A 270,710-nucleotide genomic window follows, 5' to 3' on the forward strand; every position below is an offset into this window, starting at 1 on the left:
GTCGACGCTGCCTGAGGAGGGTATGCATTGTAGGGATTCCAGCTTGCTCGAGGACGGCAGTGTTGGTCACTCTCTCCTTCCATGATATTCCAAGGATGCGCCTGAGGCAGCGCAAGTGGAAGACGTTCAGCCTCTTTTCCTGGCGGGCATACAGGGTCCAAGTCTCGCTGCCATAAAGGAGGGTGCTGAGGATGCAGGCTCTGTAGACTTGCATTTTGGTGTGAGTGTACAGCTTGTTGTTATTCCACACTCTCTTGCTGAGTCTGGACAGAGTTGTGGCCGCTTTTCCGATCCTCCTATTTAGCTCAGTGTCCAACGACAGGGTGTCAGTGATGGTGGACCCGAGGTAAACGAACTCATGGACAACCTCTAACGTATAGTTGTCAATGCTGATTGATGGGGATTCAGCAACATCCTGATCGAGTACGTTCGTCTTCTTTAGGCTGATGGTAAGCCCAAAGTCCTTGCACGCTTTGGAGAACCGATCCAGCAGTTTTTGAAGCTGGTCTTCTGTGTGAGACACTACAGCAGCATTGTCTGCGAACAGCATGTCTCTGATGAGGACTTCTCGCACCTTAGACTTTGCTTTCAGCCTTGCAAGGTTAAACAGTTTCCCATCAGATCTTGTGTGCAGCAAGATGCCCTCTGTTGAAGATCCAAAGGCATGCTGCAGGAGGAGTGCGAAGAAGATCCCGAACAATGTCAGAGCAAGCACGCATCCTTGTTTGACGCCGCTCCTGATTCTGAAAGCATCCGATAATGCGCCATCATATTGGATGGTTCCTCATGTTTTCGTGGAACGACTGGATCATCTTCAGTAACAGTGGGGGACAGCCTATCTTGTGGAGCAGTTTGAACAGACCATCCCTGCTGACCAAGTCAAAAGCCTTGGTCAAGTCGATGAAGGCTATGTAGAGTGGTTTCTCTGCTCCCTGCACTTCTCCTGCAGCTGCCTTAGAGAGAAGACCATATCAACGGTAGACCTCTCTGCGCGGAATCCGCACTGTGATTCGGGGTACACCCTCTCAGCAATCTTCTGGAGTGTACCAAGGATGACGCGAGTGAACAGTTTACCAGTGACGCTTAGGAGGGAGATTCCACGGTAGTTGTTGCAGTCGCTTCTGTCTCCTTTGTTCTTATACAACATTACAATGTTAGCGTCACGCATATCCTGTGGAACCTCACTCTCTTTCCAGCACAGGCATAGTAGCTCATGCAGGGGTTCCAGGAGTGTGTCCACGGCACATTTGATTACCTCTGGTGGTATACCATCATGACCAGGGGCCTTTCCAGCTGCAATGCTGTCGATGGCTGTCTTCAGTTCATCCATAGTCGGCTCTTGGTCCAGTTCGTCCATTACTGGTAGGAGCTCGACGGCATCGAGGGCTGCGTCAACCACAACATTCTCGCGTGAGTACAGCTCGGAGTAGTGCTCAACCCAGCGCTCCATCTGTTTGGCTTTGTCAGCGATGACTTCACCAGATTTGGATTTCAGAGGTGCCATCTTGTTCTGGGTGGGTCCTAATACCTTCTTCATACCCTCGTACATTCCTCTGAGATTACCAAAGTCGGCACAGGTCTGAATGCTGCTGCATAGCTGGAGCCAGTGGTTGTTGGCACAGCGCCTGGCTGTCTGCTGTACTGTTCTTCTGGCCTCTCTAAGTGCTTGCTGGGTACTCTGGCTCGGTGAGCGTTTGTACTCCAGGAGTGCAGCGCGCTTCTTTTCAATGACTGGAATCATCTCATCAGAGTTAGCTTCGAACCAGTCGTTCGTGTTTCTAGCTCTTCTTCCAAACACCGACAAGGCCGTGTTGTAAACTGTATCCCTCAGATGTTGCCATTTGGATGTCGCATCGACGCCCCCAGGGCCGCTGCGCAGATTTTCCTGGAGGGTCTCTCTGAACTTTTCAGCTTTCTCCGAGTTTGCGGTTTTCTGGCGTCAATGCGGGGCCTTCCAGCAGGTTTAGAGCGGTACAGCTTGGGATATGGTGGTATCCTGAAATACTGGCCGCATCTAAGAAATGCACTCATCATCTCAAAACAGTTTGAGATAATGGGAGTGCTATTCCAGCATCCCTGTACACCTCATTGCAGGAGGAGTACAGGGATGCCTTGAAATGGAGCTTTATTTCAGCTTGTGGCACTGTTCAGACAGCACCACATGCCAAAATAGCCTATTTTGAAATCTACTTGAAATAAGCTGTGCAAATTGTGTAGTTTATTTCAAAGTTAGAGCGCTGTGTAGACATAGGTAGAATGTCTTTGCTTTCTTGAATTTCTCTGATCCTTGCATTCTTATCTGGAAAATGGGAACAATATTTCTCTCATAGGCGTGTCATTAGGACTACTTGATGTTTATAAGTGTTTTGAAGATGAGGAGTGCTAAGTAGGTCTATGTGCCATTCTTAAAGTTTCTTACAGAATAAGACAAACAGAACAAAATTATTAATTAGTAACAGGAGCAGTGAATTATGTACAAAATCATCCATTGTATCATATTGATTTCTTAGTGCTACACAATTACCAAAACACAAACCTATGAAATAATTCAGCCACTTGGCGAGGTTAGCTACCTTGCTGAGGCACTTGTTTTATACATTTATTTCCTTTTTTCTAGATATCCCTCTCACTCTTCCAGACAAAGGCTAGGAAAGGTGTGTAACTAAAGAAAGTCCATCTTTTCTCTCTCCAGCCCTATGTTTATAATTTTTTTTCTATTTTGCATTGTCTTGGTTTCTGCTATTACAGGGGTCAGCAACCTTTCTGAGGCCGGTGAGGTCTGAGTGCTGGTAATACTCTTTAAAGTCACTAATAGTCCTACTTACAACAGCTTCATTAATAAATAAGTTAAGATGCAGAACTTTATCCTTCAGGTGGTGGTTGTTAGCATTAGCTGATCTTTTGTTAATCCACAGGCAGCTTGGCTTTGAGAAAGCTCCCAGCCACACGGAGGAGGAGAAGGGGGGCTGAGCTCCCACCTTACGTGCCAATGAACACTGGTTTGTATGCCACTCTTGGCACCCGTGCCGGAGATTGCTGACCCTTTTGCTATTGTCTTCTGTAGGGGTTGGGACTCTTCCAGTTTCTGTTTGTGAGTACTTTCTCTTGTAACTGCTAATAATTCAACATTATGAAATACATGGTGTACAAGCAATATAGTCTGGGACATGGGAACACGGTTATGAATTTTTCCTGATATTACTACATTTAAAAAATCTCAATAGCAGTGTGCAGACCTCTTCTAGTCTTTATGAAGCATTCTCCTGTTACACCACAACAGCTCCAAACAGGTGTGTGCAGCAAGTTTACAACTTTTTGTCCTCCCTTGCAAAGGCCACATTGTGCAATTTGCACCTGTCACCAACCTGTTCTTTCACATCCCCTTTTGCCTTGCCCACCACCAATTGTCTTTGATTTATTTTTCACACAATTTTTCTCTGGTCTTCCCATGCTAACCCTTGAATTTTGAACGCTCCACCAAAAACTGCTTTGCTAAACAACCACTTCATTCCCAAGGACTTATTTCTGCAACACCCTACAAATTATGCTCAGATCCACAAAACTGAGTCTTTAACTAACACACACACACACACACACCCCTCCCCCCCCAAGCTGAGCTAGCAATTCAGTTTGCTCTCTGTTCCATTAGTTTCTTTGCTCTATTTCTGTTTATTAGAGAGGTCAAAGTTTTCAGCTGAATTTTTTTAAATATATTGAGGTTTGACAACAAAAATTTGAATTCATATCAAATTTGCTGTATGGCTTTGGAAAAACAAAACAACCCTGCCTCCCCCAACATCTATGGCCCTTTGCCCTGAAAAAACACACAAGAAAGGGAAAACACATACACACAAAGGGAAAAAGTCTGAAGTGAAGATGTTTAATTTCACCACTTTCTGAATTAAATATTTAGATTTTGAAATAATTTTCATTTTGGTTTTTATTTTAATATTCTTTTTAGAAGGTTAAGAAATTTTTGAAACAATATTTTGTTCAACCAAAACCCCCAGAACAGCCTCACAATTCCCACTGCAAACTTTGAAATCTTTGTTGTGGGTGAACCCAAAACTCTCAATTTTTTTTTTTTAATTCAGCCAGTAAAAAAAAAAAACACCCTTATTCATGCTATTCATGCATCTCTACTGTTGTGTATCTTCACTTGTCAGTCTTTTCCACTATTTAGACTATGAACTTTTCTGGCAGGGCTTTTTCATTCTGACACACAACCATCCATTTTCAGCCTTTTTAAATTCAGCTCATTTGTTGGAGCAGATGATGCCACTACTGAAGCAAAGTGAGAAAGCGACAAGAGACGCTTTAGCACCTATGCTCAATGTAATGGTACCCATCAGCTGGCTCAAAGTATTGCAGCCTTAATGCATAGGGACAGATGAGAGGGTGCATCAATCTGTCACACTTTTACATTTATGTATTGCAGGGCATCACACCCAGTAACATATTAGGATCAACGGCCCTCTGCCCCCACTGTGCTAGACACTGTACAAAGCACCTCGGATGACAGAACCTTTGCTCAAAGAAATTAAAATGTGATGCATCAAGACACAATGTGATTTTTGCTGTGTGTATTATGTTGTACCTTGAAGTTAAACGCTGGTCCTCAGAGCTAACAATCTGCTGTTCTCCCACTTTAATGAAAACCTTTGTTATCAAAATACTTCACAGCTGAAGCACAGTCAACACAGGTGACCAGGAATGTAACAAAAAGGAAAACGCTGAACTCCATAGCATTTTAAAGGAGGAATTCTGAAAAGCATTCTCCTTTAACCTAGCTCTACTATGGGTAAAATTTCCATTGACATAAGTGAGAGCAAATGTTAGGCCAACGCTAAGCTCTTTTGAAAAATCTTCCACCATCAACATTCAAATTTTGAGTGCAATCAGTACAATAAAAAATAAAAGAGTTTCAAAAACTTAAGAGCTCAAGACAATCTGCATATTTGATGTTCTAGGAGAAAACTGCATGTGGAAAAATAACTCATCGTCACACAAACAATAAATCTGTAAGATAACTGTAGACAGTACTATAAGTAAGCGCTGTAGAAGTAATTGCTTTGCATTTATACAACTGCTCCATTCATCAACAGCTCTGAAAGCCCCAGTGCATTTAGATGAGTCATTTTTAAAGACAGCTGCATAGATCGTATCAATTATTAGTGCCACTATGTTATGAGTGGCAATTATTAGTGCCACTATTAAATCATCAGCGGTCGTACCGAGTGTGCCTGAAATGGCCATTTTCTTAGACAATTTGGGTTATTTTGCTTGTTAACTTCTATTTCTCCTTCAGGCTCCTCAATTATTAGCTGGGCCTAGGAAGTGGCCATTAGTAGAGTCAGTTCTTAGATAACCACTTGAACACAGCTGCTCATATTCTAACATTTGTTAGTAAGATTTTCTACAACTGTAGTCCTGCACTGGTTAATCCTCCTCACTCACGAGTCTTCTCTTGGACCAGTGCAGTTGTAGCATCCATATTGCTGCGCTGTGTATCATACTACCCACCGCAAACTTCAGAGCCTGAGTCCAGTCTGGGCTGCAATTTCAAAATGTTGTCTACACAGCTATGTTTACAGTGCCAGCATGAGCCCAACTAGCTGTTACCCAGCTTGAAGTGCTCACTCCTGTGCCCTCCAAAGCGCTGTCTGAACATACTAGTAATGGCTGTCTATGCCTGACTATAGCTAGCTTTGTGAATTGAGGGGTGAGGTTTAAACAGCTACATCTCAAATTTCCATTTGCTGTAAATGAGGTTTCTGTGCCTCCCCGCCCTCCAAGCCCTTTTATTAACTTTCTAATTTTACCTCTCCTTTGTGTAGTGGTGTGTTTTGGTCTCAGAAACTCATACAGGGGGCTTGTCTATACTTACCAGAGGGTCGACCTTTCAGAGGTTAATCTTCCATGGTTCAATTCAATGGGTCTAGTAGGGACATGCTGAATCAAATGCTGAGGATAACCCTGAGACATGTATGCTTACTTTCATCCTACAGTCATGAGTAGTAAGGGAAGCTGACGGGAGAGTTTCTCCCATTAACCTCCCACTGCAAGGACAGTGCACTAAGTCCATGGAAAGTACGTAGACTTCAGCTATGCAATTCATGTAGCTGGAGTTGCACACTTTACATTGATTTTCTCCTCTCGTGTAGATCTGGCCTGGCAGCCCAAACTCTATTTCCTGGATTTCAGAAGTAATTTAGCAGGGAAGGTTTCAGGTGACCAACTCTTTTTCCTGTCGCTAAAAATACACATACACAGCACAGATAACCTAACTCAGAACAAGTCCCAATGAGATGTTATTTCATCTTTTAAGTAACAGCAGGCAAGAGCTGGTATCAAGAATTCTATTTTAATCCCAAATAATGGATGCCACCACCTAAGAATACTCTATATTTATTAGATACCTTTCAATAACATCACATCAGTAACAGTCAGCCAAACAGGCAGTCATATCATTCTAAACACAAGAAGTTGTCAGGGGAACTCAGTCCAAGAAAATGTTGCATTTCAAAATCTGTACGAAGCCTCTTTTAACATAATATTACAAGCTTACATAAATATAGCTCAGATTTTCAAACATAACAGCAAATTTTCGCTCCCTTTTTACATACGTTTGAAAAGAAATAATTCTAATGTTACAGAAAGGCAACTTCTGTAGTGTCACAAGTTTGAATGTCATGTATTAAATAATTTTTTTCAAGTTATTTGCGGTAACACCTAGAGTGAATCACCTATTTTTATCATCATTTCTTTTTCTCAGCTGGTCAAAAGCCTCCAGCTGCTCAGTCCTAAGAAGACAGCAATAACACAACAGGTCTGCATCAATGTGCGTCTTGTATTGTCACTTTGCCTTTGACCTTGTGCCTCGCTCCAGCTACAAAAGAAGTGCATCATGACCTATGCTAATGCAGACCTGGGCATAGCTTATTGCTACTGGAACAGAACAGCCTCACTTTGCTTAATATTTATGCATGTATGCTTACTTTATGGAAATACTCATAGCAAAAGGAAACAGAGAAAAGACTGAAACCCCTTTCTCTACAATTATGAATGTATCAGATATGTAAACAAAAATAAAAACACTTTTCTAGCTCCATCTACCATTTGGACCCCTGCTGAAAGCAGAACTGGTACTTGGAAGCTTAGCTGAAAAGGATAAGTAAGTCTGAAAGGGAGAAGGGGAAAAGGCAGAAATGTGAATCGCTGATTATAGCCTGTGATATTTTAAGAGGAAAATCCCTATTACACCTGTTATAGGAAGTAAAAACATTTTCTCTTACCTTATTTTCTTTTGAGAACAATAAGCCCTTACAGAGACTGTTACGTTACTCCCCACAATCAATCTAATTGATTTCAGATGGAACTGGGTAAAGGTTACACAATATGACCTAATATGAATAGCACCATTTTCTTTAGTCATGAGATCCCATCTGTGCCTTATCGAGGAATCACCAACCAGGTGGTCAGAACATAGCTTGGGACAACCAGTGTCCACTACCATACTCGGCTTTGAATTCTGGATACAAAAAATCCGTATTACAAACACAAATTCACACACCACTACATAAACCCAAACATGCAGGGATAAGAAAAATATATTATGTTCACATTATTTTTGAACAACACAATGAAGTTAAAACAAAAATATGAAGACAAAAGTAGAACAAGATGTTAACCTTGCAAATTATACACCAAAAGGGTCAATAGGCCAAAGTCTTTTGATTTCTTTGAAGGAGACCATGATCAAGTATCACCTTTTCCAGAGTACACTAAGGCAGATAAGTCTATTTTAGTTTTTAATGCCTCTGAGAGTTCCGCTTCTAGGAGGTCATGAAGGGATACTCCGTCATGATAGTACACCCAGTTTCTTCCAGTCCAGTCATAACGTTTGGGCCCACTATAAAACAAAACATGTATATTGTATGAGCATAGTCACACGTTTCTGAAATGTCAGCCATCTCCAAATAAACACCAGGAGGATTTGAATGACTTTTAAGAATTAAAAGCAATTAAAGAATTAGAAGACTTAATTAAAGCAGCCAAAGGTAAAACAATATTTAGCAAGATAGTGACATATGGTTCATGGTCTCTGCATGGAGTAGAAGGCAGTCATCACCAAACTCTAACTCCAGCTCCAGCACACATTAAGGTCTCAAGCCAATAGAGCGCCTATGCATAAGTATGCATGTAAATTAAAGCATGCAAGTATTCCCTATGGACTTCAATGGGACTACTTTTGCTTATACACTTCACAGGATTAAGGCCCTTCTTTCCTGAACTTAAGTTACTTTTTCCACAGTCTGTAAGAGTGATAATAATACCTAACTATTAAAGTGTTATAAAAGTTGTCTGTAAAGTGCTATATTAATAAAAAATATTAGTTCTAATGAAATGAAATAATGTGCAAATGTCCTAAATACTTCACTGCAAAGAGCAAAGAAGAATATTTTCTCTCACTAGTTAAATAAAATAGTTCAAATTACTAAATAAAAATAATCTGCCACGTGGGAGATCTATATCTGAGAGTACTTCTGGAGCTGCCGTAATCATGGGATGCTTCACTCCCACAACCAACAAAGTAAGGGGAGAGTAAGGAGACCTGAGTTCTATCTTCCAGACTCAGACACCAAACTGTGTCTCTGTTACACCTGTGGAAAATGGGAGAAATGATTGTAAGGTTCTGTAATTATTTACTTATTTTTAATTAAGGCAACTTTGACTTGTTGTCCATGACAGAAATAGACTGACATCTGTGAAGTACTACAAAAGGAAGTAGATAGAAGAATAAAAATGTCTGCAGAGAATGAAACAAGAAAATCTTGAAACCTTGTTATCTCTAAACTCATATTTCTAGGTCAAACTGCTTTAGAATTAGAGGTCACTCCAGTACAAGTTCTATTAGAAAACAGGGTATCCTATACACACATGCCTGACTGCAGTGTGTCTAAAAACTAAATTCTGGCGCCTCAAATTTTAAATTATTCACAGTATCACAATGAATAACCTTCAGGTCATGAACTAAAGAGATTAAGATCACATAAAATAAGTCAAAATAACTGGGATCTTATAGGGATGTCTCTTTTGCCGCATGTAAGTTGATGGCTATTTTGAATCAGGATTATGTGCTCCATTTTTTGCTGGTATGCCTCTGCACAGAGAAGCAACTTTTTACTGTTACTCTGTGCAATTCCAGAAGTGGAGACAGCCTACAAAAAGTTAGAGTGGGATATGGCTTAGGGCAACTGGACTAACATGAAGTATTCTGCAGAACTATGTGAACTATTTTGAAATTTTGCCTAGTAATGATCTAATCAAGACATGATTATTTAACAAATGTCAAATAAAAAACAATGAATAGTGCTTTACAGTTTCGAAATGCTATACAAACAAAAATGAAGCAATTGGTCTACCCTGTCCAGGCTAACTACTATCTCATACTTCTTCAAAGTTCTTGGCTTTAAATTTCTGTTGATCAACAGACTGAAAAACAGCATGTGCAAAGAAAGATACAGACTGGATAGGATTGTTTTTGTTCTATGCTTATGAAGTAGTGGACCTTGGCCAAACGTGGCAGAGAAATTAATTGAGACACAGAGACACGATATATAGAATATGATGGAGGCAATATAGAAAGGAGTGGACTGGAAATAAAAAGGGAATATATTGTTCAGCACACACACAGCTTCTTATATTGCCACACACTTTGACACAGGAAAAATGTAATGGCTTCTTGGTGTAGAAGAGACCCTATCTGAGAAAAGTTTGAAGCACTTCGTTCCCTGGGTGAAAAAGGAAAACATGTCAGGTGTAAGCAATTCAAAAGATACAGGGCCTAGTTCTAAGAATGAAACATCATAAGCAAAACTGCTTATTGGGAGAAAATAATGTGAATGAAGATGTGGATATGGCTGAGCGCTTCAACTCGTTAGTAATTTAAATGATTCACTTTGCAATGCATCATTCTTCAAGACTCTCTCTATGCCTTTTAGTATTAGTGTGATTCGACAAGTAATTTGCCACACTGTTTGCTCTATTTCATGTTGCTAGAAAAAAAGTTTAGTTTAACTAATCCTCAAGTCTTTTTAAATTAGCTAACAAGTTTTAGAATCTAGCTCTCAATTATACAATACAGAATGCTGCAGCTAGAGTTGCCAGTTGCCACTAAGTGTCATTTCTTTATTTCACAAAACATAAAACATGACCCCCTATTTTGGCACATCATAGCCACAGACCATACTGGTGATGCCACAAGTCTATCCCCTATTTTACTTCAGCATAACTCAGCTTTTATAAGAGGACCCCATCCTATACTTGTCTTCTCAAAAAGAAGTGCAAGTGGGTTCAATGGAACTTTCTCCAAAATTAAATGCACTCTAAGTACAGTCAGTCTTAGCTTTTTTGATAACTTAAATAAATTACATTTTTTGTGTGTGATTTAAATCAATCCACCCTGACTATAGCAAAATGCCATGAGGTTATACAGTAAATCTATTTCTCACAGAAGAACATAAGCACATTTTATAAAGCAGTAAAATATCAGAACCACCAAAGTAATTAGGTAGGCCTCATTTATTAATGTCGTTTTGCAATGTTTAAAATATTTAATTAATGGAGATGCACAAAAAAGACACTATGTGCAGGTGAATAGTAACAGAGAGGGAGCCATGCTAGTCTATATACTATCAAAACAAAAAAACAGTCAAGTAGCACTTTAAAGACTAACAAAATAATTTATTAGGTGAGCTTTCATGGGACAGACCCACTTCTTCAGACGGTAACCATACCAGAACAGACTCAATGTTTAAGGCAGAGAGAACCAAAAACAGTAATCAAGGTGGACAAATCAGAAAAAAAAATTATCAAGGTGAGCAAATCAGAGAGTTGAGGGGCAGAAGTGGGGGGGAGGGGAAATCAAGAATTAGATTAAGCCAAGTAAGCAAACGAGCCCCTACAGTGAGTCAGAAAATTCCCATCCTGGTTCAAACCACGTGTTAATGCGTCGAATTTGAATATAAAAGAGGGTTTGGCAGCCTCTCTTTCAAGAGTGTTGTGAAAATTCCTCTTCAGTTAACACCCAAACTCTTAACCTTCTTTTAAATGTGCTAATTGTATACATGACCACTTTGGCAACACCACCAGGGGAGAGAGGGACAGCTTAAGAAACAAGAAAAGGAAATGACTTAAGAGTATAGGTGTTACTGAAAAAAAAGTTTTCGCACCACTATTCAAAGGGAAAACAGCCGAGCTGTCTTTTATATTCAAATTCGGAACATTGACACATGGTTTGAACCGGGATGGGAATTTTCTGAGTCACTATAGGGGCTTGTCTGCATACTTGGCTTAATCTACTTCTTGAACTCCCTCCCCCGCTCCTCCACTCTCTGATTTGCTTACCTTGATCATTTTTTTCTGATTTGTCCTCCTTAATTACTGTTTTTGGTTCTCTGTGCCTTAAATATTGAGTCTGTTCTGATATGGCTATGGTCTGAAGAAGTGGGTCTGTCCCACGAAAGCTCACCTAATAAACTATTTTGCTAGTCTTTAAAAGTGCTACTTACTTGACTGCTTTTTGTTAAGAAAAGGAAAGTACATTTGAATCTCTCTAGATCTAGGCTACTGTGATTTGTTATACACAGGCAGATGAACTAAGCCTGTATTTTTATACAAATATTTCTATACAAATACAGCCTTAGTTCACCTGCATGTGTGTAAAAAAAAAAAAAAAGTACAGCAGCTAGGAGCTAGAGATTCAAATGTAGTTTCCTTTTCGTGCTTCTTAAGCACTCTCCCCCCCCCACCCCCCCAGTGTTGTTGCCAAAGTTATCATTAACACTCAACAATTTTACATGTAGGCTGTGTCTACACTATGCCAAAACTTCGAAATGGCCATGCAAATTAGAATGCCGGCAGCCGCAGCACTTCGAAATTGACACAGCTCGCCGCCGCGTGGCTCGTCCAGACGGGGCTCCTTTTGGAAAGGACCCCAGCAACTTCGAAATCCCTTTATTCCTATCTGCTTTCAGGAATAAGGGGATTTCGTAGTTGCCATGGTCCTTTCAAAAAGGAGCCCCATCTGGATGAGCCGCGTGGCGGTGAGCCACGTCAATTTCTAAGTTCCGTGGCTGCTGGCATTCTAATGAGGCGCTGAATATGTATTTCAGCGCTTCATTAGTAAACTTCGAAATGGCCATTTGCCTGGCCATTTCGAAGTTTTGGGCTAGTGTGTAGACATAGCCGTACTGTGCTAACAAACACCACAATATTCAAATGCATTCATAATTAGCAGACATGCTTGCTTCTCACACTCTGAAACTCATCACATCCAGGACACACATGAATGTCAGCTGCAGGGCATGAAGTGCATGTTTGCATATAAAAATTACAAAATCTCTCAGCAGGAGTTGAAAATATAAGTAAACACGTAGGCTATGTCTACACTGCAGGTATCTCAAAACAGCTACTCTGCAACTATGAAACATGCCCAGTATTTCAAAACAATTTTTTTGAAATAACAGGCATGCATTTCAGCATCTCTGTATACCTCGTTGCAGAAGGAATAAGGGATGTCTCAAAATAGCACAGTATTTTGACATATGGTTCTAATGCCAGAAGAGACGATTTTGAAATAAACTCGAAATAGAGTTTAGGGCACAGCATAGCCATAGCCACAGTGTTTTCTTGGAGACACACACACACAAATGTTTATCAAATGTTTACAAGTCAGACAGATGTGCTAGACAAACAGACACCTGAAAAATTATTTTGGTGCCAGGAGCTTTCAGTGATTTTTTTTTCTCCCCAACTATCTCACTTTTCTTCATCTCTTGAGCATACTGAAGATGAAAATCACTGATGATATTTTCCACAAATCTGTTGTGCAGGAACTCACATTTCTTCACAGCTAATATTGGCCCATAAAAGTTAAACAGATCCAAATACAATATAAACTCTCTGACTTGTTGATCACCAGATATGGATATAACTGAAACCTGAAATTGTGTTTTATGCTTCAGGTTAAAAAAACTCTTATGCATAATTTGGATTCTGAAGCACTGTCTGCAAGTGTCTAAACATAAACAAAAATGATTTGTCTGACTGCTTGCCTATTGCCTCTCCTAGACAAAAACCCTCTGAAATGCAATATCTTGTTTATTTAAACAAACAAGATTCAGGAGAGAAGAGAGGGGTTAACCATACACTACAATGTGTTACCTAATATGCTGTACACCAGTGATTCTCAACTAGGGATATTTGCACACCCGAGGGTACTCAGCAGTTGTCAAAGCCTACATCAACTCATCTAGATATTTACCTGATTTTATGATAGGCTATACACAAAGCACTAGCAAAGTCAGCACAAATCAGAATTTCATATAATGATTTGTTTATACTGCTGTATATACTATGCAAATGTAAGTATAATATTTATATTCAATTGATTTATAACTATGGTAAAAATAAGCAAGCAAGTTGTTAGTAATAGTGCACTATGACAGTTACGTATTTTTATGTTTGATTTTGTAAACAAGTAGTTTTTAAGTGAGGTGTAATTTGGGGTTACCAAGACAAATACCAAAATGGTACAGTAGTCTAGGAAGATTGACATTGTGTGTCCCACCCTAGCCACAACTGATTTTTCTGTAGGTCAGAGGCCCCTGCCCCAAAAAGTTTCTACACCCCTGCTATAGGGTTTGTGTATATAGAAAAGGCATAAAATCTGGCATTAAATATTTTCCATAACTTTTATTCATCTCTGAATTTCAAGACATTTCTTAGCATACAGATAATTACAAACCTAGTGGGAGAAGACAGCCAAATCTGTTTGTTCGGTGTCTGCTTGTTGATTACATAGGTTCCCATGTCTCCACCTAGTTTAGCCGTTAAAACTCCATTCTAAAGAATAAAGGGAGGTGGGGGGGAGAATATTGATATACCATTACATAATAAGTAATTTGATTTTTCCTCTATAATAGAGCACTGTAGATCTAAAGATCAAACCAGCAACTTGTGATATACCTGCGTAGGCATCATCAGTGGAAATTCAACTCAACAATTTGCTATGGCATTCTGCTTTGTTGTTGATTAGTGGGGCCACCATTAAATACGAGAACTTGTCAGTCTCCATGGTGTCACACCTATCATCTATGTCTGATCTAGACTCTCAGCTCTACTGAGCTGGATTTGTGTATTGGTACAGCTCCATCCACGATGTTAGGACTCAAATCAATAATAATACACCTGCGAGCTTAGACCTCCCTTCTGAGGCAAGTACACCAATTAGTGCTCAGTTGTGAAGCAGAGTTTTAGTCCACTAGAAACAAGATTGAAACCACCAATTCAATTAACAGAAAACATTCAATAGCTAGCAGAAAGCAACTATTTTTGTTCATTAACAACTTGAAATGGATTAAAACAGATGTCCAGGAGCAACAGGCTCTATGTTCCATTATTGAACCTCTGGGCCATCCAGTTTACTTTTCTTTCTGTAAATGAGTAGGATGAGTAGATTCCCTCATAACTTATGATGAAGTGCCCATATCCTGGATTATATCTCAGGAATGCTCCACTTCTTACTGTCTGAGGTCTGGTTTGATTCACTTATGTCAATGATAGAACATTCTCCTAGGGAGTGTGTTTATTTACTTTGTACTTCCTTCCCTCATCTCTGATTTACAGCATGGAGATTTACACTGGCCTGACATTTTCAAAAGGTTATTTTGGAGGTCCATTATAACTTTTTTAGAGAGCCCTAACTTTAAGGATATGAGACAGATGCCATTCGGACTACGTAAACCTGGGAGTAGGGGGAAAAGAAAAAGCACTGTGATTATGGATTGTGGGGCTACTTCAGGCATTAGGATAGCCACACATTTCCCTACAGCCTCTCCAAATGCATTGCTGTCCATGAGAGTTATGTCTACACTACAGAGATCTTTCAAAAGAAGCTCTTCTGGAAGATCTCTTGCGAAATAGCTTCTTTCAAAAGACTGCATCCACGCACACAAAAGTGGCTCAAAAGAGTGATCTGCTCTTTTGAAAGAGAGCGTCCACAGAACCCCCATTCTTTTGAGAAACTGGGCTGGGGATTGAAAAATCAGGCCCCATGAGGACTGCACTTTTGAAAAAAAAGGGCTTGCGGAGCATCTACACACGTTTCCTTTCAAAAGAAGCTTTGGAAAGGGGCGCTCTACCTGAAACGGGAAAGGAAGAGCGACTTCCAAAGGAGCACCACACGCTTTCCATTTACTTTTGAAAGAACACTTTTTGTGTGTAGATGCTCTGTGGGATCTTTCGAAAGAGCCCCCTTCTTTCAAAAAATCTTTCGAAAGAACTTGCTACTATAGACACAGCCATTATGTCACAGCACCTCTTGTGATCTCGCATTAATTCCCATAGAAAATAGTTGCTAGATCAGTTCAGGTAAGACTTTGTTCAGAATTTTCAAAAGCATTCTACCAGATGACTGAGTAGCTACTGAAAGTTCAACATCACTCCATAGCAAAAGCAGCAGTTTAGAGACCACTTCCTCTGCAACATCCTCACACCCTTTATATTACTTACATCCCACTCAAGTGGTCTGTGAATATAAAGCCCAGACACACTACTGTCCCAGTTCATTAAAGAAACAAAGATAGTTTGATTATTCTGTATGGTACAGGGAAAAAGAAGTGTGAATGACATACCTTTGATGAGCTAACATGGGGTGAGCAAAATTTTCTGATGTGGGGGACCTCCAAGAATTTGGTAAGTGGTCAAAGGCCACACTCTTCCATGATATTAATGGAGGAGGTGTAAGTTCTGGAATGAAAACTGGGTGCAGAAAGGAGGTTTGGGTAAGGGACAGAGGTGCAGGAGTGTGTGTGGGGTGTGGGAGAGGGTTTGGGTGCAAGAGAGGATTCTGACCTGGGGAGGGCTGCAGAGTCTGTGGAGTTTGTGATCCTGGGTAAAAGGATACTGTGACCTGGGGCAGGGAGTTGGGGTACCTAGGTGGCTTCCAGCCAGCAGCCCTGTGGAATCTTCAGGCAGGCTCTCTCAAAGCAGTAGACTGCTGGGGCGATGTTTGTCTGTGTACGCTGCCTGTCCCTAGCAAGGGAGGGAATCTGTATGCTGTCTGTTCTGCAAGCATGGCCCAGACAGCTCCCCATTGGTGGGGTTCCACCCCCACAAGGGCACATGCCACAGAGACACACATGGTCCCAGCAGGCAGTCGCCTTGAGTGGCATGCAAGGAATGGAAGGCAGGGAGCCTGGCTGAGGCTCCCACAGGGTGACAGGACATTGGCAGCCCAGAAGACCATGGTGGGATGGATTAGAAACTTTGTCAGGCTGTATTTTGTCTGCCCCAGTCTAATTAACACAGAATCATTTGATTTCCCTATAAAACATTATTTTTAATGAGTACTGGTTCAGCCTGATATGCCACAAGAATTAAAATTAAAATCTTTTCACTCTCATTGTGAGCTCACTCCATATTATTTTCCCAGCATTCTAAGAGCAGTGTGCAATGCAACACCTAAAACAAGAGCCGCTTGGTTAGCTTTGAATGCCACCAATTATTCCAATTAAATTATTTGCACTAATGTCTTGAAGTATTCTATTACTTAACGTTCAGAGCTATACACAAGTGTTCACCATTGTTGCAGAATGAATACTGTATATTAAAAGGCATACTGCTACCAGGTAAGGTTCAAGACAGCTAATAAAAACACTACATCAACACTTACATTAGGTATGGGGCTTGTTTTTGGGTGTTCATTTATCTGTTTTTAGCATTTTTTAGTTTTATTTAGATGTCCAAAAACTGGGGAGTTTGAGGCTCTCTATTTCTTTAGACTTGTAAAAGACAATGATGTTACTCATTACTGTAGTGTATATGGTGTTCAGTGATCTCTTTATAATGGTCCCTACTGCACTTCAGTGAAATTCCATTGCGAAGAGCACTTGGTTATAATGTAGCAGGAAACCTTCAGTGAGCACCAGAAGGGTCTACATGGACCAATTAATGCACAACACATTAGTGTGCTTTAGAAATCAGAGTCCTAAAGTCTTTACTGCTACTTCCTGTAGACAAGCCCTGAAATACAAGTGATCATTTTTGGTGTTTTTCCACTGTTTAATGGGTAAGTACAATTTTTTTCCTTGTATTGGGGTACTTTAATAGGGTAAAAGCTAAAATCAGAAGCCCTAATGACAAGTCACATATAAGAGAGATGGTCTTTGCTTTAACACTTAAATTAAGGGAAGACTAACTTAAAACTCTGGTACCAAAACATTTACACATTCATACTGTACTATCCATAAAACTTTGGAAAATATATTTCAAAATATTTTTAAAGATTGATTTAATGTAAAAACACGTGAAAATTAATTTCTCATTTCTGTGCATAGCTAATATAAAACTATTTTGTGCTGTTATGGACATTAATAATTTCTGCTAACGTGTTTACTTTCAAAGGGAGACATATTCAGCACACCACATATTAATTGAACTGGTAAATATAAAACGTGAATTAATATTACAACTCTTTTCCAAGTGTGCCACCCTGTGGCGCTTATCATGTTACTAGTCTTTCCATAATTTGAATCCAAACAGTCATAATGTGGGTATTAAGAGCATTGTAAATAGAATTACCCCAAACTTTTCAGTAAGCACATGTTAAAAACACTATGCTGGAAAGTTACTGGAGAGAAAGGTAATTCAAGTAAGGAAGGATTTCAAAAATATTTATTTTAAAGAAAAAGCACAAAACAAAACAGTTAGGTGTTATTTTTCATCTTTAGTTTTCAAGATGTCCTTATATTGACCAGATATTGAAAGGTTAATAATCATAGCCTTTCAATATCTAGTCAAAACACTTGCAGCTAAATAATGTACTGCTATTACTTATTGGAAAAGTTACAGGTAAAATATTAATTGAATATTTGACTTGATCAAGTACTTATCAGTGATTGCCAAACCCAAAAAAAGAGGCTAAGTTATAATTTTCCCATTGGGCATGTGCTTCTGTGACACACAGCTGACATAAAGCTCAGAGAAGCTGATGTTCGGACAGATCAGAAAACTAAATGCATAGAACACAAGCAACAGATGCTCAAGCCTCCTTTTTATATGCACCTCAATCCTGTCTGGTGGAGTCAGTAATTGGGAACCAACACACAGGCATATAAATAGGAAGCCGCAATTATTCCCGTCTGAAGATCAGAGTAATGCAGCCAATACCTGGGTTAGATTTTAGTTTCCTCAGATCAAGTAGACTACAGCAGCATACAATCTGATTGAGTCCATCAACTGTACATAACACTCAGTTATTTGAAAATAAGTTTTAGATCCAGCTGTTACTTTCACTAAGGCAACCACTAATATATTAAAAAGTGATATGTGTAACACCAGTAACAGAGACCAGTATAAGAGACTAGAAGCCAATTTCCAACCTCAAGTAAAAACTGTTTAACTCTGATAAAAAGAAACTTAGTTGTTTAAATACTAAAATGTCCCATTTCTTTTAATCTTAAAAGTATAATACATTTGTCACCAAAATGCTGCCACATCCTAAATGAGTAAAATTAAATTTAAATATTTACTTTACTTATTTATTCAGGTTGAAATGTTTCTTAAATCTTAAACTTTTGCACTAATTAAAATATTTTCCCATGGAAAAACCCTACAATAATTACAGTAAGAACAGAAACTGTAAAATATACCCCAAAGGAGACATCATAATCATCAGGAGTAAACGGTTTGTCTGCTAGATCCTCAAAGAAGTCTGCTAACGAGTCCAGTGTTTCTTCAGCAAGTTTTTCATAAGTAGCCTCATCTAAAGAACTGCAATGGCACATAAACAAGAGAGAGATTATTAGGAGAAATTATATATTACTTTAGCATGAAACTCTTTCCTACAATAAATAAAATAAAAACAATATCATGCTGGGAACATGTTAGCCATGGGAAAATCACATGAAATTGAAGGTGCTTTGTCACAAATGGCCACATGGCATAAAGCATCTTATACATCAAAGCTGAATTTTAAAACCTGAAATTACAGATAGCTAATTGGACTGAATATCTTTCCCGTTACTTCTATCCTCAGACTGTTACTGAGGGTTTATATCTAGATTTTAAAAATACAACATTGTTGCAGAGGTACTGCTAAATCTTTAAGGTAAATCTAAATATTTTCTATGTATAAACATACAGTATGTTATTCACATGTAGGTAGTCCGACATGTCCGATGATGTCTTGAGCTTGCACAGGTTCATTGGTTGTGGACTCGCATGTGGCTGAGGAGTCCAATCTTTGAACGGCATGAGCGTTCACAGTGGGGGCAAGGGAAATGTCCTGGCTCTGTTGGTGCGGCTGCTGCTGTTGCTTTCTTCCTCTCACAAGCATCCATGAGGCGTATGCCTCGCTGTTCTTCAAAGCTGTTATACGCGTGTTGTAAAAGAGCATGCCAGTCTGTTCGGTCTTTTGCAGGCTGCTCTAGCTGATCTCATTTTAAACCAGCATGAGCAATGTTGTCCTTCACGCAGTCTTCATACCTCTTGCGAGGCCTACCTTGATTCCTTTTGCCCTGGGAGAGTTCACCATAGAGGAGTTGCTTAGGGATTCTTGACTCCTCCATTTGTATGACATGCCCTGTCCAGCAAAGCTGGGCTTTAAGAATCATGACTTCGATGCTCATGGTTCCTGCTTTGTCCAGGACTTCCAGGTTCATAACTCTGTCCTGCCATTGAATGTGCAGTATTGACCTCAGGCTGCGTGTGTGGAAGTGCTCCAGCAGTTTTATATGTTTTCTGTACAAGGTCCAAGTTTCCCAGCCATTCAGGAGACTGGTCAGAACTACAGCCTTGTACACTTTCAGTTTAGTGGATTGTTGGATACTGTGCTGATTCAACACTCACGCTCTCAGACGTCCTAGTGCCCAGCTAGCCTGGCAGATTCTGCCATTGATTTCTTTGTCAAGGGAGCCATCGTTGGCCATCACACTGCCAAAGTACCTGAACTCCTCTACTGTTTTTAACTTTGTTCCTTCAATAAAGATTGAAGCGAGGAGAGCAGCAGATCCTGGAGCAGGCTGAAACAGTGCCTCGGTCTTTCCTAGGCCGATGGTCAAACCAAAGAGGCGAGTGGCATCAGCAAACTTGTTGACAATGAGCTGGAGATCAGATTCCTTGTGCACCATAAGTGCACAGTCCTCAGCAAAAAGGGTTTCAAGGATGAGCCTCTCAAGCATCTTGGTTTTAGCATTCAGTCGACGAAGGTTGAAAAGTGACCCATCAACTCTGTATTTTATGTAGACTCCACGGTCCAGGTCCCTATCTGCGTGGCTGAGGGTGCACATGAAAAAGAGGTTGAATAACACCGTGGCCAGCATGCACTCTTGCTTCACACCATTGGGTATCTCAAATAGATCTGAGGACTTGCCATTTGAAAGAACAAAGCCAGTCATGTCATTATGGAACAGGCGTATGAGGTTAACAAATCTTTTCAGGCAGCCAAGTTTTAACAGGACAATCCACAGGGCTTTTCTGTTGACAGTGTCAAATGCCTTGGTCAGGTCTATAAAGACATCGTACAGATCCAAGTTCTGCTCTATGCACTTTTCCTGGGCCTGACAAACAGCAAAGATCATGTCAATCGTGCTGCGGCCTGGGCAAAAACCACACTGTGACTCTGGTATGTTCTCCTCTGAGATGCTGGTGATCAGACGGTTGAGGATGACTCAAGCCAAGATCTTCAAGTACAGAGAAGGGAGATGCCCTGGTAATTTCCAGCTTTGTTGCCCTTGTTGTTGAAGAGCGAGATGATTGTGGCGTCCTTAAAGTCTTTGGGCATGTCTTCTTCTTCCCAGATGCTGATCAAGATGTTGTGAAATGCTTCAAGTGACACTGGTCCTGCCGCATTGAAAATTTCAGCAGGGATACCATCCATCCCAGGGGCTTTGCCAGAGCTGGTCTGGCTGATTGCCTTTTTGCCCTCATCCATTGTAGAGGGCAGATCAAGACGGTCTATTGTGGGTTTCTGAGGGATCTGGTCTAGGGCCACAGGGTCAACAATGGAAGGTCTGTTGAGAAGGTTCCTTCTAATTAAGGAGACCTAGGTTTCCACGTCTGCAGCTGCCTCCATTTTTCTGTGGTAAAGAGGAGGCATTGAGAGATTTACTTAAAATGGGTACATATTTTGATATTTTTGGAATAAAACTACATTAGAAATGCAAAATTTATTATTTTATTCAACTGAATGCAGATATCCAAGAGTATGAATGTTGACATTGTCACATCATTGTTTATACGTACAACTGCTTTTTTCTGTATGTGTATATAAATAATATACTGTATGTTATTTATTCCAAAAATATCAAAATATGTTCCCCTTTTTAAGTAAATCTCTCAATGCCTCCACTTTACCACAGAAAAATGGAGGCAGCTGCAGACCTGGAAACCTAGGTCTCCTTAATTAAAAAGATTAATTTTGAATCCATGTAAGTGGAGCACTTTAATCTACTGTGAGTCTCTGGGTACTGTGTACGCATATTTATAGCAATACACAATTCAGTTAAATGTTTTCAGGATCAAACAAATGTGGGAACACAAACTAATAAAAGTTATCACAAAACACTGCAAAGTTACTTAACATTTTGAATTTCTATAGCATCTTTCATTCAAGAGTACCTCATGTCACCTACCTGAGATATACTGGGGAATCATTTATTCTACCTTACAGATGAGAAAACGAAGATACGGAATTTCCTAAATTCACACAGAAAATCTGCAATAAACCTGGACATAGAATTCAGAAGTGCTAATTCCCAGTCCTTTCCTTACTTAAGAGTAACTTTTCCCCCTAGCTCATATCAACAAGCACACTATATTAATTTTCAGGGCTGTCATGTCTCTAGATATTTTCTCTGTCATATTTTCTCAGTATGCACTGTCAGAATTCTCATATAAATAATTTAGAATAAAACTTACCTTTTGTCATTCAAAGTTCCCGCACTTCGAAAATTAATAAACTTAATACTGCTGCTTTTAACCTTTAGAACACAGTCTAACTGTTGCAGATGAAAATCCTAAAAAGAAGTTAAATTAAACATTAACAAAAGTAATGGTACAATATGTCAATTTTTGTCATATTTAAAAAGCAGAATCCCAAGGTCACTTTTTTCCCCTAAGTTAAAGATTTATTTGTTATCTTATAGGACCAACAAATGAGCAAAAGCTACTACAGAAATCCTAGCAGTATTCTTGAGGCAGAAGTACATGTTTAGAACACCCGTCTTTTGTACTATGATCTAATACAGGGATTGGCAATCTGCGGCTCTTTGAGGAGTCATTTGTGTAGAGTGGCCACATTACCCTATGGCAAATATGGGACACTGGCCTCCAGGTTTTCCATGTCAGGGCAGCTGCCCCGCAGTGAGGCACCAGGGAAGGGTGTTCTACAGCCTCCTGATGAGGGGGAGTGGAGGACAGGGCCTGCACAACTTCCCAGCAGGGGGCGCCAGGAAATGCACAGGCCGCCCCATGGCAGAGCAGTCTGCCTCTGTGGGGTGCCAGGAAATGGGGCAGCCACCCAGCAGAATTGCTCCCTGGCAGCAGGGACTGCTGCCTCAAGACACCAGGTGCTAGGGAACAGGAGCCCCACAATATATGGCACAATTTGCCCATATTTTTTTAAAGAAGTTGGGATGCCGGTGAGACAGTTTAAATAAGAAACTATCCTAGGAAAACTGGGATGGATGGTCACCCTACATTTGTGGCTCTGGATGCCAGAATGACCTGCCCTGCATGCCCCCTGGGGGGAGTGGTTTGAAATTTTGGCGGGGAGGGGAGCAGAGTGTGATCAGCTTTCCCCTGCCTAGCAGCACTGTTTGAACCCTCAGCCTCTCTGTAGCTTGGGAGGCACCGATGTGGTGGCAGTGCTGTTGCTCTTGGGGTGGAGAACTCTCCATGGGAGTCAGCACAGGGTGAGTCTGGGGTAGGGGATTGAAGACACTCAGCAGGGCTCCAGCTGCTGGGCCTGGGTACTGCAGTGTGTGGCAGAGTTGTTGGGGTAGGACAGGCAGAAGCCAAGGCAATGAGGGGATAGCTGATTATCCTGTTCAGAGCAGGGCTGTGCTGATGGTCATCACGGCTCTAGTGACCAGAGGTGCCCTGCTTGGGGTGGGGCCAGGGGGAAGCAGAGGTTCTGAGCAAAAATGCTTAGAGGAAGTTTGTCTGTCAGGCAGTTAAGGCCTGAGTGTTATGTGTGTTCTTTCACTTTTTTGCTTTGGCAAGCTCTGGCACAAATTAAGCATTGGTTGTTAGCAATATTCCCTTTAATAGTTTCCAACTGTGAGCAGATTTTTTTTCCCTCCATGAGCAGAATAAACTTTTTTCTGTGCATTGAAGTATGCGCATTATGTGAACCAGAAGAAACTCAAATTTAGCTGTGGGCGCCCTGCTAATCAGCCGGGCAGCATTTGAATTTCTCTTGAGCAGCTGCACAAACAAACAGTTAACAACAGGCATGCACAAAGTGGGGGTGCACCTCCTCAGGTGGCATGAACTATTATAACGGGCGCAGATCGCAATCAGACTCACCTGTGCAGCCTCTGCTGGCACCCCTCCTCGCCCCCACCATTGCTGAGGAAACTCAGTGCATAACTTACAGAGCACTGCCACTTGCTTTTGGGAGGCATTGGACAAGCTGAGCGGTGGGCCCTGCTAACTGCTGGGACAAAAAGTGGGGCCTGACAAAAAGTTCTCACCCACTGCTATACTGTATGCTCCTAAATTGACTCCCTTTGGATTCCCAATTAATTTCTGGTATTCATTGCCACTAGATAGGACTGATCTTGGAGCTTACTAGGAATCAGAAAATGGATAAATATATAATGGATTGTATTACAAGTCATTGCATGCACGGTGTTCTTAAAATAGGGATTACAAAAAGTATGGTTTGACTTTATTTATAAAGGAGTGTCTCATATTCACATGCATTGCGGCTCCTGAAGTATTGATTTTGTAACCTGATTTCAAAAAATAATTCTTCTCTCTATTTTGGTTGCAAACCCCTGATCTAGTAAAAGGAAAAAAATGGTCTTTTGTTTAAGGCACTAGACAAAATATAGGAGACATGAGTTCTATTCCTTGGTTTGCCACAGACTTCCTAAGCAACCTTGAACAAATCACTTAGGCACGTCACATTAGTGGATACTTTTACATAAGAACATAACATAAGAATGGCCATACTGGGTCAGACCAAAGGTCCATCCAGCCTAGTAGCCTGTCTGCCAACAGTGGCCAGTGCCAGGTACTCCAGAGGGGGTGGACCGAAGACAACGATCAAGCGATTTGTTTCTTGCCATCCATCTCCAGCCTCTGACAATCGGAGGCCAGGGACACCATTCCTACCTTTGACTAATAGCCTTTTATGGACTTAACCTCCATGAATTTATCTAGCTCTTTCTTAAATTGTTTTACAGTCCTAGCCTTCACAGTCTGCTTTGGCAAGGAGTTCCACAGGTTAACTATGCATTGAGCGAAGAAGAACTTTCTTTTATTTGTTTTAAACCTGCTACCCATTAATTTCATTTGGTGTCCTCTAGTTCTTGTATTATGGGCACAAGTAAATAACTTCTTATTCACCCTCTCCACACCTGTCATAATTTTATATACCTCTATCATGTCCCCTTCTCAGACTCCTCTTTTCTAAACTGAAAAGTCCCAATCTTTTTAGCCTCTCCTCATACGGGAACTGCTCCAAGCCCCTAATCATTTTAGTTGCCCTTTTCTGAACCTTTTCCAGTGCCAGGATATCCTTTTTTAGGTGAGAAGACCACATCTGTAGACAGTATTCAAGATGTGGGCGTACCATAGATTTGTAAAGGGGCAGTAAGATACTCCTTGTCTTATTTGTTATCCCTTTTTTGATAATACCTAACATCCTATTTGCCTTTTTGACTGCCTCTGCACACTGCATGGATGTTTTCAAGGAAATGTCCACGATAACTCCAAGATCTCTTTCCTGATTAGTTATAGCTAAATTAGCCCCCATCATATTGTAAGCATAGCTGGGGTTATTTTTTCCAATGTGCATTACCTTACACTTATCCACATTAAATTTCATTTGCCATTTTGTTGCCCAGTCACTCAGTTTGATGACATCTTTTTGAAGTTCTTCACAGTCTGCCTTTGTCTTGACTATCTTGAACAGTTTAGTGTCATCTGCAAACTTTGACACTTCACTGCTCACCCCCTTCTCCAGATCATTTATGAATAAATTGAACAGGATTGGTCCTAGGACTGACCCTTGCGGGACAACACTAGTCACCCGTCTCTATTTGGACAATTTGCCATTTATGCCTACCCTTTGCTTCCTGTTTTCGAACTAGTTCTCAATCCATGAAAGTACCTTTCCTCTTATCCCATGACAACTTAATTTACATAAGAGCCTTTGATGAGGCATCTTGTCAAAGGCTTTCTGGAAATCTAAGCATACTATACCCACTGGATCTCCCCTTTCTGCATGTTTGTTAACCCCTTCAAAGAACTCTAACAGATTAGTAAGACATGATTTCCCTCTGCACAAACCATGTTGACTTTTGCCCATCAAATCATATTCTTCTACGCGCCTGACAATTTTAGTCTTTACTATTGTTTCAATTAATTTGCCCAGGACTGATGTTAGACTTACTGGTCTATAATTGCCAGGGTCACCTCTCGAGCCCTTTTTAAATATTGTCAAGTATTGGAGGGGTAGCCGTGTTAGTCTGGGTCTGTAACAGCAACGAAGGGTCCTGTGGCACCTTATAGACTAACAGAAAAGTTTTGAGCATGAGCTTTCGTGAGCACAGACTCACTTCATCAGATGCTGGTCTTGGAAGTCTGCAGGGCCAGGTATAAATAAGCCAGAGCAAGGGTGGGGATAACAAGGTTAGCTCAGTCAGCAAGGGTGAGGATTAATGAAGTGAGTCTGTGCTCACGAAAGCTCATGCTCAAAACTTTTCTGTTAGTCTATAAGGTGCCACAGGACCCTTCATTGCTGTTTTAAATATTGGTGTCACATGAGCTATCTTCCAGTCATTAGGTACGGAGGCTGAGCCAAAGGACAGGTTACAAACTAGTGTTAATAGTTCTGCAATTTCCCATTTGAGTTATTTCAGAACCCTTGGATAAAGGCCATCTGGTGCTGGTGACTTGTTAGCATTAAGTTATCTATTTGTTCCAAAACCTCCTCTAATGACACTTCAATCTGGAACAGTTCCTCAGTTTCATTTCCCACAAAAAACAGTGCAGGTTTGGGAATCTCCCCCTCCATCTTCAGCCATGAAGACTGAAGCAAAGAAATCATTTAGTCTCTCCGCAATGGCTTTATCATCCTTGATTGCTCCTTTTATATTTGTATTGTCTGGAGACCCACTGCTTTTTTTTTTTAAGCAGGCTTTCTGCTTCTAATGTATTTAAAAACATTTTGAAAATTGTGGCCTGAGTTCATGTCCCTAGAATCTAGTTATTACAGACAATACTTACCAGTTTAGGTTGGGGTGCCACCAGCACATGTTTGTCACCCATAAAAATTAAGTCCTAAATGTCTCAAGGTTGGTACCCAAAATTTCACAGGTTGGGGATTACAGCTAACGTACTAAAAAAATGCTCAAAGCAGCGTGCCTTCACTGTATCTGCTGATACCACCATCAAATGTGGTGTGCTGAATACTGAGTATCCACACCATGTTGTCTCTACTGAGGATGGGCTTATCATCTAGCCCTACACGTGGGGGTACATTTAGCAAAAAAAATTCACACCTACTAAGGACTCAGAGAGGTAGCTGTGTTAGTCTGTATCTTCACAAAACAGAGCAAGCAGTCCTGTAGCACCTTAAAGACTAACAATATTATTTATTAGGTGATGAGCTTGCATGGGAAAGACCCACTTTTTCAGATCTGGATAATTCCCATATCACCTAATTAATAATACTGTTAGTCTTTAAGGTGCTACAGGATTGCTTGCTTTGTTTTCAGGGCATTATTGAAGGAGAAATTTGCATGGAGGGCTACTGATGAGCATCGTTTGTCTCACACCAACACCAGAATGTACTTAATAAAACTCAGCTGCCCTAGATCATGGAATAAGACCAAGATAAAGAGTTTAACTACGTTCGGGTGCTCAAACCGGGGGTATGAAATTCCATGGGGGGGTACAGCACAATTGGATGCTGGGCCTCAGGCTCATTAAAAAGGTTGAACAGTTACAGTTTTGCTGCATGTAGAGTCACACCTATACATGGATGAATAAAGTGTGTATGTTCCACAGGCCTATTTTCTGACACGTGCCAAAAGGAAACAGCAGTCGTGGAGCACTTTAAAGACGCCCAAAATGATTTATTAGGGGACGAGCTTTCCTGGGACAGACTCACGTCGTGTGGGTCTGTCCCAGGAAAGCTCATCCCCTAATAAATCATTTTGGGCGTCTTCAAAGTGCTCCAGGACTGCTGGTTTGTTTGTCAGAATACAGACTAGCCCGGTACCTCTGTCACCCTGCAGCCTGCGGAACGGGAGGGTATTATTTCCATGGTAACAGAACCGAACTTTCTGTCCCTTGGGATTCCACGGGGGGTGGGGGCGCTAGGGAGGAAAGCGGGGCCCGATGTAAGAAGTTTGCTCACCCCGGTTTGGGGGAAGGCTGGGGGCGGGGCGTGGGTAAAGGAAGAGGAACCGCAGCGGCTCGTCCTCAACGTGCTGCTCCGGCTTTTCCCACGCTGGCTCTGCCTGCGGCTAACGGCAGCCCCTGCAGCGTGCGGAGCGCCGGGGCGCACAAGGACCCAGCGGTTACGGGCCCCCAGCCTGACACACGCTCTCCACCTCGGCAACCAAGAGCGCGCCGGGGCGTAGCGGGCCACTCTCCAGCCCCGGGGCCCCTCCGCGGCGTCAGGCGCCTCGCTACTCACGCGTTGGCGGCCCGAGGCTGTAGCTCCCGCGAGCGGCCCGCCCGCTCCCCTCAGCGCCGCGGCCTCCCGCAGGCCCCGAGCCGCGGCCGCAGCGCGCGCCGGCCCCAGCCTCCACATACCGCCGCCGCCGCCGGAGGAGGAGTCGGCCAGCCCCGTTAACTCTACGGGCCGGATGGGGCCCGGCGCCGCCTAGAGCGCCCTCGAGCGGCGCGGGGGACTGCTGGCAGGCTCCCTTTGGCCCAGTCGCCCAGTGCCAGGCGCCAGCAGGGTTCCCTTGTCAGCGCCGCCGCCCTCATCGCGTCCCTGCGCCGCGGGGAGTACGTTGCTGTGCAACCCCTGGCTTCAGTAGTACTAGCTCGGGCCGTGCCAGCAGCCGCCTGGCGGCCAGGCCGGGCTCCCTGGGAAAGAGAGAGCTCCTGCGTGGCGCCCGAGGGCAGCGTGCGCCACGGGTCGGCGGGACCGCTCCAGTTGTGAGGGGTGGGGCGGTCGGAGCGGTCCCGGCCCGCCGCAGCCCGGGCGAGGAGAGGCAGAGAAGGAGAAAAGGGCCGCAAAACTGCCCCGCCCCCCCAGCAGTTACCAGCACCTGCCCCTCTTGGGGTAAGAACGGGGCAGCTCCGCCCCCAAGAGTCTCACACCCGGGACGGTGGCACTAAGACGTCCTGCTCCTTATCCAGCGCCTTCCACGACCGCCCTTTGTACACTGACTAACAGAGCCAAGCTGGGGCCAGCAGCTTTTCCTAAGACAAAGAAGCAGGCGTATCATAAAGGTAGGGACCCTGGGCCAGAACAGCTTTCCTGCTTGCCCTGTGTAAACATTTCTGGTAGAACGGTCTTTACCATTAAGTGCTTCCATCCAACTGAAGAAAACTGTGGTTGACCCAACAATGTAAATGAGATGGACTGGCACAAATGTAATTACACAACAATAGGCATTCTTGAAGGAAGAATCAGAATGTCATTTTTCCAGCCCCTGCTTAATTTGGTTATAATATCGGACCACAGCCAGTAAGATTAAACCCCAGGAAGTCACTTCTGTGGAGTAAACAAACAAAAATAGGAAAAAGCCAACCAAATTTAAACAAACAAAAAAAGAATCACAGCTATGAACACCAGAAATCTATTTTTTCCCCATCTCCAAGCAACTTTTTCACTAATAGTCCAGTAGATGGCAAGCTTGCGCTTCCCCGTACTGGAAATACACATCCTGAGTTAAAAAGGGATGGAGTTCTTAACACACTATTTAAATCTTAGGGCCCATCCACACAGGAAAAGGAACCAGCATAGCTACTGAGGCTCCCAGGTGGATACTATTCCAAAATAAAAGTGACTTTATTCCAGCATAATTACTGCTCTTTCAAGGTGGAATTATAATTCTGGGACAAAAGTGACATACTGAAATATCCATGAAGGAAGCACTTTTGCCATGGGTATGCTGGGCAATTTCCCTATGTTGATAGGAGCTGACATCAATCCAGTAAAGGGAAGACAAGATGTCTCATCTACGAAAATATCAATACGTTTGATAGGATTTCTGGAGAGGGCTGAGGTTATGGTTCCCAGAACAACGAGATAGTAATAAAGGAGTTTTTGTAGGTGGCTGAGTTCCTGATGAACTGATTATTGAAACAGTCCTGAGATTTTATTTTCTTGTTAATGTGTGACAGCACCTGAACTTTTATAAAGGCAATGAACTTCCCTAAACCAATCCTGAAGTCTTACATCCCTCCCAATGAGGATGTTGCAAACAATGTCATGTTTCAAGCCTTTATGCTCCACTCTGTAAATTCAAACACCCTTCTAATTTCAGTTCCTGGGGAAGATTCTGGTTTCTTTTAAATCTGACTCTAAAATAAAATAAGTCTGCTCAGGAGCAGCAGGAGGGTATCTGTAACAGAGCAATAGGAATAAGTATCCTCTCTACAAAAAGAGCACCCTTGCCCAAACAGAGAAACGTACAATTTCCTTTCCTTTAATAGAGTGACATTTCAAAATGTAATACAATTCCAGCTGAAACTGGAATTCTGCGAGGTTACAGGCATTATTATTTTATTTAGATTTCTAGGAGTTTGCTGTTTGGACAGGGCAACTGTAATTTTATGAAGCAGAATAATTCTGCATGTTACACAGAACACACCCATAGACACACTTCACCTTCCTTCCTTTTGTTGTTTACCTGATAAAACAGTTTTCTCTGAAATACAGGCTGTACTCATTAAACGTAGAGAAATATAAGCTCCATGTACAAACAGACAATAAATGTTCAATGGAAACCTTAAAAAGCAATGGTTGATGGAGCCATGGAAGATCCAAATCCATTTTTCATATCCACAGCAATTCACCTCACCCTCGTAGCAGCCAGAGTTCTGTGCACTGGCTGATTACCACCTCTCTTCTCTAGAGGTGCTTGTAGTTCTGTACTCCTCTGTATGCGTCTCTTACTTTTTGATCCCAAAGTGTAAATATGACACTCTGGTTTCAAGATAGGCCAAACCTTTTTTGTATTCTTGTTTCTTCTCTCTCTGCTCCAGATAACAAGGGACACTGTATAAAGTGTTAGCAATATTTAGAGGTAGGTTTCATCCTCTGACACTGATTCAGATTAATTAGGGTTTTGTGGGGCCTTTGGATTACAGCAAGTGGGGGCCTCTCCCCGCCCCTTCTGACAGCAGTGCCCCCTTATCCTTGCTCAGCACTCCTGACAAATAAATAGGGTGAGACAAAGAGGCTTGTCCTCCTCTACCCACCGCATGGCCTGCCTCTGCTCCATGGCAGGAGCTTCAGTGGGAACAGAACAGAGCATTTTTCCAGGCCTGACAGTTGGGCTTGTCCCTTACGCATCAGCCCCATTAGCACACTGGCTATAATCCACCACCCTTAGCCCGCTCCATCACCCCACCTCTGACCCAGACTCCCCACCCTCATTCCACTCCCTGACAGCCCCCTCCCACACACTGAACTCCTCACCTTTGGCCTCATCCGGGACCTCAAAAGCATTAATCTGGCCTGGGGGAATCCCTGAAGCTTGGTCCTCCCTGCCTCTTCTTTTGTCCTCCACCTCCACAGTGGGGCTGGAGTGCCAGGGAGTGAGGTATCTCAGTTGGGGGCCACATCAATGAGGGTAGGTGGGTTGTTTGTTTTTTGTGGGATTGCCTTTCACTTGGGGGGCCTGGCCCCTGTCTGATTTTTCTGTAAATAAGATTCCCTTCCCCTGCCATGAATAGACAATCTTGAAACCTTTTTATTTTGGACATAATTTAAAATTTTATTTAAAATGAAATTTGGTAAACTTACATGTTAAAGTGCTTAATCTGTTTGTTTATTAATATTTCCTCTTACCAGTTATATACACCCCCTGAAGTTACAGGTCCAGTTGTCTAATATGAATGATTTAGTAAGTAAGAATCTTAAGAAATAAAGAGGCATTTTGTCATCATGGGTGGTTGGCAGATGTGCATGGAAAGGTTTGTGTTGAGTGGGGAGGGGGGGCATGAGTCAAAAAAGTTTGAGAACTGTTGTAGCTGAAGTGTCCTGTTCATTGTTAGCACTTGCACTACTCAAGCAGAATGTATAAATAATGAGCTTGTCAACAATGTTCAAGTTAATGAACCATCACTTTACAAGACACAGCTGAAGTTAAATGCATCAGATTAGTAATAGTGGAGAATGAGTTCAGCAGTTCTGAGCTGATAGTTTCTGCTGCTTCAAGGGTTGGGGTAGGGTTTCCTAATCCCTTTTGCTAGGAACCTCCCAATGACTTAAGCAGAAGTTTTTAAGCAATTTCCAATTTCTATTATGTTATCCTTGAATACAAATCAAACAGTGACTGTACTAACACCTCTTGTTTTGCCTTTAACAAACAACCCCCTACAAAAGGGATGGTGTTCCATAAAAGACAGATTTTAAGGGTAGGCAGACGTGTGTGTGTGTGTGTGTGTGTGTGTGTGTGTAGTGTTGCTTTGTGTAAGTGATTTTGCAACCTAAATATTTTCAGTAAAGATCTAGGCCCTTAGAATTAAGAATCTTAAGTGATTTTGAGTGTCAAGAGCCTAGACCCTTTTGAAAATATTTAAGTTCCTAAATCTATTCAGTGCATGCAATTCCTCAACACCTTTAAAAATCTGTAATTTAATTATATTTGTTAAAAATAGCAATTAAAATATTTGTCTCTTTAAACTACAGGTTGAACCTCTCTAATCCAGCAGCCTTAGAATCTATCTGGTGCTGCACAAGAGAATGTACCAAACCATGGGAGGTCAATATTGTCTACCAGCACTACCAACACTTCTACTTTGTACTCGCCTGTCAGAGGACATTTAGGGGTAAATTAGAGCTAAATAAGAGGACAGAACAGTGCCAGGACTGGAGGCTATAAACAAACTTTATGGGCTGTGGGAAACTTGTCTACATTCGTGATGAATTAACTAAAATCATGCTGGATTACAGAAGTTGCCAAATGAGAGTGCACCAGACAAGAGGTTCAACCTGTATTTTTGGGACCTTTAAACTTGAGTTTTATTCATCAGTGGACTTACATGCTGAGTTGCTAAAGTTTAGACTTTTGATGAATAGATTCACAGAAAAATATATATTAAGGTTTGTTTTTACTAAAGTAGTTTACAGTTTGGCCTATATTCATAATGTAACATGGATTTCTTCACTTGGATTTACTCCCATGCAGGTGTGGTATGTTTGTTTAAAATTGCATGGATCAAGCCCTATGGTATATTTGTACCTATTTAAACTACTGTCAAATGTTTTCAAGCCTGCTTACATGTCTTTTTCCTTCAACTACTCCACTGAACAGAGATAGTTTGGTTAAACAGCAGTTTGTGCAAGCCTTCACCCAAATTTTGAAATGCATCTTTTGTAAGATTGAAAGTAGCCAGGGGAAATGGTTTCTGTTGTTTCCATCCTCTGCACTTTCTGCTTCTAACTTGTGTTAGCTGATGGCCAGGTAATGAGTGGTCTGTGTGCCTTATCATATCTGAGTCTTTAACTGCTAGGACAGGCAGCCCCTTTGCAGCGGTCAGCCAGTGTGGCTGACGGGTGCCCCAAATGTTAGTGCAGAGAGCTTATTCCACCCGAGTCTTTAACTGATAGGTGTCCCTTTGCAGTGGGCAGCCAGGGAGGCTGATGGGTGCCCCCAAGAGTCTGCTCCATGGAGGCAGCACAACTCAGCACTCAGCTTTTACTACACTTTACCACTGACCAGGCTGATATAGCCAAACGGCTAAGGTTCTTTGTTTGTGTTCAGCCGAGTTAGAGTAACTGGAAGGAGTCAGGCTGAAAGCTTAAATGGTTGCTATTTATTAAAAGCAGAAACAAGAATCTTAATGGTTACAAGGTTATTGCTCTATCTTCTTAACTACCAGCAGGATGATACATATGACATGCCAATTAGATTACAAGTGAAAAGTTACCCATTTGAGGACCAGACGTCTCAGCCTAAAGAGCTCTTACTATTAAATGTGCACAAAAGTACATTGCAGGTATAATTCTCACCCCTGCGTCCTTCAACTCCTGGCGTAGCCAATGTCATTCACTGAATCCTTCGGGAAGAACTGTATGAGGAGGGCGTCCACTGGGTGCTTGGGAGGCAATAACCTTGCCCGACCAGCAGGTACAGGAAATTGGAGCTCGGAGTGGTCTGCCGGACCCTTCTTTATACCCCTTGGGTCACGCACATTCTTCCTTATCTAAAGGTACCAATTGTGCTGGTTCGTCTTTGTGACGCCAGTTCTTACAAGGCAGTTGCAACTTAATTTACACTTGTAAGATAGAGTTAACTAAATCATTAAAACAGGACATTCTTTTTGTATGGGTGGGAGATTCCTCTTCTGGGATGAAGTGTGGGCGTATCAATTATCAGTACCAGCCAAGGGCAATTTGAGGCCCTGTGGTTAACAGCTGGCCTGTTAGCCCCCTTGTCTGTATTCTTCAGTCCAGTGTCATGCTGACACAGCACATCTGTGTTTTGAAGCATCAGAAGACTGGGCTTGAGATAAGGGCACCTGTGCTTTCAAACATTCTAAGACTATGCTGTTTCTTTGTGCTCAGAGGCACCCAAAAGGGGCAAGATGGCATAGAGCAGGGGGATTCTGTCTGGCTACAACTTGCTATGGAAGTACCCAAATACTGAAAAGCTGCTTTGAATTCCCACACCAATCTTGCTAGAAAGTCTAATTTTCTGAGATCTCACTATAAAGTAGAGCAGAGGTAATTAGAAGTGGGAATTAATAAATTAAGAAACCTAGAAATATCCAGGCTGGATCGCTGCCGTGGTCCAACTAGTGCAGTACACTCTCTCTTAACAGTGCCCAGAATCAGAAGATTCAGAGAAGGGTACAAGAAATACTATATGAGGCAGCTGTAGGATAATCTACACTCTGAAGAAGTTGTGTCTACACAGGAAATAGCTCTTCTGGATCACCAGTAGAATAGTTTATTAAGCAATAGCTATTCTGATAATTTTCCCATGTTCACTAACTCTACTCTCCTAGTCCTGGATAGAAATTAAAAACAAACATGAAATTTAATCTCTTCCAAAAATTGGCTAGTATTTGTAACAAGATATTCATAGATTATAAAGGTACTACATGATCACGTAAACAACTATGATTATCTAGGTTTGACTTCTTGTGTAATACAGGTCTAAATTAAATCCTGTTTCAACTGCAGCATCTCTTTTAGAAAAAGAAATCCAATCTTAACTTTAAAATTTCCAGTGATGGAGAATCCAGTACGTGCTTTGGTGAAGTGTTACAATGGTTAGTTGCACTCACTGTTAATAATTTGGACCTTCATTCCAGTTTGATTTTGTTCATCTTCTAGCTGTTGGATCTTGTTATATATTTGCTCGATTCTCATGTAGGTACTTAAGAATAAGTTTAAGTGGGTTTTATCCACAAAAGACCAAGACTTAATACATTTGTTAGTCGTTAAGGTGCTACAGGACTGCTTGTCATTTGTGAAGCTACAGACTACCATGGCATATCTTATTTTGAGTTAATCTCAAAATAAGGTATTTTTGGATTTGGCATTGTCAGCACTGCCAGATTTTGAAGTATAGCTCTATATCAAGGCATCCCTTACTCCCTCGCAACAAGGGGTAGAGGGATGCTGAAATAGCATGCTTAGTATTACAAAAAATTTCAAAATACTGGGTGTTTCCTAGATGGGGAGTTACTATTTCGGGATACCAGGGTATCCCAAAATAGCTCCACAGTGTAAACGTAGCCCAGGAGATGCTATCTTTCAGAATACATCCCACCTAAATTGGCAGCGCTATCCTCCAGTAACCTCCCACCAGCCTGCTAGTTCACCTTGCAGCATGATTATCTTCTCCTCTTTAGCCTGTTCCTTGTTCACCATGTATTTGCACTGATCTGTCCTTTGCCTGATTTCATTAAATAATTTCCTTTGCAGTACAGTGTCAAATTATGCTTTGCTGTTGTGCAAAAATTTTAGATCTACTGCACTTTCCTTATCTGAAAATTCAACTTATTTTCTCATTGCAGCAGTCCAGTTAGGTTGATCACATCACTTTTAAAAACCTTTTTGAACAAAATTAACAGTTAAGCAATGTTTCTTCCTCCATATAAAAATCAAATTTCATTTGAGAAGCTGTTTACATTTATTACTAGAAAGGAGCCGTTTTATTTAGCTAACCTCTTTCTGTAATACTTTGAAAATATATTTGGGAACAAAATGGATGTTCTGTCCATAGGACCAAATTTTCAAAAATATCCAGTGTTACAAATTACAGCTATTTTGCACATGCAAATATAGCTGTTAGATGCTGTCAAATTGTGGGTACAAATATAGTTCGTATGCATAGAACTGAGTCCTGAAGGTGCAAAATCAGTCACAAAAATTGGGTGTACAAAATTCCAAAGTAATTGAAGAGATTGGGTTGAGTTCCAATGGAAGGAGAAACTAATTTATTGAGTGGATAAGTGGCTAAAAGCAGGAATGTATGAAGAGGCAACCAATTATATATGCCAGTTGTCTGTATTGAAACAATCTAAAAAGCTAAAATTATGTTTTGAAAGGATGTGGGTGTTATAATTTAAGATTTGTGGAATGAGTTTTTAATTAAAAACAGCAATTAGTGTTACTCCATTTATTTACCCCCTTCAGAACAAAGAACCAAATCAATCTTCTAAATTAGAATACCATTTGCTTTTTGTATACTGAACATAAAACATTCACAATAGCTTCAGATCAGCAAATTAAGTATGAAATTAAAAGACTACTTACCAAAAGCCAGTCGGATAAGTCTTGCTTTACTATCGTAAGCACCTTTAGGTAATTAATTCCAAATAGAAGGGGGTTAGTAAAGGTAAAGGCAGAAGCCTGTACACCAGCAACCTAGGCTAGTAAATGGAGCTCATGAATGGTCCTCCATCTCAGTGCGCTACAATGTTGTCATAACCAAGACTCTCTCCATGGATAGGGAAGTTTTGCTAATTGAGTTTGTGTGCCTAGAATTCGTGGAACCATAGCAACACTTTGGTCCGATACAGAGGGAGTGTATTGATCTCACAGTAATGTTTCATGCAATGAGCATGCACCTCACATGTCTTTGCTTTACATGTGTATCTTGTCAATATCACCAGAGGCAGATGTGTTGGGAAATGCATGGATGAAAACTAGTGTGTCTTGCGGGCTCCATACAGGACTCTCCTGGGCTGCAAGTTACCCACCACTGCTGTAGACAGAGTTCAGGAATATTTAGCCAGCCATCATCAGCCCATGGTTATTAATTCTCAAGAAGTGTGTTTTTTTCCCCTCAAAGATGGGCGCATTATATAACTTCAGTTTCGTCCTGTTTCAGCTAAGGGTAAAATTTAACACTCGAGCACAGTGACATTGAACTCTTAGGGGCATATTTGCTGTAGCACTGAGGTTAGTACAAAGCCTTTGCACTACTGAAGTCTTCAAAACAGAGCTTAATGGATGTACAGGTGGCCCACTAGTTCTCCGCATAGGTGTGAATTTCTCCCTCAACCTCTGATACTACTGGCTTGCTCTATACCCCTTAACTCTTCTGTGTCTGTTTCCCCACCTGAAAAACAAGAGTAACACTATCCATCTTTTAAAAAGCATGATGACCCCATGAACGATGACAGTATAGAGTTCCGAGCTTTATGGAACTTGCATGATTTAAAAATTAAAAAGGGACATTAATTTATTATAGAAAAGTTGAAAAAACTCCTTAAAAACCATACTACACTTTGTCAGCCTCCTGCATGCAGATTACCATGGCCTCCTACAAGGGTTTTACATGAAAAGAAGTTGTGTGCAGGGTTAGGCTTTTTATTTAGCGTCTAAACAAATCTGATATAGTATTGAAAGTAAATGTGCACATTATCATGAAATGAAAACAAATGGCTTATGTGCTGTATAAACAGAGTGCTGCTGATTTGCTCTATCACGGTCTACTTTTTACTGGGTTGAGACATGTAATGGTGAAAGCTATCCAGAAGACAGGCATACCCCTGGCATAGTAAAGCCAACATCACCTATATGATATGTCAAGGTAGGATTTATTTATTTTTTTTTAAAGTACAGTAGACCCGACTTACATGTAGGTTGCGTTCCTGGGCAACCATGTATAAGTCAAATTTCGTGTAAGTTGGAACTGGGTGGGGCAGGGGCCCTGCTGCCTTCAGGTCCCCCAGTCCTGACTGCACCTGGCTCCCTGTTCCCATGAGCTGTGGGGAGCCCAGAGACAGGCGCAGCAGTACTAGTCAGTTTCCTGGCTCCCCTTTACTTGCGGAAGCCTGGAAACTGACCCACACTGACTGCTGTGCGGATCAGTTTCCAGGCTCCTGGGAGTGGCTGGCAGCTAGGAGACAGTGCAGAGGTGCCAGTCAGTTTCCCAGCTCCCTGCCACTTGCAGGAGCCAGGGAACTGACCAGCGCTGCTGTGCCTACCTCTGGGCTCAGGGTCACTCATGGAAGCCAGGAAACTGACTAGCACAGCAGGGCTGGTCAGTTTCCCAGCTCCTGCCAGCAAAGGGGGCCAGGAGCCAGGCTGCTGCCTGATTCCTGGCTCCCCGCTACTTATGATTGTGACTTGCCTTATTGCAAAAAAATGCAGAAGTCGAAATTGTGTAAGCCAGGAGTCAACTGTATTAAATTTTAGAAGAGGTGCAGAAGTATCCAGCTTTTCAGTCAAGGGCGTATGTACAAAATCTCATTAACTGTAAATGACACTTTGATTTAAGTCTCCCCACAAATTCTGTAGGATTACAGAACAGTATGAGTTATAAGGTCACATCATAAACCTAAATTATTTCCCATACATTCCCCTAGCAGACACCAACTATCTGCCTCATCTGGGAGGTTCATATGACCAAAGAATTCAAATACCAGCATATACAGATAGGATCCAAGGGGAATGCTAAAACTGTTGCATTTGGAGCCAGAATAAAATTGCAGAAGTCCCCCAGGACTGCCACATTCCTGTGGCCTACTTCTTCACATTTTATTCGCTGTGGAACGTTCTGTCTTCCCAGACCTCAAGTATAGATGATCATCTTCTAGCTCAGAAAGCCTGGTATTTGGTGATCAAGCCTTCTGGCAGATGTGTTAGTATTTCCCAGCAGGTGTCCCCTTTTCAACTCTTACTGACTTGAAAAAATCAGAGGGGTAACTGTGTTAGTCTGTATTGGCAAAAACGAGAAGTCCTGCGGCATCGGATAGACTATCCTTATAGGCATGCATCGGATGAAGTGGGTCTTTGTCCACGAAAGCTTATGCTCCAAAAAATTTGCTAGTCTATAAAGTGCCACTGGTTGTCTTGTTTTTTAAATGAATAAGTTGTCTTTCAAGCTTACATAAGAGCCATCTGTAAAAACTAAATCTCATGCAGTTATTGAACAGAGACATGCAGAGTCCTTCCACATCTGTTATTTTGTATGAGGATTTTTCTCAAAAGGTTCCAGGCATTAGAGTGCGTTAGACCTTCTCAGGGTCAGGCTTCAATTATTTGACCTCAGTAGTGCTTTACTTGACTTCCTTCCTAAACTCCCCTGGGTGCACTGATTGGAAGTCATGTTTATAGGAACACAATGCACACTAAAGAATGCAAGCCTTACAAAGTAAAGGATCTTTCCACTAATCTTGCACTATCCAGTACATTTGCCACTTGCCACATGTGGCAAATAGGACAACATTGTGGTGAATATGGCTCCTCCTGAGAGCTGCACATGGGGAATGCCATCTGCCCTCATGCCCCTCACCACTCAGTGGTAGAAGCATGTGGCAGCTGCCCCAGCAGCGGATCTGCTGGGTTGCCAGCATTATAGTCAAATGAGAGGGCTGCAGGAGCCTGGCTCTTGGGGAGGGCATTTATTTAGAGTGGAGGGGGGCTGGGAGTGGCTGGCTTTGGGGGAAGCGTGAAGGCATTTATTTAGGTGGAGGGGGACAATTGTGGAAAGAGAAAAATTGCAAGTGTGGCCATCTTTGAATTCCTATTGGACATTGCTGCACTCATCTAATCTGGATTTCCTTTGCATTGGATGGATGTTTCCAATCAAGGGGGAACACAGACATTCAGCTATGACAATACAGACACACACTGAACATGGTATGTAATCTTTGTGGAGAAAATTCCTGTTGAAGATTACAGCATTTTCATTTCAAAAAATCTTAAGCACCTAAACAGAAGCAGCATATTATTTGGGAATTACACGGTATAAAAATGCATCTTTGCATAGGTCGGTCACTTTTCAATACATATCTTTTTTCTGAAGATTTGCTAAGGAAAAGTGATTTCATCACTCTATTGTCCTCAAGCTATCTAGAAAACTGACGTGAATTTACCAAGAAAAAACTAAACATTTGAAAAAAGGCTCTATGATGCCAAAAACTGGGTACTTTCTATTTATGAAACAAAACATTTCAATACAATTTATTTTGCAGATAGTCTACATGTTATAGATAATGCAGGAAGCAGCATGCAATCACATCTCATGTAGACACATGATAAGCAGCAGTTCTGATCACAGGGCACAGACCTCTCTCTAGCTCAAGATCTACAGTCCCACTGGGAACTATTGTCCTCCAGAGAGGAAGTTTGGTGGATGAAACAGAGACTACGAATTATGAGATTAGATATTAGTCCTAGCGCTGCCACAGATTTTCTATGTACTTAAATTGTACAACCTCCATTCCTCTATCCCCGCTGTAAAATGGAACACTTACTTCATAAAGTTACTGAGGTATAATTTGCTAGTTCTGGGGGAGGAAAAAAACAAACAAACACACGTTACATGGCAGGTACTATAGGCATGCCAATTCCATGAGCTTTTTTTTTTTTGGTTTACTCACTTTGCAAGCAATGTCATTTCTGGGAGAGAGATAATCCACAAATAATCCACAATAGTTTCCGTACACCTTACAGAGGTATTTATGAAATTCCTAAATATGCTCCCATACTAAAACCTGGATTCTTGGAGTGAAGCTTAGCAGCCCTTACCCTACTATGATGCTAATCCAGGAGTGGGCAATAAGCAGCCTGGGGGCTGGACGCAGTTTGGAGGGTTAACCCCTGGTGGGCTGCCACATGCGCTCTTTACCCATGCACCTGCAAGTATGGCTGCTCGCAGCTTCTGTTAGCTGTAGATCACTGTTCCAGGCCCATGGTAGCTGCAGGAAGCAGTGTCACAGTTCATGGTGCTTCCCACACAGCCCCCATTGGCTGGGAAGAATGAACTATGGCCAACAGAAACTGTGAGCAGCCATACTTGTGGATGCACAGGTAGAGAGTGTATGGTGGCCCAGTAAAGACTAGTCCAGGAGAGCCACATCCAGCCCAGGGAGTGCTTACTTCCCACCACACTCCTCTCTGCTCCCACATGGGGCCAGATAGCTTCTACCCTTTTTTGCCTTGCAATTATTCTACATGGTGAGAGATCTGTAACGTTTATCCAACCACACATGTTGTATCTGTTCCTTTTCCTACTATGGGTCTTCCATTCTTTTTTCTATGAGAAGATACAGGAGAGATTACCTGTTATATACTGTTTGGCACATTACATAATAATGATTCTTATAAAAAGTCAGAAGGACACTAGGAAGTTTTTAGACCAGAAACAGTTTGAAATGTGCACCATAGGTTTTGAGAACAAAATATTTTATTTCTGTCAATAAAACTATAGTTTACAGTAGTATTTACTAAATAAATTATATAGTTTCTCTTTTACAAGCAATAAACTAAATCACACATTTTGAAGACAATGTATGTACACAACATAAGGCCTTATTATAAATAGCTTTTTTCTCATTTCACTAGAGCAGTGAAAACATCTTTAGAGGCTATTGCCCATAAAGTAAGTGCAGACATTTACATTATTCCTTGTATGAAATCAGTTTGGACTTCCAACAACATGAACCTGTGTGATTATGACTTTGGGGGAGAAAAGTGGAATTAATTGTGTTGACCACTGTGGTGTTGATGATAGATCTTCAAATAGGTAAAGCAGATTACATATTTTGCTTGTACATCATCACTGCATACATGCAAATGAAATCATGAGGAGTTAGGAAAATATCACTTTCAAGTCCAAAAAAGATGATTGGCAATAGTACAGAAAGCATCTTAAATACAGTTTATGCCGTTCTTCACAGTTTAGCAAGCAACAGCACATGATAGCAAAGTGTGGAATGTTTCATGTCACATCTGTCAAGTCTAGCTATCATTTCCATGCTTCAAGCTTCCCCTGACTTTTCTGAGAGAAATTCCATTGATTACTACTCTTTGTCTATTAGGCTCAGCAAATTCCTCCCTTTGATCAGGAGTGTAAAAAGTGCTCTTCATCATCAGTCATGGTAACTTCTTATCTGCTTTTACTCAATATTCTTCTGTTCTCTATTACTGGAAAAAGAAAATAATGTAAGAGGTCTAGGGGGATTTGTTTCTTTGCTTTGCACTTTATAAAACTAATTGGATAAAACCTTTATCTCTGCATTCAAAAGCACACCTGTAGTTAAACTCTATACATTAATGTTTAAATCTTTCTGCAAAATATGCCTCGAGAAATATTTAAAAACTAATCATCAAAATTCCTGTGTAATGTATGTACAAACTGATTATGAAGAATTAACACTGAATGAAATTATAACAGTGTTTACCAATCTGAGCATAGGGTAAACTTGTTTCTCAAAAGACAAAGGGCAAATCAATAGCCTCTAGGCATGTGTGAAAGTTGGCATGTAATTACCATTCAAGTGGGCGTTCTCTGGCAACAAAGGGGAGCAGAGCCAGATCTAGATCTAATTTTTTTTTATATACATATATACACACACACAGATACACAAATATTTAACATCTATGAGACTCTATGCATCTTGCCTCAAATTGGAAATAAACGAAGGTTACCCAGGAATAACACATTTTGAGGATGTGAGACCTCCCCCCCCCAATCTTTTTACCTAAGACAAGAGAAAAACCCCTTTGCCTTTGTGGGGAGATTTTGACCTGCAACTAGTAGTGCAGTTCCTGCAAGCATGTGGTAAGGATTTACCTTGAGCCAAATTTAGCATGTTAAATTTTAGCTACTAGGAAGTGTTTTGTGTTGCTTTTTCTTACAATCATTTCTAAATAGCATGTTTATACTTGTACTCGAAACACCTATCTATAGTTAAATAAACTTGTCTTAATTTTATTCTAAACTAAGGCAGTGTTGTGCTTAAAAACTCAACTGTTTGGCATCTCCAGTTAATGACCCTTAATGCTGAATATTGACCCTTTAGAGGACAAGAAAATCCAGGCTGTCCAGGAGAGGGATGAACTGTGCAAAACACACTTTTGGAAAATTTGGAACTAGATGTGTGTTGATCCTGCAGGTAGTAACTAAGTCTGTTGGAAGATAGAGTGCCTGGACTGCCCCCTTGAATGGGTGGGGGGGCACAATAGCCACCTCCATGCTTCAGTAACCTGCAGTATAATTTTGCAGTGATCCTTTTATTAAATTCACATGCATAGTATTATCTTCCTCATAAGATATCCCTATGGCTTTATAGCCATTACATTTAAAGCTACGATTGCCAATATGTGCTCTTGTGAGGCACGCTGGGCAATCTGGATATTACTGAATTAAGTGGAAGTTAAGGGCATCAACTGTTCATAGGAAGCATTTTTTTCTTTATTTACCTTGAATGACTGATCAGGGCCTTAATTAAATGCATATTGGACAAAATCCTGGTCCCACTGAAGTCAACTACAAAACTTCCTTAACTTCAAAAGACAGATTTGGCCCTTAGAAAATAAACTGAATATACCTTCCTCCAGGTGTAGGTTCTCTTATGGATGCGTAAAGCCTCACAAATAATGTCTCTGTAAATAATAAAGCTACAAAAGTTATACTCCTAATATGATTAATGAAGAGGACAGTTATTTAAAAATAAAAAAATTATAATATTGGGGAGACTCACTTCTAGCACAAATTTAATTAATATTTCTGTAGGCTCAGGTGGGTCTATATTGGGCACTTAAATCAAGGTAAAATGGATCTCCAAACTTTTAGAAAACCTAGAATGACCACTAGATTTTCTGAAGTAAAAAAACCAAACCCAAATCAATCCTAGCTCCACATTCAGATCTTTGTGCATCCAAAAAAGCGCACACAGAAGGCACAAAAGCCCCATTTTTATCGAACACTTTTATGGGTCACTTAACTTTAGTTCCAGATAAGGTATTTAATTAACCTTTAAACAATTCAAGAATAGATTCTAACCTTGATGCAAGCTCCTCAGGCCTTTTCAAAAGCTTATCTTTGGGTATGAAAATGCAGCCAACGGATAGAAATCATACCCAAAAGGCTAATTAAAAATAATATATCCAGCAACAGGCATATCCAACACATAATGTTGCAAACTTTCAGAAGGGATTGTATCGTACACAGGAAAATGGTACGAGCAGGATTTGGTAATCAATTGCTTAGTGAACTGAATCAGAAGTCCTCAAACTCAGTGTGCAGACATGATACCCTGGCCATAGCAGGTTGTGTTACTGTATTTGGGGCATGGTTCAGTATGCAAAGCAATTTCACTGTATAAAGTAAAACTGCTAAATAGGGGAGTAGAATGAATGCGGGTGGCTGGATAAAGTGGAACCGATGACTGAGTAGAAGGAATGTGTTTTGATGACAGTGAAGTGAACCTGACAAATGGGCTTTTTTAAAATCCATTTTGCGGGAAGACAGACCTAAGTAAATCACTTTGCTGGCAGGTTTTCATGAGACTAGGATAAATGGAACACATTTGCCCATTGAGAACTGAGCTAGAGTGCAGCTGTGGGGCTGGTCTGAGTAGGTCACTGTTAACGTCTTTGCAAAGGATATATTAGGGTACATTAGGGTCCCCTCCCCTCCCCCCCATCCAACACCACCACCACCACCAGTCAAACTCAGGTCCCACCCTCACTTCTCCTACCCCTCAGACCAACAGCACTACTAGCAACAGCTTTCAGTTGTCCTTGTACTCTGCAACTGTGATTAGGTCCTTCTCTCATCCATGCCCTGAACAGGTTAGTCACTACTGAAACCTAACCATTAAGGGGAAACATAATCAGCACTCAATTCATGGTGTTGAAGGATTAACATGATGTAGTTGGAGGTGACTACAGTTGGTCAGTCTTAGTGCTGTGTCACAGAAATAATGCCCATGGTAGTGAGGAGAGTAATTAGGGTGTAGGGAGTTGCTGTCTGGAATGCCCTACTCTAAGTCCAACCCTATGCACCCCATTTCAGGCAAAAAACTCCCATCTTCAAGGTTCAGGGTCTGGTTCTCTTGAGAAATACCTACAGTGCCATTGTTGGAAGGCCTTTCATGGCAGCCACAGACAAATAGTGTTTCCTGCCCATATTGATAAAGAATGAATGTGATCATGGCAATTAGAGCTGAGATGCTTGATGGGCAAAGCATAACAAAATAAAAATGAATGACAGCTACAAAGGGCCAAAGACTGATAATTGCATAGTGAGTTTGTACTAGCCAAGATTTGTTATGTAATGGATTTACAGTGGGCTCCATTATTTGAGCATATTTTTGTGCTCTATTAATTTTTTGCATGCATTCCTCAGTAAATTGATTTCTTCATACAGCACATTAAAAAGCCCCAGGGCACCAATAATTTATGGCTTAGTGAAATTTACTCAGGCTTTCTAGCACTCTGTTCGCTTGGGCTAATGTGTTAATTGTAACCTGAAGTACATTCACGTTTAGTAAAGCACATTCTTCTCATATCTGACTTTTGTACAAAGAAACGAATGGCTTGCTGTGGCTATATTTTTCCTTAAAATATGTAAAAACTGTCTCATGAACCAAATCCTGCTCTCAGATGCATGGGTATTACTTCAGTTAAAATCAATGGAAGGCATGTATATATATTCAAAGGTCAGAATTTGGGCCAGTGTACTTCAAAATGAAAATTTTTCATTTTAAAAAGGTTGTAGTAAATCCATGAAGAAAAACTGCTCTCCAACACAGGCTACAAATGTGTACTCCATTTTAAATAAAAGATGGCAGTCTTGTGGGGTTCTCTGTTGCTTGTTTCCCTCTTCCCCCAAAAGATGCTACTGATTTTAAGGGCTTCCATTTTTGGATTCCAACCCTTGGACATCTTGGGCTTGATCTTCACATGTACCAAGCATCCACAGCAAAAATGAGCCCACTCCATACAGCCCAACCTCCAATGTACCCTCTAATCTTTTTCCTACATGTGCAGAATAAATTTATGTGCACCGAGGCATATGCAAATCTGCATCACCAATAGAAACAAAATCTAGCCTTGGGTGCTTTGCTAATGGTTGGTGGCATCTGAATTTCTCCTGAGTGGCTGCACAAGCACACAGTTTAATGGAACAATGCCAGTCTTCCCAGTGCATACCTAAGGATACAAAACACATTTGCAGAGATTTAAGGGACGGCATTAGATGCTTTTCTGTTCAGTTCAAAAAGCTTCTGCCTGTGCACAACAATGACAGTGTCACAATGAACAGGTACTGTAGACAGTACTATCCATAGACACACACACTACCCCTGCAATGAGTAAGTACGCAAATATTATCTGACTCGATACATCACTGTTCAAATTTTAATCAAGAGAAAGTTCTCCATTAAAAGATGAATCAAAATAAAGGATTCATTAGAAAAAAGGCAGAGGTTTTATTGAAAAGCTCATGCGCTAAAGGATTTACCTTATTTTCAAAATATGCGTAACACTATTGAGAAAAATCAAGTAAATTCCACAACATTCATATGGCACTGTTGTATTGCTGGAAAAAAATTATAGCACTTAGAATGAGTTCTGTGGAAAGATGAAATAATGATCACCATTATCTTTAATGATGGAGAATGTTTGGCAAATAGAAACTCTCAGAGGAGGAAATAAGGAGACAAGGATATTTTAAGGAGAGTTTAAACTATTTTGTTGCACTTGTTACCTATATTTTCAAGTTATATAAATGTTTGTTGCTTTGTTTATGGATAATCATAAATATCCATGTATACTTAAAGTTTAGCAGAACATTTACCTTCATGCTATTGGCTTTACTAATTAACTGAACCTTTCATACGGAAAAAAACTCACTGACTTAAAATGTGTAACTATTAAAAATTCATGGATTGCATACAAACATCTCTTTCTAAAGTCTTTCATTTTAAAAAGTCTTTATAAAGTTCAAAAATTGAAAATGTTACCTCACCATCTGCCATTCTGACACTTTTTGAATATCTGGAAACCATTGAGATTGCCTTGAATTATTCTGCATGAAGCATGCTGAGTTGCATTTTATCATCTAGGTTTGATTTATTTATTAGTTGGACTAAAAAGAGGTTTATCAGGAAAATAAAATAAATAGTATTTTACCGTAAAGTCTGACATAAGTTTAAGGCCAAGTAGAACACCAAATAAAGTGTGCTTCATTCTGAATAAGTTCATGACAATCTCAATTGTTTCCAAATATTCAAATAGTGTAAGAATGGTAGTCTGGTGTCAGAGGGCTAAGGAATGTTTTCAGTTAATTGAGATTAGACTCTTTAAAAACTAAAATCGGGGTGGGGGGGAAGGTTTGAAGGAAATCCATGAATTTGTTGAGAACAACAACAAGAAGTCTTGTGGCACCTTACAGACTAACAGATATTCTGGAGCATAAGCTTTCGTGGGCAAAGACCCACTTCATCAGATGCATCTGATGAAGTAGGTCTTTGGCCACAAAGCTTATGCTCCAAAATATCTGTTATGTCAGAGTTTACGGTAAAATACTATTTATTTTCCTAATAAACCTCTTTTTAGTCCAACTACTAAATAAATCAAACCTAAATGATAAAATGCAACTCAGCATCTGATGAAGTGGGTCTGATGAAGCAGGATGCATTCAGCATCTGAAGCGGGTCTTTGCCCACAAAAGCTGATGCTCCAAAATATCTGTTAGTCTATAAGGTGCCACAAGACTTCTTGTTGTTCTCAAAGCTACAGACTTACACGGCTACCTCTCTGATACATGAATTTGTCCTAATTCTTCATGTAATGTCCTAGAGTCTCAGGAACTTTGCTCATGACACCTGAAATGTTCTCTTATTTCCCTTCACTTCAATCACCAAAATATTTCACTGTTTTATAGACAATGCCTTGGTTTATTATACAAGGTAAAATTTGCTCTGTCTGCCAGGAACAATCCAGTGGAATGAGGGTTCAAAGTAAGGACTAGTGTTTGGAGTGAAAACAATAACGATGTAGACACTGTCAAAGTTGTTCTTTTGCTCAGAGGATGTTAATGACATTTGTTCAATGGTTCATGATATATTTATTCATGGTAAGCTAGCGGAAAAATAGTCAGAAGTTGGCAGTAACAACTCTTTTTTAAATCATCTTTTTTATGTATTTCACAACCTGCAAAAATATCACCACATAATTTCTCAGGCGGGTGTGGTCTGTAAATTTCTGTGTGTAAACCCTTTCATCTTTCAACAGCATGTAAGCAGTACCACTAATGTGCAGTTTGGATCACTCCTATTCTGGACTGAAATCTCCTTTGCAGGGCTCGGAGCTAGGCCAAAGCAATAAAGCTGACATTTACAGGCTTGCATGTACTGTCTTCCAAGATGAAATACTGCAGTTGCAGAATTTGTCCATGAATGCTATCCCCAATAAATGAGAACTCTTATCTATGGCAAACTGACGACTTCACCAAACCCCAAGTTAACCTGACCATCTAAATGATTTCTTATATACAATATAATTTACAGCTAGTTACCTATGTTCAGGAGAGAGAAATCCATTTTATTACACTATTTCCTCACATATGGAAAAAAGACTGGACCTATCCTATTTTACTCAAGTCTTTAATATTCTCTAAGCAGCTTAGCACGTCAAAGCAAGAGAAGCAAGGCAATGGAATTATATATTAAAATATCTAACAGATAAGGTTAAGAGCTTATCTTGCAACAATCCCATTGATAAGTATTATTAACCAGCCTGCTGACAAGATAACATGCATATGTTTAAACTAGCTTTCCACTAATGATTGACTCGTGTCCATTTCCTTTCTGATGCTGTTCCACAGATGTTTAAATCTATTTGAAAGTTGTCATCTCTGCCTAATGTTTCAATGAAATGCATGACTAGAATTACCACATTGGGCTCTTTGATCCTAACTTCATTCAAAAATCACCCAACCACAAAAAATGGAAATGCACACAAATGTAGCTGTGAAGCAAGCTAAAAAAAAAAATGTATCACTGCTACTTCAGTTTTGAGCCTTATTTTAATCACACATTTGCTATTGTTTCAAACTACAATAATCCCCCACAATGGAAGATTTTGAGTTGCACTTAACTCACAATAACTTCCTCCAGCACACAAAGTTACAGCACACCTGCTAGTGTAAGACATCTCTGATTCTTTTGAAGGGTTGAGAGATGCAGAATAAGGCTGTCTACCCTACAGCCTGAGCTTTATGTGGCTCAGGGTTGTGAATCAACAATCCCAGAGAGACATACGTTATGCTGACACAAGCACTTCTGCGTCCAGAGCTATGCAGACACGAGCACTTGTGTGTTCAGAGCTACATTGGTGGAAGAGAAGCTTCTGCCACTAGTGGAGGTGGGCTTTAATACCAACAGGAGAACCCTCCTGTTATCATAGTGTCTTCACCATAGACGTGGCCTCAGACACTTACTGTCATTTGGGTAACAGCTTTGCCTCCGTAACTGATTTATAGAAGAACAAAAGCTTGTTGACCTTCAGGGGACAGATTAATTTCCTTGCTATTTGTCCAGGCTTTTGCCTGAGGGGCAGAGTGCTGTGTATAGTGTCTTCTGTAAGGCAGGGGTGCAGAAAGTGGGGGGCATGATATTTTGTAAGGAGTGCAGCATGATCGGCTCTCCATCCTGCCCAGCTCTCTGCTGTCTCCCGCATAAGCCTCCACCACTACAGTCACCAAGGGAATGCCCCTGCTGCCACTGGGCCAATCAGAGTGTGCAGAGGCACTGAGTCAAACGTAGGGGGCAGCCAGCTTGGTTCTCTCCTCAGGTTGTCCCCACTGAGCACCCCTCCCTCTTTGGGGCTCCCCCTGGAGCCTCCCAGCACCCCCTTCCTGAGTATTCCTCCCTATCGCTTCCTGTGGTCCTCCCACGGGGGGCGGGCAGCTTATTGCAGTGCCGAAAAAAGGGGCCCAAAAAAGTTTGCTCACCCCTCCTCTAAGGGTTAGTTTCTTATTTACACTTCTATTCACACTGATCAATAAGTTTAGTTTCCATCCTTTTTTCACCTAGAGGCAAAGTGAGGAAATGTGTTCCCTTCCCCTTGAATTGTCTCTAACATGTTAACTCTTTGTGCTAAAAAAATCTATCCCAATTTGTTTTTAGCTGTGAAACTGAGTATCTTTCCCAGACCTGAAGGGCTCAAAAGCTTGTCTTTTGCCAACATAAAAAGGTGGTTCAATAAAATGTATCATCTCACTCACTCTGGCTATGTCTACTGTTGCGAAGGGGGCATGGTAATCAGGGTGATGGGAGATTACTAATGAAGTGTGGTGATGCATATACAGCACTTTGTTAGGCAAATTCTCCTCCACGGCAACTTCAAAGTGCCGGCATGCATGCCTGCACTACTTCAAAGTGCCTTTACTCCCCAAAATTGAGTAATTTCAAAGTAAATCTGCACATATATGTAATCAAAGCTGTGGGCTTGTAAAGGAGTTTCTTATTTCAAATGAAATTTGCTGTACAACAAAACAGCTCACTGAGAACCACAGCCAAAATAGGAAAGTTAATTTCAACAAGTTTCTGCAGCCACAGCTGTGTCACTAATAGTGAAAAAGGAACCACTATATATTTTAAGTCAGGCAGTTCAAAACCACTTGTTTTCTCCTTCACAAACACTTGTGCACAGAAATGATAGTTTTCAACCTAGGAAAACTAAGTTGCAGCACTGTGAAAAGTTCACATTATATAACGTGTTTATCTACAAGAGTGTAAATATTATTGCTAGGTTATGTTGAGAAATGTTTTGGCACATTGAAGAGTATTACAGTGAATAATTTAGTGAACATTTTAATTCTTTAAAACCCTGATTCAGCAGGGTACTTAAGTGCACGCTTAAGTTTAAATACTCAGGAATATTTCAGTGGGACTATTGTGATCTTAAAGTTTGGCATACACGTAAGTACTCTGCGTTTGGGTCTGAGTAAATAAAACCATGATAAATCATAAATTACGGAATGGAAGGAACACAGTCTGGCAACTTACTAAATAGACATCCAGGACCGAAGCATTATCATCATTTTCCATTTCCAGTGTGCTCTGTTCTGAAGTCAAATAGATGGCACTGTCTTCTAGCGTGAACGTTGAACTCGAAGGTACCCCTTTACTGCAAATACAAGGGAGGATATAACGAATACAAAAAAGTTACATAGGGGAAACCAAGCCCAACAAATTTCAGTTCTTATGTTTGTGTATTTCACAATTTGTTGTCTCTCCTCTTTGGATCTATATATTTCTAGACCAACAAGGACAAACATGGATGATTCCTGGTTATTGAAAAGTATCCACATATGATTCATGTGCCTTAGTCACACATTTCTATTAAATGGATTGTATTAAAGTGCTATCAGGAAGAAATGGAGGCCAAACTCTGTTGAAAGTTGTATTGGGGTAAATCAAAAGGAACTTCACTGTCTTTAGAAGAGCTACTCCAGTTTCACCTGGTGTAATGGGACAAGAATTTACAGCTGTGCCCTTATTTTTTAAATTAAGCCTAATGATGAGCATAATAGCATGCCTGCATAACACAAAACACTAAGCACCCAAACAATGCCCTACTATATTCACTGCTTCAACATAAAAGAGAAGGAAAAACTGACATTTTAACCTCCAACCAATGTGATCAGGTTATTGTATTATGATCAATATATTGTCATGTTTCTGTTTCACTCACCCTGAATTAGAGTCATTACTTTGGCTATGCAACTTTATTATTATGTTGAAGTATCACTGCTTTTTGCATTTGGTTTAAGTTAACTTTCCTGTTTAAGGGAACACCCAACTTTCCTGTTTAAGGGAACACCCATAACAAGATTGAATGCATGCATGCGCGCGCACGCGCACATGCACACACACACAGGGTTACTGAAGAGTACAGTAATTGAGAACTGATCATACTGAATTTTGATGTGCAAATATGGGATTACTTGGGGCAAATTTTCAAAAGAACATCCCCATGCAAAAAACAAAAGTATGCTAGTGTGTGCAATTAATGTAGCTGCGCACTTTTATTCCCTGTGCGCAATTAGCTGATTTTAATCAATAATCATGGGGACATATGAAACCACAGATGAATTTTTGCACTTGCCGTTTTAAAACTTGTCCCTCAAGGCTAGGATTTTGAAAAGGAGTCTAAGAGGATGACGGGTCTGCCCTGCATTGACAGTTACAGCGTGGTGCCAAAATCCCATTCTAGATATTTAGGCCCGCATTTTGAAAGATGGTCATCCTTGCTTCATCCATGAGTGCCCTAGGCAATCACCTACACTGCCATGAGGACCTAGGAGGCAAGGCTTCATTTTTTCCACCCTGGAAAACTTTCCAGTTTGACTATTTGGGCTGTGTGGTGGGGGCAGACACACACAGGAACAACACCTAAGAAAACACACACCAGATGAGCATTAGTCAATGCACCAGTCAGTATTATTAATGTCTCCTTTTCAGAATCAGTAAAGCTAACACCCAAAATGTAAAAAATACAAAGAGAATATAAAACAAGATGGATAAAAATGACTAATACACTTGACACCATACTAGAAGTAGGTGCATATCATTATTTAGGATTGTATTATTACTCTTGTTATCTAGTGTCTTGGGTATCTTTTCAATAAGGCTTCATTCGCTTTCCTTCTGGGCTGATCCAATTACCACAAAATTCAGTGGAAGTTGGATAAGACCCTTTTTATTTATGTGCCATTTAGTAAAATTTCGGTCACACCACTTCACCTAAAGACAACAATCAATTAAGCCAGTCTGCCAGTGTAGCAGTGGAGGTGCTTCTTGAATGTCCATAATGTTTAATCATGTCTTTCACAAATAAAGCATTGGCTTGAAATATGTTGTCCCTGGCCAAACACACATGAGAATTAACAGAAATAAGAGTTGTGTTAGCTTTCAAAACCATTGGGACCTAATTCAAACCTCAGAATCTAAAATAGGCACACCTGCACCTGGTCAGGAAAGGAGGGGAACCAGACAGAGGTGTGAGGGTGTAGCTACTATTGTTGGTGACAGGAGAGACCAAAGGTCACCCTCCACTTTGAAGGAGAGTGCTTGGGTCAGGTTGGTGCAGAGCAGACTGTAGCATGCTGCCATTTATAACAGGCTCTCAATGTTGTTTTGTAATGTTTAAATGGAAATAGTTCAAATTATTAAACACAAGCTCTTTGTGCCTGAAGATCTCCACCTCCATCCAGTGGCTTTTCTATCCTGCCCCCAAAAGCTGAAGCCCTCGCGTTCTGCAAGTCCTCTACATCTAGAGGTGGAGAGCCAGCGTGAGAGAGTTGGGTAGTGACATATTAGCTCTTTCCCTGGATAAATCCAGCCAGGGTGGTTCTGTGATTCCTTGGAATAAAACTCTATGTAGTTCTTTGTGTCATTAAAAGCTCCAAACCCCCTCCGCCCCCGGCCCCGGTACTACTCTTTCTTTGCTAGAGCACACACTGCTCTCCTTTCCCTTTAGATACATTAATCTCTGCTCAAAACAATGTTGCTATAGCCTCCTTGGCTAAATAGTTAACAGTAATACGATGATGCTAGTGGAAATTAGTGATATTTAGCCAGTCATCTTGGTTAAAATGCAAACAGAATCCATTTCAGTAGATAGCAGCAGTAATGGTTTCATGTTTTAAATAGTATACCAGGGCCATCTTTACCTTACAATATGCTTATCACCTAGAAATAAGGACGGACAGTGGTTTCCATGTTATAATCCCACCATGCAACAGTGAGGTGCATATAGGACTGCATGAGAGGGGAAAAGAAAAAAGGATAGATGAACAAGATAAAGAGAAGCTAAATCAATGGTCACAGTTCATTCACCCAGCCATGCACTTCTATGAGTAGGATCCTAAGAAATTCACAGCCATGGAAAATGCATCATGGACCATGAAATTGTATTTTGAGTGTTTTGACCCTATCCTACACAGATTCCATGGGAAGAACAGAATTTCTCAAACTGGTGGTCCAGATCCAAAAGGGAGTTGTGGGGCTGTATGTCACAAGGTTATCTACCTCTTTGTGCTGCCTTCAGAGCTGTGTGGCTAGAGAGCAGTGGCCTTTGGCAGGGTGCCTGGCTGTGAAGGCAATGCGCTGCCAGCAGCAGTGCAAGGTGGCAGTGTCATACCATTCTACCTTTACTTCTGTGTTGTTACCTTCAGAGCTGGGTGGCTGGAGAGTGGCAGCAGCTGACTAAGGGTCCAGCTCTGCAGGCAACAGTGTCAGAGAGGGTCTCCCAGCCAGCAACCACCATTCTTTAGCTGTCCACCACTGCGGACAGCAGAAGTGCAGAATTAAAGGTAAAAGCACTAAAAGGGACTTTGAACTGGTAAGGCTCCACCTAGGAGGCAATAGTAGGGAGAGAAAAAAAAAATACATGAGCAGATGGGAAGAGAGAGATGAGAAGGCAGGGTAAAGAGCCCAACAATCAGATAACTCTTCCCTACAATTATCCCTTTGGGAGTAAAGACCCTGAGGGAAAAGATGACATTGCAAGAGAAAAAGGAAGAGGAATGAGACAACAGGAACTGCATGATCAGGTCTCACATTTCAGGGGTATCTTTCTGGGATAGGAGCAAAGAAACCAACCCCCTATAGGAGATGGGGTAGGAAGTAAAAGCTCAACAACAAATCCTCAGAGAGAAACAAAGACATGCATAACCCCAAGATAAAGGATGCCTGAAATACAGGGTGAACTTCTTTAGTCTGGAATTCTCTTGTCCAGCAATATCCATAATCTGGTATGATTTTAGTTAGCTGGATGACCCCTTATCGTGGGAGTAGCCAAGTTTCCTGTGGTCCCATGTTTACAGCCACTGGTCTTGGCTCAATGTTGTGGTGTTATTTAGTTGTAAGTTACCCCTAACTTTCTTCTAAGAGTTCAGTAAGCAATGAAAGTGTTGGTTATGCTTCTAGACAAAACTGACCTCCCGGGGTCTGGCAAATTTGCTCATTTGGCACCAGTCACGTCCCAAGGGTGCCAGATTAGAGTGGTTCAACCTGTACTGTGAAAAAGTTGCAGCATGTCAAGAGGCCCACGTTACAAGAACTGGAGAAAGAAACTGGACTTCACTTTGCAGGAGCAAAAGTAACCAACACCAGAAAAGTTTTTGCCTTTGCAGTACAGATGAACCATCACCTTACTCCCATGATAGGGATGGTCACATGCATGCACGTGTCTCTTTTCTGTTTAGTGAAAAACAAAGATTATGATGACAAAGAAAGAACAAACAAATCTGCAGTATCCTTGTGGCAGAATGGAGTTTTGTTTTTAATTACCTCAAATTTGAATAACTAGAAAATTACAGAAACACTGATAAGAAAATAGGCTTTGCAGATTTTTTTAAAAATCTGTAGATTGCCAACGTGCAACTGCAGGTAGACGCTTCTCTATTTATATACCTGACAAGTTTGTGCCTTATTTTTAGATGAAGCATCTGATTTCACAACATTGTTGGAAAGGGCACGTGAACAAGGACTGTCAGTTGCAGGCATCTCTTCTGAAAAGCATGTAAAGGAGAAAGGGGAAATTCTGAGTCACTGGCACATTAGTTTGCATTTGGAAGCCACACTGGTGTCAGAATACAGGCTTCTATCTTTGCCAAGGGCTAAGTTCTGCCACACATTAAGCTGCAGTTTAATGTTTATTGATAATGCTGTAATGTCATTACAGTAATACACAGAAGCAAACTGACAGAAGCACCAAACAAATATGAAACAACATACTGATTGTGCCAATAAGGCTCCTCAGCTGGAAATTGGTCTGATGGCTGAAACCACTTAGGTCATTTAGGTTTATTGAAATTGTTTTCTTCACTATTTAATTCCTAGAACAGTAGGAGGGATCATGCAATATGCTGAAGCTATGTTGGAAGCTATGTTTAAAGCTAGATACACTCTGGTTATCTTTTCCTTTTTGGAGGTATATGGTGTGAATCTCAACAGGCCTTCCCTTACTTAGCAAACAGTAACTGAATCCAACTTGGAGAGGTATTGTAATCTGCCATTGTGTTACAGCTGAATGCCCTCTCTCCTCCTCAGAACAATCTGGTTAACTCAAATAAGCAAACTCACATTTTAATCTTTTCAGCTACAACAGACCTTGTTTGAGCAAGTAAAAAAGAACCCCGGCCATGGACATGAGATACAACAAAGTACATTGATTTTGTTATGGTAAGGATTGCTCACAAATTAAGGCTGTGGATTGGGCAAAAAGATGTGATAAAATAATCAAAACTAAGCTGAGCCCATGGCAAATACATAACAGCACAACTCTTACATGCTTGGCTAATGCTGCTACCTTTCAAATAAATGAACGTAAAAATGTCAAACTAGATAAACTGATCACACACAAACCTGGCAAACCTATTTGAGGGGGAATGTGGAAATCTGGAAGGAAATCTTTAAAATCTTTTAAAAATGTCTGTTCAAATTTTACAAAGGTCCTGAAAGTGAACTTTGAATGTTAGCAACAGAAAAGATGAGACATGGAAAATGCAAGCCTGACTAAACTGATCTGTCAACAATCTCTGATTCTGGTTCTACCTGTAGCAGTGATGAGATATAGTTTAGTCTCCATGCCAACTCAACCTATGCCTCTCCAGAACTCCAGGAAGTGGGCCAATTAGCAGGACAGGCATAAAATAGACAGTTTTCTGGTGACGTGGAAATATCTTGCAGGAACTGAATTTAAAACCATTGATTGCTTTCATGTAGGCCAAACCAATGTCACAGTTTCTGCAGTGAAAGGGTGACAGTATGGCTTTTGTGTACTGTATTATCATCCAGCATAGATGAACTTTATAGATAAGCTAGACACCAAATACTCATTACTTGAACATCCCACAATATTTATCCCTATACTTTAACACTGAATACTGACAGCATTCCCATAAACATGCATGAGTCTGACGCATCTGATGAGGCAGGTCTTTGCCCACGAAAGCTTATGCTCCAAAATATCTGTTAGTCTATAAGGTGCCACAGGACTTCTTGTTGTTCAGCTTACAAGAAGCCTCTTCTTCACTAGTGTCTACTCTGGCTGTAAGAGGCTATTAGAAATAGACCAGCCTCTTAAACTTCAAATTGTTTGTTTGCACCTGATTTGGTGTTACCTGACTGCTTACATTTGTCATTATATTAAAATATCTTCTCAAGCTACTAAGCTATAATTTTTAAGACAGACATTCCTGGTAGTTTTAGAAGCTTTGGTGGTTTAATACTTGACAGTAGGCTATAATGGTGCCTACTTGCAGCACCTTCTGTAGCTTGGAACAAAACAGAGTGGCTATGTCTACACTTACATTCCTCTTTTGAAAGAGATGCAAATGAGGTGCAGACTTGCATATCTGGCACCTCATTTGTATATTTTTTCCACAATAGCTACTTTTGAAAGAAAACCAGTGTAGACACGCCTCTTTTGAAAGTATACCCCATCTTCGAAAGAATCCTTCTTCCTTTTTTATATGAGAAGGATTCTTTTGAAGATGGGGTTTACTTTCAAAAGAGCCGTACCTATACTGGTTTTCTTCTTTCGAAAGAAGCTATTTCAAAATATGAATATGCAAATGGCGTGCCAGATATGCAAATCTGCACCTCATTTGCAGTTTTGATTTCCCTCATTTGCATACCTCTTTCAAAAGAGGAATGCAAGTGTAGACACAGTGAGTTTTTAACGCTAGTGTCTTCTACCAGACCTGTTGTGCTGAAAATGCCTGCCAGCTGCTGCTATGATTTACAGTGGAAGCAGCATAAAAGTATTGAATCAATCACCTTCAGAATGTATCCTGCTGCCAGGATGATTGTAGATACACAAGTTAGGGTATGCAGTTAGCTCAAGGCTGGGAGCTCAAAAGAACCCTTCCTGCCAATTTACTTCATTGCAAAGCCAGCATTAACAAAGTCAATCCCACTTATTGTTTTTCAGTAATTGTATCTTTGGTACTTCTCAATGGTGATGGCAGTGCAAATAAAGTGTCACTATTTTCCTTGCAATACAATGTGTTCCTTTATTATAGATCAAAAACAGTGCGGGGTTTCAGCAATGACACCACAGGTCTGCTGAGATGTATTTGAGTCATTATTCAATTAATTTATCAAATAAGGCACAAAGCTCCAGAAATGTGTTAATTACTGCAGCTATCACACTCTTCCTTTAAAAAAACCCACACACACAGAAATTGCAGCCCTTCAAATGTGCAAAGCTGTGCAGAGAAGATGAAATACAGCCTCTATCAACTTTCCAACCATTCACACAAATTACTGCATCTCTTTGGAATCTTAGATTAGAAATTGAACTGAAAATGACACACAAGTACTGCTCCAAAAAGCTATATGTGGAACATGCAACACCTCTTAATGCAACCATTAAAATCATCAAAAGCCTGGCAATGCAGAAGTTCAGGTTTCCATAGTAATTTCTGTATAACTGCACAGCATAAAGGGGTTAAGATACAAATTTGATTGTGCAGTAATAGACTAAGGTTGAACCTCTAGTCATACCTCACAGAGCTAGAAGGGAATTTGAGAGGTCATCAAGTCCAGTCCACTACCCTTGTGGCAGGGCCAAGCACTCTCCCTGAAATTTTTTTTTAATCTATTTGCCCCAGACACCTAAATAACCTCCTCAAAGACTGAACTTACAGCTCTGGGTTTAGCAGACCAATGAACCATTGGAACTTGACTGGTGCTGAATGAGAGAATCTGCTGGACTATAGGAGGTCAATATTGCCTAGCAGAATTACCAACCCTGTTACGACTTACTGGGCTCTTTGAGGACATTTGGGGGTAAATTACAGCTAACAGAACACAGAGCCAGGACTAGTGGCTGTAAAGAAACTTCATGGGACAACGGGAAATTAAGTGATCATCCAGCTAACTAAAATCATGCGACATTACAGATGTTGCAGGACAAGAGGCTTCCGGACTAGAGAGGCTCAACCTATAGAAACACAGTGCTCATATATATTATATTATATATTACATACAATTTTACATTGCTGAAGAATTTTTTGTATTTAGTTTTCCCAAGATTCTTTAAATGGAATTGTTCCTGTGATTAATACAAGCAATTAAACAGTCACACAGAAGTGAAGTGAATGGGTATAAAAGAATGAGATACCACAACTACTATTTGACTTCTATTCAAAATAAAGCTATGTTACAGGAGTTTATACTTTAAAAAAAAAGTTAGAAATTTATTACAATGGATGTTAAATAGCTGCAGCGCAGTTTGGAAGAGGGAGAGGAAAGGAACAGACTGCTGACTAGATTTTGAAAACTTATCTGCCTTAAAATACATTCACTTTCACAAGTAGTCCAGGCGTAGGATGTTTCAGACCAAAACACGAATACAAACAAGGAGGATGAGGCAATAGAAAGTGTTTTGCAACCTGAATTTTGCCAATTATCAGTAGTGTCTATGTTCTATAAAACCACAGTATTAATGGCTCTTTCTGGATACCTTACTTTCTACAAATGATCGTATAAAATGAGAGCAAATATAATAGTCACAGAAATCTTAAACAGGTGAAATCTTATCTGATAGTGGACAAAGTTTTAATGTTTAAGTAATATACATACAGAACTCACAAGGACAGATTATCCAATCTAAGTCTTGTAATTAAATGAATTTATGAATTCATTTAATTGCATGTGGCACAAATCAAAGATGTTGCTTTTTTTTTTTTTGAAAGTAGCTTTTTGAGAAAAAGTTGTTTTATTATGAAGTTCTTGTGAGACATTAAATTACTATTAAATTAAACCTCACAAGAAAGATCTGAAAGTATTTCCTCTGTGTTCTTGTTTTAAAGTGGAATGCCACAAGCCTTTGCCTGTGGATCTAGCAATTTTTTGTGTAATTTTATGAACTGCTTAGTACATAGGCACAACAGAGGGACAGACTGCAAGCAAAGACAGTAGGCAGAAGGGAAGACAGAACCACAGAGGAAAAAGAAGAAAAGGTAGGACAGAACAAAGGATCAGACAGGAAGATAAGGAAAAGAGGCACATGAAAACACACACAAGCAGCAGCAAACAGGAAAGACTGAGAAAACTCGGAATAGCCAGCTTTTAATTCTTCAAAAAGAAAGGTCTAAACTAGGCAAGTACTAAAAACGAAAGAGAAGACAGGGCATGCAACTTTTCTGCCAGTATTACAGCAATCCAGTCCTTCTCTACCCCCTAGAATCATAAAATACCCTGCTATGGTTTTCTTTCTGGGTCCCCAACACCCATTTAAAATATTTCAGAAGGTGACACTAGACTTCCATAAAGACCATGACTTCACTGCGTTCTTTGCAGGTTTAAAAACAGAGAATGAGTTCAGGCCCTTATACACAATCATGGGAACTAATAAGTACATGCCCATTTTGAATTTAATTATTTGATTTTGTGGTGTGAAGAAGTTCTAGCACACTGCTTTAGCAAACAGAAAATACCACAGTCACTTCTGTTACATGAACAAGGCATAGGATAAGATACTAATATGTGCATTTTCTAAGACAAGAGCTGAACCTTTTCAAATACTTTGAATACACATGTATGTTACTGACTGTGTTCAAACACTAGAACCACCACAGCATCAAAAAAAATCTTTGAAGACTTCATAATGGGAGAATTAACTTGCTAAGGCAACAACATTTGGCACTGCTTATGGGGCAAAACCCCTCAGCTGATAGACCTTCTGCCCCTTCCCCTCCAACTACCAAGTCACAAACAGAAAGGCAAAAGTCATTGAGTGACATTTATTACACTTTGTCTGCATATTAATCATCCACTCCCTCTCCTCACCCTCCAGCCACCATTTCTGTTTTGTAAGTGAAGCTCTCAACCCTGGAAACCTGGATTTGGGCATTTCCATCTGCTTCTTGTTGCATTTATGGCTTCTATAATACTCTTCCAGACATCAGTGTTCAAAGAGTGGCATGCTGTAAAGGGGCAGACCAGCAGTGTTCAGATACAGGGATGCACAACGCTACTAAATCTAAAATTTTAGTAATGTTTATAGGTCCCTACTTCCTCCTTGAATGACAAATGCCTTTGCAGGGCCCTAGTGCATTGACAACCATTATGTTGTGCGTGCTCTAATCTACAACAGACAGAGCCCAGGATCCTCAAAACCCCTTACTCTCACTGTACAGCCACAGCATTCAGCTTCCACAAAGCACTTCTCTACTTGCCTCATTTGAAGGGCACAAGTAGTCACACCAAACCCAGTGAAATTGCGGTGCTGGCAGATAACCTCCTAACACAAGATTCTCACTTCCATAGCATGTACATGTGGTTTGTACTCTCAAGGACAGAGAATAGAGTTTTGTTCTATAAAACTTGACCCCCCGCCACTGAAAAATAGTAAGATTCATGACTGACAAAAAGGTTTTGATAAATTAAAATACCACAAATGAAAACTCTTGCAAAGCAACATCATGCTGCTCAAAATTAATTATTTTTTATTCAACAGGCAATTAAGGGATTCCATTTTCCCCACTGATCCATGAGCATATTCTAATCCTAATGGAAGTCTCTACCTGCACAGAGATCTAACCCTACTAACAATATAGTGTTCTTTACTAAACAGAATACAGGGATTTCTGCCTAAATACAAGCAATTTCCTTATTCTGTACTTAATGTCATGAGCCTTCCTAAAAATACAGATACAGGCCCTGACAGATTGGAAAGATATTAAATAATTTAGCAAAGTAAATTCCAATAGTCTGTTACATATTTAAAGGCTAAAAAATGGGTCAGATTTGCAAACAAATCTTTATTTTCATTTAAAAGCCTACCTTGGTTTTTTTTTTTTTTAAATCAAAGGCGGCTTTGAGTAATAGCTTTGCCATCAGTTTCTTAGACACTTAAATTTAAAACAAAAAAGCCTCATCAGTATTCACCAAAAGTATCAACTTCCCTGCCCCCCTCAATTCAGGACTTCCCAGTGTACCATAAAGGCACAGGCAAAATGTAAAACATATTTTACACAGCAGAACTTTATGATTATCAGCTTGACCAGCAGACAAAGAACCTGTAATTATTCTTTAACTATGTTAAAGAAAAACATTAGCAACTGAAAATTCCAAAGCATTTCAGCTAATCAAAAACATGCAACAATTTTGCTTTGGTGAAATGAAACATTTCCTTCAAACTGAGTAGATTCACAACTCCCAAAGAGGTGGAGGTAGTGCCCTTATAGCATTCAGCCCAACAACTATGAGGTGGAGTTGGGATCTGAACCTCTCAGGGCATGCCTCAACTACTGGGCATTGGGGAATGGAGGCGCAGATATTAGGGGTAGGTGTGTTTCTTTCAGTCCTCTTGAAGCTTGTCAAATCTGTATATGGTACTGGAGCAGGAAGGCTGGAACCTGGGTCTCCCACTTCATGTGTGACCAAAAGCACCCCTCTAGTCACACCTGACCTATTATTGTAGTGATATTTGCAAAAAATATACCATGAATTATCATGTAAAAACTAACACATCAATATACTTGTGTAATTTAGTAACAAAATGCAAATTAAGAGAAATTACGGCTAGTCCGGTAAGCGTGGTCAAGTCTGGGGTGGGAATACACACCGTTCTCAAAAGGACAAAGGGACAAGCTGACACCTCTAGTCAGGTGGCAAAGTTGATTGGCAACTACCTGCCAACTGTCCATTCTTTGGAAGCAAAGGGGAGCAGGAACAGATCAATCTTCATTTTAGCAAATTACAACAACATGGAACCTCTTTCCCCCAGAGACTGTTTTCTTCCTCACAGATGGAATGAACTTTTAGGGGCAACCCTCAAGAAAATGCAGTTCAAAGAATGGCTGGACTATAAGAGCAAAGGGGAAATGCATCCCGGTTCCATCTTTTACTCAAGACAAAAGAAACCAGCACATTGACTTTGAGGGGAGATTGAAACCTGAGAATTTGATCAGTCCTGATGCTGGCATCACATGTTAAGGATTTTACCTCAAACCAAATCTAACTTAACGTTTTGCTACTGGGAAGTATTATCTTTATTATTCTGGTAATTATTTTTGACTAATATCTTGAACATGTACTCATTTAAAAATCTCCCTTTTTGTTCTTAAATCTCTAGTTTTAATCTAAACTAATCCACTGCTGTATTTAAGATGAACTGTATGGTAAATCCAGTTAATGTAGCCAACTATCAAATATTGACCCTTCACAGAGTAATTGATCTTTAATATCCAGACTCACCAGGAAATGGAACACACATTTTTGGCAAAATTCTGGTCTGGAACTTTTTTTGGGTCACACTGCAGGTAATAGCCAAGGTTGGTGGAAGCCAGAGTGTGACTGACAGGCTGCTGGGGTCAGAGCTGCAGCTACACACAAATTCAGGGTGTGACTCAGACTGTTTGGGAGTGACTTTGGTTGGGAGCTACAATAGCAAAGCACTGTGAAGCACCAAGACTGTGGTGTAGGCACAACCCCTCTCTGGGCCTCCCACCTCCCATGTTAATGGCCTGACCATTAGTCCAAGCCATTCTAATTCTTAGTCACAGATTTAGTTATGCCAGTGGAGCAAGAGGTTGAAAGAGACCTGCCCAGAATATTTCATACCCTAGTGTGTGGGGCACTCTTCTAACTGTGGGAGATTCAAGTCCCTCCCTTACATCAGGCAGAGGAGAGATGGAAGCAGGCTATGCTCTCCACTTCTGCCCCCATTTTGTGCATGGTGCTGAAGCCCCAGAAACAAAAATTGTGTCCAAAACTATGTGGCAAACTCACATCTAATTCACTAATAGTTTTGGGTCAACCAAAAGTGCATTTTATGCAAATTTTAACTTTTTTCTTTTACATATGACTTTTGTGCCGTCTTAGAACTGCTTTGCATAAACTCTAATGAATGGACATATGTACTAAATTCTGAATAGCTTAAACAATTTTTACTCCTGCACAGCATTTTTAAATTTATGGAATTAATGAAGCAAAAATGTGGTAAGAAGTGATTAAATACTTCCCTCCTCCATTGCAGATTTACAAAAAGAAAAACTTTCCAACATTTTATATGAAAGAATGACCTAAGGAATGAAAGCAAGCACAGCACCAAATACAAACAAAATGAACAGCTAATTCCTTTGAGATCTATGTAAGCATGTATGACATTCAGAAAAATCACAACAAGCCTATGATAACCACAATAATATAACAAGGAAACCACATGGAACACAGATATTACCATATACAACTCTTTTCAAATGAGTTTTAAAAGAAATATTCATAATAAATATGCTTTAATTCTCTTCCCAAGATATTTAAATAAGGAACATCCTCCACACAAACACAGACCTTAAAGTAATGACGACATGAAACACAGCAAATGTGTCCTCATCTGAAAATTGCAATTGCTCTCACATTAGTTTTCTATAATCCTTTCTATGTATTTTTAGAAACAAGCAATATGAGCAAGCAAATAATTTATGCTCACAAATGTGCTTCCTGAGAATGTACTGCAAATGCAAATTGTTTGCTTAACTTTACATACTAAAATTAGGCATGCAAGAGAAGTCTATGTTGATACAACTCACTGAAAAAATATATAAATGAAACTTCCATGCAAATTAGTGGACACAAATCTGACCAAATAGCTTAGAACAATTAAACTACCAAAGAATGCATGAACTTCTTAATTTCTACATCAACCATGTCTATGCAACACAATACAAATTTAAAAGCTTACAGATAAATAGAGTTAATTTTTTAAAATCTATTTCTCCTGTCAGCCACATAAAATATCAATATTTGGAATGTTCATTGAAAACATTTTCATCATTAACCACCTTAAAATCTTCTCAACATTTTTTGTTTTTATCATCTTATTATTACATTTGTGAAATATGTTCATAGGGCATATGTGGACGAAAGCTTAAAAAGACGACTTGATGTTAAAATAATCAGTGCAATATGTTTTCAGTAAATATTTAGATGGAAATAGAAACAATAGTTTTTAGTTGGGAACAGAGCTGTTAATTGCATTTCTCTCACGTGTCTGTTTCTACACACACAAACTCAGCACTGTAGCAAAAACACAGGAATGCTACTCCAACAGGCCTGCACATATCAGATTAATGAACACAGAAGGCCACTGCAGGTAAAATATTGGCACACATGAACACTAATTTTTGGGAAATACACTTGTTTGGAGAGCATTTATACAGGGCAGCAGAATTTGGCCCAAACTGGTCCCATCAAAAAGTACACTAATGATTGTAACAGATTTTCATAATAAATTATGCAAAATAGATTACTTTCCAAGCAAGTAGTTGTAAAATATAATCTCCGAGTTAAGAGATTTTCTTACATGATAATATCTAACATATTCAGTAACAAACCAATCATTACCTGCTGGAATAAAGCAGTGTTCCATCCCGTTGATACTGTTCATCTACACACAAAGAAGAAGAAGAAATAGTGGTTGCTAAGGAAGAAGCTTCAAAGAGAGATGGAGTGCTTGGCACTAAATCTGGACGATGCCGAGAGCCTAATACTGTATAGGAGAAAACACACGTTTCACTGAATATTCATTTTTAAAATTCATTTTGATCTAACACAACTCCTAGAGAATTTTAGGTTACTCACAGTAGAATTCTGTGACCAAAAAATTATGTGCACAAATTTCTGCACATTTTCTCTATCAAAATAATAATGACAACCATTTCAATTATTTTGGTAATTCATTTTGAAATACCTGTCAGAAAGTATGTCTAACAATATAGACAACAAAAGAGTCAGGAAATGTTTTTTTTTGACAAACAGATTCCTTACTGTTGAGGAAAATCTCAATAGCAAACAAAATTCCTTTGAGCTACGAGATGGAAATTTCTTTCCTGCATGCTTGGTGGAGTCAGGAGCCTGGGACGGAACATGGAGGGTATTGGGTATGGGCGGAAGAAATATGGAACAGATCTTCTTTAGAGGAGTTAAGAGCATTGGTCGGGAGTTGGGGAGCCTCTCTATGCAGACCCTGGCTGACCCCTAGCCTCCCCAGTTCAGTCAGACACATCTACCCTGTCCCCATGTGTTCCCATACCTTCTCCATTTCCATCCCATGTGTCCCTGTACCTCCATGCCCATTCAGTGCTCAATACTGTCCTCATTTCAGCCCTTCTGAACCCTACTCTTTGATCCACCCCAACCGCCCCATGTGTCTCTCTGTCCATCACCCCCTACACTCTGCCTCCTCACCTGGCCCTGTGGACAAGGCACTGTGAGCAAGGCAATCACTGCTGTCGCTGCCTCCTCTTCCCCAGCTGGCTGCTCCAGCTGCCCTCTCTTCTCTTGCCACAGCAGCCCCTGGTGGTCAAAAGTTGTAAGTGCAGCACCTCTCCAGCACAATGTAGTTGTGCACACAGGTGATAATACTAATTTTCCAGAAGTAAACAAGTTTAACTGAGAAAATTAGTAGTTAATGAGATCTGCTCAGTGATGCAGATTCACCTTCACACCCATAAGCCTCTTTAAAGCCAAAGAATGTACTGATGCAGCTAACCCAGACATTTAGCACAATTTAGGGCAAGGGTCAGCAACATTTCGGAGGTGGAGTGCTGACACTGACCTTTTGACCTCTCTATAGTCTGAGTGCCAGTAGTACTTTTTAAAGTCACTAATAGTCCTACTTACAACAGCTTCTTTAATAAAGAAAGCTTTACCATTTAGGTGGTGGTTGGCAGCATTAGCTGGTCTTTTGTTAATCCACAGGCAGCATGGCTTTGAGCAAGCTCCCAGCTGCATGGGGAAGGAGGGGAGAGCTGAGCTCGTCTCACTTGCTGATGAAGATTGGCTCAGTTGCCACTCTTGGCACCCATAATGGGAGTTCCTGACCCCTGGTCCTTATTGAGAACTATAGCACTGATACCCACATTTACCATTCCAATATATTTACCTTCTTCATCAAGGCTAGAAAAGCTTTGTCCTTCAGTAAGCATGTCATGCTTTTCATCTTTCCATTCTTGGCTACCAGCAGACAAAATTTCCTGAGACGCTGCCTTTAGTGCCGTAATGGAACTGCATCGTCTCTTGGAAGGAGAGGACTTTAAAGCTGCGTTAAGAAAAGAGTACAATGAACAAAGTGGGTGAATTATAACATTTTATTAATCTTTAACAGAGTTCATACGGTTGTTTTAAAAACAAAACCCATTTCTAAATGCAAATCAAGAATAAACCTAGATAAGAACATTTTTAACAAATGCCAGTTTTATTCTAGAGATTCCATATTATACAGACTCAATTGAATTCTTAGAGTCTTGGGGCAGGGGGCTATACATGGGATTCACATGCTAATTGCTTTTGACATTTCTTACATTACAAATCATACCTTGAGTCAGAGGAAAGAACACATAACATAGGATGAAGGAAGGAAGGATGAGAAACAGTGATTAAGCAAAAATTAATCAAGTCTTTGAGCATCATCCGAGGTTTAGATATAACCTAAGATTGTTCATAGACTGAGGACACTATGGCTATATACTGTGAAAACATATATATCTTATGATTTCCATTTAGTTATGCACATCAATGTGTGTGTTGGATAACACAAAGTGTTTCCAAAATATTAGTGGCGGATACAGTCAGTAATGATGTTATACACCTGATTCATAAACATTCCTCAGATTAAAATGCTGACCAGAATTTGCCTTGCACACACTGTCATGCTAGGCAAACCCTAGATCAGACCCTTTTCACTATTCCTCCCCAATTTAGTCCTCTGTTAGTGCAATTTCCTCTCCTAAAAGGTGGAGAACCATTGCTGTTTGTGTGCTTATTTCCCAAATGCTTTAGAGCTCCCAGATCCTGCCTGCACAAACTTGCATTTTAAAAAGGGAGTGTTCTGGGACATGATTAGTATTAGGTGAACTGATTAGATATAACTGATAATCTGGGACACTCTTGGAAGGTAGAATCAGATGCACAAACTCAGCACCAAGGACCCAGAGCTATCCCAAAACCCCTAGAAAGGATGCCAGAGGCAGTGGCTAAAACTGGCCTGTATCTAAAGCTGCCCCTGATGCACTATTTTGCCTATTTAAAAAGCCAGGTACTCTTGTTTTGTGTACCTGAGATGAACACTGGGGTGTGAGACTGTAAAAGCATTCAGAACAGATTTGTGGTAAGGCACTGGAACATCAGGGACGACAGGCACCGTAGGCCCTGGAACAAAGTGTGAGTTTGTGGGGTGGGGGCTCCACACGCCCAGAAGGAGCAGGGCCTAAGGGCAGTCAGTCCTTAGCACCACCCAGACCACAGCACCCTTCCCCACAACTGCCAATCCTCAGGAGCTCCAGAACTGCCAAATAATTGGCATTTTAACCATTTTTCATTTTAGTTACTTTTTCCATAAGTACAGTATAGTGAAAGTAAATACAAATACAAGCAAATACATTATAAGTTTAGTGCGTACAATACCACTGTTGATAAAGTACTCTGCACACATTTTTGTTTCCTAATATCTTATCTTGTTTTCCTTTAGTGTTATGCATTGCTAGGTATATCTATTATCCAGAATATTTGAATATCTGGCAACCTCCCAGTCCCAGGGCTTTCGGATATGAAAATTTACTGTATAGTCTTCCAGGGAATAAGAACAGGAACACTAAGAACAGAGCAAAGTCTGAGAGCAGCCCAACTAGTAACTGAAAAACAAACAAATGAAAATTCCACACATAATCACACTGTAGCCACAGGGAAAGGAAGCAGTACTGTTCCATGACAGCGCCTTATCAGAAGGGGGGGGGTGTCCAAAGATTTACCATTAACCATTGCCACTTTTAGCCATTATCACTCAAAGATTCTCCTTTATCATTCCTCTGTATTTTAGGTTATATTACCTCATAGCTTAGCTTACATTTTCCCCATGTATTGTATTATTCTCTGTCTAGATCCCTTCATCAGCAGAAGGGCTTTTAATTGTGCATTTTCCCAAAGCCTTGCAAACAGCCCTGATTTGAGCCTTTAGGTACTCCCATTAATATAGGATAAAGGTCACAATTTCATCAGTTCAGTTAGATTTTCATCCACAGTTTGAGCTTTCCAAGCATAATTTTTGAATTCTGGTCAGCTGGAGAGGAATACTATTGTCTTAAGATCAAATGTAGATGAACGACTGCCAGTACAATATGAAAAATATTGACTTCCACTGCTGGAATGTCTAATGAAAACAAAATCTGAACTGAAGTTTTGATGGGAAGAGCCAGTAAGAACATAGGTCGCTAGAATAAAATTTTACCAGATAATCTCTCATAACAAACCAGTGACTATCCAATTCTCGTCTGTAATTCCTTATAACCAAAATGGCTTTAATATTATGTAAACATAAATCTCCCTGAAAAGACAATTGCAAGTGAACAGCTTATTTAACTCAAAGAATTTGCAAAAGGCATCTGATATTGTCAGCTTTGCCATGCTTAAGAATAGCATAAAAAAATCTTCCAGACCCAAATCTTCAGAAGTGTCCTTTAATTTTGATCAGTTTGCTCTAATACTCAAAAGATAGTAAATTAACACTGCATCAGAAAGCACAGGTATGGTATAATCCCTTTGAAAACATGGCCCATGTTGGCTCCTTAAATGTCTCAACAGCTCCAAAAATGAGCAAAGACAAGAATACTACTAGAAAACAGGAAGACTGATCCCTAGCTAATCCCATTTGCCAGACACTGCCCCCTTGTCAAGCAGAGGCCTCAGACAAATATAATCTTCAACTACATGATCATATACTATAACATATATGCACAAGAATGCAGAGATAAGGCAACACACCCACCACCTCAGCATGTCTTGACATGAGTGCTTCACTTTGCTATCATAGCATTCTTTTAAACATATTAGAACATAAAACCAACCTATTACTTTGCATTTCTGCAGCTCATTCTAATGAAACAAGAATCTGCAAGACCCCTGTGCATACAGCGACCATCTGTCCCTGCTTTGGCTGGGACAGTCCTCTATGTCAGGCATCAGGAAGCCATCCCTACTTATATTAACAAAAGGGCTAACTGCCCCATATTCATGCCCCCTGCTGAGCTGCCCTTCCCCGAGGTCAGCACAGCCACAGGTACCAGGTGCTGGCCGGAGAGCACATGTAGCATGTACTGACTGGCCAGGTGTGCAGGCAGCAACAGGAGAGGGAGCCAGCAGGGGACATGTCATAGGTAAGGCAGGGTATGTTTGGGTGGGGGGTTCCCCCCACAGTCCTTTTTAAGATTTTAAGGGGACCTGGTGCCCCAGGCAGCTGCCCCTCCAGCCAGGAAGGGCTACATCCCACCCCTAGCCAAAAGGCAGGGCTGCAGCCCTGTTCCCAGCTTCCTGCTGTGTGGGGAGAAGCCAGAAGCCACACCTGTGGGGCTGTAGCCCTGTTCCCCGCTCCCAGTGGCTTGAGGCAGCAGGGGAGGACCCCATTTGGGTGCAGCATCCCCCGTGCCCAGTGCCTCATGGCATGGGGCAGTTGGGAGCTGCAGCCACCTCCCACAGCCTGGGAATGCTCTTGCTCCCCCATAGGGCAACCACCACTAGAGCCAGGGAGCTCTCATGAAGGGCGGCATTCCCTTTCCCAGAGCTCAGTGGCATAGGCAGCTGGTAGCATGGGGCAGTCGTGAACCCCACCCACTTCTACAGGGCAACTGCCCCTACAACCAGGGAGCTCCCCTGTGGGACAGCAGCCCCATTCCCAGCACCCTGTGGGATGGGGCTTGCCCATGGAGCTGCACTTGCTTGGCAGTCACGGCCAGCAAGCCACTCTTCCCCACCACACAGTGCAGCAGCCCCTCCAGGGCAACCACCCCAGAGGCAGGAAGCTCCCCTACGGGATGGCAGCCAGTTCCCAGCCCCTTGTGATGTGGAGCAGCCAGAGTGACCTTTGGAGTGGGGCAGCAACCCCATTACTAGGTGCTGTCGCCTACACAGCAAGCCACCTTCTCCACCAGGCTGCATTTCTAGTGCCTGTCTCATGCCCACACTGCCCATAGTCATGATCCTCACACTCCTCCAGTTTACATCCTCAACAAATGGTTACAGACATGATGACCCATATATATTCTAAGTGAAGGGTTTTTTCTCCCCCACCACAGGATTGGGGGTGGGATGGAGGAAGAGGGCAAAACTCTTCACTGGGATCTGAGAACAAATTTCATTTTCAGGAGTCCTGACAAAACGAGACATAACATTATAATATTTCAAAGCACTCAGTAAATCCAGAGCAGATAGCGCTTCATCATGTAATCTGAAAGCTGAAACTCAGAGTCAGATTAAAGAGAAAAGCTTATTTATCAATATCAATTGACTTCTGATTACCCTGCTCTGCAATTTATTTTTAGGAGTTCTGATTTGTGTGTTGCTCATGACACTGTAATTTTTTAAAAACTTTAACTTACTTTTCTATAAAATGTATTTATTTTCAACATCTATCTAGAAACTACTGGTAGATTGCAGAGCAGCAGTAGCTACCAGCAAATCGTGACAAGTTAGCCATTTGTGTTGCAAAAGATCAAGTTATTGGAGGAAGCACTGGGGACTCTGTGCATGTGTGCGTACGCACGCGTGTTGGTAAGAGCTGAGGATGATTCAACAGTAATATAATGGGGCAGGGATTTGATTAGGGAATTGAGAGAGGTAAATCGTAGCAGCATGAGAAACATTCAGCTTATAGAATCAGGCTTGTTGGGAGCTGGAGTTGAATTCATGCAGTGGCATTGGTTTGTACAACCTTTGCACAAGTTGGATCCAAATGTGTTTGTAGCTTGCAGATGTTTGGTGCATTAGGAATACAGCTTGAATTCACAACTAGCAGTCATATGTAGAAAGAGGTGTCTCTCAGTAGGGCCACTTAGTTCTGTCAAAGTTGACCTTCCTCCTATATTCTCAATGGGTTTCAAGTGAGGTTATATCAAAGACTAACAGTTTTAGCAAAACAATTTACAGCTGGAGTTGGTCTTGACTGTATGGCTTAGCATAAACGGAAATTCTTCATGTGGCTGTGGCTGTGCTGCATAACTATGCTGACAGAGTATGTCTACATGATAGCAGTTGCAGCAGCAGAATTAAGGTAGTGCAGTTGTGTTACCAGAGCACAGCTGCATCCTACAACAATGGAAGGGCTCTTTCCATCAAATGAGGACAAGACAAACAAACTTAACCACTTAATTGTAAGTATATACATACACACACACCCATTAATTGTAACAATATAGTATGTCTGTAATGGGTTCTCAGTAAGCAGTGTTATTTTGAATGTTTGTACTGAATAGGTCTGATTGAACTTGCTGAGTCTGACCAACTTCACAAGGTATCCTGTATTTGGCAAAGGGAAATATGGTCACCCTACTTGGGCACTGAGGACATATGTCCTTCCCTGCCCCCACACTGCAACAAGTTATTAAAAGACTAAGTGACTTGCTTATGGTCATACAATATGCTGGTGACTCAGTAAAGCATAGAACATTGACTCCTGTTCCTGTGCTTGAACCATGTAATTATTCGTTCTCTGTTTTATGTATTCCTAATGTTTACTTACATTATAGTAGCAACTACTTGCTCTGGTCAGAAGTGGGCCCCATTGTGAGAATGTGTAAGCACTAGGTAGATGTGATCCCAGCCCCTACGAGCAAGTCCAGTCTTTTTCAGGCATATATTGTCAAACCTTCTATAAAGACACTTTAATAACTTTCTTATTAGCATGGATTACATGTGGACATTTGTAATGCTAATGATATTTACGAGATGGCAAACAAAATTATTTATTCATTCATAAAAATGTAACAGATGGGCATGGTTGCACTCTGTTGCACTTTAAAGTTATTCACTTCAAAAATGCGTTAAGGAAAATTCAAGTACAGTAGGGTCTCACCATTCGCGAACCTTAGGTTTGCGAATTCAAGTATTCACCAACAGCCACTTCCCCAGGGCACAGAGCACTGAAAGCCCCCACTTCCTCTGGATAGGAGCCTTGAGCTGGGCTCCAGGTGGGAGCAGCTGCCATACAGTACTGTATTTGCAAAATTCAACATTCGTGAGGGTTCTCAACATGGAACCCTTGCGAATGTTGAGATCCTACTGTACTATATTGCAGCTCTAGCCCAAAATTTAGATTTTGATCACGTGCACATTAAAAAACCCACCCAAGAAATGTTTTCATGAAATTAAGATTTTTTAATAAACAAAAGCCCTGTGCATTACACTGGTGAAAACAAAAATGTGAAAAAAGAGCTAGCTTAATTTCACTGTCTGATCTAATTAAAGTGCAAGAATCAAACAAGCAGTACATTTAGGGTTTCTATTTTGAGGGTTTAATAATGAAATTTTTCTGGGTTTATTTTTAGCATATGTTGAGAGTTTTACATAAATGTATGAAAAATGGAGGTTTTCAGGACTCTTCTTGCACATACTGCAATGCAGAGGTAGGCAAATTACAGCTTGTGCCTGGATTCCATTAATATTGTAGAAAAGTGAAGCCTGTGACCATTTACCAAATTTTAAGACATAAGGGTTAGGCTACTTCATAAAGGCTCAAATAACTCAATCCCAGGAAAGAGAATGTTACCTTGAGTAGTCTGATCTATGGACAGTTACTGGCAGAAATAGGAGGGTAACTGAAAGCAAAGCGCCCACAGGGCTAGACAGTGCCTGTCACATCTTGAGGAATGGCAGGGAAGAAAAATCATGTTCTTCCTCTGGGACATTTGCAAATTCTTTTGTTTCTTTTGGTAAGCATGCCCAGACTTTGATAAAAGACCCGTTGTACTCTACTTGGCAAGCCAGTAGGCCTAGGGCAACATTCATTTGCTCTTCTCTTTATGCAGCACAATTTGGAATCAAAAAACAAAATGTCTGAAAGTTACTTCTCAAAAACAAAAAAAAATTTAACTGCAATCCCAGCTTTCCACACCCAATTACTGGAATGTTATTTGTTCTACTCAAACTTTCTGGGTTTTCATAGTTTCATTTCTTGTGTGGTAAGAAAGGAATGGGCTCTCACATCTTGTACTTTTGAATGTTATAGATTCTCCTGCTCTTTTAAGTCTGAGAGCTCATTGCCATTTCAGTGGGTAGGAATGAGGGTGATAAGTGTGGTTAATAAACCTACTAGCAACATTTTAAATATACTTCAGTAGAGCATTTCATTGCTGCCTGTAGTACTGGTGGCCCAGTCTGGTTACACAGATCTTTGTATTCTTAGCGAAGTATTTTTGTAATCTTTTTTGATAGTGCCGTCTCATTTCTGCCCAGCTAGCTTCTCATGACATACCCATTAATCTCGAAATAAGATAGATTAAGGCAAAGTGAAGAAAAAGTGGTTGAAATGGGATTTTAATTACAGAGGAGAGAATTTTATAATTTGGGCAACTTCAGTTTTACAGATTCTTGAACCCATTTTTGTCCCGCTAAAGCGGAAAAGGAATGGGAGAAGCGCCATCCTTAACAAACTTGTCCTATTTAGGACACAATCCTTCATTTTTGTGAGCTAGACACATTCAAGTCAATGCAGCTGCAAGTGCATAAGGGCTGCAGGATGCATTGTGAGTTACCTATTAGCTCCAAATGCCCTTGACATCATTCAAAAATAAATGATGATGAATAATGGTCCTAATTCCAAATACACCGGAAAAAAGTTTCTATTGGCTTTAGTGAAAGCAGGCTTGAGTTCTAGTGTTTGTAAAGTGTCATGAGATTCCCTAAATGACAGGTGCCATTCTATAGGAGTGTTTCATTCTCAACTTATATGGAGTATGACATTATTCAGTGAGCTTACAATGACAACACCTTACCTTGAACTTTTTTGAAAACCCTCGAACTCATGAACTTCAGAAACCTGTCTGCATAAAAACTTGGTCTGTGGACTGAAACAGTGTCCTTTAAAAAAAAAAAAAAAAAAAAAAAAGACAGAAAAGGCCTTAAAGTTACACTCTTCAAATACAATTCAAAATGAAATATCCAAGACACCACATGCCCTGTTTGGGAATTCATGCGAGGAGACCCAGAATTCACCTGTATAATTACTACAACCCTTTGATATCCATTTTATTTCATTGTAATCCTGATAAAAACACCAAATCTAATTTTACATATTGAAAATACCTTGAAATTCCCCTTTATAATTTATTCTATTCATATTTTAAAAAAGTCTTGCCCATGTTTTAAGAATGTGCCATTTCCTTTATTGGGTCAAAATCTCAACCATCTTCAACTATGAGTGCCCTAAAAGATAACCAAATTTTTTGTCACAATCCTTCAATCAATTCATGATGGGCACAATAGCAGAGCACCTAAGGGCCCATTTCAGCACTGAATACCCTTGAGCCAAGTTCAACCCTGCATGACCTCTTTTGAATCTGGACAAATGTTGTTTCAGAGTCAGGGCACAATCTGAACAGTTAAGTAAAAAAACCCCTAATTTTAAAATTATTAACTGCTGAATTAACGTTTGAGATGGGATTACTCCATTGCTGTGTTAGCTGTCCTGTGAGGAGAGTTTGGTGTAACAGTGTTAGGATGATTGGGTCACTTCTGCACATGTTTTTGTTTTCAACTTTCATTAAAAATAAACAGCAAAAACGTGTGTCAAAAATTACACAATTAAATTCACTAAGGACAGTGTACTGGAAAAAGTCACATTTAATTGCTCATATACCACAGTGATGGGTGGACTATAAACATAAGTTTCTTCTCCGTTCAAAACAAGAATCAGAATTCCATTATGAAAAATGCTGATAATGTAAAAGGCAACTTACCCCATCATAAACAAGTGCTTTCCAGGAATGTTCTAGCTTCTTCATTAACCTAAGCAATTAAATCAGAGCAACACTGATTCTCTCATCTTGCACAATTCTCAGAATACTTTATTAAGATAATGGCTTTAAATGTAGCAAAATATTTTCATTCCAAACTGCCACTTACCTGTAAGACTGTAGGATATCAATAATACCCATAAATAGAAGCAGCTTTTCTCCTTTATGGCTTTTAGCTGGAATGCCTCCCATTCTAACGACAACAAAAATTATTTTATTAGATATTATATTTTAGAGCTTTTTAATGTCACTAATTAGAAGATGAACTGCACTTATTTAAAAAAAAAAAATGCCAGCAACATCAAGGGTGGCTGAATGCAAGCTACCCAAGGCTTCCCGCCTCCTCAGCAGAGGCCAGCTGTCCTGGCTTCTCACTTTCCTCTGCTCCACTCCTGAGTCATGAAATTCATAAAACAGCCAACATTTCCAGCCAGGAGTGGGGTCCGGCTGGACCAGCTTTGGAGGACAACTGGTCTTTAGCTGCCTGTTTTTTGTCAATGTTGTGGTGGACATTGCGTAGATGCTGCATTGCCCTAACCATAGGTTCTGGAGGACATATGGGAAAAAAATTAGCAGGTGCTTAACATCCACCAGCAGCCAGCTCCTCCCTTGCCTCCAACCACCAATCATTTCCTCCACTTCACTCCCAGCACCTCCCACTTGCTGTGATCAGCTGTTCCACACATGCAGGAGACACTGGTGAGGGGCAAGATTGGGGCTGGAACAGGATGGGAAGAGAGAGGGTGGCACCTGGGGAGGAGCTGGGGGTGGGAAGAGGTAGGGTATGACGACAGCTCAGGCCAGGGCCAGAAGCCCAGCTGGGCCAGTGGTAAAGGGGAAACACAAAGGGTGGAAGCAGAGGTGGCAGCAGGCTGGGAGGAACTGGTGGTAGGGAACTTCTCTAGTCCAGCAAACACCCTTGCTCAGGACCTGTCAGATTCTGAGAGTGTTGGATCAGGGAGGTCCAACCTGTAATGCTTCAAATATTGAAAGCTTCATGTAACTAAATTAATAATACTAGAAATGCCTAGCTCTTATACAGCACTTCTCATCAGCAGATTTCAATGTTCTTCACAAAGGAGGTCAGTGTTACTATCCTCACTTTCAGATGAGGAAACTGAAGGACCGGGAGAATAAAGTGACTTATCCAAAGTCACCCAGCACCAAAGCTGGGAACTGAACAGCATTATCCTTCCATCAATGTTCTGTAAGTTTAAACCCATGCTTTGTATTATTAACAGTACTTACCTGCATAACTCCCATGTTGACTAATAGTAAACCCTTTTCAATGTGAAATTTAATCTCTACTGTAGTCAAAGAGTGAGTACATAGAGTAAGAATGCTGACTAAATCCCTTATTAGGACTAGAGATGTATGAAGGATAGAATAATTTGAGAAACCTTGGAAACTGCTTCATCCCTTTCTATCAATTTGTTTTTCCATGGTCTGTCACAACCATAAAATTCAACGCATGTGACAGGTGCTAGACACCAAGGCGATAGAAGGATCGCCTTTTGGATGTGATCTAAGAATCCCATGGCGCTGTTTGAAGTGTAGGAGTCTTAGCATCAGTGTCCTGGCTGAATTCCAGCCTTGATAATTGCAAACTGCCCATCTAAAATTCTTCTGCAATTCCAGATAAGGAAGAGGGGAGTCATAGGTTCTACACTGTAGTGCACTCTTTGTACAGGCTGTAAAAGTATCGGTCATGTTTCTTCCTCAGCCATTGAAGCACTTCCTATTTATGTAATGAGTACATTTCTTTAGGATGACCTACACTACAGAAATATCAACATAAACACTACCAGTAATAGCTTTTGCTCACAGTGCATGACTGGTTACAGTTACACCAATGATATGTGGCAGTCTGAAGACTTTCATTATGTATCTTTCATAAATGAATTCACTAAGGGCAGATAAATTGTTTTGAATTCTAACTGCAATTGCTGTAATTTATTTAAAGAAGGTTTATCGAACATCTAGAGTGTCTTGTAAATAATAATGCCTAGCTAAGGTAAACTAATCAATGTTTTTATATCCTGGTCGCCAGCAAACCTTGGTGATGTAAGTGTTGAATACTTTTTATAAAGCATTTAGATTCACTCATCTGTAGTGCACTCCTGGATGGGAAGCTAGCTAGGATTAGATTTAATGCAACCTAGAATGCAGTTGGCAGAAATAAAATTTAGAAATTCCCAGGCAAATTTTTTAATAGATTCTAGGGACTCACGTATTTGTAGCTTCTGTGATGACAGATTCCCCAGATTTCCCAGGACCCTGTATGGATTCCATGGCTGTCGAATAGAGAACTTTCTGTCCCCCAGGACGTTTAGCATCAGTTGCATTCTGGGAACTCTCTCCATCCTTCTCTTTTGTGATACTGTCCAACACATGGATCCCCAGCAGCAAACTATAATCCATGATTTTAAAGCTTTCCAGCACCTAATAATGAAGTATTGTGTGTACATATAAAAATTACTACACAATTTAATTTCTGTGCATAATTTAACCAACTGAGAAAATCCAAACAAAAGGTGTGGGGGAGGTGATGGATTTGATAAGGACGTTTACAGAAAGGTTAAAAGTGGTATTAGTGTATCTCAGATTTGGAAAAAATCAACATACGAATTTCAACAAGCTATCCATCACACCACCTTCTTTACAAGGTGTGAAAAATAAATTATGTGAAAATGCAGGGCCTAATGTAATGCCATTTTCAGCAGGAGAGGTTGCCCCATCAGCAACCACATATCCTTTATCATGAGGGAGCAATTAATTTGTTGTGTTATACTCTGATGAGCTTATATATAATTTTTATCCTATCAGATGCATTTATACATATACGTATATATGTATACTATACATATGCAAACCTGATATTGAAAAAAGTCATTGAAGGGCTGATTTTCTGAAAAGGAAAAAGGTGTCAGAAAATGCCCTACTCCCAGGGAAAAGTCAATGGGATTTGGGCATCTAATATATTTGTCCTGTGATAAGCTCTTTAACAGGTCACAACAAGCTTTATACTTGAACAGGGGTCAGCAACCAAAATTGCAAGAAGAGCCTTCTTTTAATTCAGTTAAAAAAAACCTCAACAGTAAATTCTCAATTTAACAGACCCCATTTAATGGACATTGGAAATAATGGACGCTGTCCGGCAGCCTCCCTGCCAAATAAATGCCAGCAATTCACCAGAGCTGCTGCAGCTAGGGCCACTGCAGCTGCTGGGCCCGCCAGGCCGAAAGAGCTCCCTAGTGAGCTTTGGAAGGAGTCACCAGTCCTACAGATTCAGATTGGACGGACTTTCAGCATTAACAGACACACCTGCCTTAGTCTCTTAAATTGAGGGTTTACCGTAATTCAAGAGAGGCAATGCACGTGAATACGAGACGGTCCTTACCATCAAACCCCACTGTTTGTAAAACCCTACTTTAAGAACAGTGAGCACACAGTGATGTGTAATGTGCTACATGTTTACTGCAGGACCTTCACTATTTATCAAAAATAATCAGGAGGGTATATATATATATATATTTTTTTTTTAAAAACCCACCACAGTGCAATTATAGTGTTAGGCACCATAAAGAAGCCACAAAGCTCTGGAGCCCCAGGTTGTAGACCCCTGTACTTGAACTACAACTTGATTTTTAATCAGTCTTCTTCCTTGGTCCTAGCAGTCACTTTGACCCCTGACTTTGACAAGTTCCACTTCCCCCATTCATGCAAGCATGTAAAAAAGATTCTAATTTCAGTTGCACCACTATGAATCCAGAGGAACTCCATTAAAAAGGAGACATTTCTTTCCCCCTAGAGTCAAGCAACTGTGATTAGGATGTATTATATCAAACAACTTGTATGGGAGCCCTTTTTGGTCCAGGGAGACCAACCTATTTAATTATCTGTAATCATAAAGAGAAATACATAGCAACATGTCCTTTTTTGGTCACGCAGCTCAAAAATGACAACTCACATTTTGGTACAAGATGCCTGTATTCTTGGCACTGTACTGCCAATTTTATGTCATTTTACCAGGAACAAGAACAATCTGATTTTACAGAGATAACAAATGAAGCACACGAGCTCCAGGTATGCAAATTCAGTCAGGCCTATCAGAGCAGAAATGTTTTTACACAAAACAAATAGGTTAACTTATAAAACCGAGTGCACACATTTGCTTTTTCAAAATGGATCAGAAAAACATGGCTGGGGGTTATGCAAGAGGGAAATGGAGATCTACCACATAGGAAAACATTTATCTGACCAACCATTGACTTCAGACTTAGCTGTGGGGAGTCTTTTATTCAATATGCACATTTCTAAAGCAAATCATCACTGCAGAAACTAGAAGGCATATATACTCAACACTAGCATCCTTTTAAATCCCATTCTACAACTCTTGCATCTCTTGTTGCTTTCCTCAATTAGATCACATTTGGTGGCTGTCTTCCATGGAAAGCATCAAGGCCTCCAACTACCATTGTTAACAGAGAAAGCTTGGACAAAAAAAAAAATCTTACATTGTAGCCCTAATTGCAATCAGGTCAGGTCTTGCTTTGCTCTCTGGGGATAACATGCAAAATAACTGAACAAGTTGTCTTAATAAGCTTGAGCCAAGTTGAACAAATAAGCTTTGCAGTATTCTTTTACTAGAGAGGAACAGATTGGCTTCAAAGTGCAAGAAAAGTGCCTCCACATGCTCAAATGGAAGTGATGAAGCTATCAGCACCCCAGCATATCCTCGGAAAGTGCCAATCAATATGGGCTTTTATTTTATTGTTGCCCAAAAGATAAAACTAAATCACATGACAAAATGAGGAAAATCAATTTTTATTGTTACTTGGAATGTGGAACTGCGGGGGTCCACTAAATTCTCATATTTAGTGGCACTGGGAATGTTGAACTGCAAAAAAAAGCATAGTTCATGAATACAAAAACCTTTGGCACACAAATACATTAGAACACTAGACACAGAGGAACACACACAAGTCTGTTTGCCTCCACTGTAACAAAGTTTATTTTAAAACCAGAGATTTATTGGAAAAAAAAACTTTCATGGGTTGCTTTTTTTTATTTTTAAAATATGGTGCAGGTTGAGACCCTCTGGTCCAGCATGCTCGGGACCTAACTGGTCCTGAAGGAGAGATTTTTGCCAGATCACAGGAGGTCAATGTTGGCCAGCGGCACTACCAACATTTCTACTGCTTACTGGGCTCTTAGAAGACATTTTAGGAGTAAATTATAGCTAAACAATGGCACAGAACATGGAGAACCAGGACTGGTGGCTGTATACAAACTTGATGGAACCATGTGAAAGTTGGCCCTACCCATGATAAGTGGCTGTCTAGCTAACTAATATGCCTGATTACAGATGTTGCCAGATAGAGAGTACTGGACTAGCAAGGTTCAACATGTACAAGATTTGTAGGCATGCTATTTAAAATGGAGAGAAAGCCGATGCCTAGCATATTGCCAAAAATAAAAAAATTTGCCCTTCTGAAACTACTTCTCTGCTATTACTGCCAGTATCAGTCTATGTCAATTCTAATTTCATTAAGTAAACATGCTTTAGAAAATGGTGCCATTTTCATTTGTGCCCTTCACTCACGGGAAGTCAGCTTAAATTCTTTTGCTATTCTCTACCCCTTCTGGATTAGCTACTTAGTTCTAACTGAATTAAAATCAAGGGTAACATCAAGGTAATATCTGATGCAGTCTCTTTAAAGACTATGGTATATCCAGCTTGTCAGTGCAGCAGGACTTTTGAAATGCTGACTCAAGTGATCCATGCCAGCACCTCTTTTGCCCCCAATCTTTGTGCTAAACATTGTCTAAGTTTCACTGCTGTCAGCATTTTTGTTCCAGGATCACTAAAGCTAACCACATGCTACTTTCCTACCTGTTCCAAATCTCTTGGAAACCAAAGTCTGCCAAGTGACATTTTCTCTTGACACAGACACTGATTTTTACAGGCAGCAACCTATGTGAATCCTATTGTAGCCATTTGAATCCTACATTTGCGCTCTAGATATCTAACTGCATAAACCAGATCTTGAATAAAACTGAATAATACTCAAAAATATTTTCAGTGTACATTAGAATAGTAACTGCTATATAAATTACCATTCTGTATGCCTGTTGGTAAATGAAATGTGCACATTTTGATGACCTCCATACCCATATATCTGCTAATCAAAGCATAGAGCTAAGCTCTGATGCAAACTGATCTTAGCCATGGCTCCATTTCCTCCTGTGCGCGTAAAGAAAAATGCTAATATGAAAAAGAATAAAATTAACCCAAAATGGGCAGGAAATTGAAAACTTCATGGCCAATAAGCCATTGTCACCAAATTCTCCAGTCCTTATCTCAGGCAGAGCTCCCATTCATCTCAAATGTGAGCTTTGCCTGAATATAAATTGCGTAAGAACTCCCACATTTGGCTCCCCGTGAAGACTTGAAGGGGAGAGAAAACAAAAACTAACTTGGCTTTATTTGGAAAATATTTTTCATGAATTAAACATTAATGAAAAACAGCAACTTTAGTTACCCTTGTAAGTTTTACATGGATTCAGTAAATCCCAATATTTCCATACCCTCAACATACCAAGAAGTGACAGAAACCCCCTTCTGTTCAGTATGAATAGAGGTTATAGAACTTTTTTATGGGTCAGTTCCATTGACTTTACAGTAGGAGTATTTTTCTAAGTCATCACTGTTTATTGTAAGGGTTGCAGAATGAGGTCCTAAGCAAGTTGATAGAAACCTCTGAAGGGAAAGATCATGATACTATCTATGCAGAAACAGCAAAGCATTGATAGAATCCTCATGCTTGGTCATGAGGGATCAAGAGATGTAAATACTGTCTCGTCTTCCTTAAGAGCACGCTCCTTGTACCACATTGGTGGGCAATTTGTGGCCTGCACACAGTCCATCAGTGTAATCTGCTGACAGGCTGCAAGAGAATTCATTTATTATGAGCCTCCCCAGGCATAACCTCTCCTGGCTCTCAGGGGCTGTGGTTTGCCATTCCTGGCTAATGAGAACTGCAGGAAGCTGTCACAGGGATGTGCTGGCTGCCATGTTCCCAGCCAGTAGGAGCTGTGGGGGACCATGACTTTGGATTTTCAACACAAATTGTCTCATGGCCTGTCAGCAGCTTACTCTGATAAGCCACAAGTTGCCCACCAGTATGCCAGGGTTATAAGCAGAAAAATTATATCAGTTTCAGTTTTTCTGGATTTAAGGACTCTTACTGCATAGCACCAATATAGCAAAATGCAAGCTTTGTAAGAGCTTGTAGGTTTACTGCCTTTTAGGCGAACCTTCTATATTTAATTGCTGCACTATATTGTGGCAAATTAGCGCAATTTTGGAGTGTGTTAGCATACAGAAGTGACATTCATCTGGTCTTATCAGAAAGCTGAGACATACTCAGCTCTTTAGCTGGGATTGTACCTTGCATGTCACACCCTCCCCTTTAACCTCTCGTGCTCTTTACAAGGCTTTTTTGCTGTGGCCTTCAACTTGGACAGCTTACAAACAGCCTCCAACATGCAAGTCATTCCCAGACCAGTCTCTGGATGCGTTTCAGCCAGTCAGGAAAACCTGAGCCCTTCCCAACCTTGGTTATATTGTAGGGTGACCTCCAACCCACCCTTGTTTTCCCCCAGAAACAAAGATCTGTACTGCTCAACCCTCTCACAGGCTTCCATAAAGTCTGTCATTTCATTATTAAAATGATATGCACATATCTTGTTACCCCAAATGGAATTTCCCAGACACTGATTAAAATGCCACAATCAGATCAGACAATAGAGATTAAGTAATGAAGCATAAAACTCGAACAAGCAAAAGAAAAATTAAAATTCCACATGTGCCTAAAAACTATATCAGATTCAAGCAAAGTTTCTCTTACCACATGCTCTCAGCCAGGACTCCTACCCCAAATCAGTAGCTGCTTCCTTTGCTCCTTCTGGTACAGTAAATTGATGAAAAGAGAATCATAGAAGAGTAGGACTGGAAGGGACCTCGAGAGGCCATTGAGTCCAGCCCCCTGCCCTCATGGCAGGACCAAGCACTTTCTAGACCATCTAACCTCTTCTTAAATATCTCCAGTGATGGAGATTCTACCACCTCCCTTGGCAATTCGTTCCAGTGTTTGATCACCCTGACAGTTAGGAACTTTTTCCTAATGTCCAGCCTGAACCTCCCCTGCTGCAATTTCAGTCCATTGCCTCTTGTTCTATCCTCAGAGGCAAGGAAGAACAAGTTCCCTATCACTGCCTTATGACACCCTTTTAGATACCGGAAAACTGCTATCATGTACCCCCTCAACCTTCTCTTTTCTAAACTAAACAAGCCCAATTCTTTCAGCCTTTCTTCATAGGTCATGTTCTCTAGACCTTTGATCATTCTCGTTGCTCTCCTCTGGACCCTCTCCAATTTCTCCACATCCTTCCTGAACTGCGGTGCCCACAACTGGACACAATACTCCAGCTGAGGCCTAACCAGCGCAGAGTAGAGTGGGAGAATGACTTCTCATGTCTTGTTCACAAACACCTGTTAATGCATCCTAGAATCATGTTTGCCTTTTTCGCAACAGCATCACATTGTTAACTCATGTAGCTTGTGGTCCACTATAGCCCCTAGATTCCTTTCTGCTGTACTCATTCCTAGGCAGTCCTTTCCCATTCTGTATGTGTGACACTGATTGTTCCTTCCTAAGTGGAGCACTTTGCATTTGTCCTTATTAAACTTCATCCTGTTTACCTCAGCCCATTTCTCCAGTTTATCCAGATCCTTTTGAATTATGACCCTATCCTCCAAAGAAGTTGCAACCCCTCCCAGCTTGGTATCATCTGCAAACTTAATAAGTGTACCTTCTATGTCAATATCTAAATCGTTAATGAAGATATTGAACAGAACCAGTCCTAAAACAGACCCCTGCGGAACCCCACTAGTTATACTTTTCCAGCAGGATTGAAAACCATTAATAACTACTCTTTGGGTACAGTTATCCAGCCAGTTGTTCACCCACCTTATAGTAGCCCCACGTAAGTTGTATTTGCGTAGTTTATTGATAAGTATATTATGTGAGACCGTGTCAAATGCTTTACTGAAGTCTAGGTATACCACATCCACTGCTTCTCCCTTATCCACAAGGCTCGCTATTCTATCAAAGAAAGCTATTAGACTGGTTTGACATGATCTGTTTTTAACAAAACCATGCTGGCTGTTCCCTATCACCTTACCACCTTCCAACTGCTTGCAGATGAGTTCTTTAATTACCTGCTCCATTATCTTTCCTGGCACAGAAGTTAAGCTGACTGGCCTGTAGTTTCCCAGGTTATTCTTGTTCCCCTTTTTATAAATGGGTACTATATTTGCCCTCTTCCAGTCTTCTGGAATCTCCCCCGTCTCCCACGATTTACCAAAAATGATTGCTAAAGGCTCAGATACCTCTTCTATCAGCTCCTTGAGGATTCTAGGATGCATTTCATCAGGCCCTGGTGATTTGCAGACATCTAATTTCTCTAAGTAAATTTTAATTTGTTCTATTCTTATTTCAACTTCTAAACCTACCCCCTTTTCACTAGCATTCTCTGTGTCAGGCATTCCTTCAGATTTCTCAGTGGAGACTGAAACAAAGAAATCATTAAACATCTCTGCCATTTCCAAATTCCCTGTTACTGTTCCTCCCTCCTCACTGACCAATGGCCCTACCCTCTCCTTAGTCTTCCTCTTGTTACCAATATATTTGTAAAAAGCCTTCTTGTTTCCCTTTATGCTTGTAGCTAGTTTGAGCTCAATTTGTGCCTTAGCCTTTCTAATCTTGCTCCTGCATGCTCGTGTTGTTTGCCTATATTCGTCCTTTGTAATTTGTCCTAGTTTCCATTTCTTATACGATTCCTTTTTTAGTTTGAGATCATGCCAGATCTCCCGGTTAAGCCAAGGCAGTCTTTTGCCATGTTTTCTATCTTTCCTACACAGCGGGATAGCTTGCTTTTGGGCCCTTAATAACGTCCCTTTGAAAAACTGCTAACTCTCCTCAGCCGTTTTTCCCCTCAGTTTAGCTTTCCATGGGACCTTACCTACCAGCTGTCTGAGTTTACCAAAATCTGCCTTCCTGAAATCCATTATCTTTATTGTACTGTTTTCCCTTCTACCCTTTCTTAGAATTGTGAACTCTATGATCTCATGATCACTTTCACCCAAGCATCCTTCCACTTTCAAATTCTCAATAATTGCCTCCCTATTTGTTAAAATTAAATCTAGAACAGCTTCCCCTCTGGTAGCTTTTTCAACCTTTTGGAATAAAAAGTTGTCTGCAATGCAATCCAACAATTTATTGGACAGTCTGTCCCCTGCTGTATTAGTTTCCCAACATATACCTGGATAGTTGAAGTCCCCCATCACCACCAAATTCTGGGCCCTGGATGATTTTGTTAGCTGTTTAAAGAAAACCTCATCCACCTCTTCCACCTGGCTAGGGGGCCTGTAGTAGACTCCTAGTAGGACCTCATCCTTGTTTTTAACTCCTCTGAGTCTAACCCAGAGACTTTCAACCCGTCCATCTCCTACGTCCATCTCCACCTCTGTCCAAGCGTGTACATTTTTAATATACAAGGCAACACCTCCTCCCTTCTTTCCCTGTCTGTCCTTCCTAAGCAGGCTGTACCCTTCAATATCAACATTCCAATCATGAGTATTATCCCACCAAGTTTCTGTGATGCCAACAATATCATAGTTATATTCATTTATTAGTACTTCCAATTCTTCTTGTTTATTTCCCATACTTCTTGCATTTGTATATAGGCATCTCAGACATTGATTTGGTCTTGCCTCCCAGTTTTGCCCTGGCCCTCTTTTTACTCTCCCAGTGTAGCCCATACTCCCTCCCATTTCAAATTCATCTCCCATGTATTCATGCTGTTCACTTACCTGCAGGCTTTGCTCCCCTGCCCCCATCGAACCTAGTTTAAAGCCCTCCTCACTAGGTTAGCCAGCCTGTGTCCGAATATGGTCTCCCCCCTCCTCAAAAGGTGAACGCCATCTCTGCCTAGCAGTCCTTCCCAGAAAAGGATCCCGTGGTCAAAGAAACCAAAGACTTCCTGGCGACACCATCTACGCAACCAAGCATTCACCTCTAGGATACACCTGTCTCTGCCTGGGCCCCTACCTCTGACAGGCAGGATTGAAGAGAATACCACCTGCGCCCCAAACCCCCTGACCCGTGCCCCAAGAGCCCCGAAGTCACTCTTGACCTGCTCAGCATCACAATTCACAGTATCATTAGTGCCCACATGGATGAGAAGCATGGGATAGTAGTCAGAGGGCCGGATAATCCTCGACAATGCCTGCGTAACGTCTCGGATACGGGCCCTTGGCAGGCAGCACACCTCCCGAGAGGAAATGTCAGGCTGACAGATGGGCGCCTCCGTCCCCTTCAGAAGAGAGTCTCCAACCACCACTACTCTACGTTTCCTTCCTGCAGGGGAGGCAGTAGACTTCCCAGCCTTGGGGGTACGAGGCTTCTCCTCTTCTGTACGGGGTAATTCTTGGTCTCCTGTATCAAGTACAGCATAACAGTTTTCCAGTACCACGGTGGGAGGGTTCTGAGCAGGGGTGGGACACTGCCCGCGGCGAGAAGTAACCAGCTGCCAGTGTCCACCCTCGTCCACCTCCTCCAGTGGTTTATCAGCCGTCTTGTGCACTGGGACAGTTACCTCCGCAGTCTCCATCTCAATACTATCCAGGAACTGCTCATGGACTTGGATACTCCTCAACCTGGCCACCTCCTCCTGTAGCTCCCCCACCTGGCGCCTGAGAGAGATTCCACCAGCAGGCACCTTTCACACTGAATATTCCCCTCTGCCTGGGTATCAGTGAGTGGGATCGGCAAGCCACAGTCCTTGCAGAACCACACCAGGATCTGGGTAGAAACATCCGTGGTCAGGCAGTCTGTCTGGCTACAGGCACGAGTGGAGGAGACAGCAGTAGTGCTGGCACAGGTGTGAAAGGGTGTCTGCTGCTTCTGATATCCTCCTAGGCCTCCTTGAGGAAGCATTTGTAGCTGTGAGCAAGGCAACAGGTAGATAATGGTCCTTTCAGTCTCATTTACAGCTGACTGAGATTTCCGCTAGTCTGTTGTCACTGAAGAACTGGTTTGGTGCTCCCCAGATTTATGGCTAAAAGCAGGTTTTCCAGATATGGTTATAGCTTCTCCAAGCAATGTTCTATGTGCATTTACCATTAGACTACTGACCAGCAAATTGTGAGTGTTCACATCAATACCTCAGGAGGCACCTTTCACACAAAATACAGTTATGATGTTTATGGGATGGCTAAAAGGTACATAGGCCTTGGTCACATAAGCTTCCCCTGTTGGGGTCAATACATGTCTGGCTTCAAAAGGTTTCCTCAGCATAGTAGCATCACCTGGTAATGATGCTAAAGGTTATGGGTCTAGGTCCTTGTCCACAATTAACCCTTCTATTCTTAACTTTTACTGTACAAAAATTTGAACAGGATTGTCAAAAAATAGCATCCAAAATGTTATCAAAATGAGTATGCCATAACAAAATTTTGGAAAATTCTCTTCCCCCCACTGCACATACATTGCCGTTTGAATGTGGGGGAAAAAGCTTCTATAATTTGGTTCTCTCTATACAGAATCTTTGACTTATGAGTCGGGGCTCTGCAAATCTCCCTAGCTACGACTGCTGCACTAAGCTCACGATAAACCAACTAGCTTTGCCTCTGAGCATCATTCTGCTCCTGACGCAGAATAGACTGCGCACAGACATCTGCATGTTTAAAATGTGACAGACCAGTGCCACAACACATGCAAAATTACCATGTAGTAAGACATCCTCATAATGGAACAGCTAAAAGTTGCTCACCAGAACTAATGCCAGGAGTCCATACAACTAATCACTACTAGACCATTTATTTTCTGGATATATTTTGTTAATCCTGAATTTAGCAATACCAAGGTCCACCTGAAATCCAACAGGGAGACTTGTGCTGTTGATTTTAACACAGACTTTGGATAGTCAAAATAACAGAATGGCTAATACTTATGAAAATACTTGACGAGATTTTGATCTCTGAATACATTACACTACGAGAAATGGTGGCTTATTTTGGATTTCAGCTGATGTGGATAAAATCAGAATGTAGCTCACAAAAAGAAGTTAACTGCCACAGAAGCATCCCATGTGCGCTATAGTACCCTTTGGACAAAGGGGAACACACACAAACAGTATGGGCTTTACATAAGCCCACAAAATAAAGGAATTTTAGCCATACAGACCTCTCTCCCCCAGGTATGCCACAACACTGCAATAAGTACTCAAAAGTACATGAGCTGCAGCGTTTGGGCACAACAGATTGAATTAAGGCTGGAAGAAAATAATGCCCAGATCAGAAGTTCTTCTGGGAAAGGAGCTCTTTGTCCTCAACTCTGAATTTTCTTGTTTTAGTAGGTTTGAGTCAGGCCATTAGTGTAGTCGTTTACAAATTTAATTTCCTCAGTAATGTTCACAATGCTCTTTGCTAATGCAATAACAGAAAAATACAGACTGACAAGCAATACAATTCTTATTAGCAAACAAAAAAAATACACCAATATATGAAATAATTGTCTTGTTCTTAAAAATACCACATGATCACAATTAGATTAACTGCTGATTCTGTAATAGCTATTTGGAATTTATGGTATCAGTGGGTAACTAATGCTATTAATTATGAAACTTACAAAAAGACAACTGCGTATTTTAAAAAGAATCCACTGTATTTATAAGTATGAAGAATGTTGCCAAACAAACTTGACTCTTGTCAATCAGAGAAACATCCATGTTCCAGAAACATAATGATTTCTTAATACTAAATGTTGCAAGTGTATTCAGAAAAGGAAAAATGAAATTCAATTATATGTCAATTATTTGCAGCAAATTTAGCCTCTGAATAGGTGGGCCCAAATTCCACTGAGTATGACAAAAACAGACATTATTCAAAATCTGAATTTGGCCATTGTTAGGCTGATCACATGGCATATATCAAGACAAATCTCCAACTTGAAACCCAAACCAGAAAATGCTAAATTTTCCACTCTGTCTCATCATCTTGTGTCTGGCTCTATTTAGCATTTAAATATTGATTTTTATCTTCAGGACACTTGAAAAAAACACTAACAATACTCATAACTCTCTTGTGAGGCATTCATGTACTAATACTTAATCATTTTACCTTGGAAAACTGAAGCAGAAAGTTTGAATAGCTGGCCATAATGTAAGAGTAAGAGCAGTGGCCAGAACACAAAGTTTTAGCTTCCTCAACTGCAGTCAGATCTCTTACTCAGCAAAACAGGAGTTGTGCCTCTGACTCAGAATTTTCCAGAGATAGCTACATAAGTCTGCCTTTTATTCAAATTCTGGAAAAGCTAGGACTTGAGCAAAAATAATTAAAAAAACCAAATGCATCTTCCAGTACATTTGTCCCTTTCAAAGTTATTAGTATTTTGACTGACAACTTTTCCTCACTGGTAGAGCTGCTCCTATTGAATCTACACATCTAATTGCTTCACATTACATAATGGATAATCTTGTTTCAACACTGCCCGACAGACTAATCATGAACAACAACGTAAATCTTCAATGTGTAAAGATACATACACCAAGCTTAAAACTAAGCTATGTCACACCCAACAGATATACCACACCACAGAAAATGCCTTGAAATACAAGCCATCTAAACTTTGATTTCAGCATTGTGGTTAACTGTGCTTGCACTGTTTTTCCTTGGAGGCAAATATTTCACCAGAAAGTTCCACAATAAAACCTATTTGCTTAAGCAAACAGTCTCTACTTGGTTATCCTCAAACTCCTTCAACATGTCCTTTTCTACAATACATGTTAACCTGATTATCAGAATTCTTCAAGCAATACTTGAAATGCTTAGTATGGGGGTGTCCAACACATGGCCCATGGTGCTTTATCATCTAGGCTGTGGAGCCGCTAGCAGCGCTTTTTTCTTTTTTTTAAAAAAACGGGGGGCAGCCATGTGGCTCCCCAGCCCTCCAGTTCCCTATGGATAGGGCATGGTGGGGATAGCTCTCAGTGCCCTGCTGCACTGAAACAATAGGACTTGATTTAATTGGTTTAATGGCTATAGGGCAGCACGCCGAGCTCCTGCGCAAGGTAAGCGAATCCTGGTTTGGGGAGGGATAGCTTGGGGTTGTGCGGGGGAGGGGGTGTTGAGTCTTGGGGCAGCGCATGGTTGGGGCTATTTGTGTTCGGTCACCAGAATGTGTAAAACAATTGCCATGTGGCCCCTGATGAAAAAGGGTGGACACCCCAGCTTAGTACAAATTTTTTTTTAAAAAACAAAGGTGAGGGGACATACAAATTCTGGTAAAATTGAACTCCGACAGCAAGGGTATTGTGGGTGGGCTTTTTTTTGGTAGCTCCACAATACAGTAAACTTTTATATCCAGCATTCTATAATCCAGAACTCTCAATAAACCAGCACTTAAACCATAAGTAAATTTTAGTTATGTTTTCCATAAACACAGTATAGTGAAAGAAAATACACAAATACGGGAAGTTTACAGTGTACAATGCTACTGCTGGTAAATAATGCACACTGCATACATTTTTGTTTAATATCTTATTTTTCTTTATTGTTATGCATTGGTCGGTATACCTCTCTATTATCCAGAGTATTTGAATATCCAACAACCTCCAAGTCCCAGGACTGCTGGATAAAAGAGAGTTTACTGTAGTTTAGTAACTTTTTCAGTTACACGGTTACAAGTTGTTATACAACAGCATGCAGACTGTTGCTCACTTTTTTACACAAGAAAGAGGAAAAAATGCAACACAAAATTAGGACTTCATATGGTTTTACAATCCCTCTTGGGGAATTTTGGCCTATAAACAAGGGTGAGCAACCTTTCCGAGGCGGAGTGCCGAAATTTGGCATTTTGACCTCTTTACAGTCTGAGTGCTGGAGATACTTTGTAAAGTCACCAGTAGTCCTACTTACAACAGCTTCTTCAATTAAAGATGTGGAACTTGCAGAGCTTTACCATTTAGATGGTGGTTAGTAGCATTAGCTGGTCTTTTGTTAATTCACAGGCAGCATGGCTTTGAGCAAGCACCTGGCTGCATGGAAGAGGAGAGATGGGACTGCGCTCCTGCCTCACGTGACTATGGAAAAAAAAAAAAAACCGACTTGCATGCTGCTCTTAGCACCTGTGCTGGGGGTTACTGGTCCCTGGTCTATAAGCGTGCATGTGCATGCATGCGCACGCACGCACACATGCTAAATAGTTACTGCTCACCTGGAGAGTTACAGGACAACAGTCAGGCTGCGGCTACACTACCATTCTCCCGTGAAAGGTGCCATGGTAATGAAGCAATTTGAAGCAGCCTAATGAGGTGCTAATGTGCATATTCAGTGCTCCATTAGCATAATGGCCACTATGCAAAGAGACTTTGAATTGCAGATAGACAGTGAAGATGGGAGCAACTCTGAAATAAAGCGCCCCACTTCTACATTCCCTTACTCCCACAGAACTGGATTGGCGTAAGGGAATGTCGAAGTGCAGAACTTATTTCAAAGTGGCCCTCATCTTCACCATCAATCTGCAATTCAAAGTCTGTTCCCATGGCCACCATCATGCTAATGAGGTGTTGAATATGCACGTTAGCACCTCATTAGCCTGCACTGAATTGCCTCATTACCATGACACCTCCAACAGGAGAATGGTAGTGCAGCAGCAGCCTCAGATATAACGAGGAAGCTTAGGGGTTGAGAGCACAGTGGATGATAGGGGGCTGGCTGGGGAACAAGAATATTATGATCAGGTAAAAGCTTGTCAGCAAAGGTTTCGGTGGATAGCAAGCAGATGTCAGGCATCAAGGAAAGAGCAGCAGGAAAGATGGCTGGGAGGGTTTGCATCAATGCCCGCAGATTACCAAAACCCATACTGAATGCACACCCGTTTCCTGTCAGCTTTCTTCCAACTGTCAGGTCCTCTGTTTTCCTGATCTGGTCTTCCTTGTTTCAGCAGTGAGCAGAAGAAGTTACCAGGTTCGCTGTTCTACTCATCTTCAGTCAGAATTTTCCAATGCTGCTCACCAATGACAGACATACAAGAGCATGGGTGTCTGACAGGATGTAAAGATTCCCAGGAAAAGAAAAATGACCCACCCAAATTCATCAATAGTTTAATTATTTGCTTATTCTACTTCAAAAAAATCTGATCATCAGAAGAATTTTCCCACACAAATCCCTAAAAACTGCCGTTCAACTCTCTCCAATGTCTTCTCCATATCTTTTCAATGTCTTTCATATTTTAAGTGTGTAACATACACTAAAGTCCAAATTCTTTGAACATTTCATGTTTGAAAACAGGTTCTATTATTTATGGAAATGCAATTATATCTATGGAAATTGAGAATCTGCACTGTGCTTTAGTAATTTATTACTTTAAGCAAAGAACAGCAGACTAATGAATAGCAGGATGATTAAGAATATCGCTAACATTTAGGCCATACAATTATCCAACTGACTCTGAACCATTTTCTATTTAAGAATAAGAAATAAAGCCATGTTGATTTACTAACCATCATAAAGCAAAGCGAGTCTCAAAGCAAAACCACAGGAGAATACTAAACTATAGGAAAATACTAATTGTCCTGATAAGAACAAACTGATTAAATCAGGCAGAACACTTTATGTTGGTACTACATACTTGCAATGCTTAAATTTAAAAATACTCATTGGAAATGTGCAGTCGTTACATAATACAATTAATGCTTTGACATTTTAAAGTTTAGCTTTCAATTTTGTGCACTATTGCATAATCTGAGAACAGTATTTTACTCTGAACTAGCATCTAGTCTCCTTCTGAGAATCTAGCATTGCTTGAATAATGTATTAAATGGCCAAAAGTTATATTAAAAGAATGCTCTGACTGTAATTTTAAACAAGATAAACAAAGGCAAGAAAATCAAAACTCATTTGTCAAATTGGAATCTATTTTTTTAAAATAAAAAAGTGTTAAAAGCAGTTTTTTTAATTAACTTGCTCCCAATTTTCCTCATCAGTTTGAGAGTTTACAAACATTTTTCCTGCCTTCTAAGGAACCTATTTTTCTCCCCCTTTAGTGCCATATGAAAAACCCACACAAAACAACAACAGAGCATGGTTTAGTTCTGAAAGCTGATCTGCACAGTCTGTTAAACCTTGATCCCAACTGGGCCATCAACCCAGCAGTCCTGTGAAATACACAAATACACCCATGCTGTTGCAGGTCAGTAAAAGGACTTTGAAGGAGTATGGGCACTTCGAAGTACCTGTGGCTGCACGGAAGCCAGCACTTAGACATTTTATGCTTTGAGGTTGCCACAGGGGAGATTTAGCCTAATGAAGTGTTGCATATGCACCACAGTATTTCATTAGTAACCTTCCAACACCCTAATTACCATGCCCCCTTTGAAGTTGGGGGCTAGTCTAGACACAGCCAAAGAAAATTAACTGAAAATAAAGATGAAGACGTTTACGTCATATACACACACTGAATTTCTTTCGGATACAAGTAAAACTAGAAGGTTATTAGTTGAAGTTTTAGATAAAATTACCAGGACAAATGTTCTATTTTGAAGTTCATCATGCCTCCAGCGTACCAGCTGCATTTTGGCCACGTTGTTCACTTGGTAAAATGTGAACTGTAAAATACCCACGTCACAAATTTTCATCTGAAGATTTTTTAAAGGTTTTTTTAAAGATTTTTTTTTAAATCTTTTATTAAAGATTCTTCCAAATTTCTCCAGACTGAAATTTTATTTTTCACCCCAAACAAGAACCCTCCCTTAGGTCTCCTCTCTTTTCTTTCCTTTTTCCTTCCCCTACTTTCAGTAGGTAAGTGGGAAAAGAAATAAAAAGCAAGGGGGTGGAGAGAGAATCTTTTTAGGATTTTGATTAGACAGATGAGAAAACTTTTCAAAAGCGTGGAAAAAGTTATTGCTTTTCTACCAGCTATGATACATATATAAACATGTTTAATTAGAAAAAACAGGAGCGGGAAATGCTATACATACACAGCGCACACAAGCTAACATAGCTGTTGAAACAATAATGGGTATCTAGTTTAACATTACATTCTCCCCTGAAATTTACTGTGTAAGTCTTATCTGTTTAAAAATTGACTAGATTTCAAGGGGGTGTTTAACTCCTGTATTGCCCACTTTGTTGTGGAGCCTTAACGTTTTCATTGAAATTGAGGGAATATGTTTTTGCCATAAGATAAAGGAAAATACATAGACTATACTTTAGGATACCAGAGAGAACACAGTCTCAGATAATATTTTTAGCTAGCGTGACCATCTGTCCCATATTAGGTATCAGAGGGGTAGCCGTGTTAGTCTGGACCTGTAGAGCAATGAAGGGTCCTGTGGCACCTTATAGACTAACAGAAAAGTTTAGAGCATGAGCTTTCGTGAGTTAACTCACGAAAGCTCATGCTCTAAACTTTTCTGTTAGTCTATAAGGTGCCACAGGACCCTTCGTTGTCCCATATTAGGTGTATCTAGGGAGCCAAAAAGGCGTCCTGACTTATTTTTTAAATGGGACCAATTGTCCTGTATTTGGCCCTCCCTGCTGACCTTTTCCTGTGCTGGCTAGAGACTTTCAGGGCTTTTTTTCTGGTCACTACCATTTTTAAAATGCAGCTCCCCACCTGCTTCACCACTGGGATGCCACTGCCAGCCCCAGCCTTGCTCAGGTGCATGGCTGGGCTGGAGCTGGGGGGCCCAGGAAGGTGGGGGCTGGAGCAGGGAAGCCAAGGCCCTCACAGTGCAGGGCTGGGGGCATCTCCAGGAAACTGACCAGCCCTAGAGCACCTTGCTTTCTGCTTCTGTGAGCCAGGTGCAGCACTGCTGGTCAGTTTCCTGGCTCCCACAAGCTGGGGGACTCAGGAACCATACAGCTGGGTGAGAGACATGAACACTGCTGCTGCACCAGCCAGCAGGCACATGGAGCCACCACCATCTTTGTCATGGCTGCCGAACCCCTCTGCCCCGACCTGGGGGACTCAAAGGTGGCAGGGCACCCTGCTCCTTGGGCTAGCTTTTTGCCTCTCCCCCATTCCCATCCCCCACATGGACCTCAATGGTTTAGGACATTGGCTGGTATCTCCTGACAATTTTTGTTTTTAAACTGTTTGGGAATAAGCTCACAAAATGCATCTGAAATGGAATCAGTGTTTACATATTTAGAGAGCACACTGATCAGCACACACACTCACTGCATTCCTTTTCTTGCTCAGTGTTTACACTAATGAAAAAGTAGTGCTTAGTAACCACATGCAAATGTGGGCAATTGACATTACTAAAATAACGACTTGATTACACAAGACTAAATAAAAAATATTATTAGCCAGAAGACAGAAAATACCTACATACAGCAACATTCTGTTGCAGGGAGCTGTTCCAGTATTGCCAACTCTTGCCACTCTACTGGAACTTATGATATTTGGTGTTTAGACCATGGGAGCCTATGACTGTGGGAGAATACCAGCTTTTATTTAAAAATCGACATCAAAAAAAGTTTAAGCTTCATAATTGCAGAGAACAGCTTGAGGATCTGAGCTAACAGCGGACAGCACATAAAACGAATACAGAAAGTATTTTGTAAAACTCTCATCATTAAACTGATCATCTTATTTTGGGGACTCAACTCTAAAAAAAAGACCAAGATTTCAAAAAAAAAAAATCAATGCTATAAAGCATTCTTTTTCCTTCCTCACAATAAACCTGTTTCAAGGACAAGAACCTATACAAGAACATGGAGTACTTAAGCAAATGGTTAGCAGATGGTATGCATCCCATCAAATAAAAAGAGGATACCTTAATGTCTTCTGACTAGTACTCTAGTCCCCTGTCACCTGACTGGATTTTATACTGGATATGGAAACTATTTTATGTATCCATTGGCACCAAATATTCTGCCAGGGGGTCCGTGTGAGGTGTCTAATGAAAGCTGAAGATGCTACTTAGGTCTCTATCATGTTTGTAGGTAAAGTTGTGTGTTTCAGATACGTATCTGTATTAAAAATATTTCAGTGCTAAGATTCATAATGGGATGTGGATGTCCACCCTGGCCAGGATAAATGGACTAAAACAAAGGCCTAGACAGCCAATACACATATCAGGAATTTGAGACTGTCTCCTGGGATTCATCCAATGGCAGTCTGCCACAACAGCCTACCTGAATCAGGGGATCCAGACTCTCCAGTGCCTGATGGGAAGAAGAAAGGGCTTTTTCTCTCCACATGGGAGAACTATAAAAGGGGCCTAGCAGCAGCCACCTTGGAGAAAGGCTCTGTAATGTTCCTATTCCAAGGATCCATGTTCCAGCATGCTGACTCTGGCCTGCCAGATCTCCAATTTGCCACAAACTAAAACTATGTAATCTGGAATCATACCCAGTATGGGGTTGACTTTCAGGAGATTTTCAACAATCAGCATAGAACATTGTTGGCCTGCATTAATAACTATTTTATGTATGAAGTATTGTTTTGACAATTTCTCTAACCCTGTTCTTTCTTGTTTGCTTTGTAAATAAGCTTTTAGGATGTTTAGAGCTAAAGGATTTAATCAAACATGTGGTTTTTGGATAAGATCCCAGTATTTATTGGCCGTGGACTACAGCTGGACCCTTTGGGGCCCGGAAGAATCTGTGTGGATTGGGTGAAATAGGTTTAATAACCTCTCACCTGGGGGTTGTTGGTCTGGGCTAGTACAGCAGCTGGGAAGTCTATGAGTTTGCTTGTGTGGCTTCTGGCCAGCCAGTTGGGCTGGCAGGGCTATTTTTGTGGTCGATTTCCTTTTTGCTAAGGCAAATCCAATCTCAGCCTGTGGCTGTAAGTGGCCCAGATTTAAGAAAAGATAGCCTGGTTTGATTTTCACAGCTGTGTCCAGAAACCCCATCATGTTACAGTCCAGCACCATGATCCCACTGAAGTTAATGGGAAATTTGATTAAATCACCGATTAGCTCTCTCCTCCTGTCTGCACACATCAGATTTTAATTTGAATCCAACCCAAACTGAAATTTAAAGTAATGATCACCTGAAAAGGTGACTCTCCCTCGATTCCATGCAAACGCAAAGTAAGGCATTAGTTGTAGAAAATAAGCAGATGCAGACAGCTGTTCTTCCTCCCCCACATGACATACATCAGGCAAGAATTTGTCTCTAGATACGTTAAGCTTTATCAAGACATTAAAATTAAGTCTGATACCTCATTTGCTACTGTAACCCTAGCTTTGTGTATTTCCTTATCTTTGTATATAATATGCTGTACACATTAATTAATAGAAAACCGTATTGTAGTAAGCAATCGGAATAAACTGGATCATTGTTTTCTAAAGCAAGAGGCATACCTAGAGTGTCACAAAAACAAAGCATGAACGAGAAACCCTAGCTGGGTGAAACAGGTGTTGGTGAAAATGAAAAACAGACACTTCTGGTTTTTTTTTTGTTTTTTTGTTTTTGTTTTTTTTTTTTAAAACAGTCTCCAGCTGGGTTTGAAAAAAATTTAACTCCCTATCAACTGCAGATGTAAACCTTTAAAACGTAAGCCAGGCACAACTCACACATGAATGTTTACCTGAGTTTGTATACTGCTCGAAACAAATCAGAAGCGTGAGTAATCCAACTCTTCACTGAGTTCTAACCTGAATGCCTCTACTGATATATGAAAATAAAGCAGACTATTTCACTTTTAATCAAACCACACAGAAAGGGAGAGGAAGCACGATTCTGCAAGTTTATATATACCCTATTGTAAGGGACTGTTCAAACTGGACAGGCCTGTAAGACCCCATGGCAGAATTGCAGTGGTAGCAGCTTCACTGTTCTGAAGGACAACATCTTTCAAAGTGTTTGGGAAAAGCTGGACTAGTGTGAGAAAGCATCACATCCTGCATTTCATTCTTCCCCATTGTCAGCCTTCATATGTATAAATGCTATTTCTGGTTTGGGATAGAGGGATAAAACTCAGATACAGTGACAAGGAAATGTACATTCATCCCTCACTATACAAGCACAACTGGCACCCAAATTTCTGCTCATAGGCGAAAACTATAAACCTCAAAAGAGCAAAACTAAATTCCCATTAAAATATATAAGTCTCCAATTCATTCCAAGTGCTTGAAACTTGACATAAACCAGTTGATTTTAGGTACTTTTCTGATGCATTTGAATAGTTTGGCATCACAAATAGGATGTAGCGTACGTATGTAGAGCAGGGATTCCCAATCTATGGGTCCCATTAGATTTGTTAAAGGTTGCCAGCTGGGCAGTTCCCAGCTGCATGTGGCTGTGAAAGGAGCCATTTGCAGTTTCTTAACACTGCTGTCTCAGGCAGATATCTATCAGTACAGATAGCTGCTGGAGAGGACAGCTCTCTCTATCACTAGGGATAGCAATTACCTTATGCCTAGGTGCTGAAACACTTCAGTTAATTGCTGGGAGCAGAGGGCTGGCGGAGCCACCCAGCCTAGCAGCGCTGGTGAAGGAGGAGGAGGAGGAGCGTCTAAGGCTAGGGCTGTTTAGGGATGCAGAGGGGGTCTGAGATTGGGGGAAGTTCGCTCATTTAGTGAATAAAGGTAGGTATGTGTGTTCCTCATTTTAGTGAGTACTCATTAGTAAAGTACTCACTAAACAAGGGATGAGTGTACATACAAAATATATAATCTTAGGTCTTATCTTCACTACTGTACTAAATTTATGCCAGTGAATGGATGTGGCAACCCCCATGTAACGTGTCTTGTGAAGGCACATTACGTCCACGGGAGAGTGCTCCTCAGTCAGCATAATGACTTTACCTAAATAAGGTGGAAACCATGACAGTGAGAGTGTCCCTTCCACTGACAAAGTCTTGTCTAGACTATGCTAAGTTGCTATAACTTGTCACTCAGAACATTTTTTCCCCCACACCCTTGAGCAACCTACCTTACATTGACTTAGGTGGTGGTGCAGATAACCCCTTAGAATTCAAAAGCCAGCTTCTCTTTCCATTGTGACAATAATGAATCCGCCTTTAAAAACCTCAGGCTCTCTTACAGTTAAAGTGACGCTGTAAAAACTGATGTTTAGCCCTTACCTCAACATAGACTACGCCATGCTTTGAAACACAGCACCAGTAAGAATCCTCTTCACATATTCTAATCAGATTAAAAACAAGAACTAGTAATTTAATTTCCAGTCTCTTTTAAACCATCTGTTTACCATTTTTGAACGCACCAGATTTTTCTTCTCAAAGCCTTGATTGTGTAATTAACCTTTCTGACAACTGGGGGGCACAAAAGAGCATCTGGATTTTCAGATGTGCCAGGCAGACACATGCTGCATTATCACTAACTGCAGCAGCTCAGGCCAGGCTCACTGCAGAAGTCGAAAGGAACAGCGCCCTTTTCTAACAAAATGTCTCACAGAGAACATGCAGCTGACTGTTAGATCACCCTACTTCACTCACAAAGCACAAGCCTTTTCAGACACTCATTTATTGAACAAAAGGTGGCATTCATGTTCAACAACAAGACTTGACATACAGCAGCACAGGTGGCAGCAAACAACATACTGCTGTGAGGGATGCCCTTTTCTAGGCTATGAGCTCATCCCATGCAAGCTGCCGTTTTCTCAAACTGTTAGAACTCCTACACAATTCAGTTTTCTTCTTCAACAGACCTCTTGGAGCCCCGGGAATCTCCCCAACTTCCTCCTTTCTGCTTCTTTGCCCTTTGTCCTGAATAACTCCTTTCACACTACCTACCCTTATGGCAGGAAGGCAAGACGAGCCCTCCACTATCACCAGTGCCACCCTCCTAGCTGGGCAGAGAGATTTCCTGAAGAGAAGGACAGTATATTCCGCTGCCTACCCTTCCAGCCTGGAAGCAGAGAAACATTGACCAGAAGACACCTCCTGGCTCATCAAGTCCAGTCCCTCACTCAAAGAGGGACTGTGTCTCATAATCCTTATGGGATTATGCTCTAGGACTGAATTCAGATGTTGCCACTATGGCACTGTTTAATTTGTCTACTTAGCTAATACACTCATTAAGACTTAAAAAAGCAACATATATTAGAGATAAGTCTGCAGATACTTTTGCACATTTGAGACCCGTATAGCAATTATACCTGCTAAACCTCCCAGACCCATTTAAAAAATCTCAAAGTACAAAAACTTCTCAGTTTGTCTTCTAACAGATATTCAGGATGGGTTAGATCACAGAAATCCCCTGGAGACACTCACCCAGTATGCTGATCACACCACTGAGCCAGTCTGTCTGGCCTCTGCAGTGCTTTATCACCCTGACCTGCAGGGCCAGAAGCTCTGGTCTCCTCAGCAAAGGCACAGAGTTGGAGTAACAGCCTTCCAGCAAAGTAACACAGATACTGATAACAGCTCTGGGAGGGCTCCATGACAGGGACTTGACAAAACCCAGAACAGCCCCAAATATGGCCAAACCCCCAAACAGATCTATCTTTCTCTGTATAGAAGTTTTACAAAGAAAGCTCATAAGGTTTGTTCTCATTATCACTCCAAGAGATATCCACAGCTGTTGCTTCCCCTCATATCTATTTCCACTCAAGAGCAGTCCTGTAGTGCCTTAAAGGCTAGCAAATTAATTTCTTAGGTAATGAGCTTTCATGGGTAGAACCCACTTCAGATCTGGAGTCGATAATTAGAATCCAGGGTTTATATAGCTCTGAGGGCAGGGAGGGGGGAAGGAAGAAGGGAAAAAATAGTGGAGGGTCACTAACAGGACCAGTGGAAGTAGTAAACAAGTTAAGTGGGATGTGTGCCATTGCTGTGAATATCCAAGATGGAGAAATGAGAAAGATCTCTTAAGTCTGAGGTTAAATAGGTAAAATTTGCAAGTGAATTCTCAAATTCAGATGTCTCCCTCTGTAATCTTGTGGTAAAATCCTTTTATAGAAGAACGGCTATTTTCAACTCCTTTATTGAATGTCCAGGGAGGTTAAAGTGTTCCCCTATAGGTTTAGGTGTACAGTAAAATCCCAACTTACCTGCAGGTTGCATTCCAGGGCAACCATGTGTAAATCAAATTTTGCACAAGCTGAGTTCCATGCAGGGATGGGGGAGGGGCAAAGAGCTAGCCCAGGGAGCAGGGTGCCCTCCCACCTTCAGGTCCCTCAGGCCAGGGCTGTGAGTGGCAGAGGGGCTCGGCAGCCACGGCAAAGATGGTGGTAGCTCCGTGCACCTGCCGGCTGGTGCAGCAGCACTTTTCATGTCTCTCACCCTGCTGCATGGTTCCCCGGTCTCCCAGCTTGGGGGAGCCAGGAAACTGGCCAGCAGTGCTGCACCTGGCTCATAGGATCTGAGAGCCAGGCGCAGCAGTGCTGGTCAGTTTCTCAGCTCCCCCACGCTGGGGGACCTGGGAACCAGGCAGCAGGTTGAGCACTCCCACTGCACCAGCTGGCAGGTGCACAGAGACTCCACCTTCTTCTCTGCACCTGCCAAGCCCCTAATGTTTTCAGATGGGCAATAAGCTAAGCAGAGGGGAAACTAGGGGTGCAAAGCAGCACCTGGTGGGAGGGGTGGCTGGGGCATGCTGTAGGCAGCATGGGCACAGCAGGGCCCAGCAAGAGGGCACAACAGCTGGGCAGCAATTGTTGATTTCGACTTGCGTTATTCCAAGAAACACACAAATCAAAATCGAGTGAAAGTTGGGGTCATTCCCCATGTTGGATTTATGTCCATTCATCCATTGGCATGGGGGCTGTCTAATTAGTTCAATATACACGGCAGAGGGGCATTGCTGGCACACAATGGCATGTATCACATTAGTGGGTGTGAAGTGGATCTTACTGGTGAAAGTTCAAAAATTTACTTATTATATAATTAGTCTTTAAGGTGCTATAGGACTGTTTTGTTGTGAAGCTACAGGCTATCCCTCTGAGGCCATTTGCACATAACTGTCTTGAGCACCAGGACATTAAGTTCCTTAAGTAACATTAATGCCTTTCACTAGCAGACCTCGAATTAATAGAACAGATTTAATCTTTTCGTATTTCTAACTTCACATACAGGAATGATAAAGGCACACAAAATAGAATATACACATTTAGTGGATTACAGGCTCGCAACTGATACGTTTGATTTGGTTTGCATAAAGCATATTTGAATTATGCATATTGTTTTTCAGAGAAAGATGGATCCATTTCCATAAAAAACACGTAGGCATAGCATCACGGTATTCATCACAGTATGCAGTTTACTTTTACGTAGCAACCCATTTCCAATTTCAGCAGCTGGAACTAGAAAATTTAAGCCAGTAAAACCAAGAAACAAAAACACCCCTGCATTTGGAATCTGTCTACACGTAAATGGCATCAGAAGGCTTTACTACATGTGTGTCCAACCTTTTGGCTTGCCTGGACCACATTGAGTGAAGAGGAATTGTCTTGGGCCTCATATAAAATAAATATAGTTAATGTATATAAATCACACAATAATGTTAAAAGTTTATGATCTTGTGGGGCCACATTACTAGCTGTCCAGGGCTGCATGTGGCCCGCGGGCTGGACACACCTGCTTTACTATTTGGGATGATTCAGAGTGACTCTGCCCTCAGTTACACAGGTGTTAATCTGGATTAACAGATCTGAACATCAAGTTAAATATGAACAATTTTTACTTACTCTGCAATCCCTCTGTAGTGTTTTCATCAGTGCACCGTATGTTTCCGAGTCAAAATACAGTCCTTCATGCATCTCTTGCAAGAAATCCAAGTCTTTAAACGTGGGGTTGGATTTCTCCCTCTCTTTTCTTGACGCTCTCCGTTTATATGTAGAGCCCTTCAGGTCATACGTGAAATGCATTTTCAATGCCCGAGGCAAAACATTGTTCATCACAACAATCCTGATGTTAATTCCCCCTGACTGAACACAGTACAGTCCGTAAAATTTTGGCAAGAGTGTCCTTGGATTCTGGTTCAAATTCTAATAAAACAAAAAAATTTTTTTTTTTTTAAATAAACATGCACATGTTAGAGACGCTTTCACATTTCAACATATCAGTACAGAAAAGGGGTGTGCTATTTTATACTCTGAACAATTTGCTTAACTGGTCAGACATTTTCGCTATCCCACAGGGCCCAAACTTGAAAAGGCTACCACAGCCCAAGAGAAAAGATACTGTGTTCAAGTGGAAATGAGGAATCTAAAGTGACAGGAGTGTAGGGGCCAAAATACAGAAAGTCCCAGGACATCTCCAAAGCCAGGCCACATCTCCCTATCACTAAGTCCTAAGGATGAGAGAGAGTGTAGAAGACAGACACATGGCCTGCTGCTTCCATTTTGAAGCATTTTTGCACACATGGTTCACTCTACATTTTAAGATCCTGACAATCATATTTTTTCTTCTGTGCTACCTTGAAGAGAACCATAGTGTCTTTCATCCCTGTATATCATAGGTTTTTTTCTTATCCTCTTGTATGGGATCTATTTAAATTAGGCCAAGAGCACAGAAGAAACTCAGCATTTTTGCTGCATTTGGCCTTAATGTGCCTCACGAGAGGGCTCTGGATTGAGTCTACAGATGGACTGAAGACTTAACAGAACCACCTCTTTCTTAAGGAGTTTAGATCCTATTTTGTTCATGTCAATTGTGACTTCAGTTTTGGGAATAAAGCTCTGACCCACTGAGGTTTTGCCAGAGTTACTACCAATTGCAGCCATGTTTGTCATAGCCCAAATTCTTGTCTGCTTCAGAATGCAAAGTAGTAATGATCCTATTACAACATCACAATCTGCCAAAATGCAAGTTGTGTACTATCTCAAATTCAACAGCAGGCCAAGCATCAGGTAGGAGTGTATAAGGAATAAGGAGGCAGAAACCTCATTTTAGACACTACTATCTTCAAACACCATCAATATGAAAAACAGGCGAAGAAGAAATTATTTATATTTTAGGTCTGGTATGGTTAAAAGTCTCCATTTATAAGTAAAGAAACTTCTTTCTTAAAAGGAGCCAGTATACAATAATCACATGACATAAGCCTTTTTATTTTGATAAATGCATGTGTGTATAACGTTAAATTTGTGATCAGTTAGTTCACAAAAATAATGCAGAGACATTATGCTGTGTATTCGCACAAAGGCCAACTCAGACCTGCAAAAAGATTATATTTAGAATGAGGACAAAGAATGCCAGCTATATTTCCTGAATCTTTGCATGACTGAAGTCTCCTTACACAAACTTTCCAATTTGTTAGCCTTTAAGGTGCTACAGGATGGCTTGGTTATTTCCAGCCATGGTTACTTTATATTAGCTTACCACCACCACCACCACCACCACCAGGAAATTGAAAATCTTAAAGAAATGAGATGGAAAAACTGTCCAAGTGTGATTTTTTTTCTTCTTTTGGAGGTGGGTTGGAAGGATGGGGACACATCTGTTCACCAGAGGCCCAACCCTGCAAGGAGATGACCATCACCTAAAAGGCGAGGAGGGACTTGCTTCCTAAGCGGAACTCAGTAGTTCTCAAGATTAATGTAGCCTCCTACAAGAGTCTGTTAGGTTCTGATGGTCAGTTTATTTACTCTGCTGGCAATTGACCCATATTAAAGAGACAGCTAACTTAGCTGAAGCCCAAAAACAGATCTTGTAATAAATAAATAAATAAATAATTTTAAAGTTACATACGTGGAGTTTTGTTCCAACAAAATATTGTGCTAATATAGGAAAGCCCAAGATTAAACCAGTCTAGAAGCCAAAGGGAAACTGACCTTGAATTACACTTGAATGAAGTGTAAAAGGGCATGTAAAAGGGAGGAAAAAAATCAGCTTTAAAATGGTTTCATTTTAATACTAATTCATTAGGGAAAAAAAGAAATATTATATTAAAATGTGACCATCTTGATGCTGTCCTTTCATCATTAACACAGGTGGTGACTTGGCCAGCCACACATTTCTTTTTGACCCACCAGGCACCTCTAGGTTGCTGAAAGTCCTGTGGCACAGCAGGGTGCTCAGGCAAGCAGGTAGGCTGCCTGCTTGCCACCACCCCAGCAAGACTGCTCAGAGACGGGGACAGCTGGTGCTAGCAAGCATGTCTCTGCCTGCCCCTTGGGAGTCAGGCACACTGTGTAACCATGTACTGCCCCTGCCTCCAGTAGCTTCAATTGACTGGAAACAAGCCGCAGGGGTGGTACTGGTGGGTGCCGGCAGCACATCAAGACCTGCTACCTACCTCCGTACAAGAGATGCGCAGAGACATGCTTGCGAGGATCAGGTGGCCACTTTAAGAGGTGTGAGGCCACTATGGCATGCATGGAGCCTGAAATTCTGGAAGATGATGAATGAAATTATTCAGAAATAAAAGGAGATGTGAAACCAGGAAGGTTATGGAAAATGTATGGGAGCAGAAAAATTCATGATCTGCAGTTACTCACCATGTAGTAACCTGGCAACAGCTTCTGGAGAAATTCAGCCTCTTTGTGTTGAACTGTTTTGATGATGAATTCGTCATCACTAGTTACAAAAAATAAAGAGCCGCTGGCACCAGGGTTAGATAATTCTATTAAAGGCTCGCTGCAGATTGAATACTGAAACAAAGACAAAACTGAGTTTGCGACCAATACAGGTGGCTTGCAATACAAAAATATGTTTTTAAAAATGGCAGGTGCAACAGTTAAAGTTCCTTGATTCTCAAGCTGCCACAGCCTCTGCATTAAGTTAGAACAAATACATGGCCATACAACAGTTGAGAATGGGAAGAGCATGAACATGATCTCACTTTGTGGTGAAGACTTTGGTTAACGTTATGTAGCTTTCTCCCTCAAGAACACATTGTAATTTGCCTTCTACTTTTAACCAAAGGTAAAGATAGAATACTTTAACTCTGGGTGAGCAAACTTTTTACTTTGGGCCCCACTTTTCATCCCTGCAATTAGCATGTCCCCACCTCCCAACTGTCAAAGGTAATCTAAACAGATGGAAATTTTGGTTATGTTCATATTAAAAAACATCTTTTCAGCAGGTGTAAGAAAACAAGTATGTGGGATGTAAACACTATGAATCGGCATATAAATGTGAATACACATACATAAAAACAGTAACATATTTCAATAATTTTAACAAGATGAATGAGCCTGAGACCCAGCAACTGATCATGCTGTGCTCCCTTATGCAATTTTATGCTCCCCTGAGGGGGCCTGCACCTCCTGCTTTGCTCATCCCTGCTTTAATTGATGGGAACCAAAATGTCCTATGGGCAAGATATATTGATATTGTTCTATTGCCTCAATGTTAATTCAGTTTCATGCTCCCCTTCAACTCGCCAAGTATCCCTCTTTTCTCCAAAGCCAGTAATCAAGGGAATTTCACTTGTAATGATGATTAAAAGCCTTAATAATTGCTTTCCCTCTATTTTAAAAAAAAAAAGCAGGCATAGTTAAGATCAATCATGTCATACATAGGGCCCTATCAAATTCACAGCCATTAAAAATGTGCCATAGACCACAAAGCTGGTCTCTGCCCTAGATTGTAGAGAGTACATGGGGTAGACCAATGTTTCTCAAATTGAGGTCTGGACCCAAAAGGGAGATCTGGGCAGTCAAAATTATTCTGTCCGGTTGCGCTATTGCGACCCTTACTACCTGCAGAGCTGGGTGGCCAGGGAGCAGCAGTTGTTGGCCAGGTACCCACTCCTAAAAGCACTGCCCCACCTACAACAGTTCAGAAGTGAGGGTGGTAATACAATACCATGCCACTCTTACTCTGTGCTACTGACATGACAGCCAGGTGGATGTAGCATGGCAACTACTTACTAAAGGGCTCAGTTCTGCAGACAGCAGCTCTGCCATTATATATGGATTCCTGATCAGTAGGTAATGCAGTTCACCTGTGAAGGTAGGGCTGCCATAGCAGCAATACAGAAGAAAAAAGCAGTACCACAATCCTCCCCTACAATAACCTCACAGGCCCGCTAAACCCAATACCTTCTTGGGTCAGAACCCCTACAATTGTAACACTGTGATATTTTGCATTTAAATACTGGAAATCATTAAATTAGTTTTAAAATTTCCATGACCATGAAATTAACCAAAATGGACTGTGAATTTGATAGAGCCCTATTCATACACATTGAAATTTTAGCACAGTAACATTAATCAGATGTCCTCCTCAGACCAACTATACTTAAAATGAGACATGAGTTAAACCATGCACTGGGGTATCACTCTTATAATAGCAGCAGGTTTCCTAGTCCTTTCTATAACTGTGAGAGAGGCTGTTTTTAAAAAAATTTCCCCTTTCCACAAGTCTATCAAGCTAAGTACTTGAAAGGGACTGCGCTTCATTGAGAGAGATCATTCTCTATAAACTAAATCAGGGTACAAATGAATTCAAAATAAGTTTTGGTACCGATTTCAATGGGACCAGGATTTGTTCTGATAGACATCAGTAGATGATGTTGAGGAGAAGAGATTTCCAAGATAAAGGGGGGCTGAGGTAGTAAAAGGAAGGAATCAACCTTAGTGGTACGACGGCAGAAATAATTTAAAAGCAACCACTGGCTCTGGATTCATGCATTTCACCATGTGGCAAATACTTTTTAAAAAAGGTAGTGCATCAAATTTTCACTTTTGTTTGAGTATATGTTATACAAGTTGAACTTCTAGTCTAGCACCCTCAGGACCTGTCCATTGCCAAAACAGGAAATTTGCCCAACCACAGGATGTCAACATCTTCTAGCAGCATTACCAACACTTCCACTTCTTGTTTGGCTCTTAGAAGACATTTAGGGGAATATTAGAGCTAAACAACAGCAGAGAACACTGACCAGGACAGAACACTGAGCGCCAGGACTGGTGGCTGTAAACACACTTTATGGGACCACAGGAAACTCAGCTATACCCATGTTAGGTAGACATCTGGATAATTAATATCATGCTGGATCACAGATGTCACTGGACCAGCGTGCGCCTGACAAGAGACATTCAGTCTGTCCCAAATACCTTTAAAACAAGAGTCTTTACACTGTGTTTCTTTTCATAGTTCCAGCCAACTCCTGCCAACACATGTAGCCTCAACAGTGAAAAATATTATTGCTATTATGTTCTGAAGGCAATTGTTTGAAATATTAAAATGTAACAAATTGCAATAAAATGGGAACGGCCTATCAGCAAAACCACAACACTTGGATTACACATTTGAGACAAGAATCTTTGTGTTTGTTTTTTTGTAAAAAGAAAAACCTAACCCACAAAGTTATGCTCACCCAAACCCCACACACCTTTTGCTCAAGAGTTAAAAAAAGAAAGCAAATAGTTTGCGGTCCACACAATGACGTGCTGAATACCCATGTTTTGTATACTTTCCAGTCACCATTTATTTGTACAAGCTGTTCAAATTTATTTTTTCCCCTTCATCCTGCTTCCTGCAGTGCTTCCATACTGTACCATTTGGAAGATGGCAAAGCTACAAACACAGCTGTGCCCTGCCAATGCATATTAACAGTATAAAACCTACTTAGTGTTGCTGAGATACTTCTCCTTCCATTTCTACCCGCCCACTCCCTCTTCTTAACAGGAGCCAGTATAAAAGAGCAATCCCAGAGCTTTCAGTTGCCATACTGCAGCCTGAAAAAAAACTGCTTAAGACAACAGAATTTTGAATCATGTCTTCATCATAGACAGGGGGTGAGGTAAAGAGGCTGTGAATGGGGAGAATGAATTTTAATGTCTACTGATTTTAATTTAAAAAAAAAAAAAATCCAACTCCTTTTACAAGCAAATGAAACAGCAGCAGGGTTACACCCACTGCAGCACTTTCTAGAAATACAGAAAGCACAGGGACTTTGGCCTGACATGGTGCCTGTTATAAACTAGAAAATGGTCTGATCTGAATTGGTTTTAAACACATTCAGGGTTAAGGATGTAAACATAGCAGCAGCAAAAATCTTGAGATATTCTCATGAGATTTCTGCCATTTTTGGTCAAGGATATCAGTCACATCAAAACTGGTAAAACCAGTTCCAGTTTATAACCAACCAGTGGTTTCTATCTCAGAATTTCAATCCAATCTCGCCTGGAATAAAGGGATCCAAGACTCCTCCAGAGCCTCCTGTAGAGATTCTGGCTACGCTTCTCCCACCACCCACTCATTCTTACAAATTCCATCCATGGCCCCAGAAAGTCCTTGTAAACTTCCTCCTGGCTTTGGCCTAGATGGCCATTTATAAGACAAGGGAGAAGAGGCTGGCTGGTGGGGGGGGGGGGGGGGCGAGAGGGGGACAGACAGACTGCGAGTGTGGGGCGTACTTTTGCTCCTCTATCTGTTCATGCATCATGATAAAGTTCCTCTGGGTGGCATCAACTGGCTCTCTCGATGCCTTCAGGGACCAGTGGTAGGATGACCATATCTCCCTGTCCCACATACGGGACAGGGAGATATCACTGGGAAGGGTAGCTCCTTCCAGCTCCACCACGCCCCAGGGAGGTGACAGCTGCTGGCCCACCCCGAGAAAGCAGCAGGGACCCGGCAGCTGCCTATGCTCCCCCAAGGCTCGGTGGGGGGGGGGGGCGGTGACTCCCGCCAGCAGCTACACCTGCCCAGCTGCTGGCGGAAAAGGTAAGCGGGGCAGGAAGGGCCCAAATTCCCTTTTAAAAAGTAAGCAGAGATGCCTTTTTGGATTCCCAAATACGGGACCATCCCACATAATATGGGATGGATGGTCACCCTAACCAGTGGGCACTGTCTGGGGATCATTGTCCCCTCCCAGCTCCCTCATTTTATCCTATGACCTCCATGTCTGTCCCTGTTTTCTTTTCGGTTGCCTCCTGTAATTATACGGCTTCCCAAGCTCAGTGGATTCCCCACTCCCCAACGGGGGTAATCTTTTAGCTGTGGGCAGGCCTGCCCCCACCCATGAAAAAGTAAAGGGCTCCACTTGTGAGCTCTCTCATTATAACATGTTGCTTATTTATAATCAGAAGCAGGAAATAGTGGATTTTAAATTAATTAGGAGCTGGGAGCAGAGTAACTAAACATCTAACAAAAGGATGCAATCACCAAAGTAAAAGATCCAGTTTTGTCCAGAAAAGTGACTTTTCTGTTCAGCTCTTCCACATCGAAGATCTATAGTAACACATAATCCTGACTACTCCTATGTGCCATAAAAAGTATATCAGGTTTGGCTCTACATAAGGTGGTGAGGAAATCTGCATTGAGAGCACATCAAGGAATTGGTGACCAGTTCACATTTGATTGATTGATATAGGAGTAGAGAAACTGAACCCATTAATCCAGCTGAGTATTAGGCTGGGGGACCTGAGCTGGAAGTGAGAGAACCTCCCCTTCACACTGTACCTACAAGGAGTCAGAATATTTGGACTTCATGCAGAGTGAATTTGTGTGCATAAATACCATTTGTGCAAAGAAAAAAAAACAAGTGTAGTTTTGCAGGCAGTTGGTGCTCCTATGGTAAAAATGCAGCCCTAGAGAGTCCTTAATTGAATCCACAGAGAGGTGCATCAATCAAAAGGCTATAAAATGAAGCACTGCCTACACTGATTATCTGTCCCAGTAATAAGTATAGGTGGAAAGCGAGAGGGGCAGCTGAACTGGTGCAAATCTATAAGCCACAAGTCACACCAGGGCAGATTACTCCTGCTTGAAACTAGGTTCAGTTGCACTACAGGTTGGATCTTTGCTGTCCAGACTTCCAGTCTGATGTCATCTGTGGTCCAACACTCCCATGGCTGAGCGCTCACAGGGAAAAGCCACACCCTGCACTCAGAACCACCTGCCCTTCCCTCCCAGAGCTCCTGGAGCATCACAAATCGCTCATTTGCAGTGTTCCAGCTCAGGGGCAGGGAGGGTGGAGAGGGGTTGGAGGGATACTCCACAGCTACCCGGCCTCTGCCACTGAGAATCACACCCCGATCCTCACTGAATGTATGCTGGTCCTTCTGCTGCTGCCAGATGGAGTCCCATGGCCAGCAGCACCAGAGGAGCTGGCATTGACCTCCCCTGGTCCAGCAGATTCCCTAGTGTGCGCCAGAGCAGGGAGGTACACCCTGTAACACAAACTGGTTGTGAAAGTTTTCTCCATCTGCGCTGAGGGGGGGAGGGGAGACTCTCTGGTTGGTGTCTCCACAACCACCTAGGTCAAAAGGGAATATTGTGATCATCTAAGCTGCTCTCCTTCACATTGTAGGCATCACAGAACCTTCCTCCCCCACCCCGCCTGATATAGATCCCTAACCGCAGAGCTGTGTTACTGAAGCTCTTGTATTATGGTTTAAAGACTGAATATTACAGCGAATTCACCACTTACGTTAGTTTAGAAGTGCAAGTGACCCATGTCACATACTGCAGAGGAAGGCAAAAACCCTTCCAATGTGTCTGCCAATCTGACTCCTGGAAAATTCCTTCTCAACCCCAAATATGGTGACCAGTTTAAGTATTCTGCTTTGTGAAACCTAAAGTCCAACTAACATTTCTGTGTAACACATACATGCAAAGCCCAGGAGAAATAGTTTTACATTGAGAGTTCAAGTTAGATTGGTATAAAAGGACCCAAGTACAAGAAGAATGCTCCTGTGTTTGGGTTATAAACACTACAGAACATTTTCTTTTTTCCCCCCAAACTAAGCTAGTTTCACAGTCCAAGATTACAGAAATGTGCAAAATAAACTGGATAGAGATTCTTCTATTAAACCAAATTTTGATGTGTTTATCTCTTAAAATTAATGACAAACTTCTTTCAATTGTAAAGACCCTCCATTGTTAATGCAAGTAAAAATATTTGTAAAAATATGCATTTTTTTAAAAAAATCCCACATTAGATCTCTGTGCACTAGGAATGGAAAAAGCTGCTGGGCCTCCCTTATTTGGAGAAATCCATAGCTCTGAAGTAAACTGGCCACTTGCAAAATGATCTGATCTTATAGAATCATCGGGCTGGAAGGGACCTCAGGAGGTCATCTAGTACAGCCCCCTGCTTCAAGCAGTATCAACCCCCCTTAATCAGTGCGAAGGACATGCTACATAGGCCCTTAATAACCAGCCAGCACTGTATTTTCACATTTGAGCACGTGCGTAAGACACAAACACAGTATGATTATTCAAGTGCTTCTCCCCACTTGAAATCTTACAGCAGCACAATTCCAGTTGCACTGCTGAAGCATTTCAATGTGAAAAGGGAGCAGTCATGCCTGTCAATACTGGTACTGTATTATCTTCTCTGAGAATCAGTAGCTAGGTCAGTGGAAGAATTCCGAGTCCCTTAGCTGGCCGACCTAATTTTTAAATGTAGAGAAGGCCTAAGACCAGAAGTCAAATTAAGGAACAGTACAAAAAGTACTCTTTATAAGTGTATCACTCTCTCTCAGGTCATCTCTTTTTCCAGTCATGTAGCATTTTAAAGATTAACAAAATAATTAAGCGATTAGGACACACATATGTAAACAAGATTTTTCTTATGAAGTAAATAAACAAGGTAATTAGAATGACAGCACTCAGAATTAAATTAGCAAAATTCACATGAGTTTTTAAATCTAATAATATTCATGCAGAGTTAATTATCCGAAGTAGCAGCAATACTCTAGGTATTAAACTTTCAATTAACATGGCAGGTTCTACAGCAATCACTTAAAAGCTGGAGAATGAAAAGTTTTGCCAAAAGCTAAATTTATACACCAGTTACAAAACCTAGAAACCTGTACTACCCTCTTAGAGCACTTTTAGCCATCCTCCTCCTCCGCTACAGAACTAGTGTTGACAATTTTTTCGGGGGGGGGGGGGGGGGGGAGGGAGTTCATTGGAAATTACAAATTCTTACCAAGTAATCATCAGGCTTGATACCAAAAAGTTCTCTGAAGTAACGGAAAGCAAGAGGAGCATAGGTCTTGAATCTGAAGTCAGGGTAATGATGAGCAGGGGTCAAATTGCTGCCTTCACTGCAGTGAAGAGACAGAAAACAGCAAATATTACAAGACATTTAAAAAAAAAAAGAGTATTTTTGCAACTAGATTTCCTTTACTATTTCCCATCCTATTCACCAGTATCCTAAGACAAAGACACTGGAAGAAATTTGAAATAACGTAGATTCAAGTGTCAATCCAGTTTTAGGTATTGTTTACACCAGCATCTCAGCCTTCCATGTCCCTTCAGTCCCTCTCTCTTGCTAACTAAATTCTGGCGTAGATATGGGCTCCCTCAACCCTCTAACTTTTTAATCTGCAGCCAGTTACCTGCCCAGCTAGCAGTACTGGGTTTTGGGTCTGAAGGAAACAGATCAAAAAACCCTTTCCTAATTATTGTGCTCAGCTAAAAATGTTACATGCCAGCCAACAAGACTGCATACTGAACTGGTGAAAGAAAACAGAACAGTTATGTAGCACTTTAAAAACTAACAGAATAATTTATTAGGTGATGAGCTTTCATGGGACAGTCCCACTACTTCAGATCTGGAGATATGTCATTTCCAGTACAGCACTAACTGTTTATATGGTGTAAGGAAACTAATTTTTTGCAGTGTGAACAGTGTCTTAATGTTACTGCATTGGCTGTTCCATAGCCACTGATCTTCCTCTAGCAACAACAAAAAAACACAAAGAAAACGCCACCTTTCTTTCTTGGGCAGGACAACCCAGAGAACACTGCCCCAGGTACTATGAGACAGATGTACATCCTGTGGTAATTCTATCCCTTGCTAAGTGATTGAAATACCTGCCAAGATACACGGACACAAGATGTGTCTCAGCAGCATAGTCAGATTTAGACCCAGACAATTGTGGCTGATTGCTGCTTCATTAACACAAATTGAACTGCGTAACTTGTAACCAGATATGAAACAGAAAAAATTGTAACATGAAAAGAGTCTAGTTCACAGTTGTACATCATATATATCAATAGTGCATTTATATCAGAGTACATGTATTTACAGCAGAACTATCTAATGCACAAATAGCTAGTTATAAAAGTATTTGAACACCCTGTTTTTATATTTCAAATTGTTTTACTTCCAGAATTGAAACAGATTACCGAAATATATTCAGAATATATGCACTGAAATTGTATTAGTAACATACATTCACCCAACTCATCTATATCTATGTTATCTTTTATCATCAGAAAAAAACAGAAAAAGGAAGTTAACACAACTGTGGGAAACTGTTCTAAGCCTCCACAGGCTCCACCCCCACCCTTCACTGGCCCAAAAAAATCTGAGATCAAGGGATAGCAAGAACTGATGAAAAGTACAGGCTACAATCACCGCATTAGAGAAAATTCTCACTAGCTAGCCATTCTCTACCATGGTTATAGTACCTATTAAAAGCTGTTTTTTTTTTCCAAACAAACGTTCTGCAGGGTTTATAGGATATATACAAACTGATTTTGTATCTAAGACAATTCCATTCATCTGTTTGTTGCTCCTAGAATAGCATGGCAAAGGGAAATCAAGAAATGAAGGCGGAACTCACAGCACTGTCTATCATTATGGTTGCTGTATATACGATGACCATATTTCCCTGTGTTAAATACTGGATATCCGTACAGAAGGGGGATGGTTTCCTGGCTGTGGCTGCCAAGCAATTGCAGCTCCCTGGCTGCCCCATGCCACAAGGTACTGGAATGGGGCTGCTGCCCCATGAGGGAGCTTCCTGGTTGCAGGGGAGATTGCCCTGCAGAAGTGTGTGTGTGTGGGGCGGGGGGTGTTGGCGGCTTCCCCACACTGCTGGGCTCCAGGAATGCTGCAGGGATGCTCCCTGGCTCCAGCAATGGTTGTCTTGTGAAGGCTGCTGCCCTGCGAGACATCTCGCGGGGGCGGGGTGATGTGTTACCTGGCTGTGGCTATCAATGAATTATCAGATTAACAATGAACACAGGATTAGTCTAATGTTATCAATTTATATCTGTAATTTACATTTATAATTCAAGTTATGGTGTAATATGTACCACTAAGGATAAAACCATATTGTAACCAAGGATCCATTTTGATACCATATTCCATTTTGTATGGCTCTGTTGAAACCAAAACTCTACCTAAATTGTGTGAATAGGGTATGAATTGCATTAGATGTGTGAATGGGGAGTGAGAGATTGATCCTCAACGCCAGCCTGGCCAGACAACTCCCTGAGGTGAGAAAAAGATCCACACCAAAGAAAAAAGAACAAAGTCCCATTAAGGACAAGAGGAAAGTCACATCTGAGTACGGGGGCAGCAGACCCATAGGCTTACATCTGAAGAGAAGTCTATAAAAGAAGGGGTGAGAAGGCAAAACCTCCGGGTAACGTTCTGCTTGCAATACCAAAGAGCATTGGTGCGCGCATGACAGAGACCCGGCTCTCCCTGGCCAGGTAGCAGCCAAGAGCTGCGAACTCAAGCTGTGAACTCAAGCTCCGATCAGAACTGGTAACTATATAGCAGCTGCAGAACACTTGGTCACGTTCAGACACTACCTGATCTTTCAGGGTTTTTTCTCACTCTAAGGACTGTCTGTAAATCCAGTATAAGTGATATATCTAAAATGAATCGCACAGAATTATATACTTGAGGTCCAATCCCGTAACGCAGGCGTGTCCAACCCGCGGCCCGCAGGCGGCCCTGGGCAGCTAGTAATGCGGCCCCACAAGATCTTAAAAACTGTTAACATTATTATGTGATTTATATACATTAACTATATAATATAATTTACATGCGGCCCAAGACAATTCCTCTTCACTCAGTGCGGCCCAGGCAAGCCAAAAGGTTGGACACCCATGCTGTAACGCTTTATGGGAGACTCAGATGTGTTTGTTGGCAGCATTTAACTCCTTGGCTAAGCATTGACTGGAAATGTCAATTAGCATTGACAACTATACGTTAGAGGTCATCCACAAGTTCGTTTACCTCGGGTCCACCATCACTGACACCCTGTCATTGGACACTGAGCTAAATAGGAGGATTGGAAAAGCTGCCACAACTCTGTCCAGACTCAGCAAGAGAGTGTGGAACAACAACAAGCTGTACACTCACACCAAAATGCAAGTCTACAGAGCCTGCATCCTCAGCACCCTCCTTTATGGCAGCAAGACTTGGACCCTGTATGCCCGCCAGGAAAAGAGGCTGAACGTCTTCCACTTGCGCTGCCTCAGGCGCATCCTTGGAATATCATGGAAGGACAGAGTGACCAACACCGCCGTCCTCGAGCAAGCTGGAATCCCTACCATGCACCCCCTCCTCAGGCAGCGGCGGCTCCACTGGCTTGGCCACGTCCACAGGATGAATGATGGAAGGATTCCAAAAGACATCCTGTATGGTGAGCTAGCCTCTGGCAAAAGACCTCCCGGACACCCCCAGTTGCGCTACAAAGATGTCTGCAAGAGAGACCTCAGAGAGGTAGACATCGAGCTGGACAACTGGGAAGAACTAGCAGATGATCGCAGCAGATGGAGGCAGGGGTTACACAAGGGCCTTCAGAAGGGCGAGATGAGGATCAGACAGCTAGCAGAGGAGATGTGAGCGCACAGAAAGCACACCAAGGACTTGCCAGACACCCACCACATCTGCAAGAGATGCAGCAAGGACTGTCACTCTTGTGTGGGTCTTCATAGTCACAGTAGACGCTCTAAATGAAGCCCTCAATTGAAACTATACAGGGCGTGATCCATAGTCTATGCAGACTGAAGGATGCCTACTACTGACTGGAAATGTTAAGGAGGCATCATATTTAGCATCCAAGGACATCTTGCATTTTTCAACATTAAGCCCTCTGACCAGTTACAGTGGTGTTAAGAGACTCTGTGAGAACGACTTATTTTCTCTCTCTTTTAACATAAGAAAGTTGCCACAATGTGGAACCTTGGGTTTGTGTATATGCAAAGTGATAGGTTTCTCCTTTTTACTTTTTTTTTCCCCCCCCGTAAGTGCCCCACACAGAATGAACTCCTTCTCTCACTTCCCCCGCAAAAATCTGCAAAATATCCAGTGTCAAAAAATATCCAGTACTTACTAGTCAAGGAAAAATTCTCTCTATTACAGCTCACTGTAGTGCATTCACTATCAGTTTCCTGCATGCAACACACAAATGCAAAAGAATGCACAGCTAATCCAGGCCTCACTTTCCAATGCTCCCATTTTCTTCCCAAAGAGCAAAGATGAAAAATGGCACTGTTTCTGCCAGAGCTACCCACTATTCTTATCCCTATACTCACAAGGCCATTGATTTTTGCTTGATATAGACAGATAATGCTATTCTTATTTCTAGATACATTTTCTTCTGTATTATTAGAACACCGTACTGTAACTGAAAATAAGACTTCTGAAGTAAGATGCTTTCAGAATCCAATGAATGTGTACATTAAAGAATCTCAAAATAAATCTAGACAATTATATATGGGTCCAATAACCACTGAATGGGCAATTTTCATTATTTTCTATTGATACTACCATTAACACTATTAACTTTGCACTGCTGATAGCCACCTATATGCCTCCATAAAAGGGAATATGTTTAAAAATGCATTAACACTGATTAGGTATATTAGGAACTGGTATTTATTAATCAAAATGGCTGATCCTTTAAAATAGGTTTGATTGTGATCTTGGAGTCACACTGTCTCCAGTATGAACATCATTTACCCTGGAAGAAATGGCAATAGCTACCCTTACCAAGTTGGCCTGGCCAGATGATTCCAGACTCTAAAAGTACTCGTTAGCAGATCTGCACATCCTCCGTATGTGTATGGGAGAAGCACAAAAAGGAAAGTGACTTATCTATGACTGGATTTCAGTAACTTGGGCAAGTTGCTTACACAGCTCTGCGACCATATCTAGATTAGAGCGATCTGTCAACAGGTTTTGTCGAAAGATATCTTCCAACAAAACTTCTGTCAACAGATCATGGCTAAACTGCCAAGCAAATTGCAAGAGTGATCCGCTCTGTTGACAGAGAGCAACTGGACTGCCCAGACGCTCTATCGGCAAATAGGCCAACCAGAAGCACAGCAGACAGGGGCTCCCTGGTGAACTGACAGAAGCCGTGTCTGTCAATAGAGGGCCCCCCAGAGTGTCCAGACTGGCTTTCCGTCAACAGATCTCTGTCGACAGAGGCGTTCTTCCTCATGGGAAGTGGGATACAGCTGTTGACAAAAGTGCTGCATTCCATCTACTGTTGACAGAATGCCTTGGGAATCTGGACATTCCCTGGGTTTTGTTGGCAAAATGGCCATTTTGCCAACAAAAGCCTCAGTGTAGATATAGCCTGTGTGAAACAATTCAACATGGCACTAATACAGTGGGCATTAATTACAGCCTAAATAGCTATATGTGAGAATCTGAACAGTTGATGCGATAGTTAGGGTGGACCCTGCTGTAGGCAGGGGCCTAGATACGATGACTTCGTGTGGTCCTTTCCAGCCCTAGGATTCTACGATTATACCCTATAGAGAATAGTGTACCTCTAATTGTTTAGAAAACTCTTGGCCCTTCAACTCTCCTAGGCATTCATATGGAAAGTACATCTGAATTTAGAGGTTTTCTGATCTTGCCATGATATTCCAGGAAAAATACATGAGCCAAAGATTCAAGTTATTTTGTACAATGGAAGCTCTGTGACAAGGCAGCACCTACCCCTATTATCAGACATAATATGGACTATGGTAGTTAGTGTGATCATATTTTTGTGTATTAGTTTTGCTTACATACTTTTGGATGCCAAACTTAACTGCTTTAAATCCCTGACAATCTGTCACAGGCCATCACATGTTATGAACTACTGGACTAATGTTTTGAGTAACAAGACTACAAACAGGAAAAAAAATATGTCCCGTGCCTTACTCATATTTCTGCAAACAGCCCCTCCTGTAATACAACATGTATAAGTGACAGCCAACTGTGAACCTCTCAGTTGGTGTGCTGAGGAACACTGCTAAGGATGCTGGTGAATGTCTAGAGGCTGAATAAGGCAGATGGCAGAGGGAGAAAGTGAGAAGACCCCTAAATGGACCTATGGGAAGATCAAACACTTGACAATATTTGCCCAAAGCCTGGAACTTAGGCCTTCTGCTGACACGTCTGAGACAACAGGCCAGATCTGGGGCGTTTCCTTGCACCCAGTATGTAAAACTCTGTTTCGGACAAGTTTTTAAAGCTAGATACCAGGGTCTTCAACAAATGGGCAAAAATGAGCCCTGGTGCCACCAAAAAGGTCTCAAGTACCTGCATTTAGCTGGTAAACTATTTTAAGATCTATCTCTGGACCAAATATAATGCAACAGTTGTGTGAACAATTTTTACTCAGACATCTTTAACATCAAAGCTCTTAGAAAATGTGATGTCATGCTGGATGGAAGAGGACCAGTGGCATGTAACATTCAGCATTTTCCCTGAATTCTAAGAAGGAGGTGAGAATCCTTTGAAGTTGAGTGGCAGCAGGGAAGAGAATGAGTAGACTGCATAAAGCATCTTCCCCTGACAGCTTGGCACAATGTCTCTGATGCTAGTAGTGGTAGGAGAGGCTCTGAATTTGCACAGGGGTGCTTGTGAGGGATGGGCCAGACTATTTGCATGAGTTCTCAAAATAGCTTCACACAGCCCAATGTAGACCAGCCATATATTCCCTGGTCATAAACCCCAGCCAATCTGCATTCTGTAAAATGAGCACTCATGCTCACTGCCATTTAAAGTGTATCCAGAAAGTAGCCCCAAAGGAATTACTGTGCTTTAACTCTGACACATCACAGCAGGTTCCTAAAGGCAACAGGCTGCAGTCTTCCTTCTGGAGAACCCAGCATGAACAAACAAGATATTTGTCTGTTGCACCCTGTCCCATTGATAAACGTAGAGGTTGCAATGGGGAGTGGAAGCTGTGAAGGCGTATTTATCACTGGAGATATACTATAGCTACCAGTGAAAGAAAGCACTTGGAGCAGTGCAAAGACATGGAAACTTACTGAAACTGAGTTAAATGTGTAATAAACCAAAGGTTTGGGTGAAATTCTGCTCGTATTTACACTGCGATTACTGGAATTATTCCTGTTTTGCAACCAACAGGATGCGGTCCATTATGCTGAGTTCTAAACCAACCATTTTCCTCTTGGTATTTTTACCACAGGACTCTCTTACTGTTATCACCCTGAAATAATATTTCATTTTACCAGGGTTACTAAACTGTCCGTGATGGTGCAATTTACTTAAGGGATGGAGAACTACACAGAAGTTGTCTCTCTTCAGTTATTGATTACACCTTTATGCCTTTTACAAAATCCTGTAATAGCATCAGGGCCATTCGTAAGGTGGTGTAGGGCCTGGGGCAAACCTCTCCCTCCAACAGCAACCCCCCCACAACTCCAACCCTTCTCCCATGCCCTGGTCCCCCCCCCACATTTCCTTAGCAAGGCCTGAAGCCGCTGAAGAGGTGTAACAGAGCAGGGCTACTCACTTTACTGCCAGCCCCTGCAGGCCCAGGCCCCACATCCTCCTGAAGTGGGTAAGGGGAAGAAAGAAATGGGAATTGTAGTACTTCTGCTAGTCTCCACACCACCTAGGCACTGTGCTCCTCAAGGCCTGGGACAGGGCAGCTATGACAGTCAAATTTTGCTTGATGGAATGCAGGTAGAAGCATCGCTTCATTGTGCTCCAACTAGCCAGGATCTATGGCATTCACGTCACATTCTTCAGCAGTACGCTGCCAGGGCTCAGGAAACTAATTATCCAACCAACAGAGCAAAATATATGATTAATCCTGGTCATATGCTATGTGAGGCATATCATGCCTACGCTAAAAACCCCACCATTACTGCAGCACTTCCACTGAAAGGACAAGGGGATATGAGGAGCGCAAAGAACAGTATGAAACAAGCGACATGCCAATCCACTGCCTACATAACTCACAACAAACCTGGGTGCAGATGAGGCGCAGGTCAAGAGAGATGAAATTGTCAGGGCAGCCCCTCAAGACAAAAGTTCTGCTGCAAATGGACACGTTACGCACTAATGTCGAAGTTATATGCTCCAGATGGTGCTATCCATAAATCACATTGGAAACCTGACCCTAGTGCAAAATGTGTCTGGCTGATTGACTCTTAAGTCTGTTCTCTCATCATGATCACTTACACTTCTTACATAACTTAAATTTACCAGTGATACCCAAAATCAGAGAGAAAGTACATAAACTCACCTTAGTCCAACCTTTTTTCTAAATTAGCTGTTCCTAGAGTTTTGCCTCTTTTCTCTTTGTCACTATTCCATTTTCACTGAGAAAGAGACTCCTACTATTTTTACATTCTGGTTGAAGCTATTAATCTGGTGGTGTGACTCGGGAATAATTCACATTGTACTTTCAAATAGGACTCAAGAGTGGAGCTCCTTAAGTTACTATGAAGCAACTCATACCAACAAGTGGTACCCTATTATTCCTACCCAGTATCACTTTAGGCAGGCAGATAAAAATGCAATTTATAAAAAGACAAGGCAGACTTTCCATCTCCTGTACAAACTAATGTGCAGAAATTGTAGGTTCAATAACTGGGCTTGAAAAGACCATAAGTGGATTGCTACTGCTGAACAACAGAGGAAGATTAACAGTAAAGTATCCTTCACAGAAAAAATCCTTTGTTTTGGTCAAGACGACTCACTATATATAATGCTCTCACTTATTGACTACTACAGCCAGACAGCAAGTCAAACTTTAATTAATAGCTTCCTGTGTGTTGCCTTTGCATGACTGAACAGAAGGGTGCTACTTTTTGTAAAACAAACTGTCAAGAAGGGCAAGACAAATTGCTCCTCATGTCCCCGTTCCATTTTCAAAATGGAAGAAACCAGTCTCATCGCTACCTTTAACACTAGAACCACAGAGGCATACGAAAATTGTATTTGTAAGTGTATATACTCAGGAATGTTTATCCAAGGTAAACAACGCGGTATGGCTTTCACAACATTTATATTTCTAAAAAGACAAACTGGACATGGAATGGATTCTTCCACTTCTGTGCTATTAATTCAGAAACAAGCACTTGTTATAGTTTTTGGATATGCAAGTTTAACATGATATTTAAAAGAATAAGTTGTGCTTGGACATCTTTACATATACAGCTATGCAGACTTCTACAGGTTACATGCACTGTCTTGTAACAGCAACATCTCAATTTAACTAGGGCTATTATTCTAGTTTTGAATCCTTGAAGAGTTTGGTTATGTGACAACGTAAAATGAATTTACTTCTTGGGATCTGAAAAATTCTGGATGAAGTATTAAACATTTAGTTGGTAAGCATCTGTGTATTTTTCCCAGAATATAATCACACAGAAAAAAGCATATGGAAATCTAATCAGGTAGACACACTCACAGATCACGAGAATGGAACCTGAATAAGTCCCATTGACACAACTACAGCATGCGGGGTAAAGACTGGATATTATCCAAGCAATATGTTCCAAAGTTTGAGATTTTCTTCAAGAAAATGCTTCGGAGTGACTCAGCTCCTGTCTTCTTCCTCAAACAATGACTTTACATTATCAGACCAAATAAATTTTTTAAAAAGATATGGCTGCCACAGAACAGTAGTGATGTAAAAGTTGCCCTCAAGAAGTCATTATATCTGCCCTCCGCCCCCATGGACCAAATCAACCCCGTGACAAGTGTTTTTCTAACTGGGTCTTAAAAACCAAGCTCCACTTACAGGGATTCAATAGCCTCTCATGGAAACTTACACCAAAAAGTTTAATTACCAATTATAATTAGAAGGTTACTTTAAAGCCTGTTACACCTGCTTGTGTGTAGGGCCAGGGCTCGATGATAAGAGTTTCTAAAAATTAACCCAATCTCCTTTGCTGCACGTTAAGCCCATTACTTCCTGTCCTCCTCAGTCAACATGGAGAACCACGGAAGACTTACTAGGTCCTAGATGAGTCACCTTTTGTCAAGATTAAATGCTGCCTATTAAATACACACATTGTTTCAATGGTGTCATTTCTATGGACCATATCTTATGTTACAGAAAATTTGTGGATTTATGTTCCGATTGCATGTCAGCTAAGCTTTAACTGCAATACACATTCAACAAACGGCTTGTTGCCACAAAGGCATATTTCTCAGAAAGCTGGGGTGTTAATCTACCCCACACTACCCTGCTGCACAGCACACTAACACTGCACTTACACTACAGAGATCTTTCGAAAGATGATCTTCCAGAAAAAAAATTCTTCTTTTGAAAGAGCACATCCACACAAAAGATTGATTTGCTCTTTCAATATAGACAGCATCCACGCAGCTCCCATTCTTTTGGGAGAGCAGGCCAGCGAATCAAACAATCCGGTGACACAAGGACTGCTCTTTTGAAAAAAGGGCCTGTGCAGCATCTACACATCCTTTTTTTTTTTTTTTTTTTGAAAGAAGCTCTCAAGAAGAGGCACTCTTCCTGATCTGGAAGTGGAAGAGGGCTTCCGGAAGAAGAGCTTCATTCCTTCGCTTTTGAATCAAAAGAGTGCATTGTGTATGGATGCTCCGAGTGTTCTTTCAAAAAAGGGCCAGATTTTCCAAAAGAACTTGCTCGTGTAGACATGGCTTAAGTGTCTGTGTGGCTCTTGCTGCCACACACTAGAAACTCCCTAGTGTACTTGAATCTACCCTACTTTGAAACAGGAGGCCAAGTGCACTAGGGAGCTTCTGATGTGTGGAAGCTGGGCCCACTCAGACAGGTTACAGACAGCAAACTATTGTGGGATAGATTTACACCCCAGCTTGCTAAAAACTAAGTGTTTATGTATGCAAGCCTTGACAGTGCTCAGCCCAGCACTTCTCAGTCTTTACAGTGGAAGCTGTTAGGACTCAGAATATCTGAGAGGAAGGAAAAAAAAGAAATCAGACTGGGACCTGAATATAGATTTAAGAACTCATTTTTGAAAAGCTTGATTGATATGCTCGTTATATGTTTTGTCATGTGACAGTTTGGAAAAAAATATATAAGCCATTATTTAAGAAGTTATGTATTGTTTTCTGATGTGACCTAGAATTCCCGGAAACAGGAACATGTTATTCCAATTATCCCCTGAACAGGGCTATAACAACATCTGAAACTGCTATCTTCAGAGCACCAAATGGGACCAGAATGTCTTCAAATGCTTAATACTGGCACCAGTTATAGAGTCAGATGCTGGTTGCAAGTTTCTATCTGTGTTGCCCCCATTACTCTCAGACTGGACTAACTCACATTTTAGTCCTCACAACACCTTTACAAGGTAGGGAAGCATTATTAAGTTCATTTTATACATGGTGAATTGAGATACAAGAAGGTATTGAGTGACTAGTGCAAGATGGCAGAATCAGAAATTTAATCCAGATCCTGAATTTCAGTCTAATATTTCCAAACACAGAACCACATGTGCTCACTAACCAATGTGCACTTGGTAATCTCTCTCTCTCCATCCATTCGGCACCATATTCAGAAATGTGGCTCTGGAAATATGGATGCTTCTCCATGAACTGAACACTGGAGACATCTGACAGAACCGTAAGCAAGGATTTGCTTCAGTTGTGGGTACAGCACAGGGAAAGGTAGAGTCTAGTCTTATTTTTGTTTTCAAATGATTTTTCACACCAAACTTCCAGTTGAAATAATCTTGTGTTATACAGGATTGTCCTTACCTAGGTAGAAACACACTTTCCACTACATAGAAATCTTGCATTAGTACATCTCTGTCCGGTTTAGAAGTGAGGTTGCCAACTGTGTATCCTATTCCCAGCTGAATAGCTCCTTTAATAGCAGATGATGTGGTCTGAAAAAGAAAAAAAAACATCAGAATGGCAACCTTCTGTATTTGGACTCCTACTCTTTACCATGAGCAATCTTTGAACAGAGCTTTTTTTTTTTTTTTTTTTTTTTTAAAATTACTTTGATACCTGGTCAGCTTTACTTTTTCTGGCTAGAAAACAGACAAGAGATTCAACTCTAACTGGAGTTCAACTGCTACTGAGAAATAAAAGCTCTGAGGAGATTCTGTGATGTATCTGAAGCCTCAATCTTATAAAACTACTATAGATTGCAGTTTTCAAAAATGTTTAAGGGATCTGGACAGGGGAACTGTTCTAATTCCCATGGGAACTGGGCACCCAAATCCCTTCCAGAATTTTGAAATACCACCTATAATCTTATGGGGAAATATGCCCCCAAATTTTAATGGCCTAACTCTGTATTGCTGACACTGATATTGGAGCTGAATACAGACTCTAGCTTACCTATTATTTTACGTTGGTGCGAAAGTAACAGCAGCAGCGAAAGTGTCAAAAGTTGACCATGAGTGGTACTCGGTTCCAATTCTACAACACGCACTTTCACAACTGCAAGCTAGAGTCTCAGAATCAAACACCATTTTGATAGTTCTGACTATCCAGGTAACAAAACACTGCACTTTATACTTACAAGCTAGTCACCACCAGAGGCTCCAGTCAGGACTGGGTCACCTATTGCTAGGTATAGTGCATACACAAGGCTCAACTCTGTCATTGTGACACTGAATAACTTGCGAGTTTTGCCATTTACTTACATGGGACCAGGTGATTACCTTCACACTGTAATGGAGTGGGCAGTCCTGACTGTGGAGTAAGGGTAGTGGAATTATGCACCAATTGAGAGTCCCTGCCCTTGCAGCTTCTCAAAAGCAGGGCAGATAAGTGTGACAAAAAATGATGGGAACACAAGGTTCCATAGGCCCCAGCTTTGGTGTATAATTTGCACCCCCAAAACAAGATGTGATGAAGTGGAGCATGTGAGGATTTTATTCCCTGGCTAAGCTGCATGTGTTTTCTACTACTCTGTAATAACCAGAGGTGGGTTTCTCAGTTTCCCTAAGCATAGCATCAATCATAGTTGGTGATGGGAATATCGGTGTGATGTCATCTCACCCCAACTCAATGGCCCTCATGCTTCTTTGTAGCCCATGCAACCAGGTGATACCTTTCTTCCCCAGGAAACAAGTCAAAAGGAGGGACCTGACTGGTTTGAACTGAAACTGGGATGTTGAGTGGGGCAGTCGTCTGGCTGGAGAGGTTGGAAGGAGAGCCAGGGCCCCAGCTTGGGGACTCCCTCTCCACACAGTGGATTGTACTGACTGCTTCTGGTTTCCGTGCCAACAAGCCTCTTCCACACTGTGGCCCTGTCAACTAAACAAACCTGTTCTCCCCCCTGAATGAGAGTCACATCTGACTGTGGATGGAAGGACAGGTCCTGGTAACCCCCCACACACTCTGACACAAGATGACAGTGAAAGACATCTGAGTAAAATATCAAATCCTCACTGCAGATGAAAATATCTGAACAGCACACTAATTGAACTAACTAGGAATTACAACAGCAAAGGCACCAATACCAGAGACTAGAACTTTTGAGAACTAAAGTGCATGTGCCAGGCAGACACTTTAAAAAAACATGAAATGGTGTAGTGATGTGTACTTATTTTAAAATAATTAACATTACATGCCAGACAGACTTTGTGCTTGCATAACAGTTTGTAACAGGTCATTTGGTGGAATAAAAGAGTCCTTAAAGTGCTCTCTCTCCCAGAAAACAATTTGCCTTGTGTGTGTTAAGAAGATTCCCATTTTCCTTTCCCTGAACAGCTTTTATTCATGAATGATTATTGCCCTGCATAAGCACTAACTAGGCCACTTTGTTTAAACTGGTATTCATCCAGACAGATTTGTGGTACACAACTAGACACCTAGTATCCAGCAGAAGAAGCAGAACAGAACTAAGTGGCATGGCTTGTTCCCCAATATTGAGTGGCAGAATGGGTGTTAGTGTGAAGTCAGGAAACAGATTTACACAGCAAGCTTAAACAAAAAACAAACTACTCAACCCTGGGAGGAAGGAGAAGATAGCATTCATCTGTTCAACAGTGACCAAGGTTAATGCTGATTGAAACACATTAGTTCTCTCATGAGGGCCCTGTGCATCCCTTTATGTGCTTGCTGAAAGATAAGCTCATGCATAATTCCCAATTACTTCAATAAGACTTACACACAGGTAGCTTCACACACAGAGGCTTCAATGCATTGTTAATCAGGTTCAAAGATTTTAACTACCTATGAGGGACGTATAAACAGTAAACACAGGTCAATAATGAGGATGCAAATGCCAGCAGATCAGGAGCCAACATGCGGCCAGCGTAAAAGGAAGACCTTTGGCCCAGCAGGTGGGAATTCTGCTTCGCTCTTTGGTGGAGGATTCTGGTGGTTGGATCCCCATTTTACACTAGAAGTCTTGACAACCTTACCTGTGACATCCTCATCCTCTCAGTCACCCTGCTGTGAAAACACTGTGGTGTTCTGACTCTGATTCACAAGCAAGCTTTCCCCTACTACTGGTTATTTTTATAAAGGGCGATGATCTGTGCCTAAATTGTAGAAGAGAATGTTCAGTCTGTAAAAGTCTTATTCTTAACAGCAAGTTGATTAAGTATCTTACATTATTTTGATACACACAAACAAATGGGACGACTTTAGTGTGTGAAGTTATATTCCATGAGGACTGCATTCCTCCTTCCCATCAAGGGGATTCCAGAAGGAATTCTGTATTTTATTCAACAAGTTCCTCCCAAAGAAAGAACCCAGAGTTTGTGCAACTCCTCATTGCCCCCACTTTGGTGCCTGACCTCTGCTCTGACCTGAGAGCTAATCATGTTGCCCAACTGAGCCCTTTAGATCAAATAGTGAAAACAGTAATATTAGAGGATGCTACCATGAAGTTGTCATCTTCCTCAAGTTCTATCCTTGCAAACTGCAACCCACGCTGGACTGGAGTCAACAACTTAGAATTTTAAGCACAGCCCCGGCCTCCACATGCTCACATTTGAAACAGAGCTCTCCTTCCTTCAGATCTATAAGTACCCCTATGTAAACAAAGGCTTTCATTTTCCAGGGTTTATTATAATTTCATTTTAGGCTTTTTCAGCAATTTGAGTTTGTAGATGACCCAAAAAATTAGTTTTTTTTTCTTTGTATAACCTATCCTTTCTAAAGTCCACTAGCATGCTTTCATGCAGTACTGCTTTGAACAGCACTATGTTAAAGTGCTGTAGGGAACCTGTGTGTACACCAACAGGACCAATTCAGGTGCACCACGTTGGTGCACTTCAGAAATTCCATTCCTATAATGCTCATTGCTCCACATAGATGAGCCTTTTACGTAAATAACAATTTTGAGTGTTTTTTTTAGTGTTTTATGGATAAACACCCATGTAGGGCTTTTTGTTCTTTCGTATTGGGGTTTTTGTTTATTGGCTAAACACCTGAAACGAAGCCCTAAAATAATCTGGTTCTCATTCCGAGACATACCTGTACCAAATGTATTAATTTTAAACAACGTAGGTGGTCTTCTATACAAAGGTTTACATTGAAAGGATTTGTGTGGGAGAAACAAGTTATTTGGATATTTAAAAAAGTAGCAGGACCTAACAAAAGTTTATGGATTAAAACCACAATACCACAGAAGTACTCACTCAGCTTTGCACAAAGAGTTACTCTCATACCAGTGAAAATGTTCTCAAAGTTGACATACTGCCAGGTGTATTAGTACTTCAATATGCAGTACATAGGACTTTTGTCTCCTATACCTCACCCTGAGCTGCAATCCTGTAACTAGCTGACAAGCAAGCAGTTTTTCAATAATACAATAAACAAGAACTTAAATCCTTTCAAATGGGGTATTAAGTTACCACATGATCCTGTGAATGTAATAACTGAGATTCTAATGATATTATGCTGGCTACAGAGTTTTCTATTTTAGGCTGGATTTGTGGAAATCACCATTATATATTTATGCTGCCTAGCATTTTAGAGAGAGGAAATTATTAAATGGATTCATTTGAACAAGTTTTGTTAGTGACCTTGTGAGCTGGCTGGAAGGTTACAGAAAAGACTCTCTTCATAAAAAAAATACGAAAAAGTATAGTTGACAAAAGTTAAGGTACTATAGTTATCAGAGAATGCATTGTTATTGTTATGCATTGAACCTTATTATCCCCAGCCTTGCTCTGGCTTATTTATACCTGGTCCTGCAGATTTCCATGATCAGCATCTAATGAAGTGAGTCTGTGCTCACGAAAGCTCATGCTCAAAACTTTCTATTAGTCTATAAGGTGCCACAGGACCCTTCGTTGCTGTTACAGATCCAGACTAACACGGCTACCCCTCCGATACTTAACTAAAGATGGTGAACTTTAATTGAACCACAAAGATGAGCACACATCTCAATAGAGTAACTGCACAACCAAATTGATATAATCATCACCCCCTATTCATCCAGTCCCCTTCCACCATTCACTGTTTCTTGCTCAAGGACAAGACTATTGAAGGGAAATTGCCAGCGACTTGTTCTGTCCTGCAGCCATGGTTCCTGTAAGGTGATTTCCAGGGACCCATATTGTTCTACCACTGCCTTGCAGAAATCTGCTGTTTCCCCTCTCCCCTGTCTTGTGGGGATTTAGCCAAATGGGCTGATTCTGTGTCCTATAATTCCCCAGTCCTGTACTCCACAAGCCACCCATCCTTCTCACCTGCTCCCTGCCTGGTACTAGTAGCCTGCCTCCCCTGGCAGTTACACTGCTTTTTTGTTTACATTGGCTACCTCTTATCTCCACAATTCAAGTCTCAGAGTTCCAACAGGTTTATAACCACTCTTATCACTCTTCAGCAATATTTGGTACATTTTTGTTTAGAAACCTCGGTAGCTATTAAATTACACCACTACTGCAGTTTCAAATTGTAGGACAGCTTCTGTTAAATTACTTCCCTCTTTGGGGCTTGCATAGTACACATACTTCTCCTAAATGAGATAAGTCCCTACCAGAAGGATGATTTATCTGAAGTTACATAGTCTTCAACTTTTAAATCAGTGTTATCAATTTAATTTTTATCACCTCTTCGCCATGATAAATCTGAAAAAGGGACTAAAGGTAAAAGGCGGTCCCACTAATTTTAAATGAAGTACTAGAAGTTTCCTTCTATTTAAAATGCTAACTGATTTGAATCAGCTTTGAGTCACATTCATGCTCTAGGAATTTTTGATTAGAAGGTGGCATTTGTTCTTCAGTCATACTTATAAGTAACAATCAACATACAGGAATTTTCCATTTCCATGCAAACATCTTTTTCCAGTATCATAAAATAAAACAGATTTGCCAAGTCTCTATGAATCTTAAGCTAAATCACCTTAAGGCTAGGGCATGCTGCCTTGTGTTATTCTCTCTTCTGATCACATTTTAAAATAAATCTGTTAAAGCAGTTATACTTTTGGTTTTATCATATTAGGTACCAGCTACGTTCAGTTAACTTTACATTTACTGCTGCTGTTGCTAAGACAACACCCAGTTCTGTGTGGCTGCTGTGGTCCTGGTCCCATTGTTACAGCACCCATTTTAATTGTTCATTGCTCAGGTGTTGGTGGGTACATTGTCATTTTTGGTCTTTTCTCACTGTTCTACCATAACTGCTCAAAACAGTCTCTCCCTCATTGTTTTTCAAAGGCTTAAGCTATATAATTCTACTGTTTCACCACCATTTGTAACTAAGAGTTGCTCCACTCTAGTATCCCCAGTTTAAGAATGGTCTCTCAATACCAGCAAGCACATTCATCTGTTATCCACAGTAGTCCTAGATCTGGGACTTCAATCCCTCATAAACCCTCTTCTCCGACCTTGGTACCGATGTGTGGGTGGACATTGATACTTTACTTTTTCTTTACAGAGAAGGTCACCTTTGTTGTTATGGCTGCACACCTGCTGTGCAGGCAGCAAATGAGACTTCAAGACCTACAGGCTAAGACTAACTGCAATAAAACAAACAAACAAACAATCTATCGCTTGAAAGTGGGAAGAAAAACACCTTTACTCTTATCTAACAGATGTAGTTATGGGATGCTGCAAGGAGAGGTGGCTTGGGAAAGATGCAAAAGGTTAACAGCAGAAAGATACAGGGGCAGCCAAAAAAATTAAAGGTCCGCAGTAGTAAGAGGCTATGTCTGCCCCCTCAGCTCAGAAAGCCATCTGTTATTCCCAGTTTGAGCTATCCTTCTACTCTGCCCCCTCAGGGTCATATCTCAACAGAATGGTGGAGTTTGTGCCTTACTATGAATAATTTTTTTTATATTGCCCATGTAATTGCACTGTAACTTTCTTTCATTGTTGTTCCTAAGTCAAAACAATTGTAACATTGTTCTCATATCAATTTCACTTTTCAATATGCTTGTCAAAACAGGGTTGGGAAGCAGATTTCTTGTAACTGTTACCAATGGCTGTGATCACCACCGCCAGGCAGCTCTGCAAGAAATTCAAATAAAATAATGTTTTTCTAGCTTTGGAGCTAGATTTTCCAGCTCAGTTTTAATCAGAGCATCCCCTGTACCGCTAAGCTGGGTAAAAGAGAAACAGATATTTGTTAATTATCTCCACTGTTTGAAAACATACCCTAAAGCAAACATTTTTAAGGAGTCTCAGAGGGGTAACAGCGTTAGTCTGTAGCTTCACAAACAAGCCGTCCTGCAGCACCTTAAAGACTAACAAATTTATTAAGTCAGAGCTTTCATAGGTAAGACTAATCATCTGAAGAAATGGGTCTTACCCACAAAACCTCATGACCTAATGAATTTGTTAGTCTTTAAGGTGCTACAGTACTGCTTGTATTTTTGAGAATGTTCATTGATTCTGGGTGCCCAATGTAAGAAAAATCTAGGCCCCACTTTTGGAAGTGGTGAGTACCCATAACTCCAACTGAAGTCTGTGGGAGCTATGGGTGGTTTATATCCCTAAGGAAATCAAGCACGCAAAAAGGCAGGGGTCGCTTCTGAAAGTGCTGAACTTAATTTTAATATTCTGGGCTAGCTTTATTTACATAATCCATTTAGTGTTGTACATAAAGAGGGACAAGTTCACTTTGGCTTCTATATCAGCTACCATCAGTGCCATTGCGGAGCGATTAAATGATTTCTTTGCTTCAGTCTTCACGGCTGAAGATGTTACAGAGGTTCCTAAATCTGAGCCAGCCTTTTTAGGCGACAAATCTGAGGAACTCACTCAGATTGAAGTGACATTAGAGGAGGTTTTGGAATTAATTGATAAGCTGAATAGTAACAAGTCTCCAGGACCAGATGGCATTCACCCAAGGGTTCTGAAAGAACTCAAATGTGAAATTGCGGAGTTATTAACAGTGGTTTGTAACCTATCCTTTAAATCCACTTTGGTACCAAATGACTGGAAGACGGCCAATATAACACCAATATTTAAAAAAGGCTCTAGAGGAGATCCTGGCAATTATAGACCGATAAGTTTAACATCAGTACCAGGTAAATTAGTAGAAACACTAGTAAAGAGTAAAATTGCAAGGCACATAGAAGAGCACGAATTGTTGGGCAAAAGTCAGCATGGTTTCTGCAGAGGGAAGTCGTGTCTGTCTAATCTATTAGAATTCTTTGAAGGGGTTAATAAACATGCGGACAAGGGGCACCCAGTGGACATAATATACCTAGATTTCCAGAAAGCCTTTGACACGGTCCCACACCAAAGGCTTTTATGTAAATTAGGTGGTCATGGGATAGGAGGAAAGGTCCTTTCATGGATCGGGAATTGGTTAAAAGACAGAAAACAAAGGGTTGGAATAAATGGTAAATTTTCACAATGGAGGGGGGTAACTAGTGGTGTTCCCCAGGGCTCAGTCCTGGGACCGATCCTGTTCAACTTGTTCATCAATGATCTAGAAAATGAGGTAAGCAGCGAGGTGGCAAAGTTTGCAGATGACACCAAGTTGTTCAGGACAGTCAAAAGCAAAAGGGATTGTGAAGAACTACAAAAAGATCTCAGCAAACTGAGTGATTGGGCAGCAAAATGGCAAATGAAATTTAATGTGGGTAAGTGTAAGGTAATGCATGTTGGAAAAAATAACCCAAATTACACGTACTACATGATGGGGTCAAATTTAGCTACGACAGATCAGGAAAGGGATCTTGGAGTTATAGTGGATAGTTCTCTGAAGACATCCACGCAGTGTGCAGCGGCAGTTAGTAAGGCAAATAGGATGTTAGGAATTATTAAAAAAGGGATCGATAATAAGACAAAAGATATCATACTTCCCCTATATAAAACTATGGTACGCCCACATCTCGAGTACTGTGTGCAGATGTGGTCTCCTCACCTCAAAAAAGATATATTGGCATTAGAAAAGGTTCAGAAAAGGGCGACTAAGATGATTAGGGGCTTGGAAAGGGTCCCATATGGGGAGAGGCTAGAGAGACTGGGACTTTTCAGTTTGGAAAAGAGGCGATTGAGGGGCGATATGATAGAGGTATATAAAATCATGAATGGTGTGGAGAAAGTGAATATAGAAAAATTATTTACCTTTTCCCATAATACAAGAACTAGGGGACACCAAATGAAATTGATGGGTAGTAGGTTCAAAACTAATAAAAGGAAATTTTTCTTCACACAGCGCACAGTCAACCTGTGGAACTCCTTGCCCGAGGAGGCTGTGAAGGCCAGGACTCTATTAGGGTTTAAAAAAAAGCTTGATAAATTTTTGCAGGTCAGGTCCATAAATGGCTATTAGCCAGGGATAAAGTATGGTGCCCTAGCCTTCATAACAAGGGCAGGAGATGGATGGCAGGAGATAAATCACTTGTCTTCTGTTCTCCTTCTCTGGGGCACCTGGCATTGGCCACCGTCGGTAGATGGGATGCTGGGCTTGATGGACCTTTGGTCTGACCCAGTATGGCCATTCTTATGTTCACCTCTGTATCCCCTCTCCGCTAGGGGCCCTGCAGGTGACCAGAACAGCACCAGATGTGTGGTGGGTGGATGGGGAAGGGACTGATAGCATGAGACAGGAGGTAGTAAAGGCTGTGGCAATTCAGTATATTCACACTGCAGACTCCCACAGCACGGCTTGTATAGCATCCACATTGGAAGTTAAAGGCATTCACTCAGTTTCCTTCAGCTGAGTGCATTCCCCCCACAAGAGGTGAAGTGAACCATGCTGGGAAAGGAAGACTAAATTGCAGCCACTAGGAACCCAGCCCCTCTGTTAAATGCAACACTGACTCAGTCATTTACAGCATTATCAAATGCAAAGCAGATGCAATTGAAGAAAAAGCTGAGGTGCAAAGTCTGATTTTAGGGCAAAGGTGGTCAGTAAATACATAAACTAGATGATAGGAATCTTATTACAGCTTCCAGAAGAGACCATAAATGCTTTCCACATTTGCTTTGGACTTCCGCCTTCCCTTTATTAGGATACATATGCCAGCATGGGCCAGTGGATTTCCTAGCCATCTCATCATAGCAGCAAACAGGAGACTCCTGCAGATTTGAGAGCTGATCTGTGGCTGATAACATGCAGAAGTCCCATGCCCTAATAAGGGCCTGCAGCTTCCTCTATTCCCTGTGGTAATTTGCATGGACAGCCACCGCAGAGGTTGTAGCATCCTGAGACACAAATCAGCAGAGACTAAACTTCAGAGGATGATTCAGGCACGTGAGGATCTCAGGCACTCAGAAGGCTGCATGAGGCATCCAGCAGAAGTTCTAATCTCCAACATTCTGTGGTGGAGGGATGTGCCTACAGTACAGCTGAGATCATGCCTCCAGACCTGGGCACGCTGTTTTCCTCAAACTGTGGACACTGTGGCATAGACAGCAGCATGGGTTAGCCACCTGAGTCAAAGTCTACCCACTCACTGGGTCAGTTCCCAGGTGGGTAGTCTGTGCTCATGCTGCAACAGCCATACTTCTATGTCCAGTGCCATAACTTGAGAAGAGCTTGCATGTGTCTACCTGCCTGAGCTGGCAGGCATGTTCCTATCCTAAGCTCTTCTGATAAACATTTCATGGCTATTTGGCTCACAGAACATTCAGACCCCAAATGGTGGATCTGAAGCTTTTATTTTCCTTAAAATCATGCCATTTCGCTGACAGAAGCCATTGGCCATATCCGCCTACAGTTTGGGATCTCGAACAAAAAAGTTATCCGATTTTGTGATGTATCGGTGAAGTTCCTGTATTTCGTTAGCCAAATTATTTGATTAGAGAGATTCCAAAAACTTCTCAGGTTATACAAGGAATCTATCAACTTGCCAAAACCAATTAAGAAATTATAAATTCTAGGAAAGGTTAATAGGTCCTAGAGATTAAAATTGTGTGGCAAATAACTTCAATATGAACAGGCTGTCAAGCAAAAAATAAATTTAATTAGGAGATTTAAAAACTAGTCAAAATTAATCACAGCTTTAAACACTGATACCAATTTACATTTTTAGATGTTTTCTACATTTTCAAATCTATTTCTTTGTTAGAACAAAACATGTGTACAGTGCTCACTTTATTACAATTATTTGCATTGTAAACATAAGGTAATAGTACTTTTCAGTTCACATCATACAAGTTCTTTAGTGCTATTGCTATTGGCAAAGTGCAGTTTACAAATATAGTTTTGTTTTTCTTAAACTACAGCTGCACTCAAAACCAAAACAATAAAATTTTAGCACCTACAAGATGTTCTTATTCAGCCAATCACTAATTCAAACATATTTGTTTACATTTTCAGGACATAACTGACTGCTTTTGTGTGGTTATTATGTACTTCAGTTTCTATGTTTATTTGGTGATTCTTTTCCATAGCTACCCAATAAGAGAAGCCATTAATACTGTATTACTGCTCATTAAGGAATTTATAATTTAAAAAAACAGTAATGTATTACTTAAGAAAATACAGAAGTTTATTAAAATCTATTTCTCCCTGGACATGGCACATGGAATATATCGATATGGGTCATTTACTTTATCTTCTGGGCCACTGGATTTTCCATCACAAGTAGAAATTTTCCATGCACCATATTCCTTTTTTATGTACTTTATAACTAAATTTCTGCAAACATTGTAATCACAGACTTTTACTCTGTGAAATAAGCTATTAAAATTCAAAACGCATCATCCAAGGCACAAGCCTCCTTTCTGTGTCTTAAAATTCCGAAAAGCAAAATTATAAGCACCAAATTCTGTCTTTGTGTAAAGCAGGTACAACTCCATTAACTTCAGTAGAGTTGTACCAGAATGTAATAAGGGCCTAACGATTTGGTTTGATTTTTGTCATGTAAATATTACTTAACCTTTAAAGGTAGTTGTGGCATTTATCTGCTAGGAGTTCATCTGCTATAAAGCTATTTCAGGTCCAGACTCAGGAAGGCACTTAAGAACATAGAGTGATAGTCCTGTTATGTGGGGTGGGGATGTCTATCAGAACAGCTTTAAAAGCCTGATAAGGCTGTACAGGAGCCCAGCCAAATAGGATCTATGAGAAACATTCAGTTAGCCAGTCTCTGGGCCAGAACTACCCACTTTTGAAGTTGTGCTACCAGCTCTGGGCCTGTGAAGGAACAGGGATTGCAAGCAGCTTGCACTCCTGTGCTAGCCCTAGGCAGACTTACTCTTGTTAATGGGCAACTGGGAGCAAATCTAGCCTGCTGATAAGATTAAGGGGGGAAAAAACCCCACAAACTAACTATCAACAGCTCAAAACAGAGGATTCTGACCCCCAATCCCAGGAAGTTACGAAACTAAAACCTCAAACACTCTGACAACACATCCCTTAAACTAATATGAAGAACTTTCCGCAGAATAAAACTACAGGTAGGAACTCTCTGGTTTGGCAACATCTGTGGCCCAACAGAACTATAGATGTTATTGGACTCAAGAGCCCTGGGGTCTAGGAGCATGAGCCAGCTGTAAGGGGCAGTCAGGAACGCAGCTAGGCCAGAGAGCCAGGAGCCCAGCATTAAGTCTCCCATGGTCTGACACATGCCCTCATGTGGGACCGGTCAGATGTCAAGCATTCCGGACCAGGGAGATCCAACCAGTAATGTGCTATGTAAAAGGTTCTAACCAAAACAAAAACCAAAAACCAAACTTGTCCATCTCTGTACTGTTCCTTGGTAAGAACATATTTACAACTTAAGTCAGCCCTTGGTTCTTCCTTAAAAAAGCCCATCTGCTGATGTCCCACCACCACCTTTGAGCTCTACAGCTCCTTTGGAGATTTGAGACATGACTTATGCGATTTTGCACTAGGATAGTATAGTTGACTTGCCAACTACAGTGGATTAATCTGATACTGTACATATACATTTTAAAAAATAGTTTAAAATATACACCTGTCAATCTCTAGGCACATTTCCTGTCATCATAAATTAGCAAAACTTGAAGAGATAGCCACCGAGCATTGTGGGACTATGGATGCAATAAGAAACTGTGACCGATTTGGGGACAGGGAAAGATTGGGAGCCTCTAAGCTATGGGCCTGAGCCCAGAAAGAATGCCACTACAAAAAAGTGAGTTGTTGCCACTAGAGATTAAGCTCCTCATGGAAGAAGGGAATAAGCACTAATTGCATAAAACTCAAGTATTCTGTCTGTACCTACAGAACATTTCTATTGCACATAAATAGAAAGTAATGAATTTTTTTTAGCTTACTGAAACAGAGAGCCCAGCCTTTTTCTGTTGCACCCCTGCCTCAAAACACCCACCACTGTTCAATCCCCAAGGAAGGCAGACACAAACAAAGTCACATCGATAAACCCAGTTCAAAAAAATTTTACTGCCTATTGCTCTGAGGAAAGAAAAGGGTCTGGAATTTTAAGCCACCCACATGCTGTGAAGCCTTGCTGCCCAGGAAAGCAAGAATTAGAATGGAATGTTTAATGCCTCCTAGACTTTATGGGAATTATAGCAAAACTGATCATTTACTATTGATATTGCAAGAACTCTTACAGGCCACAGGTCAGCTGTACCATGTGCTGTACAAACACGTAACAAAAGGAAATGTCCCTGCTGCACACAGCAGTACCAGTAACCAAAAGGAGAGAACAGACTCCAACAGACAAGAATTTGTTCTCTTTAAATATATTGATTTTTCCCTGCATTATACTTGTATTTAATTTTTAACTTGAAAAGACTTACTGTGAGTACTATCATTTACACTCTCATTTAGGTAACAGAAAATGAAAAGCAAGCAGCAGCGGCAAGAATGCTACTATATGTTGCTACAAATGCTGTGGATATCTCTATAGTTATTATAAGAAAGAATTAAGGGCATTAAGGTATTTAACAATTACCTAAAGACCCATACAAAACAAAAACCATGCCTTTGGCAAAATATTAAGGAAGGTTAATTTGTAGTCAAGAGACACTAACAAATATTTGAGGCATTTAAGAACTTACTGTACTAGATTCTCTGACAATAGCGTTTTTAGCAACAGAGATATCTCTCTGTTGCTAGCACTTAAGTACTACCCAGGCTATAGCAAGGTATGTATTTAAAAAAAGAAAAGTTAACCAGTGTGACTACTCATCATCATCTCTCCTGGTATAATGTTACAGAAGAGAAAGGACTCCAAAATGAGTAGTACCCAAAGGCTTATTCTGATGAACATTTGACAGGCAGGAAGTGCAAAGATGAGAGAGAAGATTTGTTTTCTTCTACTTTGAAAGCTCCACATAAGGAATAAAAGTATTAAACTTTCATGCACAATACCAGAGAGCTGTCCCAGGAAATACATTCTAGAGCAGCAATATGCAACCTGAGCTAGTAAGTGGGGCACATGAGTGGCCCTCCATCTCAATGGGCTGCAAGATTATTGAAACCAAGGTGATCTAGTGCAGGGTTTCCCCAACCTATGGGTCAAGATCCAAACATGGGCTGCAAATTACATTTCAAAAGGGTCACTGGCTGGGCTGGGCAGCTCCATAGGTGGCTATTAAGAAGCAATTCACACCCCTAAAGTGGTTCTCAACTTCTTAATTAATTTGATTAACAATTGACTGTCTTAACTGCCTGACAGCTAATTTGAGAAGCACTTCAGCTGCAGGGCAGAGAAGTACATATTGAGGAGCAGCGCCCAGCTCAGGTAAGGTGGGGGCCTGAGTCTGAGGTTGGAGACACAGCAAAGCTGATCAGCTCCCTGGCTTCCAGCCTGTGCAGGAGATGGGGTCTGCGGCTGGCACTACTGGCTGTAGGGCTGGCTCTGCCCCAGCTGGCTTCCAGCTACTGGTGTTGGGGATCCCCCTCATCTGGAGTTCCCATGGTCTGCCCCAGCTGGCTTCCAACTGGAGGGATCCCCCTCACAACCCTGTCCAGGGTTCCCACAGATGGTGCTGCCAGCCAGGTCTCTGCCCCAACTGACTTCCAGCCACAGTGGATGGAGGGTCCCCCTGGCTCCAGCCAGCTTCCAGTTGTGGGGGTTGGGGAGTCCCCTGCACCCAGGCGGCTGGCGTTGACGGCTGGAGCTCCATGCCCCACCAACTTCCAGTCTTGTGGGTTTATGTGCCTCCCCAGCTCCCCCAACCTGTGAGCAACTCCTAGCCTCCAAGTGTGACTCCCATAGCCCCTGCAGCCCCCGAGTGTGACCCTCCTAGCCTGATTGACTCCTAGCCCCCGAGTGTGACTCCCTTGCCCTGGAGTGTGACTTCCCTAGCCCCCTGCAGCCCCTGAACGTGACTCCCTTAGCCCCTGATTGCGGGGTTAAAGCCAGGGGAAGCACTTTGGGGATGAGTGCCTTTCCACCACAAGTCTGGTAAACCATAGTAAATGTAGTGTTCTTTTATGAATAATTTTCCCCTTTTCTATGAAATAACTATTATGAATATTTAAACATGAGGGGGCACAATTTTATATTCTTGCCTCAGGTGCAAAATTAGCTAGTTATGGCTGCCTTCCCCTCTTCCCCAGTTTGTGAATCGTCTTGGGTCACCAAGTCTTCCTGAATTGTCAAAATGGGTCCCTGTCTTGGTAAGGTTGGGAACTGCTGGTGTAGTGGGATAGGGTAGTTTTCCTAGCTGCAATTGCATATCTAGAATTTGTGGGATCTGACCATTGAACCGTACCAGCATTTTGACTGGATGAAGAGGGAGCGAACACATTGTCAGTTTTGTGCACAATCAGCACCAACCTCACTTCATATGCCCTTGTTTCAAGTGTGTCACTTTAGTAACATTGGCAGAAGAAAAGCTATGTGGATAGAAGCCAGTGGAATCTGGCAACCCCGCACATGGGCAGCAGTAAACAAAATGTCACATGGTCCACACACTGAACCCACTGCATGCGGCCCTCGGGCTTCAGATTGGCCACCACTAATTTAGCGACTAAAAAATACAAAGCAGTGGAATCAATATACTGCACTAAGCTGTGAAAAAAAATCACTGAACAAAAGGAAGGTTACTAATCACATTTACCTTTTTATATGTTTTCTCCTCATTTTGCTTTCCAGTGGGAGCATCTCCATTTTCAGAGACAGACGACATCTAAGAGACAGACAACAAGTCTGATATCATAAATACTATTTGTTTCCCCGTACTTGCTAAATTCTGATTTTTAGGTGACTTCAGTCATCAGTTAAACTGTGTAATGACGACTCAAAATTTTTACTGTAGGGTTTCTTTCAGCCTCTCACTTAAATCAGTCTTCAAAAGCAGCTGGTAGTAGATATTTCATATTAAAATGACATCCTTCCCGCTCTGAGGGCAGCCCAAAATTGCACTGACCTTTGCTGCTGACATCCCTCACTACTTATTCATGTCTGATTTGCCATGCAGTCTCAGCCATACATGTGTGCGCATGCACGTGTAATCTTTCAACACTGCTCTTTTACAAGTTTCTCCCCCTCCAATGGGTAGGTACATATTTCACATTGCTATACTTCTGATATTAATTTGGATTTTTTCAAGTTGATTCTAATTGTGTAATTTTCATCCATGTGCCTAATTTATCTAGGTCCTTCTGTATTATCTCTTTTCTTATCAATAGGGGACTATTTTCCTAGTTAGTATCATCAGTGGATATTCAACAACATGCTGTTTATCCCTTCTTCCAGATTACTAAAGAAATGTTAAATGATCCCATCAAAACAAAAAAAAAAGAGATAAAGTAGCACTTTAAAAAATAATTTATTAGGTGGTGAGCTTTCATGGGACAGACCCACTTCTTCAGACGATAGCCGGACCAGAACAGACTCAATATTTAAGGCACAGAGAACCAAAAACAGTAAGCAAGGAGGACAAAAGATAATCAAGGTGAGCAAATCAGAGTGTGGAGGGGTGGGGGGGGGGAGGTCAAGAATTAGATTAAGCCAAGTATGCAGACGAGTCCCTATAGTGACTCAGAAAGTTCCCGTCCCGGTTTAAACCATGTGTTAAAACATAGTTTACACCAGGACGGGAACTTTCTGAGTCACTATAGGGGCTCGTCTGCATACTTGGCTTAATCTAATTCTTGACCTCCCCCCCCACCCCTCCACACTCTGATTTGCTCACCTTGATTATCTTTTTCTGATTTGTCCTCCTTGCTTACTGTTTTTGGTTCTCTGTGCCTTAAATATTGAGTCTGTTCTGGTCCGGCTATGGTCTGAAGAAGTGGGTCTGTCCCATGAAAGCTCACCACCTAATAAATTATTTTTTTAGTCTTTAAAGTGCTACTTAACTGTTTTTTGTTTTGATAGTGTGTAGACTAGCATGACTTCCTCTCTGTTACTATAAAAAGGAGAGTTCAGCAGCCTCTCTTTCCAATCTGTTGTGAAAATTCCTCTTCAGCAAGACGCAAACTTAAGTTGTTAACAGAATGGCCCACTCCATTAAAATGTAGGCTGACCCATTTGTGGATCAGGAGTGTTTTTATGTCTGTTTTGTGCCTATTAACTCTTTGTCTAAGACAGTTTGAAGCCTGTCCAATATACAAAGCATCTGGGCATTGTTGCTACTTTACTGCTTGTTTGTTTTGATAGTATATAGACAAGCATGGCTTTCTCTCTGTTATTAAATGATCCCAGACATTGCCATGTCATCTAATGGGGTATCACATCTTGTATCTGACATGAAATCACTTGTCACCTCCCTTTGGTTATTGACCTTCAGCTTTGAATCTCACTGGTCAATTTTCATATTCAAGCCAATTTTAATTAATATTTCTTAGTGTGCAAATTTAGTTAAAACTGTAAGCTCTTGGGGATGATCTTTTTGTTCTGTCTTTGTAGAGCACTTAGCTTAATGAGGGCTCCCAGGCAGGACTATAATAAATAGCAAAAATGATTCTGAGAACAAGTTACTGCAATCAGGTAATATCCTCTACGTTCTTTTCTCTCTCAGATTTGGCTCCTTAACACAACTGTCTGAAAGATTCTTTCCCCTTCCAACACCAATGCATGCAGCTCCCTTTGTTTCTTATAAACAGGTCATTTACAAAACTCAATGGGCAGATTAAGTTAATGTCACCATTTGAGACAAGCCCATTCACAGACCTAGCAGTACTTAAGAGGTGAAACCTCCATTATTCTCAGAGATTTTACCCCATACACTTCTGTACAGGACTAGAGATATAGAAATGTGGCTTATCAACTGACTCCAAGACAAGTCTGATGTATGCAATAATTGGTATACACCATGATTGTGCTTGGGATCTAGATTTGTGTTGGCATATCCTGTGCAGTCAAGAGACTCAAAACCTGTGGCCAAGTTAACACATTGTGGCCACAAAGTGCTAAGGTAATGATTGATATTTTACCTGCTAATTGCACTAAAGCAATTCTAGTTCAAGAATAAATCACATTACCTACCAGCCAAGTTACAGATCACCTGCAAGTGTAGATGCCAAGGTAAGCAAGTGTTAAAATGGCATGTTTTCATTCCTGCTACACTTCATCAGTGTTACAGAGTGTTTAACAGATACACACATACCTTTCTGAACTAAACTGTAAGTCATCTGGAGCTGGAAGTGATCATCAGCCCATTCATTGATCCCTATTAAACAAAAAGAAAACAACTCAGCATTATGCAATTCAAGTGTTTAAAAATGCCTTTTACCTTAAACATTGTCAGAGTACGCCAGAGCTTTACAAGAAGCAGAGCAACAAGAGATTGTTCTCGAAAGGTTTGATATGTCATTTAACAGAACTACCTTTTGCTACAGCAAATAAAAATCAATATAGTCATTCTTTGAGTTCTAACTTGCCTTTGCCCTAGATACAATGCTACTCATGTCCTCAGTGTAACACATTTATGTGGAGCTATAAATTTTCATGGCATCGTACAGAACATAGTTAAGATATATTCTTTGTCCTGACGAGTTTGTAAAGTGAACATCCAATCCAATCCTCTAACTACTCAGTTGAATGATCCACACCCATACATGTAGACCTAACAAAGTCAGCAGGACTATGTGCATGAGTGAGGATTTGCATGATTGGGCACTGCATATTAAATACACAAGGAAGCTACTTCAGAAGGAATTCAAATTAGTTACGACACAAAGCATTCTCACCCAAGTACAACTAAGTTATTGAAATTACGTCATTAACACAAACACCACCTCGCTTAATGTTTTAGTTATGTTTCCAAAAAATGCTACTTTAAGTGAAATAATGTTAAGCAAATACAATTGCCCCATAAGAATTAATATAAATGGTGGGGAGACTGGGAGTTAGGTTCCAGGGAATTTTTTTTTCCCAGCAGATAAAAGGCAGTATAAATGTATATAGTAGAAGTTTTAAACCATTTAATACTGTAAACAGCAATAACAACTGCTAAGCTTGGTTTAGGTGATAGAATTGGAGAGTGGAACATTTCCCAGGGAACATTTTGCTACTAAATGATGAGCGAGCACTTGGCTGAGGCCTTAAGGCTTAACACATTGTTAATGTAAACTTACATTCTAGAGAGGCAGCATGGACTGAGGCAAGAGGGAGGAAACCAAACAGATGCACAGCAGTGGCTGCAAATGCTTCCTTGCAGAAGCTGAACATGATGATGAACCCACACTGTCCTGCTGCAGGGTGCCATGCTTTCCTTTGGATGGTGCATACAGTAATACCTCAATTTACACAGAGTTTGCATCCTCAAAGTTCATGTAAATTGGGAGCAGGGGGAGGGTTGGGGAGATTCCTGGAATTCCCCCAGCCAGAGGGGACAGCAGCACTCCACCACCATTCCCACTGCCTGCTTTCCCTGGCTGGGAAAAATGTCCCAGCTGCCAGCTCCCCCCAGTTGAGGAAGTGGGTGGGGGGCAACCATGCAGCCCCTGGCTTCTCCCACTAGGGGGCACACAGTTGCTTGTGGCATGTTTTCTCTCAGCTGGGGAGCCCAGTGCCAGGCAGAGGTTTGTGGAGTTGTTTGAGGGAGAAATGGTGCTGCAAGCAGCTACGTGCCTGCTAGGCTCTCCTAGCTGGGGGAGCCAGGGGCTGGAGGGGGGGGCGCAGTTTTGACATGAACTTAACTCTCGTTAATGCGAGTTCAAGCGCAACTTCAGCTTGCGCTTGGAGGGTTTACTGTACATGGCTGCATCGTGCAAAGGGTGGGGGTAAGAGACAGATTAACTTACTTTGTGGATGTGCTAGAGGGGCAAAGATGTGCACTGCCCCATTAAGCACACTGACCTCATTTAAAGTGAGCTGCAACTGCCCAGCCGTGTATCTTACGGGGAACTTATGGGATCTGATGGGAGCTGGTAGTCCACCCTAGTCCCAAACCCCCACAAGGACAGGCTGCTTTTCCAAAAAATCCTGAAAGTAGTGGACAAAGCAGCCAGCCAAATGACATTATAAGGGAGCACTACACAATTCTAAATGAGTATGTGCACTAATAGATAAGCAACATAAAACAATATTAAGTGAGGCATTACTGTATATTAGTAGGCTTCGGAACAGATTTTTATTGGCAAATGTCAATTTCACCCTACACACAAACATACGAAAGTTTTTCCACTGATAACCAAAATTTAGATGGGCAAAGGCAAACAAATGCTTCTTGAAAACTGAGTTTGATTTAAGGATGTTTACTTTTTTATATTTGGACATTTGATGTTGATAATTTGTTTTAACTTTTTGAATCTCAGTGTCTATAGTTATTAAATAAGTGTCTGACTTCATCTGTGCTTTCCTACAACTGAAAGTTTAAATAAAACAAGTTTAAAATAAAAACAACTATCTGCTAAAATTTAAAACAAAAATTGAGTTCTGTCATGCTTAATTATCAGTTAAATCATGCTTGCTCTCCTTACATGTGCAGTGCTGTTGACTTCAAGCAGAATTACTTTCTTGAACAAACAGGGCACATGGGTATCATTTGGTACCTCTTTGGACAAATTCCCACCTTCTCTGGTAAAGTTATACCCATAAAATGGTACTTCAATTTTTTTTCTTCCCTCATGAACAAATTTGGCTTTGCTCTTGCAATCACTGAAGACATCTCCCCACTCACCTGTAATGGCTAAAGAACTTGAATACTCACAAATCAAGCGTGGCTTGTGCCAAAATCTACATCTATTACAAGTTCAAGAGTCTCACTCAAATCCTCTGAAAAGGACACAGCAGCATTTTAATGTGCATCACAAGTTTCATTATGCCCTTCAAATCTTTCATAAGCAACTAATACCTTAATTAGTTGGCCATATTCTGCCATTACCCTGCATTCGAAACTCCCACTGAAGCCAGAGCTATTTAAACTCGTTAAGCTTTATCGACACTTAAATTTCTGACCACAGTGGTACCAGAATAGACTTGTTTCCACCAGAAAAAACAGCCTAAATGCTATTGGTTATTTTAAGATGGAAGTTCTGATGAAAGCTCCTCTGAAAAACAAAGCAAATGAGAATGAAACCCTATCCAACTCCAAAATTAACCTGAGATAGGATCAGAGGAACCAAGGAAAGACAAACGTCAATACAGCATAGGCATTTCCTCCCAATATATGTTAGGTGAAGAAAGCATTCATGCCAGATGTGGAAGAAAAGCCTCATACATTATTTAAGAAAAGTTTGTCCATGTGAAAAATATGCCCCTGTAATGTTGCCAAGGCTGGGGAGACAGATGATGATCCCCTGACTACAGCAACAACTGAACATTACTAAGGAATCCATTCACAACTTAAGTTGCTCTGAAGAAAAAAACTTGCCTATTTGTGCAGGATTCTTCCATTTCTAAAGCAGGCCAGCCCAGATAGCACCAAATGGTAGAAATTGGGTCAGATTACACAGGCTGACTATAAACAAACACACACAAGTGTGTAAGGGCAAAATTAAGAAGGTCAAGGCACAAAGTGAGCTGAAACTGGCTAGAGACAAAGGACAACAAAAAATACACCTCTCCAGGAATCACCACCTTGAAGTGGTGGAGAGACACGTTTCTCAGTGACCCTGACAACAATGTTGCTTGAAGTCACATACTCCCTTAGGGCCACCCATGGCAGAGCAGTCAAGGGAGAGGTTCTGGACAAAGTGTGATTCAAGAAGTCCTCAATGGCATAACTGTATAGAGGTGAAACTGTTGACTAATGTTATGACGACTGTGAAGGTAGATGAAGTCTCCAGCTGACAGAGGATTTCCAATCATGATGTCCATGCCATTATTTTGAAGCTCTGTCCGTCAAGGACAGTGTGGTGACTGCTGTGCACCAGTCTCCCCACTGTAAAAAAAAAAAAAAAAAAAAGTCCCACAGAGGCACTGTCCAGGTTTGGGAAAACACCACTTGTACAAGCCAAAAGTCTGGTGGTGATCAGTGAGCGGCAATGAGAACAGGACAGTAAGATCCAGAGATTCCTAGTCACAGACCAGCGCGCAGAGGCAATGCGTGTGTGATTCAGTCGTCCTGCTGAAGGACTGAGGCACAGAGAATTCTGGCATCTGACAAACGACTGAAGTCATTTCTAGGACCCACTCTGCTCATCCCACACGGGGAGCGGGTTAGAAGAGGTGCCCTAAAAATAGTCTTGCCTCTGTTCCTCTTGGCCGGATAGCTGCATCCAGCAAAATCATCATCTGAGTGGCCGAAAATGTAAAAATTTTTACCTTTGGAACTTGGGATGTATGTACCACGTGGACAACTCAGACAGCAACCAACCAGAGCCACACACAGCCATCACTGCTTGTGAACTGAACTGGATTAACATCAATATTGTGCCTCGTCTGAAAACTAGAAGAGCTGATGGACAGGTGGAGGGAGAAGAAGGCAGACATACCTACTTCTGAAAGGGAACAACCTTTGGAAGAATCTCGACTGCTTTGAGTTGGGGTTTGCTATAAAGATCAATCTCATAAGGTGCCTGCCTCTCTGAAGTACTGGTTGGCAACAAGGAACCAAATGAGGCTAACTAAGAACCAACAGGCAACTACTGTTGAGTGCCTATGCATCAACACTGGATGCCAATGACGATATGAAGAGTTCTACTCTCAGCTGGAAACCCTTTTACTGGAGACCCCCTCACAAATATAACATCATCCTTCTGGGGGATTTCAATGCACGTGTTGGACAAGACTCAGTCCTGTAGAAAGGAACAATCAGGAAAAAAAAAAGTCAGCAAAAGTAAATCAAATGGAAATCTGCTCTTGACAAAGTAGGCTGAACATGAACATATCATGAGCACCCTTTCCAACAAAGGACAAGTTCAAAACATCTTGGAGAGATCCACAGTCAAAGCAAGGGCATCTTCTTGATTATGTCATAGTTTGTGCCCAAAATCAGTGATGTACTTCTTACAAGAGCAATGACAAGTGCCATTGATTGCCGGACTGATCATTGCCTCATTCAATCCTCAAGTGAAAATTAAGGTCACCCCCAAATGGAAGCTGCAAAAGGTGGTCAGGCATAAGCTGCAGTTTCAAGAGCTGAAGGACTCCATTAAGAATGACTACTTCCAAGCAGTCTTAGACTAAAAGCTTCCACCAGAATTGCCAGAAGAAATCAAGAAAAAATGGAGTCAGCTGAAAGCAGTAATCAATGCCTGTGTGGCGTAAACAGGCTACCAAACCAGAAAACATCAGGACTGGTTTGTTGAGAATGATGCTGACATCAAGCAACTCATCAATGAGAAGAGAATGGCTTTTCTGGCTTAGCAGAATGACAAACTGTAATACTGAAAGAGAAGCCCACGCCAAGATGAGGATGAAAGTACAACAAAAACAGAAAACACGAATTAAATGGTGGACTGAGAAAGTGAAAGAACTCCAACATCTCTCAGACATCCACAACACATGTGGTTTTTTCAGTGCCATTAAGACTGTCTATGGGCCAGCGTGTTACAGCATGGACCTTCTTCATTCTACTTGTTCCCAGGCTATACTACCCATCTGATTTTTAAAGCCCTCCTACCCTCATGTTTGAGGCAAAAGTTCCTTGAGAACTACAGCACAGGTTACACCTCTGAAGCAGCACATTTTCTCATCTGGAAACCTTCTTCATCCAGCAGGATGAGGGATATTCCTGGACCAGAGCAGGAAGGCACCCAAGCTGGCCTACCAGCAGCCATGCGGGAGGCAGCAGGCCCAGAGGTGGCATCCCCTGGCAGGTTCACAGGGGGGCAGGGCCAGAGGCCAGCATCCCCAGACAGCTGCTGGCATAGAACTGGGGCCAGAGAGCCCCACATGGAGCCAGCTGCAACAGACCAGCAGGGGAAGCCAGGGGCATTCACATTCCCTGGTCCAGCCAAATCCCTTGTTCAGGATCACTGAGGTCCAGACGAGGGAGGTGCAACCTGTTTTTGATCTTCACACGGGCCAGACAGTTCAAGGTACAACATGCTGGCTGAGATTAAAAGAAGTTTTAGAACCAGAATTCACAGGCTCAACAGAAGACCAGGCTATTTGTAAAGGCCCTCATTGTGCCGCCACAGGCACAGTCCCACTGGAGAGCACTGGGAAGCACATTATACCTCAACAATAACTTTAGGAGGTATACTTCCAGACCTCTGCAGAGTTCTTTCTAACTTTGGGTCCCCGTACCCCACCTACAAATCCCCATTTGTAGGGGCAAGTTCAGCTCCTAAAATTTAAATCCTTCACTACTGATGCCCTCAGGTTCAAAGTTTCAGTTCAGGCACCTCTTCAGATTTGAATTAAAATTTTAATTTTTAAAAATTGTGATTTCTTCCCCTCTTGCCCCCCCACCAGGAATTATTCTTTTAAAATGGGGGGGCGGAGAATAACCATTGGTGTTTTGTCATTGAGTTATCACTGGAAATCAGACTCCTATACCTTTCAGTGCTACAAAACCTCAAACCACAATTCCAGTGACCTCATAGGTAACAGCGCTAGGTACTCCCCCACCCCCCAGCATTAAACTGGATGATTTCTGTCAGACTCCTCCATTAAGTCAGTCCAAAAAAATTATCCAGTCACACTAACAGTCCTTTTTAAGGGATGCCTGCACAGCAAACAGCAGCAAGTATCAGAGACTGGGTCTGCAGACTTAGGTGTGTGCTCTGGCACTAAAGATAACGGTAGATGCTTGGGTTCAGGATGAAGTATAGGCCCTCAAGGCTAGAGCCTAAGCCCAGATGCCGACACTGCTACTTTTAGCGCTGAAGTGCAAGTTTAAGGGGGACACACCCATGTCCTGCTGGGTTGTTAGTCTCTAGGCAGCTGGAGGGTAAAGGAAAAACACTGATGATAATGACTACATGTGTATTAGAAATATGAGTTGAACATTAAGTAATAGTGGGAATGTGGGTTTCCCAGAATATGCAACTGTATTCAGTCAGCGCTCCAAGGCTGTTAATTTTAAAAGCTGAAGCAGAAATTGTTTTTATTGCATGAATGTGATGAAGGGAAGAACGTTTATTCTTCAATGCAGTTACGGGGTGACTGTTTCCCTGTTCAGTTCTGTGCTACTGCCTGTCTGAACGCATACAGTTGAATCAAAAGGAGGCAGCATAAAATCTTGTTCTAGAGCCGAACAGGATTTGGGTCCACCATTTCAAAAGGCATTATGAAAACAAAGGCTTGGTGCTCAAGGAAGGAGAGCACTCCACTGGTTCCAGTCAGACTACATTGTTTTACTTTTCTCAAGGCTACGGCCTTGGCTACACCACAAAGCTATATGGGCAGTCCACCTAACAGATGCAGCTCAGTACCTCAAAGGAGCTTTTCTATCAGCACAGTAACACCATTTCCCTGAAAGTCATTAGCTCAGCCAAACAGAAGCACTTGTGTCAGAATAGCTGTGTGTACAGTGGGAGTTTTGTCCACATAACTATGCTGGCTAGGGGGTTTCTTCCACATTCCTGACAGACAGCTATGCTGACAAAACTTCGTCCTGTGCACTTGGCTTAAGATTAGGATCCAAAGGAGACCTGAAACCTCTAAAAGAGGACACAAAAAGGGATGAGGGTCAGAAGAGCCTGAAGGTGCTGTCCAGAATGTGTTAGTGAAATGGCTCACAGCCTGAGACAGACAGGGAGAATGCTTCTGCATTATACGCCACTTCCGGGGGGCACAGATGGAGATAGCTGGAGAGAGTTAGGCTTGGTCTACACTAGACTTTACAGTCAACTGCAGATATGCAATTCTAGCTACAGCAATTGCGCAGTTAGAAACTACGTTATCTGCAGTCAACTGTAAGGTCTGTCCAACCAGAGGAAGGTCGACAGGAGCATTTCTCCTGTCCATCTCCTTTCCGCCTCACAAGAAGAGGAGTATGGGGGTCAACTGCAGACCCCAAAGAGATCAATTTGATGTCTTTACCAGATGCCCGAAATCAATCTCTGGAAGATTGACCCATTCAGGGTCCATCTCACAGTAAATGTAAACATACCCTTAGCAGTGAAAGGCAGACCTATGTGAATATGCATTTGTTTTATTTGTGTTCTACCTGCTTCTTACCTTTGACCAACAAACAAATGATTCTTGGTTCTGAAGGGGCTATTTTTTTTATCACTGCAAATGTGTGCTGTCATGCTCCTAGAGTAAAGAGCCTGCAGGTACCAGCCATCATTGGATAATCTACAGTAGTCATGTCAATAACTGAACAAGCTGTAGTCCAAGTCTTAGTCTAAGACTAGGCAAACTGCTGAACCCCATCCTAGGGATGGTATACTTCACGCCTGACACTGGGAGGATGGGAGGCACTCTAAGGTCTACGACAGAACGGCTATATATAGTTTAGTAAATGAGAGAGTACTTCATACACACAGCCAAAACTTAGAAATAAATGATTGCGTTTAAAAATTCTGGGCTAGCTAATGAAAACAAGTATTACTTTAGTCCATTTCAGAGTTGATTTAAGGCAACAGCAAAACTCCCACAGACTTCAAGGAGAGGGCCCTAGTGACAAAAATTATTTGGGTCTTGCCAGCTGCCTCAGAACACTCAATTAGTTCTGCTTTCTTACCATTGCCAAATGTGAAAGATTTTTCAGAGTTTTCTGTTCGTTAACCTAATATGAGAAAAAAGAGAAGAACCTGACTTCTATTTATTTATAAATAAAAAAACCATGCTATTTAATTGGCTTATTCAATATATAAGCAATGTTGTCTTTCACTGCTATTGCTAGCAGGGGGTGGTGCTAACCAACTTTTGTGGAGTTTGAGTTAGCTATTTGCTGAATGATGAGGACCCAATCTAGAAAAAAACCATGTAAAATTAAGAAAAACACCACCATCATTTTTCATCTACTATAATAGTAAATAAGTGAAGTGAGCAGTATTTTTTAAAAAAAAATCTAACTTTGAAAGTAAAGACATAAAAAAAAATGCCTTTTTTGTTCTTAATACTAGTTGTCAATGTCCAGATAGTATGACAGTTGGTCTCATAAAAATGCTATAGACAACTACATACACACAAGTATCATTTGTGAGAAAGAAGATGGAACCATTAACAATTTTAAGAACTTATGAAATGCTGAAGGGAATTGTTTGAGCAATTTCACCATGATCATACTGTACTTTGGGAATTCTGGATTAATTCTATTCTCATACTCTTGTGCATTTCAGGTAAACTTATTTACTAGTAGTAGCTACTTTCTAATCACTTCTAATCCTTTCATAGCTCCAGAAGGGACACATGAGCCTGAAGGTGGCCTGTTGCGTGTTTGAAATAAAAGAATTCGCACTAAACAATTGAATACTAGCACAAGGCAAACATATTCATATTAATCAGCTACTATTAACAACAAAAAAGGGTCACAACATGGTTTGTGCTTCTCATTTTGTGTGTGCCTAATTGCTAAACAACCTGTAAAGATTCTACCAGCAATGTTTCAAAGTGAAAACTTCAGCCTATATGCTGTATTTATTAGCTCTATTAGAAGGAATCACTGGCACGGTAAGAGGCGGCTTGGTCTACACGAGACCTTACAATCAACTGCAGATACACAGTTCTTTAGCTATGGAAATTGCATAACTAGAATCCATGCATCTGCAGTCAACTGTAAGGTCTGTCCTCACTGAAGGAGGTTGACAGGAGCATTTCTCTCAATGACCTCTCTTACTCCTGGCAACAGGAGGAGTACACGGGGTTGACTGCCAATCCAAGAGAGATCGATTTCACACATTTTTTACCAGATGCACAAACTTGATCTCCTGGTAAGTATAGACAAGCCCTGTGTGTTATATACAAGTGCTCTTAGGTTAGTCACAGAAAATTTCAAAGTCACAAAAATTAAAACTTTATATCTGGACACTAAATTTTGTCAAGAAACATTTTCAACTATAATATTTTAGATTCAGTCCTACTTTTAGATATGCTGCCAGTCATCATGTGGTTTGTCACATCAGTTACTGATTTGTCCAGATTTTTCAGGTCTCCCTGGCAATACACATCCATTGATGCGACAGCAAAATGCAGCCTAGACTTCCAGGTTTTATGTCCAAGTGTCACATTTCAAATCAGAATTCTTTGGGCATGCGTATCTGGGAGTAACAAACATGGTTTATGAATAAATGGAAAATATCTATATTCATCAGTCAATAGGAGAGCTATGTAACCCTTTGCAAAAAAAATTCACCCTAGTGGAATTCTGCTTCCTTATCTGATAACACTGATGGGATCTTAAAGAAAAATTGCAGCATTTGAGTTAAGAACAGCTATCACATCAGGCTACTATTCAAGTCTTTTTTCTTTCAAATTTGTATACCCTCACTTTTCCTTTTACATACAGAACACTCCTTATTTAATTGTATCTTTTGGCCTGAGTAACAATACATATAGTGTGACTACCTACAGCTTTTTCATTTCTTTACGTCTAAGGCTGCCTGTTAAAAACCAACGTCAAAGCTTGGGAGGACTAAAATGTAACTAGTTCTTGAACAAAAAAGGTTATACTTTTCTTACAAAGAAGTAAGCTTATACCTCCACGTTATAAAAGTCACCATACAGAAGAACACAAATTATGCACTTCTAAAGGTCCCTGAGAACTGGAGCAGAAACTGAAAGATCTTTCATTTTTATCTTTACATTATATGCTACTAATTTCTGAATGTTTCCAAAGTAGTTCAATTTCTAACATTAAAATGATGCACCTCCCTTAAATTTTCAGTGCTTTTTCAAGTAATACAGTATTCCTAGAGAAATTTTAATTGCTCTATACAGTTTTTTTTTTTTAAATGCTTGCTTGTTGAACCTCTCTAGTCTGGTGCACATTGGTCCGGCAACATCTGTGGTCCAGTATGATTTTAATTAGCTAGATGACTACTTATGGGTGTGGCCAGGTCTCCCACATACCCATAAATTTAGTTTCCAGCCACTGGTCCTGGCTCTTAATATTCTGTGCTGTTTACCTGCAATGTACCACTAAAATGTCTGAGAGCCCCATAAGGCAGACCCCATAATTCACATTGACCTTTCTTGATCTGCATGTTGTACATAACCCACTAAGTTTACAAACACCGCACTGTATTCTACAGACTTTTTTTAGTACCTCTCATCTTTAAAAGGATTTCCATAGATGATATTCTAACCACCACAGTAAGACTTGTTGCTCTTAATGCAAGTTCCACCCCCCCCCAACCATCCACAAGAAAAGTGCACCAAAGTACAGTTCAACTTTTACAGCATGATTTGATAAAGCTTCACCAAGGGAAGTCATTCAAAACATAATTCATTATGTATTTAATATAGTCACCTACAGTATGTATCATACAGCAATAACACCATACACACAGCATGATAAAGTTCAAACCAAATTAGAAGATGAAAAATTATCTACACTAACCCTACTATGCATCACAAAAAACCAGGATTTTGTTACTTCTAGAAGACCTCATACACAGACTGTTTCCAGCATAAACACCACAAATAGAAGATGAAAACTTTTTCAACTCAAGAAACCCAGCCAACATTTGTCAGGCATCGCAAAAACTAACATGTATAGTCCCACAGAGGTAGCCATGTTAGTCTGTATTCTAACAAAACAAAAAAGTAGTCTTGTAGCACTTTAAAGACTAACAAAACAACTTAATTAGGTGATGAGCTTTTATAGGGTAGATCCACTTCTTCAGGCTGGGAGATCATCATATCATTTCCAGTACTTCACTGTTCTATAACAGATGATAAAATTGAAATAAAAACTGACTAATCAGATACATAGGACAGAAGGGGTGGGGGTGAGAAGCCCATTCTCTCCTACAGACAACCACCCAAACTCTGGAAAATTCTCACTAGCAACCACAGTAATACTAACCCTGGAACTTTTCCTTGTAACAAACCCCGTTGCTAACTTTGTCCACATATTTATTCTGGAGACACCGTCACTGGACCTAACTATGTTAATTACAGCATTAGGGGCTCATATTGCTGTACCTCAACCAATGTGATATATGCCATCATATGTCAGCAATGCCCCTCTATGTACATTGCACCAACTGGACACAGCATTCTGTCTATTTTCACTAGTGTAGCATGGGGGGGAAAAATGCCCCACAAGTAGATGTGGGTCTCTGACGACATCTTCCAACATTTCATTCCCTTCTTTCCCCTACCTGGTCAAACAAACACCCCTTTTTCCAGACGGAGTCTGGTGTGCCTTTATAAGGCATGTGCTTGTATAATTGAGGGGAGGGAAGGGGTTGTAAACCTGTCCCAACAGACAGGTTTTTGAAAAGAGGATGCAAAAGCACTGGATCTTTGCAGGCTTAGATATGGATTTAGACCTCCTGGCAAAGACGACCCTCAGAAGAATATTTGGATGCTGCACTGAAACAGCAACTAATGATGGAAACAGTTACCGCTTGGGGTGGTTAAAAGACCTCAGAGTATAGCCAGCCCTGAAAGTCACGTCTGCCGAGGGAGACTTCCCCTGGGTGGCTCAAAGATCCCAGACTACTGCCAGGTTTTGACGTTCCAAAAAGGTCCTCAGAACAAGAATATTCCTCACTGCAAGCCTTACTTTGAGAACTGTGGTAACTGTATAACTACTACATTGCCTTCACTGAAACAATTATAGCTTGGGGCAACTAAGACCCACAACTACAGCCAGCACCTGAAAATCGTGACTGCTGAGGGAGACTTCCCCCAGGGGGCTAAAAGACCCCCAGGTACAGCCAACCCCTTGGCCTTTGGCTAAAGCCCATCCAAAAATTTACTCTCAGAGGACAGCCACACTAGTAAAGTATTTTCTTCTGTTGCCCAAAAATCATGATTGACCAGTGGAGCCTTTCCCTTGCTGGCTCCAGGACCCTCACCATGTGCAAGCCACATGCTGTGGCAGGGTGTGGAAAAGTTAGACTGCGTGGTGCCTTTGAGGGAAGGGAAGGCAGCAGATGTGAGGGTTCATGACAAAATGCAAGTGGCTGAAAAGTTTCTCATTCGAGCACAATCCCCACCCCCAGACTCGCTGCTACATGATGTGTGCAAGGGAAAGTTCCAGAATGCATGGCACCTTGGAGGGAATGTGTGTGTGGGGGGGACATGTAAACATCTGAAAAGAAGCTTCTCATCCTATCAGACAAACACAACCCCCACCCACAGCCTAGCTGCCTCATGGTGTGTCGGGGGGTGCAGCGGCTGGCACCAGGCCAGGCAGAAAAGAAAGGCAGCTAGCAGGGGTATACACAGAACCAAAGACCCCACAACCGCATTACTAGCGAACAAAAAGACAGACAGACAGACTTTTCAGCCTCTCATGACCCTACAGCCACAGGCTTCCAGGTGCCTAATTCCTCTGCACCTGTGAGCAGTTGACATAGAAGAGGCTGGTGTGGAGAACTGTGGAGCACATACAGGACATGCCTGGAGAGTAATGAATTTGATTTAAAGACATGACACTTCCTTACTACCCTTCATTTGGAATTTCATATGCGAACTGAATGCTACACCCACCAGGTTACTATGATATCGACATGTCGATTTTAGTGCTCCATAAATCAAGCTAGTGGAATTTACACTGAAGACAGGCACTTGGAAAAAAATCTGTCTAATTGATTTAAAATTGATATTTTCTCGTAGTGGAGATGTAGCAAAAAGACTAACAGCAGACTACAAAAGGGAACCACGATTTATGCTTAAAGTCAATACTTTGAGTCTAGGTCTTGAGAGACAGCAATTACTTCACACATTACGAAGACAGCATTCCCCCCACTTTTGATACTCGTAGCGATTTTAGGCAGGACACTTAGTTCGTAATTCTCCCCTCCCCTTTCTGTCCTGTGCATCTGATTAGTCAGTTTTTTCTTTTTTTTTTTCCTGGATCTCTGTTATAAAACCATCATACCATTTCTGATACAGCACTATCTCCAGATCTGAAGAAGTGGGTCTGCCTCACAAAAGCTCATCGCATAATAAATTTTGTTAGTCTTTAAAGCGCTATATGACTACTTTTTGTTTTGTATGAACAGTCCCATCAACTTAAGTACTACATGTGGTTAAGAATTTGCAGGATTGGAGACATTAGTCAGCCAAAAAATTAACACATTACTTTTACCGAAGGTCAAAAAAAAAATCTCACTATAAGGATGAAATTGGGTAGATTCTGTGTGTAAAGATGGAGTTTGTTTTCAATAAGACACTCAGATTCTATGTAATGTCTAATTTTATATATCTGTATTTCTGATCCAAGCACATAACAACATACCTTAATGAGTATGCCAATCTCAGTAACAAGGAATCTCTATGTCCCAATTTAGCAAGAGTCATTTCAAAATCGGAATATAAGTAGTCTCGGGCACAACATTCACTCAAGGTTGTACTCACATTTTGGCATTATGTGACTATGAAGTCAGAAGGACAAAGCACGGGTAGGTGGCTATCTGCATGTTGGCAAAAGATTAAAAACTTAAACCCATTTGGCAAAGGCCATTTAGACTTGAGGTCAGATCTTATGGGACTACAGTAGATGGCCTTTAACACCTCCCCTCCCCCATTAGTAATTATACATATCAAAAGAGGAATGGGCATTGTTTTAAAGGAAGCAGGGAACAGCAGGAAGATTTTAATCCTTGCCTGTGGGACTGGGGCCATAGGAGGTCACGCCTCCCAAATTCCACTTCAAATTATTTTAACATGCTTAGTTCTACAATGTATGCTGTTACACTTGAAAAATCAGCACAAAATGGTACAGAAGTTCTATAACCCATTTCTTAGAAATGAAGTTACAGCCCAAGAGAAAATAAAATTATGGAAACATTTCTATACCCACCACCCAGAGATGACAATGGAATGAAAGGAAAATTAGTGTAATCCTTATCACTTTTAATATTTGCTTTTATGAAAACTTTAAAAAATGTTCAAATCATCTGAATTTTTTCACTTATAGACCCAGGCCATGTAATTTTTCTTGAATACACTTGTAGCAAGATTACTTTCTATATGACCTATGAAAATGTCACATTTACTAAATTATGTGCACAGAAAATTGTGTAATGCCCAGCTTCCTCAAACAAGCAATGTTCTGAGAAATCTAGCCCCAGAGTCTGGTTAACTGTCTTCAACACTTCATGACGACTAGACTGGAGAATAAGGGATCTGTCATATTTATCATGTCAACAAAACCTAGATGTTTAGGCATCATTTCTACACTCAAGCAGCATACACCACCATAGGTTGCTTCAGAAATTATGCTTTCACAGAAAGCAGAAAAAGGACTCAAATAAATGAAATAAAGATGAAACCAAACCCCAAACTAGGTTTTAGCTGCTGGGGGCACAAGATGCACAGTACATAGCAATATTATGTTCTGGGGGCTGAAGAGTTTCTCTAGTGGCTTGCCTGCCACCTAAATACCATTGTACCACTAACAATACTAGTTGTTTATATGCAAGAGAGTCAGTTTTGCAATTAGCTAGAAGTCTCTTTTGGGGAAATTTCAGATGACTCAGCAATAATACACAAGACAGGGTAGGTTTCTTTTGTGCACTGATATTGCACAGCTCACTGAAAATGATGAGTATAGTGTGGGACCCTGGCCCGGCCCCTTGCCTTCTCCACTGGCCTGAAGTGAGGGGTGTAGGACTTGGAGCAATATTTATAAATTGACCTGAACATATAGTTCACTTATTGCAAGGTTTACAGTAGTGGTAGTAGACAACATGTTGGGCTATTTCACTTAGAGGTGTTAGTGTCAACAATGGCAAATGGAAAATTAATTTGAAAGGCTGTGAAACATCCCCATAAATTGCCCCACTTTTTAAAAAAAAAAAAATAAATAAAAGTATATTTGCTCATTTCTTCACTGCTTCAAAGTAAGGAGGCTGCAGTTTAATTAACTCCCCCCACAAAATTATATTTAACCTACATACTGTAGGCTGAGAAAGACTGTTGACTTTCCCTTATTGGTTGGTTGGTAAGTATGTAAAGACCATGATAATGTAAAAGCTTGCCTTTCAAGTTTGCATTGGAGTGGGGTCAGGGTGAACATGGGGCACAAATGTATCAAGATTTTAAAATATATCCCGGAAGCCATCTTAAACTTTACACCATTCATATTAAAACAAAAGATTCCAGCAAAATAGCCAATGTTTGGTGACTCTGTTTACAGACTTCGTATGGCAAACACCTCAAAGAAACACACACACCGCCACCTTCCAGGGGTTCTTGGCAAATTAATCCTCTACCAAAATGTTATCCTCATTAAGCACTGCCTGTGCCTTTTAAAAACATGTTTTTCTGGCTAGTTCTCCAACAACTGATTAACTGTGATTGATGACCCTGACCCCACTAAAACAACAAATATTACCGTTATTTGCTTTGTTTACACTGTGCTGTTATAATTTTGAATACTGATAAATTGCTAAGGTCAAAATAATTTAATGTACATATACACCAAACATTGCCGTTAAAGACAGACAAAACATTGGATACAAAAACAAAAACCCAGCATCAAAGACTTCCCTCAGCTTGCAGTCACCCACCTCCTAACTTCAATGAATATTCCACATGTAGAACAGTGACAGGATGTGATCGCCTCATTGTTAAGAGTTCAAGTCTTGCAAGCCCAGACTAGTAGTTCCTTCAGTGGTAAACTACTGTATCAGTAAAGTCATTTTATGTATCTTCTACAATCCTAACATTCTACACTCAGTTCTCAGAATGTCTTTTAGAATGGACACAGGGGCCATCTTGGCTCCAATACAACTGTCTCTCGGCTGTGTCTACACATGCCCCAAACTTCGAAATGGCCACGCAAATGGCCATTTCGAAGTTTACTAATGAAGTGCGGAAATGCATATACAGCGCTTCATTAGCATGCGGGTGGCAGCGGCGCTTCGAAATTGATGCTCCTTGCCGCCGCGCGGCGCGTCCAGACGGGGCTCCTTTTCGAAAGGACCCCGCCTACTTCGAAGTCCCCTTATTCCCATGGGGGCCTTGCAGGGAACAGTGAACCCTAAATCCCATGGCCCTGACAGACAGACATACTTCCCTACTGTGCTTAGCTCTCTCCTGGAACACACAAACTGTAAATGTAATTTGGGCTAAAAATCACACATTTCAAATCACAGCATTACTTTGTGTCATTGGATTCCATGAAACAAAAGGGCTTGGAGCCTTTTCAGGTACGTACATGAACAAGTCAATGGGAGGGAAGAGAACAATTCCCAAAGGAAATAAAACCTCAATAGTTTAAGAAACTAAATTGCAAACAATGTCAAACAAAATTCTACAAAATAAATGGTTAAATTAAATCTGCTAAGAGAAATTTTCAATAGTGAAAAAGGCCTCCACAGTTAGGATGTTTTTTGTGACTGCTTTCCCTAGTCACTACCAAACTGACATTAAATTTTTCCAACAACCAAGGTAAGCCTGCTTCTTATAATCTTATAATCTAATACCTATAATCTTTAAATTGAAATAAGATGGTCTCTGGGGCAGCCATCCTTATCATTCAGGCGAGGCTATGATCTTGCAGTGAGTTATGGTCTCATTGACTCACACAGAGTACTAGCAGATGAGACTACAGGATTGGGACCTAGCTAAACCAAACCCCCCACAATGCATATGTAATTTCCATGAACAGTAATGGGAGTGAGATATATATAGAAATAGGAAAATACAGTCAACTCTTTCCTATCTGGCAGTCTACCATCTGGAACTCTCAAATAACCAGCATTTTAACCATCAGTAAATTTTAGTTACATTTTTCCCTAAGTACAGTATAGTGAAAGTAAATATAAATACTGCAAGTACAGTATAAGTTTACAACGTACAATACTACCAGTGATAAGAAACAAATGTATGCAGAGTACTTTGTTTACCAAGATCTAAATCTTGTTTTCTTTACTATTATGCATTGCTAGGTATACCTCTATTATCCAGAATATTTGAATATCCAGCAACCTCCCAGTCCCAGGGCTGCTAGATAGGAAAGAGTTTACTGTATCTCTCATCTGTTTAAGATACAGAAATCAAATCAAAAGATTTTATCATGTCCTTGCACCCACTCCTTTGGTTATAGAAATGTTTAAATTACCATTTTAAAATGAATAGAATGGATTGCTTACAGAGGCCCACCTTCTAGAGAGAAACGGTCCCTGAATATTTTTGGCAACAAGCATGGTAATATGAGGTCATTGACACTAATATTTGCCAGTCCCCAATCAGTCCATTAATTTCTAAATGGCAGTTCATGCATTATACAATGCACCAATGTTCAAAATAGAAAGTCCTTTGAGTCAGTAAATGATATGTTCACAAATATACCCAATGCTTAATCCTTCAACTATTTTCCTATCATTTAGTATTAGCAAAAGTTCTGCAATTGGTAGTAACCGCTAAACAAGAACATCTCATCTTGCACCATTGTACCAATGGCCAGCAATAGATACAGGAAGTTCTGCAAAATCCTATATTGTCACTGTTACCAAGAAGTACATCTCAATTTGTAGAAATAAAGTCATCTGTTTGAGTGCTTTTTTTTTTTTTTTTAAATGGTTTAAAATAAAAGAATACAGCTCCAAGTACAAGAGTTAAAGATTTTCTAGCAGAACTGTACACTGCCTGACACCACCTGTTCTTTTCAAGATCCAATCAGTTATTCAAAGGAACATGAACCTGAATTTTTCCTCATATGAAAGCAGTTTTTGATCAGATAGATTCTTATTCAGCCATACAAAAAATGAAACGTACCAAAAACCCAGAGATTAATTGCATCTCTCTTTACAAAGAGAATAAATCATGCTTTGAATTAGCTATATATATCGGTAAATGCATCCTATTACACTTCCAAGAACTAAAAATTCAGCTTTCAGCATTTGCTGAATATTTTCCTCCTAATCATGTTATAAGAATTGTTAATCCTTTTGCTCCACGTGTAAACTTTTGTGAACTATTAGCTTGAAAAAACAGGCAAAGTATTTTTTGGTCTCTGACTATGAATTTACTCATTTATAGTTTCCATAACCACAACCAAAGAAAAAACCGAATAGGACCCTCTCGTTTAACAGGAATAGGATATTCTGAGTATTTAAAGGTACCTCCCATGAAATTCATGTTTGGATAAGCTTTACTACACACTGCTCAGCACCAGGAATGTCAAAGGCTTAAAACAGTAACTTTTGCACCCTCAATTTTTCAGGGAATTTGATTTTTATTCAATTCATGTGGATGCAGTGAATACGATGGAAAAAACATGTATTTACATAAAATTTGTCCCACAACATTGTTTAGCTTGTTGTGGTACGCTGAAAAACACAGGACATTTTCAAAAAAAGGAAGGGAATATTTGAAATGGTACTGAAGGCTAACTAAAAACCTGTAAAGGGATATTTGTTATAGTCTGGGAGGGAAGTTTATCTAGATAGGGCCTTTGCTGCAGAATGAAATAATGATTTTATTAGTAGTAGTATAAAAAAATATGGAGATTACACATGTCAGAACTGAAAAGTACCTTGGGAGGTCATTGAGTCCAGCCTCCTGCCCTCTTTGCAGGACCAAGCACCTTTTTTTTTTTTTTTTAATTTATTTGCCCCAGATCCCTGAATGGCCTCCTCAAGGATTGAGCTCACAACCCTGGGTTTAAACAGGCCAATGTATAAACCACTGAGCTACCACTCTCCCACATCAAAATACACTTACGGCTCTTAGAGTTTCCACCATATACCCAACAAAGCCAACAGTCACCACAAGCCCTGGGGCAGAGTGGAAGGGGGGCCCAGCTTTGTGCTTCAGAAGGGGCATGGCCAAAGGCAGAAGGGGCAAGGTCTAGAGCAGCCATCCCTTCACACTGCTCAGATCACAACGCTGGGCCCTTTCTTCCTATCTCAGAGCCACCTGGCATGGCAAAGCAGTGCTGCCTGGCATTTCAAAGAGGCCCCAAACTCTGGCCACTGGTGTTGCCAAAGTAGCTGTGGTGCCAGCTGATGCTCCCAGACTCTTTGAAAGGTGAGGCCCCGTGCAACTGCCCCTTGCCCACAAAGTCAGTGGAGCTGCACGTAACAGGAACGTACTGTGGAGAAAGTCTTCTGGTCACTAAGGTTAGCAAATAGGCGGCCCAGGGCTAAAAGGGGACCCTATAGTCAGTGCTCTTCCATGCTCATTGAGCAATTGAGTGAAACTATGATTTCTGAACACTCACCTTACATCTACCCTGCCCATTTGCTTTGTTGTACAAGTGTGTATATGCACACACAGCCCGGTACAAAGTAAAACTAGTTTCAGAAGCAGAGTTTCCACTTTGAAATCCTCCCAGTGGTACACCAGACAGGAAAGTTATCCAGACAGCACAACATGGGGCAGGAAACAAAAAGAAAAAGTGGAAACAGGAAACAGGGTAGGAAATGGGGGTTGGACAAGGCTGGCTAAGAGACCCTGGAGTGTGGAATCAAAGGGGAGGAGGAAAAATTAAAGAGATCACAGAGTAACTGGATGTGAAAAGGAAAAGCAACAGGTCAGGAATGGGACTCTGCTCTCACCTGATAAAACAAAGAGCACTAATTCTGAACCTACATGAAGGACATGACAAACCAGTAAAGATCTGTAAGGAAAAATGTAGGTTTTTTTTTTGTTTTGTTTTTTTTTTGCACTGGTAAAGTGGGTAAGGGAACCTACTGAAAATGTAATGTATTCCTTTCTCCAAATGACTTAGAGCAGTGGCTCCCAACTGATGGTCTGCACACCCCCAGGGGTTCATGAGAGTATTGCAGTGGGTCTGTGAAAAAAATAAAGATAAAACTTATTTTCTGTCATCATTTTTAAATTGCAGAGTAATAAATTTTAAAATTAAATATCCTCCAATAACGTCATTAATTGCTGTCCAAAAACCCATGCTGTGCTTTCCTTTTTCATGTAACGAACTGTACATAGCTAGAATTGGCTTTGATGGGGTTTGCAAACTTTTTGGGTTTGCATGATTGGGCATCCACAATAGTGACAAGGTTGGGAACCATTGATTTAGGGACACTCCTGGAGTAACAGAGAAAGGACTCCTGTAAGCAATGGTGAATTAGTGGAAAGAAAGAGTGAGCCAGGCATGCAGCATGAATCTTGCCTAGTCCTGTGATCAGGAGATTGCCTCCAGACCTGGTGCAGTCATGCTGTATGGAAACGGGAGGCAGTACAAGAATACAAGGCTCTATGAAGATTTGCCGTACTGTTCAGTCCTAGGGGAAAGCAGCAACTAGTAGGTAAACTAGGGATGTATGGAGAGTAAGTTCATTCTCTCCACTTAAATATCTCACTGGAGATATTTAAGAAGAGGTTAGATAGATGGCTTTCAGGGATGGTCTAGAAAGTGCTTGGTCCTGCCATGAGGGCAGGGGGCTGGACTCGATGGCCTCTCGAGGTCCCTTCCAGTCCTACGATTCTATGATTCTCATTTTTAGTAAACAATGATCAGGTTCTTACACACACACACACACACACACACACACACACACCCTCCTCTTTACTCTTAGTATCTGCCAGCAGTTGATGCACTTGTATGATATACTCTCTCTCTGCCTCTCAACTGAGCCACTGGACACAAAGCACTACATTCTCAAACTGTAGCAGGCTTTTTAGTCACTCTGACAGCCACATTACAATTTGAAAATATGACTGCTGCTTCAAGATACTAAAAACCAAAAGGAACAATCCGGTTCACAGCACAGTTCTCTAAAAATTTGTGACTCCTTATGGAGAAATCAATCCAATCAAGAAAATAACCATGAACTCATGCAATTTTCTCTGTAATTATCAAGTACCACTGGCCTAAAAAGTCAAAACACTAATTATTTTTGCCATCACCTTTAAGAAATTTCAATAGGTGCATGAAAGGATATGACAGTTCTTATACAAAGTGCACTTGAAAAGCACAAATAATGAGAGCAATATGAATGATTTCCCAAAAGTGGAGTTTTGGCCAAGGATGGGTCTATACCACAACTGATAGTGGCACAGTTGTAATGATTCAGCCACACCATTGTAGAGCCGTTAGTACTCATAATATGCTGATACACCAGAGTCCTCCTGTTGGCATTAATTATGCCACCTCCATGAAAAGTAGTACCTATGCCAGAAGAAGAGAGAGAGAGAGAGTCTCTTGCCAAAAAAGCACGTCCACACTGTTGCTTAAGTTGGTGTAATTTAAGCTGGTCAGGGTTGGGGAAAAGGCCTCCTCTAGAGTAAAAAGTCTCATCAAAGTAAGCACTAGCATAGATCTGCCTTCAAACATGACATACTGGCCGCATCTACACTGGCTCCTCACTTTCGAAAGGGGCATGTTAATTAGGGAGTTTGGAGGCTGCTAATAATGCACTGCCACAGTAGCATGATGGCAGTAATGCGCAAATCAAAAGTGCCACTTTTGGAATGCGCGCTGCCCATGTAGACGGGCCTTTCAAAGGGATGTCCCGGACTTTGAAAGCCCCTTCTTCCTATTTGGTGTTAGAAAGACGACACTTTTGAAGCCCCGGGGGTCCTTTTGAAAGGCCGCCATCTTCAGGGGCAGTGTGCATTCTGAAAGTGGCACTTTCAAATTGCACACAGCTGCCATTATAATGAGGCACGGCATATTGCTGTAGTGCAATCACTATCGTGAAAATTGAACTGACAACAGAATTATGTACAAAAAGCCTCACTCAAAAATTAAACAATTTTAGAGCAAAGAAATCTGATCAATTTTTTTCAAGTAATTACTCAGACTGATAAGTTTTTTACATTCACAGGAGCCAATGCTTTTTGTTTACAATGTCACCTGAAAGTGAGAACAGGCATTCACGTGGCTGTTGTAGCCAGCATCACAAAATATTTACATGTCCCTTCATGCTTCCAGAGGGTATGTTCCTATGCTGATGGCAGACTCTGCCTTGACACCGTATGAACTGATACGTGTTCATCTTCATCATCTGAGTTAGAGGCCACCAGCAGGAGGTGGATTTTCTTTTTTGGCGGTTCTGGTTCTGTAGGTTCACACATCAAAGCAGAGCTCTAAGACTTCTGAGAGCCTGCTCCACCACTCATCCCTTACAGATTCTGAAAGGCAGTTCAGATTTAAGTTTTAGGTCAAGAGCTGTAGTTATGTTTAGAAATCTCCCATTGGTACGTTCTTTGAATTTTATCAAATCTGTGGTAAAAATGCTGCATCATCATCCTAGACTGCTATAACAGATATGGCAGAACACAGAATGGAGCAGAAGACATACAAGTATCTCCCTCCCCAAGAGCTCACAAATTTAATTAATGCATGGTTTGCTCATGAGTATCATCAATGGGGATGCATGTCCCCTCTGGAACCATGGCTAAAGCATGACTGGGCATATGAACATTTAACAAAAAACGAACAGTTTGAGGCAGCCACCCCAGACCCCACACATTGAACCTCTCTAGTTTGGGACCCTCAGGACCTGACTGGTACTTGACAAGAATTTACCAGACCACAGGAGGCCAATATTGTCTAGCTGCATTACCAACACTCCCCATTGCTTACTAGGCTTTTAAGAGACATTTAGGGCTAAATTACAACACAGAGCAGGTGGCTGGAAACAAGCATTAGGGGACCATGAGAAACTTGGCCACACCCATGATAAGTGGCCATTCAGCTAACTAAAATGCTGGATTATGGATGTTGCCAGAAAAGAGTTCTGGATTAGAGAGGTTTGTACTGGACCTGTTCTCACTTTCAGGAGACAAACTTGTTTCTTTTATTAATTGGCTGAACAAGAAGTAGGACTGGGTAGATTTGTAGGGTCCCTAGTTTTACATTTATTTGTTACATAACGACACAAAAACTACATTTTTTTTATTACAGTAAAAAGACCGCACTACAGTACCTTCATGAGATTAATTGAAAAATACTACCTTTTATCATTTACAGGTTAAATATTTGCAAATAAAAGAAAGTGAGCACTGTATACTGCTGTATTTGAAGCCAATATACTTCAAAATTTGGGAAAACCTCCAAAATATTTAATAAATTTCAACTGATACTCCATTATTTAGCAGCACAATTAAAATGACTAAATTGTGATTTTTAAAATTGTGATTATTTAAGTTAATTGCAATTAAACCACTACTCTAATTTATACTTGATAATCTATATGTTTGCCAATAATATATTTCACCTTGGAACAAGCTGAAAATGTTATATAAAAGCCTACTAATGAACAGATTCATGTTTGGCCAAACTTTCAGTAAGCCTCCAGACCATTTGCCACTTCAAATGGGCACATTCAAATTGTTACTTAGGTGGTCCCGTGATACTCCATGAGAAAGATGATCCCTTATCATTGTTGCTACCACTGTTACACAACGGCAACAAAGCTTGTACAAAGCACCTTGCCTAAGGTCTCATTTGAAAAGTTACTCTGCTAACTAGGATAATCATATAAGTACCTTCTTGCATGTACATATGTTCCCTGGTAAATCCCACCAGACAAATTTACAATCTGACTAGCTCATGTGCCATCCACGTGGTGATGAGCCATTTAGAGCAATCAGTCCTTCAGTGAGCCTTTCCTGAGGATGGCTCAGAGAGCATGGAGACAACAGCTACCCTTATGGTACAACAAAGCACGCAAGCTTATTTCATGAGAACATGCGAACTAAGACTCCATCTTTTTGGCAGTAATTATTTAGGCACATGAGCTAAGGTATTAAATTGGAAGCTCTGATCATCACTTTTGTCTTAATGGCTGCTTCTCATCAGCGAGCTGTGATTTTAAGTAATTTATGAAAAAAAGACTGGACCACACTCCAATCCACCTGTCTGCTTGATTGAACCAGAGATTGAGTACAAGATAGCAGATTTAACATCACTACTATTATCCTGACCTACAAACTCCAATAGATATGATTCTTTTAACCATTTAATAACTTCCCCTTTTTATTATTAATCTCTATTTTATACAGCAAATTTTTTATACAGGCTATAGTGTGCTATTTGATAAGATTTAAGCATACATATTGACCAGTGAAGTGGCTGATCCTTTGGGATCCCAATAATCTTATATACTGTAATTTTTTTTCGCCATCATTAAGACCAAACATCTGGGCAGTGATAGGGGCTAAATTGACTAAGAAGCAATTGTACTTTTGGTTTCTTTTTAACCAGCGTGGGAACACAGGAACTCACTTTTGTTACTGGCTTGCTGAACTCTAACCATCACCAGTTTTGTTATCCAGCCCCACTTTTTACACCCCTCCCAAGTCAGTTTGTGTCTTAACTGGAATAGTCCACAGGCCCAATTACTTGATCAGTGCAAAAATTCTCTATTTGCACACACGCAAGATGTTACGTTTATACTTGCAAGTTTGTATATGCACTAACTGCAGGCAAGCAGGAAAAATTCAGGCTCAGCAGTCAAAGCTATAAAAACAAACTTGTTCTGCCCACTCCCTTTTATATATACTTTGCAAAGCCTTTACCAATGGTTTTCAACTGATGTGCTGTGCGAACTGTCCAAGTGTGCCATGAAATTTCATCAAGTGCTCCTGGCTGTGGCTCTTTGCAGAGTCACCACAGGGGCAGTGGGGGGGTGGGGTAGGGAGAAACTGACAAACTTGCACCAGCTGACGCTCAAGTAGCAAGGCCATCTGAGTCCAAGTTAGCACAGGGTTGCTCAGTTTTCCTACTTGTATCCCGCAGTGGTGGCTGAGCCACACAGCAAAGGGAAATGCTGACCCTACAGGAGCCCATTCACATAGGGAATGCTGCTTCCTGGACTGAACAGGCTGATAGGGAACACACCCACCAGTCCTGCTGTAGCATGGAGGGTGGGGGAGAGAAGGCAGGAGCCTGTTAGAGGTGGGATGCAGTTTAAATGCCACATCCCAGCTCCAAAGGGTTGGCAAGGAGGGAAGCCTGCTCTCTGGAGCCACCACCTCCAGCCACTCCATGAGTAAGTGAGTAACTTACACTTACTCAACAATTCTAGCATGGTGCATGTTCACTTGCCTCTTTTTTTCAAACCTGTCAACGACTGCATGATCTGTGGTGGATTTGAAACTTTTAATGTCTTTGATCTTTGTTTAGCTTGTTATATGCTCTACTACATTGCAAACCTCTCTAGTAAGACTGTAACCACAGTAAAAGTGACATTTAGGAGCAATCAATTCAGCTGACAAAAAGTGGGCATGACAAAACAGTTTGCCTCATAGAAGTGTGATGTGTTACTGAGAGGGCTGGGAACCACTGGTCTATAGATGCTACTCTTTGTGCTTCTCAAAAAGCAAAATGTTTCAGTACTGTTCTCTACCACCATCAACCTTAATCCCTATGTAACCAGTTCCATAGAGACAAGCAACCCTACCACAACAAAGCTAATCTTCATAGGATAAAAGGAAAAGGACATCTGTAACAGATCGCTAACTTTATCACGAACATCTCCATGTTTCACACCCTTTCCCTCCTCTCCACCCCAGGGGGTCACTACACAAAAACAGCATAAAAGAGAATGCTAGCCTGTCCACATTCTTTTCCTCCTGCCACAGGTGCAAATTTAGCCTTTAGCTTTAATGATGGAATATAATTATTACCATCTTCAGTACAGATGTGTTTACCTCACATGCCTACATTCTCTTTAATATGGGACTGTCCCTTTAAAAACCAGACATCTGGTCACCTTCACTGATGTCCAAAATCTGAACTCGATCATCCCATATACCAGGAGTCCGCAACCAAAATAGCAAAGAGCCATTTCTTCCAAATTCAGTTACCAAAAAAAAGTACTTCCAAGAGCTGCAGTGCATGTGACTACGAGACAGTCTTTAATATAAAAAAAATAAATGGCCTACTGTACTTTTTGTAACCCCTATTTTAAGAACAGCGCGCATACAATGATTTGTACCAGTTGGAAAGTTAAATTACCTCCATCCCCAAGCTCTACCACAATTTGCTAAAACAACCTCATTTTGATCCTGCAGTACATAGAGTTGTCCATTTGCAAGTTCCAAAGCTGCACTGCTCACATTATTGCTGTCAGCCTTTACTTGGACCGATAGGACATTTCCACAGACTTGTCATGACATCATATTTTGAGGCCTAAATTTGTTAAAGTAAATTAAGCAATGCTTCCCACCATTTCACTAGTGCAAACTCCCAATCACCTTCCCTAATCAGCTTGCAGACCTCCCCCCAAAGACCATTCTAGCTGATATGTACACTTTATTAAATGAAAAAGGAAACCATTACAGATTTTTGGATAGCAATTATTATTGGAAGATATTTAAAAATAATTGTAACTTGCAATTTAAAACATTTTCTATGATCATTTTTATTTCTCCCCCCACCCCAGACCCCCTGCAATGTCTGCGGACCCCAGGTTGGGAACCACTAGAATAATAAGTATTTCACCCTTTCAAGTTCTCCAGATATTTATACACCATTCAGAAAAGATTATTATAAGAGGCTAAAAAACACGGGAGCCAGTCCTGTAAATCCTTTCCCAAGTGTGCAGTCTTCTTTCCCAGAAGTCAGTAGGACCACTCCCACGAGTAGATACGATCTGCATTAGAAAGTGTAGGATCAGGTCCAAACTTATAAAGGATACCTCTGACACAGGCTGCTTGTGGTTTGCTGCTTTGTGCCAACAAGTCTAATCAAGTCTGAAAAACTACCTGCACCTCAGACATTGGTATCATGACATTTATTTAAAAGCTAACATATAATTTGAAATCTAACACCATTAATATCACTGAAACATTTGTAACAATGCTACAGGTGAAATGAAGGATACTCTGTGTGTATTAGGATATCCTGGAGACCGAACAATAGAGACAAAAAGGCAGATTTTATGTATATAAAGGGGAAAACATGGTGATAGATGTCCTGTAATTAACCACTGGAAAATTAACAATTCATTAGTAGTTTTGCATGATATGCACACATGGTGTATATTAAGAGTTATATGCAGAAATGACTAAAAGGTATGTAGCAGGCATGTTAGGGTAAGTGGTAGACAGGTCTGTCCTAAATAAAAGGACATACGTTTGCTTTTCTGACAGATTTGTGGCCAGGCAGGGACAAGAAAGATCCATTTATAACTCTGCTTTCTAATTTATCAAGAGAACAAATGGTGGTGGAGACAGGATGGTTTCCCAGTAAGAGACTGAAGCTTAGTCTGGGGGTTTCTTTTCAGAAAGCTACATTGCAAAAGGGTCACTTGTCTATAAAAAAAATAGAGGGGGGCACCCAAACACTAAATGATAAGTAATTGAATCAACTTTTTCAGTGATATTGAATTCAAAGTGTATTGAGTAAGGTCTTTTATGAACGCCTTTCCCACAGTCATCAACGTTGCTGTAAACTGTACATAACACTGTATGAGGATTTATGAATACTAATTTATTATGCTGCACAATCAAAGGGAACTCAAGTGAGCCATGAAGACAGCTATCTACCTGTTCCCAAAAAATTAAGGTGTGACCAACACCAATGGAAGCCCCATTTACAGAGAAGACCATAGGCAGGCAGGATGACTTTATGCTGCTCCTATCTCTTACACCCACTTCATTGAACTTTGGAAGACATATTCAAGGACATAAGTTATCTACCATTAGTTATCACCTAGGCAAAAGGCCAGAACCCTCAAAAGCTGAGCAAGATGGTCCTTCAGCTGAAATGTTTAAGTCTCTGGGAACTGAATAAAGGTAAGGAACCATCTTGAATGAAGTCTGTACCTCGCTAGATTAACTTTCCAATCATTAGCAACTGTTATTCATTTAGTTGTAACCATTTCAATCTGTCTCATACTTGACCTCACTTAGAATCCTATTTTATGATGTTAATGAATTTATTTTACTTCTAATTTACAACAATAACACCTTGTTTGAATTAAAAGTGTTAGTTAACTCCACTTAAGGGGTAAATTGTATATTCTGTCTTTAGAAGAGCAAATAAACATTATTATTTCAGTGATTGGTTCAGGAGATGGCTGGACATTTCAGAGCACATAGTTTGGGCAGTTCAATGCTGGGAGTATGTTGGTGTCACCTGGGCAGTGGTAACCAAGACTGCCCAAAGCCAGAGTGGGGACGTAGACAATTTGCTGGAATCAGCAATGCTCAACCAAGACTGGCTGCACAGCACTGACACAGAGTGCGACCTGCATGTTTGTTGTGACTGTGAGCATCTCAGCCCAAGAGCTACAGTAGCAATGCACTGGAGAACACCCAAGTTCATAACATAAGAGGAGACTACCTGTTACTGGTCTGAACTGCATGCCCAGAATGTGACAATCCTATAGAACTGCCTGATCCTCAAACACTTACAAGGTCATCTTACTCACATGGACAATCTCCGGTATATGAATAAAAGTTCCTTACACATCTGTTGTTTCACTTCAGGATTCAGTGGTGCAAACAGTTTACACAGTGATAGTCTGTTAGCCTATGAAATTGCCCATGACGTTATCCTGCTTCATATTATGAGTGTGCACAGTGAAGCCTTTGTCAAGTCTTAAAAAGAATTTTAAAGCTGGGGGTAAAAGGAGCCATGAAGAAATGACTTTTATAGCTTGGTGACAGCACCAGAATTTTTCCCCCCAAATCTGCACTAAATAGAGGCTGCTGATCTTTTAGTGGAAAAAAAATACTTAAAATGTTACTCAGCAAAGCAAACAAGCCTGTGTCTAACTTGACTTCAGTGATACTACTCATGTTTGAAGATGAGGCCTCACTTTACAGATAAGAGGTACTGTGTCACCTTAAAGACCTACCAAATTTATCAGCCTTCATGGATAAGACCCACTTCATTAGATCATACTTTACAGAGTTAATACCACACGCTCCAGGCTATCAGCACTTGCGCGTACAGATAGGAATACAGACACATTACTTATCGAAGAAGATTGGATAGGACAGCTAATAAATAAAAACCCATGTTAGCCAGACAAGTGTAAATATCTGAGGAAAGAGCAGGAGTCCAGAATATTGCAACCTAAAGCAAATTAACTTTTCTGCCTTATCTTCTTCCCCTATAGAACAAACTATTCCATGGCCATACCAGAACAGACTCAATATTTAAGGCACAAATGAGTCTGTTCTGATATGGCCACGGTCTGAAGAAGTGGGTCTGTCCCATGAAAACTCAACTAATAAATTATTTTTAGTCTTTAAAGTGCTACTTGACTGGTTTTTTGTTTTGACAGTATATAGACTAGCACTGCTCCCTCTCTGCTACTATTCCAATAGAAGTGCTTCAAGGAATAAATAGCTAGATAACATTTCAAAAAAAGTTTCAAAGATATAGAATTGCAATCACCCATCGTTACTGCTTGTTTTACTTTGCTTTGGAGAAGTTAAAGATCTAGTCAAAAATATGTACACATTCCAAATTATTTGATCTCACTTAGAATCCTATTTGTTTTTGTTAATGAACGTGTTTTACTTTTAATTCAAGTACTGTTGCACTATTCTGGACTGAAAAAACAGAACCTCAGAATTATGATTACATTTGCTGAATATGCTTGAAGTTCATATAAAGTGAACAAGTGTCAGAAGGAACCAGTTACATAACTTGAAAAAATAAATGAAAATATATAAACCTGCCAGTGTTCACCTTCATAGATTTGAAAACATTCTGCCTCTCACCCTTCCATTTTTTACAATGCTTCACTCAACTTGATTACTTTTAAAGTGCACAAACAGTGAGAATAGTAAAAATTGAACTCAGGAAGCAATAGAACGCATCCCTAAAGCATCTCAAAGGAGCAGAAGAATTTTTAATTGTGCCCATCCAAGAAAAATATTGTGGCTATTACTTATTTTCTTAAATTATTATCAGCATTTACAATACACAGAACATTTTGTCTTGAATTGTTATTTTAAAAGGAATGTTGTTTTGGGGTCCAAATTTACTTTACGGTATCCCGGCAACAGGAGGGAGGCCTATAGTGGGAAGTAACCTGCATTGTTTCTAGAGTCTACTTTGATACAATGCAATGACTCAAACAAAACACCACTGGCAAAGGTTTTAGGAGATAAAGTTTCCACCATCCTTCAAAAAAGGCTTGCTTAGTTTTCAGCAAAATAGATACTGAAACTTGAGGACAAACTCTTACCTTAAGCAAGCCTGATGACATAATTGAAAGAACAAAGATTTGAATCAGGACAGTATTTAGCCTATAATTAAAACCATTATTTTAAGATATTTATGCACTATAGTCTAATCATTCAGATGAATAATTCCATGCTATTTAAAATCAATTCTTCCCAGGCAGCTATAATTTACAACAGTAAAAGCTCATGTTTACAAAGTAGTTTGGTAATTAGTGTCCTTTTTTGTGAATCAGTCCCTAAGTTATAAACATAGAAAATTATATTCAGTTACCAGTTGTTAGTGAATTCATGTTAGCAGCAGAAGTTCTGCAATAAATTACTTTTTAGCAGCTAATTACAGGCAGCCTGCAAAGGCAACATGAGTTTGAGCATTTCATTAACAAGCTCATTGAAAAAAGATTTAGAGAACAGATTCAAAGGTGGTGAACTTTCCACATGCTGCTGTTTCTCCTGTACACCCACTTTGCTGACCAATGCACATCTCCAACTCGTGTGATTTACAAGTGTGACTAAATCAGTTTCACTGACAGTTATTCTTTGAAAAAATCATCACTAAAAGTTATTGGTATTCTGGGTAACCTGACTGAGGCAATGTCTATACTAGACTGTTGACCACTGATACGCAATTTTAGCTACCGCAACTGTGTAGCTAAAACCAACTTATCAGCAGTCAACTATACAATGGCCATCTATACAAACAAAGGTCAAAGGGAGCGTTTCTCCTTTTAACCTTCCTTACCCCTGGTTGCTCGCAAGGAATTCTGGGGTCAACTTTGACCCCAGAAAGCACCATTTCATGCATGCATGAAACAAAGCCACAGAAGATCAACCCTGAATGGGTCAATCTTCTGCAGCAGTATGGCTTTAACTGGAGAGATATACATATGCTACAGTACAAAAATGAATATAAAGCCACCTTCTTTCATGCAAATACAAGACATTTCACCTTTTCTTCAGAATTGAGGGTGAAAACCTGCAAACCCACACTGTGTTCCAGACAGGAAAATAATTCCCAAAAGTGCAAGAAATTTTTAAAATTTCCTGCATAGGAGCCAAGTTACAGAGAGCCTATGAAAAGAACAAACCACAATTGGTACATCAGTGTGAAAGTGTTTTTAGCGATGGTTCTCTGGACTAAACTATGGGAAAGAGGCCATGGGGACAAGAGTGTGGATACACCATTCCAGAAGGCCAGTTGGGTAGTCGGGAAAGTGTGGAAAGGCCTGTCCTGACATTTCAGCCAAAAGATAGGAATGATAGTCATGGATACCACATACAGCCTGACTTACTGTCTCTGGTTTGGACTCAGGAAAGGGACAACATTTCCCCTTCCTTGCAGAAGATCTCCCATACAAAGACCACTTATCAGGATTTCCATGGAGGACCAAAATACCAACCTTAGTTTTAATACATGTACAAGTTAAAGTATTGTTATCAAACAGAACCAGCAGGAAGGAAAAAGTAATTTAAAAAAAAAAAAAAAAAGATTTCCTAGTGTTTAACACTGAGCCACTGAAGTGTGTTGTACAGATTCAAATGTTATTGATAGGAAAATGATATTCAGATGAACATGCAGTTTCCAGAGTCTTTCCACAACAACTATAAAAAGGAAAATATATATGTTTTGATAGTGCCTCACAGTGAAGCACCAACCCATTGTTTTCAACAACTTGCTTGAAGAAAAATCCTTCACTTTATGGCATTTTCATTGTGGGTCCAGACAGAAGTCACACAGGTTATATTATCAAATTCAAAGAACTATACTAGTAAATCTACAGCATGGAGCCATTCTACATGAGCAGGAAAATGGACTAAAATCAGGGATGGAACATGCCTGTGCTTCAATAAAAAAAGTACAGTAACTTTCATAACCAGCATTCTATCATTCAGAAATTAAATAACTGGCATTTTAACCATCAGTAAATTTTAGTTGTTTTCCATAAGTATGATATAGTGAAAGTAAATACAGCAGCAAATACAGTATAATCTTACAGTGGACAATACTACTATTGACAAATAAAGTCATCTGCATACTTTTTGTTTCTTAATATCTAATCTTGTTTTTATTAAGTGTTATGCATTACTAGGTACACCTATTATCCAGAATATTTGAATTTCTGGCAACCTCCTTGTCCTGGGGCTGCCAGATATGAAAGAGTTTACTGTCCTTTGAAATCTTTAGCAATGTTTGTTCCAGTGATTTATGAGGTTAAATACCCATGTTGTAGCCCTTTAGCACTACAAATACATTTATTTATTTACCTTTGCCAGTGCCCAGTGGCACAATCCCTAAGTACCAGACAGCTAGTTCATTTTCAGCGAAGCCAGCCATCAGCTCTTTCCCCTCTGCAAGCCCTAGTGGAAACTACAAACCTATCTTCTTGTTCTAGGTCACTGCTTTATTCCTTCTGTTTCAATTTGCTCCAGCAGACCTCTCTTAAAGTAGTATATCCTCTAACTTCAGCAGGGAAATGGGGCAAGGAGAAAACGACAGCTTTCTCCAACACTGCTGTCAGCACTACTCAGCAGGCCAGCCAGCAGATGACACTTCAAGGACTGTAATAAGCATGACTCAAACCAAGCACACCATATCCAATTCCTGTGGCCCACGCAGAGGGGCAGTGGATGGTTTATACAGACACACATACACATTTCTGCCAGAACGCCATGGAACAATGTTTCGGCACTTTCTTTTTTTTTTGTGGTGCCACCATTTCTTAAAAGGTGCCTGAGCAGCTCTGAGCTAGAGCTTTTTGCATCTGCTGCTCACTTCCAGATCCCATCGCCCTACCACACTGAAAGAGACTCAATTTAATTGGTTTAAATTGAGTTTCATTTCAGCACAGCAGGGCACTGGGAGCTGCCCCGTCAGAGGACTGGAGGGAGCCACAGTGAAGACCAGACAGCCCATTGAAACAGCAGCCCGCGGAACTCTGAGTCCTGGGTTCGGGGAAGGGTTAAGCCACATGGGGGCAAGAGGAGTGCATAGTTTGGGCTTTGTGTTGCGGCACCTTTCTCCTAGGGAAAAAAAAGCACTACACACACACTTATTATATGTCTATATATAGATATATATGCGTACATCCATGCGTGCTCCCAGGAACTGAGTATACCATGGCACAAAAGCTGTACATGCCAAGGGAAAAAATGTGCTTTAATACCAGGCTTAAAAAGTTTACCAGATTCCTACTAATCAAGGCCACAAGCGAGGACCCTCCAATTGAATTTCAAGACAACACCAAGATGGAAACCCTACCTTTCCCCTCTCCTGACTGCCAGGATGAAGGGAAATTGCCTGTTGGAAATGCTGCATTGCTTGAGCTCTTTACTGCCACCAACCTTAGCTAGTAGGTGCCTGGAGAATTGCAACTCCCTTCCTGGCTGCTGGAAGGAAGCCTTACTCTCCCCAGCCCTGACAGAGGCTGGGGACAACATCCCTGCCTGTCTTGACTATTAGCCATTGACGGACCTATCCTCCATGAATTTATCTAGTTCTTTTTTGAATCCTGGTGTAGTCTTGGCCTTCACAATGTCCTTGACAGGGAGTTCCACAGATTAACTGTGCACTGTGTGAAGAAATACTTCCTTTCATTTGTTTTAAACCTGCTGCTTATTCATTTCATTTGTGACTCCTAATCTGTGTGTTATGGGAGGTAGTAAATAACTATTTACTTTCTATGCACCAGTCATGATTTCATAGATCCCCTGTTATCTCTTTTTCCAAGCTAAAACATCGCAGTCTTATTAATCTGTCCCCCATAGGTAAGCCATTCCATATCCCTAATGATTTTTGTTGTCCTATTCTGGGTGCTGGGCTGGAGCATGCAGTTTCTCTCTCCGTGCTACACTAAATTACCAGGAGGAAATGGCAATGCTTCCCACTTCAGTCTCTTTCAGCACCACCTCTTTCCTGAGATGGAGCCCTGGTTCCCATTTCTTTACCCCCATCATAAGGAGACATTTAGAGTGCAGTGCCCCCATCTTCTCCATTCTGTGTGTAAGTAAAAAGTGCAGTGCAGTGCCTCTCTCAGGAACACTATCAGTTCTCTCTCCTGCAATTTATGCTCCATCCCAACCTGAGTGAGGGTAGAGGAGCAACTATTAATGAAACCTAGCAGCACGAAAGCCGAGCAGCTCAGGTCTACATTCAGTAGTTCAATGCCTGCATTTCACCATCTCAAGCACGCAGCTATGCATTTTCAAGCCTGGCTCAGACACTGGATTTCATCATCTCAGTTATTAGACCTGCCAACAGAATACACAAGTTAGCACTCTGTGCCCTACTCTATTTGGAAAAAATAAATTCTAATTTGCTAATGGGTGAAAGGAAGTTCTTCTTGGGTTGGGTCTCCCTTAAGCTCCCATCGCCCTGCCACACTGAAAGAGCCTCACTTTAATCGGTTTAAATTGAGTCTTATTTCAGCACAGCAGGATGCTGGGAGCTGCCCCTGCTGGAAGACTGGAGGGAGTAGCAGTGAAGACTGGACAGCCCAGTGAGAGAGCAGCATGCAGAGCTCTGAGTCCTGGTTAAGGTGAGTGAATCCTGGGTTATTATATGAAACAAAGTGCCATTGGACCCAGCTGACATGTCTTAGGATAGCCTTCAGACTGACTAGACATCTAAGTCTGTCCGTGCTACTATACGAGCTGCTTGTTTATTTTTATCTTTTAAAAACAACTCAACCAGGAAAGCAGTATGCAAATTCTCAAAAGGTCAAAGTGAGGTTGCACAAAGAACCTCATCATCCTCACACATTTCAGAAGGAGTGGCTGTGAATGACTCATTTCATTTTCTAATGACCCCACTTACCCTTCACAAGTGAAAAAAGATACAGCAAGATTTAGTAGGCTGCATAATAAAAATTTGGAGACTTATTCATCACCTCAGCATCATAAGCAGTACTTTTGACCGTTAATCCTTTCCAAATGCGAGACTGTATTCAAAATGGACATTTCCCTTATATAGTTTCAAGTGCTAGTACAGATCAAAAACCTGTGCAGAGGAGGAGAATGAATATTTAAGCAGAGGTGGAGATTGCAATCTATGCAAGTAGCAAATGCTAAGAAGATTTCAAAACAATGGGAAGATGGAAGATAATTTCTACATCATCCACTTTTAAAAATAAAATAGACATTTACTGACAATGGCTTTCTAAACCTTCACCTTTGGTGGGTTTTGCACATCAGGTAACATAAGGGCTGACAACCTCAACGGCACTGTTTCCAGTCTCTGGGCTGAACAGCAAGGTGGGAGCACATTTCCCCATAGCACACCATAGCGAAAAGCCACCTTAATAGGGCAAAGCTTTAGGGATTTCTACTATACCTGTATGTTTATCATCATTCAAGCAAACTGTGTAGGCAGAAAGTTAGGGTTTCTTTAACCTAACAAAGGGAAATTTAAGCTAAACGTCAAGAGTCTTCTGGTTTTAAGCGCAAGTTTAACTTGCATACATTCTTCTAGAAGGGCTAATAGCTCAGGCTTATGTGACTGCGGGCGGAAACCAATGAGTTATGCAACACTAGATATTAGTAGCACAAAATCTTCTTATGAAGTGTAAGACCTTGTGAACTTAGTGTTCTGACAATTCAAAATTCAGGACTGGATTTCAGCCTTCTGCCAACAGCCCCCATCTCAAACCACCCCCCACACTTGACATCACTCCCTGTGTATTTTTTCTTCTTTAATAATCTTTTGGTGTTGAAGGTAGCTTTTCATTCATCTTTCTCTCAATATCTTTGGGAAGATGTATCTGGTCAACCTGTTCCCACACCTGTCTTTTAAACCAACAGGCCCCTCTCAATCCATGTGAGTTATCTTTAGTAGGAAGACAAAGCTACCAGCTCACTCCAGTGTCCTCTGCATGGATTGGGAAAAATCTCCTCTCAGTCCTGCTGCAAATGAACCCTTAAAGCACTGGAAAGAGGCACACCACTACTGCCCTGGGATATACACCAATGGGTCTGTCCACATTTCAAGATTAGGGGCTCTGGCTCTTCAATGGAGAAAATCTATTCCTCATTGCAACAGCGCACTAAAAATAGCATCTAGCTGTAACAGCAAGAGAGGTGGGATGAACTAGATGCCCTGCACGCAGATTAAAGAGGCAGCTAGCTTCTCCTCCCACCATGGTTACACTGTTTTTAGTATGCTGGCTCAATGAACGCTGGTGTGGGTATGGCTCATCAAGCCACAGATATTATGCACCAGCTCGAAGTATGGATCCACCCACATTGCTAAGGCATTGCAACCAAGCGAACGCTAAAGTTTTTCCCATCCCTCAGTAGAGAAATGACCTAACAGGAAGCAAATGCTTATCCCTAATGACACATTTTAAATCAGGAGTCAGCAACTCCCAGCATAGGTGCCAAGCGTGGCACATGAGCTGATTTTCATCAACATGCAAGGCAAGCTCAGCTTCACCCCTCCTCCACCATGCAGTTGGGATCTTGTTCAAAGCCATGCCGCTTGTGGATGAGCAAGAGACCAGCTAATGCTAATAACCACCATCTAAATGGTAAAGCTCTGCATCTTTATTTATTTATGAAGCTCTTATAAGTAGGACTATTAGTGATTTTATAAAGTCGCACTGGCACTCTTACTGTACAGAGGTCAAAAGGTCAAATTTCAGCACTCCACCCCACAAAGGTTCCAGACCCTTGGTCTAGGTGTTGGTGAGCAACAGTGCAATGGCCCAACCCAGTCAACTTCTTAAAGGATCAGGAGCTGATTAGTTAAAAATCCAAAACAGGAAAATGCTTACAAGACATCTCTGAAACACACCAGGGTTGCCAGTAAAAAGCCACTATATGCACTCAAGTAAATCATGGTAAAGTGGACAGTAGTACGTCACAGCAAGGTGATGGGATATGTCCAAAGTAACACAAAAATGGTCTGATCTCACATCAAGTCAGTGACAACACTGCAGCCTTAATTAGCACAGGATGAAGTTGCACAATCCATGTCCAGAACCACAGTATCCTGGACCCAGCAGGCCAGGCTTTTCCACTTCCCACTGTAATAGTCTCATCGCTGACAGACTCTTCACACAAATGAAAAGGTGCAGAGAAGCACCCTTGAAGAGGACTGCAGTTGCCTATAGGTCTTAGGCCAGGTCTACAATACACCTTAAAGTGCATTATAGCTACACAGTTCCAGCTATGGCACTTGCATAGCTAGAACTAACTTATCTATGATCGACTTACCAGGCCACCCTCACTGACGGAGGTCAATAGGAGAAACTCCCCCTTCGACCTCCTTTACTCCTTGTGAGATTGAGGAGCACAGGGGTCGACTGTCAATCCCTGGCAGTTTGATGTCCTGTGTCCCCACTAGGTGCATGTAATCAAACCCCAGAAGATCAAACATGACTGGGATGATCTACCACGTAAGTGTAGACGCACCCTTAGATACTGATTGCTGTTGTATCACAGCCTTTTTCAGTCAAACAGCCCTTGTAGCTGTTACCTTAACCATGTGACAGTACCACCTAAAATGTTTATTAACTGAAGAAATCTAGTTTCTTTTGCATCCTTTGTGCTTTTTATTTTTGCTGTTTCACTTACTGAAAAGATGAAGAGATCACTTTTGTTTATAGTTTCTACTAGGTTTCTAACCTTCTCGGTCTGATTCACTAGCAGCATGCTACTATGTCTGAGTTACAAACACTGGATACAAATATTTCTCCTGCTAATAAAACACTGCTCACATTTTTAAAAAATGAACGAGTTTTTTTTTTTTTAAGTTAGCTTCTGTTTTCACTTTAAAAATTAGCAGTGTGTGAAAGCTAATAAAGAACTCAAGGAGAAAGGAACATATTTAACTTAAATATCTACCTGATTAAACAATTATTTCTCTGACATTTTACCTGAAATTGTGATGCAGAATCAATTCTGTTGCTAGAGGAACTTTATTTGATGTTCCTGCCATTAACCAAGAGTCCTAGGTTACATTCCTTTTGTTATGATATTTTGTGTGAGCAATCTTCTGATTCTCAGAAATCAAAAAAAATATCCAAAGGCATCTTTTCTTTGTGACTCAGTCTTTCTGAGTGGCAATTCTTTGATAACTTGGGAAAAGAGTAAATACATGTGGTTTTGGTACCACTGTGTGGAAATATAATAAACAAAGATAATACCTGTTGTGCAGAAGTTCTAAAAGAACATTTTATATATTATAAAGGTCCTGATGCTACAGTCCCTACACGTGCTTAATTTCCAGAGAAGTTAACTGAACCTTTGTGACAATGAGGACTGCAGGGTCAGATGGTTAAAATGCCAGAGGCCAACCTATATGAGTGTTCCACCAGCAGTGATCACTAGCAGGGTTGCAAGTGGTAGCAACAATAGCACATTTTGGAACAGCACACAAAGGCAGAAATTTGGGATACATTTTAAATGGTATGTCGCCACTTCTTGCTGTATAGGAGTTTAAGTTACTCATATAATCACAGACACCCACTAAAAGCAAAGTAGGCTCCCAACAAAACTCCAAGCATCTCATAATTGACGATCTGTGCTTTGTTTTGGGTCCATCTTCAGTTTCAACAAAAAAAAAACAACAAAAAACAAAAACACAAAACCAAGGCCTCAATCCTTCAAAGTCTTATGCATATTCGTAGCTTTTCCTAGCTTGGGAAGTCCCATTGATTTCAAGGGAGCAATTAATACAGAACCAGATTCCCTGTACCCACAATTCCATTACTGTCAGGAGTTTGGTGTGCAGAAAATCAGACCCATAATGCATATAGATAAGCACATGTGTAAAGATTGGAATCCTAACTATTAAAGAAAAACAAAGAGCCTAAGTAATAGTTGCAGAATTTGGCCCCAAGTGACAATCAAAAAAATGTTTCATTATAATTGCTCCATCTCTCACAGGAATAAATTACACGACTTTTCCAGTAAATAGTCTTTAAAGCACTTCTTATAGTACACTTCTCTTTCAAAGGCATGACAATAAGAATAATGCAAAAAGGTTGCACTGGAAATCTATTTTACTCACTGAAATAATGAATATAAGCAATCACCATCTTAGATTTATGTACACAACAGCAAGACTTGGCTTTAAATACCTTAAAGCAAAACATTATGTCAATGTTCTTTAAAAATCGCCATTGCTTCAGACAGAACATAATTCAGACTATTAAAAACACAGCAGACAAACACAAAAAGGATGAAATCTGCAAGCCTTCCTGCACTAAAGTAAGTTGTACTCCAATAGTACAAAATTATATTTAAACAGCTATGACTGTAAGACATATACATGTATTTTCCAGGTACACCAAGTTTCTCTTCTTAAGAGCTTCACACATTTTATGGAAGTAGGTCTGCATTACCATCCTCCTTTAACATAGGTGCAGCCAGTTCCAAACAGAGGATCTCATGCCCACTGGATTTCAGTGCAAGCAAATTGGGGCCTAAACAACTTGGCTAAACTCACTTAAAAGCACAGCAATGGTTTAAAAGAAATCCATAACCTCTGCAATCCTAGCCTCTTCTCCATTAGCATTTTTCTTGCAATTTTCTACCCTGGTGTATGAGTGATGCCACTCCAGTAGTGGCAGCTACAGCTGAAGTAGTGCTGCAGAGAGGCTGCTAACAACCACCAGCATTTTAACTGTGACAGTGTAATTGCAGAGCAGGGCTCAGCAACATGTTGATTAGCACAGCAGCAGTAGGTAGAGGATTTCTACCATCACTATCAGTGGTGGACACTAACATATGGCTCTCAGCCGTGGGTTCAGTGCAGGCCAAAGCAATTTCATCTTGAGAATATAGTCGAGGCTGGACTATAGAGGCAAAAATAATCAAAAGAGGGCAGAAGTTGAGGAAACAGTGTAAATCAATCTGACTGTAAAACACTGTTTTCCTTATCCTTAGAGAGGAAAATCAATCCCTTTGTTCCCACAAACACAGCCCACCTTAACGAACAGTCAAGGCTGCTCTTTCAGTTTACTATCTGGCTAAATGGTCACATATCTGTGATGATCCCCTCCCTATACTTTATGAAAATTTACTTGTAAAGTATCTGAGCTAGCATATTCATAACTATAAAATTGATGTTACATGACCCATTTTGCATAATCTGCTGGATCTGTACATCCTACTTTGGGGTGTGTATCATTTTTCTAGGTGAAGTTAGAATTATGAAGTGCAAATCTGTTTCTAGTTCTAAATGCGCTAATAAGGGCCATTACTGGTGCCCCAAAACTTAATGACTCCATGATCAACTCAGTGACTTATGAATGGCCTTGTTTGTCCTGCTAGCCCAGACTACAGTTAGTGCTAGAAAGGCATGTGACCAGGACCCCATGTACTGGAATCCATTTTGAACCTGGTAATTTTCATGGTGACAGGAGATGCAAAACAAAGGATTCTCACCCTGGAGGGAAGTCTGCTTCTCATTTCTTAAATAATGAGCTACTGTCTTCAGCTGGCTTTTGAAACTGCCTGAAACACACTAAGAGGATGCAAAAGAACTCTGAAGCAGGCTGCAGACCAAAGTCAGAGGAAAAGACCAACTCTGATTTGAAGCTTATACCTGAAATAAGAATAGCTGTTTAGGGTAAGAATTTGCATGTAACACATTTCTTAATGTATTAGAATTAGCTAGGAGTTCATTTTAATTTAGAAATTTACTTTGATCTGTTTTCACTTGCATCTACTTAAATCCTTTTGTACTTAATAAACAAAAGCATTTTTATCATCAGTCCCAGTGTAAATAATTGTTACCTGGGGTGGGGGGAAGCAACCACTGTACATCTTTCATTAATAAAGAGGGCTGACCTAAGCTTATGTGCTTTCACTGTGTAAACTTTTAAAACAAGACAAATTTGTTGGGAGATTCCGGTCCCATTTGGGAGTTGATTTCCTGGGTGCTGAGGCCTTAGAACTGAATCGTTCCAGAGCTGAAGTGGTTCAGTGTCTCTGTTGTTTTGCAGGGGGGTGGTAATCCCAATGCCATACCTTGTCGGGGGGTAGGCAAAAAGACCTGGCCCAGCAGAACAGTGTGGTGGGTAGCTCCAGAGCAAGAAAGTGAATGTCAGCGGCATGATCAGCACACTGGGGAACAATCCTCCATGGAACTTCTGTGATTGCAGCCCATCACAACCCCCTCCTCTCATACCAGTGGAGTTTGAGACACTAGATTGACAAACATGGATCCACAGTTCCTTTAGCTGACACACAAACCCCTTCTGTGCTACATAGAAATGAACACTTTGGCCCTCCTGCCAAGTCCCCTAAAGTAGGGAGAGCATGGGGATTAAACTATGTGTATTCTGCATTGGCCCTATGCACTTAGATTTACTTTTATAAATGAGACATGCACCTGAGCAAGCTATATAGTTTGCATGGTGTTACATTCCCCTTCGGTGAAGCATCACGTACAGATTACTCATGGGGGAATCCTGCACCACTAAGGAATGCAGAATTCTGTGGAATACCCTCTCTCTCTTCTTAACCCTCCCACCCTCCCCCTGAGAATTTCTGACTCAGCAAAGACCAGCTCACAGTGAGCAGAGCAGAACACCCAGCCAGGTTGGGCTGGAGGCGGCATGCTCTTTGCTCCTCATTTTTCTGGGGATGGAAGACAGCCTACGAGACAAAGGAGCTCTGCAAAGGATTGAGGAAGGGCAGGGCTCCACCACACCATGTTCTACAGTGGGACAGAAAAGAAGTGGGAGAAGTAAAGGCTCTGGGGCACTGGTGTCTGGGACCCAGGACTGAATTCTGAGGGGAAGATGATGCTAGCATCTGGGCTCCACACAGCTCCTTTCAAAGCACCCACAACTGGAACTGGGTTGTTTTAAAAGTTTCTTTAACACTTTCATCTTTGGGAATCTTTCTTGCTTTTGTCTATATTGTTGACACACTTGTTAACAGATATTTTAAAATAAAATAATTGAAATTAGAGTGATTATGCTATTACTTTGCAAAGAAAATATGCAGAATTTTTAATTGCTTGGCTCTGAATTCCCCCAGTAATAAGAGATGTATATAAACTTGTTGATATTTACCTAGTGGAATGCAAGTGCAATACACAACCACCTTCCTTCATTAGCTCTTCCATGTTGTACATCTTCCCTGAGCATTAAAGCGTAACTGAGGTTTACTTGAAGAGTGATGTCACTATGCCACTAAGATGGACGAGACTAAACCTGATCTTGTCTTCCCCTCAGTGTTTGTATAGAGAAAAATTGCTGCACAAGAACAATTGAAAAGCAAGCAAAGGAACTGCACTGATTGATGCGGCCAAACACAAAACCAAAAACCTCAGTGTTAAGTTTCAGTGCTTAGCATTAGGGGGCTCCGATGTGTTTGGTTTTGAGACCACGACAAAAGTGATTAAGTATTACTGAATTCCATGCACTCTTTGTAATTAATTCACAAGTTGGACATGTGGGGAAGGATTCTACAAACTTGTGCTAAAGGGGACTAACATTAATCATGCAGAAGTTTTTGTCTGTTTGCTAGTGACACTCTCCTACTCTTAAGACTGTCTACCACAAGCTACACAATAATGGAAACAATAGACATGTATTTTATTTTTAAAATATTTAGTCAAATTGGATTATTGTAAATAGATTATTCTGTAAATAGTAGACAAATTCAGCTGCTAACAGCTAAAGAAGCTCTATGTGAGCTGTTCAAATCTGCAGCAGAAGAGTCTGAGCTCTACTACTTTCACCATGAAGCTCTGGTAAGTCATGGTTGGCTCAATGACAACCCTGAAACCTTTGGTGTGCATAGATTTGTAGAGTATGCTTTATTAAAGCTACATTATTCCTTGGAATTTCACTGACCAAAAGAGGTGGCCACCTTAAACACGTAACATGCACACACCACTACATTCATGTTAGGATTTTGTAGCTAGGCACTTGTATGATTCCCTCCAATGCAGTATGAGATCATCTTTCAAAGTACACAAGACACTAAGTAAATCGGACAGTCTGTTAGGCTATTGTTATGGACAGATCAAAACAATTACTACTTGTTGGTGCTTGTTCCCCAAACTCTTTGAATAAACTGTAGCGCACAACAAAGACAACATACTGAAAGAATAACCAGCACTTCATTAATGTCTTCTTAGCTAACAGAAGACACTAGAAAACTAAAGAGTACAAATTCTGAATGCAAACACAACTCTCACAAGGCATTTCAGTTCTGTAAAAGTTCTCAGAGCTATCTCAACATAACTATTTATAACTCAGCCATTGGTCTTTTGGCTTTTCCCAGCTGGAAATCAAATCTTGAGCAAAAAGAAAAAGGGAAGGAAATGTAACAAACTTTTCAGTCTACACCTACATGAACAGCATGGATAAAATTTAACACTTGAATTCTGTTAAAGTATCCCACTGAGTCATGGGGAACCGCTATTGCAATATGTTATAGCCCTAAAATAATGTTGCCTTGTCCCTTAACATGTAATATAGATAGTATCTTGTTAAATTTATGCCATCATCTAAAATTTAAAAAAAAAATCTACATTTTCTTCCAAGTTTGTGCAAACAAAGAATTTGCACACACACATAATGAACAGCATATGCAAATGAACTTTAAACTTACAAAAATGAGCATGTTCACCTTTTGCACAACTCCAGCACGGTCTTTTTGAAAGTATAAACTATTGCAACAAAAAGTTGCTTAAAAAAATGGAGATTTGTCTGTTCAAATAAATCCTTATGTTGGAGTTAGGGAACAAAATATTAAGATAGAGGGTGTGTTTAAAAAAGCAATTAAGTCCCATGAGACTTTGGAGTTTTTTCAAAGTTTGAGCAAAACCTTCAGTTCTTGTAGATTTGTTCTTTAATGCAGACCATCATCAAGACCTGTATTGAACTGTTACTATTGAAATGCGCTTTTTAAAAGTAATGCTATTTAAAACCTAACTAGGCAACTATCAAAAACAAAGCTCATTATTTTTGGCTTATGCCCTAGGGTTTTCATGGGCTCTAATGCTATAAACAAATTGTTTAATATGGCTACTGTATTACTACATTGTTTTTATGCCAGATCTTGAACAGCATGTGCAAAGGACGTGCCGATCACAGGAGGAAGAATCAGCAAGCCTTTAAGTGCTAACACTATATTCCACAGTGGATAAACTTTTTCTTATCATCAGAGGGGTAGCCATGTTGTTGTTTTTATCTGCCAAAAAAAAAAAAAAAAAAAACTAACAAGAAGTCCTGCCACACCTTAAATACTAACATATTTTGGAGCATAAGCTTTCATGGACAAAGATCTGCATTGCATCTGACAAAGTAGGCCTTTGTCCATGAAAGTTTATGCTTCAAAATATCTGTTAGTCTATAAGGTATCACCAAACTTCTTGTTTTCTTCTTCTTACTCACTCTTGGATGTGGAAAATCTTGACAAAACACATTCCACCCCCATTATGGCTGGTATCTAAGTTGAAAACAGAATGTTTGACGACACATGAAGAAAATATCTATTGCACATTTCACAGATAGAAAGTCTATTACCTTAAGGACCTGATCCCAAGCACACTGAAATCAATGGAAAGATTCACTGGCTTCAATGAGTTTTGGGTAAGACTCTAAAAAAAATAAAGCACATATCAGAGTTTTTAGACAAATTTTAGCCCCCTTAGAAATTTGACTAGGGAAACTGGCTGGGTACGAAAATTGCCAGACTTATTCTAAAGGAATAAATATTTTTCTCTTGGGCTGCATATACACTTGCATTCCTCTTTTGAAAGAGATGCAAATGAGGGAAATAAAATGCAAATGAGGTGCAGATTTACATTGGTTGCCTCATTTGCATATTCCTCTTTCAAAAAGGGGATGATGCTCTTGTAAAAGTAAACCCCATATTTGAAAGAACCCTTCTTCCCATAAAAAAGGGAAGAAGGGTTCTTTCAAAGATGTGGCTCTTGTAAAAGTAAACCCCATCTTTGAAAGAACCCTTCTTCCCATAAAAAAGGGAAGAAGGGTTCTTTCAAAGATGGTGTTTACTTTTACAAGAGCCACATCTACATTGCTTTTTGAAAGAATATGCAAATGAGACACCAGATATGTAAATCTGTATCTCATTTGCATTTTTATTTCCCTCATTTGCATCTCTTTCATAAGAGGAACATAAGTGTAGACACAGCCTTGTTCTCAGTAGCATAACTGTTAAGCTACTCCACTTAGAAGTGGTGATTGGACAAATCTTCCTTGGGCCCCTACCCCTTCTAGCTTTCTAAAAAGAAATCTTTCAAAAAGAGTATTAGCTACGTTTGTTTACCTACAAGCGTAGCCCTCTCCCAAGTTACTACCTACTCTTCCATCTCTTTCTAATGGAAATGTGCACACTAGTATAACAAAACACGAACCTTTAGGAGAGAATTGTATTGTGAACTCATTGGGTATCCAGAGACTTCTGGTTAAACCCAACTCAGCAAGAGAAAAAAACCTGAGTGGCTCTCCAATACAAGAGGCATAAGGAGAGACAGAAAGTAGTAGAACTAAACCAGCTTGAAAGAAAACTAGCTTAAAGTTCTCAGTAGAATTGTGAATACAATCCTGCCCTAGAGATTCATTACAACTATAAGAACATAAGAACGCCCATACTGGGTCAGACCAAAGGTCCATGTAGCTCAGCATTCTAATTTTTGAACAGCAGCCAATGCCAGGGCCCCAGAGAGAACGAACAGAAGTAGTAATCCATCTTGTCACCCATTCCCACCTTCTGACCAAATGAGGCTAGGAACATCATCTCCGCCCATCCTGGCTAATAGCCACTGATGGACCTATCATCCATCAATTTAACTTTCTGAATCCTCTTATAGTCACAATGTCCTCGGGCAAGGAGTTAAACAGGTTGCCTGTGTGTTGCATGCACACAATCAGATATACTGAGTAAGGGAGGATTCCTGCAGAAAATATGGTCTATGATTCTGTAATACAAGATATAGCCAAGTATATAGATACAATGAAGCAGATTTAAATGTGTGCTGACAACTCCTACTGGAACATTTCTTGAACGCTTAGCTTTGCAGACAATGTTCTTGTGATGCAGGTTTTGAAGGAGGAGTGTGTATGGAAAAATCTCACTGTACATTTAAAAAATATTCTTGATGATTGTGGGCGAGTAATAGGAGACAAAGAAGAATTATTTCAACTTCACCATTCTTTCCACTTTACTGAAAATTAAACCCTTCAATACATATTTGGTGCTCTCTGCCTCTCTCCTCTCCTTTAGCTAGCATGGTTTGATGAATAAGTTACAATGAGGTATGCGACATACATGTAAGGAATATTGAGAAATGATGGGTGCATGGCCTATAGCAGGACGGGATGGTTCTTCGACTCACAGTAGGAGGATGAACACGGAAAGCAAATGGAATTTCCAGTTTGCATACAGAGGGCAGATGGGGGAGTTTGAGCTTTTTGCCTCAGAAGGAATGGGGAAAGGTTGCAGCTTCTGGATTGTGCAGTATGTGATGAAGAGGATGAGATCGTAGGTAAAAGCTGGAAGGGGGTCAGCTTGTATAAGGAGGTAAGAATCCAGGTGTTAAAATCCCATCCAGCCCAAAATGAATAGATATAATGAAGACAGACTTTGAATGAGTCAGTGGTATTTTGAGAAGCTATGTGGTTCATATTCAAAATATGTATCACCCAGTAAGAGTAGGTTTAGAAGTCTCACTCTGTTCCATAGGCTGGTACTGGACAGCAGTTGAAGGGAAGAGAGAATGCTGATTATGATAATGGTGGTTGTATTTGAATACCTCTCTACCTCCCCTAAAGATACGAATTTCTGTACTTCTAAATGCTGTTACTGAGCATATTTTAGTTATAAAATTAGGCTCTTTGGCCTACATATCTTTAAACTTTGGTGCCAACTAGACAGAAAGGGTAACAATGGTTTACACCACACTTTCCACACTCAAAATCTCTGAAAGCACTTTACAAAGTCATGAGTTAAACACTGGTACAGGTTGAACAACTCTAGTCTGGAACTCTAGTCCAGCAACATCCGTTATCCAGCAAGATTTTAGTGAGCTGGATGACCACTTACCAGGAGTGTGGTCAAGTTTCCCATTGTCCCGTAAAGTTTGTTTACAGCCACCAGTCCTGGATCTCACTGTTCTGTGCTGTTATTTAGTTGTCATTTACCCCAAATGTCTTCGAAGATCCCAAGGGTGCCAGACAAGAGTAGTTCAACCTGTAGTACAGTGACTACAGCAGTCAAAAATGCTGATGCACTCAGCAGCAGCTCCGAATTCTGCAACATAAAGTACTCAGTACTTTGTGGGAGCTCTGTACCTATCTCCCATTGAAACAAAAAAGTTGGACTACATGCCTCCAAGGAGCAGATGAAGCTCTAATAAAGGAAATGTTGCTTAAGATACCAGGTTCTTTGAGAAGTACCAAGAGATTTAACAGCCATTGGTTATGCATCATACAAAAAGCAGATAGTGGTTATTAGTGTAATGGATCTGCATGGAGATAAGGACCTACGAGTATTATATAAACCAAACTCTAAGCAACCACCAAAAAGGGACTTTTAGACTTTCTGGTTAATTCTGTGGTGCTTAAAAAAAAAAAAATCAGCTGCAATTTCCAATTTATTTGGGTATTAGAGATGAGAAAAGCTTAATTCATACATCTCTCACAATTTTAAGCATGTGCTCAAGTCGCATTTACTTCACTGAGACTTAAGGACAGGTTTAAATGTTTTGCTCTAACAAAGTCTGAGACATAATCCTGCATTACTGAGAAACCAATGGCAAAAATCTCACTGGCTTCAATGAATGAAGAATCATTTCCAGAACTTCAAGTTACATTTACCTAATAAGGGGGTGTGGAAAAACGTTGCTAACTGCTTTGTGAGTATTAATTACTTACCATGTATGAATTTTTCTAGAAATTTTAATTACGAAAGTAGACTTGGAAAACAGCATCTCTCTATTTAGACTTCTATTTTTAGCCCATGATATACAAAGCTATATGGAGCAAAAAAAACTGATGAAAACTGAACTTAATGGAAAAACGTTTGAAGAGCACTGAAAAATGCCAAAGCAGTCACTATGGCTACCAAGTCAGCAGTACAGGTATTTTGTGCTCAGAAAGTTACACAGAGGATTTTAGAAGATAATTTAATTGAACAGTTTATGAAAAAGCATAGGTCACAGTAATTCTTATATATATTAGAAATTTCTGTCCAGGTCACAAACTGAAGTTCTTAAAGAAATGCTTTTAATAAGAATGCTCTACCCAGGTTGTTAAACTCCAATTCTCTCATCTGCCAATGCTCAAATTCTGCTTTGAATTGAGTCCTTCCTGAATTATTGAAGATCTGTATAAAACATTTACAGAAACAGATCATGTAGTTTGTTCTTGTTTGTGAAAAGGAGAACTGTTTCTTCACCTCAAACAACATCCTTTTAAGAGTGACATGCGCCAATTGCTACTGACATTTACTTTAGAAGACCTAATGGAACATATTTCTGAAGCAGTAATGAACACAGCAATTACACAAAGTTTTTCATATGGTGAAGAGGAAAAAAAGAAACTAAGCATACTCCAGACTGATACTGACTACCCTAAGCAGTGTATCAGCTGGTTCCAGGAAGCAGGGCCGTTTTAGGTAAGCCACCTTATGGCACTCCATGATAGCCTGAAACATAGCAGACCTACTTGTTATTCAACAGAAATCTTAAAGCCATCCATTCCAACTGCCATAGTCCTTCCCCACTCCTCCAAACACAGAAATAAACACAGATGTACACCATAACCCCTATACATATCCTTAGTTTTAAGGATGTAAGTATTCTCACTGAGTTTCAGTTTAAGTCTTTGCAGAATCAGGACCCAATTCACACACAAGTCCCAAATTCTTCAGTCCATGAAGTTTATTTTTATACCGAGTTACAGGAAGTTTGTAGAGCTCTGAGATACATGCAGCTTAGACCGTATCTTGTGGCATTCTTTTCAAAGAGGATATGACAGTATTTTAGGACCAGACCTCCAGAAAATGGCTTTATATATAGCCAATCCTACTGCAATTATAATCAGGCTACCAGCCTGCTAATCTATGCACATATTCATTAAAATGTAGAAATATAATTGCTATAAATCCCCTTGTTCACTAGAGGGTTTTTTCTCTCTACACACTCACTGAAATTCAGGTTTACATTCATTATAAATCATCATTGCTTCCCTAGTGATTCCCCTACCTAGAAAAACACCTATTCAACAACCTACCTAAAACAATCTTCTAGATGCAATTACATTGTAATGAGGGACCTCTGTCACTTGAATGAAGGCTTCTGCTACAAAGGTTGATATTAGGAAGGATGACTTTCTGCTAGGGTTACAAACCTCCAAAGAAAAGAGTCAGATTGTTACTCTCTCCTCGGTAGTAGGCTTCCCCTATCCGAGGTCAAAATCCTCTCTCTCACACACACCCTTCAATACCTTGTTTACAACGATCTCGCAGCGCTAACGTCTATGATGCAGGCAGAGCCTCAGCATGAGGGGGTATGTGTGTTTGCTTGGTTCGCAGCAGCAGCAGCAGCAGCAGCAGCAGCAGCACCAATTGTAACTTGCATAAGAGTGGCCCTGGAGCATTAGCCTGGCTCCAGAGCACTGCTCTGACTGGCTGGCACGGAACAAGGCAGCTCACCACCTAAACAACTTCCTAGAACCAAGTTACAACCCATCGTGCCAGCCACAAGGCAGCAGCAGAGACGCATTAGCACCAGCAGGGCTGTCAGATAAACAAACCTGCCTGGGTGACCGAAGAGCGGCGATGTGGCCGTTTCCCGCCCTCCCATGCTTGCCCCGGTCCGTGCAGAGCGCCGGGCGCGGGGGAGGGGGGCGCTTAAGGCTTTGCAGCGTTTGATGTCATTGCACCCACAGCCCCACCTGTTCAAGCCGGATCCCTGGCTAGGAAGGAACGAAAAAACCGGAGCAGGACGGACCCCGGCCGGCGACACGCATGGGCCCAGGCAGCCCCGCTCTCACCGCACCTCCGCCCGCAGCGGCCCCCCCGCGAGCCTCCCCCCTGCCACCAGCCCGCTCCCCCGGCCCACGGCCGCCCGCGCTAGCAGCGGCTGTCACCGCCCCACCGGCCGCCGGGGCGAGCCTCCCGCACTTGCCTCCAGCCCCGCGGGGAGCTCCGGGGCTCGGTTCCCGCCGCTCTCCTGCTGCTGGGGCGGGGGGTTCAGCGCCGCCGAGCCGCCCGCCCCTCCAGCCCCGGTACTCTGCGCGCCTCCCAGCCACGGGGCTGCGCCGCCGGCTGAGGCCCCGCCCGGCACCCGGCAGGCTCTTCCCCTTCCTCCCGCTGTCACCTCCTCTCGCGGCGCAGCGCCGCGGCCCCGGCGTCTCCCCACTGACCCTCCTGCGCCGCGCGCCCGCAGCTGCGCCGCCAGCTGGGCGGCGCCCGCACCTGGGGCCTTGGCGCTGCGGGGCGGGGGCGGGAGGAGCCGCGCGCTGCAGGTGCGTAACTCCCCCGCCAGGCCCGCGGCTGCAGGGGCAGGTGCTTCCCCTCAGCCCGCCTTGCTCCGCGGGGGTGGGGGCGCCTGGGGCACCTCGTCCCGCTGCCTGGTCGCGGCCACCTGTCGGCTCGTGCCTCCTGCGCGGGTTGGGGGCGGGGCTGGCCTCTTCCTGCTGCCCCGCGGCTGGGGCTCAGGGGTTCCAGTCTGTGAGACCCCTGGGCCTGGTCGTATTACAGTGTGAGCCAGAGCCGCGACAGGGACACTCTTCCAGTCAGACCACCCCGCCCCCCCGCATCCTTCACAGGATTTGCCAGCTCCGCCGGGTCCTGCCCCATTGCTACGCTCACAGCTGCAGCCGCTGGCTGGGTTGGGGGTGTTGCTTGTGGCTGGCGAGCAGTGGTCCCTGTAAGCTGAGTGCTCGGGCAGCCGTCCCAGGGGAGAGATTGGGGTGCTGCCCAGCTGATTGGCAGGGCGCCCACAGGTGTGTTTCTATTGGTGGTGCAGAGCCGCATGTGCCTGGGTGGGTATAACAGAATTTATTCGACCCCGATGGAAAAAATGAGAGGGAACACTGCTTGGGAGTTTCGTTTGTTTTTTTTTTTAACTTCTCTCATCCTGCCCAGCCATACCCACTCTGTTTTTATTCCACTCCCTAGAGGACCCACAGGATCCCAGTTTCTTTATGTCCCCTGCACCTCTCGTATCCCCTCCTTCTGGAGGGGTGTACACTGCCCAGTTTGTGCACAGCTCATTTAGTGAATTGCCTGTGGGACTGGGCACCAGGAATCACACCCTTCCCATCCACACGATGGATTGGGGTAGCAGCTCCAAAACCCTGCGCTTTTGGGGGCCTTGCAGCAGCTGCCTCAAATGTCCTGGCTGCATCTACACTGGCAAGTTCTTTCAAACAATTTTTCGAAAGAAGAGGGCTCTTTGAAAGAGCCTATCGAGCGTCTCCACACACAAAGCGTTCTTTCGAAAGTAAATCAAAAGAGTGGGGTGCTTCTTTTGAAATTACCCTTCTCTTCCCGTTTCAGGAAGAGTGCCCCCTGTCAAAAGCTTCTTTAGAAAGAAAATGTGCGTAGATGTTCTGCAGGGCCCTTTCGAAAGAACAGTCTTCATTTTCAATGCCTGCCCTCTTCTTCTGAAACAGTGGGGCTGTGTGGATGCTCTCTTACAAAACAGCAGATCACTCTTGTGCGTGGACACAGTTTTTTGAAAGAAGCTCTTTCAGAAGAAATCTTCTGGAAGAGCTTCTTTTGAAAGCTCTCTGTAGTGTAGACGTAGCCCCTATGGACAGGAGCCACAGGGCCCAGGACAGCATGAGGGATTATGTGGCGGGCCTAGCATGGGGCAGCAGAAAGGGTTGCTCCCCACCACTAATCATGACAAAATGACCCAACAACCTGCTCCACTGTGCTGTGCTTCACCATAGCAGCAACAAACAGACCATCCTGCCCTGGTCCCAGAGTGCTCCCTTTCCTGCCACTCCTGCAGAGCAAAGTGGGCTGGAAGATGGCAGTGGAGCAGAGCAGGCTGCCCAGTCACTCCAGCCCCTGCAACCATGGTGTGTGCAGAGAGAGGGGCCACCCTTGCTGCTGTCCTGCACCCAGCTCCCCCTGGTAATTCCCCAGTTTGTGACACCTCAGGGTGGGGGTGGGGGGCGGGTATTCAGGCAAGGATGCAGAACAGGGGCAAGGCAGGGCCTATTTGGGGGCAGGAGAGGGGTTAGCCTAAGTTCTCTCTAGCAATGCCCCTGTCAAGAAGTCATGACAATTATTTGACAATGTGTCAATGATTCATATTAATGGTTTTGGGGAAGCCATCTGTTTACCCATTAGACAGTAATGCAAAGAATTGAGGATTAATATGCATCTTTGTCAAGTGCTTTGGTATGTAAAACATTGTAGAAGTGCAACATTATAAAAATATTCACATAACACAAAGAGTAATTATTTTTGAGGAGGAACTGTACTTCTGCTATGGTTTCATGCCTATCTATAAAACCAGATTAAAAATAATCTATATTTGTGTGAGTGTTTGCTGTGTATGTTGTGTTCCCAAACTCAGAGAAGTTGAGGAGCCATTCTAGATGTCTTTCATTCCCAAAACAATGGGATGTTCCTCAAGACAGAAAGCATATGTAGACTCTGAGGTGATACCTTCAAAGAAAGCTAGATTTTTGGGGGGGGAGAGGTATGTCAAAGAGTTACACCCTGAGTGTAACTAACTCAAGCAAAGCGAGGGTTCACAGAAAAGTCATTCACATGAGCCCTATCCACTCTTTCAAGGCCCAAATTCCATCCATGAACTTCCCCACCGCCTCCTTCATCTGTCTCAGGTGGATGCCACATAAGGGATATCCATTTGGGGGTCCAGAGAGAGCACTGAAAGAGGCAAAAAGGCAAGGCCAAGAATAAAGCAAGTTGAAGATACCATGAAGATTTTCTGTTAAATAGGATGGGTGAGGTGGGAGAAGCATTCACCCATCACAGAAACATCTTGATTCTCTAGCAGGCTCAAGTTATCACCACAAAATGAGCTATTGTGCCATGTCACTGGAGCATGAACAAGGAGTGCTACACTAGCGTTTGTGCCATTCAGTGATGGGGAAAGCAACTATAATTCAAGAAGCTGAAGGTGGAAGATCCTTCTTTATAAGTTTGACCCATTTTTACTCTTTTTGGAATAGGCTCATTCTCAGACCATGCAAACTTAATCTCAGTATTTATTACTGTAAATTAGTATCATTTCACATGCTGATTTATGCAATGTGGGATTACAGAAAGTGCAAAGGGCACTACATAAAGTATGTGTTACAGATGTATCATTTCAAAGTCCTGCTTTCATTTGTTGTTCCTTTCACTTGGGCCTTTACTTTCAGTAATGCTAAGTGACCGACAAGAGAGAGAGAAGCTGCAGCCTAGGTTTACACAGTGGATGTTAGTTATCCAGTTCCAATACTGTTGCTTCCTCAAATCTGTCTGGGACATAGGTGGCAGGGACAGTTGCTGACAAACTAGTGTCTGGGCCACTTGTCTCCCTTTGTTTCTTGTTGAGGGAGGGACATCTACTCAGCTTTTCTTGTTAGCAGTACTGTTCTGAAAGCATCCTAGGCAGAGGGAAGAGCTGCCTGCTCCTCGCCCTTCAACCCTCCTTTTGCAGTCCCTTCAAAGTGGCAAATTGTTTTTGTGATCCCCCAGGAGACTACAGTATTGCCAACACCAGGCACTTCAAAAACCACAAGTGAAATCACTAACATGTCACAATGAGGCTTGGTTAAAAACAATCATTTTAGATTTTCTTTGAGAGCTACTAAATGCATGCACTCCACCTTTAGAAGCTTTGCTCCCCAAAAGACAGGTAGGAAGTTATGCTGTTTAAATTACCCTGAGATGAATGCAATCTTTTTATCCAACAGTTGGTGCTGTAAAGTAAAAACAAACAAACAAACCACCACAATGACTCTGATGAAAAGAACTCTTGATAACTTTGCAGGAACTGGCAACACTGACCATCTGGGATGGTGGAAGCAGAGCAAATAACTCCTCCTCCTGCTTGTGGGACTCCAGAGAATCACCCTGTAGTATGAGGAACAAGCTGATGTGAACATGTCTGCCTTGGTAGCAGTGAAGGGGGAGCTCAGGCACCTGGAGGATACCTTTCACCCACCACATGGCTGTGTTGTTTGAAGGTATTAATAGTACCCGGGAACCCCTTTCCCAGAAAGCAGAAGTAAGTAGAGATGAAGCCCCTTAGCTACCAAAGTCCTGCATTAGGAGGGTGGAAAGTATTTTCCATTCAGCAGCCCTGGAGTGAGACCCTCTTTCCCCTAGGAACAGTCATGATGTTGCTTTATGCTGGTATCAGTCAAATCCTAGGCCACTCTATTTCAGAGCTGATTTGGGTCCAAGGTTGCTGTTCCCATTTTGGCACAAGAGGCTCTTAGCAGATTTTACACCCTGAAAAAAACAATCTTCATGTTTAATGTTATGCTGCCTTTCCCTGCCAGATTTCCCCTTTCAATACTACTTAGCCATACAGCCCTTCCAAAAACCTTTTTGTTTTTAAATAATGGAAAATTATTTGGCCTCACACTCATCATACTAAAAATATCTGAACCATTTCCTCTCAAACTTTTGGAAATATTAACCTTAGGCAGGACCTAAGCACAGATAAATTCAACCCATTAGTTGATATTATGGGTGACTGGAAACAGAGCTAAGAATGAAGATGGTTAACCAACCTTAAGTAGGACAGTCAGTAGGGAACTGAAAATTAATTGTAGTTTAGGTGCAAATGACGATAGCTTGACCACATTTATAACATGCAAGCACAATGCAGTCCAGACCAGTAATGCAGTCCAGACCAGCCAACTTCACAGAGCTGAAAACCATTCTGAGTCAGGTCAGATGGCACAAAGAATGTAATTAGGAAAAATATGACCGATACTTGGGAGTAATTCAAGAATATTTGACTCCATTTCCATAAAGGTGCAATCCCATAAGTGGGGAAGAAGGCAGTGCTCATTAAAAAAAGCAACCTGGTTTAGCAGGAAGTGGAAGCAGCTGCGTAATAGGCTCCTCAGAGGGCCAGATGGTCTAGTAGGTGGCACACCCAATAGCAACCTCATCCCCCAGCAGGAGTTTTTAGTCCTATTTGTCACCCCTGGTTCCTGCCAGCACTGAGCTATCCATGGTTCTGGTGCTCTTTCAGCCAACCAGGAACGCAGTCCCCTCTCCTGCATCTCCCAGCAGCGACTGATCTCATGTTGGCCCGGCAGCTCAACTTATGCTAGTCTTCTGGGCCCTTATTGTTGGCTCCCTGTAGTCCCTTTCCAACTGGCTGTGTCCCACTCTGCCATTGTAGGCAGCTTGGAGGATCCTCTCAATTGCCCTTTTCAGGGGTGCAGGTTTGAAGGGCCATGAGGCCTGATTATAGTCTAGGAGTACCTACGCATGGAACAAATATTTAACAAGAGAAAGGTATTATGTGATCCAATGGCTTGAAGATGAAGCTAGACAAATTCTGATTGAAAATAAGGCATACATTTTTAATAGTGGGCATAATTATCCACTGGAATAATTTACTAAAGGTCGTGGTGGATTCTCCATCAGTGAAAAATTTTAAATCAAGGTTAGATTGTTTTTTTCTAGCAGATCTGCTCTAGGAATTATTTTGAGGAAGTCCTATGGCCTGTGCAATACAGGAAGTCATATTAGATGATCAAAATGTTCCCTTCTGGCCTCAGAATCTATGAAAGATCCTTGGGATGGCCAGGCAATGAGAAAGAAGGAGGGAGAGCAGTAAATATGGTGAGGGAAAGAATGAATCACAGGTGAAAGAAAGAAAAGATCAGTATTTTTTCTATGACAGAGATAGATGAGAGTAATGGTAATAGTGATGGAGCCCATTACCATTATATCTGAGCAGCTTACATTTTTAATGTATTTATCTTCACAACACCCTTGTGAGGAAAGGAAGTACTATTATCCCCATTTTACAGTTGGGGAACTGAGGCACAGAGAGACTAAATGATTTGCCCAGGGTCAGAAAGGAAGTCTGTGGCAAAGAGAAAAAATGAAATCTGGATCTCCCCAAATTACGAGCTTGTTGTCAACCTCTACTGAATCCTGTCTCTCAATGGTAGTCCTTTTTTTCCTAATAGTTTTACTCAACTGAGAATATCACTGTTTATCACACATTTTGGAGGACATTGCCACACTTGTACACCATGGTGGACTGAAGTTATGCTGCTATCTACTTGACATTTCCTTATGTCTCTGTTTCTTTTGTTGTAGTAGTGTGGTACAAAGGGGATGTGCTATTTCATGGGCTTTATATTACTCAGACAGAGATGAGATTTGGCAAAAGCATAGGACAGGTGAAAACAATAGCTAGTTCTGTAGCTATACTGATGTCATAACTTCTGGGTCCAGAAGAGGGAAGGTCCTTTAACAGAACTACTGGGATTGTTTGCAGTCTGAGATAGGTTAAAAAGACATGCTAAAAATGAGGGGAAATATGTTTCAAAGCACAGTGACTTTATTTTGAACGAGTCTCATAAGCGTAGCTGTATTAGTCTGTAGCTTCACAAAAAACAAGCAGTCTCACAGCACCTTAAAAACTAACGATTTTATTTATTAGGTAATTATTATCTAATAAATAAAATTGTTAGTCTTAAGGTGCTATTTGACTGCTTGTTATTTTAAGCAAATTCATTTCATCAATGGAAAATTATTTGATTTTTATATTTCCTCATCCTGGTGCCTGAATATGTGCACAAGCATTATAGCATAGCATTATAGCACAAGCATTATAGGTATAGCATTCTCATGCAGGGATAAATAATTCCACCCACTGCAGGAATTACTGGGTAAAATCCAGCAACATGTGCAATGTAGGAAGTAAGACTATGGTCTGATCTACACACTTAATGTTTAGGTCAACATAATGCTTTAGCTCAGGGACATGAAAAACCCACACCCCTGAGCAATAGAGCTATGCTGAGCTAACCTCCACTGTCAATGCAGGTGGGTCAAAGGAAGAATGGCTGTGTATGCCTAGTTTCTATTGCTCTAGGAGATGGTGTCCCCCCACCAAGGATAAAACCCCTTGTGTGATGCATCTATACCATGGGATATACCAGCATAGCTTTGGCACTGTAACTATGCTGGTAAAAGCCCTGTACCTAGATGATCACAGTGGTCTCTTCTGTCCTTACAAATCCATTGATAGGGTTTGCTGACAGAACTTGCTCACCCAAATCTGGGAAATCAACTCAAAATAGCAGACACACTCTGGGTGCTCTGTTCAGTAACTCTGGAAGCCTGGAAGAAAAACACACTCCGAATGAACGCTAGATTAGTCAGTTTGCCTCTGGTCACACTCCAGGTGGTGTGTCAGTTTTCTCAGATGCTATAAAGCTGTATTTTGGGCAGATGTAGCTAACTGACAGATTTAAAATCTTTAAAAGCGACCTAAAGCAAAAGGACAGCTCACAGTGGGGCACTGTTCCTGCAGGCACTCATGCACATGGGTAACTTTTAAATACAAGAGTAGTTCCATTGTACTTAAATGTAAGATTCTGTGCCCAGTTCCTCATGGGCCTAAGTGCATGCAGAATGAGAGACTTGATTTGTATTAACTAAGGGCAACTCCCAGTGAGAAAGATTTACCTGAATATGCGCTCAGCTCAAACTAAAAAGAGGATTCCAAGATATGTGAAAACAGAGAAAATAGCATATTTTTAGAATCTTCTGTTTAGTTGTTGACAAACAAAAGCCTGGTATATACTTGAATGGAAAGTAATCTTCCATAATGCAAAATATAAGAGATTAAGTTTCAAAGATCTCAGTTAACACCAAGAACCGTACAAGTTAACTTGGAGGCCAAAAAGAAAAAAAAAAGGTAATTATTTGCTGTCCGTTTACACAGAACTACAAAGAGAGTTCCTTTTCTAAGGTAAAATAAATAATTTTTTGTACTGTGTTCCTAGCATCAGAAACCATCTCCCTCACCATGATCTTCAATGAACAGTTTGGAGTGGTTTGCTTCAGAAAAAACTATTTTTCCAGTTGTGATGATATGATCAACTTAGAGGAAAATAGTCTAGTTATGCAAACTATATATTAAAACAACATTACGTATTCTCACAAGAAATGCTGTTTCGAAGATCCAATTAGTATTTTATTTGGTCTACACTTACCAAGACATTTGAGTGTAACTCCTCCCGGATGTCCAGCAGAGACAGCAATTTAAGAGTTTCTGCTAACATTCCACATCTGAAGCCTCATCTCTAGTAATCCCCCTCTCTCACCACCCGCAGTCTAACCTACATAACTTCAGTTATGCAAATAGCATAGCTGAAGCTGACGTACTTACCACGGTGTCTTCTCTGTAGTAAGGTCTTGGCAGGGAGGGTCCTCTCCTTTTGACTCCACCTACTCTTCTCATCCTGGTGGATTACCACAGTCAATGGGAGAGTGCTCAAAGACCCATTTATCACATATAAAGAGATGTAATAAATAAGCTGCTGGTGGATCAGTCACTTCAACATTGATCCATTGCATAAACGAAGACAAATCCTAACAGATTTCTGGGCTCCAGTGCCCCAGTTATTTCTTATCAAGTGAAATGTACACTTGATGGAATGGACTAAATGTGTTTCATTGGAGCCAGCGAGGGTGTGGTTTGTTGGGCCCAAACTCTACCGTCTCCACTGACTGCTTATATAAAACTAAACTTTGTTCTTAAGGGATTTCCTTGCTTTGTGCTGACTGGTTGCAGGCTTAGTTTTTCTTAACTAAGATGATAACATGTTGAACATCCCCCCCACATACACCTTGCTCAGCTGCTTTCCAAGCACAACTCAGGTCATTGTAATCTCAGCCAAGAGGATGAGTTTGCAGGAAGGAACATATGCATATAAGCCACTGATGTAATGCTTTCCAGGGGCTCCTAAGGTTGTATGGCACCTAGGAACTACCTGCCCTTAGCATGAGGCAGTGTGGGCTCACTCTACCAGCCTCTGGCAACACATGCACACACATTTGGACCTCTGCAGGCCTCACTCTCCTTGTAAGCGCTAGTGAGAGGCACACACCAACTCCTGAGCTCAAGTCCACTGAACACCCACAGAACTTTCAGATTTGCTACTCCCAAAGAAATAGTTTATGGCAGCTTGACAGATTCAACTCAGGATCACCACTCTACTTAACACACTGCACATAGAATGAAAATAGATAATGTAATAGAATGAAATGATAGATTTAGTATAAAAGGATAAAGATTCAAGAGAGATAAAATAGGACTATTGGAAACAAATGTTACATATATAACAAGAGCATGACATGAGTTCTAGAGTCTTAATTAAGCAAGATAAACAACAAGATTAGATTACCAAACAATAATTAATACTTGGTTACCCAGTACTTGGCTGAGATCCCTTCCCATAAAAATCAGTCTGGCTGCCTTCTTATCTTTACAGATTAACAGAATATCTGGGGGATCACCTGCATTCCAATTAACGTTTCAAAAGTTAATTGTCTTACTCCCAAACAGGATACTCCATGCTGTTTTTTGTTTTTTTCTCCAGCTAATCAATTTGTTGATTAGCATTTTGTTCAAACTGTATATAGGCATCCATTGTGAAACATCATATTTAATTTCCCCTTAAGCAGCCGCTGTGAGATCAACATCTTTTCCCTCCATCTGTCAAGAGCAGGTGAACTACCTTTTGGTGACCTGCCTTAACTCACAAACCCAGAAAACATAATTTTTCGTATCTATGCACATAACTCTTCACATATTTTCTGTATAAATGTTTTGTAATAATTATGATAACCCAGGCAACACAGGCTTTTATTAGCGATTTAAAATGATATTTGGTGGACTAGAATGCAGGTATCAGACCATAGGATCCTTCATGCACTCTTTCTTCCTGTGTCTTTTGGCATCCAGAGAACCTTGTGTCACAACTGACCTGATTGTTCTCAAATAAACCAAGGCATTTGTATATACCTCTTGGAATATGAATATCTTTAGCGGAAAAAGAAGATTCTAAAGCCAACAATTCCAGTCACTTCTGTCGTGTGCTTAGTCTTTTGGATTTCTACCTGTTCTCTTCAACTGGCAATTTCAGTACAAGTTGAACCTCTCTCGTCTGGCACTCTCTCATCACGCAACATCTGTAATCCAGCATGATTTTAGTTAGCCAGATGACCAGTTATCATGGGTGTGGCCAAGTTTCCTGTGGTCCCATAAAGTTTGTTTACAGCCACCAGTCCTGGCTGTCAGTGTTCTGTGCTGTTATTTAGCTGTAATTTACCTCTAAATGTCTTCCAAGAGCTTAGTAAGTAGTGGAAGTGTTGGTAATGCTACTAGACACAGTGCTACTCTTGTGGTCTGGCAAATTCTCTGGTTTGACACTGGTGAGATCCTGAAGATGCCGAACTAGAGAGGGTCAACCTGTGTAAGCTTTCTTTTAGGCTTAACTGTAGAGTTATAGCATATGTATATCGGATGGTGCTTCTGTCAGCCCTGGGACAGGATGTTCCCAATACATAATTAGCCACAGTCTCCTATGTTTTGAAGAGAACCGGCCAATTTAAACTAAGGGCCATAGTTGGCTTGGATCTACACATTACCAACATACCTATTTTTCAAGGCTTACAGCTGGATAAACCAGTCTGCTGTCTGTCCAGTGCTTTGCAGTGCTGACTAGCCTGTTTGAACACCGGACTGGAAAATATGCTTATGACAGGGGACAATATTATCAAAGTGCAAGATGCCAAGATGGGAATAACGACACTGCATCCATCAGTGTCTTTAGGTTCAGTGGAATGTTTAATTTTGTTTGTGCTTAATCTTGCTTCACTTGAATTCAATTTTGATCTTTCACTGACTCCAGTGGGTGCAATTTTAGGTTCTTTGTGCTGTACAGAAGACATATTCAAGATAATACAGTATCAACATCTATTATATCAAAGTGAATTATGGAAAGTCAGAGAAATCTGTGTTTCAAGCATAAGTCCTTCAGGATTCATTCAGAGGTACCACTGGGGTAGTGGGCATCAGAAGGGCATCCATTTACACCTGAGGACCTTGTATATACCCTTTCACACTTACACAGGTTAAGACATTTTACCCAGTGAGAAAAGAATCCAATTTTCTTTTAAAATCCTTCTAGCTAGACATTTGTTCTCTCCCTCCTAAAAAAAATCATCTAAACATACCTGTGTCAAGGATGTTGTAGTGAGTGACTTAGGTCAGGAAATCTAACCATGGAAGCAGTGACTGTTCAGTGATTACCTGCATTCTGGTTCACAAAGAATATCCTTGATCTTACAATGGGATATATAAGGCTGTTGAGCTTTGCCCACATGCAGGCTAAGGGCCTCTAGTTTTCACAGGCTTGATTTTGTGAGTGTCTAAGGCTACATCTACACTACGAGATAAATTTAATTTAAGGCAGTTAGCTCAATATTACAACGTTATTGTCTTCACTGTAAATATTGATATAAACATCATTGGAACCTGCTGGGTGTAGTGTCAAATTTGAATTTTAAAAGTTCAAATAAAGGCTGGTGTGGAAGCATCGCATCTTAAAATTGAATTTATTTGCCTCCAGAGGTGTCCTGTATGTACCCCACAGTGCCCATCAGTGCTCTGCTCCGGCTGCTGCTCTCCAGGTGTGTAGAAATTAGATAACAAGAAGACCGGGAATTTCAAATCAGGACCAGGAAGCCTTTGGTGGTGGGATCATGTTTGTGGAGAAGGCTGATCAGAAAGGTCTTTCTTTCTTTGCTATGAGCCCTGTGAGCACATCTACCCATTACAAATAGCCCCAGCATGGAGTTTGTGGTTCTGTCCCTACAGTTGGTATTTTTTTCTGCGCTGCCTGATGCCAGCTGCTGCCATGCCACACCATGTGGCAGCAAGGCTGTTGTGGGGGTCGTGCTTGCCTAAGTGGCTCAGAAACTTCTCAGTGGCTTACATTTGTGCATGCTCCACCCTCCCTCTTCCACAGGCACCAGGCAGTCAGGGTATTTCTCATGCTTAACCACAGCACATAGCTAGCCTCCGACCCAATTAAAGGATGTGCCTACCATTTGGTGTGGACCAGGCTGCCAGGTAGCACCTTGTCCTGGCTTGTAAGTGGTTAAGGCTCCAAGGGTGGGAAAGATTTTGGGGGGCTTGCAGCAATCTGGGGAGACTGTTTCAACTGGCCCCCCACCAAAAATATTTTCGGGGACTTTCTGCTGTCAGGTGGATGTCTCCCCCAGCAGCTACAGATTACAGGGGCTTGCAGCCACCCAGGGCAACTACTTCAACTGGGACCCCCCCCAGTGAAACTCCCCCACTCCCTGCCCCAAAAAGGAGCTGGAGGGCTAGCTAACATCTTGGGTTGTTGCTGCCACAAGGGGGAAGTCTCCTGTAGCAGCTACAAATTGTGAGGGCTTGCAGTCGCTCAGGGGGAACAGTTCAAGTGGCCCTTGAGCCATGGACCCTGCACCCCAAAGCCAAAAAAAGATTTTCAGGGACTATGTCAACTGGCCATTCAACCTCCCAAACACCAAACCATCTCACAATGAAATGTGGTGAGCCGCATCCCTCGTGTTGGCAATTTCTGTGTAGTGAAGATGGAAGACAAAAAATCTTTTTTCCTAGCCTTTTCTATCCTCTTTTTTCTACCTTTGGACCCCCTTAACGCAGGGAAGAGTGGGTGGAGGGCCAGTTGAAAATACAGACTGTGCACAGAAGCTGCATAGTCGACTGGGAACCAAAAACTCTTTCCTCAGTAACTCTCTTTTTTCCAAATCTTTACTATCTACTCTTCCTTCATGCTTTTCATTGTCCCTGTGTTATTTTCAGGGATCAAATACAATCAAAGTAGGGGAGGGGGAACAGTCAGTGGATGGCCAGTTGTGAAGAGACAAACCTGCTGATTTTTATAAAATCCTTGCTAATTCAGTTACAGCTACAGTTTTAAAAAGCAATTCAGTTATGGACGAAAGACATTCCTTTTAATTTGGAGATCTTCGTTGACACCCTACTTTTCCTTCTTTCTGTCTTGAAAAATGGACATTTGCTTATCATGGGAGGGGGAAAGAGGGCAGTGCAATGTGGGAAGATGATGTCAAATACCAGTGAAAATACTCAGAATGCTATGGGGATGAGAGAACTGTGGGATAGGTTCCCAAAATGCCCTGCTGCAACAGTCAATGTTTGACAATTGAGTGTGGCAGCAATAAGTTAACTTTGTGAAGAGCACATGGGGAGGTGAGGATAGTCAGATTTGAACTTATAAAATCCAGCGTTACAAAATCAATATTAAGAAGTTTGAATTTATCTTGTAGTGTAGACGTAGCCATGGTGCTTAAAGCCATATGGTAATTGTAATTGAGTGACATCTTCCTGTATTATATACAGGTGAAATTTGTCTCAGGCTTTTGCATGCACTAACAGTTCTAAGTTTTACATACACAAATTTAAAGGGCTCCTAGAAAAAGTGATGTTCTAGCTAAAACAATGTCCTGCAATAGCCTTGAAAAACATTGTTAAATTAAGTATCTTCAGGATCTATTGTACTAAAAATAAAGTTCATGTTTTACTGTGGGTTGGAATTGTATATAACCTTTCTAGATGAGATGGGGAGCAAAGATATAATGTAAGGGCTAGATGATCAAAAAACTGTACTGAACAATGTGCCAGACAAGAATGAACTTTTGGGACAATACAATAAAATTTTCTGTGAATGCAAATTCCCCATCACTATTTAGACAAAAGCTCATCCATTTGATGCTACACCGGGAGGAATGGCCATTTGTCTGCTGATTACTTATTACTTATGGCCAAGATCAAAGGTCCTGACTGTACAAATATAATTATTCATGGTTGGTTTGGTTCTCAATCTGAGACCATTATGAATTTGTATCACAGAGGAACCCAGCTGTGGGTTTGAGGGACTGACCTCTCTCAAAGCCTGAGGTTGAAGTTGGGGATGGTTTCTGGTAAGCTTTTTAATTTGCACGTTGGTTCTTTAATTGTTTTTGAAGTTTTCTCTGTAATGCTTTCACCTTAAGAATAAATGTACTTGCTTAAAAAGTGCTGTTGTAACTTACAACTGAGGGCACTTACAACTGTTGATAGCCTTCCAAGAGAGGGCAAAGTGTAAACACTGGTCTGTTTAGGAGTCTGGTTTGATGCAGATATCACAGTGTAGTCAGAGAACTATGCAGCCTGGCAAATTCCTGGACATGAGGGAGGGAGATAGGATTCTCTCCACGGGCATGTCTACACTGCATAGTTATTCTGGAATATCTTATTCCAGAGTTGTTATTCCAAAACAAGCTATTCCAGAATAACACCTTCATGCTACAGGGAAGCCCCAGAATACATAACACTTATTCCAAAATAGCATATCCACACACAATAGAGCCTATTTTGGATTAGAGGCCCTGGAAGCACAGAGCACCTGTGTGGGTACTTCCATGGCTGCTTGGTCAGGAAAGTTGCTCTGAACCTCTCTCTGTCTCACAAGTCATTTCACCACTGCCTACTGCCTCCTGGGAAATAAAGGGGATGCAGCAGGCATGTGCAGACTGGTGCTTTGGTTGTCCTTGCAGATGCCACAGCATTCACAGCATGGAGCCAGAATGGCTGCAAACCGCTACTGAGCTCTCAGGCCTCATGCTGCTTCTCATAGCACACTTCCTCCAAGCCAGCTGCCTGTTGCTCCAGGGGGACAACAATGAGGACCAGCTGGACCACTTCTCCCAGATCCTAGCACTCCTGCTGCTGCATGGTACTCTCAATCCTCTACACACAGTGCAGTACTGCTTCTGGTGGCATGACACCAATTCCAACTGGTGGGAGTGTATCATCCTGCAGGGATGGGATGACCAGCAGTGGCTGTACAACTTTCCCATGACAAAGGCCACCTCCCAGGAACTCTGTGATAGGCTCACCCCTGCCCTCAGGTGAAAAGGCACCTGCATGAGACCCACACTGTCATTGCCCTGTGGAACCTCACCATACTGGACGGCTACCACTCTATTAGGAACCAGTGCAGTGTGGGGAAATCCACCATCAGGGTCATGCTCCTGCAGGTTGTCCACGCCATCAGTCAGGCTCTGCAGCTATGGTCGTCACTCTGGGAAATGTGAACAAAATTTCACATCTGATGAAGTGAGTCTGTGCTTACGAAAGCTCATGCTCAAAACTTTTCTGTTAGTCTATAAGGTGCCACAGGACCCTTCGTTGCTGTTACAGATCCAGACTAACACGGCTACCCCTCCGATACATGAACAAAATTGTGGATGACTTTGCCGCCATGGGCTTCCCCAACTGTCTTCCCCTGACTCATGAAGCCCTACATGGGCAGCCTGGACCCTGGCAAAGAGGACTTCAATGCCAGGCTAATCAGGTGCCAGATGGTGGGCATTTAGCTAGCTCAAGGGGGGGTTTCAGTGTTTCCTCACCCATCTGGACCTCAGCAAGTGCAACATCTCCTTTGTTGTGGTTGCCTGTTGTATGCTCCACAACTTGTGTGAGAGCAAGGCTTTCCTGCCAACATGGAAGGGCTGAGGCAGAATGTCTAGCCATGGTCTATGAGCAGCTGGACACTGGTGCCATATGCAGAGAACATCAAGGAACTATGCTAATCAGGGAGGCCTTGAAGGCCTCTGAGATTCTCCTCCAGGCCTCTCCTCAAGGGGTCCCTGCTTTTCCATGTGTGCCTTTCATCCTTCACCACTCCTTTCTTCTGCCCTCCCCTCTCACCGTTCCCCCTCCCCTTCAGAACCAACAATAAAGAACATGTTCTACAACAAAACAGAGAGTTTATTGGGGGAACATACAACAAGGGAGGACAAAGGACAGGAACCTGGAATGCAGGGGGAAGGGGAGTGGGCTCAGGAAGGGGGCTGCAAGTGCTGCTTGCCTCCAAGCAGCTAGGAGGCCACAGCTGCCCAATGGGGTCCCATCATCCTGTGTTCTAGGTCCTGGCAGCCCCTATGAAGAGAGAGGGAGGAAGGATGGGGGGCACACACAGAGGTGGCTGGTGGTTCACTTCATGCAGGAAGCCAGATGCCACTTGCCAAGGACAGGGCCACCGGGATCTGCTCTGTGCCTCCCCCTGCCCTGCAAGTTCCCCTGTGTGGCATCAGTCTCCCCTGCAGCAGCAGGCTACATTGGGAGCAACTGCCACCTGAATGCGGGCCTGACCCTGGGCCATGAGTGGCACTGGTATATGGGTCATTGACCCCAGACAACTTTGTGGTGGCCTCTCACAGGAAGGTGTCCTACCACAGAGGCTGGAATGAGACAGGCCTCTGCAGAAACCTTGTAAGAGGGATGGTGGAGTCCCTGTGTTGGGCCATCCTGGAGCTGATGGCACCAGACTGGCGGGCCATGTACAGATGGGTGATTGGGCTGTTCTGTGATCCCCAGGCCATATAGGCCATAAGAGGAGTGCTCCCTCTCCGCTACCACCTTCCCCCAGGGTGATTGGGAAAGGTATCTAACTCACCTCAAATGCCCTCACCAGGATCCTGGGGAACAACCTGGGAGTGGGCAACCACATCCATGCTCAGCAGGACCTCCTGGCTGGCAGGCAGGGTGGTGTAGCTGGCCTCCTCCTCTTCCTAGCCATCATCCTTGGACACTTCAAGGTTGACATCGGGTGTGTCATTGCCTTAAAACAGTGATTTATTACCAAAACAAAAAGATATACGTGACGACGTATACTTGGTTGCAAAGTGTTACAGAGCAACTAAAGAAAAAGATGGCTTAAAGCACAGAATTCAGTTTAAAAGTTACAGTGTACAGGGGCATATATCAGCTAGATGGAGAAATCCCGCAACAAATCCAAGATAAAAAATAACTTGACCGTGTCTGAGTAAACATTTCCTTTCTCCTTGCATATCTGTATGCCCAGATTTCTTTTGTGGCCTGGATATTTACTGAAAGCCTCCAAGCCTGGTTCAGATTTAAAACATCCTGTCTCTCTCTTCTGGCCACACAAACAACTCTCTCAGTAGGCAACTTCTTCAGTTCAAAAATCCCCCTTTCTCTTTCCATTGGCTCACCTGGCTGCTGGCCAACACAGAACCAACTATCTCTGGGTTTAACCCTTTACGGATTTTCATTCATGATACCTCCTCCCCCCATATTACAGACAGTGCTGGAATGTTGATCCATACTGGCTGTAATTTCCTTCTTGGGGTGTAAGAGAAAATGTAGTTAATGGTACATACGCACACTTTAACGTTACTATGGACTACGTGAAAAACCATTCTCAAAGGGGGAGAGATGTGATGAAGTGGGGATTTGATTCTTCTTGTGTTGCATGTGTTTCCTACTGTCCTGTAGTAACTTCATGTGAGTGCCTCCGTTTCTCTAGGTATGGCATCAATGCATAGTCAGTGATGGGCTTTTCAATGGTAAGATGTGGCACTTAAGATGTGTACTTAATGACCCTCCATCCCCTTTGTAACCTAGCTAACCAGATAACCCCTTTTGCCCAGGAAATAGGATAAAGGTGGGAGGAGGGGCCTGGGTGGTTTGAATTTGAACTTGGCAGATGGAGAGGGGAACAGTCTCTTCTGACCGAAGAGTGTGGAAGGAGGGCCAGGTCCCCAGCATGGGCAACCCCTCTGGACTAACTCTCTCCAAGACAGATTAGACTGACTGCTTCTGGTTTCTGTGCTGACAAGTCCGTTTCATCAATGGGTCCCTGTCGCCTAGTGAACCTTCTGTTCTACCTGCTGGCTGAGAATCACATCTAGCTACAGAGGAGGATGCAGGACCTGGTGACCCTCCCATTCCAGGATATCTGGTTTACAAGAGAAATCAAAGTGTTTTTTGACACTGAATTGAATAGGAGCAAGATCAAACTGTAGGCTTGTCTATAAGGTATGGTAGCGCACATCAGCTGAGATGTAAATTCCAGTGTGAGTCAGCATATCACACATTACCCATCCACGTGGGCCCTGCTGGCGAGCACTAGAAGTTTCATAATGCACTGTGACATAATAGAGTTTCAAACAGAACTATGTCAACACTCATCTAAAGAATTTTTAGTTTGTGTCAGTAAGGTCCATGTGGACCGTTGGGCCCATAAGACACCTCCATGCACTAGAATTTACACGCAGCTGGTGCACATCAGCACACTGTGGAAACAAGTTTGTACATATACATTTAAATGAACACTGGTGAATTGTTCGTTAAATATCAAATTCCCGAGGGAACAGTTCAACAAACCTTAGAACATGACCCACTGATTCATCTGCATAAATAGTAATAAAAATACTGCATGCATACAGTGGGGCTAAACCAGTGTTTTTTAATGCTGGTATTCACTGTCCTGAGTACTGGCACCTCAGCAGTACTGGCATAGGACTGATGGGGGTTGGGGGGTGGAGTCAGCTGAGTACCAGCTCCTCTCATTATTTTTTTTTTAAAAAAGGCAGTGGGATAAACTAATGGTGGTAGAAATATTAAACTTTGAACTACCTGTTCCCTAGGCACATAAATTCTTGACCTTTCACTTTCAAAATATAACTATTATTTTCATGAAATGTAAAACAATTAGATGAATAGGCACATAAATTCTTGACCTTTCACTTTCAAAATATAACTATTATTTTCATGAAATGTAAAACAATTAGATGAATCCATGTGTAGGGGTAATGCCAGTAGAAGACAAGTCTTTGCAATAAAATAACATACACACCCATGAACACAATAGTTGGCACATCTAGGGCTATTTAATTCACAACTTGAGGGATTTGTCAGCAGAAGGTTTTTTTTTGGAAAGTATCTTCTGACAAAACTGTTGACAGATCATGGTCAGATTGCAGATTGGATGGAAAAAGCAATCAACTCTCTCAACAGAGAGTAGCCAGACTGTCTGGCAGCTCTATCGGCAAAACAGCCAACCAGAAGCACAGCAGACAGGGCTGCCCGGCGTCCCAGAAGCCCTTTCTGTCAACAGAATTCCCCACCCAGAACCTCCAGACCGGCTTTTTGTCAACAGATCTCTGTTGACAGAGGTGTTCTTCCTTGTGCCCTGTGTCTTCCTTGTGCCTCGTATCTGGTGTTAGGAAGAAGGGCTTTCGAAAACTGGGGGGTCCTTTCAGAAGGTCCCGTCTCCATGGGTGGCATACGATTTGAAAAGCCACACTCTTGAATCGCTGCGGCTGCCATTATGCTAATGAGGCACTGCATATTCATTGCAGCGCCTCATTAGCATCTTTCAAACCCACTCATTAACGTGCCCCTTTTGAAAGGAAGGGGATTGTGCAGACACAGGCGTGGTGAGTTGGGTACAGCCGTTGACAAAAGTGCTGCGTTCTACCTACCTTCTGTCAACAAATCACCCTTGGGAATTTGGATGCTCTGCATGTTTTGTTGACAAAACAGCTGTTTTGCCAAGAAAACCCTCTAGTCTAGACGTAGCCAGGAGGTATAAATCTAAAGATGTCACAGACCCTTGAAAGTTCAGATGGCTTTTCTTATTTTTTTCCGTTTTGATTCCTTATTTTTTTTCCTTTTTGCTTTATATTTTCACATTGCTTTTTCTGCTCACCCATTTTATTTCTCTTAGCTTTCCTTGCCTTTTAGTTCACACATTTATATTTTTATCAATTTCAGTTTGGTTTCCATTTGTCTCTCCAAATATTTATCTGGTTTTCTCTCTGTCTTATTTTGATTTGATCTGAACCAACAGTTCACAAAAGTTGGGAGTTTTTCATTTGTTTACATTTATCTGTGCTGAACCTTCTAACGCATACACTTTTTCTCTTCTTTGTTTAAGGTGTGTCAGAGTGTTTGCCTTAGAAACTATAACCAAATATTTTTAATGGGTAGAGCCATATTCATATAGCTTCCTTGTTTGAACATCTTTGTTCTCAGCTACATTTCCTCCTAACATTTTAATCTCTCCACTTAAAGGGATACTGTAAACCATAAGCCACATTAGTATTATTCTCTACTTTTACTAGAAACAGTATTGGCACCTCTTAACATTTGATATTTTACTTAAAAGCCCTAGTTCCTAGACATGAGTCCTTATACACGGAGTTGAGGTTTCTTTAATAAAAAGGAAGTTTCTAGCCCTCCTGGCTGATAAAGTGATCCAAGAGCATCCTGAATGTTTAAAAAAACAGAAGAAAAATAAAAGAACCCAAAGTGTTTTTTTAAGAAAAAGAAAAAAGAAAAAAAAAAAAAAGAACTCTTAAGCCTTCCAACATGTATGATCTCGTGATATTGCTTTGGCGCAGGAAGTGGATAAAAACTCCTGTGAGGCTAAGGGGGCTGAGGGAAATCCATTTTCCAGAGATAAAGGATTACCATGTGAATACTATAGTTTGATTATGAATATTCTTAATTTAAGCAAGTTTTGTTTTTAAATTAACTAAACCTGCCTTTGAGATTGTTTTGCCTGTTTCAAAAACATTTCAATGTCACAATTACAGCCAAAATATTTTTGGTAAGGAGTCCTTATCTGTGGTGTATTTTATACACAGTTACCAAATACAATTGGGTTCAAAATATAATTAGTTGATTTCCTGCAGGATACGTCCATCAATGGCTGTTAGCCAGGATGGTCAGGGGTGTAGCCCCATGCTCCAGGTGTTCCTAATCCTCCAGCAGCCGAAAGCCAGGCCTGGATGACAGGGGATAGATCACGCAAAAGACCCGTTTTGTTAATTCCCTCTGAAGCACAGGGCACTGTCGGAATATAATATACTAGGCCATGCTCCTCAACCAGTGTGCACAGAAGCTGCCCTCAATGTGCCTCAGAGCTTCATGCTGTGACTGCTGTCCACCGCTATGTGTGTGCGCCCCACACGTGTGGCGATGGTGGCTCTGGGGCAGTGGCAGTGGCAGCAGTGGCCCTGGTGAGTCACTGGCATCAGGTTAGCGTGGGTGGGTGTTGGGGGTGCCTGGCTCTGGGGGAGAGGTGTAGGATTGGGTTAGAGCAGGGGGCTAAGGGTGCCTGGCTTTGGACGAGGAGAGGGAGATTGGGTTAGAGCAGGGGGCTAAGGGTGCCTGGCTTTGGACGAGGAGAGGGAGATTGGGTTAGAGCAGGGGGCCGGGGGTGCCTGGCTCTGGAGGAGGGGAGGGGGACTGGGTTACAGCAAGGGGCTGGAGGTTCCTGGCTCTGGGGGAGGAGACTGGGTTTTTATACTGGATGTGTCATGGAATTATAATGAGTGCTGAAGTGTGCCATGAGGTGATAAAGGTTGCTGAGTACTGTATTAGGCTGGATGGACCGTGGATCAGACCCAGTGGTGTCATTCTTATGTTTTTATGTTCATTATAAAATACAGATTCTCTCCTCATATGCACATTGCAGATCTATGATATCTGGGGGGTATTATTCACTAAAGGAATAGACATAAGATTCTGCACCAAACCTGTACGCTGCTGGCATTGTGCTTTCTTCCTGAAAGCATATATTTTCAGCTCCACGTGTCTTCTACGTTTCTGATGGCAAATCTGTAAAAGTCAAACCAAGCAAGTTATTTCCAGGCTACTAGCTAAGTAAGAAGGATCTGGAAATGACAAAAAGGCATCCTCCTCTTGATGCACAATATGCACAGGGGCTAGCTCTTGCTCCCATTAAAGTTGATGGCAGAATTGTTACTGGTTTCAGGGGAAGCAGGCTCAAGCCCAAGTTAGTGGGAGTTCTTTGCATATATCTAGAGGAAAATGAGCATGAATTACAGTTGAGTTTTCCTGGAACAACTTGTACTTGTGAGCTTACTCTGCTGTATAGTTAGGCAATAATCTGTCTGGGTACATAAGAGTTTACATATTTTTCAGTTAAATCATTGACCTAAATGGAAAATCCAACTTTCAGCCACATTACAAAGATTAGTGACCATGCTGGAAAATCCAAAAATAAAGGAGTTGATTTCATTTATGGACCAGATGTGTCCCTTCCCCACCACCAATTATAACAGACATGTTCAGTCACCAGTTAAATCTTGGCAAGCTAAGTTTACAAAGCCTTTTAAGTGCTCGGGAAGTTAAAATTTCATTCATAAATAAATGGAAATAGATCTACAGGAGCAATAGTCCAAAGTTGTTTTTGTGCGATGGTTGTTTGGTCACCTGCATAAAATGAACTGCTGTCCGCAGTTACAGAGGGTGAAGTCTTCCATTTATCCACAGAAAAGAGAAAGCACAGGCACCAACAAATGCTTTATGCAATACACTGTACAATGTGCCTCGGACTTAGAGGAAATATATGATAGTTCTACCTCCCGTATCAGCTGTGATGATGTTTTTGTAATATGAACATTGTTCAGTTCTGATCTAGAGTCTAGGCCACCAGCATTCTCTTACATAGGTCCCAAATAGCCCTTGAAAGGTAAGTTTCTGGTCTTTATTGCAAAGTCAGGATCTGAACTGGTGACCTAAAGAGGAAAGATTATATACTTCTGTGGAGCCCATGACCTATTTAATTCCTATACATTTCTAGTAAATGGAATTTAAAAGGAGGAAGTCTGAGAAGCCTTGTGTGTGTGTATGTGTATGCGTGCATGCAAAAGACATAAATTGTTTACTGAATTAAAGTGCGAAATAGATTGTGTGCAAAAATGACAGGAGAAAACACAAGGATTTTATCCTGAGAAAGCTGTGAAAAAGAATCCCTGTTTTTTGAAGAAAAAGTAATTTAAAGGAATGCTAGGAAAATCTGCCCTAATCCTATTTTTAATTAAGTGATACATCTTGGAAAAACAATGGTGAAACCATTTGCCAGACAAACTGAGAATAAAGGCCAAGTTTTCAAAATGTAGCTTTCCTTTGTGCACCCAGATGCCAAAGTATCTATAACCACATTAACAATTTCCAACAGAACACAAATGAATGTTGCTGAAGTGTATTCCAGGAACTGCATACAAAAGTAACAGTATTCAGATGTCATGCATGTACAGCAGAAAGATCAAGGCCTCTGCAACAAGAACTTGGGGTGCCTAAAGTGCCTCAGTTTCCCTTTTAATCAAGTTCATCAGCCTTCAAACAGCAGGTGTTTTCACCATAACTCAACCCTTCTGAGAGTTTGATTTATTAACAAAGTTTAAAATATTACAAAACAGCTTCTATCTGGTTTCCTGCTGAGTCACCACCCTGTCCTTTCTAAGGCTTTCCAGTAGGATTATTCCCCTATAACCATCTTAATCAATTCCTGCTTTGCTCAGACATGCACTTCCCAGGTCCTGTGCTGGAAACTAAGGAGAGTAGCTCACTCTTGTCTAAGAGTACATCTACATTACAACAGAAAGTTGACTTAAGCTATGCAACTTCAGCTACATGAATAACTTAGCTGAAGTCAATGCACCTTAAGTCAAGTTACCATGGGATCTACACTGTGGGGGCTTGACTTCCCCTACTCTGCTAGTCTGGGGCAGAGTAATAAGAGAGTGATCTGTGATCAATTTGCACGGTCTTAACTAGACCTGCTAAATCAACCAGCAATTGATGGATTTCAGAGCATCGATCCATGCTGCAGTGTAGATGTAGCTCAGTCTCTCCCTTAACTGGCCTCAAGCTACCCTTATATTCCCCTCTAGGCTCCAGCTCCTAGTCACATGCCCCTCCCTACCCACCACTGAGAGGTAAACTAGTTTCAGGGGAAGTTGAGTGCTGGACTCACTTAAAGGGCCAGTTCACTGTGTGACAGCCCTTTTGAAAACGTGTTCTTGCCAGCATTTGCTGCAATTCTTCATACACCACCTTGTTTCTTAAACCAGGATAGTCTTATTTTTTCATCTACCCTCAATTACTCTCTCCTTGGCTATGTCTACACTTGCATTCCTCTTGCAAAAGAGGAATGCCAATGAGGTGCAAATGATGCACTGAAAGAAAAAAAGCAGTGTAGATAGGGCTCTTTTGAAAATGAACCCCATCTTCGAAAGAAGCCTTCTTCCTGAAACAAAATAGGAAGAAGGGTTCTTTCAAAGATGGGGTTTATTTTTGAAAAAGCCCCATCTACACTGCTTTTTTTCTTTTGAAAGACTCTCTTTAGAAAAGAAATTATGCAAATGATGCATAAAATATGTAAATCTTTGCATTTTCAATTTCCCTTATTTGCATTCCTCTTTCGAAAGAGGAATGCAAGTGTAGACAAAACCATTTATTTCTTTAGAAAGAACAAAAGGCATAATAGAACTGTTTAGCACAAAATGTTATTTGAAAATAGACTTAAAACTATCTTTTGGTTTCACTCTTCCCCTGTGGTGTTTGCAGCCAAAATTTTGCAGCTCTGGGCTAGTGCATAAGGATAGGCCCATGACAAATACAAAAATAAGATTGTCATGGGAAGGTGAGAGAATAAATAAGTAAACAAACAGCGTTTGCTAGAGTGAAAATGGGAACAGAAGCAGAGAAAGGGAAGAAAAACATGATTAAAGAAAAATAAATATAGAATATCAAAGCATTCATGTTAGTGATTTGTTCTTTAGTTCTGCTTCTAAGTTTTATTGCATTGGTCCCATAGTTTTTGTCTGTGTAGAGGAACTGTGATAGCTATAGGGCTTGGAATCTGTGGTTTTGTACAGCTAGGGTGGGTCTACACGTGCCCCTTCCTTTCGAAAGAGGCATGTTAATGAGTGGGTTCAAAAGATGCTAATGAGGCACTGCAATGAATATGCGGCACCTCATCGGCATAACGGCGGCCACAGCAGCTTTTCAAATCGCGCGCCACCCGTGGAGACGGGACCTTCGGAAAGGACCCCCCAGTTTTCAAAAGCCCTTCTTCCAATCACCAGGACCAAGTAGTTAGCACTGAGGGATTAAGGGACGTGCAAGACTCAAGCTGGCTTTCTGCACGACGTGAATTTCATACTGAGGGTGCATTTTTTGCAGTACAGCCTAAAATCCTGAACTTGTGTTTTGCCAGTTAAAAAGCTATTCATTTGCATTACCTTTCCCAAATGTGAAAAGAAAATACAAACAAAAATGATTTTCAAGAAATCAAACCAAGCTTTGAGGTAAACAATCTGAACATTATAGAGAATGTTGCTAATAATACTCATAAAATTATCCTTTATTATTTCTTACACCCACAAGTGCATAGCATAAAGTTAGACAGATACTTAGATTGCTAAAGTCTTGCTTTGAAGGCAGGTACACACCTTTATACATATAATGGCAGCGACTGCACCTTCATACCTAACTCTTCATTAAGTACTCAGTTAATTTGATGCTAAGCAACACCTGTTAATATTGATAAACCACATGCGAGCAAGGATACCAATGGGAGAGGCAAAGGAAGCAATTGCCCTGGGGCCAGCGATTTAAAGGGGCCTGGAGTTCCAGGCTGCTGCTGCCACTACCACAGCAGCAGCATTGGCCAGAACCCCACAAACCAGGTAGCACTGAGGGCTGTCTGACCTTAGCCCTACCCTTGCACCCAAGGCCCTGCCCCTTCCCCCAAGTTCCCCACCCAGGCATTGCCCAAGGTCTGGCAACATCTGATGCCCACCAAAGTGTGGTTTGTGAATCTGCAGTGCCAGGAATTGTTTATTGTAGAGTTTTAGAATTTTTACAGCATGAAATAAATACAGATTAAAATAAAGTTTGACTTTATGGTTTCTCTCCCTTTTTTTGTAGTTAAATCCTTCCAGATTTTTTTAATCTTAAGGGTAAATTCAGTCCTCTGATAGGTGCATACACATCCCATTTTCATCACTGGGAGTAGCATGTACTTATCTGAGGTCAGAGTTTGGATCCTTGTTACTATACTTTTTTGCAGGATTAGTATCATATTCTTTTCCCCCTCTATCTAACTATCCCAGCCAAACAGGCCTAAAACTCACCCACTAAGGCCCATAACTGGTAAACAAATACGGTCACATCTTACGAAAAATAAAGAGCACGCTCTTCATGAACCAATGTTAAATATATTCTTTGGAGGAACTTGTGGATATAAGTGAGAGAGAGGTTAAAATCAACATTATTTCAGAGATTCAGGTGGTCTTTATGGGCTGCAGTACTTTGCATCTGGGAGGTCAACTGAAGCCATGATTACAAGGGCGCAGGACAGAGTACATTGGTGTGGCTTTTCTTTGCTATAGTCCTTTGCACATGTACAAAGTGGATATGAAATGCAACCACCCGATGAGTAGTGTTTTAGAGCTGCTTCGCTGTTATTGCGTTTTTTTAATGGCTTGTCCTCATGCTAATATACAAAAGTCATTGCCTTTTATCATCACTATTGTCCAGTGGTTCCTTAACATTTATGAGAAACTTTGTCAGTGTAGGCTTGTTTCTGAGAGGTCCATCAGAGGAGTTAAGATTTCTATTATGCAAGCCTACACCTTGCCATTCTGGCCATCAACTTGGAAATTGGCCTATAAGATTGTGAGACGGGGTTAGAGTCCATTTATCTGAGCAACATTGAACTGCACTGAAAGGAGCCCATGCAGGTCCTCTGTGGTAGGGCTGGGAGTAAGAACCAGGCTCAAACAAAGAAGGCAGAATTGCTGGTGCTGATATATATGCCAATGGTCAGGAACCACTGATGAAGTGTATTTCATCCTATTTAGTAGGAGATGGGGGTACACAATAATTCATCCTACAAGTACATATTACTTACTGATAATCATATTTACTGTACCATATTTGTTGTACTGTACACTTATGGAAAAGGTATCAACTGTAGCTCTTAATGCATTTTCCAGCAGTGGGTAAGCATTGTCATTTACAGCAGAAGAAATGAGGGCCCAGAGAAACTCAGCAAAATGACTGAGGTCAGACCTGAACTAACACAAGTCCATGGACCAAGGCCAATAGATACAATGTCTGGTGCCCCATCTACTGGGCCATGCTGCCTACCAAACAGGGAACTGAACTACAAAGTGACAACTGCACGGAGTGAGCCTGGTGACCCAGTGATCCTTCTAAAAGCAAAGCCTGAGTCACCGCAACCAGGAAATAAAGTGAGCAGCATGGAATTGGGAATTTTGTAAAGCTGTTGCATAACAGAGAGATGAAAGTCTCTGAGCTGTGCTGTGCAGAGACTCCACTCCCTCTGCTATGCCGACTGCATCTGCAACACCGGCCCTGCTGCTTCTCCTCTGCAGGGTCCCGTTGCTGCCTGCCTTTTGCTCTAACTCCCCCGGTGATTGACTTCTCCTTCCTGCTCTGGTGGGCATCTCTTCTAGTTTCCCTGGAGCAGTTCTTCCTTGATAGGAATAAATCTCCCATCAAAGCTTCAGGATACTCAGTAAGAAGAGCAAATGAACTTTTAGCTTTGATTTGTTTAGGCTTATAATTCATGGGCGTGCCGCGTGATTTATTTTTCGTGGAGTGCACAACATTTAACAAAGAGACATGAAATAAATGGCAGAAGTTACATACCGGACTATGCGCAGCGGGAGGGCTGAAACTACAGGAGTATTACACTGACAGACACATATTCATTCCTACACTGATATACACACATTCATTCCAGGAAAGTTCTCATAGAGCAGATAACCCATGCAAGGTATCTGTTCCATGTTTGTCTCGTGTGGGGCAGTGTGAAATGGCTGTGCTGGGAGGCCTTCACAACCCTTCCACAAAGAAGGTAGTGCTGTGCCAAGCTCAAGTGGATTGGATTCAGGACAGACGAAGAAGATGGACCTTGGCTTTTCAGATCCAGCGCTCTAAACACACCACACAGGGGCATGTGCCCTGGAGACGATGGGCCAGAGTAGAAGCCGCAAATGACATGCACAACCTAACCCTTTTTGCAGCTGATATAAAGGCAGATAATTGGAGTTTATGTGGCAGAGAGGCACGTCACACCAGACATTGCATTGTTTATTGAAAGCAGTCTTAAATCAATTCTGACCTTGTTCATACCTGTGCACACCCTAACAGCAAATTGCATGTGGCAGTTAGGAACGGTGTGGTCATGAGACAGGGCGAGGAAGATAAGGAAGGAGTGTTTTGCTCCCTCAGAGCCTGATAACCATTGTCTGAATCGCATACTCAGCATTCCAAAGACTCAATAAATCAGTTTGGGCCTTATACTGCCCTCAACAGGTGCACAGAATAGTCTTGACTATTACTGTAAAATGTGCCAATAGTACACAGTATATTTCACAGTACATTTACTTACCAGTAACATCATTCTAACCTAGGGGCGGCAAACTTTTGGCTGGAGGGCCACCTCAGGGCATGGAAATTCTATGCAGGGCCATGAATGCTCACAATGTTGGGGCTGGGTTGTAGGAGAGGGTGAGGGTTTTGGCTGGGGAGGCAATATCTGGGCGGGGGCTGGGGTTGAGGGTTTGGGCTGCAGGAGGCTGCTCTAGGCTGGGATCTAGGAGTTTGGAGGATGGGAATAGGCTTCAGGCTGGGGCAGTGGATTGGGGGAGGGAGGGGCAGGGAGGCTTAGAAGTGCAGGCTCTGGGGGGCAATTATTTTCAAGAACCTCCGAGAAACTGGCACATCCCTATCAGTTCTTACATGGAGGCTCTGGCAGGCAGCTCTGCATGCTACCCCCTTCACAGGCATTGCCCCTGAAGTGCCTAGTGACCACAGTTCCCAGCTAACGGGAGCTCTGGGAGTGGTGCTTGGGGCAGGACCAGAATGCAGAATGCCCCGACTGTCCATATGTGTAGGAGCCAGACAGGGGACATGTTACTGCTTCTGGGAGACGTGCGATGGCATGGCACATAGGAAGCAGAGTAAATCTGCAACCTACCCTCCACAGGGAGCTTGAGGGCTGAGTTAAAACACTTGATGGATGAGGTATGGCCCATAGGCCATAGCTTGCCCACTTCTGCTCGAATCTAAAGTTTAAAATGCAGATTAATAGGGGAGCTTCTTTGGCCTGTGTTATCAATAAAATCAGAATAGATGATCATAATAGTCCCTTCTGGTCTTAAACGTATTAATTTTAGTGGATTTCAAACCAAAATACCTTAGAAAAACAAGAGTTCACATCAAACAGTTGCATTAGAGCTACAGTCCTCAGGGCAGCTATAGTGAAAATGAATGTTTCTATCTTCCAATAAACTGCTTTTGTTATATAAACTAAGATTTTAAAGTTTGGCTGCTTAAAATTCAGCTTCTAGATCCTTGTTTAGGTACTTCTGCGAGTAGCTGGTTTTTTTAAAACGTCTCTAACGTTAACAAGATTCCCAATGGTACTTCAGCCCTCTGGAATTCACCCTTCACAGGTCTTCCTGGAAAGCCACCTCCTTAGCTGTGATTGTGGGAGGGGAAACGGCTTACGGGCAGCCAAGTTTAGTGCATGCACCACTCCCTGAACCAACTGCCAATATGTCTTACGCTTGGCTTTGGAAATCATTATCTGAGTGGGGCACTGGATCATAGCAAGATTAGAATCTGAGTCTACACAAATGATGTGATTGCTTACATGTTGTTGGTGTATCTCCATGTCTGTATGGCACGGCTGTGTCTCTGAAGAGTCTTCTCACATAAAAGGCTGCATCTCTCATGGAAATTGTCCATTTTGGAAAGTCTCAGATTTCCATTGCCTTATCATTATTCCCTAGTGATCCCTACACCGGCCATCTTTGGGATTTTTGTACTCTGAAGTTTTTCCTATCTCATAAATGTCATTTAGGACAATTTTCCACTGATAAGCTGCGTCTACACGTGCACGCTACTTCGAAGTAGCAGCACCAACTTTGAAATAGCGCCTGTCGCGTCTACACGCGTCGGGCGCTATTTTGAAGTTAACTTCGACGTTAGGCGGCGAGACGTCGAAGTCGCTAACCTCATGAGGAGATAGGAATAGCGCCCTACTTCGACGTTCAACGTCGAAGTAGGGACCATGTAGACGATCCGCGTCCCACAACGTCGAAATTGCTGGGTCGTCCATGGCGGCCATCAGCTGGGGGGTTGAGAGATGCTCTCTCTCCAGCCCCTGCGGGGCTCTATGGTCACCGTGGGCATCAGCCCTTAGCCCAGGGCTTCTGGCTGCTTCTGCGGCAGCTGGGGATCTATGCTGCAGGCACAGGGTCTGCAACCAGTTGTCAGCTCTGTGTATCTTGTGTTGTTTAGTGCAACTGTGTCTGGGAGGGGCCCTTTAAGGGAGCGGCTTGCTGTTGAGTCCGCCCTGTGACCCTGTCTGCAGCTGTGCCTGGCATCCCTATGTCGATGTGTGCTACTTTGATGTGTAGACGTTCCCTCGCTGCGCCTATTTCGATGTTGGGCTGAGCAACGTCGAAGTTGAACATCGACGTTGCTGGCCCTGGAGGACGCGTAGACGTTATTCATTGAAATAGACTATTTCGATGTTGGCTGCACGTGTAGACGTAGCCATAGAGAAATAGAAGGAACTGGAGGAAACATTTTGTTACATCTCTGCTTACATTTTAGTTTATTTAATGGGCACCTTGTGACATTTTCACCTGACATTATGCTGTCTCCTTCATTTGACTGTATCTGTTTTTAAATACATAGTCTATATTTAAATGAGCTTATGTACTTTGAGTGCATAGTATGTATTTCTTACAGTATAGCATATGGTAAACTGTAATACATTCCCATAAAATGATTCATTAAATAGTTTACTTGATCCAAATATGACTTTTGCCCTTAAAGATTACTGGAATGGAATGCCTTTTAACATATCAAGCTGGTTGTTCTTTCCTCTGCTTATTATAAGAAAGGCAATTAAACGAGACAAAGTATCACTTCATAATAGGCCAGCTAAAACAAAACCATTCAAAAAAGGTATCCAGATTATAAAAATAAAGCAAACGTTTTATAACAAAACCAGTTATCAGAACTGTAGCATTAATATTCCCTCTTGCCCCCTATGATGTCCAAAAAGGATTCTCTGAACAGCGAAAGCATCAGCTAGGGAAAGCAGATTGTTTCACGCACTACTATCTAGTTCAGTTCAAAGCAGTAAATGATACACTGTGGTCATAATCCTGTTTTAGTAAAGTCACTAGGACTTTTCCATTGAGTTGAGCAGAGGCAGCATCAAGCCCTATGTGAGGAATTGATTTTTGCCATTTAAGACTGTTTCTCCTGTGTTCAGAAAACAAAATGCAGGCACAATTGCCCTGCCTCAATGAACTGTGGGGACAGCTTGCAGAACCTGCTGCACTTGAAAGACTGCCAGTGAATTGGTGGTGCTTTCTGCTACATAAGGAAATGTTGGGTACTGTAATTAGCATCACCTTCCCAGCTTTCAGGAAAACTTACCAACAGATTTTGTCTCGCAATGACCCCCAACTTTTGACTGGAGAAAAGCTGGAAGGGAGAGGAGTGGCGAAAGCCATGACTGCTGGGAAATAAATAGAGCGTCTCAAGAGGATATTTGCCAACTTAGAGCCTTGTATGGCTTTTAGTCTGAGACAGAACAAGATATTATTAATAGCAACATAAGTGTGTACTCTGCATGTTCTAATAAAGACAGCGTGCCAAGCAGTTAACAAAACCCTTGCCCCACGGAGCTTTCACTGTATAGCTGCATAAGCAAGTAGAATACAACCCAAAGCACAGCAAGGCATCTGATCACACATGGAAGAGTTTCCAGAGCAGATGGGGGTTTGAAACATTTCGAAGAAAGGAAAAGTAAAAAGAATTGACATAAGCTTTACTCACAGGTATAGAGCACTTTTTTTGTTGGCACTGCAGCGTAATCCTGAAAGAGAGATTTATTACAAGTGTGAATGTAGCAACTCTCACTCAGATCTACTGGAAAAGCATTGACTGATGTGTTGATACAGAAGGGATTAATCAAGCAAACAATTCTCATGTGAACATTACCGAATTTTAGCAGAGGACCTGGATACTACCCTTGCCAACTTGCCCAAGTTTTCTAGAATCCTCTCAAATTCCAGCCTCTATGGTAGAATGAAATGAAATTTAATGTGGGTAAGTGTAAGGTAATGCACATTGGAAAAAAATAACCCAAATTACACATACAACATGATGGGGTCAAATTTAGCTACAACAGATCAGGAAAAGGATCTCGGAGTTATAGTGGATAGTTCTCTGAAGACATCCACGCAGTGTGCAGCGGCAGTTAGTAAACCAAATAGGATGTTAGGAATTATTAAAAAAGGGATAGATAATAAGACAAAAGATATCATACTTCCCCTATATAAAACTATGGTACACCCACATCTTGAGTACTGTGTGCAGATGTGGTCTCCTCACCTCAAAAAAGATATATTGGCATTAGAAAAGGTACAGAAAAGGGCGACTAAGATGATTAGGGGTTTGGAACGGGTCCCATATGGGGAGAGGCTAGAGAGACTGGGACTTTTCAGTCTGGAAAAGAGGCAATTGAGGGGCGATATGACAGAGGTATATAAAATCATGAACGGTGTGGAGAAAGTGAACATAGAAAAATTATTTACCTTTTCCCATAATACAAGAACTAGGGGACACCAAATGAAATTGATGGGTAGTAGGTTCAAAACTAATAAAAGGAAATTTTTCTTCACACAGCGCACAGTCAACCTGTGGAACTCCTTGCCGGAGGAGGCTGTGAAGGCCAGGACTCTATTAGGGTTTAAAAAACAGCTCGATAAATTTTTGCAAGTTAGGTCCTTAAATGGCTATTAGCCAGGGGTAAAGTGTGGTGCCCTAGCCTTCAGTACAAGGGCAGGAGATGGATGGCAGGAGATAAATCACTTGATCATTGTCTTCTGTTCTCCTTCTCTGGGGCACCTGGCATTGGCCACTGTCGGCAGACGGGATACTGGGCTGGATGGACCTTTGGTCTGACCCAGTATGGACATTCTTATGTTCTTATGTTAGAAACCATTAGGTTGGTGGCTTTGAAGCCCAACAACAACAACATAATTTGTGCTGCTTCTAGACAGGTTAGCCTAATAACATTGATGCAAAGATACTGGCCAAGATTAATAGGCCAATAACTCTAATGCCATTATTCAATGAGACACCAAAGGGGGTTTTCACCAGGCTGACAATTAATGACTAATTCACAGAGCTGTGGGACTGATGCATGTGGTCCAAGCAAATGAAATACCTGTTACGTGAGAACAGAGAATGCCTAGAACCAGGTGGAATGGAGCTGTTTAAGAAGTGTGGTAGATATATGGGGTGGAAAGCATGGATGCTGGGGGTCCTGCAACACCCACCAAGATTTTGTGCCCCACATTTGAATCCCAGCTGCCACCTGGGCCTTGTGACCTCACTGCTGGACAGGGTCCTCCTGGCTGCTGGCCCCACTGCTTCTGGCAGCCCTGCTGGCTCTGCTGTTGGCCCTGAGTCTCCAACCATGACCCCGCACCTGAGATTCTACATCTGGCTCCAGCTGTGGCTCCTGCATGTGGCAGCGAGAGGCATGGACAGAGTAAGGCAGGGGCGAGGCGCAGCTCAGCACCCCTACTCTAAAAATTGTTCCAACACCACTGGCTGGGTAGTATGGGATAGGGTAATGTGATATAAGATGGATGGGATTTCTTTATATACCCACAAAGGTCAAAGTTTTGAACAGCTATTTGGAATCTGTTATCTGGATGTGGTCATCACCCTTTTTATCTGTATTTGCCCTAGAGATGTGTGTACGCACAGTCAAAAATAAATCCAAGGGGCTTAGAGAACGACGTTGCCCTTTATGTAGACAGTGTTTTAATAACTACTGTTGATCCCGTTATCGCAATGCCTCAAGATATTACAATAGCTACTGGCATTCTGAGAATTCCTAGGCTCGAGTCAATTAAACCAAATCCTAGTTACTAGTATTGAGGGGGAAAAACCCCAAATATCCACAAATCATTACAGGAAAAATCAATTTGACTCCATTAGGCCAAAAAAAAAAAGATAAATACATGGGGGGGAGTATTATCTGGCACCCAGCAAAGTTATACCTTCCAAATTATGTGTCTTGAATGAATCTGAGATTTATTAAAATGAGACCAGCTAAGAGTATCTTGGATTGACAGAATCACAGTGGTAAACTTGACCCTTCTGATAATTAAGTTATTTCAAAAACGGCCAACAGGAATCCCTACCAACATCTCAGAATTCCAACCCTTTAGCGTTTTATTTAGGGCAGCCAGGGTTTACACATATACACACAGAGACCTACTGACCCGTACAGGAGTGAGAGACTTAGTCCCTTATCTTAGGGAATAATGTTCAAGCAGAAGAACTATGGGCTCCACTCATTGCCAAATAACCTCCTTGTGACAGGGCATGGCCGTTCTCCCTCTGTCAGAAGGCCACTGTTGATGGTTGCTCTGGCACTGCAGTGGCAGGACTCTTGCCATAACTCAGCCTTCCAGCCAGGTCACGATTTACTCCACTCTTTCTGGGGTAATAAGTACAGCAAATCAGCATCCAAGACCTTGTATCCAGTCTTCAGTCCTTACTCCCAGTCATTGGGACTCTCCAAGGTCTTTGTGACCTTCTCAGGCCTTAAGCCACCATATTATTGGGTGGGAGGGGAAACCAGGCCCTGGTGTTACACTATGTTCCAGCCCAAGAATCCTGTGAACAGCAGCCAAAAACTGCTTCATTTGGCTTTTTGCTACTGCTTCCCTGAATTTCTTCCTGCTCAGCCTGGCTAAGGCCTTTCTCCCTCACCAGATACTAAGTTCCCCCTTCTCACAGGGCTCTCTCACGGAATCCCCTTGACACACCCAAATCCAATGTATAGATTCAAACCATTTCCCACACTCCTCAGGCTTTGCCTTTTTTACCTAGCAGCTACTCTGTTTCCCTGTTTTGTTCTTTAAACATGCATCTCCCTTGAAGTCTTGCCACTGGAGTCTGCTTTGTCTCTTCCTTAGCCTCTTATCAGACTGCCTTGCTGAGGGGCAGATTCGGATCCCAACTCCCTCTCAGCCTGCTGGCCTCTCTGTGCTCTCTCTCCCAACAGCCCCCTTTGATTTCTTCTGTTTTAAGGTTATGACCACATCTCTCTCTCTGAATATGTGTGTGTGTGTATGTATATACATACATGCCCAAGTCCATTTCCACAATGGTCTCATTAGTTTCTTTAGGGAATAATCTTTGATTCCAAACTCATAATTTTTCATCAAGAAATTTACTTTGCATAGACTATCGCCCTAGAACCCGATCATCGGTTTCTTTACTTTTGCATCATTACACAGCTTGTTCTTATGACTTTTAATAAGTTTAATGCATCATCATTTAAGGAACAGTGTTAACACTCTGAAAGTGTCTACCTCACTTTCTCTGTCATGACCAGGAAGTAGCAGAGACTACATCAGAGAACCTTTGCTCATTTGTTTCTTTACTCCACTAGCTCTCACTGTTCCTTAGCAAACTCCTGCGATTCATCTTGTTTTAAATTCTTGTCCTCAGTTTTAGAGCTTGTTTTGCTGATCTTTCAACCCTCTCATTTCCAGGTATTCCAATAATGCTAAACTCCATGCTATTTTGTTTTACTGATACCTTATTGCATTATTTCCATAGTTAGAAACATTATTTTAATTATGTCATTTCTGCTTTGCAGAGTCCGTGTTCTGGTTGTTATAATGCCTGACAAAAATCAGATATGATTTCAGCTGCAGCCAGTCACACATCTTTTATCCAGGTTAGTACCAACATTATCTCCTTAGCTCAGCTGTCACAACGGTCATATAATATGATAGTATTTTCAATTTCCGGATACTAAGAGAAGGAACACAGACAGCTGCACCCACACTGTCTGTGCTGTCATATTTTGTTCCATCTGCATAGATTTGACAAAGGTGGTTCCATTTTTCGTAAACAAATTCAGAAACGTCATTGTTCATAATACACATTTTTTTCCTTTCCTTGTTTTTGTTTTCATACTGTACCAAGTACACAAAAGGGGGGACTAATTGTCCAGCTGTAATTTGACTTCCCGTGACTAAACATTTTTAGTTCTCTCCATTTATCTTTTTTACCCGAGCTCTCTTTTATACATTTTGAGGCCATCTCTGGCAATCTGTGTAATTTTACTAACCTCCTAGCAGTCCTCATAAATTTGTTGTGTATTTCTGTTTTCATGGTTCCCTTTTTACATTTGCCCAGAAGATTAGATCAAAGTTTCGTTCTTAACTTTGTAAGTGCTTCTCCAAAGGCAAGTTGCGGTACTCATAGGTGTTACCATCATTGCAGCATATGACAATTGCAGGGCTTGGACCTGGACCTGGTCCACGTTTCTGAGGGTTGTTTTTGAGGGTGACCTGAAAGCATGGCAGCCTTTGTCTAAATTTGGCCTCAACACTGCTCCACGCATCTGCACTTCATTTCTTTCCAGTTTTCCTTTAAAATAAGTTCATCCTGCTCTGTAGACTTTTGTACGGTGTTATCCATGAGACCTTTCCACATTCAGGATACATCTACACTAGAGATGTAACTGGCCTTGTGTTAACAAAACCCATGGAGCATCCACATTCCCAAGGCATTCTGTCGCCAGTAAATTGACAGAACATGGGACTTTTGTAGACAGCATTATCCCACTTCCCACTAGGAAGAATGCCCCTGCTGACAGAGGTCTGTTGACAGAAAGGCAATCTGGACATTCTGGGGGATGATTTCATCTGTCAACAGGAAGGGCCTCCAGGGTGCTGCGTGGGGGCCCTGGGGTTGCTCTGTCCACAGCAAGCAGAGCTCTATGGTCCCTGCTGCTGGCCATTCTTAAAACTGCAGGGAGCCTGGGAAACCCTGTGGCAGGAAGCTAAGTGTTGGAGCAGCAGCGTGGCACACGGCTCCCTCCAATATGCTCATAGCTACACCTGCCAGCAGCATGGCAGAGGCACAGGCAGGACAAGACCCCATGGGGCAGTTGGGGGCCAGCCTGAGGGGTCCCAGGGGCCACCCCCAGGCACCAAGTGTCAGGGTCCCTACTGGACCGGAGCTGAGGTCTAGGCATTGCTGGACTTGTGGGGCAAGGAAGAGACCCTCCTCAACCCTAAAGCCAAGCATTGCAGCACCCCCAGGTATGCCTGGCTGGCCATGCCCCTGGTGGCACAGGCCATCCTGCCTGCACCATGGAGCAGGAGCAGGCAAAGGTGAAGAGCTCTGGCAGGGCTACCCCTGGGCCTGCAACGCTGGCCGGACATCTGGGGCAGGACCTCCTGGGGGCACACAACATGTATCCTCCACCTGCCCCTCATCAACACTGTGGAGGAAGCTCCCCTCCTCCCCACAGCTGGAGCATGAGAAGGAGGAGCAGCACCCCTGGACCCAACCCTTGTTGGAGCAGGAGGTGGACACAAGGTCTGAGGTGAGTAGCAGCACCCTCATCATTGCCCTGGAGTTGGGTCCCTACAGCCAGGCCACCTCCAGGGCATCCCCAGCATGCCTCATCTGCCGGGGTCCCTCTGGTAAGTACCCCATGAACCACACACCCCAGGGCGTGGGAGGTGGATGCAGATGGGGCGTGCTGGGAGTGTTGCTAGGCCTCGTTGTGTGGTTCCAGCACATGGAGCCACATGCAAGGTAGCGTGTCCCACCTGGCGCCAGCAGACAGCGCCCAGCAAGGGCGCCAGCCTGTTGTCAACCTCATAAGAGGCCAGACAAGCCCCAAGCCCCTGGGTTGTGGGTGGCCAGCCCCTGCCATGGCTGGAAGTGGGCTGGGTGCCAGCCTGACCCCAGGCATGCTGAGTGCGGCTCCTGGGACATGGGCATGCCCACAGGTGGGAGTCGGCACCTGCTCTCATGGACAGCGCTGCGAGTTCAACATGTTGGGAGAGGGCCTGGGGAGGGCCAGGCTGGACCCAGCTCACCTGCCACCAATTCAGGAACCCTTCTGTGGCCAGACATTCCCTCCCTTGGCCACTGGGTGGGGTCTGCAGCCCAATTCCTGAGGCACTGTGGATTCCCCATGTGGCAGGGCCCACTGTGAAGGCCACACATGCCTCTGCTCCTGGGGCATCCGGACCAAAGACACCTCAGGGACTGAGGGAGGGAGCCCCTGTGTCCTCTCGTTCCCTTCCCCCGAGCTTTCCAGGAGTCCCCTGTGTGGGGCCACCTCCCCCACCAGCCGCAGGGCTGTGTGAGGGCGGGGTGGCATGGTCCTCTGGAGATGGGTCTCCTCCCTGCCACACACCTCCCAAAGATGCCCCTTAGGTAGGGCACCCTCCGTCTGTACAGGGCCTGCAGCCCAAGAGTGCCTTACCTCTAGGAGGTGGCCCTGATGGCAGACTTCCCCACGTCCAACTGGTTTCCCATGGAGCAGTAGCTGTTGTGGGTGATGAGCTTCCAGAGGGACATGGCAATCCACTTCTCCACAGGGATGGCGGGCTGCGGCCAGGTGACCTGTCTCCAGAGGACGGGGATGAGCCAGGCGCAGAGCTCCAGGAAGGTGTCCTTCTGCATTCTGAAGTTCTGGGCCACTGAGGGTTTTCCCAGTGCTCCATGACCAGCCAGTCCTGCCAGTTAGAACTGGTGCAGTGCCTCTGGATCCACTTGTGCACCCGGGGGGGGTGCGAGTGCAGGTGGGCCCGTGCAGCAGCAATGGCAAACTCCTCAAAACTGATGCCAGGCTCGCCAGAGGAAGAGAAGGACAGCCGTGATGAAGTGCGGCAGGTGCTGAAGCACCTCTGGATGGGGCCACTACAAGCTTCTTTGCTCCACTTTGCAGTCTGGTGGTGAGCTGTCAACAGATGATTTGTCAGAAGATATCTTCTGACAGAAACTTGTGTTGACAGATTGCTCTAGTCTAGACGTAGCCGAACATCATCTACCACTACTCCTAGGAACATCACGTTCCAAACTTATAGAATATTTCCACCAGAACGAAGATAGTCCCATTCTTTTTCCCTGGATAAATGCATTCCCTTTCTTTTTTTGTAAGTAAGAACTGAAGTCTCCAATCACTTCCACAGTTGAAAATTCTCAGGCGTATCTCATTTCTCTGTTTTTTTCCCCCCACCGCTACTCTTTAAATTTTTCATGCTTCGTTCATAAAGCACAGTCATCTGCAAAAAAGGAAAACGCCTATTCCCGTCTGCAAACTTTTTGGGAAGTCATTGATCATAATGGAAAACAAAGTAGGGCAAATAACGATCCCTTGTAGAGTTCCATTTCTAAACCCTTACATTTTTAATAAAGATGTGCCCACTTGGCTTTGTATAGTTTTGTTTCCTAAAAAGTCCCTTAGTCACCAAAACATTCTCTCTTTTATTCCATGGTTGGCTAGTTTTTGTAGGAAGCCTAAAGATTTCCCTAGATAACATGTCATGTGCTTTTTCAATGTCAAAGAAGAATCATCATAAAGTTCTTAATCCTGTTTTTTTTGTAACACAATATGGTCATTATATGGTCAACTGTGCAGCTTCCTTTTCTGAAACCACTTTATACCTCAATTATCCGTGAAGTATTCCACTAGTTTATATTTTAAATTTTTTCAAGACTTGATATAAGGACAATAGAACTATATGTACAACACTTTGTATGGTTCTTACCTAATTTCCTAACTGGTGTCACTACTGCATATTTCCATTTTATTGGCAATAGTCCTTTCCCCCTATTAAAGCATAACAGAATCTTTAGACTCCCTTCTGACAAGCTTTGAAGCCCTTTACTACTTATACTCTCTTTACCTGGAGCTGTATGCTTCCTTTTTCTAAGGGCTGCAATAAACTCCTCCATCCTAAAATTTTTGTTTACTACATCAGTATATTCTCTCAGGACATTTATAAGCTCACAGTTATTCATCATAACCCTCCCACCATAACCCTCCATATTCCCTCTAACACAAAGCTCATTGTTTTATGTTGTTATCGCTACCAACCTTTTAGGATTTTTTTGCTAAAATGTCTGCCTTTTTTCAGTTAGAGATTTAACTCAGTTTTATTGTTCACAATACAACCAGGCACACATATACTTCTATTTCAGATTCTATTCATTCTTTAGATTTACTTGTATGTTTCAGAACGCTTTCAATCTTTGTTCAATTTCCCTCAGAAATTTTTCCAACTTTTTTTTCATAATCCTTTGTGCCACTGCCTGACCCCTTTTCTAATTCATTAAGGCTACGGTTACACAAGCAAGTTCTGTAGACAACTGGGGTTTTGTAGACAAAACTCGTGGAGCATATGCACACAAAATGCATTTTGTCAACAGAAACTCTTGACAAAAAATTAATGTAGACACTTTTGTTGACAGAGCAGATCAAAATATAGATGCACTTTTATGCGTAGATGCAAGCTGTCAACAAAAGTTTTCTTGGAACATCTCTTCCAACAGTAACTTCTGCAGACAGATCGCAGTGGTGCAACTGTAACTTGTATATTTTGCTTGCTTGTAAACCTCATTTCTTTCCTTGGCTATTAATTTCCAACTGTGTACTACTAGAGAAATGGATTTCTGTGCTGGGTGCAACTTGATGTTTTGTTGGTGGCCAGATCAGCTGTTTCTATAGTTTCTTTTATTCCACTGTTAGAGAATTCTCCCAGGATTTCACTTATACAATTCCTACAGATTTATCAGATACACTATTGAAAAGGCCCCAAGTCCAAATTAGGACACTTTTTGCATTTTTGACATTGTTTTGGCCTTGGTAATCAATAACCATGGGGCAGTTGTTGCATCCTATTCCCTCGTCTGTGTGATTTTCCCAGGTGCACTTACTAGCCATATTGATTGCAATCCCCAGCTCCCAAAACAGAAAAGGATCTAGCCACTGAATTAAATCTAGTAAGTGCTCAAGTATTCAATATTTCCAGGTTAGGGACATAGCAATACATTGTTCTAAGCATTTGCCATTTAGGTCAGTTGTCTTATTTCACCATAACTGATTATTATGGCTATTCACGTCTCCCTAGATTATAAGTGGGTTTTTGATATTATTAATTAATTTTTCTAATTGTAGCATAACAATTTTACATGGATTATAAACATTATAAATTCATGTTTTTTCTGCACAAGAATCTCAATAATATATTCAAAATAATAAAATCCATTTTATAAATATAAAAATGCCCCTCCTCTATCAGATCCCTCCGGACTATGTCATATCCAGGGAGATTAAACACAAATTTACTTGTTAGACATGTTTCTTAGATGCACCTTATATCAAGCTATTTTCCCATTTCAAATGTGCCTTTCTTAAGTACCTGTACATTCATTATTAGACTACTTTAGCTAAAGATCATTAAGACCATGTTATTTAAGCTGCATTATTGCCTTCATTTAAAATCATGCGAGTGCTGCCTCTAGATAGTTTGTCTAGCTTTAGTTATTTTTCCTGCTGTGATTTTAATCCTTTCAGTTTTCTCTCCCAGCTGCAAGATGCAGTTAATTACTTCCATAATGAAGTCTATAAATGTCTCTTTACCAACAAGCCATACACCATTTTCCATTCCTTTCATATTCTCCTCCCTCTCTGTGGGTTCTCTTATTTGTCTTTTTCTGTTTTCCCCATGTTTAAAAAAAACACACCGTTCTGAAGGGGTCAGGGGAATTTAACCAATCTGCAAAATCAAATCACTCGTGTACTGAAAAAGTGCCTGAAAATGGGAACTTAAACTAACTTCCTGCACACCCAGTATCTATGGCGTTTCTAGCATGATGCAATTTAAAATTAATTAAATTTTGTTTTCAGCTTTGTGTGAAAATACACCTGTGGTTGTTGCCAGATATGAACGGTGGTTCAGGCATTTTAAATAAAAAGCAAAAGTTTGAATTCTAACACAGGGTCTTCCCTGCCTGGGTAATAGCAGCCCCTACTTTTGGTGTAAAATGGAATAGAAATATTACAGTAAAGTGTCAAGCAGGGTATTCAAGGGCACAGAGAGGGACTCCCGGAAAGGCCCTACCTCTGATCATCACAGGAGGGCAGTGCTTACTAATATTTTACTAATATTTTACTAATACCTCTGATAGTCACAGGAGGGCAGTGCTTACTAATATTTTACTAATATTTTACTAATACCTCTGATCATCACAGGAGGGGAGTGCTTACTAATATTTGCCCTGGTTCTGTAACACTTAAGCTTGTGTGTAACACTTTGTGTGCGAGTAGAGCAATGAGTGTGTTAGGGGAGACATCAATGTAAGTCCTTCTCCAGCACTGCCACTTTTTCACGGGGGGCGGGGCGGAGAAGTAAGAGGGGCAGAGAAAAAGTAGATGTCAAACTGGATGCCCAGAATGAGTGGGCCCTTTGAAAAAGTGACCTGGGTGTGGGTGGGGGAGGGTGAGAACAGATGTTGTGAAGAAAGGTTGCATTGTTGCAGGACTTGCCCCAGCCACAGCAGAATGGCTACAAGACCAGAGGTAGGAGAGCTTAGAGGAGATCCAGGGTTAGGTTGAGGGCACTGGAGGCCAGGTCCACTGACAGGTGATGGGAAGTTGGCACTTGCCCAGGGATATGGGCCATTTAAAAGCGTCTGAGCTCCAAGCCACTGCCTCAGTAGCAGCAGCTGGGAACCCACCCAGGCCCTTTTATATCGTCCAGGCAGGCCGCAGGCCTGTGGGTGTGGGTGGTGGGTAGAGCCCCCTGCTCCACTCCTTCCACTCACATCTTTCCCCCTTGGCTGGAACCCCAAAACCCTGCACTCACGCGGAGAAGCCCTGAGCACCCACTGCCAAAGGAATCCTGGGCAGGCCAAAGGTCCCTGTGCCTGGAGATGCACCAGGCCTGCCCTCCTTTCACCAGACCAATTCTAGTCTGGGGAAATAACTCTCTTCAAAGATGCTTTCCATGTGCCCTATGCAGGTTTTGGGGTGGCTGAGCAATCAATACCGCTAGGTTGGGTCTGCAGAAGGAAGGGGAGGCACGGCTGCAGCTGGCACAGGGCTCCGCCTTGCACATGGGATCTACAGTCTTGCAAATACTGGAAACTATAAAATAAATCCCCCAAAATTAAAGTGATGCATTCAAAGTCCACAAAAAGACTTCAGGCTGGTGCTGGGGGTACAAGGTGCTTTTGGAATTGACAGAGAGGGAAAATTTGAGGTTCTTGGCTAAAATATTGGATGTGGCTCTCCTACATAGGTACCATTAGCATGCAGACTGGTCCATGTTTGAGTTTTATGTGAGATAATTGTGAATGTCACTGCATGTAGCTAGAGAGACAGACAGAAGGACACTCAAAGGAATGTGAAGAATAGTGTTGGGCTACGTTAGTAAAAACACTTCTGTTCATGAGTGTTTGTGTCAATGTCGAATGGCCTTTAAATGGTGCTATTGCACTTCTCTAAGAAGCAAGTTAAAAATGATGGGGAGTCACAAGGATGTGAACATAGAGTGATCATTTTCCTTTTGGGATACCACAGTTTGGAGCAGTAAGAGCCAGGCATACCTTGGGAGGCTAACTTGTACGATGATAAAGTACGGCAAAAACACCATCTAAAGGCCTTTCTACATTAACACAACATTCATGTACAAAAAGAGTCTAGGGCTGCCAAAGGCTGAGAAATCGAGTCAGAGCTTAAGGCTCCAAGGTGCCCGATCTCTCTTTCTGTACATGAGTGTTGTAGTAATGTAGAATGGACTTTAGATGGTGCCATTGCCATGCTTTTATCAATCATTGTCTCAGCCGTTCAAGGTCTGTACCTCTTACTGCTCCAGCCTGTGGTATCCCACAAGGAAAAGACTCATGCCAGGTTCACATCCTTGTGATGCCCCATCATCTTAAACTTGTTTCTTAGAGGCGCACCTACCATGATGCCTGTGAATGTGGCTGTTTCAATGCACATGCCTCAGCAGTAACCAAGTTTCTCCAGAGACCCACATAGTATTTCTTGTGTTTTGCTCTTATTGCAATGGACTTCCTCTCTCCAGCTAGCTGGACTGCAGGTTGGTGTGGCATGAGAGAGGAAGGAAAATTCCTCACTCCATTTTCACGAGCAAAATCGAGCTCTTTGGAGAGTAGGACAGCAAGAAACCTGCCCCTCTATCTTTCAGAACGTGGCTATGCCAGTGGCCCCCACAAAGAGAAGCTGGTACTGCTGCTTGATGTTTTATTTTATTTTTTTTTGGTGTGTTCTCACCCTATTAGTTCCAGTACACTTAATATTGTATTTATGTCAATAGTATTTCCCAGAAAAAATTATGACACCCAAGAATTAAAAATTTCTAAGGGTATCCAGTAGAAGTCTTTCAGTTAAAGGGTGTACTTATTTTGGTGGTATTTAAATGGCTTAGAAACTCTAGATAGGTAAATAGCAGAAAAACAGCAACAATCATTATGGTAATCAGCTTCTGTTGATAAACACATTACACAGGAACATACTCAGTATCTCTCTCTGTATGGGGAGTGATAGCTCAGTGGTTTGAGCACCCATGTGTTAAACCCAGGTTTGTGAGCTCAGTCCTTGAGGGGGCCATTTAGGGATCTGGGACAAATAGATTTAAAAAATAAAGTGTGGGGGGTGCTTGCTCCTGCCAAGAGGGCAGGGGACTGGACTTGATGACCTCTGGAAGTCCCTTCCAGCTTTATGACATGTGTATCTCACTGCATGTGATCATATGACAAAGGTCTACACTTGGGGACAAAGTCAAACTAAGGCACACAACTTCAATTATGTGAATTGCATAGCTGGAGTCAATGTACCTCAATTCAAGTTACCATGGTGTCCCCACGGCAGTGGATCTAAAAGAGAAATTCTCTCATCAACCCCTTCTTGCTCCGGTGGCGTACCAGAGGCAACAGGAGTGCAATCAGCAGTCCCTTTAGTGGGTCTTCACTACACCCGCTAAACTGACTGCCAAGATATCGGTCTCCATAGTGTTGATCTCGCAGTAAACACAACACACAAGGCCACAGTGAGCATCATTATAATACCTATGACACAGTAAGACTCGTTTTGGCTTTTTGGTACAGAAATTCATAGGAAACGTGAGGGAAAATATAAAGGTAATAGATCAAGAATAGTGGTGTCTTGTGTTGTTTCCCAGGCTGCTTTATACATCTATCCCACTACAAAACCAGGAGGAGTTGTCAGTTGTGGACAAAGTTCACAGAATTCTCTGAATCTTTCAAGGGCTTTCAGTTCAGTGCAGGTGCGGGCACGAATTCATTTCTCATGAATATTCATGCAAGTATGGAGTTCACATAGCACTTTCTTTCACTTTCTAATCTACTCACATCAATGAATAACACTCCCCTCTCCAGACTGAATTACTCCCTAGCCAGCTGGGTATCCTCTCACTCTGGATACTGGTGGCTGATTTGCAAAGGGAAGGGGGTTAGCTGGATTTTTTTTTCTCTTGCTAGCTCTAAGTAGATACTTCATTGTACCTATTGTGGGGGATCGCAGCCTGCAGCATACTGTAGTGACCTTGGGGAGGGCAAGTATGTGGGCAGTTGGGTCAGTCCCTTTATGTTTCCCCAGGACTGAGGTTTGTCATGGATCAGGCTGCAGCAGCAGGCTAATCCAGCACCGGCAGCCAATTAAGGCCCATGGAACCTTTTTATGAGGCTTCCCCTCAGGTAGGAGGTGGGGAAGAAAGAGAGGGGACCAGAAATGGGGGAAGAACAGCAGAGGAGAGCCTGCAAGAAGGAAGGGCAACAGCCAGCAGACAGTACTAGAAAAAGTGTCTGGGGAAGTTGCCCAGAGAGGAAGCTGGTACACTTTGAGTTGCAGGAGACAAGCCCCTCCAGCAGGAGCTACCTACGGTCCCTAGGCTGGAACCTGGATCGAGTGGGAGGGGACCGGATTCCCCCCTCAGAATGCCCCACACCTTCTAGAGCAGTTTGGAAGGGGCTGGAGGAGACCCAACATCCATGAGGGACCTCCCCATTTATGAGTGTGCTGATGATGAGAAGGGCTCCATAGGCTGTGCCCTGCCCCGGGAAAACTGGGAGATAGAGCAAAAAGGGGAACAGCAAGCCTCTGAGGCATCTCTTTAACTGCCACAAGGCGCAGGACCCACAAAGAATATCTCCGGACTTAGTCACACTGTAAATCACTCTCTTTTGTTTGTGGGGATACTCCTTATCTGGCCCATAGTTTTACCTTCCGTGCTTGGTTCCTCTAACAAGCCCTTTTGATCTCACCACATAGTAAGTAACTCAGCATAAACACCCATGGGGGCATGTGTATAGTAATACAAAAATTAATGCAGATATTTCCCAGTTTGCCACAGTCCCTTGCTGGGTGTCCAAATACAGTCATTTTTGCAAATTTAGGCCAAGAAGAGTGCGTCTACACTAGCCGTCTACTTCGAAGTAGCTGGCACAACGTCAAAATAGCACACGTGGCATCTACATGCGCTGTGCGCTATTTCAATGTTGAAATCAACGTTAGGGAGTGAAATCGCTATTCCTATCCAAAGATGGGAATAGCGCCCTACTTCGATGTTCAACATCAAAGTAGGGCGTGTGTAGATGATCCATGTCCCACTACTTCGAAATAGCAGGGTCCTCCATGGCAGCAATCAGCTGAGGGGTTGAGACGCTCTGTCCAGCCCCTGTGGGGCTCTATGGTCCTCCCGTGCAGCCTCCCTTAAAGCACCACGGACCCAGATTTCCTGTGGCAGGAAGCTGAGAGCATGCAGGCAGCATCACATGCAATTGCTAGCCCTGCATGCTTTCCAGAGGCCCCAATCCACACTTTCACCAGCCATGGCAGCCAGCCCGCCCCCAGAGTGCCCCCCAGGGCTCCCCCCCGAGGGGACCCAGGCATCCCCGGAAGCCAAATGGGGGGCCAAAAAGCGGCAGGGCCCCTCCTGGTTGGAGACTGAGCTCCGAGACCTGCTGGAGCTCTGGGGTGAGGAGGATGTGCTCCATGTGATGGGGCGCAAGTGGCGGAAGGCGGAAGCGTTCGCCTGAGTGGCCAAGGGCCTGGCCACCCAGGGACATCCTGCCCACGCTCCGAATCACGTCTGGAGTAAGGTGAAGGAGTTGCAGCAGGGTTACACCTCGGCCTGGGACTTGGCCAGCCAGTCTGGGGCCGCCCCCACTGCTTGCCCCTATTACAGGGAGCTCAGGGCCATCCTGGGCACCCAGGACACCTCCTCCCCCCAGGCCACATTGGACACCTGTTAGCCGATGGTCAGGTGAGATGCCACTTATGCCCTTGTATTAATACGAGATTTCAAATGCTAGGGCAGAGCCCACCGGTGACCAGGCTTCGAGAAGCTGAAAGCAGCTGGGTTCTTTGTTTTGTGTTCAGTTTGCACAGTAACAGGAGGAGTCAGGTTACCACTTAATCAATAACTTTGTTTGTTTATCTAACAAGTTAAGCTGTTGTGGTTATAATGTTACTTTGTTTGTTTACCTAGCAAATTAAGCTCTTGTGGTTACAATTGTTACAAGGTTTATACTTTGATTACAAATAGCTAGCATACACTCTAATTCATAGATCTATACTTGTTAAATGTGTGCAAAAATAAAAACTAAAATACCTAGCAGGTCTTATTCTCATCCTTGTGTTACCAACGTGGCTTGGCCGGTTTCTCTCAATCCCTTGGGAAGAAATCCTTTTTCCCTTTTCCTCCAGGAGTCCGGCGTCCCCAGGGACCTGGGGAGACCACACCCTCCTGTCTGGCAGGAAAGATGATTGGAGCTCAAATAGGGGTCTGCCGGACCCCTCTTTTATGCCCATTGGGTCATGTAGGCTTCTTACTCGTTTCAATTGAATTAAACTGTCTGATGCTGGTTCTCACAGGGAGTTCAAAGGCTTAGTTCACATCTGCGAGGTAGAGACAATTGAGGGCATTCGTTTCTTAACGGAACGGAGATTTTCCTCGTCTGGGACCATGTGTGCAAGTGAATCAACTGATGGTAATCAGCCAAGGGCAGTCCAAGGCCCAGCTGTTAGTTAGCCCGTTGTTCTTATTAGCTTTGCTCCCGGAGCTTCAAAGACCATGGCTAAGATAAGCATGTCTGCGCTCTCAGGCATTCCAGGGCTGGGCTATTTCTTTTAACCCTTTCGTGCTCTGAAGCACCTAGGGAAGGCAAGATGGAGTAGAGCAAAAAGGGGGGGTGGGTTCTGTCTGGCTACAACACCGCAGCCGAGGAGTCCCAGCAGGCCTTGGAGCCGGAGTCCAGCCCGGTGGCCAGCCCCACACCCCAGGGCCCACCCAAGGAGCCACCCCTTGGGATGGCAGAGGACGGGTCCAGCAGCGAGGGGGGGGGCTCCCCATGGACCTCTGCTCCCAGAGCACCAGCTGGGTGTTTGCCCACCGGGGTTTCCCCGACTGCGGCAGTGGACAGTCAGGTACGTAGCCCACAGGGCGCACACCCCCAGGCCATGGGTCGGGGCACCAGACACAACCAGGAGCCCCACACACCCACAGAGGACCCAGCCACAGCATGGTCCAGGACAGCGGCATGGCCATCAGTGCCCGTCAGCACCCACACCCATGGACAGCACTGTGCCCTAACCCCAGAGGCAGGGGGACCATGTAATGGGGACACCCAACCGGGACACCACACCCACTGATGGGGACGGAGACCCAGCACTGAAGGGGGGAAAGGGGGAATGGGCCACGGGCCAGGGCCCCTCCCTCCCTGGTACCCCTTCCTCCCCAGCCGCACACCCGGCCTCCTCCCTCCCTAGCACCCTACCTCCCCCCCAACCCCACACCTGGCTCCCTCCCCAGTGCCCCCGGCCCCCAGTGGGTGCGTGTCCAGGCCTCCTTATCTCCATGATGACGGCCCCAACCATGGCCTTTCCCACGCCAAACTGGTGGCCAATGGAGCGGCAGCTGTCTGGAGGAGGGTGCAGCACATCCGGGTGTCCTGGTGCCTCAGTGTGGGGGTGAGCCACTGGCAGAGCTCCAGGAAGGTCTGCCGGCGCATGCGGAAGTTCCGCAGCCACGTCATCATCCCAGTCCCGCATGACCAGCTGCTCCCACCACTTGGGGCTGGTGGGGTGGCTCCAGAGGCAGGGGAGCACCTGGTGCAGGAGGAACAGGGAAGTCTGGTGGTCAGGAGCATCTCCATCTCCCCCTGGGACGACCCTCCTGCCAGGAGCTGCTGGGTGGCCTCCTGTGCAGCCCCTAGCAGGGAGCTCACTCCCTGGGTGACGATGTGGAAGGCTTCCAGGTGCTGCTGCTACTGAGGGGTCCATAGCTGCTGTGCATTGGGCTGCGAGAGTGTGGCTAGCGCTCTGCAGACCTTGTGCTGTGCAGGCTGGGTGTGTCTGGGAGGGGTCTTTTAAAGGAGTGGCTTGCTGTTGCCCCGGAAGGGCTAGTCCAGCCCGTGACCCTGTCTGCGGGCTTTCCTGGCCCCTTATTTAGACGGGGAATGCTTGTGTGTGTGGATGCTTTGCATTTCCTTCTGGGGCGGCTCCTTTCAACGTTCCCTGTTGCTACTTCGATGCTGAACGTCAATGGCACCAGCCCCGGAGGATGTGTGGATGATACGCATCGAAGTAGCCTATTTCAATGTTGTTACTTCAAAACAGTGTCCTAGTGTAGACGTAGCTGAAGTGTGGCTATAATTAGGAGCTATTGTTCTTATCTGTGGAATAGCTTGGGATAGAATAATCATCAACACAAAAGCAGACTCTGCATTTTTTGCAGGACAATGGACATTAATAATTTTTGCATCAAGAGCAAGTACATTTCTTTGTAAACTGAAATCTGAGGTAATTAAACGTCTTTGCAATATGGGCAGCTTCACAGGAGTGACACTGAACTAGAAAGAAGATCAAGTTAACCAAGCTATAATATTTAACGTTATAAATGTCAAATGTATTGGCAAACAGTGTTTTAATATTAAACCATCTTGTGAGATGAGCTGAGAACCTTTTGGGTTATGTCAGTGTAAGATCTTCCAGCAGTTCTCAAGGAGCACATTTTAATACACTTCAGTTAGCATGGGCCAAATCCAAACAATACAAAATTGGGCATTTCGTATTATTACTCTGCAAACAAAACAGAAAACAATAAACTTCACACTTTATTAAAGGCAGCTGGAGTTTTGCCCTGCTAAAAAACTGCATCAGAACATAGAGTGCATGTCACCCTATCCTTAAAACAGCAGCACAATGTGCCATTTAAGCCTTATTTTGGAGGACTTAAGGAATGCCTTATGCTGACCCCCTGCACAGGGACCAATTTCACTCTAAAATCTTAGTTTAAAAAGGAAAAGAAATCTAATGCGTGAAGACAAAGATTTTCAATGGAAACTATTGATGGAGTTTTGCAGAGTTTTTTTTTCTTTAAAGTCGACCTATGAACTTAAAAACAAAAGGAAGTTATTGTTTATACGCAACACTCTCCCCCCACTCCCTCCAGTTTTTTTATAATGTTGTTAGACAATGTAATCACCTAACTGTATGTGATAACACATTCTAACGGGTGATTACATATCATTACATGATTAGATGGAATTGCACAAAATGATTGAGGTGCACAATGATGGGCTTCAGAGTTTATGTCAAGATGATTGTTTACAAGTTAGCAGGTGGTCGATATTTGAAAAAATCAGACTCAGAGAAAGTTCACAGATACTACTCACGCAGGCAATGCCATAAAAGTATTTCCATTTGCCAAGCAATAGCACACAGTTGTTTCTTATTCAGAGTACAGGGGGAAACAATTGTATTCTTTTGGCAAAATAGGGCACCACCCCCTCTATTACCCTTTTGTGTCTCATTGGCTACGTCTACACGTGCACGCTACATTGAAATAGCTTATTTCGATGTAGCGACATCGAAATAGGCTATTTCGATGAATAACGTCTACACGTCCTCCAGGGCTGGCAACTTCGATGTTCAACTTTGACGTTGCGCAGCCCAACATCGAAATAGGCGCAGCGAGGGAATGTCTACACGCCAAAGTAGCACACATCGAAATAGGGATGCCAGGCACAGCTGCAGACAGGGTCACAGGGCGGACTAGCGCTTCCAGGGCAACAGCTAGCCGCTCCCTTAAAGGGCCCCTCCCAGACACACTCAGCCTGCACAGCACGCGGTCTGAGGAGCCATAGGCACACGGACCCCGTGCGCCGCAGTCATGGACCCCCAGCAGCAGCAGCAGCAGCAGCAGCAGCAGCAGCAGCCAGAGGTCCACCCAGCCCTCCCGGCAGGAGCAGGGCTTGCCCTGCTCCATGCCATGCGGGAGGCAGCTGAGCACCTGCTTGCTACCCTGGAGGAGGAGCTGCCCCGAGGGCAGCAGGGCTCAACCCCTAACCCTGCAGCACCCCCCCCCCCCCGCCTCACACGCCAGCGGCTGTGGAGCTACCCCACCAGCACCGACTGGTGGGAGTGGCTGGTGCTTGGGGAGTGGGACGATGACCGCTGGCTCAGGAACTTCAGGATGAGCCGGCAGACATTCCTGGAGCTGTGCCAGTGGCTCACCCCCGCACTCAGGCACCAGGACACGGCCATGCGGCGTGCCCTCACAGTGCAGAAACGGGTCGGCATCGCTGTCTGGAAGCTGGCCACTCCCGACAGCTACTGATCCGTGGGACAGCAGTTTTGTGTCAGCAAGGCCACCGTCGGGGCTGTCCTCATGGAGGTAAGAGAACCCACGGGGGGAGGGCAGGGCAGGGCAGGGCCACGCACACCCTGCTCACCCCTCATTGGGGCTGTCCCATGTGCTTTCTCTGCAGGTTGTGCGTGCCATCAACGCCATGCTCCTGCACAGGCTTGTGAGGCTGGGGGACCCAGATGCCACCATCGCGGCCTTTGCCACCCTGGGCTTCCCCAACTGCTTCGGGGCTCTGGATGGGACTCACATCCCCATCCGCGCCCCGCATCACAGTGGAGGACGATACCTGAATCGCAAGGGCTACCATTCTGTCGTCCTCCAGGCCTTGGTGGACAGCCGGGGACATTTCCAGGACATTTATGTGGGCTGGCCTGGCAGCACCCACGACGCGCGGGTTTTCCAGAACTCGGGCCTGTGCCGCTGGCTGGAGGCGGGGACCTACATCTCCCAGCGGGAGATCCCTCTGGGGGACACCACCATGCCCTTCTGCATCATCGCAGATGCGGCATACCCCCTCCGCCCGTGGCTCATGCACCCGTACATGGGCCATCTCTCCGCTAGCCAGGAGCGCTTCAACGAGCGCCTGAACCACGCGCGCCAGGTGGTGGAGCGCTCATTTGGCCGCCTGAAGGGACGCTGGAGATGTCTCCTGACCCGCCTGGATGCGGGCCCCAACAACATCCCCCAGATTGTGGGTGCCTGCTGCGCCCTGCACAATTTGGTGGAGAGCAAGGGGGAGACCTTTTTCCAGGGCTGGGCTGCAGAGGCCGGCAGGGCAGACGTCCAGCCACCTGCTGCCCCCAGTCGGCAGGTGGACCCCGAAGGGACCCGGGTCCGGGAGGCCCTGCGGGCCCACTTCAATGATGAGGCCGCGGGTTGAACTCTGCCCAGGCCCCCCACTGCCCGCCCCTTCCTTCACCACACTCCTGCCCCAACGCCCACACCATGGAGCACCCCACCGCACCCCACCTCCCACTTTTCCTGGACAAATGACAGCACGCACTTGTGGCTGAACTTAAACTGGTTTTTCTTTTAGAACTTTTTTTTTTAACTGTAAATATATAAAACAAGAACAAACTATATACAACATGTGGAAACAAACTAATATGTACAAATAAAACAATACTAACAAACAACTGTCCTCATTAATAAAAAGAAAACCAGGGAGGATAAAGGGGAGAACTATTTACATGGGGGGGACGGGGCAAACGGGGGGCACCAAATAAGAGGTTCAAACTATATACAAGGAGGGGGGCCACGTCCCGGGCCCCTCGCCCCTACAGTCCGGCACTGGGCGTGGCCAGCCGGGAGCCCCGCCACAGTCGCAGCCCTGTCCTGGGCTGGCTGGGGGCGGGACGGACCGGAAGATATGACCGGCGAGTCTCAGGTGGCTCCAGGGGTCTCTTGGTGCTCCGGCCCTCGGCGGTGGGTGGCGGGGCGACGGCAGACGGGACGGCGACGGGCGGAGCAGCTGGTGGTGCGGCTGGTGGAGCAGGCAGGGCGGGCGCTGCGGCGGCCGGCGTGGCATGGGGGGCCAGGTAGTCCACCAGGCGGTTGAAAGTGTCCATGTAGGCCCCCCATGCCTCTTGGCGCCAGGCCAGCGCCCGCTCCTGCAGCTGCAGGTGCTGCTCCGCGACCTCCAGCTGCCGACGGTGGATGGCCAGCAGCTGGGGGTCTGTCGCCGTCGGCTGGTGGTGGCGCGGGGTCCACCGTCTAGCCCGCCGTGGGGCCGGTCGGTCCTCGGCCGAGGGGCTGGCCTGGAGCGATGGTCCCGGAGGGCTCTCCGGGACAACTGATGCCTCGCCGGCGCTCTCTTCCGGTCCTTCTGATGGTGCAGGTGCGGGACACAGGAGAGGAGTGGGGGAAGAAGAATGGAGACAGGCGTTAGTGTGGGCCCCGAGCCGTGGCCTTTGTCCCCCCAGCCCTGTGCTGCAGGTTTCCCATCCCCGTCCCCGGGAGATGCTGCTGTGATGGATGGGGTTCAGGGGTCCCCCTGCCCTGCACCCCGTCCCCTGGTGGGAGCGACTCTCACTTCACTCCGCAGGGTCTGACAGCAGGAGAGGTTTCTTAGGCCACAGATGCCCAGTTTCTCCCAGGAGTGACAGCACCAGCTGTCGGAAGAGACAGTCCTTCCAACCCGTCCTGGGGAGAAGACCCCAAGGGGTGCCCCTCTGGGATGCAGCTTTCCTCTTCCTCAGGCTGGCTGCCTTCCAGCTCTCCCTTCCCCTAGCCTCTGCCTGTGGCCCCCGCCCTCCCTCCCCCAATTCCAAGCCAGCTCGGCTCCTCCCTCCTCTTTGTTCAGGGCAGAGGTGTCACCTGCCAGCTGTAGCCCCAGGATCCTCCTTTGCCCCTGGGAGCTATTCGGCTCTTGGTGCTCATATCTAGCCTGAGTCTCCCTTTTGCACTCCCCCCACTCCATCACATGCTGCTGCTGCTGCTGCTGCTGCTGCGGGGTGTCCCACCCCCACCTCCCGGGGGCCCCTCGAGGTTCCACTCCCCCCTGCCCCGGGGATGGGGCATGGCACTGTCGTGCGGGGTGTGGGGGGGGCAGGGGCTGATGCACTGCTGTGAGGGACATGGCCCTGCTGTCCTTGGGGCCATGGCCATGTGAGCATGTGGGGGGCCCTGGACACACATCTATTACCCCCGCCCCTCAAGCCCAGGGGTGTACACCAGAGGGGGGCTCATACCTGTCGGTCCACTCCCATGGTCCGGAGATCCCCGGGGGGGCGGAGGCCCGGCTGCTGCTCCAGGATGGCAGGAGGAGGATCTGCAGCCCGGATTCTGCGGAGGAGGAGCCCCCCTCCTCCTCCTCCTCCTCCTGCCGCGATGTCCCGGGGGTGGGCTCCGGGGGGGGCCCCCGGGGTGCGGGGCTTACCTCCGGGGCGGACTCCGGCTGAAGGGCCTGCTGGGGCTCGTCGGCCGAAGTATCAAGGGTGGCCGGAGGGGAGGAGGTGTGCTGGGGGCCCAGGATGTCCCTGAGCTCCCTGTAAAAGGGGCAAGTGATGGGGGCAGCCCCAGATTGGCTGGCCGCATCCCAGGCCCGGGAGTAACCCTGCCGCAGCTCCTTCACCTTACTCCTGACGTGATCAGGAGTGCGGGCAGGGTGACCCCAGGCAGCCAGGCCGTCGGCCAGCCGAGTGAACGCTTCCGCGTTCCGCCTCTTGCTCCCCATTACCTGGAGCACCTCCTCCTCGCTCCAGAGCCCCAGCAGGTCCCGCAGCTCCGCCTCCGTCCAGGAGGGGCCTCGCTGCCGTTTGCCAGCCTGGCTGCCCTTCTGGCTGGGCTGGCTGCCCTGGCTCCCCTTGGGGGGGGTCCCCTGTGGGCGCTGGGGGGGCTGCCGGGCAGCCATCGCAGCTGGGTGGGTGGCTGAGGAACGTGCAGGCTGGCCGCGTGTCTGGGCTGCCGCCTGCACGTTCCCTCAGCTTCCTGCACAGGAAGGGAGAGGGAGGGGACCTTTAAGGGGCCGCTCCATGTGGCCACCATTGAGCTGAGGGGCTGGAGAGAGTGTCTCTCAACCCCTCAGCTGATGGCCGCCATGGAGGACCCGGCAATTTCGACGTTGCGGGACGCGCAACAACTACACGGTCCCTACTTCGACGTTCAACGTCGAAGTAGGGCGCTATTCCTATCCCCTCATGGGGTTAGCGACTTCGACGTCTTGCCGCCTAACGTCGAAGTTAACTTCCAAATAGCGCCCGATGCGTGTAGCTGTGACAGGCGCTATTTCGAAGTTAGTGCCGCTACTTCGAAGTAGCGTGCACATGTAGACACGGCTATTGTCTGTAAGTAATGTAGTTAGGCAGTCCCCTCCCTCCATTTTTTTTTTTTCCTTTTCCGGGAAAGCCTGACGTGCAAGGTCTGGAATACTAAAGATTTTGGCTCTCAGTTAACAATCTTTTTTTTTTTCCTTTTTGTTCAGTGATTTTCAGGTCTATCAAGAGAAATGTAGTTGGTGTATTTTTATAAGCCATTTCCCCCAGTGAACTGGAAGCTTGTGCGATACAATCCTAAAGATTCTTGTTTGAAAGTAGTTCTTGTTCTGTTTCTAAAACTTCTCCAGGCTTAAACAGCATAATTATTGGTTTCTTAATGTCCCACCTAACAGAGAAATAACTATAGGGCTACCAGTTATGGGGAGGGCTTCACCCCGGTTACTTGTTTGGCTGTGTCTATGCTAATTCCCAAGTTCGAAGGGAGCATGGTAAGTAAGGTGTTGGGAGATTACTAATGAAGTGCTGTGGTGCATATGCAGCACTTCGTTAAGCTAATTCTCCCCCACGGCAACTTCAAAGTGGCAAACTTTGAAGTGCTGGCTTGCATGTAGCTGCGGCTCACCCACCGGTACTTCCAAGTGCCCAGGATTCTTTGGCGTAAAGTGACTTCGAAGTAGCCTGGGCACATCAAAGTATCAGTGGGTTAGCTGTGGCTACATGGCAGCTGTCACTTCAAAGTTTGCTGCTTTGAAGTTGCTGCAGAGGAGAATTAGCTCAATGAAGTGCGGAGTATGCACCTCAGCACTTCATTAATAATCTCCCTTCACCCTACTCACCATGCTCCCTTCGAATCTGGGAGCTAGTGTAGGCACAGACATTGAGTAGTACCTTATTCTGCAACTAGTTCTGCTGAGATCTGTGGATCTACTCCATTTTATGAGATCTAGGGTGTGTTTATATTTTTATTTATAATGTGGCAATCTAGACCTGCATTGCCAACTCCCATGACTTAATCTCAAATCTCATGATATTCAGTGTTTTTAAAGAATTGCAGCTTTCATTGTCTTAAAGGTAGTTTCTGGCCTTCCCTATTTGTGCAGCAAAGCCAGAAAGCATGAACTGTGAAGGCAAATCAAAAAGATCCCAAATGCATTATTTTTTAAAGTCTCATGAGATATGGAACCTAACTCCTGTGTTTTTAATTTTCAGGTTGACAATTCTGCTTGTCTGTTCAGACAATAAACTTTGAGTGGGCAAGGACAAGATCGTTTTCTCCTGTCTATTTTGTAAACTCCTCAATAAATAACACCAAGTGAGTTCTTCCATCCTTCTACTGCTTTTATAGTGGTAGCACAACCTTAATAAAGTTTGGTTTATATAGTCCATCATACATTCGCAAATAGCTGCTAGACCTTATAATGCCACCACCATGTCTTACTAGAGATGAAATAGTAGTTTCAGTTTATGGCCCTGAGTTTGCTAATAACCACATCTTATATTATCCATGTTTCACAAAATTCAATGAGTCGTGTCCAACATACTGGTAAAATATGTACCTGGCCTTAATATTGTTCGCATACACAAGAATTCAAATTCACTATTGCATTGCAAAAAAAGGACTAAGCATTGCTTCATGCTCTTACTTTGCTTACTTTGTTACGACTAAATCAATCCATTGAGGAGAAGGAAGCAATACACACAATGGACTTTCAAATAAGCCACAAATTGTGCAATAATTGCAACTGTCAAACTACCCAATAGAACATCCTGTTAAATGCTCCGCTGCCAACTTCCTAAATGGAAGTGCTTTTTGAGCTTTTGTCATGCTGCCATTTGACCTTGGCCCTGGGCCAGTGCCATTCTGCAACACAGTATTAGTTTTTCTGTTTCCCACCTGAGCCTCATTACAGCTAACTTTCTTCCTGTTTTGTAGCACAGAAAAATAGCCTGACCATCCAGCATGTACACTCATGCTGCACTGCACAACTTGAGGCATCGCCAGTAAGATGGTTAACCACAAAAAGATGAGGCGAGTGGGAAAGGAGACAGTGTGGAGGTTAGCAATTAAGAACAAAAACAACCCCATCCCTTGGGAACATTTGAAAGGAAGAAAAATCACAGACTCATGGAAACAGCTTTAAATCCCATAGTTAAGTGAGTCTTCCATCTTTTCTTCTTTGTCCTCATCAGATCTACTTTGTAAGATGCACTGTTTTTTGAGTCCTGGGCTTTCCTCCCCAAGACCTCAAGACAGAAGACACAAAACTTCCACGGCTTACAGGAATATCTGCTAATGTGAACCAGGGGAAAAGGAAGTTCACAGAAGCAATGTTCCCTTCCTATGGCCTCTTGGCTTTTTGCTGCACCGCAATGTAATTTGCTGGTCACAGCACCATTCCTGAGGCCATCTATTATGCTGCAGGGGGTAGCCCTGACACCATGCACCTCCTAAGGTGAACATGAAGGGAAACTTTCTCCTGTAGACCTGCTAAGTGCACAGATGTGGGCTCTTCTCCTCCTTAGAAGATATAGGAGCGTATGAAAGAAGTGAGGGTACCTTCAGCTCTTGTTGGTTTTGCAGAGATGGCCTGGGAACAGGTAAGGGCAGGGTACACAGAGTGGGGGAGGGGCTAATGGGGGGCATGAAATTTCATAAGGTGGGCACAGCATGATCGACTGCTGAGTCTCAGGCTCATCCACGTAATTAAAAATGTTGAAATCTGCTACTGTTTTTATGTATGTGTATTCACATTTAGATACTTATTTTCTTACACGTGCCGAAAGGGTTTATCCCCCATATAAACATAACTGCTATTTCCATTGGTTTGGATTACATTAGATGGGTTGCAGGGAAGTGGGGTGGGGGGAGCTGCTAATGGCAAAGACAAAAAGTGGGTCCTGACGTAAAAAGTTGGCTCTCCCTTGGGCAAGAGTATAAAAAGGGTGTAATGCTGCCTGGAGTAGCTCACAACCATGAATGTCAAAAGTAGGGTAGAGACCCCAAACTAATGGCATGTTCTATAATTAGACTTTAACAACTCAGTTCCATATGTGAACTCCTGAATTTCTATGACAGTCTTATAAGGCAGTCACAGACAGTTCCCTAAGACATTCCAGTGTATCCTCCCATCCAGGCAAGCTGGACTATGCTATAAATGGTCACTTATACAACAAAAGTCTCAAAATATTAAGTCCCAAGAGACCAGTCACTCTCTCAGGTCAATTTGCATCCTGGATCTTACACCAAAAGATAACACAAGTAGCCAATTCTATAATACACTAGTTAAAGATTTAGTAGCTAAGAAAAAGGAATTAAGGGTTATTGAGATGTCCAAGCAAGTAAAAATATATGCACAGGTGAATCCCACTTTACAATTTCAAAATGTACCAGAGATGTATTAATGCTCTGAGGAGCTCTATCTTCTTGTTTGGTTATTCTGCTCTGTTAGAGTCCAATCTGTCTCAAGAGGGGCATTTTCCCCTTGGGTCCATACTTACAAATTGATCTCACAGAAAAAACAAGTCGATGGCTACCCATCTTGGCTCTTCCTTGATGACAGAGAGAAGGGGATGCTTTGATCTCTGATCATCATACACAAAGACTACATTCTTTGAAATGCACAGAAATTAGCACCCTCTAGTTATAGTCCTTCATTGCATTACACAAGGTTGCTTTTTATGGATAATCTCAAAGAGGCAGCTGTGCTAGTCTGTATCTCCACAAAACAAAAAAGCAGTCCTGTAGCACTTTAAAGACTAATCATATCCTTTATTAGCTTTTGTGGGACAGACCCACTTCTTCAAAACTGGAAAATCCTGATAAATGATAACTAAGACAAAGAGAATTTAACAGAAACAAAAAAATATGAAATAAAAACTGATGAATCAGCTAGCCCTACCTTGTGAGATGTGAGACCTGACGTATTAAAAAGTCTTCAAATCACAAGTTACAGACATACATAAACAGATGCTTCAGGTACATCCTTCACATCAAATGGAAATACTTGGTCACAAATGAGGAGCTTTGGAACAGAGCAAGACAAGAATCACTTGACGTTAAAATCAAGAGAAGAAAGTGGGGATGGCTAGGCCACACTCTCAGAAAACCATCATCCAGCACAGTCATTCAAGCTCGCAAATGGAACCCACAAGGAAAATGCAGAAGAAGACAACCTTGGACGATGTGAAAAAGATCTACTGAGACTGAAGGACAAAACCTGGGGTACTTCTGGATTCAGCTGGAGGTTTTGTCCCAAGACAGAGTGAAGTGGAGGAGACTTGTGGTGGAGACCTATCCTTCACTCAGAGTACAAGGGTGTAAGTCTGCAGTAGTACCTTGATGGCATACCTTTCTGAGTGGCTGAGCATTTAACTCCCTCCTTTCCCCTTTTAGATTTCAGAGATATCTGCCAGGGAGCAGGAATTCTGAAAAAAAAAGGAATCAGGTCATTATTTTAGATGTTATTTTTAAATGGCTTGTGCAATTCATTGCCACCCTGGGTTAGCAGTTCTCTTCTGGCCAGCATCCCCTTATTAAAAGCGTAATCACTTTTTAATTTTTTGGGGGGAGAGACAAAAGAGTAGGGGTAGAATCATTAAGTGAAATTCCATTCATAACGCCCTACCTCACTGCACAGCATCTGTCTTCTTTGTTACTTTCAACAAACAAAATACGGCCAACCATTTTTGCTGGTGACATCAAGGAAACAACACCCCTGCGTATTTATAATAATTAACTTATGATCTAGCAACACAGGTATAATTTCTGTTTAATCTTATCACCTGTACATAAAACAAACAGGTCAGTAAGTACAGGGTGTTTTCTCCCTTATAATTATTGCAGGAAATGTTGTGTGCAATTGGACGGAGAGCTAGTTCAGTAGACAATCTGAATTACAGTAATTATCATTGTGATAGATAGAACTCACGGACTATTCAATAGGTGTATTTAACTGTGTGCATTATCTGAAAGATCAGCATACTGTGAGCAAACAGGAGGAATTATTTACCAAAGCAAAAAAGGGCATCTAAATAAAAGGATTAGGATGCAAATTAGAAACGGAAAGTTTGGGCTGAATATCAGGTAACGTTTCGTATTGGTAGCTACTAAATCCATTAGCTTGTGAGAAGGGAAAACATCCCACAGAAAGTGGGGGAAACACCATTACTGGGATATTTTAAAAACTGGACAAAACCTTAGGTAAATGTACTAAAAAAATTCTGCACTAGCAGGGAAGTGAATTACTCAAGGGAATAGGTCATTAGATTATATGCAACAATGCAGGTTAATGGAGCAGTAACTGCATTTTCCAGTCCTGAACGTTACATGGTTAGTGGTCCAGGGACAACTACAGTTATCCAGATTAGGACAGCCCTGTGAGGGTATTCTGAAGCTCCCGACTGCTTCACTGTTATTCACATTCATCCTCAGGTGTCAGGTGCTGCATCCGGCCATTTGTCCTGTGTCAGAGCTGCTCTAAGTAGTTTACTGCATTGCCTCGGCATGCTCAACTGTTGCTCTACCAGGTATTACATTAGCAACCTGCCAGGATGCCTGAAGCTACAAAAATGTGGATTTACAGTCAGCTTAAAATGCAAAATAGACATGTGAAAACCTCACATTTGCTGTTCCTTGTATTTTCCTTGACAAGGCAAAATCATCACACAGCTGCCACCTAACTCTGTAGGCATCTACATATCCAGGTAAAGTGCCCTTCATCTCTATTGGTGGTCATGCACAAAAGCCTCCTACGCCCTGGCACTGCAGAGCTGCTCACTGCTCTGTTACACACCTAAGCCCCAGTGGGATTTGCAAACTAAGCTCTTCTGCCTATTTTACCTGACCTTGTTAGTGTGCTATGAACGTACCTCCCCTCCTACCCTCAAAAGATGGTAGCAGCAGCCCCCTCCCCTATAGCAGCATACTGGTTAGGGCACACACCTAGCATGTAGAGCTGCAGGTTCAAATTCCTGGTCTGCAGTAGGGACTTTGAATGCAGAACCTCCTCCTCTCCTCTGAATGCCACTGATCACTGGGCTGTTGGGACACGCTTCTTTTCCTTGCTGTGGCTTAATGGAAATGTAATCATTTATGCAAGGTGGAACAGATTCACACAGAGCGAAATGCAGTGGTCCCATAGCTAAGGCACTCAGCTTGGCATGGAGAGGCCCCGTTTCCAGTCCCTCCTCTGAAGCGGGCAGCCCAGGGATTTGAACACAAGCCTCCACAGAAAGGCTGCAACAGTTGGAGTGGCAGAGGAGCACTGCCTCCACCTTGTGTGTGGGTGGGTGGGGGGTGTGCTTGTTTTGTTTTGTTTTGGGGGTTTTTTTTGGAAGAAAGGAGTGACCTGCCTGAGGCTCCTAACTCCAGCTCCTCACTATGAATCCTGAATGGAGAGCAGTGCCTCCTTCAAGACCAGAATTAGGCATCTAGTTCCCTGAGAGGGAGGGTCTGATGCCTCACCCCTCTCATCAGCATTTCCTACTTGCCAGGTTAGCCAGCTGCCAGATCATTTTGCTGACTTCTTGGAATCCCATTTCCAGGGGCCTTGCTCTCCCTGTGCACTAGCCATACATGTGCTTAGGACTATGACTTGGTAAGGAACTGGCTTCTAGTTGGGGGCAGTGCTGTGCTTGCAGTCTTGTCTAGCTGTTGGTTCAGACACAACTGAGGAACACTGCGGTTTATAAGCCTTTGAGACCCTTTGTAAGTTAGCTCTGGCCGAGTTGGCTACTCTAGTATTTTGCTGCACCACTAATCCTCACTTTTGCTCCTCTATCCATTGTGTCTCATGATAATGTAGAACATGAGCTTTGGGTGTGTGTGCAGAGTGTGGGTGGGTGAGAAACTATCCTTTTCCTGGGTATCTGTCCAGCGCCACGTACAAAGGGGTCCTGTTCCTTAACTGGTACTCTCAGGTGGTATTACCATATAAGTACTGAACAACAAGGCAGAACATTCCACCACAGTGCTTAGGTGGTGTGGCATGATCAGATGCCAAGATATGAAGGCTGAGATTTTGCATGTATTTAGGCACTACTGCTCAGTGTTGCAAAGCCAAAGTGACAAAGATGGTGCCAGCTCCTTTGCAAAAGCGGCTTAGGCACGTAGGAACCAAAGTTCCAATGAAAATATAAAAATCTGGGCCAATGTCTCCGGAAATTACCCAGAGCTGACTGAATTCTGATGCCAGGCCACTTAGTGCCTAGAACTGATTAACACAACATCTAGTCAGAGCAACGAATTTAATTACACTGCGTATGATGAATGATTTCAGGAGATGACATGCTATTTTTGTGATATTATATCACTCTTTATACACAGTGAAAACCTCTATTAGTGTTCTTAGCTTTGCCCCACCTGCGACTTTCACCAGGGCAGTGGAGGACCCGCCTAATAAGAGGCAATCTCTTCTACTTCTCCTGATAGGCTGCAGTTGCAGGGGACACTGGCAACTCTCTTGTGGGAGGCTAGGTGTCCATGTCTTCCCTCCACTGGAAAACAGCAGTAGCAAGACGGTCTCCTTTTCGCACTCTGCTGGGTGCAAATGCAAGAAGATAAGGATTCCAGGTTTCTTCTGCCATGGTGCAGTGGCAACTTCTCTTCATCTCCTCCTTTGCTTAGCCAAAGAAGGGGAGCAATATTCTTTTTGGAAAACTCATTTGGCACGGTTCCAGTAGACAATAATTGCTGCAATCCAAGGGTATTAACTCACCTGGACCTTGATTATAGCAAAACGAGTTTTCAAGCAGACTGAACCTTCACTATCAGGTAGTGAAAGGATATTGAACCACATCTTCAGGAAATTCACCCCATTTCCTGATAGGCAGAATTTCACTGCAACTGAGCTCATTATGAGCAAGTTCCACTGTAAACCTATTAGCAACACTAAGGCAAATACCTAATTCAGCATTACAGGAAACATGTATGGACCATTTAGAAGAACAATGTACATTAGTTCATTCATATAAAAAGGTGGGAAAATAACATCATTCCCTTCAGATAAGCTGACTTCCCATGTCAAAATTCAAGGTAATTTCTTTATTTCATAGAAAATAACTCAGATTCCTGTGCTAATGTCCTTACCTCAACAATTAAGAAGAAAGAACCCTGCTTACCTATTTGCTTTATTGTATGTTGTCAATTTTTGCTAAAATATCTGAATATTGTTACTGGACAGTTAGTTTGAGTATCGACACTTGAATTATTTCTCTCATATTTGCCAACCTCGAGTAAGAGCAGGTACATGTCAGAATAATATTTGTGTTGCTTTAATGCCCTGTATCCACACTGAACTATACTCACTTGTGCTCTCTGCTGTGGGTGCATCCCAGCTTTCTTGGAGTTGGTGCAGTAAACTGACCCCTGCTTTGAATTCTTTGGCAGTGTATTGTGGGAGCATTTGTCTTCCCTGTCTATGCACATGGGCATAACACTTATTAGCTTGGCAATTTGAATAAATTGGTTCTGGTTTGGCATCAGTTCCACAAGTTTTTCACAACTTGTAGTAGGGTGAGGATCCAACTTGGAGGCACAACCTATACCAAACATGGGCTCCAGTGCAGCAATCATTCTGACAACAGGAGGTAGATATGGAGCATGAGATGAACTGGCAGGCACTTCAACAGTGGCAGGACATCATGGGAAAGAGGTGGCATACTTTGTTAAGAAGAGCACATAACCTGCATGCAGAGCTGGAGGAGCAGTGGCTGCTGATGCAATGTCTAGCGGGTGGAGAAGCCCCAGTTATGACTGGCAATTCTGGAACAGAACCACAAGCACAAAATAGTGGAATTGCATCATCATGGAGACCTGGGAGCCAAGCAGCGGATCCAGAACTTCTGTACAAGCAGGACCACATTCCTGGAGAAGTGTCAGGCCCTTCTGCAGCAGGATATGCAGGTGAGGGGTGTGGGGGGGGGCATCATAGTTCCAAAGCAGGTTGCTATTGCTATCTGTCACCTGGCCACCTCAGCTGGTTCCACATCAGCTTGGTTTTTAGCAAGTCAGTTGTTGGTTCTGTGATGGAGGTGGCTTGCTGTACAGCGAAGGAGACTTTCAGTCTAGATTGACAGAATAGAAAGAGGTCAAGAAAATATGACTGTGGGGAATTGTGGGATGGCCTTGGATGACTGGCAGCACTCAAGGGCCATTAGTCTGGATTCACATTTCTGAGTGGTTGTGTTAGCCCGCCAACTGTGCCAACCAACAAGTTAGTAGCGCCACTGCACCTCAGCGAGGGTGCTTTGTGTGTGGATGGGGGTTAATGGACACATTCATGTCATAACATGGGTTAACTTTGCAGTAACAACTGCCCCGAACAGCTCTGTATGTGAATGCTTTGCCCTCCCAAGAGGGGCTTTTGCCACCTTTTGCTGTATGTATGGATCCCTTTGGCATCACAGGATGTGAAAAGATGACCGACTTCAAACAACTCACATGTGGTCGAAAAATCTGTCACACTGACTTTGGATCTGGTTCCATTCAGCAGGTCCACTGATACTGCAGAAGAGGGCTGAAATGTACACATTCCACTAGAATGTATGTCAGCTTTGTGACAGCCAGTTGCAAAAATGAACACATGAACATGTTATTTAGCAGAAGCATAAATACAGGCAGAAAACAGACCATGGGAAAAGGTGGCCTAGGCAACATGCATGAAAATAGAGACCACTTCAGTGACTTTTGTTCCTTCAACAGGTTGGTGATTGGAGGCAGTGTTTTTCCACACAAAAGGACCCATATGGTCATTTGGGTTTCACCAGATGACCCGTCAGAAACCCATATTGATCACATGTGTATCAGCAGTTTTATTTCAGAAGATCGATGCAGGATGTCCATGCTAGAAGAGGAGCAGATGTAGGTTCGGGCCACCATCTGGTCATGATCAAACTCAAGTTCAAGCTCAAGAGGTACACCACAACGGTGACCAAGCTAGGATTGAGATACAACACGGAGCAGCTGAAGGATTTAGAGACAAGAGCCTGCTGTCCAACAGATATGCACTTCTGACAAAACTCATCCCGAAAGATGCTACTGGGGAAGAAATTTGGGAAGACACCAAAACAGCCTGGAAAGAAAACATTGGGAAAGACGACAAGGCATCGCAAAGAATGGATGATGCTGAGAAAAGTGAAGGAACAAAAGGACAGAAAAGCAGCAGTTAGCAGCAGCAAAACAAGAGCAGATCAGGTAGAAGCTCAGAGACTGTATTCGGAAGCCAACAAAGAAGTTGAAAAGGCTGTAAAATGGGTCAAGAAGAACTTTGTGGAAAACCTTGCACAACAAGCCAAACAAGCTGCAGGACAGAGAAATTTGAAAGAGCTACATAACATCACACGTAAGCTAGCTGTGTCACGGCGTACAGTGGATCAGCTGGTAAGGATAAGGAGGGCCAGGTGCAAACAAATGCAAGTGAACAGCTCAGTAAATGGAAGAAACACTTTGAAGAGCTACTGAACCAGCCTGCATCATGGAACCTCCCAAGTTACCACCTGCTGATATACCGCTGCAAATTAACAGCAGCAGACCTACAAAAGAAGACATTAGAACACCAGTGCCCATCTGAAAAGCACCTGGTCCAGACAACATCCCTACAAGAGCAATCAAGGCAGATAGTGAGACATCAGTCAACACGATGTATAATCTATTTGGGAAAATTTGGGCCAGTGAAGAGATCCCACAGGACTGGAAACATGGCTACATTATCAAGCTTCCAAGGAAAGACAACCTGAAGGAATGAAAGAACCGGAGGGGCATCATGTTACTGTCTATTCCAGGAAAAGTGTTCAGTAAGACTGTCTTGGAGAGAACGAGGACAAAAATTGATAGTCAGCTCAGGGAAGAACAGGCCAGCTTCCAAAGTGAGAGATCCTGTACTGACCAAATGGCAACTCTCAGAGTGATCATAGGACAGTCGTTTAAGTGAAACTCGTCCCTTATACAACCTTCATAGACTTTGAAAAAGCCTTTGACAGCATTGATAGAGACACTTTGTGGAAACTGCTGCAACACCATGGCATCCCATTCAAAATTATTAACTTGATTTGTGCAATGTATGAACCTTCAACATGACAAATTGTTCACAACGGTGTCTTGACACAGTCCTTCAGAATACTGTCAGGAGTGCGACAGGTTGCCTATTGTCGCCTTTCCTGTTCTTGATCACAATGGACTGGATTATGGACAGGACCACAGATGGCCATCAAAGAGGCATTCAGTAGTCACTTTTCAAACTGCTACAGGACATTGATTTTGCCGATGATGTCGTCCTCCTTTCACACCAACATGAAAGCATGAAAGAAAAGGTCACAACACTGGACAAAACTGCCTCGATGGCTGGACTGAGCATTAACACGGGAAAGACCAAGACAATGAGGATCAACCAGTCCAACAACACCCACCTCACACTGGGAGGGGATGACCTCGAAGAAGTGGAGTATTATGTGCATAGACGGAGGAACAGATAAGGATATCAATACTAGGATAGGGAAAGCAACAGCTGCATTCAAGACTCTCCATCCCAAATGGAGTTCACAAGTAATATCTGCAAACATAAAACTGCGGATCTTCAACACAAATGTGAAGAGTGTGCTCTTGTATGGATGCGAGATCCTGATGTACTAAAGTCTTCAAATCACAAGCTACAGACATTCATAAACAGATGAATGAGGCACATCAAATGTGACGACTTGGTCACAAATGAGGGGCTTTGGAACAGAGCAGAACAAGAACCAATAGACCAATCAAGAGAAGAAAGTGGGGATGGCCAGGCCACACACTCAGAAAACCATCATCCAGCATAGGCTGTCAAGCTCTCACACGGAACCCTGAAGGAAAACGCAAAAGAGGAAGACCTTGGACAACATGGAGAGGGTCTCCTGAGACTGAAGGCCAATAACTGGGGTACTCCTGGGGCCAGCTAGAAGTTTTGTCCCAACACAGAGTGAAGTGGAGGACATTTGTAGACAACCTATGACCTATGCTGCATGTGGAGTATAAGGGTTAAGTGGTAGTAGTATATTATTTATCAAGACCCTCTGGCAAAATAGTTGGGGTGGTGTCTACACAGATAAAATCCAATGCTAGTCAGTAACTGTTTTTAAGCCACCAAACAATACATGAATAGAGTCATGGGGAGCGCTGTGCGTCTTGAAAGGGTGAGACAAAAATGACCTTTGTGACCTTGGGGGTCCTGGGCTGGTCAGGAGTCCAAACAATGCCAGAGTAATTCAGACAGCCACAAGAGCAGTTGTAGCTGGTCACCATCCTTGGGCTGCCTGGATGCTGCTCCATGTTGTGGAGGTACAAAGTATCACCACGGTGGCATGCGCTCTGGCCCCTTCCCATCCAACATGCTCCCCACCCCTCACTAAGTGTGGTCCCTGTGCCAGGACTTCTGAAGGGGCTTCACAGTCACCTATGGCAATGCTTCACAGTGTGTCAGAGGGCATTCTCTCCCACCTGGCTGACCGGGTTTTTATTATCTTTATCTGCCATGGCAGCGCACAGGGGCTGTAGAGGAAGAATGAACCATTCTCATAGACTTAAGGCACGAAGAGATCCATACGATCATCCAGGGAGAGCATCTGCATAACACAGGCAATAGAATTCCTGCACTGGGCCAAAGGTGGCTGAACAAAAGCCTGTCCTTTAGCAAGACATCTAGTTTTGATTAAAGCTGTGAAGTGGAAAAGAGTTTCCTACAGCTCCTGGGCTATGTCTACAGTAGCTCCAGAATTTCGAAAGGGGCATGATAATGAACCTAATTGAAAGATGCTAAGGAGGCACTGCCATGACTATGCAGTGCCTCATTAGCATAATGGCAGCCACAGCACTTTGAAAGTGCTGCTTTTGATCGCGTGTGGCTCATCTACACAGGGTCCTTTTTGAAAGGACTCTGCACATTTTGAAATCCTCTTATACCTAGAACCACAGGAGATTTCGAAGTGTGCAGGGTCCTTTCGAAAAGGACTCTGTGTAGACGAACTGCACGCGATCAAAAGCGGCACTTTCACAGTGCTGAGGCTGCCATTATACTAATGAGGCACTGCATATTCGTGATAGCGCCTCATTAGCATCTTTCGATTAGGTTCATTATCATGCCCCTTTCGAAGTGCTGGGGCTACCGTAGACATAGCCTGGTACAGTCTAGCCAATTCCCTTCCCCATTGAAATACAACATTGTATTATTCACCAAATGGCATTTGAATTATGGAGTTTGATTTGCCATGTTAAATATTAACTGGCACGCTTGTTGACAGGGCCAATGAGCCACGTTTTCAACAGTTTTGAGGTGTAAATATGCAGATAGGTGCCCAGTGCCACTTTCTAAAGCACCTTAGGTGATCTGAAAGGGTGTTAAGGGCCTCGGAGCAACGTTCCCTCTAATCGCTTTCATACCTGTGTGCATTTTTTCAATCCATGAGCAGAATAAATGTTTTAAGTGCACAGAGGTATGTGAATAAGCACCAATGGCAGAAACAAAAGCTGTGGGCACTCTGCTAATCAGGTAGGCAACATCTGAACCTCTCCTGAGCGGCCCCACAAGAACCCAGCTTACAAGGAACACTGCCTAGGAGCTCTTGAAAATCCCACAAGGTGCTTATATGCAACTTTATACACCTAAACCTTAAACAATTGGCCCCTAAGTCAATAGCTGGTGCTGGAAGAAAGAAGTGTGGCAGGGCCAGAGTGGAGGGCCCCTCAGAGGGAGCCCAAATAAGCAGAGCAATCACAGGCAGCTGGGTGGGAGATGGCTCAGCCGAACTGAGACCAGCTGGCCCCAACGACTGGATTAATAAGAGGCCTTTAAAACCCTTTACAGTAGGAAGGGTAGAGACAGAGTGTGAGAGGTGAGCAAAGAAAGACAAGGAGACAGGAGTAGTGAGAGAGAACAGGTTTGAGAGGAGCACAGGAGAGCAGCAGGAACACCAGAGATCACAGAGAGAGCGCGGGAGCTTCTACAGATTGAGAGTGGGGACCTGTAACTGCTACAGCCTGGAGAAGGTACCAAGGGGAATTGTCTGGGGAAGTGACCCAGAGAGAAGAGCTGCTGTGCCAAGGGCTAAAGGAGTCGGCTCCTCCCACTGGCAGCTGCACAGGGTCCCTGGGCTGGAATCTAGCATGAGCAGGCAGCGGCTGGGTTCCCCCCAGACCACCCTTTACCCCAGCGAGGGCAACTGGGCCCTTAAGTGGTCCTAATAGACTGAATAGAGGTCCAGGAATAGGACTGACTTTGTCACAGAAGTTAGAGTAAAGAAAATAATCAACATGGAACTGAATTTAGACAAGGAGAAAAGAACTGAATTTTCATCACATGCAGATTGTTTTGTTGAATGTGTGTAATTTTTATTGATCATTGATGTTCCTTGTGTAGAAACTGGAAAGTCAGTTGTAAAAAATGCTACTGTTGCTTACCACTGTTGGAAAGAGTGAAAGAGAGCACATAATCAGCTGATGCATTTTTTCTTCAAGCTTTTAACCAAGAATTAGGAAAAAGTGGTGGTTTTCTTTAAAAGGAACCTACAGTGCGAGAAAGGACAGCCCCAAGCTAGCATGCAAACCCAAGCCCTAATAGTTAACTCTGTGACAACCACAGTATGCAACAGTGGTTTTTCCAAGATTACACTGGTCAAGAAACGACACAGGAAGAATGTATTTCCCTTTTTATGCAGCTTTATAATTATAAATTAATCCCTAAAGATATTATGTCAACTTCAGTGAGTTAATGAGTGTCGTATAACTGCCTGCTTCTTTTAATTGTCCAAAGGCCAGTTGATCCTGGAGTGCATAAAACCTTGACGAATGCAGATAGGAAGCACAGCTGAGAAAGTGAGACTGTGAGAGAGAAAGAACTAGATGCTGTGTTTAACCATGAAGTTGCCAAAAACTTTTTTCTCTCTCTCTTGTATCTTTGTGCTCTTAACTGGCTTCTCTGTTATTTGCCTGGGAGCCTTTTGCATTTCCACTGGCTCTCCTTTGTGCCAGTATGGAAATAATCTGCCCATTGCTTATTCTCTGTTACCTTTGGGGTTCTTACTCCTTGTGACTGGGATTTTCTGGAGCATGCACCATGAAATCAGCAAAAACATGGTCTACGTTTTTCAGAGAAATCCTACCCCTAGAGAAACACGCATCAACACCATAGACAGGTACGTATTGCAACGTACGTGGGCAAACTGGGGGTTGCATTTTGCAAATGTATCCGTAGCTTTAGGTCAAGGAAAAGTAACCTGCACTAGTATAAGACTTTTTATTATAATTACTTGGGTGCAGAACAGGAACCAGAACCTTCCATAAGCACTGGGTTGCAGGTAGACATTGGGTTTCAGGTAGTAACAGCAGCATTTTAGGAGATACAATCAATGCACAGGATGTATTCTGGAGAAACTATTCTTAATTACACATACTGGGCCCAACTTCATTGGCGTCGGTGGAATTACTCCAGAAGCACAGCTGACCCAGTTGTATCACCATAATAGACAACTCAACACCAGCGGCTGTGCAAGAGTTTTGGTATTGCTCCTCAGCAAAGTCTTTTTCAGAGAGAATCACTGGAATGATTCACCGTTCCTTATACGGTTTATGCTTGAGCTGGCTGTGTCAATGTCCCTGCCATTTCTGAGTGAAGGCTGATGCTTTGTGATAGTTTCTTAAACTGGTTGGCTCTCAGCCTGGTAAAGTTTGTGCAAGGTCCGTGCAGGATAAAATGACTGTCTGTTGTGGTAACCCCTCCATAAACACTGACAACAGGTACTGTAACAGCTCTATAAATACATTGCATAGCAAATCCTGGTTTGGTACCCAGGACAAGACAGATAGTTCTTTTTTAAAAAAAAAAAAAAAAATTGTGGAGTGTGGAAAATAATTACAATGCAATCAACTTTGGCAAGAAATCTACTTTCTTCTCAAATCCTAGTGCCCTTTAGTGCAGCTGTCGCACTATAGACAATTGGTGGATTATATCTGCATGACAGTCAGGAAACCTTGTCAGTTAAATTCACTTTTGAGGTTGATATTTAACATTATTTTAATGACAGCCACAGGCAGCTAGAACAGGATATTTATTTCATGTTTTCAGCTTCTTTATCCCTTCTTAGCCAGATTTCATTGTTTCTGTTTATATTTTAACCCTCTCATGAACTGTGACGAGGTGCCAAAAGCAAACCCATTTAACCATATAAATCTTTTCCACTGAATGCGTTTTTTGGGTGGGATTATTTTTCAGGCCTGATTTCTACCCTCCAAGCTATGAAGACAGCACCGATCTGGGAAAGCAGACTCTCCCAATATCACTCTCCCTTTCAGCAATGGAGAAAGAGATCAACAACATGCCACCGCCTCTGTACACCGAAAGCAGCAGAGAATTCATAGATGAACCTGGCCTTCAGGAGGAACAACCACCATCATATGAAGTCTCTGTGCAGTACCAGCCAACAGCCCAGCATGACTTAAATACACAAGGAGTCTCAGACATTTGTCCTGCACTAGTGCCAGGAGTCAATTGCTAATAATGTGACCTGTGAAGGGACTTTAGAAGGAGCAAAGCATGCCAGTTATTTGGAGACAAAGTCAGAGGATAAGACACTGCACGGGCAAAGTGGGGTTGGAAAAGAAATGGGACAGTGCTATATAACACAACTGTGTTATACTACCTGGGGCCAACAGTTGCCTGGGGACAGCACTGACCACAATGCTTTCATGTGATATGAGAGAGGTTATCTGAGGACACTTAGTATTTTAAAACAAGAACATTGTTCTCTGCCCTTTAAAGCATTTGCTCATGACATTAAGTATAACCCACCATTGTTGGTTCAAGCCAGCATCAGAGAAGTTTGGTTGCATGTTTCAATCTTTCACTGTTTTACTGTTCCCACAAAAAAAAAGTCAATACCAAATACATCTACTGTACTTTGGTCAATATAAACAGATCATCTGGTGATATGAGACTTTTTTTTCATGCCACATATCCTCTTCCTAGCCAATATTTATTGTGTTGGTCAGGTCAGCCCACTAAGATCTTGAGCAAAAACTTCCTTGAGAAACAAATGATACTGTATACGGTTACCAGCTGTATCAAAGTCATTACTTTTTACACTGGAAGGAGAAAGTGGTGCTGCTTAATGTTCCTCTATTTATTAATTTAAATTGCTTTCTTGTATCTTGTTCTTGGTGTAAATCTCCATCTGTTTAGCAATTAACTTTTGCTGATCGCGAAGACCCACTAATCCTTAAGGTAACAGCAGGTGGTTTGTGTTCTGTTTGTCCGAGTGGAATCATTTTCTGTCAGAGTGTTTGGAGATAACTGTTTTACTGTGTGTTTTTAATTGAACTCAGCAGCTTCTTCCAATAAATTTTTTTCAAATTCTGAACCAGAAGTGAGGTTTCTGTGGGTCCAGAGACACTGACATTCAATCTGGGGCTGACTGTTTGCCCCACGCTAATATTGGGAACCCCAGTTTCATAGAACTTATTTTGAAAGAATAACACCAATTGTTTTAATGAAGAAAAAAGCCTTCTGCAAGCTATTTCTTTATGTATTGTCTACATAGCTATCATGTGTTTCTATTGCATTGCTCACAACCTCTATAATAAAGAAGCAAGGATCTATTTGGGCCTGACCCTGAACCACGGAGTTCAACTGAAGTTTTGCCCTTAAGGCAACAGGAGCAGGATCAGATGCTTTATCAGTCTTGCTTCTCACTAATGTATGAGAGGAGGCAAATTACTGTAGAAAATAAAACCATGGAGAAAATAAACTGCAAAATCAGCTTTTCATACTTGAGGATTATATCCAGATTATGAATTTAACCTCTTGAACTATCATCTTTCCCTGGGTGGGGAAAAGGAGGAAAACAGAGAATGTGACTGAGGGGAAGGAAGGGAAACTACAAAGAAATGAGACGTTTTCCATAGGGGTTGGAACTACAGGTGAGGCACTCCCTCACTTGAAGTGGTTTCCATTGTGTACAGGGTATCCAGGGGGGTTCAAAAGGTCTCAGAACACCCACTCTAAAAATTGTTCCCGCACCCCTGATGTCTTCCTTGGGCCAGAAGTAGTAGGGAGTCATAGATGGTTGGCCCAGAAAAAGAGGAAAGGGAAAAGGAGAACATAAGATTAAAAATGGAAATAATTATACAGGAAATGCCACAAAGGGGTAAACACACACACACAAAAAGGAAAAAATGATTGAGATAATAAAATTCAAAAGAAAATTACAACAGGATAAAACCTCTATAACTGGAATTGGAGATACAGTTAGACAAACATAATCCATGTAAAAAGATTTTTCTAAATGATCAAAGCTGAGAACATGGGAACCTTTAGATATTATTTCAAAAACAGTCACTGGGTCTTCTCTGAGAAGGGAATATGGCAAATGATGCCTTTTTACTCAAGAAACCTGCTTCCTGAATGTGTATAGAATCAGAACAGCTGGTCTGAGGGCTGAAGATATACTTTTCCTGCTTTTGAGTCACATTGACATTGCAAGACACCGAACACTGATGACGATGGGGTTGTATATGTGTTGCTGAGGGAAGACATTCATTACAGGTGATGCAGTTTAAGCTGGCGAGATTCCAGCTTGATTCTCAGACCTAAGCTGAACATGATGTACTGCCATTAGATAAACTTCTGAAATAAAATCCTAGTTCTGTTGACGTCAACTGGAGTTTTGCTATTGACTTCAATAGGTCTGGGTTTGACACTTCCCCACCTTTTACTTTTGAATTAAGCATATTTGTTCTAGACAGCAGTGGAAAATAAACATGGAAGCCCAGAATGCCCTTTTCAGTATCACTTTTCAGAATGGCACAATTTAATCCAATTATTGACTCACTTGTGCTGCAGCTCACAAAGAATTGAACCATTTTTATGGACAGATTTTCCTTCTCCCCCACCTCTGGATCAAGTGGCTGTCTAGAAGACTGGAAGGTACGTATTTATGGACATGTTCCTGGGTCAAAGTGCCCTGCTTAAACAGGCCTGACTTCTAGGTTTTCCTTTATCTCAAAGAGGTAGCTGTGTTAATCTGTATCATCACAAACAAAGAAAGCAGTCCTGTAGCACCTTAAAGATTAACAATATTATTTATTAGGTGATGAGCTTTCATACAAAAGACCTACTTCTTCACACCTGCAGAATTACTCAGAGAAAAAGAACTGAGAGGAAAAAAGAGAGGAAAAAAAAACCTGAGGAATTGTTTTCCTCCTTTTTTTTCCTCTTAGTAATTCCAGAGCTGATGAGGTGGGTCTTTCCCATGAAACAATAATAATATTGTAACTCTTTAAGTGCTTTGTTCCCTTTATGTCAATACAGCAATGACCTTTTTATCTAGGACAGTCATTTTCAACCTTATTTTCATTTGAAAACCCATAAAAAATTTCAAGTGAAGGTGCCAACCCCTTTAGAAACCTTAGACCTAGTTTGGGGACTTCCAGGTGTCTGTGGACAACAGGTTGAAAACCATTAAATCAAACCAATGTTTGATAGATGAAACTCCATGTAAACAAGGCTTCAGATAAACAATGGCTTCTTTGAGAGAGCCAAATTTGTGGTTGTCAGCACCACAGAGTGGGGAGAGAAATGTCAGTGGTCTACCAGTCCTGTTCGACCCATGGAGCAGATTGATAATAAGGCAGAAAATATTCTCCTTGCACCTGCTTATGACCTGTTTCTTAGGAAGTTTTGGGCCACAACTAAGTTTCTGAATTCTTCTGTTAATACCTCAGAAGAAATCCAAAAACCACCCTCAGTCAACTGCAAGGCTCCTGTGCTGTTCAAGGGCAAATGGACTCTCACTGTATTGCCAAACAGCAGCAAAGGTTAAGATGTGGAGGGTTGGAGGGCTCAGTGCAGTGTGAGACAAGTTCTTGTTAAGAGGGACTATTCTGCTTGACTTAACGTGTTATTCATGTACAGGTTGAACCTCTGTCATCCAGTACTGTCAGGACTGGACCAATGCCGGATGACAGAATTTGCCAGACCACGGCAGGGGTCAATATTGTCTAGCAGCTTTTTAAAATAAAAGTGAAAACAGGTAGCTTGGAAAGTTCCATTTAATAATTTTAAAATGTTTGCCGAGCTTAACATTTTTTAATTACAAACGGTTCATTATTAGATGAAGTAACATCATCGATGCCTAGTGAAAGATCCTAAATTGGATAAATAAATAAATTGGATAGATAAATTGGAAGGCATGTGTGACCAATTAAGAACTAATGACTGATTAGGACTGTGGGAAAGGACTATATATAAAGATTGGTTTTAGAGGATCTCTCACTAGGCACTGATGATGTTACTTTGTCTAGTAACGAAACATTTGTAATTATAAAATGTTTGCCGAGCTTAACAATTTTAAATTATTAAATTGTCTAACAGCATTACCAACACTTTCACTGCTTACTGGGCTCTTAGAAGAAATCTAGGGATAAACTACAGCTAAATAACAGCACAGAACATTGAGAGCCAGGACTGCTGGCTGTAGAACTTCATGGTACCATGGGAAACTTGGCCACACCAATGATCAGCAGATATCCATCTAACTAAAATCATGCTGAATTCTGGATTTGCCAGCCAAGAGAGTTCCAGCCTGTGTATACTTTCACTGCTAGTTAGGAGCTGAATAGAAATGATAAAGGTGACTGCATGAGTCCTTTGAAATTGCCCAGCCTCTTTAGCAACTGTCCCCTTTGCCTTCCCTACTCCTGCTGTTGGCTTGCCTATTCCTAGGCTTGATACCAATAATTTTTATTTGATAGTCACTCTTTCATCCTGGAAGGGAAATATTCTGATGTTTCAGTGCAATGAATATATTTGTGGCTTGGCAGGGGACACATGGGGCCAACTTCCCAGCAGAAGAATAAAAGTTGGGGGAATGGGTGGGGCATCCCTCACCTCTGTGCTCCCAATCCTAGGTTGCTCCATGTGTGGCTGGTCTGCCACAAGCATGTTAGCACCCAGTGTTCTTTAAAATTAAACATCTTTGCCAGCTTTTCTGCCACATGTACGTTGTTAAAGTCCCTGGTTCTCCACGATGTTCTAAAAAAGGTTTTACCTTGGTATTTATCTTCCTGGTTACTCATGTGTTATGTCAACAAATAGAGTACACACCACGGGGTAACTAAACACAATGACAAGTCTTTGCTAGCTGACCTTTCCCCTATTATTGCACACATACATAACAGTTCTGGTTCGTTCTGCCTTTCCATGTTTTCACTCGTCTTTCCTCTCCATCTCCCACGCGAGTTTTGCATTCTCTTCTTGGCAGCCGTTCTAGTTTCCACCTTTTGTCTCTTCTTCCTCTACCCGCATTTCCTTGACCCTTTCCCTCTTCCCTTGTAGATTGCCTCCCCTCTTACTTTTCCTGTGCCCCCCATCTCCTGGTTTCTGGGATCCCATTGCTCTGTCCTGGTCTCTTCTCTGCAAAGACCCACTGATATCTTGCTGCCCTGTCCCCTTATTCTTCTCTGGCCCAATAGTTTTCTCTCTTCACCCATCATCTTTTCTCCCTGGAAGGCTGGGAGTG

General features: G+C 42.3%; 3 protein-coding genes and 1 long non-coding RNA gene across 7 annotated transcripts; 1 reads left to right on the forward strand and 3 right to left on the reverse strand.

Annotated features, from left to right (window-relative positions):
* Nucleotides 1-6,357: 6,357 nt before the first annotated feature.
* Nucleotides 6,358-28,088, reverse strand: FXN (frataxin). Its single transcript, XM_074994813.1, has 5 exons — nt 27,944-28,088; nt 21,985-22,082; nt 18,717-18,837; nt 13,811-13,908; nt 6,358-7,912 (listed from the first exon to the last, which is right to left on the reverse strand). The coding sequence occupies exons 1-5, from the start codon at nt 28,058-28,060 to the stop codon at nt 7,759-7,761; spliced, it is 588 nt and encodes a 195-aa protein (XP_074850914.1). The 5' UTR covers nt 28,061-28,088; the 3' UTR covers nt 6,358-7,758.
* A 12,762-nt stretch (nt 28,089-40,850) lies between these two features.
* Nucleotides 40,851-194,528, reverse strand: PIP5K1B (phosphatidylinositol-4-phosphate 5-kinase type 1 beta). 4 transcript variants are annotated; one of them, XR_012645641.1, is made up of 17 exons: nt 194,321-194,528; nt 143,282-143,344; nt 140,789-140,857; nt 125,172-125,302; nt 113,382-113,499; nt 105,988-106,140; nt 103,234-103,533; nt 77,728-77,939; nt 75,607-75,690; nt 75,441-75,489; nt 74,478-74,562; nt 66,605-66,760; nt 65,065-65,107; nt 50,704-50,824; nt 45,742-45,841; nt 43,234-43,288; nt 40,851-41,827 (listed from the first exon to the last, which is right to left on the reverse strand). XR_012645641.1 is itself a non-coding variant. In XM_074994811.1 (15 exons), exons 3-15 carry the CDS (start codon nt 140,855-140,857, stop codon nt 41,825-41,827), a joined length of 1,626 nt encoding a protein of 541 aa, XP_074850912.1. In that variant the 5' UTR covers nt 143,282-143,344; nt 194,321-194,528; the 3' UTR covers nt 40,856-41,824. The 4 variants fall into 4 exon arrangements, 2 of the variants coding, with proteins under 2 accessions (XP_074850912.1, XP_074850911.1); XR_012645640.1 differs by having other exon boundaries at nt 40,853-41,827; nt 65,065-65,209; XM_074994811.1 differs by lacking the exons at nt 43,234-43,288; nt 45,742-45,841 and having other exon boundaries at nt 40,856-41,827; nt 65,065-65,209.
* Nucleotides 194,529-210,057: 15,529 nt separating this feature from the next.
* Nucleotides 210,058-225,848, reverse strand: LOC142013036 (uncharacterized). Its single transcript, XR_012645528.1, has 4 exons — nt 225,758-225,848; nt 215,587-215,668; nt 210,693-210,857; nt 210,058-210,175 (listed from the first exon to the last, which is right to left on the reverse strand). It is a non-coding gene; the product is annotated as an uncharacterized LOC142013036 (long non-coding RNA).
* Nucleotides 225,849-263,854: 38,006 nt separating this feature from the next.
* On the forward strand, nt 263,855-266,552 carry TMEM252 (transmembrane protein 252). The gene is made up of 2 exons (XM_074994814.1): nt 263,855-264,332; nt 265,409-266,552. The coding sequence occupies exons 1-2, from the start codon at nt 264,040-264,042 to the stop codon at nt 265,689-265,691; spliced, it is 576 nt and encodes a 191-aa protein (XP_074850915.1). The 5' UTR covers nt 263,855-264,039; the 3' UTR covers nt 265,692-266,552.
* Nucleotides 266,553-270,710: the final 4,158 nt, after the last annotated feature.

The sequence above is a fragment of the Carettochelys insculpta genome, chromosome 5, assembly GCF_033958435.1.
Source record: "Carettochelys insculpta isolate YL-2023 chromosome 5, ASM3395843v1, whole genome shotgun sequence".
NCBI lineage: Eukaryota > Metazoa > Chordata > Testudines > Carettochelyidae > Carettochelys > Carettochelys insculpta.

Coding starts and splice junctions, on each gene's coding strand:
- FXN (XM_074994813.1), bottom strand. CDS start 28,060: ATGTGGAGGCTGGGGCCGGCGCGCGCTGCGGCCGCGGCTCGGGGCCTG. Junction 22,083..27,943: donor CAGCCTCGGGCCGCCAACGC/GTGAGTAGCGAG, acceptor ACTTCTTTTTAG/GATTTTCATCTGCAACAGTT. Junction 7,913..13,810: donor TGGCTGTCTTCTCCCACTAG/GTTTGTAATTAT, acceptor TTTGTTTTATAG/TGGGCCCAAACGTTATGACT.
- PIP5K1B (XM_074994810.1), bottom strand. CDS start 140,857: ATGTCGTCTGTCTCTGAAAATGGAGATGCTCCCACTGGAAAGCAAAAT. Junction 74,563..75,440: donor AAGCACTTGTTTATGATGGG/GTAAGTTGCCTT, acceptor TTTTTTTTAAAG/GACACTGTTTCAGTCCACAG. Junction 50,825..65,064: donor ACACTGCTTTATTCCAGCAG/GTAATGATTGGT, acceptor TTGTATTTGCAG/TAAAGGGGTACCTTCGAGTT.
- TMEM252 (XM_074994814.1), top strand. CDS start 264,040: ATGCTGTGTTTAACCATGAAGTTGCCAAAAACTTTTTTCTCTCTCTCT. Junction 264,333..265,408: donor CGCATCAACACCATAGACAG/GTACGTATTGCA, acceptor ATTATTTTTCAG/GCCTGATTTCTACCCTCCAA.